At 42.0% G+C, this 243,219-nt stretch overlaps 10 protein-coding genes across 29 annotated transcripts; 5 read left to right on the plus strand and 5 right to left on the minus strand.

Moving 5' to 3' along the window:
- Window positions 1-23,668: 23,668 nt before the first annotated feature.
- SLC39A13 (solute carrier family 39 member 13) lies at window positions 23,669-43,688 on the plus strand. 3 transcript variants are annotated; one of them, XM_033063241.2, is made up of 11 exons: window positions 23,808-23,828; window positions 27,953-28,051; window positions 29,092-29,391; window positions 29,851-29,964; window positions 31,568-31,686; window positions 32,938-33,081; window positions 38,338-38,427; window positions 38,951-39,001; window positions 39,206-39,338; window positions 39,472-39,571; window positions 41,031-43,688. In XM_033063241.2, the coding sequence occupies exons 3-11, from the start codon at window positions 29,124-29,126 to the stop codon at window positions 41,104-41,106; spliced, it is 1,095 nt and encodes a 364-aa protein (XP_032919132.1). In that variant the 5' UTR covers window positions 23,808-23,828; window positions 27,953-28,051; window positions 29,092-29,123; the 3' UTR covers window positions 41,107-43,688. The 3 variants fall into 3 exon arrangements, with proteins under 3 accessions (XP_032919130.1, XP_032919132.1, XP_032919131.1); XM_033063239.1 differs by lacking the exon at window positions 27,953-28,051 and having other exon boundaries at window positions 23,669-23,828; XM_033063240.2 differs by lacking the exon at window positions 23,808-23,828 and having other exon boundaries at window positions 24,345-28,051.
- Window positions 43,689-45,959: 2,271 nt separating this feature from the next.
- LOC116998133 (transmembrane protein 178B-like) lies at window positions 45,960-57,315 on the plus strand. Its single transcript, XM_033063560.2, has 4 exons — window positions 45,960-46,371; window positions 53,082-53,195; window positions 54,430-54,567; window positions 55,669-57,315. The coding sequence occupies exons 1-4, from the start codon at window positions 45,990-45,992 to the stop codon at window positions 55,911-55,913; spliced, it is 879 nt and encodes a 292-aa protein (XP_032919451.1). The 5' UTR covers window positions 45,960-45,989; the 3' UTR covers window positions 55,914-57,315.
- A 428-nt stretch (window positions 57,316-57,743) lies between these two features.
- PSMC3 (proteasome 26S subunit, ATPase 3) lies at window positions 57,744-64,597 on the minus strand. Its single transcript, XM_033063558.2, has 12 exons — window positions 64,383-64,597; window positions 64,213-64,293; window positions 61,408-61,533; window positions 60,567-60,671; window positions 60,410-60,472; window positions 59,818-59,955; window positions 59,547-59,690; window positions 59,178-59,326; window positions 58,589-58,685; window positions 58,295-58,440; window positions 58,060-58,141; window positions 57,744-57,963 (listed from the first exon to the last, which is right to left on the minus strand). Exons 1-12 carry the CDS (start codon window positions 64,407-64,409, stop codon window positions 57,853-57,855), a joined length of 1,269 nt encoding a protein of 422 aa, XP_032919449.1. The 5' UTR covers window positions 64,410-64,597; the 3' UTR covers window positions 57,744-57,852.
- A 383-nt stretch (window positions 64,598-64,980) lies between these two features.
- On the minus strand, window positions 64,981-74,610 carry RAPSN (receptor associated protein of the synapse). Its single transcript, XM_033063559.1, has 8 exons — window positions 74,054-74,610; window positions 71,221-71,559; window positions 69,841-69,999; window positions 69,424-69,522; window positions 69,204-69,326; window positions 66,612-66,665; window positions 65,829-66,028; window positions 64,981-65,077 (listed from the first exon to the last, which is right to left on the minus strand). The coding sequence occupies exons 1-8, from the start codon at window positions 74,267-74,269 to the stop codon at window positions 65,005-65,007; spliced, it is 1,263 nt and encodes a 420-aa protein (XP_032919450.1). The 5' UTR covers window positions 74,270-74,610; the 3' UTR covers window positions 64,981-65,004.
- Window positions 71,475-140,000, minus strand: CELF1 (CUGBP Elav-like family member 1). Of its 13 annotated transcripts, XR_004418317.1 has the most exons (17): window positions 139,937-139,981; window positions 128,421-128,505; window positions 123,597-123,637; window positions 106,970-107,157; window positions 106,102-106,184; window positions 105,647-105,695; window positions 102,809-102,943; window positions 102,541-102,620; window positions 101,996-102,157; window positions 100,594-100,675; window positions 97,586-97,714; window positions 90,597-90,710; window positions 90,230-90,415; window positions 89,221-89,364; window positions 87,447-87,615; window positions 76,980-77,085; window positions 71,475-71,559 (listed from the first exon to the last, which is right to left on the minus strand). XR_004418317.1 is itself a non-coding variant. In XM_033063547.1 (16 exons), the coding sequence occupies exons 4-15, from the start codon at window positions 107,145-107,147 to the stop codon at window positions 87,488-87,490; spliced, it is 1,470 nt and encodes a 489-aa protein (XP_032919438.1). In that variant the 5' UTR covers window positions 107,148-107,157; window positions 123,597-123,637; window positions 128,421-128,505; window positions 139,937-139,981; the 3' UTR covers window positions 78,711-81,685; window positions 87,447-87,487. The 13 variants fall into 13 exon arrangements, 12 of the variants coding, with proteins under 12 accessions (XP_032919438.1, XP_032919445.1, XP_032919444.1 ...); XM_033063547.1 differs by lacking the exons at window positions 71,475-71,559; window positions 76,980-77,085 and adding an exon at window positions 78,711-81,685; XM_033063554.1 differs by lacking the exons at window positions 71,475-71,559; window positions 76,980-77,085 and having other exon boundaries at window positions 78,711-87,615; window positions 90,597-90,707; window positions 100,594-100,663; window positions 102,809-102,940.
- A 211-nt stretch (window positions 140,001-140,211) lies between these two features.
- On the plus strand, window positions 140,212-142,288 carry PTPMT1 (protein tyrosine phosphatase mitochondrial 1). Of its 2 annotated transcripts, XM_033062549.1 has the most exons (4): window positions 140,212-140,386; window positions 140,462-140,542; window positions 140,999-141,190; window positions 142,056-142,288. In XM_033062549.1, the coding sequence occupies exons 1-4, from the start codon at window positions 140,216-140,218 to the stop codon at window positions 142,185-142,187; spliced, it is 576 nt and encodes a 191-aa protein (XP_032918440.1). In that variant the 5' UTR covers window positions 140,212-140,215; the 3' UTR covers window positions 142,188-142,288. The 2 variants fall into 2 exon arrangements, with proteins under 2 accessions (XP_032918440.1, XP_032918441.1); XM_033062550.1 differs by lacking the exon at window positions 140,462-140,542.
- Window positions 142,289-142,460: 172 nt separating this feature from the next.
- KBTBD4 (kelch repeat and BTB domain containing 4) lies at window positions 142,461-150,403 on the minus strand. Of its 4 annotated transcripts, none has more exons than XM_033062547.1 (4): window positions 150,322-150,403; window positions 147,282-147,902; window positions 144,670-144,776; window positions 142,461-144,095 (listed from the first exon to the last, which is right to left on the minus strand). In XM_033062547.1, exons 2-4 carry the CDS (start codon window positions 147,871-147,873, stop codon window positions 143,235-143,237), a joined length of 1,560 nt encoding a protein of 519 aa, XP_032918438.1. In that variant the 5' UTR covers window positions 147,874-147,902; window positions 150,322-150,403; the 3' UTR covers window positions 142,461-143,234. The 4 variants fall into 4 exon arrangements, with proteins under 4 accessions (XP_032918438.1, XP_032918435.1, XP_032918436.1 ...); XM_033062544.2 differs by having other exon boundaries at window positions 150,260-150,380; XM_033062545.2 differs by lacking the exon at window positions 150,322-150,403 and adding an exon at window positions 149,853-150,141.
- NDUFS3 (NADH:ubiquinone oxidoreductase core subunit S3) lies at window positions 150,402-154,719 on the plus strand. Its single transcript, XM_033062548.2, has 7 exons — window positions 150,402-150,521; window positions 150,623-150,685; window positions 151,423-151,520; window positions 151,769-151,918; window positions 152,729-152,854; window positions 153,140-153,259; window positions 154,472-154,719. Exons 1-7 carry the CDS (start codon window positions 150,476-150,478, stop codon window positions 154,637-154,639), a joined length of 771 nt encoding a protein of 256 aa, XP_032918439.1. The 5' UTR covers window positions 150,402-150,475; the 3' UTR covers window positions 154,640-154,719.
- Window positions 154,720-161,015: 6,296 nt separating this feature from the next.
- Window positions 161,016-163,985, plus strand: FAM180B (family with sequence similarity 180 member B). Its single transcript, XM_033062741.1, has one exon. It carries the CDS (start codon window positions 162,126-162,128, stop codon window positions 162,690-162,692), a length of 567 nt encoding a protein of 188 aa, XP_032918632.1. The 5' UTR covers window positions 161,016-162,125; the 3' UTR covers window positions 162,693-163,985.
- A 1,317-nt stretch (window positions 163,986-165,302) lies between these two features.
- On the minus strand, window positions 165,303-185,740 carry C1QTNF4 (C1q and TNF related 4). Of its 2 annotated transcripts, none has more exons than XM_033062740.2 (2): window positions 185,623-185,740; window positions 165,303-166,820 (listed from the first exon to the last, which is right to left on the minus strand). In XM_033062740.2, the coding sequence occupies exon 2, from the start codon at window positions 166,810-166,812 to the stop codon at window positions 165,712-165,714; it is 1,101 nt and encodes a 366-aa protein (XP_032918631.1). In that variant the 5' UTR covers window positions 166,813-166,820; window positions 185,623-185,740; the 3' UTR covers window positions 165,303-165,711. The 2 variants fall into 2 exon arrangements, with proteins under 2 accessions (XP_032918631.1, XP_032918629.1); XM_033062738.2 differs by lacking the exon at window positions 185,623-185,740 and adding an exon at window positions 185,130-185,201.
- Window positions 185,741-243,219: the final 57,479 nt, after the last annotated feature.

A 243,219-nucleotide genomic window follows, 5' to 3' on the forward strand; every position in this document is an offset into this window, starting at 1 on the left:
TACAACGGGAAAGAGAAAAACATCACAACCAGAGGCAACTTCACTTCTCTGCCTTTACTGTTTTTAAATAGATTTGGCTCTAAGCTGCTGTTGAGGGTGCTGTGAAACCTTACAAACTGATCCTGATGATATTTATCCCTTTCCAAATATCACCTGCAAATCACACCCAGATTCAAGGGGACTCCTCTGTGTTTTTGTGCATACTTGTGAGAATCTGTGTGAGTAGGAATAAACACCATGTTGCTGAGGCTATTGCTCAACAGCATGCCGGTAAATAGAAGTTTACTAGAACAGCTTCTGCCATTTCACTCTCCCTTCGCACGATATGCTGAGCTGTTCTCCTGAGATTGTTTCCTGATGTTTACATCCACTTCATTCTGTGGATTAACTTGATTATTCTTCTTGTCCTATGAAATGTTAAAAACTGCTTCTCGTCCTCAAACCACCAGTGTCAGACAATCATCTAAGGCACTCTTGACCAAATTGTCTTGCACTGGGTGGGAGGACTGTGGGAAGGTGGTCTTGAAGAGCTCAGCAGGGGCATGGGGCACAGGCTGACTCCTTCCACTTTGGTTGCTACAAATGCTAAGCTAGGTGATGGAAGACATGCTGCATCACAGTGGGAGAGTAAAAGGTAAACTCAGAAAGACAAGAAATGTGAGAAAGGCTGATGATTAAAATTAGTTGCATTAGCGACCCCTTTATTTTGTGTTATTCTGGGTTCATAACTTTGATTCCTTGTATTTTAGTTGAGATGGGATTGACTTTTTGTAGAGCCAGTGAAAAGAAAACATTGCAGAGGGAAAGAACTTAGGGGCTTTGCAGATGAACGGCATTTTGTGTATAGTTCTTGAAAGAAAGACCTGACGGGGTCTCTCTGCATGCTTACTGCTCTGAATCTGAGCACAAAGAATCAAGATTAAAGCCATACAAAGATGTCACAGTCTGCTTCTAGTGGCTGTGCTAGTCCTAGGGAGAGGACTGCCATTGGCATGCCCTGGAAGAAGTGAGTGCGATCCAAGAGGATAAACTGAGGACAATCAGTCTGCAATCAGTCTGTCAGTGGGAGGCTAAAGGCAGCAACAGAACACATTACTCCTGTGATTTTCTAGCAGCTGAAATGCTGAGCATAGTTGCCAAGGTTTAAGTGTACAAAATTTACAAAAATGATTTCTTTTCCTTCATCATTGCTTTTTTCGTTCCAAATGGATGAGTACATTTTCTTGCAGGGCCTGAGGTATCAGGATATACCAAGGTGGTTTTAGCTCTGGTCCCAGAGTCCTTTATATTTTAGCAAACAGCTATGAGTGGGTACTGGGATTTGCAGTGGTTTTTTTCTCATTCTTGCTGAAATATTAACATCAAATATTCAAGAGAGTCAACACTAAAATGACTTCTTCTCACAAGCTACCTCTTGGTGATGTAAGAATGGCCTAGTAAAAAATTATTATCTTCCTCAGAATCTCCTTCAGAGAACAGTCCCCATTTTTCCATTCCCATTTTGTAGGAGGTCAGAAGAGACCAGGCTTTTGTTCATGGCCAATTTGGATAGGCTTGGACAGAGGCACTGTGTAGCTCCCCTTCCATCCAATCAATAAACTTCATCCTTCTACAGTGTGCACATTCCCAGTTGCCTTTCTCCTATCATGGGGAAGAAAGTTTCTTAAATATTTTTCTGTTTATTCTCCTGATCCAGTCTGTTCTTAGAAAGATCAAAACTGAATGCAGTTGTTGTACTTACTCATAAAGCCATGATTCCTGAGACAAGAATATTTTATAGATCTTTGACACCTTCAAGGTCAGTTATTTTCGGTGTCCTACATAGGCTTTCAAAGAAGTAAAGGCAAATTTTTCACCTTGACCACAAAGGACTATATCAGGCTTGGTGTTGGGAATGTCACTGATGAAAGGTGCTTGGCTGAAATATGAAAAATAACCCAAATCAGGAATTCATTACTATGCTGTTTCAATGAAATGAAATGTACAACATTTTTCAGTGTTTTTTTTAAAGTAAAGTCTTAATCCATCCCAAATTAATTTTCAAAATCTTTATTCTTGAGTGTTTAAACAATCAAGACTTAACGTTTTGAAACTACATATCTTAGCCTGTAGTTCTAAGTTTAAAAGGCATTATATTCTTATTAAATCTGATTTGTATTTATTTTCCTATAAAGAACCACCTCCAATTTGGAAATCTGATTAGTTGAATTTGTCAAATCTGTGATAGCCTTTTTATTTAACAGTTTTTCGTTTAAAAAAAATATTATTTCTGTTTATTGTTACTGTCACTCCAGAAAAGGCAAGTTGTCCAAACATAATTTCTCTTGACAGATCTTCCTTATAGAGTCATCTTGTGGCAATAAGGCCTCCTCAAAGAGCAACTAAAATAACTGATAACTTAAATGTCAGGGAGTTTACAGTCTGTCAGGGATTTCCCCCTAAACATAATTCCTATGTGTTAGGATACTAAACAGCCACCTTAGGCAATAAGGGCCTTCTATTCTCAGAGTAAGACCACATAGTTTAGAGGGCCCACAGTCAGACCCCAGAGTGCAGCAGCACCTTCAGGATCCTCCAGACAAACAGGAACACCTGGGCACTAAGGCACTAAAAAGAAACTTCAGCTTGGCCACAGGCCTGGCCATGCACTGTGTGTCACCTGCCTCCCCCAGGCATCAGATGGGAGATTTCTGCACACTGTTATGTTATCCAGGGATGCTTTGGGACAGTTTGTAGAACACCAAAAAAGAAAACACCCCCAGAGAACTGTCTCAATCCTTGAACATTTTCTCACAAATCCTGTCAGCCAGCAGGACCTCCCTCCTCTTTTAGCATTTTAGCACACTCCACTGAGGCTAGAACTGTTTTCTCAGCCTTAGATGTATTACATTTACATTACATTACTTTGAGCTCTGACTGACAGATTAAATGCTAGATTTTGCAGGAGACCTCTTTGGGAATCTGTAGTGGAGTGCTCATCATCCTAGCAGTCAGAAATTGCTAATTTGTCATTAGGGAATCCACTTGGCAACAGTATGAACAAAACATCTGGAATAGTTTTGAAGTGATTATGTACTCCTGCAGTTTCTGGTTTTGTGTGCATGGCTCCCCAAGCCTCTTTATTCTTCACATTTGTTACGTGCCTTTTACCAATGAGATGTTGGAACACATACCTATAAAGACAAAGTACTAATTTTCTTTGTTTTTCTTCCAGCTGTATAAGGATAAAGGACACACAGTTCAGTATCAATTGTTCAGTACCAATTATTGGACAAAAAAATTGAGGCCTTTCACACTTGCAAGTTTACTACAAATGTATTCTATGGTCACCAGCCTTGCACAGGCGAGGAATATTGTTTCTTACAATAGAATTTCTCTGGATAGTGATAAATCACTGGATTAATTATCTCTAGATTTTGTGCATATCCATGTTTGTTTTATTTGACTGCACTGGAAATGCAAAGTATTCTTTTTAGTAATTTTCCCCATAGGTCCAGTTTCTTCAAATTACTTTAAAAAATATTCAGATAACAATAAAAAAACATACCTTGTAACAGTTTTTCACTAAGCTTTGCTACACCTTTCATATTTTGAATTGGCTTTGTTTATATCTGTCTCCAATATTTGCTTAGGTTTATATATAGAAAGGAGTCAAAGAAGTTTCACCCAAGCCAAGAAGGTTTATTTTTTAATAGTTTCTTACTACAGTGATGAGAGAATATTACATGTTTTCCTAGTTTGGTGAGGAAAGAAACCCAAAAAGCAGGAGTGAAAACAAGATGAAGAACTTTTTTTTTTGTAGTAGTATTTTTTTACGGGCCTCTTACATGACAACAGAAGATTTTGTTCTTCCATATTCCATACCATTTTATCCAAATTAAAAAATGTGTAGATTTGATATACACACGTGGCTGTGGCCCTGAGCAAACAAGAGAGGTTACTTGGAAAATTAGTATTGGGCCCTGCATTCCTAACTACTTATTTCTGAATTGTCATCCAGCCCAGCCCTGCAACTTCTCACAGATGTATTCTTTTATGCAGTGGCACAAATTTTTTATATTCTGGAAAATGCTGTCACCACAATTTTTCCCTCTTTAACAGACTTAAGGCTTATCTAACTGAGAGCTGTAAGTCCAAGCTTGAATTTGTGCTTGTGCCTGCTGAACACCTGAAGTGTTCTGTGAAAGGACAGGACTGCAGAGTAGCAGTGCCTGCACTCTGCTGATGATTACCTGTATGGGAAAGAGTCAGGTTCTGGAGTGCCCAGCATTGCATATGCATTCTTTCCCTAGAACTCCCACAGTCCTAACTTTGCTACTGCTATTTCAGTTGGTGTTGATCAGTCTGTGTTCATCAAGCCTTGAAAGAAGAGTAGGATTGGTTTTAGTTAACCTGTTCAGGGGTTTCTGCTGGAGCACAAAGCATGGACAAGTGCCCTGCCTGTTACCATCATGCAATTTAGAGGCTCTTTCTGTAAAAGCCTGCTGTTATTTCATGTATGTTCTTGCTGCTGATAATCAGTGGATAAACAACTTTCATAATATGCCTGCAATGCCCCCACCCCCACCAGCAGCCTGACAGTTGACTCGATGGTTAGCCACGGACTCCCAGCAGCCCTGGGCAGGCAATGTGCAGATTGCAGCCTGCCTCTCTGGCCAGCATGGGCCTGCCACTCCCAGCACGTGCTTCCAAAGGGCTGGCAGGTTCAGCACACAGGTCTGCAAAGCTCTGCTTCCTCACACAGAGGTTTTGGAGCTACTGCAGTACATCAGTAATTGCAAAGTGATGGGATGTGATCCTCTCTATTAGTGCAGTTCCGGAAAACAGTGTAGGACATTTCTGGAAAGTATCACTCACCATGTCTTCCAAACTGATGGACACTGATAAGTCCACAGATGACATAACTCTATAGAGTTTCTCTTTTTTTACCACCATCCACATTTGTGTTTTTTTCCACCATCAACATCGTTTAACATTACATTTCCTCTCATGTTCCAAGACCTGTCTGCAGCTCTCTACACTGCTTCTCCAGTTTGCAAACCCCTCAGCTGAGGTTATAAATAATTGCCCCACAATAACCATGCTGGCCCCATATTGCTGCAGACTGAGCTGCATGCCAGACTGTCAAAGCTCTGTGCGATTGATGACTGCAGTCATTCTGCTTTTAGAGTCAGGAAGGAAAAATAAATAAATTATCTTGTAGTGCACCATAGACTGATTCTCAGAAATATTTTGCTCAGTCATATGGTAAGGAAACTGGCAAGTGCCCTTTCTTATTCTAGAGTTTAATATGCAAAATCCTGTGTAAATACCACTAAGCAGTCTTGATGAGATTTTCAGGAAAAAAAATGTAATTAAAGGAAGGGATGCCTGAATGTAGAGCCACTGACACTGATCAGGAAGATCTCTAATGGGGTGTCCTCATGGTATGCATACTCCAACAGCTCCAAGGTATTCATCCTATGTACTGGCAACTCAGAAACCCTACACTTGAGCTCTGAGATTCAGATTAAATCAGTGAGCGAAAAGAGGAGAAAGTGAAACAAATGCAGTGTGAGGAGAGGAACTCAACCTCTTTCATATTCACTTCTCCATGAAAACTCAGGGCAGGCCCATGACAAGAATTCAGAAAGCAAAGGGATATTCACCCATATGAAATATTTATGTAAAACACAGTCTAAGATTGTAAAGGACCAGGCAAGAATAGGGGAGTATGAGGGTCCAGGAAGTGGAAAATTATATGCAAATATTTTCAAGCACTTTAGACAAGGTAGCATGAGATTCAAATATATGGACAAAAGCAAAGGTGTTAGCATACAAGTAATGGAATATAAAAGCATTCTTAAGTATGTTAAATGCATCTAGCCCAAGTAAACATTTGACAGTCAGTAGGGATGAACATACTTTGAGGCATAAGCCTTACAGAGATCAAGGAGAAACAGAGCCATTGGGTTTAAATAGTAGTCTCTGTTCCTTCCTGGGCTGGCTCCAAATATCAAGAGTGACCACACATATCTCCCCATGAGGGTCTCCTTCAAGTCCTTTCTTTTACCATCACTCCCTTCAGTCTTAAGAGAGATCTTCTATGCTCTTATTATCTCAATGTCTTCTTTCAGTCTTGCATAGGTCTTCTTTCCAAAATGTAGACCCGGGCTGCTTTTGGGCATGAAGCTGATGACAAGAGCACTATTATATTAAGCCTTTAATGATTAAACAGTCTGGAGAACACTGGGGAGCTTGGATATGAACTGAAACAGATCGAGAAAAAATCAGTTTGCCAAAAAGATCTAGTACTATGATGGATAACAAATCATAGAGGAAAGCCTAACATTTAAATATGTGAGCTTAGTGCACGGTAAAATGCACACTGCCTTGTCTATACAAGATTTCTCAAGCATATTTATTAGCATACATTAGCTAACAGGTGTTAGCCTCAAATTTCTAGATAATCTAGGGGGTGATATGAGTCTGAAGCTCTAAGTACAGTATTAATTTGACTGCCCTTTGGGGTTTTGTTTGGGGGGGTTTGGTGTTTGCTCTTGCAAGCAGGTTCTTCAAATATTCATTTCAGTTTTGAGAATGTCCTACTCAGGGAAGCATCTTCTGTAATCCTGGTTATACGATAGTTATTTGTAAACAGTTTTGGGGGATCTCTCATGTTGATACAAGGTTTTGATAATAATAACAACCACGTAAAGTTGCATCAGGATGGATTTATTCTGCATCTTTTATCTTACAGAAGGTTTTTCTTTTGTCAATTTATTTTCCCTTCCTTTCCTGTCTTTTGCCACAGCTTTCTCTTCTTTTATGAATAAACTGAATTACTGTACCCTTGAACCCTTCAATAGTTTGAATATTCATTTTTTTTAATGTTTATCAAAACCTGTGTAAAAGTAGTTCTGTGTTTCAGTAATCTTTCTGTCCATCTGTGGCATCTATGTCCATCCACTGACTTGTGGTTTTATTGAAAATCTCTTGATACTTCATGGTTTTCATATTAAAAAAAGATAATATTTCTTGCTTTTATTTCAGAGAATGGCTGTAGTTTAGAATATGGAAATTCAGTGAACAGAGAAAATGTATTCCAAAAGTTATATGATTTTTAAACTAATCTCGTGATCTATTGTGGTTTGGCTCTTGATTTTTGACTCTTTGGTGTTCTGAGCATTTCCCACCCTCTTCTCAATGAAAGAGCAGGTAGCCCAAAGCCACAGAGTTAGAGTTCCAACTCTGGAAAGATTCTGGATTTTTCTATAAGAAGGGGATGATGATTCATTCTGTGCTCTCACAAGACAATCATGCATCTGCCCCTGTTTCAAAATCAGCAGCCCCGCCAGCTCGTCTCCATCAGTCTTGAGAAAACAGGAAGCAGAACACCACAGGAAGTGGTGCACTCTTACACCCACCCCAAAAGCTTAGCTGCTGAACCTATTGCAAAATGTTAACAGAACGCTGCAGGGTACACTGAGAAAGAGATGAGAAATCTGCTGACCTTCTAGTGCCTGTGGAACTCCTGGCTTCAGTTTCTCAGGCCCACAGCCTAACTCAGTCACCAACATGTCCTGTGTCTCCCAGTTTAAATCCCCCATTGTAGGATGCTCTTACGCAAAACGAAAACGCTTTTTCTTTTTTGTTTCATTCCCCCAAATTTGTTCAAAAATGCAATAAGAAGCTTCTTGTCTGGAGGGCTGACAGACTGAAAGATAGAAATAGAGAAGGTGGAGAGGACTGTGTTTTGTTGATCGTGATTAACTGTGTACTCATTTCCTTGGCAACATGGAAGAAATGGGTGTTTTTAGAGGAGAGATTTATCAGTATATCTTGTGATTTGGATGTTTTACTAAAAAAGTAAGATTATTTCTCACGCTCATGGTTGCAAAAAACAGAGTGTACCATATGTTTTCAGAGAATAGAGGTGCTTTCTGCTTATAAAAGGAGGACAGACTGCTCTCAAGTAGGAAATCATTCCTTGGAGGTGCTGTGGGGCATGGAGTAGAACTAGAAAAGGCTGAAAGAGAACAGGATATTCCACAACAAAGAAAAGAGACAAAAGATAAACAACATGCAAAAGTGTTTTAAATTTGAGAACCTTTTTGTTATTTTTGAGTACTAAAATAATCTTGAAAATTTATTCTGTAAGTCAAAGGGGAAAATGCAAGTTTATATGCTGGATGACAGGCAAGTAAAATTTTAGTAAAGGATCAGACATTAAAAAAGCAGGAATTCTTAATCAGAGAAGTTGCTTCAAAAGAAGTCCAATAATAGGAAGGCAGGAAAGGATCAGGAGTGGAATTTGATGTTAGCTATTGAGACTAGATCCAGGCATTACATTTCTATTAGATGTTTCAGTTATCCAATAAGGCAGATTTGATCTGGTTATGGAAAACAAACTATTTCTAAATTCTTGTTAAATTCTCTGAATTGTTTTGTCAAGATTTAAAGTGAAAATTAATTACCTAGCTTTTCTTTCCTGTTTTTGTTTTGGTTTTGGATTTTTCATTGTTGTTGTTGGAGGGGCAGTGTTTGTTTTTGTTTGGTTTTCTTGTTCAGCCAGTAAAGATCAGTTATTCCTTCAACTTCAACGAAATTGAGAAAAGCAGTCACAGTCCCAAATCTAGTCTTCATCATTTTTGAGAGCTGAAGAACATTAAGAGCTATATTGCAAGAGTGCTGAAAGTCCCATACAGAGACTAAATGGAGATTTGAAGAGAATATCTTCTGAACATTAAACAAATATCCCCAGGATGTTGGCTCAGTTTTAATAAAGCAGCAGAGTTCTGTGTAAAATCTTCAAATGATCTTGCCTGGATGTGGATTTTAGACAAAAGTCTTATTCAGAATGGATGAATGCTTTCTCTCTTTGTCACTAGCTCTTCTTTCTCTGTCACAGTTCAATTGAACTTAATCTAGAACAAATGGAAATGTAGCTCCACAGAAATTAAATGGAATATTTAACCTCCTGCTTTACTATGGAGAGACTTCTATCCAGATTTCTGTTCTCCAGATTGCTTTGGAATGGAATTTTTACCACTTCCAGCACAGGTTAATTTTGAAAATACCTAATCTGAGACAAAAACTTCATTATACTTCCTTCTGAAGCAACTCATGCTATACAGATTGCTTCTGTTTTGCACAGTCATTCAGCAGGCAACGTCAGTTTGCCTTGTAACTCCCCTCATTGCATTAACTCTCTTAACAACATACACTTCGGAATTTTTCTAAAGATCACAACCATGGGTTTTTTCTTGTAATGAAATAAATGTTCATTTCAAATGTGCTCAGAGATTAGTAACATGACTAGTTCCAAAATTAGCATCCATATTCTTCTCATTTTGACCTTCCTGCTGGTTGTTCTGTCTGTTGGCTGTTTTCAAACTTCTAAAGATGTTATTAAAATATTGAAGTTTACTGGATAGAGTTCTGCCATGCTGGTCATGTCTTTTCTCCTTGGTATCAGGCTGTTTGTTTCTACTAAAATGTCCTGGTTCACACACTTGTGGATTTTGCATGGAGAGCTTAGTGATTTTTTTGGGGAGGGGATGACAAATCAGCATATAATTAAACTTCAAGATACGTCTTACCACGGTGCATCCACAATAAAAAAAAAAAAAAAAAAACCACTAGCTCACTAAATTTTGAGGTCAGCATTTAACTCTGTCCCTTCGTCCCTTTGGGAATATTGTGCATGTCCTTAAGGTTGGACTTCTGGAACTCCTAGACATATAAAGATGAAAATTAGCCTAGTCTGAGGAAGGAAGAGATTCTTATTGTGTCTTTTACTGTGAAAATACATACTGGATTTCCACATGGAAACCAAACATTTAGAAAATAAACCATTCCACCAGTTCTTCCTCATTTATTTTATTCAACTTTCACTACAACTCACAATTGGCTTTTAGCTTCTTTCCAAAGTTCTGATGATTTGTCTAAGACTATTTTGTGCTAAGTATTTATTGAGATTTACTCTTTTCCTTATGAGCTGTCCAAACTGAGTGTTTTTAACTTCTGCAGATAGAAGTTTAAGTCTGGACAGAAAAAAATCACACATTATCATTAATTGTCATTGCATTAAAACATAGAGCCAATGAAGATGATGTGGGAAACCAGGGGGTTTCAGTCCTAAGCTCTGTGTGCTTATTACACTAGATCATGCTCTCTGAAATTTGTGCCTTATTAGTGGTCTAATATGCAGTATGAAAATCATCTAATGCGTGAGGCAAGAAATAGAAGGAAAGGGGTGAGTTCTATGCAAATAAACCCAGAAAATGTTCAGGACTAGTGAGTTTTAAGTGCTTTGCAAACTGTCAGGCTCCTGTTGTCAGACTTTTTCTGTGTCTCTCATTGGAGAAAGCATTGATTTGATAGGATTTGACATTGCCCTTTGCAAGTCAAAATTACCCTTAAAGCTAGGAAAGACATCCTCTGTAAACAAAGATATGTGTTATAGATATTGTATTGAACTGCATCCTGTGGGTGCAGATTGGAAAATGGAAAGCAGTCTAAAATATGGACCTTGTAAGTGATTTGGAGAGCAAAATCTGTCCTACAGGAGGCTGCATTAGTTACATTTGATGGACTTTCAATCAATTATTTCTTAGTGTTTTTTCAGAGAGAACTTTTTCAAAGTTGCCAGCTGCTGCTATCCCTCCTGCCTATGGCTGGGCAGTCTGAGCTGGCTCCTCTGGTTTTCCTTTCAGCTATTGCTACCACGAATATAGGAAGCCTAAAGTAAAGCCCATAAATGCTTTGATTTATGGACCTTCACTGAGAGGAAGAGGAAGCACCGTTTCTCCATTAGCTGTGTGCTAACACGCATTTCTTACTTCAAACCCATCTGGGTTTTTATTTAAAAATCACCCTGCACACTTCATCCTGTCCCTTCATTTGTTTTCTTCAATTCACTGGCAAGGTTTTGACTCTGCTTATTTGGTATCTTTACTGTAATTTCATCAGTCAGCAGCTTCTTTTAAGTCCTCATATCCTAATTTTGCTAAGCTAGAACTCTTTAGGATCTCCTTTTGTGAAATATGCTTCAGATTTATTTGGTCATTCCATTGTTTGTTTGCACACACTGACAAAACTGAAAGACCAAAAAAGAATTAGAACAATAGAGAAAGAAAAAAACAAAAGGAAGGCTGAAAACTCAAAACAGTTGCGTCACTTTCAGCACAACATATATTTTAGCCCATGAATTTATCAATTCAACCTTAGATGAAAGCATGTTTTACTACATCAATTGAAGCATCATTTTGTTTAATTTCACTACTTACAGTCTCTACAGTGTGAAAAGCAGACAGTTTGTTCTCCTCTTATGCACTTCAGACTTGATTTTCATAGTTCTTGAGCTCTATTGATTTCACCTGCACTTGTTGGAACATCTAGACTACTAGATATTTTACCAATAAATAATATAATCCTCATAGCTGAACATGATCTACAAAGTATTTTATAGTATCAGTAGTACTTTATTAGCTTTAACAAAATCAATATTTAAAATATGCAAACTGTATGTTTTGAATTACAGGGTTTCTACATGACAATTCCATTCTGAGTCCACCAAATTTTCTTAGATGAAGTAATTTCCTTATGTCAGGATTATGTGACAGAGCTAGAGCAATGTTCAGGACAGAGCTGACCTCAGAGAAAAAGCAGATTTTTGTTTCCCTTTGCGAAAATTTGTAGCAGTTCTAGAGTTACTTAACATTCTGCTTGCCTCAGGATTCAGTTATGCAGATGCTCACAGTACTTTTTCCCTTTGAGCAGTCAGCTTGAGTCTGAATCAGATGACAGAATGGTTGGACAAGGTTGTCTAAGGACAGTGTCTGTGCTGCTCTGGACATTGCAAAAGAACAGACTGCAGCTGCCACAGACCTGCCTGGTAAACCCACAGTTGCTTATTCTGTAGCCCTCAGGACTGTAAGATTTTTCTTTACTGCATAGAACTTCAGAAAGTCAGGTAGAAGATTTTTCTTAAGATAGGCTAAGAAACACTTGGAGGAGATCAGATCATATATTCTTTGGTTTTTTCCATGTTTCCGAACTTAATTTTAATTACTGTTTTCCACTGAAGAGTTAAAGATTGATTTTGGTGGAGCACTTCCAGAACCATTACTTTTATTCTCTAGTCTCCAAAAGTATGGCTCAGTCTCTATGTGCAATGAAGCTTCATTTAGGACTTGTATTTCCTGTGATCAAAAATAATTAAAGTTTGCAAAAGAGAAAAAATAATTAAAAAGAAAAAAGTTTTAAAGAGCCACCAGAGCATTTCTATTCTGCATTTTTTCCAGTTGGTGATAAACTTGACTGTGTCTCTTCCCCACCCATGCAAACTCTGAGCTTTGTTTCTGTAGATCACAAATGGCATGATTTTGCATTTCTGCCTGCTGCTTTGGGTGAAGTAGAGCAGTGAGGCTTTGCAGAGTGGCACAGCTGGGTGAAATGTTTCTTGTTCTCTTGATTCTTTCTTTCTCTTTCAAAGTGAGTTGTACCAATCCTTGTGGGAAGGAAGAAGATGGTGGTTTTGCACAAACATTCTCAGCGACTATTCTTTACTTTGGCAATCTTGGAATTTCCCTAAGGCCTTTGTTTCTTGCAAGTTCTCTGATACACTTTTTTTCCTTCAGTTTATTTCCTAAGTCTCTGAGCCCTAACCAAACTTGGTTACTGTCTTCCAGTAATATAGTGGAAAACTAACCTTTGACCTATCCAGACCTTTTGGAACACCAGGACTGTAATAAACTACAAAAAGATGTGGAGGTATGGCTGCTGCTTGCCTCTGGTAGATGGATTTTATCAGAAAAGGTAGTGCTGATTTGTATCACTCAGCCACACTAAGGTTATACAAAGAGCAGCAAAGCCCCAGGAGCATAACAGTCGGTCTGCTCTTAACCTCAGACCTTTATCTCTCACAGCCAGCTTCCTTCCCACACCACAAGCACCACGTGTTACTTTACACTGAGGCAACACTCAGAAACTGGGGTCTATCTGCCCAAAGAATGGAACAGAAGAGGAGGATGACATGAACATAAGATGGGTGGGCAGCACAAGGACTATCATGGAGCAATACTCTCACAAAGCAATGCCAATCTACTCCCTGCTGCAGCGAGTGAGCTTTGGAGCGCTCAGGAGGAGCTTGTCATCAGTCATTTCTTATTTGTCTCAAGGTGTTGTCTTTACCTCTGGGTGATGAGAAATGAATTTGACTAACAACTGCTGAATGAGGTGAGAGAAAGCTGAAGGAATCAGAGGGTGATAGCACCTGCTCCAGTCTGCCGGAAGGCACCCATGACTAAAACCAGTGTCCCCCCTGTCCCAGGGGGACAATATGTCTTGTACCCGGATATATATGTGCTGGTGGCAGCAGCCCCCCTAAAGTTCCATTACTACAAAGTCACATCTCCCCATGTATCAACTGAAATTTATTGAACCCCAAATAAGTAGGGAAACTGATTTTACCCTTTTCTGCATTCTCTGTAACTCATCCCGATAGGGGGAAGTCAGGTGCATATTAGAGTTCAGCAGAGTGGGATCTTCTAAAGCCTTTGGCAAGGGATAAATCCCTGACTGCATAAGCCTGGAGAACAAAGAGAAAACAAAGGAAAATCTAAAGCCCATGGGTACAGTTTTGTCTGAGTAAGAATGTGTCGGTATTTACTACTTAATCACTAACAAACAGGACAGATACTTGGCTGTTGAGGGTTTCGTGATCAATGTTGCAGGAATCAGAATAGTATTTTTTACTCTTCCCTGATATACAGCATAAAATGATAAACTGTCTATAAAGATGACATGGGGTAGGCAAAAAACCCTAAACCACCAGAGACATCTGCACAGATCAGCAGCTGTGACACAGGAAATTTGGATGGAAAGAACCATTAGTGCATTGAGAGCATCTCCTTGTCTGTTAGCAGGGCCAGCCCCCTTTTAGCACAGTTTGAAAAAGCAGCTCCTTCATGACAGATGTGGGTGGCTTTAAGATTTTGTGCTTCTTAAATAGTCTCTAAGGCAAAAGGCCTTTACAGAGATCAGTCTCTGCCTCTCCTTTTCTATTTTGAAATGGCATCCACCCTGCAACAGAAACAGGTCTGTCGTTTGTATTTTAATGACTTGTCAAGCTACCATTTTCCTCAGTGTTATCCAGGTTATGACTGTTCCTAGGTTGTTCTACAGCAGTTTCAATTACATGACAAAACCCATCCTAGGATAGGCATATGATGTCTAGGAACAGCTGTTTTGCAGCCATTTCATTGAGTGATGGTTGCATGTCTTAATTGTTAGAGGAAATAAATAGCAGGCAAGACTGTACATGTCTCTTGGCCAAAGTGCACATCTCCCATGAAGCCTCAAATACTGCAGTTTTGCTTTGCAGACCATCTGCTTATTCTCTCAGTCCCTTAGGAATGGAGAGTATTAAACAGTTGATAAACACAAGCTCAGATTTTAGAGACTTTGTGACAAGTCTGTACTTGGGCCATCCTGATTTCCTCCTTATAATATGATCGATTTCAAATTAATTCTGAGGAAAAAATCCGAAGTAAATGCTACATGCATAACTGGATAAATTTCATGGCAACTCAGAGGGGAAGAATATTCAAGTCAAATTTTATAACTTTTATTTTGCCCTATTATAAACTACCAAAGATACACAGTGGAAATTTTTTGAAGAGATGCAGCTGGAAAACAACTTATTGCACTGGCAAAATCAGAGATCTGAAGACTTGTGTGGCTCTTAAGCCCTGTCTTCTCCATATTGTCAGACACAGAAACCAAGTGTTTTCTGTCAAAGTCCCACAGCAAACCATGTGGAAAACAAAGAGCTATGAATAACTCCCCCCCTCAACATGAAAGGTGACTAATCTGCTGCTTCCAATAATATTACTCTTCAAACCCCTAAAAGTTTCCTTTGTTTTTATCTGTCTTTGTAGTAAAGCCAGGTAATGTGGCCATCACTGTGCTCTTTCCCTGACCACCTCTCCTACTACCTTTGGTGCTCTCTTTCAGTCTTCAAATACTTGCAGAAATGTCACTTTAGCTAACTGCAACCTCTGAACCACATACCTGGAAAGGCAGATCTGATGAAAGAGAATGGAATAGCAAATGCTGACACAGGAGAACATGCTCCACTGTTTAGGGTCTGGTTTGTAATCTAGGATATTGAGTTAATTTTCTGACCCATTGACTCATTAGACGGCCACTTGCACCCTCTATGCCTTTATTTTCCCTCTTGGTCATGGCAGGCATATGTTTAGTGCCTTATCTGAAGTAAAATATTGTGCCTAAAGAAGAATTAAGTGTTTTGAGAGCTGTTAATTAAAAACAAAAGCAGCAATACCAGCATTAAATGGTATTGCCACAATGAAAAGTCAGCTGAAACGGTGCTACAGACCTTAAAATCCATGCAAGTCCAGGAAAAAAAGAACAGGCCAATGAAGGACTTCCTCCCTCTGTCCTTGCTGCCACTCACCCTTTATCAGTTATGGAGCATAAATAAGCACTCACTTGGTCATGAATCTGCCCTACATTTAATGGAAATGCAGTGTCAAAGTGGTGTCAGCTTTACTTAGTATAGGCTAAAGATTACAAAGGGATTGTTGTTCAACAGCCAGTGATATTTCAGCACAGTTCTATAAACATTTGTATAACAGTGGTACAACAGGACATTTTCTCAATACAATTGGGATGGATATGTTTGAAACTATGAAATGCATAAAACACATGATAGGGAAGTTTATGCGGAGTTTTATGGTCTGACTATGCAAGTATTTTTAATTTTGTCCTGTTTTAGTGTGTTATGAGCCAAATAATGGCAGCTGAATTGAGCAAGAAAGATGATTTCATTTGTTGTTAAAAAAGAAATTTTTCACATGACCTAAGTCACACTGTTAATGTAAGTCAGTAGCATATTTTTAAAATTTATCTTCTTTTCTCTCCAATAATTTCTTCTATAGGTTCTGTCATTCACATTTCACATTTGATTTCTGACTAGGTTACAATACTTTTTTCTTACTCAGGTATAATTTTAGCCAAATGTTGTTCTCACCTACTTATAAAATAATAGAAACAATAACAATTTTGTAATGCCTTAAAAGTCAATTATTTGTGTTGGCTACATTATGTCATAATTACAAGTTAGTTTGTTATTTTTAATTCATTATGCATTTTGATAACCTTAGGGTGAGTCATAGTTAGTGGGGAAGACTCAGTAAATGAAGAACTGAAATTTTTATTGCTTTTCCATATTTTCTTTTAGAGTACAACTTTGTTAGTTGGTTGGAAAATAGAATTTGGAAGAGAACAGCAGAGGAATAGGATTCTGGTGAAAGAAATGACAACTTTCTTTTAATTGGGGAATTAGATTTCTTAATTTGTGAATTTTCCTAGCTTTTTCTAACTGATGTTGTAGTTTTAAATTGAGATTCTGCAAGAGATCAAGAGGTATTTTATCCTGGTAAGTTTTGTGCACAGTAAAATTCTGGAAGTTTCCCCCGAATACTTCAGCAATTCTATGTGGGACCTATGTATTAGTTTAAAGTAGGAAAGTTAAATCTCACAGGGCTATGAAAATATGGCTTTTAAAAGTATTTATCTGCAGATAAAACTTTTAAATGCTTATGACTTTATACATAGAAAATTTTGATCATCATTAAGTTTTTGGATGGCTTGCTAATGATCTCTTTTTTTCCTTGTGTTTTGCCAGGCCTCTCAGACTTCTCCTTTGTTAACTTACTCTTGCTCCCTGCGAATTTCTGATGTTTTGGTAACTTCTTGTCTCTGGCCATCAGTGTCTCCTCCTGCCTCTTTCTTGTCTTTTTTTTTAATGTCCTTCTTGTGTCTGTCTATGGTGTCTAAAGCTACCAAGTCATCCTGTTCCCTGCCCCTCTTTCCAGATGCAACACCATTTTCTCTCCTCAACACTGTAGTTTGTTGGGAACTCTGTTACAGTGCTGAAAAGGCAAACCATAGTTCAGCTCCATCTACAGGCTTGAGAATGAAGCCTATTGCAACTAAGCACCCTAACAAAATATTTTTGTAGTCCAAATAAGTCCTCTGTGTGGGAGGTCAGCTTTTCAAACGTGCAGTGTTTCATTTGAAAAACTCCCTTGGGGCTCTGACCTTGTAGCAAATCTCTTAGAAACTGGTACCAAATGGCTTTTCATGGTGAGCTGTCCAGACAGTGTCTACTCAGCAAGGCTATCTTTTCGCAGGCCAGAATCAAATCTTAGTTGTGTCTGTATGTGGATTTTATCCCACCTCAAAGGACGAGAACTCAGAGTGCTTAATCTCAAGCGCCAGTGCAGAAGCTAGGACAAAAATCAGTGACTCCATTTTGATACAGGCAGGAAACAATGAGAGGGAGGGGGCCTTGTTTCCACAACATAAATAATATTTTTGTGACTCCCTTATTATGATTCAGCAGCTCTGATGTCAATTTACAGTAACAAAGGAGATGGGACATGGTCTATGTGGGAAGGAGTGTCGACAAAAGCGTCTTGTACAACTTCCTCCGGGCTCCTCAGCTGTGTTATCAGGGGTGGGCAGCTGTGTAGGACAAGCCCAGCATTAGGGGAGCAAAGCCCCAGACTGCTGAGAAGAGGCCTGTGGTAATAGCAAGAAATGAGGCTGGTAGATAAGCCTTCAAACTCAGGATCTGTGATCCTTGTGGGGCCACTGGCTCTGTCAACCAGCAGATGTATTTCCATGGTGTAAGTAAATGCCTGACCTGGGAAAAAACACACAGTGTTCAGAACATAGCCCATTTCTGATAGTGCAAAATTTTTGATGCTCAGAAACATGGGATGAGCCTAAAAATGTCATGGTTGGTTGAAACATTTTTAGATCCTTGCAATATTAATTTGGGGTTCTAATTTTTGTGTTCAGGTTTTTTTTTTTAATTTTGTAAATTTCATGTTTCAAAATTGTTCAAGCTGCTGAGATTCCATGGGACCTCTTGCTATGCCAAGAGGTTTGGCTTCTGAGAACACAATACAAAACACCTAGTATGAAGTTGTGGGGTGAAAAGGGATTTGGCAGTACTATCTCACAACTTTTCTCATCTTTATCACTGTTGTATCTAATATCATGTCTATCCAACTAAGATCAGTTTTACAGGCCTCTTGAGATGCTATGCCTACATTCCATATTTCTCCTCTTAAGGCTTACTTTGAGTTGGATTCTACACAATCTTTCTTGCCCCAAGCTGCTTGTTTCCTTCTTGAACTAGACCTGTTGATTCTCTGCTAAATTTACTCATGCTTGCATATTTCTATCCTTGATCACAGCACAAGTAAATCATCACTGTGTACTGGATTGCTCATCTTGATGTTGCATGTGAATTGCTCTGTTTAACCAATCAAGTTTCCTTAGATTGCTGGTAACATGTTCTTGTCAATGTTAACTGTGATTCAGTGACAATTCCTTTTGCTATTCTTCTTCTGAACCCTTCTCCATGATGTCTGCCACTGAGTTTCAGTCTTGCCTGTGACACTCCCACTATTACTCTAGTCCTGGGCTTCTTTGTCAACTAGAAAAGAAAAAAAAGGGCTTCCCCCACCTACTTTGAGTACCTCAGATGAACTTAGCTATCAATTGCACTTTTTTTAGTGCCAGCTTTATACAACTTCTGTCACCTTAGACAAACAGAAATGGAAAAACCCTGATCTCACAGTTTTCTTCCGTCTTTGAGAACTTATTTCATAATGCAGGATGTCAGACTGAAACACAGCAGGAGATTTGTACCAACCTACTGAGTAGTTCTGTGTTTTATCCAAATGGAGACAGCATAGATTCATCAAGACTCTGGAAGGAGACTGTAAACCCCTGACCTCTACACTGCTGTGACTTCCTCATTAGAAAAAAACTGGACTAGGCTGCAATAACTGCACTTAAAATTTTAGTGGTCAATGCTAATAATGGATCCTCTTGAATACAAGAAGCTGGAAAATGCAATTCTGTCTCTGCTGGCTTGAGGTAGGCACTGCTCTGAACCATAGTAGTAGCTGTAGCTCTGGAGATCCTTTTACACTCCATCAACCCCTTCCTTACAGAGGCCTGATATTTAAACCTTCTCTTCACACCATGCCTTACAACTACTACTCTCAGAGCTCTGCCAAGTGATGGCTCCTCCACTTACAGCCGGTAGCTCTGTACAGTGTGAAGCCTACAGTAATCAAGGTGAGTGACAGCACACAGGCCTCACTACTCGCAGCAGCTGAGAGTGTGAATCTTGGCACCAGAATTCAGAATATGGCCCTCACTAGAGAGGGATGTAGATCTCACTCCATGCAGAGAATGGAAGTGTGAATGCTGGTTATGAAGTATGTGTGTGCCTGCAGCACTGACACTGAAACATGCATACAGAACTGCAGCCTGTTCTCTGCCAGCTGAAGGGCAGGAGCCAGAGCTGGGTCTCTATCCTGGAGACATGAAGCTGTGCTTCACAGTCATAGAAATCACATTTTTCATTAGTGAGCACTGAAAAATATAAGGAAACCTTCTTTCATGGTGAGAACCCATTTAGATCTAAGACAAGACAATTGTGTATCAAACACAAAACACATACCCAGTTTGGTAAGGTAGTATTGTGACCTCGCTATTTAAATAGTCTGAAACTCCAGTGAGGAGCAAACACATGCTGATCTTCTGCTAGAGGTTCGGATTCTGCTAGACCTTCCAGCACTTTTTTTTTTTACATGATCACATAGATTTCCCTTCCATTTCTTGTTTACACTTGTTAAGAGGAGGTAAATCAGATGAATCTCCATTCTAACTTTTGTAAATCCTCGCCTGTTTATCTGTCACATTTCACTCATCTGCCCTAACCTGATCTCTGGCTTTCTCTTTCCCAGACCAGGCCCATCTTTTTTATTCTTCCTCCAGAATGACACTGAATTCTGCCCAGATTAAAAAGCACTGACCAGGCAGTTCAATTATTCCTTACAAACACTAGTAAAGTCCTAGTCAGACTGAGCTCACAGCTGGAAGCTGTGTGTCTGTGCCTGGAGTCAGGCATAAAAGGAGTCACTGGGGCTAGTGGAGAAGCTTGAGGTGCACATAGAGTTAATATGCTGACAGAAATACTGAGCTTTACATCTGAAAACCCAAATACAAAAATAATATGATGAGTAAGACTAAAATTCCCTGTTCTGAGCTTCCATGGGGCCAGCTCCCCTCCCCACCCCCTCCAGGGCTCAGCAGTCACTTCTCCTTTTCTGCCGTGCCTTGCAGAAATGTCTCCTGGGATGAGTCAGAGCAGGACTTCCAGACAACAGTGTTACTGCCTCTGGCCCCACCAAACAGTGGGCAAAAATGCCTCTGCTGGGGCCTCGCAGCAAACTTCACACACTTTGAGGGCTCCCTCTGATTCACTCACCCCCTGATACTGTTTGTTTCTGAATCAGAGGATCACCAAAAACGTGAAGTGGACAAGCACCTCTGGGAGGTGGTTTTGTCCAGCCTCCTGCTCCAAGCTTCACAAGTAGATCAAGTTGCTCGAGGTCGGGGCCAGCTGAACTGCTGAAAATCTCCAAGAGATACCACAGAAACCTTGAAACCTTTCAGTGCCTGACCACTTTTACTGGGAAAATTTAAAATCTTTCTGCCCTGTCCACATTCATGGTCTGTCCCTGTTTCTCAGCTTGCCCATGTCCTCTGTCAGAGCATTGAGTCCTCCACATCCAGGCCTTCCAGAGATGTTTAGATGTGATCTCTCCAGAGATTTTGCTGGGGCTTTGGTACCTTCTCCCTGCAGCAAGTGCAGCTTCAGGGCACCGCTCACGTCCCACCCTTTTACAAAAGAGAGCTGCTTATTGTACCATAGGAACAAGTATGTTTTAGAAGGTCCTGGGGACAGAGTACAGAGAGCACTATTAGGTGCGACGAAGCATGGATTTACAAAGCCGCTCTGACCCCCTTATTAGCAAGTTTTGTGGTGGAAATTCAGCTGTCTTTCTGGGGAAGACCACTCCCCTGCGGTGACCAGGGAGCCAGGCTGCTCTGCAGGGGCCCGTCCTTCAGCCCGAGCAGAAGCTTGCCAGGCTTTCTGAGACCCTCCAGGCTGTGCCTTGTTAAAGGAAAGCCTCCCATGGCGCGGAGTGACCGGGTGAAGGTGACACCACGGCTGAGCTCGGGCTGTTCGTGTCCTGCCGGCAGAACAGGGCGCGTTCGTGGGGCCCAGTGGTACCGCCTCACTGCCCAGCCCGGCTGGGCACCGCCGGGGCCGGGGCCGCGCCCAGCTGCCACCTGCGGCGCCGCTCTGGGGCCGGGAGCTCCCCGCGGCGCTCGGGTGCCTCACTCAGGTGTGGCTGCCCGTGTCCGGCAGCCGGGCTCTCACCCTCCAGGCCACACCCGCTTCCCTGCGGGCCGCATTCCCCGTTCCCCCCGAGCGCGCTCCGGGCCCGGCCCGCGGCTCCGTCCGCGCCGTTCGGCGGGCGGGCAGCGCCGCCGCGCGGGGGCCCCGCGCCACTGCAGCCGCGGGGCTCGGGGCGCTGCGGGGCTGCGGCTGCACCCGCGCCCCCCGGAACGCCCGGACCGCCACAAGGACTGAACCTGCCCTTTCCTTTCGCAGCCATTAGTTTCATTTTCCTGTCCAGCCGAAATACTGCAAACGGATTTTTCATATGGGTGACCCAGCTAATAATATATCCCTTTATTAATTAAAGTAGGACTTTAAAAGATAATATAATAATAATAATAATAATAATAATAATATGTATGTATGTATGATTGTATTTATGTAGCATTTGTCATTAACTGCCTATCACTTTTGAGTGACTTACTTTTTTAGTAACCAATGTCTGTACCGTGCTCCACTGCTACCTCTTGCCTTTTGGGGATGCCTTTGGGGGCCGTGCATGAGGTGTACCCCATGTCTCTGCCTTCATGGGTGCCACTGAACTATAATGGGTTTACTTTTTTTGTTTTTAACTCTCTTCTGGAAAGCTTCCTCAGTTCCATCACTGTCCTGCTCCTACAAGAATGACACAAAAAGACAACAAAGGTAAGTATTGGAGATGCTCAGGTAAGGACATTAGGGAGGCAAGAACACCAGTTGCAAGTCAAAGAGAACTGAATATATAGTGACTGTTTTGCTAGTCTACCTTTAAAAAGTGATCTGGATTTTTACCCTCAGCTGAGGAAATAATTTGGTAAAGAATACAGAAACCTAAAAGTCTTTTTCAGATAAATCATATTGAAGTGATTCTGTGGCTTGGGGGAGGCAGGAGAAGGTCTCAGATCCCTGATTTTTTCTTACAGATCTCTAGACTATCACTGAAAATTTCACTTCACAGCCACCGTTTGATGCACAGCAGCTGACACCTGATGACATGAGGTACAGCACAAACATTTAATCCAGAATTCTTCCTATGTTGACTTACAGCAGGATGTCAGAAAAGCTGAGAGCCTTGGAGTGAATTCCTGCATACTAGAGTCAAAAGCAAACTCCCACTCATTTCACTGAGACCCTACTGATTGCACTAGCTGAAATTCTCCGTGTGGTTTGGTTTACCTGAGGGGTTGCCTGTTGTAACTGTGATAATCACAGCTGTGATCCATCAGCACAGGGAACTGTGTCACTGGAGCAAGGCTCAGGAAGGCTGAGGATAGTTATTCAAGCAGTAGGAAGGCAGCTGTGGAACACAAAAACCATAAATCATACAATTTGAGAGCAAAATGCAGAATACTTTCTCTTAAAAGTTTGCTTTCAGGAATTTGGCTTCCTATACAAACATTCTACTTGTAAGTAAGAAATATATAACTCATCCTTAACTGCATTTGCAGCGCAGTAGCCTGTAGGACTGTGCTGCTGTTACTCAAATGCAGAGAGAGCAGCTAAACCATTGCAGGCGACTGCGGCTGACTTAATTCCTAACTCCTGCTCCAGGGCATGACATTAGTATGATGTAATGAGACTCGGGTGAAACCGTGGCGAGAAGCACCAACATCAGCACTGCCTTCTTGGGAAATAGGATTAATTCTGAAAACTGGAACGAGAATCAAGTTCTGTGTCTCAGGGGAAATGGTAAGAGATGGAACTTAAAGGTGCATCAGTACATTTTGGAAAGCGTCTGTATTGGAAACATTATAGGTCCAATTTAGCTTGGCTTGTATAAAGATAAATCTTTATTCTGTTCTGACCTAGTTTCCTAAGCACACACAGTTTCTGCAAATCTCTGCAAGAACCGTGGGTAACTTTCACCACTAACAGGACACCAGTGCTTAAGGAGCCCTGTATTTCACAAGTTATCATGAAGTTGCAATGAATCAGTGAGGAGGAAGCAAGTTTGTTTAAAAGTCATTGTAACTTTCAAAAGCATTTCGAGGCTCAGTCCTCAGCCACACTTTTCTTCTGCTCTAACAACTTCCAGAAATTCTGCTCCAACCTCGGTTTCACACTGTGCTTGTCTCTGCACATCTGTAGCCCAAAGAATTTATAATCCATTTAGGGAGATTAAAAACTAAAGGAAAAAGAAAAAACCCAAACTCAGCGAGCATGTTCCAGAAGTCTCGCCCAGCACGCGCGTTTGTGCATCCCGCGTCGGGGATGTGCCCAAGCACCGCAGCGCGTACGAGCCGCCGGGCGCTGTTCGGCGGGACTCGGTCTGGCCGTGGCCGAGGGCAGCCCCGCTGCCGCTGCCGCCCGGCCGGACACAGCGGCGGGGCCGGAAGCGCGGCGGGTGCCCGGCGGGGCGGCGGCGCTGGAGCCGAGGAGGCCGGGACCGACGTGGCCGGCCGGGGGAGGCGGAGCCGAGGGGCCGCCGGGCGGGGCAGGCCCGCGCCGAGCCGCGGCTGGATGGCAGCGGCGGCCCGGGGCACGGCGGCGGTGGCGCACGGTAACTGCGGCTGGCGGCCCGGGGGCGGGGGTGGCCGGGCCACGGCCGCTCCGCTGCTGCGGGGCTCGGGGGGACGGCGGGGCCGGGGGCGGCGGCGGGACGGGGTGAGCGGGGGCGGGCAGCGCCACACGCAGCGGAGCCGAGTCCGGCTCTGGGGGGGTCCGGCCCGGCCGAGCGAGGAACAACTTTGGGAAAGACGTGGCGGGGAGCGCCTGGCGGGGCCGCTGCTGCCGGCAGCCGTGCCCCGGGCCGGCGGGACCGCGGGCTGCGCGCCGCCCGCTCCGGGGCCGCGGCTGCCCGGGGCTCCCGGGGCCGCGAACCGCTCGCAGCTCACGGGGGGAGCGGCGCCGGGCGGCTGCCGCTGCGGGCGTGCCCGGGGCTGCGAGCGCAGTCCCCGCGGGACGCAGCCGGGAAAGTTTTGGAAGTCCCTCCTCCGGGGGAAGATGCCGAGAGAAGGGCTGGGCGCAGGGGCTGCCCGCGGGACGCGCGGAGCGGCGGGGCCGGGTCTGCGCGGCCACAGCGGCACAGGGACCCCGGGCGGCAATAGCGCGCTGCTCCGGAAAGGTGCGTGAGCAGCGCTCCTTGCTAATTCGCCCCGCGGCGAATACGTCTCGCTTTGCATGGCTCAGCGTTCCTCGGGTGGGAAACGCGCGCTGTCTGTCCCCTCCGCCGCGATGTGACAGACAGTGACAGAGCGGGCCCGCCGCGGTAATCGCCTGCCGTGAGAGCGGGGCTGGAGCCCGGCCCGGCGGGGCAGCGGGAGCGGGGCGCTCTGCCCGGCCTGTGCTTCGGGCAGCCACGGACAGTGGGCTGCGAGGAGAGCAATCCCAGCCAGCCCGCAGGGAACGAAAACTGGTCCTCAGACTTCCCTCTCATCCTAGCGACGAAGGGATGCAGGATGGGGAAGAAGGCGCACTCTCCCAAACTCCGACAGTGTTAAGTCGGTTTCAAATGCCTTCCTTGCCCAGCTCGCAGGTTTGCCCCAGTCTGTGATCTGTTCTGATCTGCGACCCCATTGTTTGTAAAGCTGGGCATCCCCAGCTTTTAGCTGCGCACGCTGTCTGTGCAGAGTGATATTTTATGAGAAGGATGGGGCAAAAGGGAAAGGTCCCACCAGAGCAGTGCATTCCTTAGAGATGGGCAGTGAGTCAGAGAGAAGGGAGTGCTCAGGGAGTACTGGAGACCTTTTGTGCTGCTGCCGAGGTCAGGCTTTCCAGGAGGAATTCAAAACTCCACAGGGCTAATGGAGGGAGGTGGCTCATGCAGAGGTTTTTTTGGCTGAAAATTATGCTTCCTCCCTGGAAAATAACTTTTTCCATTCCATGTAGTACTCTTTTGCAACCGTAAGACCAGGCAACTGGCTTCCAGGGAAAGCACTTGTAAAAAAAAGCCTTTTCTTTTAATTTTTTTTTCCTTCCAACAACATCTAAAACGTTATTATGTGGCAATGAGCAATTGCACGGAGAAAAGAAATTGTGTGGTCTGAGAAGGCAGAATATTTAGGGAGAGAGTAATAGATAGAGGCATGGTCATCACGTCAATATTTAATTTTCTCTTTTCCAGTAGGTTTTTGCCTTGGCATTTTAATTTTATCCCTGTTTTCTCAGTCACTGCCTGCTATAGAGGTGCTCAGTGTGCACTGTGAGCCTCATGGATATCCTGGCTTGGGGTGCAGCTTCCTCTGCCCCTGCTCAGGACCGTGTAAATGGCAAATTCTCGTTTATTTGTTCTTTCTGGACTGGAAAAACCTAATGGTTATTCCAGTCCTGAGGCAGTTGCAGGAGGAGCTGAGCAGACCTGAGTCAGACACGTGGTGCTCTGGAGAGTGCTGCCAGTGGTCATGGTCACCATGCTGTGAATCAAGCACAGCTGGGAGCTGTGATCCCCGCCGGAGAATTGTCAAAACTGATAAGTGAACGACCTGCTGGTTATTTTTCCCCCAGGGTTGCATACTCTTAAGTATGTGATAAACCCTTCTTGAGAAAACACATCTCCAAACCTGGTTATGCCTCTGCCTCATGACCAGAGATGTCTCTGAGAACATGCAGTGCTTTCTCTAGAAATTTCTCAAGACATTCTCTGACTGGGTTTCTAAAACAGATACTGTTGTCTAAAATTAAGGGTAGGTAGAGACTTCCTCCACCCTTTGCAACTGTTTTGACAGGGTATTATTTTCCTCTTGAGCATTTTTTTTCCGATGACTATGTCTTCACTGCCTGTTTTTTCCCTCGTAAATATTTCTCATAGGAGCAACCAGTTTGAGTGTTTGAATTTACAGACTTTGCTAATGTACTAATGAGATGGAGAAGTAAAGGGGCTGTGTAGAGATAAAAAGTGGAGGTTTTTTGGGTTTTTTTTGAGCAAGTGGTTATGATGTGTTAGGAATAAGGAAATGCTGGGAATATGGTCTAAACAATTAGCTAGACACAAAGAGCAGTTCAGGTGTGTCCTGGACAATACACTGATTGTGTATAAAACATCATAGATGTTTTATAAGGAGGAGGAATTTATTGCTTGAGATATGGGGTTGTTCTTGAGGCATGATGTAATTAATGATGGTCTGGCTGCACAGGAGTAAAGAAATCGACCTGTTGAATCAGTTGCAGTATTTACTTTTCCAGATTGATTCTCAAAAGCTGTGACGATGTTACAGAAGAGATTTGTGCTGCTTCTATCATTACTGAGCTGTGTTTGTTGCTTCCTCATAGGCATGTATAGTTGTATAAATTCTGACTTAACTTTGGTGTATTCCTCACAAAGTTCTCACAAAGTTGTTTTACAGGTGTAATCCTATCCTAAAAGATGAGGACATCTATCAGGCCCACTCCAGGGATGGAAGGAGTGTAGTCCTGGAGGACTTCAATGAAGGGATCTAATCTTTGCAATGACATAGTATTTGCAGCAGCTGTTTCTTTTTCTCAAAATAAAAAAAATCAAAAAACCCCAACAAAAAGTAGTGCTGAAGATTCTGCATCCTAGATAACCTCTTTCAGTATATCCCCATTTTGACACTATGTATATTTGTTTCTTCATAGTCAGGCTAAATCTTGTTTACCATTTGAACTGAAGTGGAAGAAGAGTTGAGCACTTTCCCCCTTTCTTGTGACTTAATGTATGCAGGCTGTTCTGTTCCTTTGGTGTTATCTTTTTAAGACTAAACAAACCCAGGTCCTTCAGTTGTTTTTCTAGGTTGTGCTCTCTGCATTCTCTTTTTTGTTTCTTTCCACTGCAGTGTATCAGATTTTTGCATGTGTTTTATGAGGAAGAATATATGGGGCTGGATGTGGTCTGTTGGCTAATGTCCCACCTGTGAGACCTACAGTGGCACTACTACTATGTCTAAGGATGACATTTATCCTTTTTGTAGCAACATTAGCCTGCTGGTTTGGAATTACTTTCTCAATCAGTGTGTGCTTTTTCTTTGTGGCATGTTGGAATTACTACTCTGTCACTTCCATTTGATTCCACACCTGCCAACCCTGCCCTTAGTGTACTGGTTTGTACTGATTTTTGCTGAGATTGGTTTGATAGTGGGTTATACTTAGGTGTGCGATTCCTGCAGCCAGATCAAAACACTGCAATAAGATGCCCCAAAATCCTGAGCCGGTTTGAACTTGCTGTGTTCAGGGATTTTATTTTTTTGTTGTAAGAGAAAAGTGATAGCATTAGTGGTCCTTGCTCAACTAGCCAAGCCAGTGTCTTCAGTGATTCCTTCTTGCATCCCTCTTCCTGATATCCATGGTCACTGTGCTTGGAGATTGGTGTTCTCCTTCAGAGAGAAGGGACCCTGTCCCTTAGTTTCTTTGTGGTTGCTTTTGATTGCAGCTTGGCCTTCCTCCTGCAGTGTTTTTGTTCAGGGACTGAAATTGGCAAGGGGCCATGAGTTTAAAAAAAGTAGTTTTTCCTGCTTGTTTGTTCTGATGCTGCTCACTGGTGGAGTCTGGTGTGTGCATGGAGAGGTGATGCTTCATAAAGGAGGGGGGCACAAGGGACAACACTGCCGTTTTCATCCACAGCCTTAGATTGGCTCCAACACCCTGAATTTTGTCTTGAGAATTTCAGGTCCCTTTCTATCTGGCTGTTACTTAATGCTTTGATATCTTTATCAATTTCTTATCTTATAGGTAACTACAAACTGATCATTTAATTTGATCAAGAGTACTTCAGAGGATCGAAGTTACTGGTGTGTAACTTCTCCCACCTTTTTTTTTCCTTTTATAAAGGTAGGTGAGGCATGATGCTTCTCCAGCCTTCCTGTGACCTCCCCATACTCCTGTAAATTTTCAAACATGGTCACTGATGCTTCAAAGATTAGGCTGGTTTCTTACATGCTTTCAGCATGCAGGTGAATGCTTTTATTACCTCTCACGAGCTGTTTTGTGAACATTTGTTAGGTCTTTCTTTTTCTAACCCACCATTTTCTCCCATTTCTAAATTAATTTCGCTTGTCACGTTTCACTTTTTCTTCTGGCGATTGAAGGAACATTTGTACTTCAGCCTTTACATCATTTGCTTTCCTTCCCTCTTTGTCAATGAGTGTAATTATCTTTATTTTTCTCCTCTAACATACCCTCTTCTCCAGTTCTCTTGTGACTGCAGAGCTCTTCCTAACAGCTGTGCTGATTTTGACTGAGAGACCGTCTATCCTTCTGCTAAAGGATAAAAACAGGACAAGTAGATATTACATTTTTCAAGTACACTTCCATTCTCCAGCTCCTCTCATATCAGGCAATTTCCTGAGAAGCACAAATTACCTGCTGATGAAGGGTCATGTTTGTTTTGAAGCTGACCCTCACTGGCTCCATGTGACATCATGAATAATCTACCCTGTTCCCTATCTTTTCACCACCTATGAGTTTACAGACCTGTGTTATGTTGCCTGTCTTGCATCCTAAGTCGTTACAGGGGTGCTGTTCCATGGCAAAGAGAAGACTTACCTGGTAGTATCTCTGGTCAATACCTTTTGCTGAAGCCTTGGAGCACTGAAGGGTACTTGGAGTCCTTGTCCAGCCCATCTGAAGGAAAATAGTGAAAGCTTGATGCTTTCCCAAGATGTCTCAGTTTCATACACCCATTGATAAACAGCCTCTTCCTCCTTTAGTGCTGTGTTGAAATCAAGAACAGTTTCAGGTGTTCCTCACAGGTATTCGTACCTGTGCTAAGACACTGAAGGGAGGGCTTGTGTGGCCGAGGCTTTTCCTCTGGGGTAGTGGAACAGAGGGTTGAACATGTTTTCAGGATTGTTTTCCCCTTCTCTTTTCAGAGATTGGCCAGCCTGGCTGAGACCACTTAGCAATGACAAAACAAAAACTGCTACTTGATGGGACGCTCTCCTTGTTTCTGATCGCGGCCTGTGAAGCTCAGCAGCTCCCGAGGAGTCATGTTGCTGCTAGTTCTGGTTCTGTGTGTGACAAGGAGGCAGAGTCCTGGGGACACCTGTTCAGCAGCGAGCGGCTGGACGCTTGGATCTGTTCCCTCATTGGTTCCTTCATGGTGGGGCTGAGTGGGGTCTTCCCCTTGCTGGTGATCCCTCTTGAGACGGGAGCTGCGCTGCGGTCAGAAGGTAACCCTGCCAGCTGCACTGGCCTTTCTGAAACCCAGTGTCCTGGGGTGTGACAGCAGCACAGTGGTGAACAGCACCTTGTCACAGAAGTGTTGTTCTCTGAAATAGAAAGTCTGTTTTCCGTGCTTTAGTCCGTACCTGTGAATTTGAAAGGGAGTCCTTTGACAAGTGCATGCCCTGAATGGAGCTTGTAGAAAGAGTTCTGTTTTTCACCCTGCTTGGTTCAGGACCCTCCCACACACTACTGTCCCAACCAAGTGGTGCAAGGGCTTTTTCTTGCATTCCATTTGGTTTGTGCTTTCTCCTTTGAAAGCTTGCTTTGCAGATGCTTCTGGGTTTTGGTTTCTTTTTGGGTATCTTTGTGCAAAATCTCAGCTGGAGATGTTTTGCTTTCTGGCTGAGTAGTGACCAGTGTTTTTACTTCTTATTTCTTCTTTTTTTTTTTTTCTTTTTTTTTAGCTGGTTCACACCGTTTGAAGCAGTTGTTGAGTTTTGCAATTGGTGGACTACTGGGAAATGTGTTTCTCCACCTGCTTCCTGAAGCCTGGGCCTACACATGCAGTGCAACAACAGGTAGGAGAGCCTTAGGTGCCTGGAAGCAGCTTGTGCTTGCCCATTTTGAGACTGTTCTGCCTTGAAAGCCCAAGAATAGCCAGTCTGGGTCAGCCGAAAAACTGGTCCAGGTTGGTATCCTTTTTCAGCTAATATATAAAAGCAAATGCCTAAGGAAGGATGTGAGAATAAAAAAACCCCCACATATAATACTTCATCTTTGAACTCAGCAGTCCTCCAAAGACTTTGAAATTATAGGCTTCCTCAGAGGGCCATACTTTCTTTATGTTTAGTAACTTGGAATGGTTTTCTTGTCTATTGACTTTTCCTATCAGGCCTTGGACTCCTGTAAATCTCAGTTGATTTTTCTTTGTCCCTTCTCTAAGGAAAGGGAATGCTTCTCTAGCCTGATGGGAGGTTAAGGGTGTGTATGTGGTCTGGTACATGAGCACATTCACCAATCTTAGTTAGGGATCAGGTGCACCTTTTTTACAAATCTGCCCCTGTAACAGTGTTACTCCTAGAACCTCTTTCTTGGCACTAACTGGGGCCCCTCTGTTGGATGCTTTGATTTATGGGACCTCTTGTGTTGCAGTCTTTGCTCCATGAGAAATCATGGAACGTTGTCTATAGAGCCACAATTAAGATTGGAGGCTGGGGCAGGAGACAAAAAAGGAAATGGAGCTGACAGGAACTTGTGTATGCCAGCAACACTGAGTTGATATAGACCTTGTGGTATCAGTGTAGCTCCTTCATTCCTCAAATAGCCAGGGTTGCTGAAACCTGTAATGTTTGTATCTCTCTGCTTCAGCAAACTGATATCATAGAAGGCAAGTGTTGCTTCATCTTGCCTGTTGAGAAACCAAGAAGTCATTTTCCTGCTGAGAATGTGAGAGAGAGAAGATGATGCCCTGGGTTTCCCAGACTTTCTTGCACCCATGTCCTGGGGTTTCAAATCTGCCAGGCTTTTAGTCCTCTTCTTCCTCACAACTCTAGCACTGTTAGCAGAACCTGCTGTACTTTTTTTCACCCTTTCTTCAGTGGTTCCCAAATTACTCTGTCTTCCTGCTCAAGCTTGTTTGCTTCTCCCAGACTGTCTTGAAGCGTAAAGGTTTCCTTGACCCATGTAAGTCCTGTTACAGAGTCGTTCTGTTCTTCCATTGCAATGCAATTTCCATTTCTGCAGTGAGGCTGAATGGATTATTATCTTACAAGCTTGGCTGTAATTGAAAAGAAAGTTTATAGCTTTGGGCTTAATAACTTGCTGAGGTGTGGCAGAAAGGAGAAGGTGAGTTTGTAACTCCACTGATGGCAGATTTCGTGTCAGGGCTTGCTGCTCAGTAGGTACAGCTGCTGGATTTTTGTTGATGTATTATTCACTTGCTTTTGGAGCTCATGGAAATTCCCAGTGTTGTCAGGAAGTATTCTGGGTTGAGCTAATGCAGAAAAAGGGACGGTAGCTCTCACTCAGAGTGTCTTGAGATGGTGATATCTGTTTTGAGATGTGTTTACTCTTCCTACCTCACAGGGAGTTTTTCCACTGTCATTTATTTTTTTTGTATTGGAACTGCATGAAAAGCTATGTACTTAATAGAGACATTAAGATTTCTCTTTTGTCCTTCAGGAGAAGGGCAAAGCTTTCAGCAGCAGAAGCTTCTGGGTCTCTGGGTGATCATTGGATTCCTGACCTTCCTGGTGCTAGAGAAGATCTTCCTAGAGAAAGAGGAGGAGTATCCTGGTGTGGTAAGTTAGCAGCCTGAGGGGAGGGAGTGCTCTTATATTTGAAGCTCTGTACTAAATATTTCATCTGCCCTATCTGACAGCATCAGGAAATTATCCTGTAGCTGTGAGTACCTTGTCCTTGCACTTTGAGATTTTTTTTTTTGCCACTTTTTTGCCACTGGTAGGTTTCATCTTCAGGCTTTAGTTTTGTGGTTTTAACTGAGATTTCTCACTTCTGGTTTGGTTTTGTTCTTTATGTGGCAAGTGTTAAAAAAAGAGAGGTCCTGTTTTGTGGGTCCTAGGAGTTGGAGTACTCGACAAATGAGACTTTTGCCCAAGTAAGCTTTGAGGGGTGACAGCTTGCTCATGCATGCTCCATTGACCCATTGTAACTCATTCTCTTTCTGGGTCCTCAGTCAGGATAAAGGCCAGCCTTCTTGAAGATGTTTCTTCTTGGTTATGTCCTGGACCAGAGGTTTGTTTGGGCAAATTTGTGTGGTAGAAGGGGTTTATGGTTGGCCAGGTAATCCTAAATTCAAAGGAGTCACCCAGCTGCAAAGGGGAGATGTAGATGAGGTAGCAGAAGGCAATTCCAAGAGGAGAGCACCTAGTCTTCAGACATCTGCACAACTCCTAGTTGCAGCTCCTTTAGACTGTTCAGTCCTTGCTGTGCCATGACTTTAGAGAGGTGAAACTGCAGGTCAGGCACTACATAAGACCAATTAGATGGTAACTGCTTCAGTGTGAGACTTTGATACCTGAAAGGAGCTTTATCATCTCATTTAGAGAGAGGCTGAAATCCTAGATAAGTATCTTGGAATGTTTGGAAGAAGATGATGATCCTAGCTATAGAATAATTCTGTAGACCTAGTTATTCTGATGCACTGGGGAGAGCAAGACTCTTTTCTCGCATCTCCTGCCCAGCTGGAGTTGTATTTGTCTGGGCAGCAGCTACTAACAGGACGGGCAAGCTCAGTCCCTTATCTTTTTAGTGGAACCTGACTCATGCCAAGGGGCTGTGACTCCAGTTCCTCCTCTTTCTATTTCTCTTGAGGACTGGCAGGTCTTAGCTCTTGCTGTCTCTCAGGGCAGATGTCACAATGCTCTCTGGATCTGTCTCATTTCTGGCAGTTACTATTAAACTGGGGTGTCAAAGCTGTTGAGTCACATCGTGAGGACAAAAGGATTAAGGGTGAAGGTTAGATTTCTGATCCTGATTCATGCTCATTCATCACTGAAAAAAAAGTGACAAATTTGTTTCCCCTGTTTTAGGACTGTGATTCCAAAGCACCATCTGGAAAGATTCCCAATGGAAGTGGCTGCCCCCTGCCAAAGGGGTCCTCTAAGTCCCAAAGAGCACGAGCTCAGTGTAATGGCTCCTCTCTCCAGTCTGGTCCAAAAACCAACAGAATCAAGGTAAGAGACCCACAAACTTACCTTCACTTTTTAGTCAGGAATTATCTGTGGAAAGACTGTGCTTGAGTGGGGAACTCCGCATTTGAGTTGTGCTTAATTTTGCTCTGTCAAAGTGTGTCCTGGTCATGGCAGGGAGGAAATAGCAGGCTTGGAGAAAATCTGCACTGCAACTTATGTGGAAGAGGCAAAGTCCATGTTATAAAGGCATCAGTCTGATGATGTGTGTTTTGGCTGAATTCTGATACCAGAATACAGAATTTCACGTTATGTTACTCTATATTTTATAGTCAATATGTCTTTATTTCCTTAATGTTTTGCACCATGATTTCTCTGTTCTCTACTGCCTGCATTGTAGTGATTCTGAGCTGCACTTTTCCTTCTAAGGCACCTTCTGGGAGTGTTTTGACACCTTTAGGAAGTGTGTTGAAGCTACCCAGTGTAGAATTTAAAAGTTCACTCAGATTATCAGTTTACCTGCTGCTTAAAAGGACTTCTTGTCCACTTCTGTCTCCAAACTTGTATTTCCCATCACTTCCTTTGCACTGGATCTCATCTGACCTCACAGTGAGCCTATTCAGGGAGCTAAACAGGCAAAGAATTTGCTTGTCTACGCCCACACACCCACCTCCCACCCCCTGGTCTATTTATCTCCTAACTTAACTTCTTGAATCAGCTTGGCATGCAGACAGGCAGCCTGTAGTGCTGGGATAAGGGAGATCAGCAGGCTCGTAGGACTGGAGGTGGAGGAGGAAGAGTCCTGCACCATTGGGAAGTGGATAACCTTTAAATTGGCTTTGCTTTCTCTTCAATGTTACTATCTTTGTACTGTGGAAAACCCTTTTCTGGATGAACATTACAAGTGAGAGAGTAAACAACCACTGTGATGAAGGAGGACTTGCAATTTGAGTTTGAAAGCCCATAAAAATGTGCAAGATTGTATGAGAATAACTATGGACAGAAAGTGTGCTTGCGTGAACTAGCCCAAAGCTGGATATGTGGTCAGGCAGAGGCTCTTTAGTCTTTCTATTTTAAATCTGTTGTGCTGTAATTTTATAGCTCTTTCTACCGAACATGAAAGTCATGCTGAGGTCACTGAGTATTTTTGACATCTGTCACATCCATGTAATTTGTACATAACACTGCACAAACTGCAAGGTACCACATGGATGTTTCTAGAGGTGATAGTAGTGAAGACACCAGTATTACTGAGTTATGAAACATTGTGCCCTAATTTTGGAAGGGTTTATATAAGGAACTGTAGACTACTGATTTCAAGAACAAGTGAAATACTGATAGATGATACAATTGCTCAGGGCATGGTCCTAATATAAAAAGTAGTAATGTAATTAATGCTAATTTATATGATTTTATGTAAGATAAATTCTTATCAACCAGAAATTTTTCCTGCCTCTTATTCAGGCATAAAATTGTTTAATAAAGGTAATGACAAATGTATATAGAACATAACTTTCTCCGCCATTCTAATTGATTTTGCTAATATTAGCTGTATTAAAAATCTGTTATTCTATGTTATCAAAAGGGACTGATTTAATGCAGCCCCCCTCAAATCTGTTCACTGGTGGGTTATGAGTTTTCTAAGTCATTATTTAAAAAACTGTATATCTTCACATTTGCAGGTACTGCATTACATAAATGGCACATTGTGACTGCATGAAGTCAGCGATAGCAGCTAAACTGAGTAACTTCATCAAAAGTGCTGAATTTTTAACAGGTTTTGATACATGCAATTATAAGGAATGGATTAAGAAGGATTGCAGATCATATTTACAAGATAGGGATAGTTTCTAGTTAGTCAGTGCCTTGGAAAAACATATGAGGATTATGGTAAGAAATTGTCTGAACACATTCTTCCCTCGTGGTGCTACAGCCAGGATGGGTGAATAGGAAATAATATGTAAGAAGAGAGGTGAGAGTTCCTCTTTCTGTAGAGCACTACTGAAACAGCTATCTGACTTTTTTTCCAGTGGTGCTGTTCCAAATATCAAAAATACTATTGCTAATTTGTAAAGGAGCCTGGAAAGAGATGAAATAATATTTTAAGTTTTCAGTACACGATAAGTGGTTTTCTTTAGTTTAGCTCTGTAGTCATGACGGATCAAGGGTGACTTAGAGTATACAAATACCCATGTTAGAGGAATGACTAAATTTGAGTAGTTACAGCTGTAGCAAACAGTAGCAGACTAGAACTTGGAGATAACTCTCTAGCTGAGGGTAACTTGCCAATGGACCAACTTGCCTTAGAGATAGCAGATTTTTTGTCACTTTTGAGCTGTAAGCTGTGATTTAAACTGCTCTATACGGAGTACATAATAGCTTAATAAACAATGATCTTTGTGCACAAGTTAAATTAAATTCTTTCAGTTGTGTTACGTGGAAGGTTTAGAAAACCATGGAGAGCCCTTTTAGCTTTAAAATCCTAACACATCTGTTCAGTTTTACAGATGGTTGCCGATATGCATGAATTAGAAACTAAAGATTTAATGGATGTAGTTTTTACTTTCTACCTTCTGATCTTATAATCAGAATATTTTAATAGTCTTCCCGGTAGGGTGGAAATTATCAAACCTACCAAGATACTCCTGCGCTGTTAGCCTGTTTCCTTAGGCAACAACATAAGCAGTCATTCCATCTGTCTGTCCATCTGTTCTGCCCTTCATTTTCAATAACTTTTGAACCCATAATTAATTTCCCTTGAGTTCAAGAGAGGATGGGAGTCTTGAGGGTGATCGGATTTCTGCAAGTTCTGTAAAAATCATCATGACAGTAGAGGAGGAATGCAAAGGGATGCCCTGTTGAAAGCTGCAGTTGGAACTTGGGTGCCATGTGCTGCCTGGCAGATGTGCCTGCAGCTGGGCAGGGGGGTCTCACTGGGCAGAGGGGGTGCAGGGGAGTGTCTCACTGGGCAGGGGGGTCTCACTGGGCAGGGGGTCTCACTGACCTGGCCTCCTGGGGACAGGGCTGCCATGTCATGTATGCTGGGCAGGGCAGGTGCAGGGAAGTGATGTTGCTGGGAGTGAACAGAGTAGGTAATTGCAAAGGAAAGAGTGAAATCCATAGCATGACTGATTTTTTTGGTTCTTCTATTCACTCAGAAACCCCTATTTTTTTCAGCAAACAAAAAGAGAAAGATACTATTTAAATGAACAAAGTAACCCTTCAGGACTTAAAGATTAGTGAGTTGGCTGTTGTCCACATATATATTGGAACTTCTGCTTTTTAGCAGCTGCTAGAATTTGTCCTAGCTTGAAAACGGCAGGTGGGAGGTTTCCTTTGCCTACAGACATAGATCAGTTCTGTCCCTCATTGCAACCTTTATTCCCTCAGCAAGTAAAAAGATTGTGTACAGTACTCTTGCCTTGCTTTTTCTTTCTTTCTCCCTGTGGCACATGGGGTCCTGGTTGATTTGTGGAAGTATGTTTTATTGCACAGTGACATTAATTCTGAAGCATGAACATAAACACATAATCTGACTGTGCTCTTTATGAGCAACGAGAACATCCTATTAGGGATTCGCAGAATGTAAATGTCAGAGGCTCATAACTGTCAAATCAACCCAATTTATTTCTGAGCACTCCAGAGCTTTGCTTCTTTCAGTGACAGCTTTTGCCCAAGCCACTGACAACAAAAAGTCATAATGTTTTAATCATGAAGTCTATTTTTTCCCTGTATGGTGGTATGGGAATCCATTTTCGTGTAAAACTACTGTGAATAGTTATTATTATCCCGTGGGGAAAATGCCGTCACATATAAAAAAACATGAAAAGGAGAATTTTAGTCATATTTGTCTGTCTAGGAATGAGAGTATGAAGAATGAGAAGTAAAACTGTTGCATTTTTAGGTCTGCCTGCATGCATCTGTTTGGGTTTCCTTTCATATAAAAACATGCAGGGATCTTCCTTTGCATTCATTGTGGAGATGTTACTTAGATTATTACTTAGAAGTGGGCTAGGCTTTGCTTAATTCTTAATTATTGTATTTAATCATCAGTGCACTTCAAAAAATTTAGAGGCTACAAAGGTGCTCCAAGATAGTGCAGTGAAAGTGCCCTGCAGAAAGGTGGTGCTTTGGAGAGATTTGTCAGAAGGCTCCTGAGCTGTGGCATACAAATGACAGAAAGATGCCCCAAGCAGAGTTGATAGAAACAGGGAAGAGCACAAGACCAAAAAGAGCTAACGAAGTCCATCAGCACTTGTGGCTCAGCTGAACTTTGGCATCTGATACTGTGGTGAAGAAAGAGGTTAATGCTTCACAGTTTCCAGTCTCTTCTCTTACTGGATACTGCCCTGTATCTGGAGTTCTTGCAGTCCAGAGACAGCCTGACGTATGCTAACACCTCGTTTGATAATAATTTAAACTGAAGTGCCATATAGTGAACTGCAGTATGTCAGGACCAATATGCAGTAGTTTTTGTTAAATATGATGGAAAAAAACCCAAAAACCTGTGAGCTAAAGAGCTGGGGCGGTACCTTCGTAAATTACTTTAGCTCAAATACTCAGGTTTTGTCAGGAGATAACCCTACTTAGAATGATGGGGAATTTTAACAGGGAGATGGACTTGTGAGGAATGCAGCTGCTTTATGCTTATAATTTTAAGAAATGTGTTTATATGCAAATGCTGATACATGCTATCCAGCCTTCTAGTAGGTGGTTTTTTGGTGACTGTCATCACTATCTTCTCTTTTGATTCTTTGTTAAGGGAAAGCAAACCCACAAGCACAAACTTTTTTGGTACAATGTTGGAAGATTTATTTAGTTACAGAAAGCAATTCCAGCAGCATTTGTTCTGTTGCATTGTTCTTGCCAGCTTTTGAAGAGGAGATATTTAACAATTGGATATTAAACTACATGACTTGAAAACAAGATCAAGTCACATTTGAAGCCAGTCACCTGTGTGAATTAGTCAGTGTTACCTAAAATTGGTTCGACTTAGAATTAAATATATTCTTGTATTTTGGCTTTCTTCTTTTCTCTTTTTTTTTCCTGTTTCTAGAGCTCTTCATCATTTACATACATTATTCTAATCTCAGACAATACTTGCCTACCCTAAAACTTAGTTTACTCAAAAACTAAAAATTACATTTAATTTGTACTCAAGCATGGACATAGTTGAAGATTTTCAGCAGAAACATTGTGCTCTGTCCTTTCCCATCTGACTGCATAACCCATGCCTAAGCTGTGTGCTTTCTTTTATCTTATATCTCTTCTTTTATCAGGGGCTCTTCCTTCTCTTTGCAGGTTAGTGGATACCTCAATCTGCTGGCCAACACCATTGATAACTTCACACACGGCCTGGCAGTAGCAGCCAGCTTCCTGGTTAGCAGAAAGGTAAGGTTTCTGTCCCCAGCTGTGTACTGAAATGGAGAGACCTTGTCTCAAGTGTGACAGAACATGCAAAACAGCCAAAAAATGCAAGGAGTTCCTTCCTATTTGCTGAAATTTTCTGAGAAAATGCAGGCTGCAGTAAAACCCAACTCTATCCTGATCCTCTGATGCAGAATTTGGGACATGTTAGTCATTTGTACTGGCATTAGGGGACGGATTAGTTCATCTACCCTCATACTCAAAAGGCAGTCCAGAAATAACATGATGAGGTTGGTCACCTCAGAAAATGGAACACAGACAAGGCAGAGATGTTTATTACATTTTTGCTTTGGTCTTCAACACTGATGGTGGGGTCCCCATTGCCCTGAGCTGGAGCACCATGACTGTGGGAATGATAAACTCCCAGTCAACCCTGTCCTCATGTGGGATCTGCTGCTCCAGCTGGATCCCTGTAAGTGTATGGGACCTGATGGGATTCATCCAAGAATACTGGGATTGTTTCCTAATCACTTTCTCTCTGCTGCAGGTTGGGTTCCTAACCACAGTGGCCATTCTCCTGCATGAAATCCCACACGAGGTGAGAGGGCTTTGTATCCTGCCATCGTGAGGGGGATTACAAAGTGCTGCTTCTGCTAAGAGGGGGTCTGGGTCTGCCCTCTGGGGAGACTGACAACATTGAAAACCAGGAACAGTCTTGAAGCACTGACCTTGTTGTGAATGGCTTTTGTGGCTGAGAATTTAGTATTCAAGTTTATTAACTGTCAGCCCCTGGTTTTGTTAGGTTGGAGACTTTGCAATCCTACTTCGGGCTGGCTTTGACCGCTGGAGTGCAGCCAAGATGCAGCTTTCCACAGCTCTGGGAGGAATTCTGGGAGCCTGCTTTGCAATATGTGCTCAGTCACCAAAAGGAGCAGGTATGGTTCCCTGGGACCTTTGTAGAAATGGAGGGGAGGCAGTGCTTGTCATCCTTGTGTATCTTCTTTCCCTTCTGTGTTGTCTCCCATGACTCTGTCTCAGTAGTAACCAAAGCTTTCTGTATTTGTGCAGGAGAAACAGTAGCCTGGATCCTCCCTTTCACTTCTGGAGGATTTCTGTACATTGCCTTGGTAAATGTTGTGCCTGATCTCCTGGAGGAAAAGAATCCTTGGTAAGTGCTCACTCCTCTGCAGCAATTTGTGCTGCCAGGGGGCAGGGATTCCCTGTGCCTCTTCTGGAAGTGTGTGAATGCCAGCTTACCAAATCCTAAGGCTGGAATCAGACCAGACTGTTGTGCTATCTATTGCATTTCTGGGACTACAAATACCCTCTGTAACACGAGAGCTTTCACCTGGGTGAGTCCCAGAAATTGCTGGCACAGTATGCAGCAGAGCCAGCTAGAGCAAGTTCCTGGGAAGCATGTCCAGTAAGGACATCACTGCCCAGTCTGTTCAGCTTCCAGCACATTCTGGTGTAGGGACTGTCTGAAACAGGGCCCCACAGAGGTGTGTATGTCTGCTAATCACACATGAATCTATCCTTCCATGCTTCTCTCATCCCTTTCTCACCCTATCCAATAATTTGGGCCTCTGCAGCCTCCTTTTGGCAGCAGTTTGCAGTTTGTACTGTGTTAAGTGATGCTTCTTATTCTTTGGTTTTTACACTCTTGCTTATTGATTTTTTTATTAGGTATCACTGTGTTGCTGTGTGAGTAGAAAACTAATAGTTTTCTTCTCTTTATCACTCAGCATTTCATAGTCTGTCATTGCATTCCATCTCAGAATCTCGCTTCTGCACTGGTGTATATATATATTCCAATATTTGGGTTTCCCTCATGTATTATTTTAGCTTCTTGCAGTCTGATTAAGGCTATAGCAGCTCCAAATCCAGCTGTTCCACAGTAAAGGCCCTCTCATATCTGCTGGCAGAGCTGTTCCTGAATGTTTCCTCCTATTTTAGTTGTAATTAGACAAATAACTTTAGTAGTTTAAATAAGATGCCTTGGTTCACCTAGGTTCACCTAATTCTGACTGAAACAGTGTTCAAAAAAGCAGCTCCACAGTTCTATCTGAGGAGGTAGGAACGTTTTGTGGAGAAATGTTAATTTGGGTTGGTAACCTCTTGTGTTGGCAGAGGTTGTTGGCAGAATATAGAGAAGTGGGAGGCACACTGTCACTTCAATCCAACAAAAACCTGAGATAGTGCTAAAAGAACGGCCAAATGTATTGTTGGGGGTTTTTTTTGGTTTTTTTTTTCTGGATCTGTGGTTGTTAACTGGATGAAGTCCCTAAGTGTCTGTGCACATGCTGCATAAGTGCTGCTTTCCTCGTGAGTGAAAGGACATGAATATGTATCTGGAAAGCTGCATGACTGAATCAGCTTGAGTTGGTTTGGAAGCCTGGAGTTGGGCCTTGCAGCTGAGTGGAACAAGGCCATGCCAGTTTATAGACAACTTCTTTGCTTGGGGTGCTGGGAAGGTCTTCTCCTCTGTGAGTCAGTGACTTTGTACAGCTGTTGTATTCTCTACATGGTAGATTTGCAAGGGCAAAGAAGAGCTCATTGGAGAGTCTTTGCAGCTGCCTATGGGGATTGGTCTGTGGCTCCTCCTAATTTTGCCATTTCTTTCCCAGGAATTCCCTGCAGCAAATTCTGCTCCTGTGTACGGGCATTACAGTCATGGTGCTACTCGCGCTCACAACTGAGTGACCTCTGCGCAGACCTCATGATGCCTCCCAGAGCCACCACAGTGACTCTGAGCTTTACAAAGCAATAAGGAACACTAATGTTACTCCTACGTGTGTGTGCGCAGATCTGGCTGCTAGTATGAGAAGCAGGTGAGAGAGAGGTCTGCCTGTGCAAGACTTCATTCCCTGGCTCTCCTATCCCTGTTCTGCTAAAATCCACACATGAGGGCTTCTGTTCTTTTTTTTTGTTTGGTTGGTTGGTTTTTATGGAGCAAAAGATACACTGGGCAGAAATGAACTGAACAACTGCTCCACTATGAGTGAATGATGTTTTATTTGGTTGATCCTGATGGAACTGCACCTCCCAAGCTCTTGCATGAAAACAACAGAGGTGATTCCTGTAGCTGATGAAGATAAAGGATTTTTCCTACCACTTTAAGGGCTGGAGGCAGAGCAGGCATGGCAAAGGAACAATAAAGAGCTTTAGCCAGAACCTCCTACCCATGAGAAGTTGATGGTGCTATGAGATAGAGGGGAAGAGACCCTTTCCAACTTGATCTCCAGCTGTTCCTAAAGGTAGTATTGGCCTCAGCAGTCCAGCTCTTTTGGTCTATTTTGTTTACATTGAAATTGAGCCAAAAGCTTGAGGCGCTTTAGGGTAGGTCACTACAATTAAATGGCTCCGTTTGGAGATTACTTTCCTCAGCCCTAACTACACCAGTAGCCAGCACAGCCCAACTGTGTATCTGATAAATGATCAATAAATGTTTCTTCAATTGCCAACTACCAGCTCACTCACATCTGGAGGGAAAGCCATGTAGCTGTTGTGACTGAGCTCCCTCTCCTCATAATCATTAGTTGAAAACTCCTCTGAACCTGCTCATGAGACCTGATTGGCACGATCTGCCCCACACCATGTTTCAGAGCTTTCTTGAGGTGTAGCATGTTAGAGCTGCCCAGCATGCTACAGCAACCCTGGCAGAGGTGCTTGAACACTACAGCCTGGTCAGCAACTGAAAACTCCTGGTTAGCTCTTCCTCTGTTCAGTGTAGACTTTTTAAGAGCATACTGTAGATGGTAGCCTATTTCTGGAGTTCTTACCTCACACTGGAGTTCATCTGTTGAGGATGAATGAATAAGAAATAATACTGACAGCTTTTAGATGGGAAGGTTGAAACTGCTGGTGAAAATATTTTTAAGTAAGGTGAGAAAGAGATATGAAAAGGTGACAATAAGTATGCTTTAAGAGGAGTTTTCTGTTACGTGATGCTTGGGATTAAATTTCTGGCATTTTGAGAGCAATAAAAAGAAATAAAATTTCTAGTGCTTTCCTCCATCCCAGCTCACAGAGCTGACCAGGCCATAATTCCACAGAGATGTGCACGATTACTAGATCCTCCTTTCTGTAGAACTTTGCTTTGTTTGTATTTGTTTAAAAACAGGTCTAATTGAACTAGCAGAGTCACTGAACACAAAACAGGTGCCAGAGTGTGATTTACACCAACTTAGCTCAGTCTTTTAACAGCTCTTGTGAAGCAGTACAGCTCTCCAGTCTGCCCAGGGCCTTACCAAGAGGGCTCGTGCCTTTAGAGGGCAATTTGGGTCAGAGCAGCAAGGCAGGTAGGCTGCCCACAGCAAGGCATTACTTCCCTAAGAGATTCCTGAACTGTTGACACAGTTCTTTTTTATGACAGCTCCTGTCCTACTTTTCAGTGGGTGCTGGAGAGCTCATGCTTGCAGTTCTGTCTGCCCAGGAACTGCTGTCTGAAATTTTTTCAGCTTTTCTTTCTCTGAGCTTACATCAGTAACTAGTTTCACTGCAACAAGGAGGGAGGCTTAGTGCAATTGTTTATTCCTCTTTACAAAATTACCTTCCTGTGCCAACTACTCTCTCCATCATTCAGTTGTCATGAGGTCTGAAGGTAGCATCCACTTCCTGCTTTCCTGGAAGGATGATTAATCCTGTTAGCTTGCAGGGACTGGGGGAGTATGCCAGCCCTCTGGTTCTAGCTTTGGGGGTTCCTTCTGCCCAGGCACTGCAGCTAAGAAGACCACATAACAGGGCTCTGGAGGAAGCAGGCTTGCACAGAAAGTTGTGCCTGCTGTTTCTCAAGATGTCTTTCCCAAAATAAGGCTGGCATTTAAGTTGAGGCATTGCCAGGTGAGTGCCCATGAGTTGGCGTTGTTGCATCAGCACTGAGCCTTGCCAAGACTGAAAACCACAGTCAGGATTTTATACTCAGCGTTCAGGAATGTGAAGTGGATGACACTGAAGAAAGAATTTCTGAGCTGTTTTTCTTGGCTGCTGTCACAGGCATGGATAGTCTGTGGTTCTTGGGAAGATACCCTGGTAGGAGGTAGCATGGGGCTTGTGGGTGGGAGGGGTTTAATAGATTTCTACTGCATCAGCCGTGGGGCTGAGGATTGAGAGCCTTGGGAGGAAATGGAGCATCACTCCACCACATTCGTCACTTTTGGAAATGCAGAGAGAATTGTATTTTCTAGCTCTATTTTTTCAGCTGCTCTTATGCATTTTCCCCCTTCATCTGTATTGGTCTGCTCTGCATGGAGACAATAGAGATGAAATAAATGGTTTTCCATGTCGCTTTGTGTTATTGGGTTATTTTGTTTGGATGGTTTGGGCTTTATTTGAAGTTTCTACTTTCCTTTGATTTAAAAATTCAATTCAGATTTCATTTGAATTACAGATATATATCTCTGGGTTAGTCTAGATCAATCTGGACTCTGGGCTGCTGTCAGGCTTTCTCCAGACTTTCACAGTTGAAAGTTCTATTCCAGTTTTTTCTTTCTGCTGCCATGGAACTGTTGTTCAGGAGCAATGTGGTAGAATCGTAATTCTTGATTGCTGCTCTGGGTTCCCTGAAAAGCATCACCCAGTAAGTTTCTCCTCTTTCAGGGGACAGCTTGCATGGTAGCTGTACTATTCAGAGAGTTTTGTAATCATGCTTGACTGTAACAGGTTATTTTTTTAAATCAGAAAACCTCAAGGCCTATCTGGTTTCAGTTAACACTAAGCTGGATACCTGCCATGTTAGGACATAGGTGTAGTCATCAAAGATTGTGTGTTCCAATTGCTGAGAAAAGACTAAAAGGAAGCTCTCTACCCTTCAAAAACATGGGTTCAGAAAATGTCATTCCACCCTTCAGATTTTCAGCTATAAATGGTGCATTTATAGCTATTCTTTCCCAAAGTCTTCTGTAAAAAGAAGGAAAACCCACGAGCTGGAAGAAGATGAAGGCAGGTAGGTGATCAAGGGCATGATGTCACAGTCTGTGGATTTTGCCAGTAATCTACTATTTGAAATCTCTTTGCCTGGATTTACCACACTGTGCTCTTGGTCTGTGCTGGTACTCCTGCTCTTAGGGCTGTGCGATGAGCCTCTCTCCCTTATCCCTTTTTTCTTCTCAAAAGTGATCAAAATTATCATTAATCAATCACCTGTTTCACAGGCTCTGGCACAACTGCAGTAGCACAGAAAGGAGAACAATAAGAGTTTCATTCATGGGAACTTTCTAAGATGATGGTGTTATTGAAGCTCCTGTCTTCTGAAACTGTAACCTGAGGAGCTCGTGTGGAGAGTAGGGTGACATCATAGGATTACAGACTTAGGAAATGTTAATATTTGGATCTTTCTGGGAAAGAGCTTTTAAAATGGAAGGATTTTTCCATGTGACCTGGAGCAGTGATTGTATTTGAAAATAATTTTTCATTCTTGCTGTGGAAGACTTAATTTAGCTGGTATGTGTAAGAAAATTCTTTTGACAGCAGCCCTTTCAATTTGTCTGCCTTGAAGGCACTAGTGTGCAGCTGCATGGATGGTAATCCCATCTGTCCAGTGCAAACTGCAGAAGAGGATCATGCAGAAATGTGGTTAGAACAAGCTTTAGCTGTGGCTGCTGCATGTTTCCACCAGGCAGGGTGCTCAGGGGAGATAAGCAGTACTCTGTTCTGGGCAGCGCTGCTGGGAGAAGTGCTGGGGAAGGTGCTGAGGTTGTGCTCAGTGTGGCCAAGAGACCAAGAAGTGACAAGAGGGGTGGTGGCGGCAGGGGCAAAGGATCAGAATCTCCTGCAGTTGAGCATTTGCTCCTGGGAACCAATTGAAACTACTTTTAACAAAAACACCCCAAAGCTAAGGATTTCAAAATTGGACATTAAATTAGTAGTTTAGGCATAGCATATCACTAGGTCATTTTATCTGGGGGCCAGAATTGATGAGACAATGCCCCAATAACTGGCTTTGGGGACTGACTGATAGAGCTGCAGCTGGAGGAACAAATCCTATACAACAAGCAGGATCAGAAGGGATTTGGTGCCCCTATAAAATGCTGCATTAACTAATGGCTTGGATTTAATCTGCTTCTCATTGTATAAAATAGATGGACATTTTTCAGCTTTTTCAGGCCTTATTTTCCATTAACTGATAATGAAGGGTGGAGGAGAAGTCATAATCCAAATGCCAGCAAATGATGTTGCGGGTGATGTTTGTATTTCGTGCACATTGGAAAAACTGCTGGCTCCCGCGGCCTGAGCAGGGCTGGTCTCTGTCCTGGGCGAGCCAGCGGGCCGGGACAGGCCACAGGAGGCTGCGGAAAGGCTCGGAGGGTCCGCTCACCCCTTCCTCCGCTCATCCATCCCCGGTGGCTGCCCGCGGCCACCCCCGCCCCGCCTTGGACACGGGCTCGGCCACGAGAGGGGCCCCGGGTCCGCAGAGCGGGACCTGGAGCGGCGGTCCGGGACGGGGCGGTCGCGGGGGCCGCCGCGGCAGGGCCGAGGGCGGCGCGGGGGGCGCGGGCCCCGTGTCCCTTCCGGGGGCGGTGCCGCGGGCGGCGGCCCCAGCCGGGCTGCAGGGAAGCGCCCGCCCCTGCCGCCCCCGGCGCGGTAAGATGGCGGCCGCGGCTCAGGCGCTCAGCGGCACCGGGCTGCTCCTGGCCGCCGCCGCCCTCGCCCTCCTGGCCGTGGCCATCGGCACCGACTCCTGGTACGAGACGGACGCGCGGCGGCACCGCGAGCGCTGCCGCGGCTTCGGCCACAAGCGCAGCGACCCGCCCGGCTCCATGTCGGCGCCCAGCTCGCACCTGCCGCTCCGCGCCCGACCCCCGCGGGCGCTCCTGCCCGGCCGCCCCCCGGCCCCCGCGCCGGCCGCCGCCGCTTCCGCCGCGCTGGACTCGCACTGCGGCCGCCGCTTCAACTCCACCGTCTCGGGGCTCTGGAGGCGCTGCCACCGCGCGGGCTACGAGCCGGACAGCGAGGAGCTCATCCGGAAAGGTGCGGGGGCGGGGGGCGGCGGCCCCGCCGCTGTCCGTGGTGCTGAGCGCGGTGCCGGGGCTGCGGGCGGGGCGGCGGCTGCTGCCGGGGTGAGACCGGGCGGGCGGGCGGGCGGATGGAACCCCACGGACCCGGGGCTCCCGGTGTCCCTGGCGAGTAGCGAGCCCTGACCCCATCCCGGGGTCTCGTGCGCCTCCCTCTCTGCTAAAAATGCTGCAGTGCTGGGTGGGACCACGTCCTCAGAGAGCCCCTTCGGGGGCCCAGTGCAGGGCCTGGCTGGCGGTGGGCGTCCTCCCCACCCGACACTTTCTTCTGATTGAGAACTGAGAAGCGTGCAGTGTTGTTTGTAGCGCTGTGATTTTTGCAGCAAGGTGAAAGGGACCTGTTGTTTCCGTTCTAGCATGAGGGAGTTCTCATTGCTGCAGTAGATTGCCAGGCTTTCGTGGTGGCAGATGTCACTCAGGGCCCCTGGCGTGACAGGAGAGAAAGCTATGGATCTTCTACTATTGTGGCACATGGTACAAAGCCATGCAGGCCGTGAAGTACAAATAAAAGTCCTGCATTTGATGGTACTGACAATGTAGCGGGCTGACCCATGAAGTCAACGGGTTATGTATGGTTAATGATAAATAACAGGACTTAGTGTTCCAGCAGGTACATATTAGCACAGAGGGAGTAGGAGTTGGGAAAAGTGCTTCCATTGAGGCACAAAATGGAAATGCTATCTTAAGAAAGCGAGAGCAGTTCTTCAGCTTGGCTTCCAACTGTGACGCCAGTCCTGCACAGCAGAGGCTGGATAGACTGGCACTGTGAATCTCAGCTCGTCTTTGTCCCTTCTTTCCAATGCACAGCAGTGGCTCTTACTTCTCAAAACTCTAGTGCTGTGTGCTTAGCTTCTTTCTCTGTTTATTCTCCTAGGATCCATTTTATGCGATTTCATTTTTATTTCTATGCTGAACTCCTTTCACTAAAAGGGAACTCATTAATTTCTTTCTATTAATTGTGGCTGTCATGTAAAATATTTATCTATTTTTTTTGCTTCACATCAAGCAAAATGCTTTCAGCTCCCACTGAGATTAGCTAAGATGGGGGGAAGGGGTGCGAAAAAATTCTAGTTTGGTCCTCAATACTTCTCTTTCTGAGGTATTTTCTCGACACTATAACAAGTCACATAGAGAGGCCAGAGTCTGCATTCGACATGCAGGGCATTACAGGGTGGTGAATGGTCTACCTCACTGTTCGATGCGTAAAACTGGAAGGGCTCTAAATTCAGAATATTTTCTGTCTGCTTTATTTCCTTTTTTCCCCCTAACCGCTCTAATAAAAGACCTTACTTTTCCCTACAAAAAGCCTTGCTTTCCTTATGTTCTTTGCCTATTAGGTCTGCAGTTGCTACTGTAAAGATGAATGTGTCATCTTACAGAGGGAGATTATTAATAATAGTTCTTGTAGAATCAGATCTTTAAATAGAAATGTCTCTCTTATCCCTTCTCCTGACCTGCTTTACTAGCAGCCTTTCCTCATTCCCACTGTGTCTGTCTTTTCTCTGACAACTGTGATTAAGCAGCCGTTTCCAACTGATGGTCAGGTGTGGCTGCATCTGAGCTGTTCTCTCAAGCATGATACCAAATCTGGGGCTTCTGAAAAGGAAAAGCAGGTATTTTTTCCCCTGGTGTGACCTGAAGATCACTACTGTGCTCTGCTGAAAGTCCTACTTCCGCCTCAATTTGCATTAAGTTTTCAGCTAGCTCTTTGGTGATGTGTGATGCCTTTCTTTATTCCCTTAATCTAGATATTTTTATGGTCTTTTAGTGACAGAGGAGTAAATTTTATTTTTTCTCACAGTTCTATGGTAATTTTAGTTTGGGTTTATAGTCTACATTTTTTCTAGTCTCTCTGGAGTAAGATTCCTTTCCTTTCTGCATCTCTCCTGAATTCTGAAAAAATTACTTAAGTCCATAAATAGGCTTACCCAAATAGATAATTCCTTGGATTTCTAGTCTAGTATTTATCTACTGCTATTAATACAAAGCAGTTTCATGGAAACTTGCATACTTGAGCATTGTAGCTAATGATGCATATACAAGCATCCATTTATAGATCTAGGATATTTAAAAAATCAAAATATATTAACTTCATATATTTAAAAGGAAAAAACGAGTCAGAAGATGTAGTGCAAAACTGAGAGGTGGGAAATGTTTAAATGTAAGATGGGAATGATATATGAGATCTTTCTTAAAATACAAAATCACTGTTTTGGAACTGTGAAAAAATACACAGTTTAATTTTAAAAATACAGTTAAAAAGAAGAAATACAGCAAAAGAAGAAATAATGTAAAAGCCACAGGGGGAAAATGGAGATTAGCAATCAGTAGGAGATAAAAGCCAAATAACTGAACCATTTGGTGGGGAAGCTGAGGATCTCTGTACATATATGGGAGGTTCTCTGAGTGTAAAAACATGAGCATTGCATGTCATCTTGTAGAGCCTGTGCTATGTGGAGTCCATATTCAATAACTGATGCTACAACAAAAAAACATCTGCATGGACTGTCCTACAGGGATTTATTATATCTTATTTAGGGGTTTTCTCTACCTATTAGTAAAGTAAAAAAGTGTTGCTTACAAAATGGTGACAGTAGAAAATGAGGAGTTGGGAAAGATCCATTTTAACAGGATAACTTGGTGAGCTCATTGAAACCTATGTGCTTTAACATCCCTACACTGAAGGAATTAAAAAATAAAAGGTTCATCATTGTTGATAAACTAGGGATTTTATTGCTTTTCAGGCTTGCTCTGAAAAGTCTCTGGGGTGGGACCTGTACATTCCATATATACTGAAAAGACTTCTTGGTACTACAACATGGCTGAGAAAGCGAGGAGTACAACTGGATGCTTAAGCAGAGGAACACAACAGTTTGGGGATGTAGTGAGGCCCTTGAGCGAAAACTGCTCAGTCCTGTTGTCTGTACTTCCCATTCTTTCTGACTGGTAACTTGGAAGAGTTACAGGATTCCCTGTGAGGTCTGTAGAGGATTTATTGTAGTGGCATGTTTAATAAAATTGAGCTGTTTGGTCATGGTCCTTAGTAAGCATGATATGTCAGTGTGATCTGTAAGAGTTCTTGTGGTATTTTAAAGGAAAGTTGGTTTATTTGATGTTGTGGCCCTTGATGACGATGTGGACAGAGTGAAAGCATGGCTGTGGTGCTCCTCACAATCCTGGGCAGAAATGTAGGAAAATGCCAGGAAGCTTGAATGGCCACTTGGTCCTGGGGCATGAGGGAGGGGAGGGCCAGACCTCACATGGCATTTAGTTGTTAATTGGCCGTGGCTGCTCATGGGCAGGAGGGGGCTTCTCCCAGCTGTCTGAGAATCAAACTGCTCTGATACTGGGCCACAGAGTAGAATTGAAAATGAACCCTTCCATTTCTTCATAAACCTCTGGCACATGGTGTAAAGAAAACCCCCGTGCCTTAAAGTTGGAGACAAAAACTAAAGGTCAGAGTGTGCTAAGCCCAGGATTACAGGCTAAATGTATCACAGCAGGGTTGTTTCCATGTTTCTGGCAGATTAGGAACAAGGGATCTTTGCTCTGCCTGGGTATCCAGCTAGTCTAACAACCATCCTTTGTGTTCAATCGGGAGAAAGGATTCATCCAGAGGCACCCACATGTACTCTTCAAAGGACTGTGTGAGTTCCAAGGGGAACCTGTCTGCAGGTTCTGAGGGGTAAAAAAAACCACGTTGAGGACAAGGTGTTAGAAACAATGTTGGCTGTGAGAAGGCGCAGGAATGTAGCTGGGCCATGAAAGTGTCAGTGTGACACTGCTGGATGAAGTTCGTTGCAGTTCATGTTTGTTTTTTAATCAAGAAAATTGTACATGCAGTGTGACTCTCAGTTAAAGCCCTTGGAAATGCTGGGATCAGGCTGTCCATCTACCCTTTTTCTTGGATGTGTGCTTTATGGTAAGCTAACGACCTGTGCACCTCCCTCCTCCTGTCCTGTACTCCCAATGTACTTGTGTGCCAAAACAGACAACACTCACTTGTTGTTCACCACATGACTCTTCTATTCAAGCCCTTGCCTGAAGGCAAAGGTTTTAATTGTGGCAGGCTTTCTTATGGTGTTTGTCTGAGTGTGTTGTAAACAAAAGGGAAATCACTTTGCTAGCAGGTTTCTGAGATGGAGGGCAGCATGCTGTCCCTATTTTATAGACTGTGATATCAGGTACAGGCTCAGGTTCAAGGACTTATTGGAACTTTGAAACACTTTTTGCTTACCAGTAACTTTGGGACTGCAAACCTGATTTTGATTTTTGCTTTCTTTCTAGAGTACTTAAAGACCAAGGTGTTATATTACTTTAAATGCAGTCCTGTGGAGTACCTGACCGTATTTGAGTGCATGGCATCTCTGCAAATGAGACCTAGAGATTCAGTGAAAAAATGGGAAATACAGACTAGACTAGTGATGGCAAATGCAAAATTGAGATACTGAAGGTTGTCTGGGTGCATGTTAAAATTTCCTGGGAGAAAGTGGCTTAGATGTTCAGCTGGGAGATCACACTCACTGCTTCCCCAAGTCCTTGCCTGCCTATTTCAGCTTTTCTAGCAGATCTCCAGAGAGAGGCTTCCCTTGTTTTGCCTGTAGTGCCTTACATCAGAGTGGGTCCAACCTGTGCTTTTGGGAAAATGGAATCTTGTTGGAAAAACAGCTTGTGCTGGTGTAATCAAAGGCTGTTACCGAGCTGTGGATTAGAGGTCAGCACTGAGCAAAAGCCCTGAAATCTGCACTCCTGAGCTTTTTTTTTTTTTTTTTTTGGAAAGTTGCTGTTTTAATATAATTGTATGTGCTACCTATATAAAATTAGCACTTTGAATTCTGGGGAAGAAAAGATTAGGAGTACAGTTTTAAAACCAGAGGCAGAATGAATTGATACCAAAAAATTTCTAAATAACCAGCTTCTAAATAGCCAGGTTTTTTTCCTACATAACTAGGGAAGATGGAGAGGATTTAGTTTTAGTCGACATGTTAAACTCTTGGAATAATAAAGAGCAAGTATTTTTCTTGGTGACATCTTAGCTGAGAAGTCCATAGCTTTGATCATAAGGGATGTACGTCTCTAGTCTTTGCTTTTTCTTTAATGAGCTATAAAAATAGTAATCCTCGCTCTTCCTTAAAATGCTGCTTCATACATACTGCTTTTATGGTCAGGAAATGTAAGTGCACAAATCATGCTTTTAATGAATGCAGTGCATTATAATCTGAAATCTGATGTCATTAGTTTGTTCTATATATATATTTCTCAACAACACATGCAAATTGCATCCATATTGAAATTGAGTTCAGTCGGCAGTTACAGGTGAAATTTGATTAGATACTGTGATGTGATGTATATGGCCTAAGTTGTTAACTCAGGTGTCTGCAGCCTTTGCAAATGAACTGGCACCCTCTGACACGGGGTTGTCTTGCTGATGGTTGGCTCGGGTGGCTCTGCAGCCTTGTCCTGAGGTAAGTGCAAGGAGGGAGCGCTGCTCAGCAGGAGAGGCCACTGGTGCAGGTGAAGGGCAGGACCTCTGTGTGTCCTGTGCAGCTGGAAGTGCTCTGTGGTGCAGGGGGAGCAGCAGGGAGCCACAGCAAGCGAAGAGGTGGTGGGAAGCACAGCTGAGAATGGGAGCCTGCTTGAAATAGGAGGAAATTCAGGTCACCTTCCCCTCCCTGGCCTGATGGCTGGAATTGCCTGGGCCTCTTGTATGCAGCTTCTGATCTTGTGAAATGGGGGCTTCCTCTTTGCAGGTCCTTGCAGAAACCAGGTCAGTACAGTCCCTGTGAACATTGTTAGAGAACAAAATCATGCTTTTCATTGCTGTGGGAGCCACACAAAGCTCAGTTCTTCTCCTGGGTTTTCTAGTGTCTTTTGCAAAGCTGGTCACTGTATCTGCAGCTCCCTGCTAGTGATTGTTCACCAGCTTAATTAGCTCACTGGCCAGTTGATTGTTTTTGAATGGTTCTTCTGCTTCAAATTCAAACAGCGGTAATGACCCTGTAGCCATTGTTTAAGAGGAACTTTTTGTACTATTTAGCTCTTTTACCTTTCTGGTTGCTCTGTTCTACTCCACCAACCATCTTTATTCTCCCCCATTTTCTAAATTAAAAATCCCTTTTTAAGGGAAGAAGAGCATGTTTGTAGGTTCACATTTACATCTGGAGTACACTTTTCTTTAAGCTATAATGGAAACAAGCCTACCTGGGTACTACTGTTCATTGAAAGTAAAGCAAAGAGCCAATGACTATTGGAGTGAATTCAAAAGATTCTCCTATGCAGTTGACTTTCCAGCATTCATTCAAAATTTTCAAAGTGTTTCAATTCTGTCTTCTTAGAGATGAAGCTGTTGGTACTTGGCCGCGTTCTTGTCTCCTTAGACATCCCAAAAAAGATCATAGCAGTTGCTCTAGAAAGCTTTTAGAGATGTTTTTCCTGACTGTGTCATTACTGTTTAACTTCAGCTGTTGCTTCTTGGAGAGAGCACCTGGTACCTGCTTTGCCATTGTTTCTTTGTAGGTTCTCTCCCCTCCTAATCCCAAAGCCTTTGAAGTAAACAGCTCTTTTTTTGGTTACATTTGCTCTGTTACTGAATTAATGCTGTGCGAACTCAGCAGCAAATGCAAGGCAGAGGGGTTTCATGCTGTTCACACTGCTGTCTCTTTACAGGAGTCATTCAGCGCTGCACTGCTGTGAAGTACCACTACACCTCCAGCTCCCTGCCTCGCAACTTACCCATCAACATCACCAACACCATCCGGCAGGATGAGTGGCACGCGCTCCGTAAGTAGCCCAGAGCAGGGCACAAGAATGTTTGGATTGCTAAATGCCTTAATGCAAAGTCAGCTGGGGGGCTCAGAGTCACCTCATCTAAGCATGGCACTGGACTCTAAGCATAAATACAGATTGATTAGTTAGGAAGTGCAAGCAGCCAGCTGTGTGATTGCGAGGGGGCATGAGATTTGGAGGGGCTTAAAGCTGGGAATTCAGGAATAAAGATGTGTGTAGTGAATTGCAAGGTGTAATCATATTCTGGGTCTGGGCACAAGACAGTTCCTTGCTGGCTTACAGCATCACTGTATAGATCCTGTTGCAATTTTCTGTGTGCACACTAGTGACCTGATGCAACCCCCTGGTGACCAGTTCTTTTAGGAAACATCTCAATTTGTCTTTGCACCAGCACCTGGTCCACAAGCTGCCTCATGTTCAAGTCCTTCCCACACAGGTAACTGACCTGTAGCCTGTGACTGAGGATGGTTTAATCAGTTTTTTTTTCTGCTCCTGTTTCTCTCTGGGTTTTTTTGTTCTGTTGCTCACATAATTTAACATAGCCGCTGTCATGTGAGAGTCAGTGCCAAGGAAAGCCTAGGTCAGCTGGAAACTGAACTAGGAGACAAGAACAGAAATTTTACTATGGTTGAGAAAGTGCTGTTCATGTCACTGGTACCCAAGCTTTTTCTTAGAGCTTGTTACAGGAGTTGTTCCCATAATACTGTATTGATCTGCTGTCTGCTTCTGTCCTCCCACTATTCCTCTTTTCAGCTCACACTATATGCCTCCCATGTGCTAATCCTTTAGTCTTCTCCGGTGTCTCCTCTTGCTTCTTTTTTTACTTTCAGCAGAAAATTTTCTCCCCCAAGAAACTCTTTCCCAAAGAAAGATGCCATGCAAAAAAAAAAAAAAAAAAAAAAAAAGCCCTTTCAGTACTAACATGAGTTTGTGATGCACCTGTTGTGTCCCATGCTGAGGAGTATTTGGCTGGTACTTCTCTGGATCAGGACAGAAATGCTCTCCAGTTGCACAGTGCCCAGCACAATGGAGCCATTTGAGATGGATTCCCTTAGTTTCAGTGTAATGAAACGATCTACCTCAAAGAAGCTGCAGGAGGAGAAACCCATGGTGGAAGTGTAAACTTTAGAACCAATAAATCCACATCTGTCTGGACTCTGCCCTGGCTGTTCTCTCTAGGTACTGTCATCTTCATGTCTTTTGTCTTGCTTTTCTCTTTTTCCTTCAGATCTGCGGAGGATGACAGCTGGCTTCATTGGCATGGCAGTCTCCATCATCCTGTTTGGGTGGATCATTGGTGTGCTGGGCTGCTGCAAACAGCAGGAGCTCATGCAGTACGTGGCTGGGCTGCTCTTCCTAATGGGAGGTGAGAGCCTTTCACTTCTGCTCAAGTCACCACATTCAGTATTGCTGACTTGTAAAAGTAACGTCAGCCCACAATCACATGAAGCAGTTACTTAGTGCAGCAAACTGTCAGCACAGTGCAGTTACCACTTCCAGCACTGGGCAGGACCTGTACTTGCATGGCTATTGCATGTTTCTCAGTAGACCCCAATGTGTGTTTATGATCCTTCTGCTCTAGAGAACTGGTGTGTAGCCATGGGGACCATGTGCACAATGAGCACAGTCTGCTGGCTTGCTCCAGTGAGCAGCCTGTGGCTCCTGTCAGACAGCTCAGCCCAGTTTTCCCTAGGAATCATAACAAACAAACATAAGTTAATGTAGAGCACCTTTCTGGTACTGAGAGATGATTAGATCTTCATGTACTGGTGAAGTCCTAACCAGCCAAGCCTGGGAGGACCCTGGCCCAGTGCTTGCCATGGGTGGGAGCAGACTTTCTGTATGACCAAAGGTTTTTCTCAACTTTGATTTTTCAATTTGAAAATGGGCAGTATAGACCTGGAGTCTAGTATGCTAGTGTGTATTAGACATACTACAGTGCCTTGTGTCTTCTTAGGCCTTTTTCTCCTCTCTATCGGTTCAGTGAGTGTGTAGCAGATGTCAAAAAACCTGGGCACGTTTTTTGGGCCCAGGATACAGCTGGCAGAAGTGTGGGTCTTCCTAGTGGAAACCAAAAAGTGCTGCACTTTCCAACCTGGGGCTTCAGTGAGCTAGTTACCTTTCACAGGAGAAACTGCCCAAGTACTGGAACCTGATGACATTAGACACTGGAAATAGTCTCAGGACAATCAAAGCATGATGAACTATGACTCAGTTCAAAATTGCAATGAAAGGTGCTAAGGTAATACTGGTTATTTGTGAAGCAAGGTATCCTGCCTACATATTTTCCCTTCTTTATTTTTTCTCTGCCTTATAAGGAGAGTGGCTGGTAGGACTGCAGAAAAAACCCCAAGGGTAATTCTTGATTTTGAAAATTCATGACTTTGCAAATACTGAGGGGAAAAAAACCAGAATGTAATTAACCTGTCTGAGGGCAGTGTAGAACCCTCTTGCTTTTCTCCTGCAGGTACTTGCTGTATCATCTCACTCTGCACATGCGTAGCAGGGATCAATTTTGAGTTATCCCGCTATCCTCGCTACGTCTATGGGCTGCCAGAGGACATCAGTCATGGCTATGGCTGGTCCATGTTCTGTGCCTGGGGGGGCCTGGGCCTCACCCTGCTGGCTGGGTTCCTCTGCACATTGGCCCCATCACTCAACACCTCCCGGGCATCCGTACAAAAACCCAGACAAGAAAATGGGGCTGTGTGACCCCAGAGGGAGAGAGGAGACTCTGGAAAGCGCAGCCTGGGCAGAGCTGTGGGTTAACACCAGGAAGAGGTGGCATGTCAGCGTGTGGAGAGCAGTGCCAGAGCTGTAGAAATGCCAGCCCATAGGACACTGCTACAGCCTCCAGTCGCAGACACGGACATTGCAAGTAACTCCAGGTTTGAATTATTGGCAACTTGATCATTGATGGTTTAAGGGGGACAGTTCTTTCAATTTGTTTTTCTTCTGTTTACAAGGGATTAAGTCCAAGATTGTGTCTTTTTTTGTGCTGTTTTTTGAACTGTACCTCCATGGTCCTGTTATTGTCCAGTTGTAAGGGATGTTTACGCACCAACTCTATTGCTGCAGGTCTGTGTAATTCAGACCCAATTTAGGGCAAGGAGCTAAGTGAAGTTGGCTTGAACACTTTTGCAACAGGCATGTCTAGTGTTGGCTCAGGCCATCCTTTCCCAAAAGAACCTTGATCTAAGCCGAGGTTTAGGCCAAAGAATTAGCCCATTCTTAGTATTAATTTATTTAAATCAGAAACCTGTGCTATTCCATGCTGTGGATTCAGCTATTTACTCACTACTCAAAGTGTTTCCAAAAGGAGCTAGCTGTAACTGAGCAGCAGGACTCCAAGAAAACTCTTACAGACTCTGGGAAAGCAAAGTTTTTCTCAGCTTCTTACAGTGAAGGTTACTCATTTGGCTAACATACCCTTGTTTTAATGGGGAGATGTATGCAACATGCAGCTTTTTAACTATTCCACCAGAGGTACATTTTTCAAAATATGTCATCATTTGAGCTGCCAGGGTCAGCTTTCACTTCTGAACTAACTTGTGGATACAACTCCTGTTCTGTGAAAGGAGATGAGTAACTCTTCTCTCTGAGCTCAAATAACAGTACTGCTAAAATAGCAGGTGTACAACCCCCTCTAATATTAGTGTCCAAAGGAACCACAGTGTATTTTCCTCAGGAACATGTGGCTTCTGCTCAGTTCTCCACTCGGCCCCTTCCAATGTGAAATGCCCTGAGCGCAGCGTGTCAAGAACATGCATGCTCTGCTGGAACAAGATCCCTCTGCAAAATGAGCACCTTGGTACCAGCACAAGTACTAGGGCTAACTCAGGAACATCAGCCAAAGTACGTTGGAGTGCATTTTTCTTTCATCTCTCTATTCTTTTTTTCCTTCTCACATCCCCGCCCCTCTCCCAAGCATCCAAAAACTGCACAGGTAAAGATGAGATGGCCAGCATTTGGAGATGTTTACATTGTATTTAAAATACAATACAGTGGCATGTAAGATACTTAATGCTAAAGTCAGTGTATTTATGAAAAGTGTAATTTTTAAATGGAAGTTGTAATTCTCAACTGGCATTAAAAGTACTGAAAGACTTGTTCAGTGGATGAAACCTCAAATTCTTTGATTAATGACCTGATTCCCTCACATACATACCAGTAATGGTGTTAAAGCTTCAAGAATTAAGTTCAAGTGATGAAGTTAAAACATCATTCATGTGTGACTTGTGTTCACCCTTGCAAAATGCATGTTCAAGTTTCCAACTCTAACAAGGCTGTAGGCTGTTCACTGGCTGCGCAGGCAGGAACCGGGGATGCAGTCTGAGCTGCAGGTCATCAATGTCACAGTACACTTACTGCAGTATAGCCTCTTGGTCCTCATGAGGAAGTACCAGAGCAGGGTTTAATCCAGTTCTAGCTGGAGGAGGGTCCAAAGGCAACACGATGGGCACTGCGGACAGGAAGCTTTCAGTCTCCCTTACACAGATGTAGAACCAGCACGCAAAGGTCACAGCCCCAACACATCACAGATTTGTTTTTAAAGGGAAAAAATGTTTTATTTTTTCCAGACTGAAAGTAAGCGATACAGTCCAGTCTACTCCTGTCCTCTGCCAAGGCCACAACCATGACTGGGCAGGGATCAGGCATAGTACTGCAGATTGGCTTTTTTCTTTGCTTGAACCTCCAAGATTCCTTCCATGTAGTCCTCGTGGGTGAGCTCTGTAGCTCCACGGCGGAGGGCAATCATCCCCTGCCCAATGAGACAGAATTTAGTTCCAAATAATAACTCCATGCTAGCTTTCACACTTCCCTCCCATCAGTGCCATTCCTACGGAGGAATACTTACCGCTTCAACACACACAGCCTTGCACTGGGCTCCATTGAAATCATCTGTGCAGCGAGCCAGTTCCTCATAGTTCACGTCAGGGCTGATATGAGCAAATGGAAAAAAAAGTCTGAGAGCATGTACCAAATACAAAAAACAATGTAGGGAGTTTCCTCAGCCCTACAGTGAGTTCTCAACCACTTCACAGCCCTGAGGTACCACTGTGAGTGACAAAAAGAGTCCCAGAAGGCCATACCTGACATTCATTTTGCGTGAATGAATCTGCATAATTCTGGCTCTGGCCTCTTCATTAGGCATTGGGAACTCAATTTTCCGATCTAATCGTCCGGATCGGAGCAAAGCTGGGTCCAAGATATCAACCCGGTTGGTTGCAGCAATCACCTATGTAGAAGTAGGATCATCAGTGTGAGGCACCTACAAGACAGGCCTCTTCTCCCCAAAGATTCACCAAGCTTCTTCCCTGGACATTGTTTTCCATCCCCTGCTAGTGCACCCTGGACCTCAGCAGCATGCCCTGCTAGCTCCCAACCTTGACTTGTGTGTTGGGCTGGAAACCATCAAGTTGATTAAGCAGCTCCAGCATGGTCCTCTGCACCTCCCGGTCACCGGCCTTCTCACTGTCAAACCTGAGGGGAAACAAGGGTAAAACTCTCAGTATGAACCTGACCACCCTGTCCCTATGTTTTTTATCACATCAAAACACAGAATGATTGGAATTCATGCTCCTTGGCTGAGGTGTTCCAAATTTTTCCTTGAAACTACAGTCCTACCATGATGAGGACTGCAACTAGAATAACTGTCAGTAGCACCTAAGACTTATTTAGTCCTTACAGTTGAACGGGGCTTATGTTATCCAGGCTCAAGCAGAGGATGAGGGTGAACATCTCCAGGTGCCTGCTGCAGTGATCAGAAAACAGTTTTATACAGCAGGAGGCTACCAGCCAGATCCCAAGTCTGACAAACTTTGCTCCTGAGCCCAAGGATTGTGGCAACTGCTTATCCATCTGTGACTTTCACATTCTAAGTAAGCCATGCTTTAAAAGGCTCTGCTTACATTCACAGGCAAAGGAGGCTGCTAGGCAGCTCCCAAGAACTTTACAATATGGACTACAGCTCACCTTTTAGTGCCAATGGCATCCAGTTCATCAATGAAAATGATGGAAGGAGCTTTTTCCTTCGCGAGAGCAAAAGCATCACGTACCAGCTTCGCTCCATCACCGATGAACATCTGCACAAGCTGTGGACCTGCCAGCTTCAGGAATGTGGCCTGGGAAGTGAAAGAGAATCAATCCTAGGCCTCATTTCACAACAGGGTCACTTCTGAGTACTATAAGAAGCCCTTAATCAAAACAAGCAAGCAAGCAAATCGACAGGAAAATCCCAGCCTTTGTAACACCAATTTGTATGACCTTCTTCCCCTGGAGGTGTTCTTACTCTTTGTCAGGTACTGTTCTACAGCAGCACACACTTTCACTGGTTCCTTTTACCTTGGTCTGGGCAGCACATGCTCGAGCTAAAAGTGTCTTCCCTGTTCCTGGAGGCCCATACATAAGGACTCCTTTGGGTGGCTGTATGCCCAAATTTTCAAATTTCTCCTTATGATTCATCGGCAGGACAATGGCCTCCACGAGCTGCAACAAAAGAAAAATATTAATACATAAGCCCATTCTTCTCCATAGATCCAGGCTGTCTGCTTTTATGTTGAAGTTCAAATACTGTTGTCCACAGTCACACCAGAAAGTATACATAAAGTATCACCTCTTGGATTTGTTTATCCAGCCCCCCGATGTCACTGTACTGCTCTGTGGGCCTCTCATCCACCTCCATGGCTTTCACCCGTGAATCATACTCAGTAGGCAGAGTCTCCAGGATCAAGTAAGAGTCTTTGTTCACCCCCTGTAAACACAAGTCCTTTGCTTTTAATAGGTCCCTCAGATTGCACTTAATAAGCATTCAATCAAAGCTGATTTACTAGACCTCAAGGATGCAGAAATAACCAGCTTTGACACTGGCATTCATCATACACCCCAGCTTGGCAGAGTGGACAATGCCACAGTCAACCCTCCACATTTTAAACAAGTATCCAGCTTACTTAAAATAAAAAGGGTTTAAAAAACTTACTAAGTAGTCTCTAAACTTTCAGCACCTAATTGTATATATAAAGGACATACACCCCAAACTGCTTTTCTTTACTACAAATCTAACTGAACCTATAATACCTTTCTATTAAAATTTTAGTAGAGAAATGATCTTGGGGAAATCTTGACAGATTTGTCTTCTTTCTTAAAGACAAGACATGTCCAATTTTCTGGCCATCATCATATCTAACTATTACAATAGAATCACTCACCACCAGATCTCCAGGCTTCAACTTCTCAGCATCAACCAACCCAATAACAGGCAGGAAATATGTCTGTAAGAAAGAAATCCAAGTAAGCAAAGCCAGATGTACCAGGAGAAGATTATTTGCATCACTCCTCACACCTGGTTGGGCACATGGGTCTTACCTGACGTGTAGAGGTCTTAATCACAGCACACTTGCCCTTTCTCTGGGAATCCAGGTCAATGTTTGCTCCATCCTCCTCCTGGTCATTTGGGTCAACATCCAGCAGCTGAAAATCAGGATGAAAGAGTTCATGGCAGTGTAACCAGGCTAGCAAGATGGCCCCAGGATTAATGCTTCTAACATACATGCATTGGAAGAAATAAAACCTTCCATCATCCATCAGCAGTAGAATTCTGAAAGCATTAAAGCCTTCCTGTAAAAATTGATTTCTTCCGTTCTTATGAAGCAGCATGCAATAGTGCATAGAAAGATGTTACAAAATTCAGAACAAAGTAGTAGCTAATGGCACTGATTCCTTCTCCCATACAGCAGCTCACATTAAGGCTTAAGCTCATTAAGTTTTAAAACAGTAGTACAAACCAACGCAGTTTTTAATAGCAAACTATCAGCATTCTTTTTCCTATCATCAAAATTACTAAATTGCACAAAGAATGTGATGGAGTAACAGAGCCATGGCCTTTCATTTGCTGCTTCACAAGTTTCAGAGAGCATGTGTCTGATTTCAGATGCTCAGGTTTACACTCAGAAGGGCTGTGTCACTCTCTGATGGTTGTTACAGAACCAAAGCCTAAGGAATGATCCAGAGAACAAGTGGGCAAGAGACATGCATTTCTAGGTCACAAATAAAACCAACAGAAAAATCTGAAAGTCCTGGCTCTGGCAGCATTGGTAGTCTGGAATACTTCAGGTCTTGAATCCCTGATGAGTTCCCTGCCTTTCTCCCTGCCACTATAAATTGCACGTAATTCTCATGTCACTACATAAGAGTCCACCACCCTCACCTCAATAACATTGGAGACAAGGTATGGCAGGGTTTTGTTCACTTTGATCTTCTCACTGTTCTCTTTGATCTTGTCTTTCATGGCCTGGAGCTCATGGGTCACTCTCAGTACCTCACTCTTCATGATCTGCAATCAGCACACAGAAGAAAGAAAAAGGAATAGTATCAGAAGACTGAGGCAAGATAAAATAGTTTATTAATAGTTTACTTTAAAAGTAAACAGTGCGGAATAAAGGGAAATGTAATATAAAAAAATATCAAAGCCAGCAAATTAGCCAAAATTTGTTAGGAATCAAGGTTACACAGTCCATTCTGGTCTCTAACTAATCAATAACTCCAAATAATTTCTTCCCAGTGTCACTTGGTAGCCTCAACCTAATCAGTGCAACAGCTTAGAGGGTTGCAATGTCACCTACATAACAATATGGCCCAGCTATGGTAACTGGTTTGGTTTATCTTTTAATATATCCAGGTACAGAAATAACTACATATACACACCTATTTTAGTTATGTTTTGCAAGATGGTTGGAACTAGAGGATCTTTAAGGTCCTTTGCAACCCAAACCATTCTATGATTCAGCCTGGAGAAAAGACAGCTCCAGGAAAGACCATCTGTATTTAAAGGTGTCTTGTAAGAAAGATGAGGACAGACTTTTTAGTAAGACCTGTTGCAACAGAACAAGGGGTAAGGATTTTAAACTTCAAGGGGGTGAATTTACACTAGATCTAAGAATTTTTTTACAGTAAGGATAGTAAAACACTGCAACAGGTTGCCCAGAAACATGGTGGATGCCCCATCCCTGGAAACATTCAAGATCAGGTTGGACAGGGCTCTGAGCAACCTGGTCTAGTTAAAGACATCCCTGGTCAGAGCAGGAGTTGGCCTTTAAAGGTCCCTTCCAACCCAAACTATTCTATGATCCTAGTAACTGTAAGGAAAAAAAATCATTCAGAAAAAAAGTTCACTACTGCCCATCCAAGAGTGAGTACATTTCCAGCCAACACTAAGGCACCCAACACATGTGTCTGGCTGACACCACAGGCCTTCTCCCTTTCCTGGTTAGTCACAGTTTGCAAATACACACTTTATGATCTCCACTGAAGTGACTGAGCACCAAGATCTCAGAACTGGTCACACCTGAACTGGTGCATGTGATTGTGTTCAATGGGGAAATCCACTCTTCACTAAGAAACTATCTTTATAGAAGTCTTTATGCCTAAACATAATACTCTGCTGTAACATGTTCACACAACAGAACTGTTACAGGAATCAATACAGAACCTGTTATAAAAAAATGCAAACTACTATAAATTTAATAAAACACCCTAGAAAACATTGAAGGAAAACAACGTGAAGAGAAAGTTATCACAAATATTTTGCAATTATAATGTTCTTACTATAAAATGAAGAAGGCTACTTCTACTCCTTACTGTATTCTGTGATTTAAAAATAAGACACGTTTACCTTTACTGTCTTTAAAGAACAATAAAGTATATCAAAAAGTCAGAATTACTTGTGGGGCCTGAAGCAGTACAGGATGAAGTTACTCTGTAGAATTTATTAAATATTTTATCTCAATACTACTAACACTGGGCAGCAGACACTCTAAACTTATAAGTGCTCTTTTAGGCAAAATGTGTCTATCTTGAGACAGGTCTATCTACTTAACATCTTCATGAATGAACAAGCAAGAGGATGGAATGTTTTCTCATCATGTTTGCAGATAACACCAAATTAGGAGGTATAGTCTCTACATTCGAGGGCACTTCTGCCACACAGAACCCTTACAAAATACAAGGACACCTGCAAAGCCCTGCACCAGGGAGGGAAGTGCACCTTGCAGTGACACATGCTGGTGACAGTCTGGCTGAGGAATGGACCTGGGGGTCTCCGTAAGAGAATAAACTGAACAGGAGCCTGCAGTGTGCCCTGCCAGCAAGGGTGGCAAACTGCATCCTGGGCTGTACTATCAGGCAGTAGATGGAGAGAAGTGTTCAGTCCCCTTTATTCAATACTTTTAGATCCTATCTAGGGCACTCAGTCCAGTTTTGGTGTCCCTCCATAAGCAAAGACATTGCTAAACTGGACTGAGTTTAGGGCCACCAAGATGGCTGGGGGCTGGAGCATGGGCCCTGTGAGAAACAGCTGACAGAGGTGGGTTTGTTCCGCTGGAGAACAGAACTGCTGGGGAAGGAGGTAACAAAGAGACTGAACCAGACACTTCACAAGAGTACACAGCGGGCAGATGAAATAACAAAGAGTGAAACAGCTGCGGCTCAGACTGTATGCAAAGTAAATCTTTATCCTCAAGAGGTCTATCAAGCAGTAGTATGAAAACACTGCAAAGCAGTGCAATATCTGTCTTTAAAGGCTTTCAAGATCCAACCTGATAAAATCCTAAGTAGCCTGGGTTATGGCTGCCCCTGCTTTGAGAAGGAGTTTGGCCTGGAGGTCTGCTCAAGTCCCTTCCAACCGGAATTACCCAATGATCCTACCTGACTTCGGCCACAGAACAGACTTCTCCCGCCCCAGCACCTACGACGCAGCGATGGCCTCAGTAACTTTAGCCGAAGCGTTCATGGCTGCGTCCAACAGCCGCCCCCTCAGCTTCCTCGGGTCCATGCTCTTCCCGTGATTCTTCCCTACCTTCGCGGTTCAGTATTCCTCAATCTGCCCATCTCGATTCAATCAACCGTGTTTCATTTTTTGCTGTCCCCGTGGCTGTGCTATCCCGCCCGCCCCGAACAGAGCTCCGGGGAGGGCGGCCCGGCTCCGCTCCCCGGCCCGGCGCGACGCCGCCGCTACCTTGATCTCGCTGTCGAGGAGGCGGGTGCGCTGCACGATCTCCTCCGTGGACATCTTCAGCACCTCCTCGCCGACGCCGTCCTGCGGGGGCACAACGGCAGCGTCACCCTGGGCCCGGCCCGCGGCTCGCCCCGGCCCCGCCGCCCCCGGCCCCGGCCCCGGCCCCTCACCTCCGACTCATCCCACACCGACGCCATCTTTCCACCGGCCCGCGGGGGCGCGCTCGGCGCGGCGGGTTCGGAGCGGCAGATTCCGCACTGCGGATTCCCGGCGGCGCGGGGCGGGGACAGCGCTCCGGGCGGGACGTGCGGCCCGGGGCCTCCGCGCACCCTGCCCTGCCCCGACAGCTGCCGCCGCCGCCCCGATCGCGGCCTCCGCCGCCCGGGCCGTGCCGAATCTGCCGGCGGGACGGGGAGCGGCCGGCGGGTCACGTGCCTGCCCCAAACCTGCTGAGTGATGGCGGCGGCGCCATCGCGGGGCGGAGCGAGGAGGAACGGGGCGGGGAGGAACGGGACGGGGCGGGGCCCGGCGGGGCGGGGCCCGGCGGGGAGGGACAGGACGGGGCGGGACGGGGCGGGACGGGACGGGACGGGGCGCGGGCGGCGGCCGGAGCTCGGCGCTGGAGGCAGACGGGGCGGTGTCCCGGAGAAACGCTTTATTACAGTCGGTGCCCGTACACAGCAGCGAGGGGGAGGGAGCGGGGCCGGGCCGGCAGCCCGGGGGCGCCCCCGCCAGGCACAGCCCGAGGGGGCTGCGAGCGGCTCCGTCCGTCCCGGCCGAGCCCGCGGGCGCTCAGACGTAGCCGGGCTTCACCGAGAGGCGGCGGCAGTTGGGGCAGCCGCGGGTCCCGTTGGTCTGGAGGCACCTGCAACGGGAGGAGGGCGCGTCGGGTCCGGGGGCTCCCCAGGGCGGCCCCGCGGCCATTGCACACCGCAGGGCTCTCGTCCCCTGGGCCCTCCCGCCACCGACACAGACTGGAGCTCTGTCCCATCCCTTCCAGGGGGCATTCGGCACATTTCTCTACAAAAGTTTGTTCCTGTACTGCTGGAGACAAGAGCTTGTCGGGTATCTCTCACTGCCCAGTTTGGTCCTAATTCTGGTGTCAGTGTGAGACTTTGTTATTAAATTCTTAGTTTTCAGATTAATGTGTTTTGTAACTCTCATGTTTCTGCTACAATAAAATGATGGTACAGCTAACTTCTTTCATGGCAGTAGTATGATAATTGGCTGAACAACTTCTTCACCTCTTGTGTGCCACTAGCCAAGGGAGGAAGTGAGGGAACTCAGGAAAAATCCAAACTGCCCTTGGGAGCAAAGAACTGATACCCCAGGAGGAATCAAATAATCTGTGAACTGGGGTGACCACCTACAAAAGTGAGGACATCAGTAAATAATCATTTAGAGGACAAGTGATGGATGTGATGGCTAAATCTCACTTTCCAAGGCTGTGAGCCTCTTAGCACTGCAATGGGATCCTGCAAGGCAGGATCAGGACAAAGGTAAGGTAATCAAGACAATGACCTGGGGAACAGCATGCATAGGACTACCGTGGGCATAAGCTGCTCTTTCCTACGACTAATGACATACAATAATATTTAGTACTTCCAGCTAATTACTTCAAGTGGAAGAAGTGGGAGCAAGGTAGTGCCTGGAGCTGGTTGTTCTTCTCCCCAATGGACTCTCCACACATGCCACAGTAGAGCTCCATCTCCTCCACACATTCATGGAACTTCACTACGTGGTCACGCAGTTCTTGCTGCTGCTCCTTGGTGCGATAGATCCTTTCACACAGGCAGTGCAGCTTCAGCAGGCCGAGCTGCACGTGAAGGACAGAAACACAAGACAAGAGAACAACAGGGTGAACACAGACCAAAAACAGGAATGACAACGCCACAGCCCATCAACTAGCTGGAAAAACATCAGCAGGTCTCAGTACTTCCTGCCATTAAGCCTTGTTTGTGTCACAAAAGGTAACACCAGGTTTGAGACACTCGGCAGCTTTTCCACTCGTGGTTTCCCTGAGCTACCTGTGACATGCAGTGTGTTTCACTTTCTTTTACCTCCAACCATCACACAGCTCAGCAGCTGCTCAGGGCTAAAATGTTTATTAGGAAGAGACCTCTAGTCCTCTAGCTCTCTGCCTGTTTCACTCTCCATTTTCGCTGCTTCCCACTCCCCTTTGCCTATCCCATTGTGATTCCTCACTGACTTTTCAGACTTGCACACTGATGATTGTCTGTACAACTGCCCACAAGCAAACACTTCATGACAAAGCAAATCCCAAGCACTCATTGGTTAATAGGAGTGCTAATGAGCAACAAGTCTGGATGCTTCGATGTTTGACATATTGCCTGACACAAGACTATGAAGAGTGCTGAAAAGAAGCTGTAGGGTCTTACCTTGTTCCCTAGTCCCTCTGCCAGCTCCTGTGCCTTTTCAATGCTTTCCAGAGCCTGTGAATTGAGAGCACTGGTTGTTAGTTCTCAGTCAAACACATAAAAGACAGGCTTGTAAGAATGTCCTATGAGAATTATTTTAAAAAAGAGGTAAGGCAGTACAGAGTAAATTTGGACAAACAAGCATCCCTGCAACTCTGGAGAATCAAGAAAGCTTTTTTGGGAGGGCAGATTTCTCCCTAAAGTTAATCGATGATAAAAGGCTGGTTTCTAAAAGACCACAAGTAATGCAAGAGCTACATTTCTGTTGCAGACACTCAGTTTCAATGTTGGCAGAGGCTGGTCCCCAAGCAGAGAGAATACGGACTTACTTAAATTCAGTCCCACATGCTCATTTGGGGCTGGGATGGAGCACAAGCAAAGCAAACCTTGTCCCCATCTTACCTTGCAGGCTCAATAATTGTTGGCCAACTCCAATTCCACTTGTACCAGAGGTGAGGAAAGGGATCACCAGCACCAATACACCACACTCCCATTTTTTCCCTGCTGTTCATATATCCATCTACCTTGCCTTACTTACACATGGTGTGATGTAGGAGTGTTCTGCTATCCATTTTTCAAATCTGAAGGAAATATTTAGCATAGCAGCTGTCATACCAAATGAGTCCCTACTTTCCCCTAGATGTCACAGTGTTCCTTTCTCTTCTGATAATTAGCCTCTCTTTTCCAGAACTGTAGAGACCTCCTTCCTGTTGGTCCAAGGGGGAGGAAGAGGTCTCCCTTGTGACGCACATTATAAAATTTCTACCCTGTAATTTGGTGTTACTGCTATTGTAGGAAGAGAGGACCAGATGAGATGCAAAAAGGCACTGTGAAAGCAGAGAAGACGGCATTAGTCTTTTGGTGGCAGCAACAGCCTAGGGTAAGGAAATGGTAGGAGAGGGAAGCAGGAACTGAAGACTAGGAGGGAAAACATAACCAAGAACTGTGCTTAGGAAGACTTAGTATGTACTGGAAACTCCTAAAATTAATGACTGTGACTAAGAATCAAAGTGAAAGGTGTGGGGTAGGGGAAAAGATGTTGACAAGTCTAGGAGACAGTTTGTCTTGGACAGGAATATGAGACTGCACAAGAACGAGGGCAAGCAAGCTGTGAGCAGCCTGGAGGATCTGGAATAGCACTGATTACATTACATGCAAATGAAATGGACTAACTGGTCAAAGAGACTGGGAAGATGGAGGAAGCTTGGACTAAAACAGGGAATCTGCAAGTGGGATGAGTAGCATGAGAAATAGAAACTGGGCCTGGCAAGTTGAAGAACAGGCTTGGGTGAATATTCAGGGATGTGACATCTAAGGAGAGCACATTTGGTCAACAGACAGAAGGTCCCTGATCCAGCATGGCAGGCTTCCCTCTAATGCCTGGGACAGAATACAAGATTCCTCCACTTTCTTCTTCTGTGGGATTTGGTGAGATTAGAATTCTGTGCAAAGTCTTCATCATATGATGTGCTTGTGAGAGCTGCTTGATATCAGAGGCTGACAGTGACTCAAGATAGAATCAGGGAATGTAAGGGTTTGATGAATGCTCTGGATATTCTCTCCTGCAGAGGCCTACCTGCTGTGTCCTGTCCCTTTCTTTTGACACTGAGAAACCTTTCAAGTCCATAGTTTCTTCTTCCTTTGCTAACAAACATTGTGTTTACTTACTGAGATTGCATGGTGTGTCTCACCCAACTGAATCCCTGATGGAGGCACTTGGATGCTGACAGCAGCCTGAACTTGTCTATTCTGACATGTAGTGGACTGATATCTGGGATGCTTCATTTGAGCTAAAGTTCTTGGTGTCTCAATATGAGTCATAAGAGTGAATTTTCATCATATTTAGACCCAACCAGCATCCTGATGTGGCACTGTGCAGTACTCCAGGCTGTTCACAGCTAGTTCAGGGCTAACCTTTGAGCATTTAATTCTGTGGCCAAGTAATATTCCTGCCATGCAATGTGGTGCATCTATGCAGGCTGGACTTTAACACACAAACACACTAGGCATTTTCAAAATAAAGAACTTCACCTTCTTGTTCTATATTGACTGGTTGTCTATCCCCCAATAAATTCCTGTTCTCATTCCTCTGTTTCACATCAGAGTTTATAGACTGTCAAAGTTTCTCCAGGAATTTTACACCACATTTGCCTGCAAAGCACATGGTGGAGCTGTAGAGCTGCCTAAACATCATTAGCACATCAGTGAGCTTAGTCATACAACTAAAAAGTAAGCAGGGGAATCTATTTCAGAGCATAAGGCTTCCTTCCTCCAGTGCTGGTTTCTCAGCATAGAGCTTTAAAGTCATCAGGATTGACTAATGAGGCAATTCTGTAATTTAGCAGTCTGAGTCAGAATGGATGTTCCTACCACTACTAACAAATTTCTGGCTGAGAGAGACCTTTCAGGGAAATACAACTCTACAAGCAACAGACCCTGTTGGTACCAAGGAGGTACAGGTCTCTTCTGAACTGTACCCTCCCCAAAGTGCAGTACAAGACTGTGCTCTTATCTTGACCTACAAACTTCTGTAGAAACAAGTTTGTAACTGACCTTGTCCAGCTCCTTTTGAATCATCCAGCACTTAGTCACTCCTAGCAGCACCTGGACCAGGCCCAGGCGGTTTCCAATCTCTGTCATGATGCTCATGGAAGAGTCATACCGAGGGAAGGCTGTCTGCAGAAGCAGGGAGGAAAACACATGCTTTGCTATGAACTGCTTTTCATGCCCTGTTGCTATTCCCTCTGTCCTTCCTGGCAGGAAAGAGCTGTACCTGCACGTCTCTGCGACTGCGATGGATATCTGCAAAGCAGAGCAGACACAGTGCTTGCAGCGGCCGGTCACCATGCTGCAGGGCAATCTTCATGGACTCCTGAAAGAAATTGCCTCTTGTCAATAGAAGAGCTTGTTCCTGGTTCAAAACAGCAAGGCTGGGACTTTGCACTCTGGCCACTGAAAGATCAGCTCCAAAGAAGTGGCACCATCTCTTAAGGCAAGGAAAATCTTTTCTACGTGTTCCTAACCAAGGGCCATTCACAGACTCAGGTTTTGAAGCCCTCTGGGCTACAGAAGCCACAGCTCTAAGATTGGAAGGCAGCAGGATGATCTAAAGTCGAGTATGAATGGCAGGGTGTCTCTCTTGCTCCAGCCCTGTGGCAGGAGCCCCTGGCAGAGCCCCCCCAGCCCGTACCTCACAGCAATCCATGGCATCTGCCAGGCGCCCCAGCTTCCGATAGGCCACGGCCATGTGGTACTGGCTCATGGCACGGTACTTCAGGCTCCAGCCCTTCCCGTAATCATTCACCAGTTCAGCAGCTTTACATGGGAAAAACAAGGCTTTCTCGTAGTCCTGTGAGGCAGACAAGCACATAGACAGCAGCCACAGCAAAAACAAAGGAAAAAGCCCAACTATTTTTTATTTACTAACACTGCAACAGCTACCAGATTTCTGTACATCTTTAAACTCGTGCTGCTCCTCTTCCACATGCAGTATTTTGGTGGATATCAAATTGTGAAAGGTGGAATTGCTATATACCGAACTCATATTATTCCCTGGGTTCAGGACGCTGGGGCAATGACCCAGCACATGAATTTTATGTAGTATGCCATTAACTTTATTCTGCAGGAACTATTTACCCTCCTCTAGAAGCAAGGGCTGAAAGCTTTCTCTGCTCTTACATCATCTCTACTTGTAACATCTACATGGAGCCTTTGTTTTCTCCATACAGTGAGTTGGAATCTCAAAGAAGCTCATTATCCATCATTGCAGGAAAGATGAACTAAGACTCATCAAATTCACAATAAGTAATAATTCATTTTAATTTGTAAACATTATACATTTATTTTTAGATATTAAATTTTAATTTAAAATTAAACATTAGCACAATTATATATAACACATTTTAATTATTTTTTGCATTAAGCATATTGGAAGTAAATCTTATTTTACAGTAATTAACTGCATAAGTGAAAAAGTCCTCCACAATGCACAAAGGAAACCACAACTTCTGAAGTGTCCTTTCTCCCTTCTAATTTCCCACCTGTAAAGTATGTATCACCATGTTATTTTCTTTCTTTTTGGTCACCACACTTCACGTGATGTGTCTTCTATGCGTGAAGAAATTGGGACTTTGTAAGAAAAACCTATTTTTTGCTGTTTGTACCAGAAGTTAGAACTGGCAAATCACCCCTGTGCTCAGTCCCTGCCTGGTTTCACCTACAGCTGCTTGCTGGCAGCTATTTGCCTACAATAGTGGTAGAAATAGAGAATCCATGAGTTTTGGCTACCAGCCCCGTGTCTCTGATGTGATCTTCTTTGAAGCTAAGTCTGATCTTTTCAACACACATATTCACAGCTGCTTCTGCTGTGCTGTATAAACATGACACTAATCCTCCCATCCTTACTGTGGAGGACAGTACTCCATTTGGATTTTACAAAGGGATTTCAGCTTACAGTGCTCTCTCAGTACTTCACTTCCTATAGGAAAGACAAAGGCTGAAATCTAGGTGATTTCCAATGCTTCCCTGAACCTGTGGGACAATCATTCTTTTGTCCCTTAGGTTACTGTACCTTTATCTGGGTGTAGAAGTTCCCGAGGCTGCAGCAGACTCGACATTCCAGCATCTTGTCATCATTGTTGTGTGCGTAGCGTAAAGCTTTCTCAAAGCACTCCAAAGCCTTCTGGAAAATGCTGAGGCCCAAGAAGGCATTGCCCATGCTGAGGCTCACCTGGCCATTCAGCTGCATGCTCACAGTGGTACCCTGCATGTTCAGGCACGTCTTACAGTAAGAGATTGTTTTCTGGAATTCACAGAGTTTCTCATTGCTGCGAGCCAGGTTTAGGTAGCTCTCTGTAAGGAAATCTGGGTCTTCCAGCTCCCGTGCTGTGTCAATCTGCACCACTGCAAACTTTAAGTAGATAAAATAGTATTTACAAAAGTGTGTAGTTTATTTCAATACAGCTCAAGCACCCACAGAGTAGTGCCCTGCACTGGAGAAGAAGCTCATCTCTGAGCAGGGCAGACAAGGCATCAGCACATGAAGTATGCACCAAGCAGTTATCTGGTGGTTTAAAAGGCCTATGAAGACTCTGAAGAAACCTCTCCCTCTCTTCACACAGTCTCTGGGCAGGGAAGATGAACTAGGCTGGCAATAAGGGGAAAACAGTTGTTAAGTGGCCCTAAAGAGAAGTTGGAAACATCTTACACAATGCAGTTCTGTTTTCTTTCACTCAGCGTAATGTATCCCACTTTCTCTGGAATTCCTAAGCTATTAGGAGTACTCTATTAAAGAGTAAAGTACTCTATAAATAGAGGAAAGTAAGCTACCTTCTTTAATGAATTTTTTACTAATAAATTGCAGTCTTGATCTTGACAGTTTTAGTTCTATAACCTCCAGGATTTGTTTTATACTGTTCTCTGAAATGAAGTCCCTTTCAGGCTGCAAAATCTTCTAAGCAGTAACTCTTATGTTTTGTTACGAAGCAAGCACACTGCTGGCTTGAATTAGTATCAGTAGCAAAAGTAAATAGTCAGCATTTTCATTAGACATTATCAGTTAGGATTATGGATAGCAAATTCAATGGGAATCACTTCCTTTTTGTATAGTGGCTACACGTAATAATTTAGGCTACTAGAACATTTTACATTCTTTAGAAACAACAAAAAAAACCAAACAAAAAACCCCAAACAAACAAAAAAACAACCCTCCCTCCCCCCAAACACACAAAAACCAAACCAAACAAAAAACAAAAAACCCCCCAAACATCAACAAAACTGTGTATGTTGGGTTTGTAATTATCTTCTCAGCTTCCATTGCAGTTTAGGAAAGCTGCTGTGTGGATTCAGTGATGCTCACCAGCTCATACTTCCCCACATTCCCTTAACTTTGCACGAGTTCTCCAGTATTTCCTGATTACCTCTTTTCTTGGTGCAAAGTAATTTTTCCTCCCCAAAAGAGGTTGAGCATCACAACCCTTCTTAAATCACTTTTTATTTCATGCCTTTAATTTTGACCCTTTTTCTTCTGACATATCCTCTCTCAATGGCTTATTGCTAAAGTTCTCCTTTCTCTATCCTTTGAACAGTTGCTGTGTAAAATCTTTAGTTTGACTGAAGCCCTTCCTAATACTGTGAAAAACTAAAATTCACCTACTCTGATCCCAATTTCTGTTCTCTTCTCAGGTAAGGAATTAAACTCACTCCTTTGCTTTCTTTTTTTTTTCCCCATGAAGTCTTCAGTATTTCCTTCACGTAGCTACATCTTACCCTTTTTTCTTCTTTCTTCCACAATCAGTCTGTTGTTTTTTCCAGCACTTAATTTCACACCACTTAACAGAATTGTTTGTCTTCAGATGTTTTCCAAGTGTATTAACACTTCTCCTTTCTTCTTAATCCTAAATATTTGGTTTCAATATAGGGCTCTGACATGTGCATGGGTTTACCAGCAAGATGTGCCCCTCTCCCCACTCCAGCTCCAAAAAGAGCTACCAAAAACTTCTCAATGAGATGTAGACACCCCTTTCACGTTTTTTTCTAAATGCTGAATGATAGCCTGTCTAAGAGGCAACCCAAAACGTTGGGACGAGAATATCAAAACCCTTCAGTAAGACCCTATTTCAGGCTGGGATAGTTTCTTAAGACTATTACAACACTCTCTTGCCTTGTCTTACAGATTCTTGAGTTGCCCTCCCAAATGCTGCCTGCTGCCCTCTGTACACATCCTTGTACTTCTCAGATCCACACACTAGCTTCTTTTTGTTCATTTAATTAAACTGTTTATCCTCATGTGCTTGAAATGTAACTTCAGCTGCTTTTTATCACTCTTCCATCAAGCCCCCATATCCTTCCTTCATTCTTCTATACTGTCCTGACAACTGGAAGCTGCTCTCTGACCTCAACTGTGAGACATCTCAATTACCTCACCAAAACAGCATCTTCTTTTCCCTCTTAATCAGCCCCTAGCAAATAAATAATTGTAATTTAAAAAACCCAATATAAGATTGATACTTATCCTACAGAATTCGCTTGGAGTTCTTTTATGCTGACATACACACTGTAAACAGCTTGTAATGGACAAAGGTCCTGTTCTCATACCTTCTTCTGAAGCCTGATAACATGGTGTGCCTGTATGTGGCAAATAATCAAGAGAGGTTCCTGTGAATAACTAGAGAACTTAAATAAGCCAGGAATCATGAGGAACCAGACCCAGTGAAAAATCATATTCTGTGGATCTTGTGGGCTGGAGCCATTGGTGAGCACAGTGATTAGAGCAGCCCAGAACATGCGCTCAGTAGCTGGTATTTTCTGTTACACACAAAACACCCCCCCTTCAGGTTCTGATCCAGCCACGTTCCATCCTGGCTGCGACACAATGGCATGCATTCATCTCCAGTTCACCTTACCTTCAGCATGTCTTTGTACCTGCCCATCTCTGCATGAGCAGTGATGAGGCAACCCAAAACCCGAAACCTGCCAGCAGGATCCGCAGACTTCTCCAAAACCCTCATCCAGACTCGCAGGGCCTTTTCGGTCTGATTAGACTGGTAAAGATGGAGTCCTTTCTCTATCTGTTGCTTTGTCTGGTCCTGACCCATCTCCCATGGATTAAAAAGCCTCATACACTAACCTCTAAGGATAGCAAAAAGGACGTGCTTACAAGAGAACACAACGTAAAATGCCCCACTAGAAGAGGGCGGGTTGTGTGCTCAGAGGGCCCAGAGCCATAAAAGCCCAGCCATGTCAGGGGGCTGAAGCTGTGGTAGGCAATGGCAAGAAGTGGTTGCTCAGCACTGAAGGCAGAATCCCAAATCCACTAGGCAAACATCTTGCTTGCTAGAGCTCCATCAGTGCATTCGTCTGTCCAATCCCGTAAACAAAGAGGAAAAGCACGACACGGAGAGAAAAATCTCAAGCCACAGGAGTGAAACTCAATCTGAACAGCCAGTGCTGGTCTCCTCCTCATTGGCTGCAGCTGCTCCTGCCAGTCCAGCTCACGTGGCTCCCAGGAATTCTAGTCAGGCTGCCCAGCTCCCAAGGTCACGGTGCCAACTGCCCACCCCCGCCCGCCAGTATGCAGCTTATAAATACCCCAGCGAGAGACAATTGGCTGCAGTCACAGCCTCGGGATGCCTCGGCTGTCTCCTTCCTCTCTGGCCATCCCCTTAGACAAACACTGCTGGTGGTGGGCTAGCTTGGGTGGAAGCAGACTGAGGTGGAATAGCAGCTTTAGGAAAAATACATGCCTTAAAAGTCAGGTGTGAACAAGGCAACTTCAGTGTGTACACACGCGCATTGTTACACTTGAAGTAATGTACTTGATACTTTGCTAGGCACAAAATTCAGCCTCCCTTTTGAGGACCTCATTCATCATGGACTGTTTTTATGGACATAGGTCAGCTCTGTCACAGATTTGCTGTGACACCTCTGACTTCCTAATTTTGAGGGACAATGAGCTAACCATACTGAAAACCTTTGTTCTTGACTGAATGTTGCTCCCTGCCATCAGATGAATGTGGCAGTCATTCAAAAGTTTCCAACAGAAGTTGTCAACAGCACAGTTTAAGTTCTGCATCCGGAACTTGATGATCTTTTATGAATAACAACAGATACCTGCACTTTTTGGTTGCAGGACAGAAGGGTTAGCCCCCTTAAAAGATAGCTTTATGTCTCCCACACTGTTGAAAAAAATCAGACTGGTTCCTCTAGGAGTCACATTTAATACTTTCACCAGGGTGCTGCAGCCTTGGTGGTCTAGAAATTTATTCAGTCCTTCTTAGGAAGATACACCAAACCTGGGGGGAGGGGGGCAGGTGGAGAATGCTACAGGGATATCTAATGTTTTTCAGATGCAGAAGTTCCAAGAACCAGTTTTTGATCCTTTTATTGGGCAAAGAGAAGTAATTTGAAGTTTTAACAGACCTGCCTGCAAAAGCAGTCATATCTCCCAGCTGCCTGCCTGCTTTTTGGTGAATTTGGTGGCAGTTCTTTCCCAAAGGTAAATACCTACAGAATCACCTCAAAGGGTACCAATCAGACTATCCTGGTCTGTTAACAAAAATCTAAGGGAGCCTTCCTGAGGTAATATCCTTAAGAAAAGCAGGACACAAAATAAGGAACGATAGTCTACCCAGAGGCTTTGTATCATAGCAGTCATGATATCTTAAGAGATTACATCTGTCCTTTATCCAAAATTCCCTCAGAAATATAGTTCAAAAAGAAAAATGTTTTAAATGGTAGAAGGCTTTTGCTACAATAAGACTGATTCTCTTTTGGGAGCTCATATACACTATGATATTTGCATTATTCAACTTAGCTTTGTTTTTCAGAGATGTATTGCACTAGATGGTATTTCAGCATAGACTATATGTAGTCTTACACTCAGAAACTAAAAATCTACAGAAGCTGAAGAAAACTAATGGTGAGGCACTGTTGGTTAATGTGTGAAAATCACTTCAGCAGCACTGCTAAAATTATTAGCTAGGTACTTTATAGATTTTAGGACTTGCATAAAAGTCTGATTCGGAATTTAAAAAAAATCTCTCCTCCTTGTGGCAATATTTAAAAGTCCTGTAGGTGGTAGGATGGAAACAAGATGCAGAAGATCAGTCCTCATGAAAAGCATTGATGATGGTGAGGCCATTCACATTTCTAGACTTGGAAAAGAGGCCAGGAAAGCAGCCACTGGAGCCTGCTACATAACAGAATCAAGCCCCGACTCAGGAATGGGGAAAACAAAAATTGTATCACTCTGATAGATCAGACTACTTTGTAAAATTAACCTTCCACAAGTGAGCTGCCTGTGACTCCAACTCATCCTGGGATTCTTTTGGACCACATCAGCAAAGCACTGCTCCCTTCCCCACACAGCATAGCCAAAATGAAAAGAGGGTGCCTTGCAGCCTGACAAAACCCATCTAACAGGAGATGATCTTCCCCGCATTTTGTTAACCTCACTTCACCTCCTTGTTTTTGAGCACTAAAAATCAGTGCTTAGTTTTTTAGGAATCAATTTACAACTCACCTGTTGAGACAGAAACACCCTAGTAAAATAAGGACTAAATACATCAAGTTCAAACTGGTCATTTTCAAAAAACCAGGAACCTCTGATATGGAACATGCCACTCTGAGCCCAGCTGCAGCTGCCTAAAAGATCAACACTCACTGCCTGTGCTACTTAAAGCAATGGCATCCGTCTGTGGCTCAAGACAGCTGTAATTCATACAAGATTCAGGTACAGTTTCTACAGTTTAAAATCCACAGTTTCTCCTCAGAAAGTGCAAATAAATGAGCCTGAATGGTTCTTGGCAACATCAAATTAGGGAATCTTACCTGTCATACATGCAGTGTGGCCCATCAAGCACTCACTTCTCGAGAGTGACCACACTAACCTGCTTCTCCTCCTCCCCACTGCTCTTCATAATGTCCCCGGTGACTCCTGGCCATATGAAGAGAGCAGAATGTGGTGGGTAAAGTCAGGAAGACTGGAGTCAAAACAAATAGTGAAAGGTGGAAGTGGATGTGAGAGGAAAAAGGATTCTCCTGAAACATTCAGCATCAGGATTTCATCTATAACTTTGTGTATTTCCCACAAGTGCTGATAAATATAACAACTCGTAAAAATGCTCATTATTTTCAGAGATTAATACACTGTCTCTTAGGTGTAGTTTGATTGTGTACTGGTTTGTGGTGGCATTTTAAATTGAAGAAAAAGCCTTCAAAAAAGAAAAAAGTCACTGACCCAAGAGGGATCCAGTGTCAGTTCTGCAAGATGTAGTTTACAAAGCTTTGATTGTGTAAGACAAGGTGAGTGAACTTCCTGCACAAGCTGGAATCTTCCATTCTGCCTAAACAAACCCTTTTTCTGATTCAATTGTTTCTCTCCTCAAGTTGTATCTAAACAGAAATCCCTCCAGCCTCTCTTCTCAACAGCTGCAAATTAACTGCAGGGATCCCAGCACAGTCTGTAACAGGTGGCTCTGTGCCTCGTGCCGCAATTGGTGTGCTCAGGACAAGGAATGCAGCACTGAATCCTGATGCTTTGCAAGTGCTCTCAGATTTACAATCATGTAGGAAGTGATGGGGTGGAACAGAGTATGCCACATAACATAGGAAAAGGACACGGAGGAGAAACATAGCTGTCCCACAAATGCTTGCAAGTCTCCAAGATGCAGAACAGCAGAAGAGAGAAATAATATCAAGGAATTTTAGAAGCTTTCAGAAATGCAGCAAAATCATGGCCACTGTGGTACTTTCCTCCTGAGAGAGGCAATATTTGTGTCAAACTTGTGGCAGGTTTCTAAATGAATTATGCTTTGGCTATGCCAAATACTTTTTATTAATTTGAAATGAGATACCATAAAAGGTATTTTAGTTCTAAGAGCAAAGCAAGTAGCCTTTGCTTATCACTAGTAAGAAATCCAAATCCATTTGCAGTCCCCTGTCTAGTATTTCCAGGACCAGGAGCACTGGGGCTGCAGGTACCTTGATGCAGTAGAATGAGGATAGATTCAGCAAGCTTGGCTGTGTTCCTGGAGAGGGAAGGAGGTAGTGGCAAGTGTGGGTCTAGCAAGCGTGGCATCAGGTGGTGCCTCTCTAATCCCACACAGCACCATGCACTCTGCTGCTCCTGCAGAGCTGAGGGCTGCTGCTCTGCGCAAGGTACTGAGCCCCTGAAGCACCCTGAAGCACAAGTGTGTGGACAGGCAAGTGGCTGCATGGCAAGTCTGTGAGGCTGGATATGCCTACTCCTCGCTCCCAAGCGTTGCACATATTTGCATTATCCAAGATCCTCAGCTTTTCTGTATCTAAAGGGGACTTGACTGTCAAATGACCCAAAATGGAGGTATATCAAACAGAAAACCTTTTCCATTTCTACTCAAAGTAGCTCATCTATGCAGAAGTAAAAATCCAGGGTGATACTGTACATCCAGAACAAGTGGTATTGGGCCATGAATCTTTTTGTGTCTCACAGCTAAGAAACTGTAAAATAGTTCTCTCATCTCTCTCATCTTCTCACAAAAAGAACCTCACATTTAAGACACAAATACAACACACAAGGACTCTTCTCAAACAGTTTAATAGCAAATAAACAAAGGAAGGTACCACACTTGGCATATACAAAATGACTTGTTGTCGGTGTGTCTGTGCAATTAAAACAGCTTTAAGTTGCCCTTTGGGACAAAAAGAAAAAAAAAAACCACACACACAAAAGGAAGAAAATTCCTTTAACACATACTCGCTTGTTCCAAACTTGTAACAAATCTTTTCATTTTTAAATCCACTACACAAACTCTGTGATCAGATCAGAAAAGCAACACGCGCTCCTCTGCTTTTTAAACCATTAAAGTAAAATCTGTAATTCTCTACAGAGTACAACACAATTTCACACAAAAAGACATTTTGTTTTGCAAATCAAAACAAGAAAAAAAGGAACAGCTCAAACAAGGTAAAGAAAAGCATTTCTACGACTGAACCACGACTTCGAGTTGATTAAATCCCGTTAACTGCAGAACAGACTCTACATTTGGTCATAGTGGCAATTTGTTTTCTCGTCACATTGTGAATCACTTTACATTGTTTTCTAGTAGAAAAGGCAAAAAACTGTACAAAACCCCTAGTGTTAAATACAATGTTTGTACCAATAAAAAAGCCCACAGGTTTGTCTCCAAAATGTAAATTTTCTTTTTAAATTATTCACAAAAAGCAGCCAAAAATCAGAAAGGCAGCTGCTGCTCCACTGTCTCAAATCCATTAAAACCACCACAGAACAATTAAAACAACCAAAAGAAGAAAAAGGAAAGAAGAAAGGAAAGAAACACCCAACATTTGGCATTTTGGTTTTCTTCAGATATTTTTCCACAGGTTTCCCCAAGGTTCCTTACGGAACCGAATGCACACGTACAGAAACGTACTGGCAGTTCCTCCATACACTGCAGGGTATCAGTGCCCCCAGGCACACAGCCCTGTGCATTCAGACTGTGGGACTAACAGCAGCCAGTCCCCAACCCTACTTCCCAAATAAATGAGTCTCTACCCTTTTTCATTCAGCCTCACGATTCACTCGCAGGTACATGTACCATATTCAAATTGTTCTCTTTTGTAACCAGATTAAGGACTGTCTACAAAGTCTGGTCAATACCTAGTGAGAATATAGTATCCTCAACCAACTCAGAAATAGGATAGAAAACAATCTTTGCATCTTTACATTATCCCAAACACTGGACAAAATTAAGATTTCTATCCAATCAAACTCTACTTGTTTTCTCAGCAAAACCCTTTCTCCTGGAATTCCATTTCACATTATTTCAACTGTTAAGATACCTACACTAGCTTGCTGCTGCTTCTGACTGAAACTTCATCACAGCACACACTATTCAGATGCCTTCATCTAGAAGCTACTTCCCAGTTTCTACCGTGCAGATGGTATGTAGGGCAGGGGAAGCCTGCTACCCAGAGAGCAGTAACCTGTTCTAGTTCATTCTGCAAGCCAGAAAAACTGCTCAGCTCATTACCCAATTAAAAACTAAACAAAAACTAAAAAATCTCCGCAGAGATTCCCCAGCTAAGGCCCTTGAAAAGAGAGCTGGGGATGGTACCCTGTTCAGGTAACAGCTTCAGAGGCTGTTGTATTGTGCTTGTCATTTGGGAAAAGAGCCAGCAGTTGTAGGATCAGTGTTACAAATGCTTTCTCTGGGAAATTTAAAACACTTTATTTCATGAGCTAACCTAGATCCTCCCAGAATCCTGCCACCATACTCTGACTGATGGTACTAGATTGGGGCTGGACTTCACAGAAATGTGCCCTGAGTTGTACAAAATGCTCAGTGTTTGAAATGAGCCCTAGCTTCAGATAGCTTTGGAAACAGAAATACTGTGAGTTCTCCCACCTTCCTGCTCCCAGCTATCCCCTTCCATCGAAACTTCCACTAGGGGAACAGTGTAACCAAGCACCCTCAGAGCTTCTGACAGCACTGGAGATGGAGCAAGGTCCAGGTGCTTTGTCAGGCAGACAGTCTAAGTGCACAGGTAGATGCCCTCAGGTGGCTTCTGATCAGATATTTGTCATACCAAAACCACCAATTTAAAGGATACCTTTGAAACCCATTAAATTGCTCAGTTTTTGCACAAACTATAGAAAACAGAGAGGTGAAGGTGATATATACGAGGGTGTGAAGAAAACAGCAGGAAACATGCACAACATTTCTGGGCACTATCTTAGTTTGAAAGATTAAAACAAAAACATCACATTTTGCTGAGGAGATTGTAGTTACAAAAAAACCAAGCATGCCAGAGCTTAACAAAATACAACATCAACTTTGATCAAATTTTCACTGCAGACTGATAATCACACAGGGAAGCAGGGAAAAAATAAAATAATAAAAAAAATCAGTAAATGCCAGGGCAAAAATGTAGCTACAATCGGAGGAAAACATAGTTCAAGTGTTTTCTGTTGATGCCACTTCAAGTCACAAGTCTGAACTCATAAAAATACATGCTGTCTCCTCAAGCACAGAAACCAGATCAGCAAAATGTGACTAGGAAGTCTCCTGAAAGATTGAGTCACACCATATAATTGACTTTTTCTTTGAACTGTGTTTTTAAAACTAAGCACACAGAAAATACTAAGCCTAGGAAGTGATTGGCTGTATGTTCACGGAAATACAAATACTCCACAAGGTATGCTAGCAAGGCTGCTCTGAAGACAAATTACAAAGAATCAGATTCACAAAATCAAGTGGTTATCTTACGAAGGTCTAGAAAAATAGAAATTCTTTTATATTCAAATGCAAGTTTAAATATTCCCCTTCAGCAGTCTTTCTAGCAAAACCAATTTGGCAGCACAAAAAAGAAAAAAAATAAAGAAAAAAAAAAAGAAAAACAAACATAATAAAAATACACATCAGCATCAAAGGTCAACACAAGGTCAAAGGTGAGAGTTCAAGCATCAGAGAAGCTGAAGAGACAAGGATTTGGACGATGTACTTGAACGCCACATCGACATGCTTTAGGCACAACGATGAACAAACGGCAGGAATCTAGAAAAAAAAACAAACCAGAAAGAGGGAGACCCACTGAGTTACACAGAGCAGTACATCCAAACACGGAGAGAGAGAACAAGAATGGGCACTGTACAATGAGATCTCCTGGGGAAGGGAGTTGACAGGGAAGGGCAGCACATGCCAACGATGGACAAGTAAAAGTCAAAGTACATGAAGGACACCAAGTAAACATCAAACTGCCAGAAACCAAATGGAAGCAGAGGCCTGGATTTCCCTCAGTACCCAGTCTGTGGAGCATTCCACAGCCTAGTGAGATACTGGTTAGCATGCATTCACCTTGTCCTGTGCCTAGTGTGTCTACTACCTCTGTTTAGAACAGAGTTAAACTCCCTCCCCAGGAGACCAATTCCAAAAAATATGACTCCAGGGCAAACACTTGCCCACAGAGACTGAGACCATGAGAGACGAGACAGAGGACACAAGGGATTCACAGGTGGTTTGACGTTTGAGACTTTTCTTGCACTCTAACATGGGAAGTTCTTAGGCAGTAGTAGCCCAGCAAATCCACTTTCTTTCCTTTAGCTACAGTCTCTTCTCATTCCCTAGGAGCCCATGTAACTGGGGAAGTGGGGGGGGGGTTAATTTGGAAGAGGGGGAAAAAAAAGATTATACAAGACAAAAAGCTCACACATCAGAGAAGAATTTCTTAAGACTCGACTGCAAGTTAAGACTTGTCCTAGCTGAGCACTTGTCATACCATTAGACCTGCACAGGGATTTTCCATTCCCAACCTTTCATGTAACAGCCCTCAGCTCCCTGGCTTCATGAGGAGGAGATTCTGGTCTCTGAGAAGCTCTACAGTCACTGTTGCCAGTTTGATGAGCAGAAAAAAATGTGTTTCCTGAAATTTTCTTGAAGCGTTTATAAAAAATAATTCTTATATTACGTGACATAAATATCCCTGTTCCCTTCCCTCAACTTGTGAGTTGCAAGAGACAAGGAACATTCTGGGATGAGAGTGGGAGGTAGAGGAGAGAGGAAGTGGTTTGTTTTCTTATTCTGCCTCTCCACACCCCTAACTCCCCTTTAGCTCCTGTTTGTGGCCTTAATCTTCAGCACATCTCAAAGCTTCTGGTTACAGCCTAAAACAAGGTGAGATTTCCATGTTATCTAACATAATTTGAGAATAGCAAGTGTTGCATTCTTGTTTCAAAGCAACAAGAGAGACATTGTCCACTAAATCAGCAACACTCCTCTTATTAGAACTGCTGAGATTAATTTGTTTTCATGCTTTCCAATAAAGAAAAGGACTTGAGAACAGAGTTTAAACCAACTCCAGCAAACAGAGTACAATGCAACTCTTGCACTTATTTTTCTGTTTCAAGAAATAGTCTAGACAATTTGCAGATAGGTGCAAGATTTCACCCTTAATCCAGAAAAGCAAATTCATCATGAACTGAGGCACGAGAAACAACAAGAAGGAAGCATGAAATCAAGTGACATCTTAGCATGCACCACTGAAATCCTCTGTGTGATTTGTCTGGGGATTTTCTTGATATGGATTTTTCAAATAATTCAGTCAGCTATGTTGAGGACAAAGATTGAGTCTATCAAAGTGCCATGGAAGGACTGGCCTATAAAACAGAACCATGAGATGCTGGACAAGATCTTAATGACTTGGAGAAAGTTATTCCAGTTTGTCCTTGCTTTAGTCTCACAATAATGATAATTCTGCCTTCTGTGTTTTATATTTTGTGGCAGGTATGCTAGGGATATCAGTCATCTTTAGGTTTACATGTCTGCAAAAAGAAGCTTTCAAAGCATTTTACCTGTTCATAGTTGCACCCTTCATTTGCACTTTGCTTTATCCAAGTTGTTTTTAGGTATTTCCAAGTAAAATAGGAGCAACTTCATTCTGCTTTGTTGTTCTTCCCTAATCCACAGTCATTACCAGTTCAGTTAGATTCAGCTTGCACAGTAGAGTTATCATAATATGTGACTTTCAGTATTCAGGTGAAAGGCTTTTTCCTGATAGATGCACTTGCCAGTGAGATTTTTCTAACTTGGAATTTTTTAATAATGCCAGCTTTGTATTAAAAAAACCCAACTAAACTACAGAGAGCTATCCTATTTTTGACTGTTGATTATCTAGAGGACTGAAGAAATGATGATTTCATTTACTACAGTACTGACACTAAGCAGTATCAGACTAAGTTCATAATTCTTTCACCTTATTACAGCAGTAAAACCATGTATCTCCTGAGAAAAAGAATAAATCTATGAATTAGACCATTTCCACCTTGTAAACTGAAAATATTTAAAGTATTTCCTGGTGGCACATGTAATGAGGAATTCTATTTAATCAGAAGTTCTTTTAGCTTTTCATGTAGAAAATCAGGTTCTTTGGTTTTAAGCATACAGCATACTTTGTCCATGTGGCTGCTTCAGCCAACCTTCTGCAGTTTATTTAAACTCCCCCAACTCTTATTTTACTATCCAGGAAATAGAGCATTTGACACTGATCTGATTTGCACTTAATGATATGAATGAGCATGATATGAACTAAAAATTTAAAGGCTCCAGGTCCCCAAAATCCCAGACTTTCCTGCCAATAAGTGAGGAAGAAAACTGGCTTAAGACTGAAAGGCAAGAGCAGCTTAAATCCCCACAATCAGCAGCAGCCACCAAACAGACACAGAAATGTTGACTTTATCTGATCAGTTTTGTTATCAGAGAAAAAATCTGCCCAAGTCACAAACTTGATACATTTATTAACTTTGGCAACATACACATTGATACACCAAGAAAGGGAAATCTGAAACAAATATACAAAAAGGGCAACATCTTCAGCTGGTGAAAACTGATGCAGCTCTACTGCGTTCAGAGAGCTGAACTGCATTGATTCAAACCATCTGAGGATCATATCTTTTAAAATTTAACCTGCATAGATTTATTTCTTTTTTCTTTTTGGCAATACATATAGTTACGCCAGTAAGGCACAAGAGCTAGCCCAAGTTAGGTGTCTTAAGGTGATTATGTCTGGGAGGAGTCACTGATCAAACTAAGCCACAGTGTAAACTGGTGAATCTCCTGAAGTTAATAGGAGTCACACCTATTTGCAACAATGCCAAGCTCGATCTGCAAGTTACAGTACTGAGGACACACTGTAGGATGAAGAAGCTAAAATATCTAATTTTGGGCAACTGAAATGACTAGTAAAGAGGCCAGAGCATTAGGTTAAAAGAAAAACAGGACAAAGGTCTTGGATAGTACAGTGGGGTAGGGTGCAAAGAAGGTAAGAGTGACTGTAGAGACCCCAGAGCACAGTGCTCTCCTCCACTGGTTCACAGCATTCATCTTCCTTGTTTAGCAGTTGTTGGGCTGCAAACAGGCCACTGAAAATCAGTAGTTTCAATCATGCACATCATTATGTGTGTAAAACAATCACATTCAGGATTCTACAAAACCCTGGCCTTTTTTTCCAGTGAAATAATTTAGGTAATAAATATTCTCCACCCTGGAGCGGTATAAAACTTCTATAAAAATAGAAACAACATTCTTGGTTACAGCAGGTTGCACTTGGAGCAGTTGCTCCCAACTATGTTTTTTTTATGTTTTTTTTTTTTTTTCCTTTTTTTGAAAAGTATATAATTTATATATATATATATAAAAAATCCCATTATCACCCTGGAGGCCTTCACACTCCAACACTCTTTTCTCAGAAAACCAGGACACATCTTTCCTATGGTGCAGAATTCAAGTGTACATGGTTCACTTCAGTGTATGTTTACTTTTCTAGAGAGATTCAAATAATTAACATAGAAGGGTACCACATGCCAGCATAACTGGGAAATTTGGCAATCTGGCCTTTGAAACTTTGCAACCACAAAATTATTTAAGTAATACTGACAGATTTACCTGTCTGCCATCAATATGGACAGACTAACATCAACTATTTGATTTTCAATCTAAGAACTGGAAAGGGCTCCCCTTGGATGTTACATATCAGGCCTTGTTCTAATTCTGAGGTTTGAGATCCCAGGGGGCCCAGTCCCGGGAAATGCCCACAGATCACTGCACACAAGTGGGGATTCAGACACAAGATCTCAGGTTTGATAGGTTTAGTGCTCCTCCTGCTGGAGCAGAACACAAAGTCTGACCCCACGTCTGACCCACACACATCATTTAGCAGCTGGCTAAATGCCCAGACTGCAGTGTTAGCTGGAGCCCTGGGAAGCAGCCTTGCAACCCAGGAATACAAAGAAAACAAGGAAAGGAGATATTATGAGGTAAACCGAACTTCTGTTAAAGACACAGAAATTGTAAACTTTCTCTTGTGACAGAGGTGGATTTTGGTGGTTATAAAATTGAACTCTACACTGATTTCTTGAAACAGCTCAGGCCAGAGTGTCAAAAGTCCTTTGAGCCCCCTAAAACCAGTGAATATTAAAGGCCCTTAGCAATGCACTAGCAATTTCACTGGTGTGCCAAAAAAGTGTGTGTTCAGTTAAGGGGTGTGTTCAATTTTCCTTCAATATAGAAGATAACATCTTGTACCAAAGGGCAGAAAAAGAGTAAATGGCTCAATACTCTGGTTCCACAGCTCCTGGTTTAGCCTGTTGTGCACAGGTACACACCACCTTAAAGGAAAACTGCAGTAGAGATATACACCTAATTACTAGACCAAGTCACTGCATGAATTTTGTTCATTAAAAAACAAAAACAAAACAACAAAGAAACCCCAAAAAACCAACCAACAAAAAACCCCAACAAAACAGGAAGTTACCATTTCAATAAACAATCAGCACTTACACTATGCTTATGAAAAGGAATTCATAGCAACCTCTGCAAAAAAAGGACATTATTCCACAGAAATGGGGAATGTGATCAACTGTTAAAAAGAAAAATTGTCAAAAATTTCTGCAGGTTACCAAGGATCTGAAGTTTCTTGTTTCCAGACCCAGATGTATTCATCCAGACTACGCTGCCTCTACCTTTCCCCAAAACCTAGAGGAAGTACATGGGTTTCCTTACACATGGAGAAATTCACTGCATCTCATTAATATTCCACTGTAGACAGAGAGTGAAATTTTCTGGGCAGAGACATTACCTACTAGTTTTGTAAAGTGCTGTTTACATTCACACTGCTATACAAACACTAGTTAATATACAGCAAATTAAAAAAAAAAAATCACTGCAGTTTTCCTTTGGCTTGTTAATGTGTTCACCCTTTTAGCCTGTCTCCTGCTTTAGAGATGATTTAATAAATCCCCACTGTGGCATACAGTTAAGGAAATTTGAAAGAGCAGATGGGGCATGACAAAGGCTACATGGACTTGGTTCTTTCTCACCCAGGACTCTGTTCTCCTTGCCCATCTTTGTTTTCATCAGCTGTTCTGTGTTATTTCTGCTTTCCCTTCTCCTCTCTACCCCAAGGCAGTGTGGTGTCAATTTCTGCTGCTCCCTTTAACCTTCTCTCTCCACCCCCAAGGAGCTGGCATTGGTCCTTCTCAACACACACTGGTTACAAACACAGCAAACTTCAAATAAAGGAGAAAAAAAAAAAAAAACAAAACTAAACAGAAAAACCTCAGTGATATGGCACCTAAACTCCAAAGTAAAACACTGGAAACAAAAGCACAAACTTGTCCTCCATCCGAAGCGGGATTCTCAGCAGAGGCTGCAGCAGAGTCTTCAAGGGAAGATGTGCCAGATAGAAGGCATGGATCAGCTTCCAGGACTGTAAAAACACAGCCTTAGGGCTTCGAATCACTAAGTGCGCTCCTCTCCAACTTACCAGAAGATCCTTCTCACTCCAGTCCCGGAGGGGAGGGGTGCTCAGTATGGCTTGCTGTCATTCTTGGAGCGCTTGAGCTGTACTTTCAGCCGCTTCATGCCGATCTGGAAGCCGTTCATTGACTGAATGGCAGCCTGCGCAGAGACGGGATTGTCGTAACTTACAAAACCTGGGGAGAGGAAAAACACACAATTATCCCATGGCCAGAGCTGCCCACAATGGTAACTCACAGTTGGAAACGCAGGCACTCATGAGGTCAGAGAGGCTTGCATGAAGTGCCATTTTCAGAAGCTCACAACTGTTTTAGACTCCTCATAACAACTTCTAAAGGCAGAGCTCAGGAAGTTAACATTTTCTAGCCTATCAACAAAATAAGTACTGCTATTTATAAGAACTCATACCTGGGAGAAAACCAAACCTGGAAAATGTTCATCCAGATGCAAAAGCTCATTAAAGGTACAAGACTGAAATCACCCTCATGACATTACGGGAGCAGATTTGTTTGGAGCGAAATAGCTGCCAAGGAAGGGTAGCACTGGTATCACTATTGTGTTTAGGTTGCTCTCAGATGGGAGGTTGCATTATCATTCTTGGAAAAGATTTTCCTGAAAATAAACTTCTCCAGTATTTTGAAGGAGCTTATTTTAAACAACTCCACTCAATGTCTGGAGCGAGAATAACTCCCACTCCGGTCAATGGCTATGTGTCCATAATATGTACGTGTTATAGACAAATGATCAGCATATTTCTGTGTTCTCACAAAGCATCAGATTGTCCACATCTTTTGGCTGAAATAGGAAAAAATTCAGGATTTTATGTAGACACAAAGCTATCAAAACCATAGAGAGAAAGGCTCACCTCTCTTATTCAATCACAAGAAATCTCCATCTATCAAAACAGTCACGAGAGCTAACGGCACAAAAAATGCAATATGGTACGCACAATAGTTATGTACAAAAATATTAATAGAAAAATTTCATAATCGTAATGTACTTAGTAATATATACAAATTATTATTTAAATTATTGAAAAGATGGGAAGAGGCAAGAGGAAGAACTATCTCAGGATTACAGTCTGCAAACACAAATAAAAATCACAGAACTTTTTGAGTTAGGAGGGATCCACAAAGATCAAGGAATCCAACTCCTAAGTGAATGGCCCATAAGGGGATTGAGCACACAACCTTGGCATTATCAGCACTGTGCTTAAACCAACTGAGCAATCTCAGGGAGAATTATCTAGGTCCAGAACACGGTAATAGGGCACAATAGTATGAAATTGTGAAAAGTAAAAAGTCACAGTGAAAATAAAGAAAATATATTTTATTGCTGGAAGTGTTTGGTTTATTTATTTTTTTGGAATATATCGAGATTCCCTACTTAACAGCTAGACTAGACAATATACTGAAGATTACTATAAAAGCCACCTTTTTACAGATAATGATTTATAGAATAACAAAACTTCCTGAGTTGAAATGGATCCACAAAGATCACTGAAGTCCCTGCACAAGACACCCTGAGAACTACATTGCTCATCTGAGAGCACTTTCCAAACACTTCTTGAACTCTTGTCAGGCTGGTGATGTGACCACTTCCCAGGGGAGCCTGTTCCAGTGCCCAACCATCCTCTGGGTGAAAAACCTTTTCCTAATATACAACCTAAACCTCCCCTGACTCAGCTTCAGGCCTTTATCTCGCATCCTATCATTGGTCACCAGAGAAATGAGATCTCCCACACTCTTTCCTCTCATAAGGAAGTTGTGGATCCAACATACCAAAACACTTGCTTAGATTGGTCTGCTTGTCAATGAAAACCTTGGCAGAGACAACATTTCCAAACGGCATGAACATCTGCAGCAGATCCTGATCCCCAAACTCCTGGGGAAGATGGTAGATAAACAGATTGGCTCCTTCTGGACCTTCAAAGAAGTAAAAAATAAATTCAGAAAGAGCATGGATAATGCATACCCACTGCATAAAAAAAGGTGGAAGAGACAAGACAAATTTTCTAGATAAAACAATGAAACTGCTATTTACATTACTGCAGAGCACTTGATTCCAGAATAAATGAGCATGACCCTTTGCTGGGACTGATCACTCAAATAATTCCAGCTCTTTCTGTCCACTTTTGTTTGTACTTTACACATTGTGCCAAAACTGGTTCACAGATATTTGCTGTAATGACAGCTGAACAGTAAGTGTGAGTGCTAGATGTTGACTGAACAAAAAATGGCTATGCAAAACTTGCGGTCCCAAAGCAACTAAGTAAATTTCCAAACAAAATACAAATAATCACATGGTTTGTAATCTGACAGATTCTCTTCTAAACATGCTATATTCTGCAGAAAACTTACTCCTACATTCTACATTACTTTCCACTACATATTAAATTAACCTGAATTTGAAGAGTGAAAAGACTGGCATAAGTAGCTGTTCGAAGAGGTGAAGGACCCAGAAAACAAAATTTATAAAACCACATCTGATTCTCTGACAGTGGGATGTATCAGGTTGTAGACTCATATTCTCCTTCCCTTTGAGAACATGCAGGAGTATGATTAAGGAAGCACTTAAGACTAGACAAACCCCATGAGAAACATCCTGTATAAAATCTACTTTGGGTAGCCCTTAATAGAAACAACCCACAGACCTTTTTTAATCTTCAGTAACTCCTAGACTCTAAAAAATGACACCAAATAAAAAAATCTACAGGTAAGGTAGGGTGCAAGGGCTAAGCTTGCCCTTTTGAAAACCCCTCTCAAGTTGTTTCTACAACTTTCTGCCTACCTTCTTTTTGACTTCCTGCTGCACCAATACTCTGCTGTGTTAAGAGACTCTGGTTATAGAGTGTGGGCAGTGCAGCAGCAGCATATTGCTGGATTCCAGAATAAGCCTGTGTGAGGGCTTCCATTGTGCTGCCTGTCCCATTCGAGAGACCACCGCTGCCAAGTCCTCCATTTAAGGCTGCCATTCCTGTACAAGAAAGAAGAAATAAAAGAGGACTGAGGGCTTCCACTGAGCCACATCAATAACCATTCAAAGGCTCTGCGCGTTTACAAAAAGCAGGGAGCAGAAAAAATCACCCCAGAGACCTATCACAGGCTGAGGAATGATAATCAGCTATTCCCCCAAGCCACCACTACACATAACTTACCTGCTAAAGAGCTAACGTTGAGGCCTGCTGTAGCACCTGCCAGCGTCTGCAATGCTCCAAGAGAAGCCATTGGATTAACAGAGGAGCTGCTACTGGAACTAGGTGAGGAACCTGCTATTAAAATAAAACAATTAAACTTCAACTAGTATTTTTTAGTCCTGATAATTCAACTTCATCATTAAGTTATCCAGTAGAAAGAACTAGTAAGGAACAGATTCAGGCAACACAGGATACTTTATGTAAAAAGAAAACCCAAACCCACACAACTTGATTGATCATACTGCTTACATGTTCTAAGCCCTTCCTACATTTTAAAAGATTTCTACTTCATCATAACACCTACTCTTTGTAGCAATAATAATGTCAGTAAGTATAAGACATGTAAGACTGAGACATTATAGAAACGTTGGCTAAACTCTGTATCTCAACATAAGGTAACCAGCAGTGATGCCCTGTTTCCTCCTGCCTAAAGTAAGAGTCACTTGCTATGTATTAACATTTATCCTTGAAATGTCACTCAAGGAGAAAAAGACCTGCAACATAGATACTAGGGACATTAAAGAAGGCTGAACATATGGTTTTCCCACACTGCCACAACAGGAACACCACACGCCCACACTACTTTGACACATTAAATAATTTTCTATTAAAAATCCTGCTGTCACAGCTGGGGCTAGGACTGAGAAAAGTCTTGAAATGTACATCCAAAAATAAGTAGTCTGTCCTCTATTCCAGCAACATCTTCAGCTCTATCAATTCAGTTAGAGAAATCTACCAATATAGTACCTAGGACAGTAACAGCTTACATGGCCCACCAAATTCTACACCAGGTGGAGTTAGTTTTGCAGAAGTCAAAAACGAAATCATGAGGAAAAAAAAGTTTTCCAAGCTGGTATGTCAAAAAAAAAAAAAAATTCACATTGTGGTCATCTACAAAGATTTATGGACATGATAAAATAAGAAATGCATAGTATTTTTACAATTATTATATAGCAGTGTTTTTTTTCTAACAGGTTTGTGCACTACTACAGAAGAAAAGCTATCTGTATTAACCAAGAAGTTTATATTTGCTACACAAGATGCACTACTAAATATTTATGGCTGCTAAGATACTGAAGACTGATGCTATAAGGGAATCTTGTAGTCTGCTTGCAAGAGGAATTTATCGGTTTGACCAAGGAGGTAAGAGAAGAACTGAATTTGAGGTATTTTCAGTTTTCCTCATGTTTTTGTGATTCTCAATTATGCTACATACATCCATTAAAACTTTTAAAAGAATTGTTAGCATCTTTCAAGCAGTTTCACACACACACACACTACATATTTACCACTTATGTTTGTGACACAAAGTCTCTGCTGGGGTGGTATATTGGAACTATTTAAATGGAATACAGCCTAACAACCCCCTAAGAAAAGTATTGTATCCAATCAAAGCTGAGAGCTGCACTTCACACCACTTTTTGTAATAACAGATGGAATGAAAAACCTCCTCTAGTACATGACAAACTCTCCTAATAAATCAAAAATGGAAAGACGATGTCCCAAACTATTTTAAGATGCTTACTCTGATGAAAAGGAGACACTTTCTGTCTTAACCAGTAGCATATTAAATGTTGGGAAAACACAGAAAACAAGTTACAGTATAACCCTCAAGCTGGTAGAAAAATTAGCACAGCTGGCTGAATAAAAGCCAGAGTTCAGAAAGTTACCTTGATTTTAGAATATCACTTGTTTCTGCAATAATGCTGATCTTTGTAAGTAAAAAAAACATATTTGACAGATGAGAACATCATTTAAAAACCCTCCCAAACCTATCAATTAGCAGCAGCTAAGGAAAAAAAAGAGAACAAAGTGAGAGAGAAAATGGATACCTTCTCTACTTTAAAAAGCTGTGATTTTAAATAAGTTAAACCACTAAAAAAAGCCGATCACACAGTTATTTTAGTTTAGCTCCTTTATCGGAAATTTCTTTAGGCGAAACAAGAAATGTTTTGGTACTGAAAATGCCAAGAAAATGGAAGGCTTGTCTGTATTTGCTTTATCCTACGTGCCTAGGAATTGAAGACAGCATCCCATTTCTGATGATGACAAAACACAGATTAACAGTAGAGCAGAAATACAGGGCAACTACAAAGGAATGCTTCCTGTGTATAGCCTATATACCAACAGAGCCATCTGCGAATCTAGGATTTTTTCAGCCAAAGGCAATGTCTTTATAATAGTTACAATTTTCATTCATTAATTTCAGTACAATGTGAAAACCAAATCGTTGGACTGCAATATGTTCTAAGGCACAACTTCTGCAATTTAATCATGCACTATGCTAAGAAAAATCTGGTTTTTATTTTTAAATTATCAGGTGACAACTTGACCTGATATCCTGCAATTCTGTTCTTGAATTATCTAATGACTGCTTTTTCCCTATTCATCCTCATCACAACACTAATGTATTTATAGGCAGCAATCATATTCTTCTCCCATGTCAGTCTTATATTTTTCAGACTATTCCTAATAGGGAAGGAGATCCACTGTTCTAGTCAGCATTTCTGTTCTTCTTGTGTTATATTTTAGATCAAAAAAGCAAACAAAGCAATGGGGATGGAAAACCAATATTGTTTTATGTATGTTATTTACTCCATCCTTAATTCTTTACATTGTTTCTATGCAGTTTTTGGTGAGTTGTTGGGGTTTTTTCTTGCTACTAAGGTTATGCTTTTTTAGATGTATCTACTGAGTTATATCTAGTCAAAAAGGTTAACTCTAACAGAAGTAGCTGAAAATACTTAAGGTTTTCAGCAAAGTTGAATATGTAATAAAGAACAGCTTTGTAGAAAGATACTGAAAGACATTATTAGCAAGATAATGAAACTTGGACAAAGACATCAAGTAACAACTTGTGGAAGTAGGTAAACTGAGAGAACAGAAAGCCTGTCCTGAGTGACATAGACCTGAAGACAGGTTAAATTCAGGTGATGAATCTGACTGAACTATATTTGAAATAGTCCCAGTAAAACCAGAAATACTCTGCTATCTCTGAAAATAATTTTGTTGGAGACACACCAAGGCCAGGAAAATCACCTAAGCTTTGTTGGACCTTTGAGGTTACCTTTAGAAGGAAGAGAAATGGAAACATACCTCAGTGTTTGCAAGCATTCTATTTTGCTCTGAAGCAGGTAATTCTTATTGGTGCTCACGTCAAAAAGATGGCAGACAAGATGCTCCTATTATACTTCTATACTATTTTCTTGGATGTCCCTTTCACAAACTAGCAGTTTGAATTTATTTACTGCCATGGTCTACAATGACTACATAACAGCAGCAGACTGTTCAGTTCCAAGAGATACTATTCAGCAAGGCTGAAGGTTTTCTTCACTCCATTCTACATCAAAATACAGAACTGTGTTTGGAACTATTTAAAGAAAATTGTGAAACGGGTAGGAAAGAAGCACAATACGTAACGCGCCTCTGAGTTCCACCATTCCGACATGTAACCCATCCATAGTCCACGCACTGCACTGTGTAGACTTCCAAGCTCCCCAGAGACAAATGATAGCAGTGCAGATGAAAGAAGATCAAGAAGGCAACTATGCAGAAGGGCTGTCTGGATTTTTCCACCAATTATGCAATTTCAGCACATCTCTCCAAATAAGCATCAGGTGAACATTTGGATGACAGATGGAGAGAAGTCAAGGAGTTAGTCATCTCATCTGCAGTTAGGTTTAAGAGGTTATCACAGTAGATGTTGCCATATGTCCCTCAGACAAGGCAGGCACTTATTAACACATGGTACTGAACTGCTATATACTGGGCTTCTTCAGGGTCTGGGTGTGGTTCAGGAGGGAGATGTTTTCCGTGTGGAGCCCAACAGCCTTCTATGTGAATACACAGACTGCTTGAAGACTAAAGAGTTAAAAAGCTGTATAATTACAGGAAGGATCATGGGATTGAATGTGTCTGTACACACTGAGGTTTCCCCTAATCCCAGTGTGAGCATAATTTTAAAAGGTGAAGCATCTTTATACCTCTAACAAGAAGCATTAGACCTGTGTTAGGATTTGATGTCAGTGAATACTTATAGACAACATGCCCTCCAAAGTTTTATATTTCTTTAGAACAAAGCTAATCTTTACTCTTTAAAATTATACTTAAAATTAGGTTTAAAGAGCAATACAATAGTGCCTGCTTTATCTTATAAGCCTGTGAAGACTTAACTGATAAATCTGTACAGGATATAAATACAAATGACCCATCACAATAACTGAATTGTTGACACACGACCATTTATTGATATTACTGATGATTAGAAGGTTATTTGAATTCAGCACAGAAAGTACAGTAATTTCACGCCTATAAGGCACACCCTTCTGACTAAAATTTTCCCCCGAACCCGGAAGTGCGCCTTATAGTCCGGTGCGCCTTATCTGATGTGCAAAGTTTGGAAATTTGCGAACCCGGAAGTGCGAGCTGCGAGTTGAGCCGGGACCCGCGGGAGCTGCGGCCACCGGGCGGGGAAAACCGGGAACCGGCGCGGCCACCGGGCAGGGAGAAGCGGGGGGAAGCGGTGCGGCCGCGGGGAAGCGTCAAGAAGCGCCGTGGGAAAGCGCCGAGAAGTGGCGAGAAAGCTCTCCGGGAAAGCGCGGAAAAGCAGCAAAAAAACGCCGCGGGAAAGCAGCGAAAAAGTGCCGCAAAAAAGCACGGAAAAGTGGCGAAAAAGTGCTGCGGAAAAGCAGTGAAAAAGTGGCAAAAAAGCGCCGCGGGAAAGCGCTGAGAAGTGGCGCTGCCGCTGGCCGAGGCAAAGCCAGGACGCAGCGCAGCTACGCGGTGGGAGCTGGGAGCCGTGCCAGCCGGCGCCGGGTGGGAGTGCCAGGGCCCACTGCACGGGGAGGGCGCCTGGGGTTGCGTTTAAAGGCTACACCGATCTTTGAAAAATGTTTGCAAATCGATCACCTGCCAGTAATTCGTTACTTTGTTGTGCACCGCGCAGCTCCTCGCTGCAAAAAAATAGTGCACCTTATAGTCCGGTGCGCCTTATGGTCGTGAAATTACAGTACTGGAAAATGGGCTGCTTCCCATTCCCAGCCCCTCCACGAGCATGAAAAAAAAAATGGAACAGAGTCCTGAAGTATATCTCTCATCAAGGAAAAAGAAATCTGCATAGTTCTGTAGAACAACCAAAATTCACAGAGGGGAAGCCTGTTCCAAAGAAACACTCAGTAGTAGCGTAACTTCATTCGAAAGGGACCTCTTGGATCATCCTATCTAACAGTCTGCTCAAAACTGATCTAACCTGAATTTCAAAAGGTCCTTTCCAATTGCATTTGCAGTCTCTGAAATGATGGAGATTTCAAAGCCCCTCTGGCACCTTGTTCCTGAGCTTGATCACTCTTGCCATTAATTTTATTTTTCTATCAAATCAGAATTTTCTTGGCTGCAACTCGTGTCCATTGCCCTTGTCCTTTCACTGCACACTTCTGAGAAGGGGCTGTCTCTGTTTTTTCTAGCACATCTGACATTTGAACTTTACAACCTGCCAGTCCTTCTCCACCTCAACAAAACAGAGAACAAACTTGCTGCAGTCATCAGACAAGAGTGTCAGTAAATGCCAGTCACAACAAATTGTAACCTAACAAAGCATGAGGAAATACAGGAGAAATTGTCAGATATATTCACTTTCATGCCTCCTTTATGACAAAAAAGCATTAGTGGGTTATGAATGCTGCTCTTCTGTAGTCTGAACTCTTCACAGTTTTTTGTTTTCTTTTGTTTTTTTTAATTATAGAATAGGATACACAGTTGTGAGTCAAGATAAATTTTAAAATTTCATTCTTTTACGGATTGCAGACCACAAAGTTTTTATGTAAAAAATCTCCTGCAACAGAGCACTCTTTGGACTAATTCTTTCTTGGGAATGTCTTTAAGTAGAAAACTGTGCAAAGTACCCACGGTTGAACTCCCAATCATGTGACAGAAGGTTTTCTAAACAGCTTTTCCTTGTAATCTCCTTATAATCTCTTAGCCCGGCTCCTTGGTCCTCCTACGCAATTCCAAATCTACCTGTAGAAGCTTAAAATCCCCACCCTCCAACCCTCTTTGGTCTCTCACAATCACAGGTGAGGGTGTCAACTCTGTGGGAGAGAAGCCAGAGATGCTGGAAAACTGACACCCTGAAAATAGAGGGTCTCCTTTCTTATGCCAGGATTTAATAATAACTCAAAATAGGATAGAAATGAGTGGAATACTGATCCTCATTTGTGATAAAAACTGAGTATGTATGTTTTTTGCTTGTTGCATTTAATGATCACAATTAGCAATAAGGCAGCAAAGAACGCTACTTGGACATTCTAGTATCTCTAGTTAAGGTAAATAACGTAAAGTTAAAAAAACCCAACCCAAAACAAACAAAACACAAAAAAGCCATGCAAAGGAAAGATACAGATTTTTATGTGCAACTCATACACTAAATTCTAGACAACTATTTTCCAGGAAAAGTGCTAGGTGTCTGTTTATTCTACTTTTATGAGGAAGTTATAATACCCTTGTCTTCATTAATGGAATATAAACTATACTGTTCTGGTGCACAGAATGCATTACCTCATGCTAAAGAGACTTTCTGTTTCCATATTGAGAAGAACAGGGTGTATTTACCATAGTGCCTGTCTAAAATACAGATAAACCAAATATGCGATGAGACTGTAATAATGTGACTGGAAGGAGGTCACCTACCTTTCTGCTCCATGATGACTTCAAAAATTCTTTTTACTCTAAATTAATCTGACCGTTTGGAGGAAGAGACACAGCAGGTAAAAAAGCTTTTGCTGGTGGCAAAGATAGCTACCCTAAACAGAGGCCAGCAAGTCCACTAGTGAACTGTTCCGCTATTAAAGACCAACACAGAAGTGACAAAAAGGGACAGACAAAACAGGTGACACCTATCCTGAAAGAACTTCCAGGGCAATGCATGCCAAGCTACAGCACAGGCAGTCTCTTACCTGAGCTGGTGAGCACACTCAGGGGGCTGCTGGAGGAGGTGAGTGCAGCAGTGCCACTCGGTGTGTTCTGAGCTGCGCTGGCCGCAGCTGCCAACGCGGCCAGGTTCTGTAATTGCATCGCATTCAGTCCTGCAACACAGGGAAAAATGCCAGTTCCTACTGTCACAGCCACCATGACCCAAGTGTAACAGATCCAGCAAGCTCCTCACAAAGGACAAACGGGAAGGAGCTTAAAAGCAACAGGCATAACACTAGTTACCGATCTTTCCTACATCGCAACTCCTTGCTATAATTGAAAATCTTTTTCTTTGCCCAGATAGATGTGATTCAGGAAAAAGCCAAGTAGTCATTATGCCAGATGGAGACTCCAAAGCACAAAAATTTTTAAGCAGAGTTCTCTCCAGTCAACAAAAGTTGAGGAGTTAAGTCAGGGTTTGAGAGTTCCTGTGCAAGCGAGAGAACTTGTCTAGAAACCAGGTCAGTAACTTTTCCCACTCTCAGGTCCCTCCACACTCTTTGTATGGGGACAGCAGTAACTGCAAAATTCTTTCACCACAGAGGCCATGAAGTCATGACTTCAACCCACCACCAACTGAGCATCAGCATGTTTTGTTTGGTCCCCCTGGCAGCCAAGAAGCAACAGTCAATTGTGAGATAATTGCTAAGTGGTAACTCGTGATCACAGGATCAGCCAATGTATGTGCGGGCTGGTCAAACACACTGGCAAGAGAAACAGGAAACCTCAAGCATGTTGTGTGTAGGGAGCATGGAATACTGCAGGGGGAGGAAGGGATCTGTGCTTGTGAATTTGGTCAATATATTAATTTGACTCACCTTCATTTTGAGCCGCCGTTTTTAATGAAATCATTTGGTCATTACAAACAGTATTTTGCCCTCTTTTTCTGCCAGAGTATCCATTAAAATGGATCTCCTCCTGAATTCTGTATTTTAACCATCCTCTGGTAGACTAGCTCCATTCTTCCAATTCTGCCTCCCTTCACTTTTCTCTTCCATTTTTTGTCTTTACCTTTGATTATTTTAACAATTCCTCCTCTCTTCATCCGACTTCAGAATATTCCTAATACTTATTCCCAACACAATTAAAAACAAAACTAAATCAATCACCCTTCATTTAACAACATCAGAACACCCTAAGCAGAGGTGCTCTCTCATCTTCTGGATACTTAGTAAGACTCTGGGAGCAAAGCATGCTAATCATTAACTAATTATTAACTAATTATTTTCTAAAGTACTTCTAATACATTTAGTATAGTTTGCTTGGTTTTTTAAAAACTTTTTCAGTTGTTTTCTGTTTGTGGTAGGATCTGTTTTCTTCAGCAAATTTAGTTTCCAAAACAAGTGGATTCTGCCTTTATTTAGATTCTCAAGATTCCACTGTAACTTAAAGTATGAGGTTAAAACCAGAAAGTTTTCTATTTTGCTTTTGTTGTGCTACAGAGGGTTAAAAGTGCAAGTGTTGGAGCTAACGAAGAACACAGCAGCTTGCTCCTTACTGAAGCAGTTTGTCATGTGCACACTGCACCTGTCCTCTTGTCATCACACTGTTTTCCCATCTGCTTTCAAACACCATTGAGAATAAATTTTGTCTACAAAGTCTGATATAGTTTGGGATCTAATCACCTACTTAATTTTTCTTTCTATGAATTTCAAGAAAGGAGATCAGCTGAGATATTATCAAGACCTTAAAGTTACAACTTTTTTGGTAGAGAATCACAGATTTGGAATAACCATGCAACATACTACTTATATGTCTGGTTTCTCAATTTTTAAGGTTTGTTTGTTTGTTTTAAATAGTGAAGACAGAATTACCCTGGAAACTTCTCAATCTCAGCTAGTTGTGCCCTTCCCTCTGCCCCAGTCCTTACTGCTGTACCTTCTTTTTTATTACATCTTGTTTTTAAGCAGACACAAGAAGGCAAGATCTTGTGCATAACAAAATCCATTATAGGTCATCCCCACACAGGATATTAGTGAAAATTGCTTTTTGCAAGTGTTTTAGATCTAAGGGCTCTTAAGAGATCTAACATGAAAGAAATCAACATAGGAAGATGAATTTAGAATCAACTCCCAGTATAAATCAAGATCCTTACAAATGAAAGTATAACACTTTGCAAATGCTTGTAATTGTCACTGAGGGGTACACCAGCCAACACAAGTCAGATTTACAAAGACACTTTTGGAGGAACTTCTGCACAGAAAGGGCATGTGATATTGGCAACTACCATCAAACTCCAGGAGGCAATTCGAACAGTTAAGTTTTCAGTATTAAAACCAAAACTATAGATTTTTCTACCAACAGAAGAATTTAGGGAATGTGGTGAATGGCGGTGCAAACGTGTTTTATTATTCCCAATTGTGTGAAGACAAAAGGGACAACCAATTTACAGCCCCAGGACTGCTATACTCAGTGAATATTTTGACTAGCAGTCCACAGCTCATATAGGAATTCGGCTCATATCTATGAAGGTGATTTTCCCTAACAGTAATGGCATAATTAACTGCAATTCAAATGAATGAATAAAAGAATCTGAATGAAGCACTAGCTAACATTCCTAACAACAGTGTATTTCCAACTTAAATGCTTTGTTCTCAAATGCACTGAAAATGGGAAAACTAAAAATCCAGAATCACTGGAAATATGTGCATTATTGAGTGCCTATTTCAAAACACAGTTCTCCACATATGCACCTGGTTTGGATGAAAACAAATACAGGGAGCATTCTTTTTGCTACCCATAAAGGAAGATAATTTTAAATGCCAGAGATTGGGGAGATACCACCACTTACCTTGGGGACAATAGTTAACTAAGATTAAGAAGGAACATCCACACTTGTAGCAGAGAATTCTTGTCATTTCAAAGGAGTAGGCAAATTCTGGACTACTTATTTCAAATGAGATTAAAATGTCTACAGCCTTTTAGCTACTTTGTCTACCCGTGTTCTCTTTTGTTTGGCACTGAATTTGTCTTCTGGTGGAAGAAAACTCACCTCCCATTGGGTGGAGGCTGCTCAGGGTGTTCAGGTTCCCAGATGAAGCAGCTGCTGTCTGCTGAAGGAGCTGCAAATAAAGCTAGACATTACACCAAAAAACAAAACAAGAGTGAGAGTGAGGGCTGGCTCTGCTTCTGGGAGAAACTGCATCACACCACAGCCAGAGTGCCGTCACAAAATTAATTCCTGCAGCCCATGCACCACATCATAGCAAAGCACAAATAGAATTCCCCAAACAACACAGCCAGAACACCACCAGAAAACAGCCCCCCATGGCCCATGCAGCACACTGCAGCCAAAGCAACAGCACAATGCTTTCCTCACTGATCATCAGAAATGCTGAGGGAAAATTATAGCCAACACACCAAGACAAAACCAGCAGAATCAGAAGTGAGAGAGAATTCCTATTCAAAGCACCTAAGGCAGGATTGCCACCCCTAATGATATGCTACCTCAAAAAAGACTTTACAGCTGCCTCTGCCAGCATGGGACAAATGGCAATGCCATACCAAAACCAAAGAGCCACCAAGAGAGTGAACCACCTCTACTTTCCTTATGCACAGTAGACATATGAGACATTTCAAGTTCAAAAGGTTTTCAGAGATCTCTATTTCTGTCTTCCATTAACTAGCTGTTACTAAGAAAATTCTAATCTACCAAAACTAAAAATGTAGTAAGATAATTGCCCCATTCCAACTATACACCATACCAAGAATGAGATAAAATTTTCCTTTTCTGTTCCTCAGACTTTACAGTTGTCAGAGCTACTCTGGCAACCCTCACGAGTCACAGCACATCAGTTTTTGAGAAGTTCATCCTTTAGGGACCCAGCAAAATCAACTCAAATGAAACTGCAGTCTACCCTCTGTTACATCATTTCTGCTAAAGACAGTAGCTTCTCTCTGTTTTCTGTAGAGTTTGCTTTTATTCAGTCGGTTGTTGTTTGGGTTTTATTTACTCTGCTTCCAATCTGATCATCTTTTCTATTTGGACAGTACTAAGTACTGTTCCAGGTTTCACTGGAAAAGGATGACAGAAATAAAGGAAAATGATAAAGGAATACAAGAACTGTCATCAGATAGACAAGAAAAGGGCATTTGTATGATAAATGTTGAGGCAGTACTCTAAAAAGAAAAAGCACATTCTACAGAATGAAGGAGAAAAACCCAAGGTTTCAATACTTAGGGCTACTGTGACTGGGGTTGAAATCCTCCCATAAAAGTAACCCAACCAGATGACAGCACACAACACAATTTCAACTTTCTCATCTACAAAATGGGATTAAGAACCCAGCTCCTAACTACCAGGAGCCTTCTAAAAATGAATATATTAAACACTGCAAGACAGTCAGACACTCCAATCCCTGCAGAGATGAAAAGAACCCAAATCAGAAACTCACTGCTAAGTACTGGGGTCCAAGTGTGTTGAGACCAGCCAGGTTTCCCCATATTGAGGCAGCACTGATCTGTTGCATTTGTTGCTGAAGTTGCTGAGCAATTCGTTTCTGCTCTTTGTCCTTCTGCGTGTCTGCAAATTTTACAACAATGGGAGAAGAGCAACCCTGCAAACAGCAATTCAAACAATTACATACTTGTTATCCCCAGCAGTCACAAAAATACTGAATTAAGACCCAGTCATTGGAAGCATTCTCCTCCTTCTCTATGCATACATACAGACATATCTATATTAAAACAGCACATTTCATCAAAGGCTCAAAATCTTATTTGCTTTTAATTCTATTTTGCATTGTGGTATTTTCTCTGCAGATCAAGCTTCTATCTCAAACTCTAAAAATAGAGCAAAACAAACACAAAGGATCAGGAGCAGTTTTTGTGAAGAAGGAGCAACTGCACTTGTCCTTCTCTCTGCTCTCTAGTCCCTGAAACTCCATAGTGACTGCCTGACAAATTACATCTGCCGCTGACACCCACTAGCTTGTTTTACCTCCATGGTTTGTGCTTGATGCATTGCTTTGATTGCTGTTTGTGCCATGGCTCTTGTTGTAAAAGTCACAAATGCACAACCTGGGGAAAGAACAAAAAGGAATCAAGTTGTTCACTACCTCCACAACTATTGGGATGAATATAGGAATGAAAATGCAAGGGCAAGGAGGGGGTGTACGTGGGAATCACAGAAAAAGCTCAGATGCTAGGTTGAGTTGCAAAAGGCAGCATCCAGCATCCTCAAACTGCCAAAAAAGCTTCTTGCTCACCTCGGCTCAGGCCATCCGGGCCCCGTAATATCCTGCATTCTTCAATCTGCCCAAAGGGGGAGAACATCACTCGAATATCATTTTCATTGCACTTCTTGGATATCATTCCAATAAACAACTTCCTATCTTCTACTGCTAAGGAATCAAAAGACAAAGAGTATTACCATTACTTCTTCTTGCTCCTCTCTCAACAGTGGGAGCAACAGCAGTTGCTAAAACAGAACACTTCTACTTCTGTTAGTGATATGTCCATTCTGATCTGCACCAAAACCACAAAAATAACACTTCAAACCAAACCACAGACTGTGTGGTACCGGTACCGTTTCTTGGCTCTAAATACTGATCCTATTTGATACATTGGAGTTGAATAATACCTTTCAGTATGCAGACTGTTTTAAAATAAATGGTTCAGAAAGACATTTCTCTCAACTTTTCAGTTAGTTGTTACTAATGTCAGTTAAAGGTCACTTAAATGAGTGGGGCAAATTTGAATTCAAAGCAGAATTTTATACTCTTTATTTACTTATTTAAGGATGCTAACAACCTCTGAAACACTTCCTTTAAAAGAATGAAGTGAATTATTCAGAATTTAATTTGAAAATACAAAGCAGTTTAGATATACAACATTCATCACAATATAAAATACAGTATGATGAAGGCTCTAGAACATTTTGAAGCTTCGAAAAAGTCTTCTATTCAGTACTACAGGTGAGGGGAAATCAACTTATCTGTTGAGTCTCCTATGATGCTGGAAAGATACTCCAAACTATCCAGCAGACATGACTTTAACAGGCCATTAAATCTTAATGTTGTACCCAATTAATTTTCTGGTCTTAGAGCAGAAAGCTGCTTTCAAATCCTTTCAGCAGTCCATTTTAGTTCAAGAGATCCAGAATCCCTTGTCTTGGTGGCAAGCTCAAATACTTACATAACTAATGCTTTCTTATTTATTGTTGTCACCTTCACTTTTTATTAACATTCAGGGTTAAATAATAGCCTCAAAATTACCATTCTAAAATTCCACTAAATACTTTTTCCACTTTTCATTATTCTCCCAGGGTGTTTGTATGTATGTTTGTATGCGTGTTCGTATGTGTGTTTGTACGTAATGCAAGATCAGTTTTAGTTTAGAGAATCTATTCTGTTCTCCTCCCAAAAATAATTCATAAATACTTCTTGATATATTTACACAGGAACACGTCCTGTATACCCATGGAGGAATCTGCAGATGAAATTACTCCTACTATATGTTACCCATACATTCCATCTTCTGTTTTCAATTATATTAAGAGGTAAGCTTTCTCAAACCAGGACTATCTTCTCCATGATGCAACACAAGCTACTGCAAATGAAGAAAATAAAATTCGGCTGAGCCTAGAAAGGCTGAAACGACAGGATGCTAAACACTTCCTTTGCTTAGGTTGCAGCAATACAGATACATACATATTTGAACATGCTGTATGTATGTACATAAACTCACAAGGAAATGCATGGATAAATGATCGTTTTCCCAGTGGTAGGTGCTAAATTCTTAATCCATCTGAAATAGCCAATGTGCAGAAATACTCAGTTTTTCTTCTTAACTGTTATTAATTCTCAATCTCTCTTGCATTCTACAAGAAGTATTTTTGACTCCCACCCTAGTTGCAACAAATTGCCTTGGTGCACATTGGACAAACACTTGAAAAAGCATTTCTAGATTTCATAAAATCATAGAATAGTTTGGTTTGGAAAGGATCTTAAAGATCACCTATTTCCTTTGACTAGACCAGGTTGCTTAAAGCCCCATCCAGACAGGTCCTGAACACTTTCAAGGATAGGGCACCCACAGTTCCTCTGGGTAATGTGTTCCAGTGTCTCACCACCCTCACAGCAAAGAATTTCTTAATAAAATCTAATTTACATCTCTTTCAGTTTAATATTGTTATCCCTTGTGCTATTATCATACTCTTAGATAAACCCTCCACGTCCTCCTTGTAGGCCCCTGTCAGGTACAGGAAGGCTGCCACAAGATCTCCCTGCAGCCTTCACTTCACTTCTCCAGGTGGAACAACCCCGACTCTCTCAGCCTGTCCTCATAGGGCATCCCTCTGATTATCTTAATAGCCCTTCCCTGAACATGCTTGAGCAAATCTATGTCTTATCTTGGGGGCTCCACAGCTGGATGCAGTACAACAGATGGGGTCTCATGACAGCAGAGAGGGAGAACCACCCTCTCAACCTGTTATTCCCTCCCTTAGATGCAGCCCAGGGTATGACTGACTTTCTGGGCTGCAAGTGCACACTGACTGTTTCTATTCATTTTTTCAGCCACCAAGTCCTTCTCAGGGCTGCTCTCAATCCACTCATCACTCAGCCTGTATCCATGTTTGCAGGACTTAGCCTTGCTGAACTTCATGAGGTCAGCACAGGCCCACCTCTCCAGCCCATCAAGGTTCCTCTGGACGGCTTCCTTTCCCTCTAGGGTATAAACCACAGCACTCAGCTTGACATCATCCACAAGCTTGCTGAGGATGCACTCAATCCCACTGTCCATGTCCCCAACAAAGATTTAAACCACCTTAGTACAAAGAAGAACTCACTGGATGTTTCCCTAACTGACAACATGGTTCTACCACAAGCAGCAGCAGGGGAGATACTCTGAGTCATGGAATTTGAGAAACATCACTCACACTACCTGTTATTGAAAACACACCCTTCTATTTTCACTTTTTTCTTTTAAAAAACACAGGCCTCCAATTCAAGACTTCATCAAAAGCTGTTAAGCAAAAGGGAAATCCTCAAGCTTGCTGAATAGCACAAATGATGACACCAAACTGGGACTTTAGTAAAGCTTACCATTACTCTTTTCACTGTCAGCTGGTTTCATCTGGATAGGATGGTGCATCTAAAACGTAAAAAGATTGTTTAATCCCAGATACATTCACTTCATACTATATAAAATACATCCCATAAGAATTGTGAAAGAAAGAAATTATAGCCTAAATTGCCTCTAGAGAGGTGCGTATATAACACTACAAAAACTCCAAGAAAAAAGGCTTTCCTAATCATATGCCATCATTCTTCCTCAGAGTATTATAAAAGCCATGCCCACCTACTTCACTGCTGTATCATTCTTTTAAATACTCCAAAATTCCTGTAAGATCTGCTATTATGTAAATCTCATAACACTGATCTTTTGAATAGTTTTTTACAACATTATTTTAGGGCAACATAATGAGTTTGTGCTTCAGTGGTGCTGAAGCTCAGAGAAACAAGACAGAGTTGTGAAGAAAGTAGGGCTCTGCTCTTACCCCTGGGAGGATCTTCATGTTGTGAAGAGCATTCTGTGCTTCTAGTGCAGCTTTACGGGTATAAAATGTAACAAAACAGCACCCTGCAATTGAAACAAAATGTTAGTCAAGAAAGAACACTCAATCTTGGAGTGCAGTACAGAAATCACAAGTCCCACTTCAATCATTTCAATGCAAAATGTATGATAAGTAGAAGAGGTTAGGCACTGAAACAAGTAGGTGCTACTGTTTGTGACAGTTCAAATTAGATTTCCAAGTGTAATAAAATAGAATATGTTTGGAACAGACCCAGCATCACTACTACACCATTAAAACAAATACTTAGATACATTTGTTGGCTACTTTATTTTCAAACTCAATTATTTCCTAGTACCAAAACCCTACCTAGCTTCACAGGAAATACTGCATATAACTGATCTGCAAATCCAGGCACAAAATTTAGCAAGGATTTAATGTTTACAAGCATTCAATTAACATGAACAACTAAATCCCCAATTTCTTATTTATCTGAAACTATGTCCCATCCAGCAACATTTTGGTCATACCACTGCATCACAGCGATGTTCTGGAGCAATACAGTATTATTGGATGTTCTGATTTGCAATTATAATCCATACTTCTCAAGTATCTCCATCACTGCTGAGTTCTAAAAGAAATTATGTTTTTTCTGAGCTCAGCTAATGACTGGATCACAGTTCAAGTATAATCAGACAAACACACTTAAAGACTTCATAAAGTCTGGGCTTGCATGCATATCTGGTCACACAGACTTCCTACAGGGCTGTTTGAATAAGCACACAGCTAAGAGTTTCATGATGTGAAGCGGCTGAAACCCCAAGTCTCACAAGAGAAGTACAGAAGTTCTCACCTTTGCTTTGAGGAGGGTTTTGGCTCCTGTCTCGCAAGACATTGATTTCATAGACAGCACCATACTGTTCAAAAAGTTCTCTTAGATCCTTCTCACACCAGCTCCGTGGGACTTGACCCACAAACATTTTGATAGCATCTAAATCAGGTTGGTCTGGGTGATCCAGTGTGCCATTCATTTTCTTTGAGCTACAAAAAACAAGAAGGAATTTCTGGTTTAGATCTTCCTGCAGATTCTAAACAAAAGCATGCTCACAGCAAAATTAAAGAAAAAATAATTTTCTACATATATATAAATGTGTATGATGAAAATATACATATAAAGAGAAACTCTTGCACATTCCCAGTATGCATACCAAAGTACATTCATATTCATTGGCAATCTGTGTGCTTGGAAACCAAACGCACTCCTACACTGCTGTTTAAAACTCTGTTCCCATAATGAAGTCAACATCTGGGATTCAGGATATAAATCTGCTGTGATAACTGAAAAATACCACTAGTGCAACCATGTAAAATCTTACAGAAGAAACCAGAATCGTTAGGAACCTAAGCTCAGCCTACCTACAAACTACCAAAGTTATCAGTAATCACTGACAAAGAGAGAAAGTTACTACAACGTTTTTAAATGAGACTAATTGTAACTGCTTCCTAAGGTGAAGAGCCATCTTAAAACAGAGAAGCAGAATCAACTGATCCAATGGTAAGTTTCTTAAAAGGTTTACAAGGAAATACTTCTTTGTGAAACTAGGGAGCTTTCAACAATAATTGGCAAAAAACACCCAGGCTTAGATTGTACATGAAAAGGCTGGGATTGGACAATCCAGTTAGTCACAGACTGAATCAGTTTCAATGTCAGAATGTCAGGATTCTAACACAGGAAAAAAAAGTCCCTTAGACTACAGCAGCGGGAAGTTTTAAGTATGGGAATCCTCAATAGGTTTCAAGGCATTCTGTCTAGCCATAAGAGCAGTTTGCACCCTATTAATAAGAGCTGAGTTATGCTCCACCCAGCTGACAAGTCCTACACTGCTCACTGTATCTATTCCTCATTATTTGTTAGGTGCAGTGTGATGTCTGCTATCAGTACTCCCAGCCTGGTACACCAGAGCACCTCTCCCTGCAGGATTCTGACTGTAACAACACCCTATTACAGCCATAGTGATTAGTTGGTTAAAATTGCTGACCAATCCCTGCATAATCTAGAAAGGACATGGGGAACGGAACAGCAACTATACAATGATTCCCCCCACCCCCAAACTCTTTGTTGAAGAATACAGGTGGTCTTCTTCCAGAGTAGTCAGTTCTCTTCATCTCTGCTTTGTTCCTTTGAAGATAGTTTGAATGGTTTATTAACTGCACATGATAGTAAATAGTATTCCTCTCACAGTCCATATGAAATCATAGCCCCACTCCCCCAAAAAGAATTAAAAAAAAAAAAATCCAAGCCCAGTACTGTTTAGTACTTTTCCCATCAATACACTGCTGTTAAGAGCCAAAAGAAAAACTGATGTTAGGGAAAGCTCATAATTCTACACCTGTATTAACAGACCTCAAAAACAACGAAGTTTCTTACTAGAAAGGAAGGGAATCATCATAAATCCTTTCTCCTCTCCACCTTTCCACTCAGAAAAGGTCAGCACCTCTCCAAATAGCCAGTGGAAACACCACCTTTTACAAAGAAGTAAACTACCTCTTTTCATTTCAGTAAGAACAACTGGAAATTGTTTACCCTCTCCAATAATAACTTTCAGCCCTGCCTTCCATGGGTAGCTTCAAGAGCACAGCATGGTTCCTGTTAACTGGGCAACTCTTAACATGACCTGAACAGTATTAAAAGAATATTTTACTCCTAATTAAAAGGTTTAGTCTGGAGTCATTAATAACGAAGAACAGAAACCGTTCTTCCCACAAGTGATTTCAATAATCCATTTTATAACATCAGTACCTGTAGCATACTATAAACAATATAATCAAACAGTTTTATTCCTCCTTAGTCCTTATCACCACAATTATCAGACCATTTTCCCCCCATCTAGACGCCAACATCAATCTTCCACGACCACTAGGATTTCTTCAAGAAAACAAACTGCAGGCTTTCCTATCTCTCCTTCCTGTCCCCCTCTGTCCCAACAGACAGCAGGGGATTGAGACAGCATTTCCAATTATCATTTTAGCTATAACTTAGACATGAAGAGAAAATACTTACACAGGGCTTGCATTCAAGGAGCAATGGTCCACCATCATCTCTGGGAGGAAATCCAACTTGAACGCGGCCATCACCTCAGTCTATGACAAACTACTAACACTAAATCAATGTATTGCCTAACCCCCAAACAACACCACTGCCCAAAGTCCTGCAGGTCTTAACTCTCAGCCACACAAAAAACACTCAAACCACAGAAACAGAAGTTCAGGGAGACCAGCAATAGACACCACAGAAACAGGCTGGACTGGGAAAGGGACATGGAATCCCAGATTAAAAAGGGGATGTGACCATGTGAAGGGAGGCTCAGCTTAATACACAATGAAAATGCTGATGCACTAGGCTTGTTTTGTGCAATTTTCCCTGGCGAAGCAGTACTGAGTGCACTGTCAGATAAACAGAGTGTCAGATCCATGAAGATAGCAATGGGCAACAGAGCAGAAAGAATACAAGCTCCAGTCTTTCCACCCCCAACTAACTCCTTGTCTCCCAAAATGGCAGACCAAGGCCTTGAAGTTCAGACAAGCACTTTCCAAATCAGCAATACTAAGATGTGGAGTCAAGAGGTTCCTTCACCACAAAAATTTTTAATACCTGATTTCACTCTCTTCACCTTGTGCTCTACTATGGACACTCTCAACTTCTATGGTAAAAAATGCCAACTACAACTTTTTTCCAAACCTGCCAAAAAAATCAAAGCTAGAAAGATCAGATTATACAAAAATTCCTTAACAACCACAGAACATCAAAACTTTTATAGAAGCAAAACATACGCTGTTCTGGAAACAATACTTTGTCTAAAATTCCAGATATACAAAGTCTATAAATGACCAAGAAAGGGAAAAGCCCAGCGATTATTGAAAACAGTTTCATAATCTTTGAGAACACTGATCAGACCACCTCAGCTGCTTCATCATTAAAACAGACATAGCATGCTGATCAAGGAACTGTGAGATGCATTTATATACACAATATAGGCTTCCTGTTAGATCTGGATAAAACTGGATACACTGTGAAATGCAGAAATATTTGACTGTGGGGAGTGAGTGCTGCAGAAGCAGCTGGGTGTGTTGGAGCACTCCAGGAGGAATGGTTAATTGGAGTCTAACATGAGACCAGAAACTCTTATAAATGGTCGATATAACCACAAAATAACCTCTCAGAGCATCAAGGACTGCATGCTGGAGCAGCTATGATCATGTCTTTCTCCTCTGTCAAGGACTGCAATACGTACCTGCAGTTATTCTGACTGGCCAGTATACATAGCTCTATTAAAACTTGCACAGTTACAGTATGTCAATAGTTTTTTTCATAAATAACGTTTCCAACCTCTGAAAAAAAAATTTAGAAAGAGAACATTTCTAATCTTTTGCCAGCAGTGAGGTTAATTAAAAGGAGCTTGGCCTTGTAATACAAAGAGATACGCATAAACTGCAAAATAAGAGAGGACATTAATTCCTCACACATCAGACACACAACAGTAAGTACTTCACGCATGCTCTTGCTATGAGATAAATGCAAGTAAGCTTTCACTTTAAAGAAAAAGGTGTAAACTATCTGATAAGCACCACTGTTAAGAACATGCAAATAGGCATTAGGGAGTAACAGGTCAGTTTTTCAGCTTTCAGTAAATTAAACTGTTCTATCTACCTTTAGACACAAATTACAGGCTTCCCACTTGAAAAATGCCATGTTGAGTAAAGCCCATCATATTCATCACATTCAAATGTTAACCTGATCCTAGAGCTCATTTCATGCATTTGTCTAAAGTGAGACTGCAGAGAAAAACTTTTCAGATTTATATGATTAGGACAACAGATTATAGGGTGTGATTCCTAGATGACATGAATCCATAGACCAACACTGTAAATTCTGGCCCTATCCAGGAAGACCAGAACTCATTCCTTCTGGTCTTTCACTCACCTTTAGCTTTTTCCAGCAGCCAGTAAAATGCCCCACCTGCCATGCTCACAGTAGGTTTGATGAAAGACAATGCTGGCAACGCATTGTCTAGAAAATGGGTTTTTAAAATGTTACTGAGATTGATCAGTCAACTGAAGAAAATCACTACACCATTATGATTTGATCCTATGCCCACCCCTTACCCCATTTCTCTACTCCTCAAAATCGAAGTCCTATCTTCTTGTTCCATTAAGACAAAAGTGCAATGTTATAGGTACAATTTGTCGGAAGGGAAGAGTCAATACTAGAATGGTGAGTAAATACCTGAAGATATGTTAGGCAAGACTCAGTGCCTCTGGGTGCCATACTTCTGAAGTAATGATGGCAACTTCAGTGACAAACAGTGTATAAATGGGTTAGTGTTATTTAGCTGAACGCTTCAAGCTAGTGAAATGAAAAGACTTACAGATTTCACTTGTGAAAATATCAGAAAGAGTAGAAAAAGATGGCATTTCACTACTGAACAGAAATAAGAATTAAATGAGGAAAAAGTGTTTCTTTAAAATTAGAAAAAACCAAAAGTCATCCTAACCATTTCTCACAAAGAAAGAAAAATAAGGGAGCTAAACACACTTATTTTTTTGCTCAGATGTCAAATTCCTGCTGGCTTCCAGATCCATTCTTTGACTGTTTCTATTCAAAGGATAATAGAAACAATGTCTGAAATTCCAAGCTCTATGGACTGTAGCTGCACATTTAAATGTGGTGCTCATCTGACAATATGAACATTAAAAAACTTCTACATACTACATATTAGATCTCAATTTTTACACTTCTGAAGCCCTAGATGATGCTGCAAAATGTGTCATTATGTGTGCTCCTCAGATACTCCAGAGGACAAATGTTGAAAGTTTTTTGCTTTTAAGTTTACAGAATTACATCACATCCTAGGGCAAAAGAATCCCAAAAATTCACCACAAAACCAAATATCCTGCACCGTATTGTCTTTCCTAAGAAAGCCTAGTTCTAATGAGCAATTAACTCTGAAAGCTGAAGATAATACCATCTTTTATTTTATACATTCTGTACTCAGACAGCATACACAAATCTGAAGCTGAGGGACTACTGCCATGGTGAGAGCAAGCTATGGGAAAGGATGTAGGCTATGGGGAAATCAGACACTGTGAAGCTCTGAAGGAGACAGGTCCTAGAATAAACTTCCCCTTGTATTATCTGTGCATATCCAGATTCTTACAGTGCTGCTGAATTGCAGTTTTGTTTTTAAACTGATAACCCCTAGGTTACATGCATCAAAATACAGTAGTTGCTTGTCAATATTTTTTTGTTTCATTGTTGATCGTGTAAGCATGTGCTCAGAATGTTTTCTGCCTGTGTTGAAATCCAAACTGTTTCCCTATGCCTCACTGGGTACAAAAAGCCCCTTACCTAGTTGCCAAAACTGCAGTTTCTTCCTCTGCCAATCTCTGACTGTCATGCACTGTGGGTACACAAATCTGACACATTGAGAATACTGAATTTGCCATCAAAACACGTGAAGTTTTTGGGCTGCCTACAATTCAGATTAAATTAAACTGAAAAGCATTTTTATTTATATAAACTTTTGTAGAAGGTGCCAGGTGGAGAAAAGGGATAGGAAGGGAAGACAACTGCCTCTACCTTGGAAATACTGAAGTTTTCTGGTGCTCCCTCTTACGTGTTTATGTGAGAGCAGATAAAAAAAAGACCTATACACAGATGAATTTTTATAAATTAGGTAAGTACATTTAATTCTAAAAATAGATCCTACTATAAGCTTTTTTCCCCAATCATCTTCCTCAAAATATTTCTGGGGAAAAATTTTTGAGGTACGTCAATACATTCTTGATCTACTTCTCTGGCTTGTGAATGAAGTCCTGTAGCTTCTACTTCAATTAATTCTGCGAAAGCTCAAAAGGAATGAATTATGACCTTTTGTCTGACTGAAGAATCCCCAGGACTCCCAGCTCTCTGCCAGCAGATGAAACAGCAAGTCATCCAGCCTTCTGGCTTACAGGACGAGGCTTTCTGTTCCAAAGTACTCTTAGAAAGAGAATAATGAAACAGCAGCTACACATAGCTAGGAATGAACAACTAAGTAACATCATCTTTAAACACAGCCTAATCAATAAAGATTTTAGACCCATTTGTCTAATGCACACAGTACTAGGCATTATCAGAAAGAAATCAAAAACCAGAATATGTCCAGTCTGGTAGTTCTCAATGTCCCTAGTCATAACTTTCTATGGAAGACAATGTTTGAATTAACTGCTTCTCTGTAACCACTGATATCACAAGTATGAGGGGGCAAAGCAGTATATAAAGTCCTACACCTCTGTAAGCCTGTTGGATAAACGGTCATGAAAAGCTGGTCATGAAAGACCTACTACTTGAAAATGATGTTTCAGAGAGAAATCAAGGGATTGAAAGCTGTGGTAGAAGAGAAGGCTTTGTTCCCAGCTTTGTACCAACTCAATGCAAAAATCCAAGCAACCTCCCTCAGCTCTTGAGTTTCCAGACATCACACAGACAAACCAGGAGGCAAGTGATGCTTTCCTGGAGGACAGAGAACTGTTTGTTATACAATAAACCCATACACTGGAGAGGTGACCCTTAACACAAATATATCAATCATTATCAAAAGCAGAATCAAAAAAAAAGCTCTTCCTATGGATATGTTGTACCATCTTAGACTAAATCCCATAGATCTCAAGATCCTTCAGTGACTTTTCCCTGTTTATTTGTAGATCACAACCAACAGCCAGTCCAGTTGAGAGCTACTGGCACATTGAAGGGAAAAGATCAAGAGCTGAGTGTTCTGTTTTCACTTCCCCTTCACTTAATGCTAAATCATTAGGAACTTAATGCCTTGGCACATTTGTTGTCTAACAAATGAATTTGAATATGAACAATGGATTCAAGTATTTTCAAAAAGGAATCATACAATTCCAGAACCGTAGATGTGTTTGGGTTGGAATGGACCTTAAAGCTCAGTTATTTCCAACACCCCTTACCATGGACTGAACATCTTTCACTACACCAGGTTGCCTAGAGCCCCATCCAACCTGGCCTTGAACATCTCCAGGGATGGAACATCCACAAATTCTCTTGGCAACCTGTTCCAGTACCACAACACTCTAATAGTAAAGAATTTTTCCCTAACATCTGATCTAAACCTAGTCACAGTTTGAAGCCATTCCCCCTCATTCTGTCACTACCTGCCCTTGTAAACAATCTCCTATCTTTCTTGCAGGCTCTCTTTGGGAGCCAGTGATGCCAAATAGTTCTGCTTTGACTGTCATACCTTAATTGGACTGAACAGTCTACGTGTACCTCTTGCTTTTACTTCGAACAACAAGCAGTGAAGTGAATGCATGTGACTGCACAAATTATCAAAGGGCACGCGTGGCTATTACTTTAGACACCTTGTATCTCCAAAACAGCTTTTCAAATGACAGCTAAGAAAGCAAATTCTAATGGCTGATACATCTTTCTTTCTCAGAGAGGGAATGCTGTTGTATTTCTCACACAGGTTAGTACATTTTTGTAACTCCTTGGCAGGATAATGCAGATGCAATAAACTTGAGTGAGTGGAAGAAGAGACAAGTACTTGGAAGGGACCCATAAGAAGCTACCAGACAAACCACAACAGATGAGGTTCTGAGCTTAAACAGAGAGGCTGAGAGACCACTGAGTCAGTTTTGTGGTGATAACAAGCACTAGAGGTTATTAGCCTCTGTGAATGGCAGTGATAGGCCTAGAACATGCCAAAGAGCAGGAATTTGCCTATGCATTTGTGTTAGGACAAAACAAACTACACTACGTTTAAAAAAAAAAAAAGTTTTCCTGCTAAAGCTACTGAAGAACTGAACTATACACATATGATGTAAATGCTCACTAAAAATATGTGCACTATAATCAATTGCTTTAGTAACACTAAAACCTCCCCAATAGTTCCCCCAACATCATAAACTACACAACAAAAAAAACCAAACCCCACACCTCTGGACTTCAGGAAATGTAAAAGCAAAGACAGTAACCAGTATATACACTTTCCCTTCTTTTTAAAATGCCTTACAACTGCTTTCACTATGCCACCACATAACTGATGAACAAATTAAATCTGTGATATACTCAATATCTGGCTCCTTCCCGAGGACAACTTACACCAAATGGCAGACAGTAGCTCTGCAATATGAGAGTTGAACTATCAGGAAACAGGTTACACTATCTGTTCAAATCTGAGAAGTCAAAAAAACCCCACCCCAAACTACAACTAGGTCCTGCTCTGCCAGTAACTGCTACTGACAGCACATCTAACAAGAACTTGGAAAAGATGAATTATCAGGCTTAGGACCCTCTTATAACACATGAATGAAGTCCACAAAATTTAAGGCAGTGGTCTATGAACCTGTTCAATTTTCCTCTCATCTTCTGATACATTGCTTCCTCAACTGCTTTCCTGAGAGAGGATACAGGGTTGTGCTGTGAATATCCTGACAGGGCTGTGGGTATTGGGATTCTGCGATGTGAGCAACCCACAGCTCTGCAATGATCTGCTTCTCTAGGACAGAACAGCTGCACGATGCCACCCTGAGCCCTACTTTCTTAGTGCACAGCTGCCAGCTAACACAGCAGCATGAGGTTGCTAACCCAGCCCTTGACCCACTTCAGCTGTGTCTGCTGCTTCAGTGATGATGCTACAAAGGCTTGCACAGGCATTACCAAAGAGAGAAAAATGGAATTGCCTGGCCATGAGACTACCTCCTGACATGGATCTAAAACACCCATCCCTGACCATAAAATCTCTCATTACTCTATTGTTGAAAACTGATAGCTTTCACAGCATTCCCTTGAAGTATAGCCAACTATTCTTTCCAGAACTTGTATCCATTTAATTATTTTTTTAACATTAAAAAAAAACTCAAAAGAATTTAAAATATCTCAGTCTGCTACAGTGCTTTGTACAGAGTGGCAGATAACTTCAGTTAGTATATGTGGATTTTTCCAAAGGCACACAGTATGTACTCATCCTGTTTTCAAGGAGAGTACTTGTGCAGCACCAGGAGAGTAGACTACTACATCAGCACAGTGAAATAAGGAGAAAATATGCCTATACACAAGTAAAATCTTCACGCTAAGACAGTTTCCTAGAAACTTCATCATCTCTTTGGTGTATAATTACCTTCTTCATATACCCATTCTCCAATGATATATTACATGCATACATGTATCTTCACAGAAATATAAGAAGCGGTACCTGGACTGTTTTCCTTATATTGTAATATATTTTCTTTGGCTAACTTTAATTTTGTAATTAAAGTTCTCAACTGTTACCTTCAGAATAGTGATCTGGAATTTATGTTACATTTCTGTCTTTCCCTGTTTTGTTACCATTTTGTTTGTTTTGCAGTTTTCCATGTCCAGACTACAGGAATGCAGAGGGAGTTGTGAATGCAAACTGTAGTTGTGAATTTAAAGCTAAGGCACAGGATACAGGAAAACTTACTGTGATGCAAAGAAGACAGCAAAGTCTGGCTGAGAAGACACTGTATTAAAGGTACCAGACACAAAGCATACAAGCAAACAAACTGCTAAAAGACCAAAAAATGAATCTGAAGCAATTAATGCAGGACAACCCCTTAGAGCACCAGTACCTGCAGAAGAGATAACAACAAGCCTTAATGTAGGTTCCCTAGAAAAATTAATTTTTTCAAATCACAGACTAGGAGTAAACATCACATGCTTAACCCTCTTTGCAAGGCATTTTACAATTAATAATTGATGTTAGGAAAAAGCATTGATGTATCCCAGGGCAATTGCTTTTAAAGTAGACATGTACAGGTTTCTTCCCCTTGTTCTAGTATATTAAAGACAACAATAACAAAAACAATTAAAAAATTAAAGCTCTTTATCCTTACCTCTAGGTTTTGTTTTGAGGTTTTTTTGTAAATAGATTTCAGGTACTATTTCATGTACTGCTTAAGCTCTACAGCAAAGTATTCTTTCCCTTTAAAATTTTATTTTAAAATTTTACTTTAAAATTTTATTTTTAATATATGCAAACATGCCAGTAGTTTGATTTTGAGAAGCATTTTGAATTTTTATAATCACAGTGCTAGAGCATAAAAATGTTTGCACTTTGCAAGAGACAAAAAACCAGATGGAAACCTTAAGTACCTAAGAGAGATCGGAAAGACATGTAGACACTTTGGCACTGCAGACAGAAAAAACTTCTTGAGAAAGTAGGAAAAGTGGCTTGGTCACAACAATAGTAAGAGGAAATGAAGGCAGCTGTATGACACAGGAGACAAAGCAGGAAATGAGTATAAGAAGAGAGGACACACATTTCTACCCTGTGGAAGGACAGGGGACAGGATGGAACATTTAAGGCAGCAGCAAGGTTTGAGTTTTCCCCTTGCACCTTTTCTTTTTGTTTATTGACTGAATTCAGACCCCAAGACACAGAAATACAGATGACAAATCACACTTGTACTACAAAGCTCAAGTCTTTATTGTAAGAGAATAAGAATATAATACTTGCAAGCAATCTTGTGTTAAAGGCAAGATACAGATCCCACTTAAGAGTGTCTTTGCCCTCTTTCTCTCCCCTAAGTGTTGCCTCTGAGTTTGGTTTATTTGTTTAGTTTTTTCGGTTTTTTTTAAGAGAGAAATAGCTGAAGGTAAACTTCTGACCATCTTTTTGTGCAACAAAAAAGAAACAATCCTGCAAGCAATTCTACGGAACAAGAAACTTTAAATATGCTTCAACTTCTTCACCTATTACACAGTAACTATTGATCTGGTTTCAGATATCCCTATATTTTCCTGTACAACATGAATCTGCAGCTCTGTACCTATGTCAAAGAGATACACTGGAAAAAAACGTTTTGCAATCTCTACAACATTCTCCAGATTTTTAAGGACTCATGTACGCATGTTAGGACAGTCTTCTGACACTGAAACAGAGCCAGAAGTTACTCCTCTAGTAAGGACCTGGGAATCCAGTCATTCTTGGAAAGCTCTCAACAGTCTGTTTGTCCTCAAGCCAAACATGCCATAAAGCATTAGAGCAGGCAAAGCAACCATATTCACAGAGAAGGCTGTGTGGTCGCATATTGGACCCAAGAGGAACAGCAGACCTAGCTGTACAATTCCAGGAAAATAGCATGTACAAAGATTGCTATATTTTTATATTATTTATATTAGCCTGCAGGAGGACCCCTGAATCAAAAACACCTTTAAATTTATGGCAAGCAATACATCTTGTGCACATGCAAAGTAAAACCTTAAGTAAGAACTGGCCAGAGTCACTTTTTTTTTACTTAAGAAATGTAATATGGTATCTTAACTCAAAGGAACAAACTACAAATTATTATTCTCCTTACTGAAATGCCATAGAATAGCAGTTAGACACATCTAATTTTTTTTCTGATAGTCTTTTTTTTTCTTCTTCTAAGTTTCAAGAGACCTTTTGGACTAAAAGCAACAAGTCTCAAGTTTCATCGTCCTTTATAGCCATCAGAACAGTTGTACAAGCCACTTTGAGGAGTCCTTTGATCTCAAATTGTTTTTATGAATAGTACCAGATACAAACAAGAATCAGTTAATATTATACTACAAGAAGTCACTATTTCGATCTCATTTCATTTTATCCAAAGGAAAGCTTTTGGTTGCATGTTACCTGAAGAAAGTTCAAATGTAACCTAGTCAGGGGCTCTCCAGGAGAGTACATTACACAGTTCAAACAGTAATTGCTGCAATAGTAATTTTTATGTTGAGCACCAACTCAGAACACAGTTAGGCATCATTTCCCCTTGGCATGAGGTTACATAGGTATAGCTCCAGCATTGTCCATGAGGAGAGAGGAATGGAAGTGGGGTGTGGTGTCCCTGAAAAGACAAACAGTTCAACCCACCACATACATTGTGAGGTAAAAACAGAAGCAACAAGAGAAGTTCCAGGATCACTCCTGGTACAGAAGAAATAATATTGATTAAGTTGTTATTTTTGTCTCCTAATCAAAGCTGGGACTCCTGCTGCCTATTTTGGATAAGCAGCCATCTGCAAAACTTCACTAGCTTTTAAGTTATTCAGGACCACAATCTAAGGTCCAGAGAGTATATTTCTGAAAAAGTATCTCTAGAGTCAAAAGAGAATCAGTATGATATATGTATCTCAGTTTTTCTAATCAATTAAGAAAATACAGCCATGTTTTTAACATTTACTCTTTAATAATGTCTAAATAACCATTAGATACTGTAGTAGGTTTCAACTTCAGGAAGAGCTAAGCCCGGAAAGAATGAAGAATACTTTTCTGATCCAGTTCCTCCAAACAAGTAATTCTATCATCAAATACATTTATATCTACTTTCCTAAACTATAAATGGTTTTAGAAGTATTGAGGAAGAATTTCATGCAGTAACTACAGCTTCTCTACCTGAAAAGGCAGCAGGATTGACAGCCTAATTAAAGTGCATCTACACCAATGAATCTCACTATTGCCAGCCTTTGTTCCTGTGCGGGACTTCAGCTTACCAGATGTTTGCTGGAAATACAACACAGCAGAGAGGAAACAATATGGGAAGTTCTTGGAGTGTGTGGATAGTAGTTTCCTGACACAGATAGTGAGGGAATCAGCAGGGAAGGTATCCCACTGGACTTACTGTTTGTGAACAGGGAAGGACTGGTGGGTGATGCTGGAAGCTGTCTTGGGCATCACAATCACAAAATGATAGGTTTCAATTCTTGGAGAAGCAAGGAGGTAATGCCAGCAGAACTGCCACCCTGGATATCTGGAGGGTAGACTCTGGTCTGAGGAGGAGACTGATTGATGGTGTCCCTTGGGATGCAGTCCTAAGGGGCAGAGGAGTCCAGATGCTTTATAAGAAGGAAATCCTAAAGCCTCATCAGAAGGCCTATGTGCTGAAAGACGAGCCAGTGACGAAGACGACCATGCTGGCTGAACAGAGAGCACTTTGGTTGGAACTCAGCAGGGGCAGGCAACCTGGCAGGACTATGAAGATGTCCTGAGGTTATGCAGGGAGAAAATTAAAAGGGCCAAATCCCAACTAGAACTTAATTTGGCTACTGCCATAAAAGACAAGAAGAAACGTTTTTCAAAATGTATTAGCAACAAAAGAAGGGCTAAGGAAAATCTCCATCTGGTTGCATAGTCCCAGTTGACTGGAAGTTAGCAAATGTTACACCCCACCTACATGAAGGGTTAAAAGGAGGATCTGGGGAACCACGGGCATGTCAGCCTGACCTCTGGGATGGGGAAGGTCAAGGAGCAGATGATCCTGAGTGCCATCACACAGAACAAACAAGGGATCAGGCCCAGACAGCAGGGGTTTCTGAAAGGCAGGTCCTGCTTGACCAACCTGATCTATATCAAGGTGACTTGCTGAGTGGATGAGGAAAGGCTTTTGATGTTGTCTACCTGAACTTCAATAAAGCCTTTAACACTCCTTCCCACAGCATCCTCCAGGACAAAGTGACTTTTCATTATGGGAATGGGTGTACTCTTTGCTGTGTAAAATCTGACTGGATGCCTGGGCCCAGAGAGTGGTGGTGACTGGAGTTTACATCCAGGCACCAGTGGTGATCCCCAGGACTTAGTATTAGGGCCAGCCCTGTTTAATCTCTTTACCAATGAGTTGAATGAAAGGATCACGTGTACCTTCAGCAAGTGTGCAGGCAACACCAAATTGGGTAGGAGTGCTGATTTGCCCGAGGGTAGGAAGGCTCTGCAGAGGGATCAGGGTAGGCTGGATCAATAGACTGAGGCTAAGTGTGTATCTCAACAAGGCCCAGTGCCAGGTCCTGCCCTTGGGTCACAACAACCCCATGTAATGCTACAGGCTGGAGGAAGCAGGGCTGGGAAACTGCACAGCAGGAAAGGACTTAGGGAGATTGGTCAACAGCAGTTGAACATGAGCCAGCAGTGGCCAGGTGGCCAAGAAGGCCAATGGCATCCTGGTCTGTATCAAGAATAATGTGGCTAGTAGGACCAGGACAGTGACTTGGCACTGGTGAGGCCACACCTTGAGTGCTGTGTCCAGTTTTAGACCCCTCACTACAAGAAGCACACTAAGGGGCTGGAGCATGTCCAGAGAGGGGCAATTGAGCTGGTGAAGGGTCTGGAGCACAAGTCTTATGGGAAGAACTTGAATGAGCTGTGGTTGTTTAGACTGGAGAAAAGGAGGCTAAAGGGAGACCTTCTTCTCTATACAACTACCTGAAAGGAGGGTGTACTAAAGTGGGAGTCAGTCTTTTCTCCCAAGTAACAAGACCAGACAAAATGGCCTCAAGTCACACCAAAAGTTTAGACTGGATATTAGGAAGAATTTCTTCACTGAAAGGGTTGTCAAGCAATGGAACAGGCTGCCCAGAGAAGTGTTAAAATCTCCATCCCTGAAGGTACTTAAAAAACGTGTAAATGTGGTGCTTAACTGTGGTGCTTAACACTTGGCAGTGTCAGGTTAATGGCTGAATTCTGTGATCTTAAGAGTCTTCTCCAACCTTAAAGATTCCATGACTATCATTTGACAATCTACAGTCTTTAATGCCCATTTTTATCTCCATGCCAAAGACTTCCATTTTGGAAGGGGCTCATATGTGCAGAAATTTTATTTGAACGTAGACATGTTTCAGCATGGTAAATGTGTATACGACAAGTCAATACAGAGGTAGGATTGACTCCTTATTTAAAAGCAAAACTGACTCCTCCATTTTTATTCTCTGTAACAGACCAGAAGCAGAATGCTATCAGTTCTATTCTGATATATCTCTATAGAGTTAATCATGATGAGGGATTTCATACTGGGACGTATAGAAACAATTTCACATGTCATTATTTGATGTTCAAGAAAAGACTCCATCCTCTTCCATTTGGACATCTTTCTTATTCACATTTAGGCAGATTAATTCAACTTTATTTCACTCTTAAGATGAGAAACCACAGATCTTGCACTGAATCAAAGTGACTTAATTTCATCAACTAGGAACTTGGTGATTATCTTGCTATTTAAATAATCTGATGGTTTTGTTATTTAAATAACCCAAATATATCAATTCTGGACCTGGGTTTTGCAATTGGAGAATGCCATGAGTTTAAAAAACTAGGCTTAATCATGCAAATTTTTCATAAAAAAGTCACAAACACGATGATCAGTATTCTCTCTTTCCAATCCCCTTTATGGTCCTAATGGACAGCAAAGGAGCAGGAAGTGCAAAGTAGAGAGCACCAATCATTAGTAAAGAAGTTAAGTGTTTTGCAACTCACACAATGCCTGGAGACAAATGCCCTCAAACCGGTACTTCCAAACAGAGGTCAATCACCAACTCTCTAAAAATGAAGGTGTTTCTGGATTTCTTAAACCAACTTTAGATCTTTCTACCCTGATGAGTAACATATAGAGAGACAGGATATCCTGCACTTTAAAGAATTATTTGTTTTTCTTCCTGGTATGGACATAACTAAATCCTTCCCAATGCATTTATGAAAACTGTAGAAAATGTCTGTCCAGAGCAGAAAGCAACTCTTTCCTCAAGACACTGTTAAAAACTCCATTCTCCCTGGTTGTCTGTAGACCAAAGCACATCTTAAATATTTCTGCCATAGCAGAGGTGATTTCCTGGAAGAACAAAAATCACCAAAATCTGGTTGTGGTGATACTGATAGTGTTACTTAACACAGCAGTTACAGGTCAGTTGTCTCAGAAGTGAACCAAAAGTCTTGAGGTGCACAGTACGAACAGTCTGATATGTTCTTTTGTACTCCTCTGGCCACACAGTAAATCATTCCAACTTCCTAAACCAGACAAACAGCTAGATCACAGAAGAGCTTTTTCCTGGGTTGTCAAGCTGACTCCATCTATAATGCAAGCTACCATGAGAACCAAACATAACCAAAGGACACAGCAGTAAACTCTCAGCTGGAAACTGAGAAGGGGTAATTGTCTCGGCTGTCACATGAAACTAATCACCCTTACTGGACTTCCAGCACTAAGAAAATTGCACCAAAAGATCCTCACATTTGACTCCATGCACTTTCATACTGGACTATGTTCCCCTTCTGCTGCACATAATCAAATGTGTCTCAGCCTAGAAGGAGTTGTCCACTAATACTCACCTTTAGGGTTTCATGTACTACAGAATATTGTAGATTTGTTCTGCTCCAGAAATTACAATGAAAACGTGCATTTTCTACCTTGCAGTTATGCTTCTAAAATTATTAAATTACAGATGGAGTTAAAGATGTCTATTGACACAGTACTCACAGTCCTGAACTGTTAACACTCCCAGCCCCCTTTGGCAGTACAAAGGCAGGAAACTGCAGAGTTTAAGGTTCAGGGAGCACTGCTCACTGCAGTGGAAAATGACTGCTTTCATCACTGAATGCAAAAACAACATCTCTGTAAAACTTTGAAAGGAAGCTCTTATGTGCAACTGAGGGATACAAACTTTAGTTGGCTCATACCTGCAGCTATGCACCTCCCTCCAGCCGTTCCAGTCTTCACTCTGAAAGATAAGGAAAAACACACATTGAGGACTCCAGCGTTAACATCAGATAACAATAATCATTGCATGAACTCTACCCGGTAAAGCGCTGAGGACTGGGAAAGCAAAGCAAATTTCTAATAACAGAAGTCATCACGGGGTGGTAACAGCCCTCAACAGAGTCAAAACTGAAGCTGCATATTTCACATACACAGGGTAAATGAAAGGGTGCACAAAAATGGACTGCAGACACATGGCTGAAAACAGAAGTCTTGGAGCTTCCCAGCTTCCCAGTGGACTTATGCCACCTATCTGGCCTTTTGGCTGTCACAACAGAGGCAGCTACCAACAGCAGTAGCCACAATCCTAAACTCCTATTTGGCATTATTTTGACAGTTTCACTAACAGATGACCATGAACCTGCAGAGGGGAACTCTAATGTACAACTGCATAAATGAAAATATATCAAAAAGCACTGAATTAGGGAACACAGAACAACACAAAGAAAAAATGTTATTTCTACATCTTAAACAAATAATCAGCCAGGAACCATACAGATTGTCTGTACTAGCACCTCAAAAACAGGCAATGTTACTTCATGATTCAGAGTTCTCTTTTTGCAAACCCAGCAACAGACTCTCAACACAAGCTAGTCTGTATTTAAACACAAACTTGGGAATTTTTATTTGTGAGGTTCCTTGACTTTTTCTCTCCCTGAAATAATTTTTTCTCTGCCTCCTCCTGGGTTATTACACTCATGTCAGTCTAGCAGTATTCTACAGAAAATCCAAATCTATTTACTTATCTATAGTTACCAAAGTAAAAACTGCATCCATCAGCAAGGAGAAGAATTACACAAGGCTATCTGAGCTCCCAGTTTTGACTGCTTTGCAGGCCCCTACTTAACCTTTGTTCTATATTTTTTTTTAGTAAGTGAGAATAAGGGAGCCACATCTTCTTCTAACTTGCCATGTAATACACTTAGCTATCTATCACATGTACTCATGCCCACTTTTTCAAAGGGAGATCTCTTGAGAATTTTCAATTCTAAATTCTTCCTATTTGTTCAATTTATTTAATAAAGTACTAAAGCCTCTAAAGGAACAAAATTAACTTTCTTATAATATTTGTTGCAAACAAAACCCAATCCATGAATCCTGACAAACATAACACAGTTATCTGAAATGTGCATTTTCTAAATTATGAATTTTACTTTCTAGAATATTACTCATAACTGACTATGGTTCAGGGAACACTCCACACATTTATTTTTGTTCTGTTTCGCAACAACATTCTGGATTATGAAGTTTCAATTACTGATTCAGGCAAACATTACCTTAAGACACTTCTTCCACCTCAGTCAGATGCCTCTGCTTTTCTGAAGTTTAATTACAAAATATTTGTTTATGGCCAAAAAAAAAAAAGTCTCAGATTCCTGCTAACAGGCCTTCTTCATGTCTAGCTCCCAATGTCTTCAAAACAACATGTAATATAATTTTTTTGCTTATATACCAAATTATATTCCTTTGATAATCAGCTTTCAGAAAAAAAAATAAATATACAGCTACTTGATCTTGTGAATGCTTAAAAATATCTATATAAACAACTTTTTGATGTCAAAAAGAAAATCTTCACTTTGCACATGTAACTGTAACACGCTAGTGAATTAATTTAAAAACTTCAAAGAAACCAAAAGTGCAGCTAACATAGCCAGAGGAACCCATAATTCTTGGATACCTTTGGGAAAAAATATACACTTCACTAAATCAAAGGCAAAATTCAAGACAATAAAAACTTCAAAAACCAAGCATCAAAACTCACAACCACCTGTAGAAAGCCTGGGAGAGTGCACTTAAATCACAAATGGTTTTAGCATGGTTTATTTAATTGCATGCAGAACATAAATACACTGAATAATTTATCCCAGTTTACACATCAGACAATCCTGGCCCAAAGGCCAAAGAATCTGATAGCTGTGTTTCTTCTCAGGAAAAATTGGAGTTTGGATCCCTCAGACTAAGGTATACACACATACATATAGCTGGGTGCTGCTAGCCATGTGTGCAGCATAGTCACTTCTGTAATTAACTGATGGGGCAGTAAGCCCTTGTGCAAAGTAGGCTCTCCCCAGCCAGCATTTGATGCTCATAGCCAACTGTTTTAATAGCTGCATGAGTGTTCTTAGTGTGGTCAGCAAAACAATTAATGGAGTAAATTCAGATCTCTCATCAGAGCATTTATAAAAATTTTCCTGAAGTTGTCCCCTATGTCCCCTAAGGTGTTGCAGCTGAGTACAGCTGTCACTTTCAACTACTGCACAAAGCTGGGAGGAACTACTGACACTACCTGACTACCCCATGTAGAAAAACAAAGGTTTAACGCTTAGATTTAACAGCCTGCCAGATCTAAAGGTGACAAAATATACTCTCACTGATAAACAGCTGCAATTTTTGATATGCAATATAATATAAATAGAACTGCAGTTGGTAATGAAAACAAGTGACTCTACCCACTAAGTACTAGACAATGGATATGAGCCCAATAAATCCAGCAATACTGCTTTTCTACTAAGTGGTAAAACTTCTGCCTCACCAGCACCCGGGACCATCTAAGAGAATACTAGATCATTTAATGGATTCTGATCAATGAAATTACTGTCACAGTCAGCACTTTGTCTAGACCAGTTAGTTCTGATTTCTCATTACACTTTCCAGGAACTAATGTTTATGGGATGTCAAGGTTACCATTGGCAATTAAAGAGGCCAACAGATCAAACAGACCACATAGCTCAAGCTCAGATACATCCTGGCGTCAACAGTCTCTCACATATATCAGCATTCAGTCTGGACTCACTGCAGATTTACATACTTTTAGGAACCTGGGTGACCAATAATGAAAATTTAAAAATAGAGAGAGCACTATTCCTTTGGAAGAAGTACAGGAGGGAGATGATGCACCAAGGAGCTACAGAGCAACCGCACTAGAAGGATCATGACCCAAGAGTCCCACACAAACCAGAGGAAGTTTCAATCACTGCACAGCTCAGGCCACAACCCACAGAAAGAGTCACTTTGTAGCAACCCTTACTAAAGGGACAACAACACAACTGAGATAGTAAGGGCAAACTCCTATGATATAAAAACCCTAGTAGAGAAGCAGATGTACATTTTTATCTGAGAAGTGCCCTTCTACTGCAATCTTTACACCACCCAAACCTCTCAGCACCAGAAGCTACTTGTTCAATGTGAGGCCACAGCTCAGTCACTGCGCCTGCTCAATTTATTTTGGCAGACAGAGCTGCCAAATACTGTTTTTCTCAGTGCTGCCAGCACAAATACTAAAGGGTATACAGGGTAGCAGACAAACTACACAGTTAGCAAGTTGAATTACTCATGACAGTATATTCTACTGTAAGAAGGTCTTTCCAACATCAGATGTAACAGGAAGAACAGAATGAAGAATAGAAGAGGTGAACATTTTGGGTGAACCATTGCAGACAAAGATGAAAAGACAGGAAAACATTTAAAATGTTATGTTTCAAGTTACTCTAACCAGGACATCATAAAATACTTAAGATTTGGGATGTTGATCATATTTGCAATGTCTGTTCCATGTCCACTCAGCATTTACAGCCCAAATACCTCCAAGATTGATGACTAAGTCTTAGAAACCAAAACAAAAGCATCAAAGACTCATTCAACAATACAAACCAATCCAGTGATTTACTGTTGAAAACATGGGACTAGGGCTTACAAGACACAACTTCTGTTGCTAACTATGTAGCTGAATAGTAACTTTTTGGTCCTAAGAGTTTCCGTTCGTACAATATGGACAAATGAGTACAAAGAAATAATAATCTTATTTCTTTGTGAAAAGATATTTTGAAAACTAATGACAGAATGTATTTAATCGAAATCAGGAGTATCATCACATTGTTACAGTTGCATCTCAGCTGAAAACCTCCCAAACAACTTCACCAAAAAAAATCCACAAAACATGTCTCTTAATAGCATTCAAAGAATCTCACCAGCAAAAGATTTTAGCTTGCCATCTCTCTCCAGATTATGGTATTAAGGGACTCTGAAAATATACCAGGAGTTGCAAATAGAGAAGGTACAAACTAAAACAACATTTCATTTACTTTTTGAATGAAAGTCAGAAAGCATGCATTCACATTTGGCTTTGTGGAGACTCAACATGCCACAGGAAGATCTATCACACACAGTAGAGTTTGGTCTTCTTTTGGGTGAAAGACTGAGTTTTATTCCCAGTTTAACCACTAAGCCTACTCCTAGAAGCAACTGAACTTTAGCTGAACTTCAACAACCTCATCCATCTCAGCCACAAGATTCAAACACCAACACTTTCAACTTACCTATCTTTAAAGGCAAGATAAAAAAATCTCAATGAGGAAACCGCCCCTATTTAGACAGACACAGTTTGCAGAGCTCTGTGTTAAAAATTCAAGACACTTACACACCTTCTGTACAGAAGAGAATAGATTCAAAAGCAAATAGAGAATAAAGATATATTGCAGGTCCCCCACAAAGATCCTCAAATGCAATCACTATTCTGTATTACCACACCTAAAATGTCAAAGGAGGACACAGTGTACATGGTTGTTTCCAGCATCTACTGTTAGCTTCAGGAAGAAAATAATTTTGAGGTGTCCCAATTTTGAATGACCAGAATTAAACTGTATACAAAATTCTGAGTAGGTCTGAAATGCTGTATTTGTAAAATGTTTAAGTATAAACATATATACTTTATTTCAAAGAAGCACAGCTAAGAAAGACTGATTTACCTGAAGCTTGTATGTGTCTTGACTGGCTTATATTAGACAAATACTTGCCATGAACTCTACCGTGCAGAATCTGCCATTGCCACGCCTGCAAACCAAAGAGTAAAAATATGCTCAATTATTTTTATCTTTACTTTGTAACAGGCACACGGTAAATCCTTTCCAGAAGTAAATGGATACAAATTACACTCATTTACATCTGCAAAGAATTGCAGTTACTGCTCCATTATAACCAATGAATACCGATTCAAATAACTTTTAACAGCAAATAGTTTTCATTAACACTTGAAGAGATTTAATACTGGATGTATAGAGCTGAAGCTTTAAAAAATATTTCATACTATCTCTTTTTCTCCATCAGAGGCAAATGCTGGCATTGCTGTGGGAACATCAACTTAAGAATGTCCCACTTTCGTTCTAAACCACAAATTTAATAAAATGTAACCATTTCACTGCAAAGCAGTTCATACAAAGCTTCTAGTCCAGATCTCTGAAGGTTTCTCATTTGTCATTATTTGTATCATTATTTGTATATACATTGATTTCTTTTTAGCGACATTTACTCTCCTCAGTATCTTTATATAGTATCTGAAACACAGAATGTAAATAACACAGAAAAACTGTAGTTAAAAAGAAATCTGCATTCATCTACCATCTACTGAAAACACATGAATACATGAACACATGCCATGAAGCGTCATTTTTGTGTGACTACCAATCACACATGTAATGCCACACTTCAGATGAACTTTCCTCTGTCTGAAGAAGTTTTCATTCCTAGTTATAAACATTTGAATACAACAAACAGAATGCCTTTCCTACTGGTATCAGCAGCCTTCTACTCCACAAACTACCTTCATGGTCCATCTGTGACTCTGACACACCCTCTCCAGGTTGCTCATCTGCAGTGATTGATGCTCACTGATCCCTGTGTAAGCACAGCAAACTGCTTGCTCCTCTCTCTTCCCAAGGCCTCAGAAACTGTCCCTGCTGTACAAGTCTGGATCCATAACTTCATGTTAGATTTTAGCTGGAGGGGTGGAGAAGGATCAAGAGTCCATGTACTTTGCCAAGAACTAGAGGGTCAGTACTTGCTTGAAGTCTTATGCACGTATTTTCAGATGTTCTTCACTTACACACTTATCAATCAATTCATTCCCATTCACTTTTACTGGAAGGCACAGTATGACTGACACCTGCTAGCAGTTTTCCAGTGCTAGCAGGAAGAGACTACATAAACTTTATGGCAAAACCGAGTGCTATAAAACAGCTTTGGCTGCAGGAGCATGCAGAGTAGATACAAAAGAAATATCTTTCTGAATTCTCTATACCTCATGCCTAGACTCTGGAGGCACCTTATACCACCAAAACTTACATGCAACTGTGGCACATAATTTTCTCTCTGTCCTCACATGAGAAAAGCTTACCAATTTCTTCCCAAATGAACAGCAGACCTTCTGTAGAGTAGCATCAAACACAGGACATACTAAATATTGCATTCATTAAGAAGTATGTTAAGACAACATTTAGGACTTCCCTGTCTAAAACCAAATTATATGTACCTTAGCAGGCAACACAGACAAACAACTCTCACTTAATATTTTCAGGTTATACAACTGAGAAGACTGGATATGAGCTCTCCATAAACATTCAACAGAAACAGGCAAGAAATACAAAGGAACAGATTGAACAGAAAGGAGCTCCTGCTACAGATCCAGTTTAATCTGGTGCTCTTGCCAAAAGAATTGTGAACAACTCTTTCTTCACCAGCTGTCCGTCCCTACCTCTGTGCAACAAGCCTGAGAAAAGAAATGTCAAGGTGTGATCTTGTCCCCCACCAACAACAGAAAAATAATAGTTTTAACCCAGACATGCTCCTAGATTCAATTCACTGCACAACTACACAGATGTTCTTTGCAGCAAAAAGGAAGGGAAAAACACACGAAAAATGGCACAAGCCTCCTTCAGAGCAATACTAGCAGATACTCATTTAAATTACTCATGGAACTAGATCATCAGATTTAGGTACTGAATTCCACACAATTAAATCTCTACTGATTGATCCTTTTAAAAGGCCTCACGTGATATTAAGGCTTCCACTGCTTCTGTTAAGAAAACACTATACTTGTAAGAACTAGATATATGTCCTTCCATATAATAATCTTCACTGTTCCAATTCTTTGTCAGTGGACTGCCTCAGATATTAGAGACATTATATGACTGATCTCACACATATTCTTGATTAAACAATATGGTTTAACTTCTTAAAATCATCAGAAAATGTTTTCCAACTTTCAATTATTCTTCCTGAAATTTAATACCTGTAATTACTCCACAATAGCAGTTTTAAGTTTCATCAATTTGAAATGCACTCTGGATTTAATTCAAAATTCTTGTAATCTTCCCATATGTCCACCCTTAACCTAACTTTATTATTCTAGTGTATAATTATAATATTTTTAAAAGGGCTTGCTTTTGTTAAAAAAACAACAACAACCAAAAAAAACCCCAAAAAACCCACCAAAACCAGTAGGACAAGAAGAAAATAAAAATTTATGCCTTCCTGTGCAATTTCAGTACCTTCAAAGGATGTCAGTTAAAAGTTAATTTTTCATTTGTCTCCCACCCTGATTAAACCTTTTCCGCAGATAGGGTAACAGAGTCAAGACAGAATGGATTATTGGGTATTCTCCCTGAAACACAGAAGTATATACAGCAAACAAGATTTCCTGTCTTGACAGCTTGGCTTAGCTCTGAGCAATGTCATTTTCTCATATATTGCCTTTAAGAAGATTCTAACAAAGTGGCACGATTGAAATTCCCCAGTGCCATTCTACTACTCAAATGCCCTTTGTGCACATATATTTATTATTTATTCAGAGTTCTATCCATTTATCATGGCATCTTTCACAGAACAGACATGCAGTATTTTTAAACATGCAACAGTGTACTTCCAAGAGCCTTTGAAATTGCCTAATCATATTCCTGTTCCAAGACTATGCAGAAGAAAAGCTGAGTATGCTACAAGAAAACACTTGAAAGCTGAGGAATCATAAAACTCCAATCACTGGCCTCAAGCAGTACCAAGAATTGCTTTTAACTGGTAACTCATACAAATGAAAGGTTGTCAGCTAGGGAGTCAGCAAATGGAAAAGTGGGAAGTCAGGTGGGCAGAGGGCCTAATTCTAGCAGAGATGCCAGAATTAGGCAAAATATCAAGACACTTCAGGTTACAAGCTTAACATCCCACAGGCTGTGTATTTACAACAAATTCCATAGGTTTCCCACATAAAGATGGAAAAAAACTACTGCAGTGTGTTCCCATTAAACAAAGAATGATCAGAAAACAGCCACACAACTAAGTTGCTGGAGTTCAGTCAGTTCAAGACGACCCTCTGTCACATCAATCACAGGTCTCTGCCTTCAGACATCAGTACAATCCAGATCTCAGCCAGGGAGCTGAGATCCACCCATTTGCCTCAAAAATACCCTTCTTCCAAATAGAAAGAGCCAGTTTTCTCAGGAGGAAATACACGGAAGACACTGCAGTGGTAGGAAAGAAAAATAATTAAAACTGAGTTTATGGAACACAGTCCTCAAGAAAAAAGGCAGACTCTTGCTAAAATCAATTTCAGAACTAAAACAATGTTTTCCTCTCTCAAATTTCAGAAACAAAAGGCATAGATATCCAAAAGACAAATACCCTCTTTCTCCCTCTCAAAAAAATATTGCCACAGTCAATGGTGTATTCAATTGCTGCCACTATTTTGAGCACCTTTCTGCTACTCAAAGAAGATTGCATCAAGAGTTTACTACAGTGTAGCAGCTAACAGACTTTCTGCACTATTTGTTCATCTGATCTACTATTTAAAAAAAGTAGTTGTGAATAGTCAACTCAATGTGTGCAGGGCCTTAATACAAAGTTTACGCAAGTACATAGTCAGGGAAGTCTTAGCTGCAAGTTTCCAGCCCTTCCTAACAAGGTATTTCCTACAAGCCCCATCCCTGAACACCAGCTCCTGATTCCAAACTAGGCAGGCCAGGGTCTAGCTCCTCATTAATCCCCATTGCCCATAACAAGCGAAGACAGCACTCAGATCTTCCAGGAAAGGATCTAGCTTTCATTAATCTTCAAGGCAGACAGTGACAACAGACCTTTTATGGAAGGATACAGGTCTTGGCTAATCACTCCCCAAAGCAGGAAGGGAGATTAAAATCCTCATCCCAGAAGACAGCAGCTCTTTTCCAGGTTAAATCTGCGTCTTACTGATGCCACTGCCACCCACTACAAACTATCCCTGCAAGACAACTCCTCCATTTCCAGTCCCTAGACTCCCAAATTTGTATGAACTGCATTTCACAAAAAAGACCATATCCACAAACAGATCACCTTTCACTTGGAACACCAGCTGTCCCCAGAGACTCAGAGACAGACAGACAGACATAACAGAGACTATAAACCCTGGCTCTCAATTCTGCTCAGCAAATAAATGCCCACCAGGCCAGCCACACTGCCTGGTGAGCCAGTGTGCTCTGCTGGACAAATATAGAAAGCAGAAAGTGGAACAACCCTTTCAGCAGAAGAGATTCTGCTCAGCTCCCTGAGAGGGAGGAGCAGGAGCTGAACCAGCCGAACTGCTTTACCCATACATGGTCTCTGAAAAAGACCACTGCTAAGGCAAGTTCCTTTACACACACACACCCTCATTCACTGTCACAATGTGCAAGGAAAGAAGAGAATTAAAGTGTACAAACCTAAAGAAGTTGCTGTTTTTAAATGAGTTCCAACTCCACTTTGTTTGTGCCCACCTTAATAATGCACAAACATCTAACACTATTCACCAACAAAATCTGGGCAGTAACTCAGAAACAAGACAAAAATCTTCCTCCCAGGGAATCCCCACATCCACCAGCATTTCAATAACTACAGAACTAGTGAAGTCTTCCTTGTTGCTTCTGGACACACACATTCACATATTAAGTTCTTGGTTTGACCTTCTCCCCCCTCCAGCCCAAATTGAATTACAGAAATCTTTTTAAATCCTTCTCCCTTTTCAAGTATTGTCCTAAACCAGGAAGCATGACCTTTCTCAATGGTTGATACTAATTACTATGGTGATCTGCCATATCTTGTCTGCTTTCCCTGTAGTCTTTTTTCCCAGTGTTTAAACACTGACTAAACCTTTTCCTACACATTCTTCTTAAAAACAGAAGAAATGCACTATGCAGCACCCCACCCCTTTCACATTCTGGCCTGGAAAGAGTGGAGTAAATGCAATTGAAAAGCCAAATCCCTAGATCTTCATAGAAAAAAACTTTAAAGTGGCACAGTCTATTTATTTTTTTTTTTTTTTAGTACACAAGTAAGACAGTTTGCAAACTCAAAAGCAGCTTCATTTATATAAAAAAGCATCATTTTTTCACAAGAGATTTCTTACCGCATGCTGCTGCTTATTGCTTCTCCTTGGTGTATCCCACATTTATGTGGTGATACCAAACTACCTTTCAGGAGCTACCAGAAAAGTCCTTTCATCCAAGTAAGTGGAAGCTGCAACTTCCAGCTATATCAGGAATGCAGTAGCCAATTCAGAATTCAGAGAAGCACACCAGTCAGGTAGTTTTGTTAATGTCACATACAAGTAGATACAAAAGTGCTGGCATTCAACCCAACAAACCTGATATTTTTTCAAATTTCTCATTACTGAAATAATGGTTTAGGTTCCTTGCAAACTCAGGAAGACAACAGCATATGCAAAATTAACTCTACACTGAAAAACAGCCTAAATTATTTTCCTTACAAAAAAGGATCAAAAATTTGTGTCCTAGTCTTGCTTTTAAAGAAATTCCTATTAAACTTAGTCTTGAATTAAATGGAAAAATAGAAATTCCAAAGCAAATTCCACAACAATGAGTGCTATAGCAGCTTTCACACTGTGAAATATAGACAGTACCACCTACAGCCAGTCTCTGATAGGGATCAAATTCTGGCACTGAAAGTACAACCCAGACTGTAACATGGGTGGTTTTAATCCATAAATATCAGAATATTCCCACTCAACTTTTCCTAGGTCTCCAATGCATATAATCATGGATTTCTGAGCAGTCAAAACTGCTTTAGAGAAGTAAATATACAATCCCTTTTCTTCCCCAAGAAGATTTCACATATTGATTTTTTCCAAGGGTATCACTTCTAACTAGGACCGTGCAAGGCATTTTTACTGCTTCAACTTGTTTTAGCTCAATTGTGCTACACATTGTACAGTCATCAAATAATCACGTGCAAGAAAAAACAACCAACAAAAAGCCAAGGAGAAATACAACTCATCACTAAGTTGACCCGTCATCCCAAGGGTTTTTTAATTCAGAATTTTAAGTGAAGAACAGAAAAATTTTAAAGACAAATAACAAGGAAATACCAGCAGGCAAAAAGTATTTTCAGATGGCACTCTACTTTGGAATACAAAACTACGAATTAGAGAAATTACTTTTTCACTGTATTGTGCCTACACAAAATGCAAAAGCTAGATGTGATGTTCAAAATACATTCTCTCTTCCTAAAATATCAGTATTTCATTGCCTTCTGAAGAAACATTTCTCAAAACTCTGTCTTGTAAGATTTTGCAGAGATAATAAGACGCCTCGCCTCCTGTCCATCCTGCAAATCTCTACATACATTAAGAAAGATGCTATCGTTTTCGTATATAGACTTGGACATTGTCTGCTAAGTGCTTGATTTGAATTACAAACTCCTTTGCTCTGGAAAAAGCAGACATGAATATTCCCTTTCCAACAGAGTCTAAAAAATTTGTGGATTGCATGCCTGCATTGGAATATCTTTTGAACTGCATTGTTTGGGACAAAAATAGCAGAGAATATGTATGGGTTCAGTGAAAGCCTGCATTTGAAGTGATAAGATGTTTGAGGGACAACAGTTTTACTCTGATATGCGAAATACTGAAATCTAGTGAATAACAACCACGTTATTTTTGTGAAAGGTGCAGTACAAAACAGCCTGCAGACAGAAGTGAAAGCTAAGCGAAAGAACAGTTTTGATAGTAGTGAAAAAAAGAAGTCAAGGTCCTGAAAAACTCTAATTTAAAGTCACCTGCATTCTTATATTAATTGGGAGAGCATTCAATTCTGAGAGAATACAAAGCACACAAGCATTAAAAAAAATGCTCTGCAAAGGAAAGCCTGCCAGATAGCACACCAGCATGACACCAGATACTCAACAAACATCCATCCTCTCATCCACAAGGATCTCCTTGAGGTGTGCTGCTGGAAAGGACAAAGAACCCAAACTGCCTGCTCATTTACATGGATTTCAGCAATACTCCAGTTAGTTATTCCATGCTATATTACAAGCAATTTAGTCAAACCAATGCAAAAATCCCAGAGCAATATGGTTTTAAGTCCAGTTTACATAATCTTAAATCTGTCTGGAACTTTACCACTACAAACCAAGCCAATAATCAGTTATAAATCTACTCTAAATCAGCAGAGTACCAAAACTTGCAGTTTATCAGTTTGCCACTAATACTCTCCCTCTAACAGAGCAGCCAGTAAGCCAGCACACCTTTTCTAAAAACAGAACAAAAAGACCATTCTATACTAAGTATACTGAAAATACAAGGGTAACATGCACACATGGGACAGACAAGACAGCTTGTGGACAAGGATTCCTCTTCTGGCATAAGGTTTTCACTTACATATAGCAGTGACACAAACTGCATCATCTAAACTGAAATTCTTCACTAAGAGTTGGAAACTACCGAAGATTTCTGTTCAGCCATCTAGTTGCTCATTGTTCATCCTGAATTCAGCTAGCAATTTTAGCACAGAGTTAAAACTGCAGAAAGTTTGAAGCTACTCAAGATATCAAGGATGACTTCCTTTCCTTGGGATGACGACTGCTGCACTCTATTGCTGTCACACAAATAAGCCTGCTCTGTCCATCACCGTTCACACTTGTGAGCTATTCCTCCCTACAGCAAAGCACTTGCAGACTAAGTGGCACTGCAGCTTTGACCCAACATATATTTTAGTTCTACTTGCTTGAGTCTCACATCAGGTACAAACAAGATGATGTTCAGTCAATGTTTGGGAAATCTCTTGAAATGCGAATGCTAAAGCTATCCCTTTTCATTCTCATGTCCCAAACACAAAGTGTCTTGGTATCTTTCTAAAATAGGTTGTACAGAACTATAGCAGAAAATGCAGTATCTTGCATTCTTGCTTTTATTCGTATAATAAGTATCTCTGATGACTGGAAGAAGGGCAGTTAAACTACTAGTTACTTTTTCCAATCAAGATAATCTCTCTTGCCTCAAGAAATCTTGTAACAGGATCACCACTCAAGATCCTGTGCTGTGATACTTTGAGAAATATCCATCAGAGGCCCTAGATAACTCTTCTCAATTTACAATTCCCATTCCCACAATAAATACTGAAATATTTTAGTCTTCTCTTCTTCCATACTACTTTTTTCTCCTGCCAAATACCTGATCAATGGATAAAAATCATACCTTCTTGCCTGAAGGCAGTTACCAAGGCATTGAATAACTCTGCACATAGTCTTGAAGGACAAGCAATACTAAACATGCCCAGATTGAAATAATACATTTCAGACATTCATGACAAGACTGAAATATAAGATAGCAGAAATATAGATCTGAGTCTGTTTGATTATTGTGGTTGTCTCAGTATCCAAAATCACATGATGACTTGGAAAGCTCTTGGAAAACTGTTCTTATTTGCTTAAGAACAGACTCCAGTTCAACAGTCGGAACAGTGGGTTCATAGATCTCAGTGCTAAAGACTAATAACCAGGAACTCTCAAAAACTATGAGAATTTGTCTCACGTCCCACCTACTCTAAAACAGACACAAGCAGAAAAATCAGAGTGGGTATTCTGAAGAGATTTGTGGCAGATGACTCAGTAACTGATAATCAATAGCCACATTTCAGAAAAATATGCAAGAAATAATTAAGAAGCAACATGTTCACAACAAAGTTTCCCAATAAGTTCAATTAAACACTGGATTTCAATGAATCTAAATATTTAAGAATCACCTAATCACCTACCTTTTATGAAATGCAACCAATTCAGGATACAGAACTGAAGAAGAAAATTTACATAACATTATAAATATTTCCCTTATTTCAAAGCATATCTTGTTTCAACCAATGATTCTGCAACTGATGTACAGGTTACTTGGCAAGCTATGGATTTATTATTAATGAGACAGACAACTATTGTATATCGATGATCCTGCCACATTTCCTGCTTTCCTTTTAGAGTAGTGCCAAGGAGTGTGTTTTCAAAACCCCTACTTGTAGCAGAACTAAAAGAACCTTCCCCCTACCCTGCAAAGATAATCCTGTAAGTGCATCAAGTTTTGGAGGCGTAGCAGAAACACGGATACAGTAAGAAATACACAGCAGTACTACTATGGATCTCTTTAGCCTATCTCCCACAGTGAAAGATGGGCATTTTCTTCTCACGTTGTAGGTAATTTACTTTCAAAACAAAACTACCTAACACATAAATCACCATGTTTTAGTGTTCATGAGTTTAGAATAGTCACTTTTCAATCATCTGCTTTTCCATAGATGCCGTGTTCCTGCTTTATTTGCATGTAAATAGAATGTCCTAGGCCTGCATCAATTATTTTGTTACGTATAAAAAAATAAAAAAAAGATACATAAGGGGAAATACGTAACCCAGCAGTCAAGGTCCAGAATTGATTTTTCCCCAGTGTAACATCAGAAACTTAGGGAAAGGAAAACCAGAAAAAACACGGCTAGGCAAGAATGATCATTCAGAAAGGGTGAATACACTCCTCAGAACAGCACACACCTTCCCAAAATAAGTATCAGCAATAATTTTGAATGTGAGCAGCGGCTGAAAGAGAACAGTAAGCACCTAAAGGAAAAAGAATTCTTTACATCACCGTATTTAAAAATGCCTATTTTCGAATTTTAGTAGCATATACATTTGCACTCATGTTTCTGAGCAGATGTAAGATTTGTGCTCTTGTCCTGGGGCCTCTCCATCAGCAGGAATGCAACTGAGTATATTAAGCTGCTAGATGCAAGCTTACATTTCCTATCTCAGTCTAAAGACATACGCATTAATTTTAAACATCTACCACAGCAGCAGTATTTCCAACAATGCTGTTTCTTCAAGACTTAGGTCCAGACACAATTCTAGGAAGATACAGTATCTCATGTTATGCAGAGATCCCAAGAACATAGCCGAGGGGAATGGAAAAAAGAATAAAAATGTGATAGGTTTATTATGGTTGTGCAATGCCAAGTCAGTGCAGTAAAATCTATCTGATGAATTAACCTAGAGAAAAACAATAGAGGAGACAAAAAAAAGACACTAGAAGAGAGTTCAACAATTTTTGTAATCATTTGTACAAAGAGTAAGACTGAAAAGACAGACATACACAAAAAATAAAAACAGAAATTCAAGATAGAAAATGCAAGCTCTTCTAAGCCAGAAGTCAAGTGTGCTTCATGATACAAATCCCCACCAAATACTTTTCTAAATCCAGTGAACTGGTGAAACACACCCAACGACCACACTCAAGCAGGACATACAAGAAAGCTGCAATGCTTGAAAAATGTTCCCCGACAACTTCTGGCAGAAGAGAATGCCTGTGCCTTAAAGGTGAAAATGTCTGGGCCACAGTTCCTCAGGAATTTAAAGGAATGTATTCTAAGGCTGCCTCTCAACTTTTTTTCTCTATTAAAAATGCAAGCTGTTACCAACCTTTACTGCTTCTTCATGTATTTATCACCTATTTAACGCTTCGTCTCTCCTGGTTTTCATACTCCTCTTCCTACTTCATTCCAGTAGAGTCTGTCACGCCCTCTCATACTTGAGGACTGCAAATCCTCACGCTGAGCTGAACTCCAATGTCCCTGCCCGTGCTTCTCGTATGCCTGACTCGCCTCCACCCCTGGTACACCAGCACACATTTCACAGCTCCCGCGGACAGACCCCCACCGTACCGACAACCGCAGCCCACGTTCCTCTAAGTGCCCGGGGCGCCCCGCCCGGCAGGCTGGCGGCGGCCGAGCCCGGGGCAGCCGCTCCCCCGCCCCGGGGTCCGCCCGGCCTCGCCGCAGCCCCCCCGCCCCCAATGGCGCCGCCGCCGCGGGCCGAGCTCGCACCCGCAGCGCCACCGCCACCGCCCGCGGCGCTGTCAGCGCCCGGATCAGAGACGACACCCGGCAGCCTCCGGCTCCGGGCCCCGGAGGGGCTCCCGGCGGGGCGGCACCGCCCCGGGATGGCGCGCACGGGGCGGCGGCTCCCCCGCGGGCGGGAGCGGGGCGGCCGCCTCGGCCCGGCACCAGCGGCCTCGCGGCGGGAGCGCCGCGGAACGGGGGAGAAGGGGCAAGGAGCCGTTACCTGCGCGAGACGGATCGCGCTTCCCGCCGGCTCGGCCCCGCGCCGTTCCTGCCGTGCCGTGCGCGGCCCGAGCTCCTCCCGGCGGCGCCGCCCTCACCTGCCCCGGGATCCGCCCGCGCCCCGCTCCGCTCCCTGCGCCGCCTCGGGCCGGCTCTGCAAGATGGCGGCGCTTCCGGGAGAGACCACGGCGGGCGCGGCGTGGGGGGGCCGGGGCGGAGCGCCCGCTTCCCCCGCGCGGCCGGCCCCGCCCCGCCCCGCCGCGGCCCCGCCCCGCCCGGCCGCGGGTGTCCCCTCCAGTGACGCTCGGCGCGCGCCTCCGCGGCGCTCTCACGCCCGTCGGCGCGGCCCAGCCCGGCGCGGCGCGCACCGGGCGCGCATGGGGGTGGTGGAGGCGCTGGGCGCCGGCGCGGCGCGGCTGCTCTTCTACCCGTCGCTGCTGTACACGGTGGCGCGGGCGCAGCTGCCCGGGTCCCGCCGGCCCTGGTTCCACCGCATCGACGAGGTCGTGCTGCTCGGCGCGCTGCCGCTGCGGCGGCGCATCCGCAGGGTAAGGCGGGCGCAGCGGGGCGGGCCGGGCCGGGCCGGGAGGAACGGAGGTCCCTGACGGTGCCTGTGCCCGCAGCTGGTGGCGGAGGAGAACGTGCGCGGCGTGGTCACCCTCACCGAGGACTACGAGACCCGGTTCCTCTGTTTTTCCCCTCAGGTGAGCCCCGGCATTGCTGGTGCCACTCCTGCCTGTCCCGGAACAGGTGAGGCTTCAGCCGCCTCCTGCCGTCATCCCGGCAGCGACCGCCAAGTTCTGTGGCAGCATAGAAGGGACTACTCGTACCTGAGCCGACTTTAAAATCGAGTGAATTGCAGCTGCAGTGGCAGGGAAAGACAGGGAGCATGGAACCCACGTACATCACTATACAGGAATGCCTTTGGGTTGGGAAGAGAACCCAACCTCCCTCTTTTCCTTTAGCTGAAACAATTTTTTTCAGTCTCCTTTAACTACTAGCTTCTGATGACCAGTACTGAAGTTTTCATACGTCTGATTGGAAGGATTGATATTCAAAGTCTGTTTATAGCCTCTCTGAATTTCTCAACAGGTTGTGAGTTTCTTTCAGTAAAAAAACCAACCCAAAAGTTCACTCACCAAATCTGCTCTCTGTTACAGGAATGGGAGGCAATGGGAGTGGAGCAACTGCGTCTCAGCACTGTGGATCTAACTGGAGTCCCCACCTTGGAAAACCTGCAAAAGGGCGTGGAGTTCATCCTGAGACACCGAGCCTGCGGTAACAGCGTCTATGTGCACTGCAAGGCAGGGCGCTCCCGCAGTGCCACCATGGTGGCAGCATACTTAATTCAGGTCAGGAGTCTCTGCTAAATGGGATTCATTTTCATTTAAAAATGGAAATAAAATGCAGACAACCTTTATAGTTAACTCCACTCAGGAAATGTGAGCATGTACAGATTAATACTCCATGATTTTACAAAGCTTCGACACCCATTTTAAGAGAGGCCTCAAACTTACCTTGTTGTTTTGAATTCAAATGCAAATTTTGAATTATTCTGCTTTTCTTAATTCCTTCTGTGGAGAAACAGATTGAGGTGGGAATAACAAGTCACCCATGAGTGTAGGTTCACTGAGCAGATAAACATCTGCTTTTGTTGTTTGTATTTTTTTTTCCTTGGTTCACGGGAGTGGTGAGCCTTCCTATGCTTTTTCATAAATACAATTCAGGATCAAGAGAACTGACTTGTTTTCTGAGTTCCTCTACCAACCCAACTGGGGAAGCCAGCACTAAGAACAAAACCCCACCTGTGGATTCTTCCCTTGGTGTTATTAACACTCCCTGGAAAATTTTCCATTAGTGTTAGAGAGAATTTGCTCACTAAGTGCTGAAATGCAATGACAGTACCAGTAGAGTGTTTAAAAAAAATTTAAAAAGCAAGCTGCACTTGCCTAGTGGGACTAGGACAGGAAACTATTCACAACATGAAAGAAGAGCGAGCAAGATGGAAAGTGGAAGGTCCAGGCAGCAACCATTCCTCTTTAACTGAGGGACTAATTTCATGACTTGCAGGCCTCTCTGAGAAGAACATCAAGTTCAAACCTAAGGGGCAAAGCAGCAACAAGCTTTCTAACACCTCTCATATAGCCTCCAGGAGGGTTCCATTAACTGGTGCAAAGATAGAATGGATTTTCACTTGCTGGGTTTCTGACTTTTCAGCTGCATCACTGGAGACCTCAGGAAGCAATAGAGGCCATTGCCAAGATTCGTCCCCACATCCTCATTCGACAGAAGCAAGTCCAGGTCTTGGAGAAATTTCACAGGAACATGATCACTGAGAGAACTGCATAACTGAGTATGAACTATCAAAATCTTCAGCTGCTATAAAAAAAGTTTTTATGATCTAACAAAGGCTTAAGTGTTTTCATTCTTGACTATCAACAGAGAACATTTTACACTAAAGGGGAAATAGGGCTGTTTCATTAAAGCTTGCTTTCCTTATGGCTAATATCTTAGATCTCTTGGAGCCCCATAGTTCTTTTCCACACATCAGTGCTGAGCAGAACTGCAGTCCACAGGAAGTTCAAAAATATTTGTATTTGAAGCAAAAAGAAAAAAACAAAGTATTTTGTCTCAGTAGAGACTTTATTCAGATTCTTACCCAAAAGGTTACAGTGCGAACAGAGAGGGGTAGGAGGAAGTGGCCTTATTTCTGTCTTTTCACCAACACTATATTATAATTACAGGTGGGGATTTCCTGTACAGTAAAGGAAGTCAATGCTCTAAAACTGACCTCCTTCTTTAAACTAGGTGATGACAGAGCAGTAAGCAAGTACTCAGTTAGTTACCACTCATCTAGGAGAAGTGCTGAATGTTACTTAAGAGCCCTGGGGTCAGTTCTGGAATCTGTCTGCCAGGCCCCATTTCTGCAATAGGACACAGGAATGTTTAAATGGGGGCATCCCTGGGGGACACAGTGCATATCTAACTTTGTGACTGACACAGCAGCAACACACAGTCTCCTAGGCAGTTAAAACTAGCAGTTTGGGCCAAGGAGAATGTTCTCCATATGCCACAGGATTTTTTAGTGGTAGACTGGTTCCAGGCTAAAATAGCCATTTGCTGCCATTTGGGCCTCAAAGGCAAGCTTATCATCAAGGAATCAAAGTAATAATATTTAGTCCATCTGAAATCTAAGATACAACAGTTCAATATGGTTTTGACAGTGCTATGTAAAAGAACAGGCCCACAGTCAGAAAGCCTGTACTTCCTCTGCAGAGGATGGGGTCTTTGCAGGGTGATGTGAGCCTGTAGTAATTGGGACTGGTGCTGAGGGTTGTAGGTGTCTTTGAGCTGCTCAGCAAGACACTGTTGCTGTCTTTCTATCACTGGGCCTGTTTAGGCCAGGACAAACTGCAGGTTAGTGAGCAGCACTTTGATGCCACTTGTGACTGTTACAACAGAGGTGGCTGGGTTAAGTTTAAAAGTATTTGCATCACCCTTTTTATAGCGGTCGCGAAAGACATAGATGCTGCCATTGCAGCTGGCAATTTTCCAGAGGGATGGTACTGAGCTCCAGGCATCTGGGAGGCATAGCCGGGTGAAGCTATCCAGCAGGGGATTGTAGCAGAGCAGTGAATCCCCCTCAGCCACAATGAACACCACATCTTTGTGCACGGCAGCGTGCATGCGCCCTGCGAAAGGCAGTACGTATGGCTTCACGTGGCATTTCTCTGTGTTGGTATCATAGCACTGAATGAGCCGAGAGGGCTTGGTGAAGAAGTCTAAGTCGTTTTCCTCCCCACCCAGCAGGTAAATGACACCATTAAGGTTCACCCCTGCAGCTCCAGAGACTGCCACTTCCAACTGGCTGGTCTCTGTCCAGACGTTGTCTCGTACTCTGTAATAGATGACAGCATTAGAGAGAGTGTCCTGCAGAGTTTTCCCCCCCAGTGAATATATTGCATCCTTGCTTGGCACGGAGACGAGGGTGTGCTGGAGCCGGTCACGGGGCAGAGGAGCACACCATTCCCAATCTATAGTTGCGTTGTTGCATTTCCACATGCGTCGCGGAATGGAGCCACCAACGACGTACAGGTCACTACCGTGCTTGCAGGCTGCAGTGATCTGGTGACACAGGCTGTTCTGGCCACTTACACTGATGGAGTCATCGTCAGCACAGTGCAGAGAGACAGCGAGGGAATGTGTACGTGATGACTCCTTTCCAATCAGGTAGATGTGAACATTTTCTCCAATCACCTGAGCAAAAGTAGAAGTGTGTCAGCAGAATTAGATCTGTTCACACATCAGTGATGCTCAAGACCAAATTTTTCAATTTAGGACCCACCTGTGGGCCTGAGGTGTATAACCTCCTTCCCAAGTCCTGCCACCCTAGAACATTCAGGATTCAGAGCCTCAAGGCCTTTTCAAGATACCATTCATATCTGACACAGCAAAATAGCCACAGATGTCACTGGAACACAGTGTTCACAGTTTAGGTAAGGGCCAGCTACATCACTGATGGAGTGCAGTTGCTACAAGAGGAATGCCAAACATAGATTTCTGAACAGTTTATTTGTTAACTGAGGAGAAATTAGTTATTTGTGGCACTGCTCCAATCACCAGTGAAAGCAGCCTCAGGTTAAATGGCAAAAAGTTGTCAGTGGGCTTGGTATTTATGACACTGAAAGTATCCTCTCACAAGCACCATGAATTTCAATGACTTTTGTGTTTTGTGACTTCCAAGTCACACATGTGAGCAGAATACCCTGCCCTGAGAAGTGTGAAACCAGCAAGTGCTACATCAGCCTCAGAACATAAGGTCTTTTTATACCTTCAAACTCGATCGCAGAGTCTCTGAAAAGCCCGCTCGCTCCTCCTTGTTGAAGTTGATCCAGGTTTCTATGGCAACTGCTGGATTCTGAGAACATGGAACGCCATCTGCGGTTCAGGGACAGAAAGACATTTATGGTATCTAGACAACGATGTATGCACTCAGGAACACCCTTTTCCTGCGGCTGCCTCCCCCAACTCCCACCACAAACCCTACTTTCTAGAGAGGAAAAACAGACACAGGTGTTTATAGATGTTATCAGGCATGATCAGCACTGCCAGCCAGCCAACTACATGAAATCAATTTGGGTAACTACAAGAAGCAGAGCTTAAGCACCTTGGATGAGTTTCAGCAATCTATTCAGGAATCTATGTCCAAGAAAAAGAGGACAGGAGAAAGAACTTACATGCTGCATGGTGATGACAAATACTTTCTTATTTAATCATTTAGGCAAGAAGATTCTGTTACTGAGAATCTCAGCACCTGCCTTTCTTTCTGGCTGGTCCTAGAAACCTATCTAGCAAAAGTCATCTACAAAATGTGTCTGAGCACTGTCAGGCAGCTGACCCTCATGACTGAACATCTGGTGTTGCTCCTATCCTCTTAACATTTGGAAATCCCCAATGAGCTACTAGAGCTTTTCTTAGCTGTGTGACAGAAGGAAACACTCCACAGACTGCACCAGATTTAAATCTCTTCCCAGACATAACTGGAAGTTTTGGTTAAGGCACAAAGTCTTGCATCGTTATCATCAGTACATTACCTAAAAGATTTTAGGTATTTCCTTCCAGTTTGAAAGCCAGCAATAATGGCTGTGTTCATTGAGAAGCTTCCCTATGAAGACTCTGATTTTGTAGCCTGTTCTCATGACAAACTCTGAATTCAATGATGCTGAAGGCACCAGACAAATTCTGATGCTCTTCTCTATAGTGCAAGGGAGCAGAAAAAGTGTGGCATAAAAGCAGGTATTTCAGCTCTGTTTAAAAGGATTCCCTTAAGCTAACCATCACATGTAGTGGTTAAATGGAAAAAAAATGCTTTTGAAATTGGTCCTAGCACGCAACAGAAGGTAAACTTAATAAATTACTATGTCATGAAAATAATTTCAATCCTTGCCACTAAAAGTTTCCTCTATTTAATTCTCCATTAACTAAACAAAGATGCGGGAAAGACAAAATAAAAGGATTTTTCCTACCAGCAGTAGGGAAGTATTTCAGATTTTAATCCATTTTATGAGCTAAGTTGTGGTATAAATGCAGAGTAATGTGATTCTATATATGAAAATAGATGATGCATGAAAAAAGTTATACTGAGCAATTGTTTTAATTTAGGACCACAGGCGCTAAAGTCCATAGTCCTAAAACTGTTTTTGATGTGGAATCCCTTGGAAATTAGAGGTGATTGACCTCTACAGTTTTATTTCATGATTTTAGAGGTTTTTTTAAATGAACTTGCAACTTACTTAAAAAACTTTAGCTAGATAGTTATCAAAATTACTCTATCACAGTTTTTGAGCTATCAGTACATATACTCAATAGGTTATTGACTGTAAATTTCTTTAAATGCAATAGAGATAATTTAATGCAATATCTGTGAAGACTCTCAAATGCATAGCATCAACTCTTAAGGCTAGTTTAGGTCTTATGGGTAGATTTGCCAGTGTTCCCAAGAAACCAGTCATGATAGGTTTATTTTTGCAACTGCATATAAAACACATGACACACAAAGTCTAGTTACTTACTCAAAGAGTAATTAAAAGCATGGAAGAGGCACATTTGGGTGTATGAGCTGCTTCTACATTCTTGCTTCCTCTAGCAATGATACATAACTGCAGAAGAATGGACTTGTGACTGCTGCATCCTGGAGAGGTGACAAGTACTGACTGTACCTACTAGGGCAGCAGATCTTTAAAGATTGGTGGAAACTGGACTAAGTTGTTTATGTGTTGACATGTCCTTTACAACTCTGAATCATGGCATCCATTACTGTGGAAGGCTACTACCTTTACAAGAAGGGCAATTACTGTATTACTCAAGATGTCACAATGCCTCTATTTCAGTCAGTTGAGTGCCTGAATAATCCTAACAATTATATACAATTGTAAATAACACTAAAATAGTCTAAAAATATGTGCTCAAGCCTTCTTACAGATGTTGAGTTATTGTATTACGATGCTAAATGATTATGAGCTAAAGGGATAAAAAAGCCTTTTAAAAGATGTGCATTTCTGGTAAGGCTTCTTTGTTTTACTTTTAATGCAGACAAAATTACAACAAATTGTTGGAAGTTGTGTCTAAAAAATGTGTGACTTCTAACCTTGCTCAGGAACTGCTGTGAATTTCTATATGTCCCTTTTCTATAGCTGTATATTCTATATTCTGTATGTCCCTTTTCTATAGCTTAGATGTTTCATGTCTAGTAACAATTAATAGTTGGGGGCTTTTTCTGATAAAGGTATCCGGAATGTTTTGCTCTGCCTTGCTTAGCTAAGTCTCTGAGTAGACAGTGATTATGAAAGTTTGTATTTTTCCATCTATTTCATTTACTACTTGACCAGACTCTGAAAGTCTCTTTCTACATCCACATCCTAGGTAGTTTCAAGAACTCCTTACCTGTAAGGATGTCTGTGAGCAGGCGGAGAGGCAGGTGTAGGAACTCCTCTGTCTCCTGCAGCTGAGACAAATGTGACTTTGCACAGTGTTTGGCAGCTGTGTAGAGCTCCATGTCACTGTGTTGATCTGCCAACCACATGACCTGCAGACAGTTTCTAACCTGCACCGTACGGGCCAGAAAACGGGAGCACTCTTCAAAAAGGGCAGTCAGCTGGTACATGTCTGCCACTTCATAGGTTTCCTGTAACTCCTCTGCCCTCAGCTTTACAGTTCCATGGTAAATATAGTCCACAAGGAGCTGAAAGACACTCTCACTAACATCCTGCAGCTCAATCACCCGGTTGTGGGCCTCCTTTAGGTTGGAAGTGAACATAGAACGAAAAAAGCAGCTCTGAGCTGAGAGGACCAAACGGTGCAGCTGGAATTCTTTGCCTTCCACTGATATTGTAACATCAGCAAAGAGCTCATCTTCCAAGCATAATTTCATAATACCCTGGGCCACGCGGCCTGAGTGGGAGCGGTCGGTGAAGGTGTAGTTCACAAAGTAGTTTTCTTCTGCAGAGGAACCTCCAGTCTCTTCTGACGAGTCCATGGTGCTGCACAAATCAGACCTCCAGCAATCTGTAAAATCACAACAATTATATGGCTTTCTCTCACCACTAACAAGATTATGCAGTACTTCAGGGTACAGGGAAAAATCAAACATATTGGTAAGTGTCCAGCATATTTTAGACTGAACATAAATAACACAGCCAGAAACTTGTGCTTGAGCTTCAGAATCTCAAACAGCAAATGAGAAGCTGGCATAATTAAAATTATAATATATACCAAACTTCCAGTACAGTGAACATCACATCCCAGCAGGGCTGGGAGACACGCACATCTTTTCACCACTCATTTCACTGACACAAAGAAATGCAGCAAGCTATTCAAGTGGAAAGTCCAGCAACTGCCCTAGGAAACCTGCAAAGCGAGAAAAGGCAGCAGCAGCATAGCTGGACTAGATGTGAAAAGGATTACAGTATCGTACTAAAAAAGAGCACAGGCAGGCAGTTCGTATCATCAGGAGGTGTTAATTACTGTCCAAACCCAGTGATGAATCTGTATCAAGGTGAACTTGTTTTTACCAAAAAGATGCATGAGATGTCTGCCAGACATAACCAGCAGCCCTTGAAGCTAATCAAATGAGATAACTGATGGTTATGCTGTTTGTAATGTGCCAGTCAACTTCAGCATGCAAAGCAACACGTTAGATGTTGTTAGTCATTGCATCCCAAGTGGAAAGGGAACAAAATTTAGAACAAAACACCTCTTAGTAGGTACCACAGATGTCTGCAGATCTCCAGGTAGTTTGTGGGTCAGAAAAGCTTCTGAAACACAGAAGGACTACAACAGCAAGGAGCTCTTTTTTACCAGGGCTCTTGACAGCATTAGGAACAGTTGCCTACCTGCATTCACTTTAGACTCATTTTTATAACTGAACTACTGTCCATGATGTCTGATATCAGAAATTTCTTTCATTATTAATGAACATTATTTCAAGTACAATGTTTCACAAAGATGTGATTTTTTTATCAAACAGATTCATAGTTACATGGTTTATCTTGTCAAACATGCATTTTCTTACAATTACTCTGCTTGATCACAAGATTCTCAAAATTCTTTGCTGAAATTCTGTTCATGGGAAGTAGTGTCTACATCCCTAATTGGCTGGACAAGTCCATCTTATCTCTGGTGGTAGCCTGTCTTAACTGTACTCTTATCCCGATTTCACAGTAGTTCTGGTCTGTCTGAGAAGTACCTATTCATTAGTTTGTAAGAGGAACTGCATGGAACATGTCAGTACTATTTTTCCAGCTTTACAAAGTATGAGCCTATCCTGCAAATTGGCTTCCACTTTGTTAAAGCTCTTTATCCTTACAGTCAAGGTGCTTAGGAGCTTCAGCCCAGAATGCAGAACAGACCACAAAAAGCACCAGGATAAGGACAGATGAACTACTCTGCCCCCTTGGCACGGCACAACCAGCTGCCCACGCTACCCTGCAAAACTCCCAGAGGACTGATGCCAAATCACAAAAGAAATGCCAAGAAGCAGCTAAAGACTACGTAAATCTCACATCTTCCTTGCAGACACCCAGACAAAGATCTCCTGTGCACCCATGGTATTTCTGCTATAAAGAAAGAGGCATGCAGAACAGTTAACTTCCCATGCATTCCACAGGCCAAACTATCAGTGACAGTGGTTAAACCAACATCTAGTACACCTCCTTCACAGAATTGCAGAATCACTTAAGTTGGAAAAGTCCTCCGAGACCATCGAGGCCAACCTGTGGCCGAACACCACCATGTCAACTAGACCATGGCACTGAGTGTCACATTTAGTCTTTCCTGAAACACCTCCAGGGACAGCAACACCACCACCACCTCCCTGGGCAGTCCACTCCAGTCTCTAATCATCGTTCCTGTGAAGAAATTATTCCAAATGTCCAGCCTAAACCTCGCCTGCTGCAGCTTAAGCCTATGTTGTCTCGCCCTGTCGCTGGTTGCCTGGGAGAAGAGGCCAACCCCCACCTGGCTACACCCTCCTTTCAGGCACTTGGAGAGGGTGGTAAGGTCATCTTTGAGCCTTCTGTTCTCCAGGCTAAATAACCTGAGCTCCCTCAGCCGCTTCTCATCGGACTTGTGCTCCAGCTTCCTTCTTTCCTTGCTCCTGACTGGGTCGCGGATGCCACGGCGGGATCGGGGCACCGCTGAGCACGACTGACAGCGACCCCACGGTCCGGGGCGGAGAAGGCAGGGAGGGAGGCAGATCCTCGGACAAACGCAGGTTGCCCCCGGGGCCGCGCTGACGCCGTGCAAGGCTCGGCGCTGGCTCAGCCGGGGCTGCCGGGCTCCGCCGCCCCGCGCGCCCACACTGCCGGCGCTCGCCGCTCCGTCCCCGGGCCGCGCCGCTCCCCGGCCGCGCCGCGGGCACCCACCTGCGGCGCCTCCCTTCATGCCGCCGCCCCGGGCTGCCCCAGCGGCTGCTCCCGGCCCTCACCCTGCGCCAGGCGCCGCCGGGCACTCGCCGATTCCGCCCACCGACCCGGAGCCGTCCCCGGGAAGCTCTTCGCGCGCTTCCGCCCCCGGGGGAAGCGCGGCGGCGGCGGCGCTTTCCGCTTCCGCCCCGTGCCCTTGCCCGTCCGTGTCCCGGGATGTGGGCGGCGGCGGCGCGGGGCCTGGCGCGGGCCGCGCTGCGAGGTGAGGCCGCGGGGGCTCGGGGTTGTGCCGGGGCCGGGCCGGGCCGGGCCGGGCCGGGCGGTTGGCGGTGGTCGGTGAGACGTGTCCGTTTCTCTCCGCAGCTGGCGCGGCACCGGCGGCGGCTCGGGCCCGGCTGGCGGGGAGCTCCGCCGCGGACACTCGCCGTAAGTGCGGGGCCGGTTTGGGGGCGGGGGGGCCCGAGGCGTGCGGTTGTGCCGCTGCCAGGCGGCGGGAGGGCACCGAACCGCCCCACGGACGGTCCTGGGCCTGGAACCGCTGCAGTGAGCGTGTCGGGAAAGGGCTGTCCGCTCACCCGAGCACCCCACTTGCGCAGGCTGTGTTGGTAACCGTGCTAGCTCTGGGTTCCTGTCTGCACCCTTTTTAAGATGGAGGGCCAAACCTGCTCTTTCTGTGCAAAGCTGTGCCTGGGCAACAGCTTCATAGCCCCTCATCGCCCGGATTCTTGAAGGCTTTTCGTCGTAACAGCGAAAAAGCGCACCCCAACAACGTGAGTTCCTAGAGTGTTTTGATTATGAGGGGCTTGCTTAGATGTTGGCACATCCAGCAAACCCAGAAAACAAGGCCCAGGTTGAATGACATGAGCAGTTCCTAAGTTCACATTGTTCTGTCATCTCTGCTGCCCTCTCTTTTATCTCGCTATTTACTTCTCCGTCATCTTGTTGGACAATTCATGTTGCTCCTTAGAGTCAACAAAAATTTAGCACTGACACAAATTTCCTTCATTATCAAAGTGCCTAGTTCCACCTTCTGTGTAACACAAGTATGTTGCTGTAGTGTGGTTTCTGACAGACAGCTAGACTGGTTAACAGGACTCTACTCTTCTTTCTGTGGCTTTCTGTATTCCCTGTCATAATCTTGGAAACTTTATTTTTCTCCTTAGCTACTGTCAGACCAAAAAATGAAGTAGAACACAAGCAGCTGTGTGCTTTTGGGGAGTATGTGGCTGAGATTCTGCCTAAGTATATCCAGCAAGTACAGGTAGGTGCTGTTCAAAAAATTATCCTTATGGCAGGGCAGGATCCAGTGAACACACCACTTTTTTGTTACCTGTTCAGAGAAGTTGTTCTGGGGAAGAAAAATGGTCAGAATTCCGAGAAGAGTACTGCTGTTGTTAAGCCCCTTTTTGTGTCTGCTGTGTCTCTTTGAGTGCTCTGCTGAAATCAGCATCATGTTCGGTCCTGTTGGTGTTTGTACTGATGCCCTTCCCAATGTTCTGTTTTCATCAGGTGACCTGTTTCAATGAGCTGGAACTTCTGATCCATCCAGATGGGATCATTCCTGTCCTGACCTTCCTTCGTGATCACACCAATGCCCAGTTCAAATCCTTGGCTGACCTGACTGCTGTTGATGTCCCGTCCCGGCAGTACCGCTTTGAGGTAGGAACTGCTCAGAGGTGCAGTACTTGGAGGGCTTCACAAGTGCTGATGCCTGTGGGTGCTGTTGCAGCTCTGACCACTTTCTTTGGTTTCTGGCAGTGAGAAAAAAATTTAGAGAGTTGTCGATAGAATTCTTTAAGTCAAAGGCCTCCAATTGCTGAAGAAGTGGAGTATTTTTTAAATTCAATATTTTTCTTTCAAAAATCAAGGTAGTACATAGAGATAACAGAAATACAGACCTGATTTATTCATCTTTTCCAGTCACCAAGGCAGGATCAAACAAGGCTTTAAAATTCTTTACAAATTTTTGGGATCTTTTCTTCAGTCTGCTTGTAGTATGCATTTCCTCTCCAGAGATTATAAGAATCCTCATAAACAGCCCTTGTACTAGACTTCATCACCACAGAAGTTGGAAATGTTCCCTGGTATCCAACTCCCTTGCTGAAAATTAAGTGTATTTTTTCTTAGCTTTCTCCCACTGACAGTAATTGCAAGAGTGATTGATGGCCATTTTCTTTGAGACAGACCATTGTCAAGTGTTTCCATCCCTCCAGTAGTCTCTCTTTTAGTACCTCTCTTTACTTCTTCATCATCAGTTATGACATCTAAGTCTCATAACTTTGGCCACACTTCTAAGGACCAAAGCGATAAGCTGTTGGGACCTCAGTTGTAGGAGTGTCTCATGGCCAGCTCTGAAGTGCTGAATGCAATCCTGCCCATAAAGAATATTTGAAGTAGTCCTTGTGGCTTTGCTTAGGCAGTGGTGTACTGCAGAGAGATCCATAAATGCTGTGTGTTCCTCTGCTTCAGATTGTGTACAATCTCTTGTCCCTGCGGTTCAACAGCCGGATCCGTGTGAAGACGTACACTGATGAACTGACACCTGTGGACTCAGCAGTGCCTGTGCACAAGGCAGCAAACTGGTATGAAAGAGAGGTGAGTGCTGGTGTGCTTGGGAATGGAGTCTTTGCAGAGAGAAGCTGTATTTTCCCAATAAAGTGATTCCCCAAATACCTTGGGAAGAAAGAGAAGTGTTTCCTGGCTGCCTTTTCAGAGTAGGAGATGAAACAGTGTTTGATTTGCTTTTGAATGAATTCCTGCATCTGTTTGGCTGTACTGTACAAAGCCAGGCATGTAACTGAAATTTTACGGACATAACACATGCATGTTTTTGAGTTTTTTTCAAATATAATTCAACTAACTTGGCTCCCTTTCATTTAGGTTTGGGACATGTATGGTGTTTTCTTTGCCAACCACCCTGATCTAAGGCGAATCCTCACAGATTATGGGTTTGAGGGCCATCCATTCCGGAAGGACTTCCCCCTCTCTGGTTATGTGGAGGTAGGAGATACAGTCATGTCTAAAGTTACCAAGTCTCTCCAATGCTTTTTTCCAGTACAAATATGTGACTACTTTACAATCACTTGTCTGTATTCCAGAGGAGTTGTATAAATCTGCATAGAAATTTGAATTATCACACAAACTATCATCCATAATAAGACAGCCTAAGGCTGGAGAAATTGAGCAAATATTATGTGCTCAAAGTGTATACCAAAGATACTTGTCAGGCAGAGAAAGTGCTTTGGCTTTCAGCACATTTTCTGGAAGATTAAGTTTCCACTGCAAAACTGAGATGTCTAGAAGGATAAAGGACCATTCTTGATTCAGTTGAAAATTCACTTTGTTGAGTGTTTGTAGGCCCAGTTTATAAAATTCTGATTAAACTGACTCTTGCTGTTCATAGTTTGCCTCTGTATGGCAACCACAGGTGAAATGAGAGTGTTTGGTATCTGTCTAGTTTCAAATTACTGCCCTGCAGAATCAGGTGTATTTGGTGCAGTGTTAAGACTGAGTTGAGTCTCAGAAGGAAACAGTGAAATTCTGCAAAAAAACCCCAAAACTGTTTTAAGAAATGTAGAAATAACAAAATCCTGCAAGCAAGGATAAGGCAGCATCTCCTGGGGTTCAGAGATCTGGACTGGCACTGAGAGGATAAAGCAAGCCAATCAGAAGTGTCTGGTACTCACCTGAATTCCATCCTGATTGTCTTCTTTTTCTCCCCTTGTTCTGAGTGTTACACTAAAAATTAGAACAACTAAAACCACACAAATGCAGTATTATAAAGATTCATGAGTGTAGTCCTCAGCCATGCAGGCCCAAGATGGGCCATCTTATTTCAGTGACTCAGGAGAAATTCCTTTGTCAAATGGCAAATTAAATGTGTTATTGCTTGTGAACTTCACGTGGACTGCTAGGGTGGGTGCTCCTAATTCTGGTTGCTTAGTCATGACACTTGAGAGGCATGGTAGCAAAGCAAAGAGGAGGGTTTTCTTGGACACTCCAGGGATCTCAGTAGCATCTGGAGAGCTCTTGTTCAGTAATGAGGAGAACTGAAGCCGTGGCAGAGGCCTGTGGGCCTGTGGTTTTTCCATGGGTAAGAAGGAGTTGTGTGCACAGAGGGTGGTCTGGGTCATTACTGGGTCACTGTGCACAGCAGACATGCTGCAGGAGCAGGGTGAAAATGACTGGCCTGTGTCCTTTGTGCTGTTCCAGGTGCGGTATGATGATGAAGTCAAACGGGTGGTGGCAGAGCCTGTGGAGCTAGCTCAGGAATTTCGGAAGTTCGATCTGAATAGCCCCTGGGAGGCATTTCCTGCCTATCGTCCAGCTCCAGAGCCCCTGAAAATAGAAGCAGGAGCAAAGAAAGAAGATGCCAAATAGCAGCAGAAGGAAGTGGATGTGCAGCACCATCCTTTCTGTTCTGATATAGTATTTATAATAATAAAAATTGATGTGAGATACTTGCCTGTTGTGATCTTGTGAATAATTTTTTCAAAGTAGATGAAAAGCACAAAGTGTGAAAACTAATTTACAATCCTTATGAACCAACTGGTAGATGTTTATCTGGTGCTTTGAATTGTAAAACAGTGGATTTGTTTTTTTGGTTTGCAAATTGAACAGAGTGCAGGCATTGCCTGTGGCCTAGTGTTTCCTGAACACTACTATGCCAGCAGTCCCTGCAGGTAAAAATCAGAACCTGAGCACCTGCACTGAAGCAACTGTGGAGGTTGAGCAATGGGACAGCAGTTTCTTAGCTCCAGGATGAGTGTTGGGAAGATGGTAATAATATAGCAAAAAGAAAAGGCAAAGCCTGTGTAAATGGTTCTAATACAGTTCTTGTCATGACAACACAAATGTATATGGGTCCAGACCAAACTAATTACGGAAATCTATTGTTTCCATGGGAATTAGGTCAGTGCCTTTTCTCCTAACAGGAGTTACAGGTAACTTCTGATGTTACTCTCCCTCAGTCTGACTTTTTCTTCACAATCAAGTAGTCTTTATTTTCTACAGCATCTACAGAGTGTGTTGTTGTTTTCCTGAAGCCAAAAGTACATCCCTCCCTTGTCTCATAGACAAGACTCTGTGTCTTTTTGTCAGTATTCCAGTTATTTTGAGCTCTATGATACAATAGCATTACCACTTCCTTTGCTCTTGTGGAAAATCTTTTTTTTTTTTTTTTTTTTTTCTAAAAAGCTGGAAGAATGCTGTAGTTCCAGTCCACCCACCACCTGTTTGAATGGGATTGCATTACAGCAGTCATCAATTAATAATGTCCCTTGTCCTTGGTCCAGAAAATGCATAATGCTCTTCTGCGCCAGAAAACTGACTGACTTCATTACAATCTGAAAACTGTTGTATAAGAGATTTCATAAAATAATTCACAAGCAGTTTGTAGAGATTGCCTGAATTGATACTTAAGTTTTAAATTGCAAAAGCACTAATTAAAATCGGGGTTTGGGGGAGGGGAGGGTATGGGATAGAGGAAGGGCTACAACAATAGTAAATTCAATTAAGAGAAAAACCCCACTTGCTGTGACTAGAATGCGATCTCTTTTCAATAATAAAGACTGAACTGTATTCTAAGGATTGGGTTTCATATTTGTTTCCACCCCAGCCTCGTAAACATAGGCTGGTTAATTTTATTTTGAAACATATTTTTTAAATTTTGTTTCAGCTGCTGCGGCCAGCAGTGTTTGGGATGTGACTCAACAATGTTCCCTGGTTAAAATAAATAGCATTTGCCACTCACCCTAAAAGTCACAGCTCTACATGGGAAGGAGAAGTGAACACAGATCAGCAGAAGTTTGGGGTTTTACACAATTCTTTGCTTTACTTTGGATCTGTCTGCAATTGAGTAGATTAAATAGGAAATTAACTTTTAGTTCTTCCTACAAGATGTTCCACAGCTGGTTGTTTTCTTTGCAGTGGCTCTCATAGCATGCTGATGCCTATTGTGCAAGACAGAAAAGTTCCTGGTGCCACTTCCATTACCATGAAAATTCTTTATAAATCACGTTCCCTCTCCATGTTCTCCTTCATCTCAGGTTGCTTGAGACACTACAGCAAGACTTATGGTCTATATATTTTTAAAAGTACGTATTTCCCAGTGCGGTAAATCTGATGGATGGCAGCAGGAACACTAGGAAATTTGCCTTTTAAAATTAATGTTTGTGCAGAGCGAGAATTTGACCGACATCAAGAAATGTCAGATGTGATGCCTGTCAAGTTAGACCATATGCAAGGTTTGCTCGAGAATGTGTGTACTGGAAAAGTACACAGCCCTGTGGGAACGGGGCATTGGCTCCAGCAGATCTTTAACACGTGGAATAGTTGCAAATGGACCTGAATCTCTTGTCGTTAGTGAAGCCTGGGAGATCAGGAAGGCTGCAATTCAGTCGCTTAGGCTCATTATCCCAGGGGACAAGAGGTTGCCCAGCCTCACAGAACTTGTGCACTCTGCTTGCTCCACTGCTCCTGAGCTCCAGAGGCCATTTTGCTGATGGACCCTGCTCACTCTGGGTTCCCTGTGGCTGGTGAACGCTTGCTTCATGCTGGACAAGACTGTTGTCAGCTTGTCCAGGCACAAAGCTGTCTTGCAAATCCTCTGTCCTTGCCTGCTGCACACTGCCAGTTTCTGCGAGGTTTGTTTGCCTGGGTTGGATTCCCCAGCTGCAGGAAAATGTGGGATCAGATGTAAAGCAGGTGTAGCTGACTTACAGACACACTATACAGAAGAGATTTTCTGGTACTGAAGGGACAATAGACTTTAGGCAATGAGTCACGGTTACCATGTTGAGCTTCTCCAGCTGAGTAAGTTTTGCTGGTGTTTTCCAGAACACTGGCATTTCTCCCTACAGCCAGGCATGCAGACTGTCCTCCCTGAGGATGTGGCTATTGACAGTGTCAGGGTGTTTACCCATCTCATGTGCAGTAGGCGCAGTGGGATGAGCCCTCCCTGTCACTTTTACACAGCTCATAACTCCTTCAACTTAGATGCTGCTCACAAACTGAAACAAAAAGACAAGGAAAGTATCCTTGTAAGGACTGGCAGCACCATACCTGGAAAATGCCTGTCTTACAGAGGTCCTGTCTGGTTACAGTCAGTGCTTCACTACTGCTTCCCTCAAGGTTTTCTTACTTCTTCCACTCCAGTAACTCAAACTTTGCCTTTTCTGGGAGCCATGTACGTCCTTCTTCCTTCCTCTCTTTCTTCAGTCTTCTTCCTTCCCTGAGCATCTGCCAGACAGCCCCAGGCTGGGCAGTAATCTCCCCAAGTTCTGGGTGAGATAATCGAAAGCAATTTCTTCAATTCTATAAGCAGAGTTTCCCTTCTGTAAATATGCTGTCTCCCTGAAGTCCTACTTCAAAGAAACTTCCCTCCTAAAGAGGCTCTTCTAGTGCCACACCTTGTGCCTCAATCAGCATCCAACCAGTTGCTGCAGTTTTTGACCTCTCTCCTCTTGTTCTCTTTCCCATGTTCCTTCAGGGGGTCATAGAGAAAAAGAAGAAGCCAGTCAAGGTGTCCCTGCATAAACCTGGCTTGTGACATTTTGAAACTGCTCCAACAACAGACGGTACGGCCAGGGGAGTGCAGAGTGGTAGGGCTGGGCTCAGCTGTGAGTACCTGGCAAGGACAAAATCCTTCAGGAGGAGCAGGTGCACTGCCTAGCATTGTAGTTGTACATGCAGGGACTTTTTGCAGCTGTCAGAAATTCAGCCTTGTTTCTGAGCAAGTATTGCTACTGTACAGACAACTAACAAATATGTTTATCACTTTCAAATTGATTTTCTTTGTGGGATAGTGAGGTAATTCTATAAAATTCCCCTAGCTCAAGGCAGCATCCACACTGATGCTTGTCCCTCATCTGCCACTGTGTCAGTCACCTGAGCACACCCCCAAGCCTCCTCTCTTCTCCCTCCCACCAACGTGGCTGTCCTCCTCTAGGCACTTTAGCTGCAAGCTGTTTGTAGGAAATTCTCCTGTTGACAAAATCGTGTGCAGCTTTCACAGATGTTGGCCAAAATCCGGTTGGGCAATCCTCTTCATGTCATGTGCTACAAGTTAAAGGGAGGCTGTTTCACGGCCCACAAAACAGGGGTTTTTCCATAGTAGCTTCTAGACAAAGTCATGTGTACACTATGACATAAAAAGGATCTGGCACAAAGCAGAAGGCACATCAATCTCATTGCACAGATGGGCCATAAGTGTCTGCCTCTTGGGTAGCTTGTGATTCAGTTTAATAAAAGAAGAAAAGAATGCAACTGAAGAGTAAGCATCAGAAAATAATGAAAAATGAGAGCAGTGCAGCGTGACTTGAAGATTCCTAAGGCTATGACAGAAACACAGTTCTTGCTTTGAATCCAAACTGAGGGGAAGAGTGACTCTGGGTATTGTGGGCCCCTCTGTGACTCTTCCATTATGTGCTGCTTCTCCTAGCTGGTGTAAGTCCAGGTATTACCAGGTACAGCTACAGATCCTGAAAGTTTCAGAAGATTTGGTCCTTTGCACACAGACAACTTACCAGCCAGGACATCATCCCAGCCCTTAGTACACTATCTGGTGACAGTGTGCCTTGACAGAGGTCCCTTAACGAGCTGAGCAAGGGATGCATTTCAGCCTCACCTTCTCTCTTTCCTAGGCAGACTTCTTGCTCTCTTTAACCTGAGGGAGATGGTATTAGTCTTTATTTATATGTATTAATGCATATTTGTATAGCCCTGGCATCACATCTGTGCATACAGAGTAGAATTACAGAACAGTTTGTCTGGTGACTTGGCACTAATAAATGTGTAAAGATGTGTAGAGAACTGATACCTGTTGTAAAGTCAATCAAATGATGGTTTGTCGATGTAATTTAGAACATCTAAGGCAGACTGTGCTCATTGTAACTCAGAAGTCCGCTCACAGGAGAGGATGATGAGATCCTAAAGCCTGAGCTGCTTTTATACGTGGCTTTTGTCAGGTCACTGTACTGAGTTCTCCCTCCAGAACTGAACCAGTGACATTTCTTCTGCCTGCTTGTATGTTTTGGCTGCTACTGCCCTTCCATGAATATGCAGTCTGCTAGCTTTATCTGTTTGTGACATTCCAGGATTGTTTTCAGGCTTGCAAACCCAAAGGACAAAGGAAAACTGAAAATGAAGCCAAGCAGGCAAGCAGAAGTGTCACAGTATGTGACAGAGGCACTGTCAGAGATGGAAGGGACCAGGGGGTCCTCCCTTCTTAAGAGGGAAACATATATAGTGGAATTTCTTGCCACTAACAACTTCCTATAATCATTGCAGCGGAAAGTCAGTCTTTGAAAAGGAAGCTTAAACAATTCTGCCAAAAACATCACAACAAAGTTTTCCAAGTTTCCAAAATATGATGGAAAATATCATTCGGGGTCAGTAAGCTGAACTGTGAGCCCTTCCCAGGGCTGTGACCAGAAACACAGAGAGATGGATGCACTCCAGGAGAGGCTGCTGGGATCCGAGGCAGCACGGGAAGACGCCCCAGAGAAGTGCTGAGGTTCGGGCACGGAGCAGCAGCTCCGGCAGTGCTGCCATGGCCCAGGCTCAGCTCAGCTCCTGGCTGCTCCTGTGTGTGCTCGCTGCGTCCCAGAGGCTGACAGGTAAGGAGCACATCTGTCAGCCACACGGCTCCTGGGCTTGGCGAACCTCTGTGCATTTTGTGATGTGTGCCATTTGTGTGATGCTTTGGAGTGCAGCTGGGGGATTTGCTGGTGGGGGCACTGGTACCCAATTGCAGGTTGGAGACCTGCTGCTGTGTTTGGTGGCAAAGCGAGGATTTCATTGGGTCTCCACTGAAAAAATAATCTCCTGCAATACTGTTGGTAGATTTTCTATATGCTTTTTGGGAAGTAAAACCCCACCCAACCCTGATGACTAATAAAATAAGTAAGGGTTTTCTGTTCCCCAGAGGATATTTATGTTATTATTTCAATACATTATTTGTTACGCTTTGTTACATTTTTCTCTACTCAAAAACCTACCACTGTGTGTATTTATGAGGCAGTTACTAATAACAGCAGTTTGGCACTTATTCAACAAATGCAGCCATCTCTCAGGAGAGGGATCTGAGAACCTGGAGGATCAGTTACTAGAGACAAGACCAGCAAAGACATTTTCAGACAATACAATGCTTTCACCTGAGCTAAAAGCCTTGCTGGTACATCTGTGGAGGAGTAGGAAAGAGAAGCTACATCCCTGCGCACATTCCAAAGCCACAGCTGGCTTGGATCACAGCTGCCTGCAGCTGTGCAGAGAAACAAACCTGTGCAGCCTGCAGGCTGGCAGTGCACTTCTTCAGGCAGCTCGTGCATCTCCCTGAAAAGGTCTAATCAAAAATGGAGATTTGTCTTTTGGTGGCAGTCATCACACATGAATAGTACTTAATAATTTTTCTACTTTTTATATGCACCCGCTGATTTTAACTCTGGAGTATTCAATGTAAATCCTCACTTCTGTATTTTTTTAGTTATTATAAAATAGCCTTCATCCATTTAAAAATGAGACAGGAAAAAACCCATAAATGTACCAGAGAGCTTGTTATTTTATATGAGCTTTTTCCATTTCATGTTTCTTAACCTGAAGGATGTCTGTAAGAAGTAGAAGAGGGTCTTGGCTACCTCATGACACTGATAACGCAGAGGAGGGAGGGATGCAGCCTCTCTCTCACAGTCCTGGACCAAGACTGCTTGTGTCTCCTTTTTCACACACACAAAAAACCAAATAAAATAAACACAGACAGTTAAAGTCCTGTATTAGGAAATGAAAACCAAACAATTCTTAGGATTAATGTGACTTTCATATTCAAAACTGCCATTCCTCCAGCCTCATATCCATTTTTCCCAGATTACATGATGTCATGTGTCCCAGCAAGTAATTAGCTGGACATCAAATGAGCCGTAATGGATCTGACAAGGTTTCTTTTATCCTCACACTCCTCCAGCAGCAGAAGCTTAGGGAAGAAGTAGAAGACCAGGATAAGCATCAGTTTATGTTTCTAGCAGCAGTTTGAGGAGCCTGCCAGCACCCTCCTTTCATTGGACAGCATTGCTTGCTCCAGCAAAAACTGCCAACCAACCAAAGCCCATCCTTTCAAACCCCATCCATGCTCAGTGCGAGAGGCTTCCTTGCTGCCTGTCAAAGCAGAGCCTTTGCTGCTGTAAAACAGAGCTTCAGCTCTCTTGGCAGGATTAAGGGCCATGCTATCCAAAACCTTGCCTCAACCACTGCTGCTTCTCTTAAAAGGCTTGTTCTGCTTATCAGAATCCCGTGGTCAGCATCTGTCATGTTTGGCAAGCTGAGTGGTAGCTCAGGAATGCTGAAGACGTTATCGACAATCAAATGGCAAAAGCAGTAAGCAGGAAGGTGTGGTGCCATCAAGTTCTGTCTGATGTCTTGCAGATGAACATCCTCACAGAGGCACCAGCACAGCCCGTCGCAGTCCAGAGGACGCTGGCATCATGTTAGAGGTCTCCTGAGCACTGGGGCCCTGGGCCGAGGCACTGTTGGTGCCCATGCTCCCACCTGCCCGCACGTAAAAACTCACCCGTTCTGTTCGCTCTCAGCCCTGACGGATTTCAGGAGCCTCGGCGATGCCCAAGGGCATTTGTGCTGCCTCCCAGTGCGGGTGCAGCCCGAGGGGGCTCTGCCCCACGCCGTGGCACTCACGGGTGTCCGCGGGGGGACAAGGGACCATCCCGCCGGCACTGGGGACTGCCCCTCCGGCACTGGGGACTGCCCCGCCCGGGGAGATGCTGCAGGCGGGACGGGGGGAGGCAAGAGCTACAGGGTCCCGCGGGGAAACGGGGAATGGGGCTGGTCAGAACGGGGAGTGGGGCTGGCACAGAAGGACATGGAGCGGGAGCGGGCTGGCCGCGCCTGGTTTGGCAGCGCTGCGGAGGGCTTTGCTCTGCAGTGCCTGGGAGTGATGGAGCAGAGCCGGGCTTGCCGTGACAGCGCTGCTCCTCTCTGCCAGATGCTCTGGGGAAGGCTGGATATTCAGGCCAACGGGACGATCCGGCTGCGGGATGAAGAGCTGGCCTCCCTGCGCCCCGCACGGCGGATCCTGCGGGTTTTTGAGCAGGAAGTTCCCAAAACACCGGCAGAGATTGAGCAGCATCTGAGATATTATTCACTGAGCGACACTCCCCTGTCCCCGGCAGAATTCGACCGTCTACTTTTCACCAGTGTTTACAGTGCCTATCAGGTTCGCTCCGTGCAGGGTGTGGATAAAAACCCCTGGATTGGCTTTTTCTCTCAGCTGGTCGATGAAATCTTTCGTGACCTGTGCAAGGGGCTCTGCCCTGCAAATACCACTCTCCTCCAGGCTGCCTGGCCTTGGAAGGAGAAGCCTTCACATTTAGCATCCCTGAAGTATTTCTATCGCTCTAACCTGGCCAGGACCAAGAGAGACACCTAATGAGGGGTTCCACCACAGGAAAGAGCACACCTGGCTTCAGCTGCTTCCTTGGCTTTTTTCAATGCCTTCCACAGTGTGCAGGACTTTGTGTAAATACGCCACACCTTTTTGTCCTGCTTTCTGCACTGTGCTGGCAACCCTCTCAGGATTTATGCACAAGCTTTTATTTTTAAATGAGAAAAGGACAAAACTGTAAAGTGCATTTCTCCTTTTCCCTATTCTTTTGCTAAGCAGGCTGTGCTGAAGGGGGCAGTGCTATTTAGATGTCTTCTTTATCTTGATCACTGATGCTTAGGAGAGATGGCTTGGAAGTATTTTTCCAGGATATTATGCTGGTGTCATAGCTGACTTCATTTCAGATAATTCAGTTCACTTTCCTTATATTCTCCCTGTGGTTTCAGACAAATACAAGACCTTTTCTTTTCTCCAGTAGCAGCTAAGCAGGTTTTGTTGTGTTTTCATTATATAGGTCACATATTTAATTTCATTTTCATCCTCATGTGGCATCACATTTTATGCGTCAACAGCAATTTCCCATCTCAGGTATTCACTTTTTAAAAAAAGCAACATGAAAATGTATGTATTCCATGAAGCTTTCCAGTATTTGCATATCATATTTACACATACACACAGCTTTGTTTCAGTTATCGTTTTGGATTATACTTCCTGAAACTCATTTAAATTCTGAAGGATCCTGACCTAGTTATTTCTTCAGCAAATTTTGCCTCTCTTCTATAGTTTTTTTTCCCCTACAGCCATGGCATTCTACAAACCAAACATAATAAATAGATAGTCTTATTCTCAAAATCAGAAATATTTTATAGAAAGACATCATTAACAGTTGTCTGTCATAAACACTGCGGTGTGGAATTAAATAAATGTAATTATCTCCTCAGGAGGGTTTTGATTTTGGTTCTTGTTGTTTCTACCAGATTTCCTGCTGCCACTATAGGTACATCAATTTTGAACATTCATTGCATGTGCTTAGACGATGGGATCCATAATTCCCTTTCATCAATATAATTTTTCCATGTTCAACAAAAGAGGCATGTGTGACCTTCAAAGTGGGAACTGCTAGCTTCTGACCTAGTTAATCTTATTCCAAGCTATTGTAGCCCAACAGATGGAGAGGAGAAATGGCAAGGCAGGAACAAGACACCTGGAAGCAAGATGCCACAGACAATGGTTTTAGAGGTCAGCTTAGGGTTATGCCAGGAGATAGATTTAAAGCAGGTTGTTTCTTGCTGGATTTTTGTTTTGTGTGTTTGTTTCATCTTGGTTTGTGCTTTGGGGTTCTTTTTGTTTGTTTCTTTGTTTGTTTTTCACCTCAAAGGATATAGGAATTAAAATTAGAATTTTACTTGAAGTAAAACTCCTTGTCTCACGTAATGTTCTATTACTCTTACGCTGTTTTTTCACATACTTCCAATCTTTACCCTTCACCCTTTTGCCAAATATGCCCCCAGTCTTTAATGTCTAGGACATGTATGGAGTGACAGAGGCAGTGAGTGGCTGCATCCATGTCCAGTTTGAGCAGAGTATCATCAAAAAGCTGGGCTGAGATGGCACTAGTGCACGAAAATCCTGTCTTGCTGGATGTACAGCCTGAGCCATAAAAATACATGGAAAAAGGCTGAGTGGGTTGGCTTGTGACTCAGACGCCAACACACTGCTTTGAACTCAGGATTTTGTTAGGAGCAGCTTTAGAACATTGCTGCCTGTTGAACGGATCATAAAGTACACTGAAGTGATGCCAAGAAGCTTTGTACACGCTTAACATGGTGCCCTTTTGCAGTTTACATATTTTTGGGATACAAACCAGGGTTTAGCTCCACTGAAACAGCATAGTGGTGCTACGATGAAGCCTCCTGTGCTCCCAGCACCTCCTCAGGGAATCCAACCGGGAGCCCGTCCGTCTGTAGGACTGCAGGAACACAGCAGCGTCCCCTGCAGCCACGGCAGCTTCTCCACAGGACACACTCCGGTACGTACGACACCACCGCAGCGTGGATGCTGAAAACATCACCGGGGGTTCTCTGGCCCCGCAGGAGGCTGTCAGTGCAGCACACGGTGGGGTGGCAGCACCCTTGTGTCCAAGGGCCTCATTCCTGGGGAAGGAAGGTCCCTGCAGCCAGCAGTGCCGCGGTACTGCTCACACCCAGCGCTATGAGCCTGCTCCTGATCCAGATCTTCAGAGATTTAAAACACATTTCTTGTTCTTATTACTTACCTGGCTTCTGGGCTTTCAGAGCACGGTCCATTCACAGATTCCAGCCCTTATCTTTCACTACAAGAAGCCTGCTCTTTTGTTTGTTTCTAAATGTATTCTTTACATTAAATGGAAGCTGAGATTCTCAACCACAGCTTCTTGACTTCATCTACATCAGATAAAGAAGGGCACAAACCACTGTGAAACTTGCAATAAAATCATAAGAGGCACTAAGCCTTCACACACACAAATGATTAAAAAGAGTGTACACAGACAGACTGCCTCAGTAGCACATCCTCAGCTCTCACAATTACCATGCTTCTCTCTCACCTGAGCTGGTACCTCAGCCAGTGACAAGCACACAAGTCTCACAAAGTAGCATAAATTCCAAACTGAGAACATTCACATCTTTTGAATTTTTATTACATTCATTTCATTACATTTATTCCCTCCCCGGATAGACAAGGAAAGTCACCATGCCCTTTGCTCTCTGGATGCTGGAGATCTGCAGTAAAACGATCGCAGAAGTTCTCTGATCCTCAGCATCTCACTACACTGCCCCACCCCTGCGCCCAAACTACCTCATGCTTTATGTTAAACACCAACACAGGACACACAGCTACAGCCTGGAAGGCCTCTCTATGGATGAATGCACACACAGCAGTGGCCCTGCAGACAGGGCACGAGCGTGCAGCGTAAGGAAAGCACTGGACACATGACAGCATGCTCAAAGTAGAGGATGAGATTCAGAGAAGCTATACCCAAGTTCGTGGCACCTTGGCTCTTCTTATGCTCCTTTCACATCAGCATTTAATTGTTTGATCCTTGAGGTGAGCTGGCACCTGGAAGCCACTTTGGCTGAGCCTCTGAATAGATGAGGAAGCCTGTGAAGGTGATGTACTTGCCGTGGTTGCTGTAGGCACCGTAGCCATCGTGCTGATGACTGTAGAGCCAAACAGTGTCCCCGTATTGCAGAGGCAGCATGATGCTCTGGCTCTGCATCTCCCGCCTCTTGGAGTGGTTGTCATCATAGATCATGGCCTGCACCTCATTGTGGTTCTTCATCAGTTTCACTGACATAGTCTTAAAGGGCATCTTGCCAATGGTGAAGGAGAAATAGTATGCACCAGGTATACGGCATGTGAAGATGCCAGTGGAGGAATTGAAATCTTTTCCGATATTCACAAACTCTGTATCAAATGTGATTGGCTCGTGCTGGGTTTGCTTCTCATCTGTCCCCAGGAGACTCTGTGTGCGGGCAACAGAGAACGCAGAGCGAGGGTCTTGTACCCTGTTTGGCTGGTCAGACAACACGTGTCGCTGTGCGGCTTCATTCTGCTCTCTGGGAAGCTGCTGAATTGTGTGAGGGTGTGGCCCGAGCTCTTGAGAGCTAAGAGCATTCTGGAAGAAGGCAGAAGTGTCTGGATAGATCAGGTAGCCATTGAAAGTTGTATAGGGGCCCACATTGCTGTAAAGAGCGTACTTGGGATCTCCATGTAAACGCAGCCAAACTGTGTCCCCATAGTCGAGCTGCAGCATGGCACTCTGGCTGGCCACCTTCCGCTCCTTGCGGTGATGTTCGTCATACACAATCACCTGCACCTCATTCTTGTTCCTCATCAGCATGACAGACAAGTTTTTCTTTGGGTATTTCCCAACGGTGAAGGAGAAGTAGTAAGCTCCCGGGATCCGGCAGCGGAACAATCCAGTCTTGGGGTCAAAATCATTGCCAATATTCACATACACTTTGTCAAAGGTAATCACCATCTCAGAGCTCCCTTCCATGCTGCTGGTTCTGGCCACAGAGAAAGCAGAGCGAAATTCAGTACTGCTATCTGCTGGGAAGCCATCTGTAGGAAGAAAAATCATGCAGCAAAGGAGGCCAAAGATGATTGGAACGTTCAGTGTCATTGTTGTATCTGGAAGAAAAAAAGAAGCATATTTCAGCAGGAACAGCATTAATTTACAGCTCACATACCAGCTGAAGTCCAGACTTGAATATTGTTAAATAAACATGAAGATCTATGTCCAAATACTGAGGTATTTTCGGTGTGTTCTCTGAGCAGTGTATGAGACCACACCCAGCACCACTTTTATATTTTCCTAATGAGAGCTGGACCTTTTAAAACCTGTACTCCTGGAAGAAAAAGAATCTTCTCCTCTGAAAGCCCGACTATCCTACAGCTTGTCTGCAAAACACCATGTTGCTCACACTGCAGAGGGATCTCAGAGCTTGCTGGGGATTTGCCAGAGCTCCCTTTTGTTGTGCCTTTTTTTATTTGTAAGACCAAGGATGAAACAAAGCCCTACACAAACCCTGTATTATACAACTGAGACACAGCTGAAGGGCAGGGAGAAGAGGACATATCCTCTAGAGATTCCCATGCAGATGCCATTGCCTCGCAGTGCAGTAGCTGTTTCACAGGATGTGGAACCTGGAAGCCAAGTAAGTTGTTAGATCCCATTATTCCAACATGAACCTGTGAGAAGTATGAAGAAATGTGAAGAAGAAGGAATGTTTAGGAAAGGAAGACAATGGAAATAATTACTGAAATAATAAAAAAAAGAAGGAAAACAAAATGGTAATTAAAAGGAACATTTCCGAAAGTGTACAGCTCTGAGAGAGAACTGACATATCAAAAACGGGGACACAACTCCCTAAATGGATAACAGATCAGACATAAAAACTTCTTTGACCCCTAAAAAAGTTATGAGTTAATAGGATTTTCTGCTTCTATTTTCTGTGAAATTTTTTTTTTTTGGATGGAAGCCAAAAATTATCTATTAGTGCTTGCAGGCTGGAAACAAAACTGCCAGTCATTCCAGTGAGAAGCTCCTCTTTCTGTCACCTCTCTGTGCTTATTAAAATATCATTCAGGCTAGGAGGCAACTGCCTGGTTTGCAGTCTGCTCCATCTGTCACCCTAAAACTGCTGCCTTGCCAGCCTGCAAACAATGAACTCACAGACCAGCAGAACAGGAGCAAAACATGCAGCTCACTGGGGGGGAAGGCTTGAAGACAAATCCTGCATTAAAAAGGATAAAGGGGAAAATATTTGAATCATCTGAGATGGCCTAGTAATAGAAGTAAAGTAGACAGAATGCACATAGACTGTGAGGTGGCAATGGGATCCTGCTTTGGCAAGATGTGATATCTAGAATCACTCACCAGCAGGAATTCAGCTTGATCCTTGCTCTTTCACACTTCAGAATAAAACTGAAATCTGAGGGGCAGCTTTAATACATAAGGACCCAAAATAAATTAGATTCTCAATTAAATGAAAATGGCACACTAGCAAGGACTAAAAGAAATATCCATCCATGTCCCAATTTTATCTTAGATCACTTCTCTCACAGATATGTGAAGCAGGACTGTCAGCCTAAGCAGACTTATAAGTTTGTCAGTGAGGGGCTGAGCAAGGAGAGTTTGCTGTTCAGTGGAGCAAGGACAGGCTGCTGATCAGTGATAACACTGAGCAAGGATAACACTGCTGTTCTTAGTGCTGAAGAATGCTGAGAACAGCTTGACCAAACTCTCACCCCCACCACAAGGACATGCAAGACTGAGGCTCCCTGAGTGAGGCCGGGAGCAGCAAGGATGTGCAGGTCCTGATTTGGAAGTGAGGGTCAGAAGTGTTGAAGAGAAGAAACTAAAAAGCTGCCAACACATTTTCAGCAGAAAGCATATTTTGCTGAGTAAGCCTGAGAACACATAATCTACAAAATGCCTATTTTGAATGCATATTAAAGCCAATCACTTTATACTATAAAAGGCCAGTGTCACTTTTGCACAGCAAAGATTTCTAGCATACCTCCCTAAGGTGTGTGAAGATCCTTCCCTTCAGTGGGGACACTCCTCAAGGTTATTCCTTGAGGCTGAACAAAAGAGATTTTCCCAGTTGTTGGTGTGGGTAAGCAACATCAATCTCTGCTTAACAATTATTCTGCTACCTTGAACATAATTGCTTTAATATAATTTCTTCAGAAACAGTGCACTAAATCAGTAGTAATAGTGATCCGTACTGTGTGGTAAATAATTCTGATTAAGCTTTCCCCCACTAATCATTATTGCAATAAACTTAAAGAAAGAATTAATTTTATTTATATAAATATGTCTAGTTCACCATCTTTAATTCTGTAGGATAAGGCTGCATAAAAGACCAAATACAGCTGTATAACTCTTTTAGATATAAACCATTGACTAAGTCTGGGGATAAGATTGTATCCAGCTGTACCTTGGATACTCTCTCAGAGAGAATTTAGAAAGTAAGGGAGTCCTTTCCGTACCTTGTGGGTTCTTTTTGTGAAGGGAGGGCTTCTCTAATAAACTTTGTCTGAAGCTCCCACTCTGCCTGTGACATCTCTGTGTTTTCCTCCATGTCCCTGAATTCAGAATGTTTTTCCCGACCTAGCGTGTTCCTCCAGGACCCCAAGGGCTGCACTGAAGGTTGCTGAGAGAGCTGACTGATGTCATTTTGAGGCCACTCTCTATCATCTTTGAAAGGTGATGGAGATCAGACGAGGTGCCTGGTGACTGGAGAAAGGCAAATGTGGCACCCATCTTCAGAAAGAACAGGTGACACTACCTGTGAAACTACAGGGTGGTTGACCACTTAGCCCCTCACTTTGGTGGGAAAATCATGGAATGTTCTTCCTAAAACGTATTTCCAGTCAAAGGACATGTAATTTAGCACATTATTTAATTGAGCATAGACTAATCATACTGACTGCCTTCTTGTGGGAAGAGATCAGTGGATGCAACCTGCATTTTAGAAGGCCTTTGTTTCAGTCTCCCAGAGCATTCCTCTATTCAAATTTTGATCTTAGATAAATGGACTACTAGAAAAGTCAAAAACTGACTGGATTATCAGGCTTGAGAACTAACACTTAATGTTTAATTTCAGATGTCCTTTTCAATATTATTTATCAATGTCCTGAGAAGTAGAAAGAATGCTCACTGATCAAGACTGCATATGACCAAAATGGTCATGGTTGACCAATATACTTGGAGGCACAGGTGCTGAAGGACCCAGACAGACTGGTGGGATGGACTGAAAAGAAATTCAGTAACTGAAAAGAAATTCAATGCAAAAATATTGTACCTGGATGGACTAACTTGTGTGTTGGTACAGACTGGTGACTGACTGCTTGGGAGTCTGTCTGAAAAGGATTGGAAAAGGATCTAGGGGTCCAGGAGAACAATAATTTGTACCTGAGATAGTGCTGTGCCCTGCAGGTACTGAAGGCTTACAGCACTCTGGGTTGCAGAAAAGAACATAAGCAGCAACCACAGTCTGTGATTATTCCTCTTTAGCTGGCACTTGAGTGGCTCCAGAAGAGGGCAGCCAAGACGGCTGAGGTCTGAAGCACCTGCCCAACGAGGAGAGGCTGATTGAGCTGAGCTTGTTGAGCACGGAAAAGAGAGAACTTTGGGGGGATCTCGTAGCCTTCCAGTGCCTTTAGAGGTTCCTGACAGTGCGAGGTACTGTACTCATGAGCATGGTGGAAGAGTAACAGACAATGGTAATAAAATCCAAATGGGAAGACTCAGACCAGATATAAGCAAAGTAAGTCCATGATGAGGCAACTAAGAATGTAACAGTTTGCCCTAAGAGACTGCAAGATGTCCATCTTTGGAAGTTTACAAACAAGACTGGATTAAGCTGTGAGCAACCTGGTCTGCACTCTGTGTTGGCCCTGCTTTCAGCAGGAACTTGGACTAGAGACTTCCTAAGTCATGATTCCTGACTGTGTAACTGAATCCCACAGCTACTGCCTTCTCTCAGTTAAAATTCACTCCCTAATAACCCTAGCCATGGCACTTACATGGAATTAACCACCTAACAGCAGGTCTAACAGATTATTTTCCATTCGGCAAATTGAAGCATTTTCAGTGAAACTTAATCCACAGCTAAGTGTCATGCATCTGCTTCCATGCTGTCTTTATTTTTCCTTTGTAGTTTATGTGTTCCTCAGGGCAATGACTGCCTCTCCTCCCATGTCTCTACAGCATTTGGCTAGTGCTGCCATTTAAATAATACTAATAGACTGGAATATCCCACCAAGAACTAAATCCCAAACTGCCACACTTGTGAGCTCAGCTTCTAGTTCAGCAGTATGATTTTTGCAGAGTGCTACATCTAGCATGGCAGGCTCATTCCAGCTCCAGCTTAGAAAACCAAGCCCTAAAGGCAAACTTGTAAGTGCTATTAGATGCTCCTGATTCATACTCATTCACTGTTATTCCAGTGATCACCATGATACGGCTGCATGGAGGACCAGGATGACGGCGACATGGCTGCATGCTCTTGAGACAAAAATGACAGGAAAGGATTTGGCATTTGCATTTCTAACAACAAGCCTGCTTCTCTGAAATGCTGCCTGTGCTCCAGACCTTGTTCAGCATATCCAGGGGTCAGGGAGGATACTGAAAGCACGTCACTGCTGCCCAAAAAGCACAGAAAGACAAAACAGACAAAGATTAATAAAGTGTGTAGTGCATCTGACCTAATGATCCTTCAAATGACCACTATCCTTGTTTCTGTTTGAAAGCTAATTTCTCAGTAATAAGGTCACTTATTAAACATTGGATCACAGTTGCAAAAACCCTCTACTGCTGCTGTCCCTTATTTACCAGCTCTTTCCAAAAGCAAGTTATTTAAATAAGGCAGCTAATTATGCTGCACTTCCATTAGCAAGTTGTTTCCTTGACAGCTCCCACTCACCACTTTCAGCACTATTTAGGTTCTTTTAAAAATAATTTAGAAAGTATCTAATAACTGCCTCTCACAGTCTAAGAATAATTTGCCAATCATTAGGAAGACACATCCAGCTACAGGGGTGCCTAAACAGAGTTAACTTGCGACAGCTTTTGGACTTGAGTATTGTCATAGTAATTCTGAAAGATAAAGCTGCCAAAAATTGTTTCTGGTGCCCAAGTCTCTTACTGGTATAGTTTTCTTCTGGTAGGGAAGACATAGGAGCGGGGATGTGAAGCTGGTCATGGACACTGTGGCAGCAGCCTTGAGTTCATGCTATGATCAAAGTTTTAAAACTGAAGGGTGAGGTGAAAGACTCAGGCTAAGATGGAAAGTGGGCATTCAGCATGTGGCAGCTGTGTTATTCTCATTACATTTACACACGAATCAGGGCCCTTTGTCCCCTACCCTGCCATTCCTTATTGTCCCAACACCACAGAAGCATGGAATGAAGATAAGCAGACCCAAGGGATAAACTAGGTAGGCTACTGCTTTTACTTTAGGCAGTACCAGCAGGGACAGAAGCCCACAGAGAAGAAATCAAGAAACTAATTTTGGAATAGGAGGCAAAAAAACCCATGATGCGGCTAAACAATTCTCAAAGACACTGGCATTAAATTAGTGACCTGAAAAGAAGCAGCTAAAGTGGTACTGACTCACATAGTAGAACAAGAGCTGCAAAACTTTCTTGAAAAGAAAGTCAGAATTCACCATTTGCATGACCCAGGAAATTTTAATAGCTTTGAGTTTGCTGGAGGTGATTTTTCTGTCCTGGAACAGAATCAATCCACCGGTGAAAAGACAATTAGTTTTACTCTTCTATTGAGACACATGGATTTACAAAAGGACATTCAACAATAGAAAGGTCACCCCATTTCTACACTTGCAGGACAGACCTACTTGTGAAACCCACAAGGGTTTTCTTTTTATTCCAAAATATTAATTATCTAGATTCCCTAGTCCTACCTTATGCAAGAGTCCTTTAATTTCTGTGGGAGTTTTGCCAGAAATATCACTGAAAAATGAGATATGAAACAAAATTGAAGCAGTACAGTTGGATCAGCTGTTACTAAAAGGTTTTTTAAATCCTGTAAGCCGCGAGAGCAAAGCCCCGTTCTCCCTAGCTCTCACCCTAATATTTAAGGACAGCTGCAAGTGTTTCAATTATTTGAATCAGTGAAAGCCTGTGTAATGAACATCCTTCTTGGACTATAGTTAGCAAGATCTCTTTTCCCAAGATACCACATACCGTCTGTTCCACTCATCCAATACAGATTAAGAGCATCAGATAATGATGCAAATGCATCAGTTCTTCCAACATCAAAGAGAAATTAATTGTAGCACATCCTCAAAAGCAAAATCTGTATAAGAGTACATGAGTAACAAAATCAGTGATTCACTTATGGCCCTGGCCTTTCTCTGCTTTTGATGAATGTGGGGGCTTTTTTTAACTCTGGCACAATCCTGGGAGGTAAAACATTGTCTGAAGAATTCAAGATGCCTTTTGGAAATTATATGTCATGCCTTGAATGACAGACATGTATGGCATTAATATAGAAAGTGCTTAATTTTGAATGTTTCCCTGAGTCAGTGGAGAGTCCTTTAACATAATAAACCAGCTTCTGTGTACTAAAAGATTTGTGAAGAGGCAAAAATTATTGTCAAGTGCCTCAACTCCAGCCATACTCAGGAAAAGGAAATGGAGAGACTTTTTTTGGCAAAAACCCCTACTGTTCATTTCAGAATATGACTAAACTTGCTATTTCAACTGAGGCCATAACAACTCTGTTTAAGCTAAAATGATGTTAGGTGAAATGATGTAAATTCACTGACCAAAATAAAAACATTATAGTTCTGACATTAAGAGTTTTCTTCTTTAACGTAATTTAGGAGAATTTGTCATATACATTTGAAGTGCCAGGGTGACACACTGCATCTGCCTTTTTGGCTACCACTATATTTTAAAATATATTAATTTAGACAAAATGGTGTCTTAGTAGAGAAGATGGTTGGATAAAAACTAAGTGGGAGCAAGGAGTTATTCTAGCAAACTAATGCTTTAGGACATAATAATTTTTTATGTCCTTTTCTAAATGAACACATTACACAAATCCAACTTTCCACCATGTACTGCTCAAGAAAACAGGACTAAAACTTCAAAGCAAAGAAACGTACTCGAACACAGGCCAGAAGTGGAAGATCAGAAAACTCTGCAAGAACATTTGAGTTTAAATGGTAGTTCATAAAACACATTGAATACTGTAAAGTTGCTTTGTACATGCAGTTAAACCACTGTTGATAACCAGTCACTGGAAGTACACCAGCAATAAACAGTGAAAAAAAACCTAGCCATTGATGGGAAGGAGTTCAGTGACAAATAGCTTCTGTGAAAGCAGAGGCCAGGGGAGACTGGAAACCACATCTTGAGAAAACCAGAGGTCTGTTGCTGTGCAGCGTTTATTTAACACTGCTACCTTTAAACATAAAACACTGAGACCATTTCAACAGTTGGAATTTTCACATGGATCCCATTACAGTTACAGTAATGCCAAAGTTAAACCATCTCCTTTTTTACCCCCTAACATAATTTCCTTTTTTACCCTGGGTTTATGTGTGCATTTCTTTTTCCTAGTGTGCACAAGAGATGCTGAGACTGTGGAATAAGGCTATATTGGAGCATTTCATCTCTCCAAGCAGGAATCATATCGCTGCACCTGAAGGTAGATCACACTGGTAAAAAGGACTAACAAAAAGTCTGGCCTGGAGTACCAGGAAGTATTTTGATAGTCAAAAGAAAGTATCTGACACTTCGGCAGCGAATACCATAAAGATCTCAGATAAGAGAGCGAGAGAGGAAGGCCCCAAAGGCAGAGTGCAACTGCAATCAAAGTTCTAGAGAGAGAGGACTCAGAGAACTCAGAGGATGGACTAGAGGGCAATTTCCTTGGTCCAGGTGGCTGGGCTAGAAGCTGTGTAGCAGGAGAACTTTCCCACAATAGTCCTGGCGTTTTTTTTGCCTGTGAAGCTAAAACCATATGAAGCAAAAGGACACTGCCAGCACCAGACCTACTGGGGTGTCAGGCACAAAGACAAGCAGAGGGCTGGAGCACCTCTTCTCTGAGGATTGGCTGAGAGACTTGGATTTGTGTAGTTTAGAGAAGAGAAGCCCACAGGGTGACCTTATAGCAACCTTCCAGTACCTAAAGGGTTACAAGAAAGCAGAAGACAGGCCATGTGTTGATAGGACAAGGGGAAATGGCTTTAAACTGAAAGAGCACAGGTTTAGATTAGATATTTAGAAAAAATCCTTCCTGTGAGGGTGGCTGAAACACTGGAACACGCTGCCCAGACAGCTGTGGGTGCCTCATCCCTGGAAGTGTTCAAGGTCAGGTTGGATGGGGCTAGTGGAAGTATCCCTGCCCATGGCAGGGTGGGTTGAAACTAAATGATCTCTAAAGTCTCTTCCAACCCAAACCATTATATGATTCCATGAAATAAAAGGTTTTATCTCATCATCTGACAAAACTGGAATTACCAAGCAAGATCCAGTTAATGCCACAGCAGTGCTAGAGGAGAAGGTGAAGAGGAAGGCAGTGACTATACAAATGACAGACTCTTAAGGGCAATGAGGAAGAAAATTCAGAAGTGTTTACAAAAGACTTTTCTAGGTTAGAGACAAAAGCTGGGAACCTAAGGAAAAGGCAGATGGGTTCAGCATCCCAGAATACCAAATTACTGCTGCTGCAATTTTTCTCTTTTAGTAAGAGTTTGTACAGGGAAAAGATAAATAATTTTTCCCAATAACATATGAAGCATGGCACTTTAAAGGGTTCATACAGAAAGAAAAACTGTTTGGACAGCCCCACTGATCACAAGCTTATTAAGGCTTTCCTGAAGTGGCAGGATAGTTCAAATCCTTAGGGACATTAAAAAAAAAATAAATCTCTGCTTTAAACTCAGTTGGGTAAACTGAGCTGTGAGTGACAAAGTGGAAACACTAGGTAGGCAGAATGACACTGGAATCAGTGCTCTGGAATCAACTTGAATTCTAACCCCTTTATTCTTTCTGCTTTATTGCTACATGTCATAGCTTTTTCTAGCAGTTTTTCTACACTACTTCCTTCCAGTGAAGTAAAGTTAAGCTCTCAGGAAAATCTCCACTCCCTCTGCTAACAAATGAAAGTCCAGCAACAGCTCAGAGACCATCAGTAGTAGATGTTTACTATAGGTAAATACACCTACAGTATAGGCAGATATTTGACTTTTTTGGAACCACACTTTCCTCTATGGACCTAAGCAACAGTTTCCTCAGTGCAACTGAATTAATATTTTCATTCTCCAACCACACTCACCAGAAGAGGAGGTTCCTGGGCTATTCTCAGAGTTGATGCCATATTCGTCAATGTTCTTTAAATCCTTAGTTGTAACAAATACTTAGAGACATTAAAATAAAGGTCATCAATAAGAGAGTAAATATTCCAGTTAAACACAGGCTGTACAGGCTTTCCCTCCTGTTCCCTTCCACTTTCATTCACATTCCCAGTCATCCAGCAGCACACTATGGCACCATCAGCTGGGCAAAATCTTGCAGTGATTCTTTCATGTTCTTCTCTCATTTCCTCACTAAGAATGACATCAACTGTTAATAGCAGGTTTATTTGTCCAGAAACTAATAGGAACCTGTGGAAACCGAGCCCCACAAAGATGTAGCAAACAGAAAAGCAATTTTGGCTGTCTACACATTACAGGAATTGCAACTTCTGTGTTACACCTTCCTGTTGAAGACTGTTGTCCTGGAAATTGTGATGATATTACAAGAGATACTGAAACCTGTGGTACGCTCTCAAGGCTTGTTCATTATCCTCTCTGTAATGGTTTTATGTCCACAATTTTCCTTGTGTGAGTTTGTGCTCCTGCACTTTGTATCAGCCAATACATGATTTTAACTTAACTGCAATATAAGATCCTAATCAAAGAAAGAACAAGTTTTAGATTTTTCTTTTTTTGTTTTCTTTTATGGCTGCATAGCCACACATTCTCCCTCTTTCTCACTTCAGTGGGCAAGTAATAATAATTTTTTCCTGGACTCTGCGCCTGCAGAAGTTATTTTCAAACCCTTCCCCCACTCACTGGAATGCTACCCTCCAGGCATTTCTCTAAGACCTGCCACATCACCCACCTGAATAAAAGCCAGAGGGAATACGCTGGTTCTTGCTGGTTAATCATCAAATCTCAAGTTAGGATAAATCTGTGGAGTCCAGCAGTGGTCCCCTATGGGAACTAATGGATAGCTGAGTGCCAGCTGGGATTACGTGCCATGACAACAAAAAGCATTTTGTTTCATCATTATGTCTGAACTTACTGTCTGCTGATTTAGCAATCCAAAAATTTTCACAAATTGGATAAATCTGGTCTTCATCCTGACTACCTGCAGTCAACAGAACTCTCAGAAAGGATGAGATTACTTTTACTTTGCTTGATAAATCAACTTCTAATGCTATGTTTTATCAATAGAAACATTGCTTCGGTCATTCCATCCATCAAAGGCTATACTATTGCATACCTTGAGAAAATGTGACATGCTACTGACTACTGTTTTCTGACAGTAGGCTTTGCAAATCCATCTGAAAAAACTCTCCATGTACTGAGGCATTTTCCTACAGGAATGCTGCTTTCCTTGCAAGTTTTTTAGCATGTCTTGACAGGTAAGTCAGGAAAACAAGCTGTCTTTTAACATCTGCCATCACATTCATCCAAAAACCCACACTCATTTCTTTTCATGCCCTGCTGTTTCATTACTGTAAAGAAACTCAGAGAACACTGAATTGCACTGCAGTGCTGGTATATGCTGTCAACATGAGGCAACATCTCAATTTGGACATTCACTGAGCTCTAGTTTAGTGAAGAGGTGATAAAAGGCACTAAGATCCATGGATCTTTCATCTCTGCTCTGGCATTTCCATTTCTGCCCCTCCTCCTGCTGGGTCAGGACACAGACCTGGAGCCAGAGAAGAAGCACCATGCACTCAGCAGAGGTCAGTGTTATTCCAGAATGAAAACTCTGTGTGGGGAAAAAGGGGTGTCAGTCAAAGTCCACATATGCTAATGAGTCTTTTTTCTGGTCCTGTTCTCCAACTGTCCAGCTGGATCACAGAATCATAGAATGATTTAGGTTGAAAGATCATGCAGTTCCAACCCTCTGCTACAGGCAGGGACACCTTCCATTAGACCAGGTTATTCAGGGTTCCATCCAACCTGACCTTGAGCACTTTCAAGGATGGACATTCACAACCTCTCTGGGCAATCTGTTCCGTGCTTCACCACCCTCACAGGAAAGAATTTCTTCCTATTATCCATGATAATCCTGTTGCTTTTGTACCCAGTGAATTGGTAGACAGATCAAGAAACAATCATCGAAAGAATAATCACTGCCCGGGACTACCCTCATTTTTGTCACCAGACAGTTGAGATACCTTGAGATAGAGACTTCCCCTGGAATGGAACAAGAGTTCTTGATGAACTTTAAAAGCAATTGATATTGGACGTCACTGTATGTATTGAAAAATTGCATCAATTAATCGATTTATCCAATACTTGGCCCACTAGCACTTTTTCTTTTATATCTACAGATACACAATTAAAAGCAGCAAAGTAAACCAGCAGGGTTACTAACTGTCATGCTTATTAATACTAACACTTCACAACCAGCAGTGTGTAGTTCCCTGTTTTCAGTGGTCTTACCTGCCAAATCCTTTGTGATCAGACCTCTCTGAGGAAGATCTATAGACAGCTGGAACCTGAGCTCTTTCAATTTTTTAGCCATTTTACTAGCAATTATTTCCCAGAAGGCTGTTGCGAATGAGACAACACAAGGCTGTGAATTGATATTTGATATCTTCAGGAAAACTACGGTTTCTGCTCCCACTTTTAAAACATTGAGTATATTTTGTCCATCGATTTAATCAGCTTGTCATCTTTTTCAACAGGGAACTGTGACGTTCCTCCCCAACACCCTGCATAAGTTAAGTTTTCACTTCACAAGTTTTTGAACCTGGATTTTCCTGTGACAATCTGACACAGAGGTGCTGCTGCCTACAAGGCAGAATCTACGGCCCTGAATGGAGGGACAGAGAGAAGCACTCTTAACAATGCCCTCAATGCACACAGCCCTTTACAAGGTTTTCCCAGCATCTGACTTCTAGCTTTATATTGCTTCCAATATTCAAAAAAATGTCAGTCCCCTCATAATGGCAGCAGAAATGCTCGTGTGTCTATTTCTGTAAAACTCCATCTGCACTGGGGAGCTGCTGGTAAAAGGCTTTGGCACTGCCATCAAAAAGTGCTGCTGGGCACTGCTGTTCACTCACCAGCTCCCCATTCCCAGTGAGGAACTGCTCAGTGCCTGTCAAGTGCTCACAGATTCCCGGCTCATCTCTGTGACCAGCCGTCTCCTCCCAGGCAAAATCGCCTTTGACAGCTTGTCTGATTTTGCTTATAGGAAAAAAAATTGCTAAAATACTGAAATAACAACTGCAGTAATGCATTGGCAGGTTGTACTTGACTTTTAGACTCTAGATGGACATGATATAAAGGACATGAAGGATATGGCTGCTCTGAACCCTGCTATGCAGATGCTTCATTTAAAGCAGGCTTGGATATCATTACTTTGCATTAAATACACAGCTCACACTGAAAGAAGGGCCATTTGCAACAGCCTACACAATTTCCTCGCAGCCACACTGAGAAATTCCAGTCATGCACCCTAAACCCAAACATTCATATTCAGTTCATATTTCAAGACAGTGCTTCCTCTATTAAAATTCTTTCATTCCCCTACCTTCCTTGTAGCTACTTCTGTCTAACACCTCTCCTTTTTAAGATAATTATCAACATTTTCCACCAGGAGAAACATTTACCATCTGCAGAACCCCCTCCAGCATGTTCAGTATTTTTCTGCACAGACTGTCTCAGATTTCCTCATAAGTTTCCTGGAGAATAACCCACTCACCTTGTTGTCTCCTTCTAATAGTAAAAAATATGATTTTTTTTGCATTAGCTATATTTGCTTTATCTCCTTCCAGAACCACCTTGATCCAAAGCTAAATCTCCTTTAGCATTGGATCTCCATAAGCCTTCTTTTGGATACCATTTGTGTCTCCCAAATAAAGACTGTCTCATACACTCATCCGAGAAGTAAAGACAATAAAAGCAAGGACAGGAAGAGGAGTGATTAAATAAACACAGGCAAAGTGGTAAAAGCTGATGTCAAACACTGCTCAGTCCTTGGGTGGAAGGGATGTGAATTCACTTTGAAATATCTGGGGCATCAAGTGACTGGCTTTCTAAGCATATAATTATTTCTCCCAAGTGTTCCAGCAGTAATGGAAGATGGGGGGAGGGAGAAAATCCATCACAGCTTATATAGTGTCACGATTTGAACTCATGTGTCCCAGAGTAAATAAAAAAAGTGAGGATTTCCATCAATTTACGGATAATTCCAGTGCAAGAGTGTTTAAATTACAAGAGATTATTATGCTAATATGTTCACAGAGTAACAGCTCCATGAAAACAGGCTACTAAAAAGTGCAGCCTAACTCTTCATTTTCTCCTTGTCTTCATTCAAGACAGATTCTTTCCAGCAGTTGCTTTGCAGTCTCTCAGTCCTACAGAGTACCTGTTTTCACAGAAAAAAATTCCCTATTGCCTGCTTGGTATAAAAACACTTCCACTTCTCCCAGTATGTCTTTAACTTCTCTTAGAGCTTTTCTTTTTGTTTGAGTGAAAAGGTCTAAAGCCTGAGGAGAGAGAAAAACCCCTCTCCCTTTAGAGGATTAAAGAATTATTTGGTTGGACTCAGAATGTGTTCCATTCAGGATCTTATGTGCAGCCCACCATTTCAGCATCTGAAAGTGTTGATCATGCTCTCTTTTTTCTTCCTACCTGTCTCCTCACAGAGATGTAGGATTTTTCACCATGCACAGGGGACTGTCTGTTCCATTTATATTAAACAATATATGTTAAACCATGAATACTACAGGACCTAGATTTTCTCTCCCTGGATAAATGCCTAAAAATATAAATCATAGGACTATGATTTATTTTATTCCTATTCTGAATTCCATTATTTTATTTCATTTTACCTCTAAAACCCATTTTTGGACTACAGTCTTTCATTCAAGGAATAAAATACTAGAAGAAGGAATAAAATACTAGAAGAGTTTGTATTTTCAGTTAAGATAATTTTACAAACTGCTAATCGTGATTAATTTTTCTTCTACCATAGCATTGTTTTCAGCATTCATAGACTCAATCAAGCATCTGCTTTTGGGAAATCAGAACGTCCCATTCCTTGCCTTTTCTTCCAAAAAGAGAGACCTAACTGTCTTCTACTAAGCTCTTACTCTTCTTTCAGGTCTTGGTGATGTGCTACGCCTGGATAGCAGACAAACATCAGAACAGGGCCAGCAGACTTCTTTTATTTCAGTCACATGAAATAATTGCTATCATAAAATGATAGAAGAATGGTCTAGAGGAGAACTGAAGACATTGAACAGTCCAACATGCTTTCCCATTATAGGATCACTAGCCTTATTTGATTCTTCACAGATGATTGTCTAACCCATACTTAAAATGTCTTCAGAACCTCCCAATTCGACTGTTTTTATTATCCTAGGTCTTAGAAAATTATTCTTGTAGTTTAAAATAATTATCCTTTCTGCTGCTTATTTCTTTCTGCTGCATCCACCATGAGCCCAAAGAAAAGATCATTCTCTCCTCTATTTTTTATCTGAAGACTGTTATATTCCCCTGTCACATTTCTGGTCTAAAAATTACAGTTATTTCAAATCATCTTGCAGGTCACATTTTTCTGACCTGTGATGAGTCCTGCCGCCCTCCTCTGGACTCCCTCTGATTGAATTGCACCTGTCTCAAAGTGCAACAACCAAAACTTTGCACAGCCCCCAAGCTGAGGCTTTGGCCTTAGAGCAAAAGGATTGCTTCATGTGTTCCAGGCTTTCATGTCTTTTGCATATCCTAGCAAGATGTTTGCCTTTATTTGCAACAGCATGACATTGACTCATGTTCAGCTTGTGATCTATCATAACAGATTCTTTTCTGTGGAGTTGCAACCTAGTCATTTACTTCTGGCTTGTGCTTATCTGGTTGGTAATTTCTGCCTTATTGCAGTACCTTGTATTTATCCCTACTGAATTTCACTCAGCTCTTTTCATAGAAGGTCTTCCAATTTATTGGAAAGATTTTCAATTCTAGTATTTTTCTCCAGCATATTTCAAGTGTCACAGTTTTATGTCCCTGGAAAATGTGTTATTCCCAGTCCTTATATTGCAATCCAGGTCCTCTAAGAAAACACTGGATAAAAGCAGATCCAGGACACTCCAATGCAGCTACTGTGTCAGTGCCAAGCAGCTTGTGGACTCTCTGAAGGACTGGCACATACTAAAATCATATAGATTATTATGAGCTCTGAATCTTCTGATATTATTTAAAGAAGATCTGCGTGTTCAGATAATTAAGTTTACCCACTTTATAGCCTCCTTCACCTGCTATGCCTCATGCCTCACCAAAACAAATATTTGCATTAATGTGCAACCATAGGCAAGAATCTCAACTTTCACATTAAAAAAACCCCAAACCCAAATGAAATCTCTCACTTTTATTCTACAAATAGCCCTTAGTACATAAACTGAACAGAAGCCAATTCTGTTAGAACCTGCTGGAATACTGACAAAATAATAGGCAAAGATGTGACCATTTCTCTTCATAGATTTAGGGATATGACAGAAATGCCCTAATTTATTACATTCACTGTAGTTCCAACAGCAGCACACTCTTCAAGGGCAGCACCAAGGCAGCTGGTTGATTTCAATGGACTGAACAATTCCTTTGCATCTGTCCTTGACCAATGACTCCAGGATCGTTTCCTCGGAGCTTAAACGCCAGCCATGACAGTCACAAGCACATCGCAGACAGTGAGCCTTTGTGTACATTGGAATAAAGATGATCTGGTATTTCTCCTGACAACAGAGGCTTAACTCTCTCGTCCAGCCCTGACTCTTATTCCAGTAGTCACTACCACAGTGCCCCCAGATTCCTTAACCCAATATGGACAGTTTTCCTGGCACTGTGGCTGTGGCCCTGGCACAGTAGAAAGCATGCATGGTGTGAATTAACCAGCTGGAGGCTAAAGAGGGAGAAATAGGGCTTTATAAATTTTCCCTGTTTTCCAATGGGGCCCTAGTAATCAATTATTAGCCCCTGGAGTAGTCACTTACTGCTTGCTTTGTGATCATCTGATTCTGGCAGTGTTACCTCTGCTGGAAACCTCAGACCTCTGATTAGATGCAGCGGGAATTCCTCCTTTGTTCTCTAACCTGTCTGGAGGAAGCATGCGACTAGAGAGAAGCTTTACAGGGACAAGAAAGAACTCAGGGGTAGACCTGGTATTCACAGAGCACCAGAGCACAGCAGCTGTGTAGTACTGGCTTATCTCGTTCGAAAATCACACAAATGTCCTTATCTAGGAGAGGGTCAAAGCAAAAGGTACAGAAAAGCTGAATGGAACAACAAAGTCCTGATTTTACTTCTGCTTGGATTGGTTGGCCAATGGGATCTATACTGCATTTCCGAGTGCCAAACAAGAAGTAAGAGGCTTTTAATTTCCACTGGGTGAAAATCAGAGCCAGTATTTCAAATATTTTAAGAGGAACTATCAAACTGCTAAGCCTTAATGTGTCTTCCAAGACAGCACAAAGAACCTCACCCCTATAGACTAGACAGCAAACTGTAATTCAGTGAAACATAATTTTCCTTAACCTCACACCTTGAGTAGAATGCATGCTTCATACTTTGGTGATTTAAAAAGGTGGCTTCGTGGGAGAGTTCAGGAGTAAAACCCACCAAATCCTAACATCTGACCTTAGATGCTGAGAACAAAGCCCTAGCATCTGTAAGACTATAGCAATTTTAAAGCCTATTTTTTTTTCTATTCTTTTGCCTAAAACTCAATGAGAGATGAATATCTCTTGGAGGGAGACGCTTCTCTGCTGAAAATATCATACTATCAGAGGTACTAACCTCCTTGGAAATCTACTGTCACTACAGTTTCAGTTCATTTCAGTGCTTTCTGCCTATAACTAACCATAAGAATGGGTGAAGCTCTGGCACAATGACAGTGATCACTCAGGGGCTCACTGCCTGTCCACTTTCTGCTGGCACTGGCCTCTTCTTCTTTTGGTCTTTTTATTACAGGGTGATCTGCACAGAAGGTTCAAACTATCTCCTTTCTATACACCTCTGACATATCATTTTTCTCTGTGTGCCTGTGTTCATCTAGGTTACTATTTTATACAATAGTAAGTCTTCCAAGAGCTGCTGATGAACAGGGAGCCTTGTTGCTCTCCCAAAATACACCTTTTTACTAAAATGGAGACTATAAAAGCTATCATACACGACTACAGGTCACAGGATAGTTATCCTGTTTTTTCCCAAGTACAGCTGCTACCATTGTGGACCCATGCAGCCTTCTGTATTTGGAAAATATGAATGGTTCACATTTTATGAATGGAGAGCACAGCACAATGGATACATGACTACACAAGTAAAATATAAATAACAACAACACAATTAAAATATAAATAACAATAAACAGGGTTCCTAGTTTTGGCGCCAAATCTCTGGTTCCAATGTATTTTATTTCTGCATCTGTTTCTTCACCTACAAAACAGCAAATGTCTGTAACAGCAACAAATTATCAGATTTAAACCAATTCTATATCAAAGCCATAGGTTCTCCATATGGTAACCAAATGCCCTCTGAACGCATTGCTTCTTTCAGAAGGAAAATACAAAACTGATCTGTAGAGCCTAGTCCATTTCAGCACTTCGAATTACAGCTTTTTAGAGGGAAACAGAAGGAATGCACAGGGTAATGCTACTCTATTGGAAATCCTCATTTTTCCTTGACATACCTCCTAGTGCTACAAATTAACCCTTAGAAATGGCTAGATAAGCCATATTTTGCCATATGCCACGATAGGACTGCAGCTTCACCATCGTGTTTCAAACTCTTGTTACACATCATGTCCCTGGAGAAGAGAAACTGCAGAAGGTTGCAATAGCATCAGAATGAATAATTGAAGCTCGGCTCATTCAGTATGTGCATAAACGGAAGGGTCACAATGCTGCTTTCTAGTCAGCCGGCAGTGCAGGAACTCACCAGTGTCTAATAGAAACATCATCTGGAGATTCTGACCTACTTCTCTGGGAGCTTCTACAGAGTGGGCTGAGGAGATGACAGCGGGATGGCCGAGCGCACAGAGGATTAGATCATATTATCTAACAGAAAACCGTACATTACAGAATCAGTTGCATATGCTACTCTTGAAAAAACCCTCGGGACTTTGTTCTACCGAGAAACCAGAGATCCATGCAAGATTAATGCTATTTCCCACCTGAGAAATTGTCACTGTGGGAGATTGCCAGGATGCTCTTCCCCATGGCGAGTCCATAGGAGGTTTACCTACCTCGTCTCCATGACAAGAGCTGCCAAAATTGCATACCCTTTCTCACATAAACTCTACAGCCGTTTAATACCGGGAAGGATAGGTGTGAGGGAGGGTAGCTCGGGCACTTCCCGCTATTGTCCTGCCGCTCGGCGGGAGCGGAGGGAGCGCAGCCCGCCCGGGCGGCCGCCCGCGCCCTGCCCGCCGCCCCGAGGGCCACGGGCTGGCCCCGCAGGGTGCCCCGAGCGCAGCTCCCTTCTCCGGGAGCCCCGGAGCCCCGACGGCCCCTCCGCTCCGCACCGGCGGCCGCTCCCCAGGAGCCGCCGGGGCCAGGCCCGCCTGCGGCCCCGCTCCCCCGGCCCCGGTGCGAGCGGGGCATCCCATGCCGATGCCCGGCCCGCAGGTGCAGCCCGGCCCCCCGGCGGCTCCCCCGGCTCGGTACCTGCTGCGCCCCGCGGCGGCGGCTCCGCGGCGGCGGGCTGGGAGCGCGGAGCGAGCGGAGCGGAGCGGGGCCGCGGCGCTGCCTGCGCACTGACAGCTCGGCACCGCGGCGGCGGCGGGGGCCGGGGCTGGGAGGGGGGCTCGGGCACCCGGGGCTCCGGCGCCGAATCAGTGACGGGAGGAGGGCCCGGGGGCGGGCGGCAGCGGCGAAGGGGAGGGGGCGGCGGGGCTGGGGTCGCAGCCCCTGTCACCGCCGCAGCCCCGGCGGCCTCCGGGAGGGGCCGGGCAGGCGTGTGGGCACCGCACGGACAGGGGTGACCGAGCGATGCGGTGCTGTGAGACTGCCCGGCCGGGCTCCCGCTGCCTTCCCGGGAGGAGAGGGCGCTGGGGACGGGCGGGATGTGCTGTACTTCGTCCAGCCCAGCCCGGCCGGGCGAGCCGGCCCGCTCCCGGTGACAGGGGCTGCGCAGCGGCCGGAGCGCGCTGGGCCCGCAAGGCAGTGCCCTCCTGTCCCGGGCTGAGCCTCCCGCCCGTCCGGCGCACAGCGAGCGCCAACAGCCTTGGCCACACCGAAGGGTGTCTCTGGGGGAAGCGACAGGCTTTCGGCTACCCAAGGTCATGTTCGTGTCTGACCTTCTGCTCTGGAGGTTTGTGAGTCCCAAAGCATAGCTACAGACTAACTGTGTTACTTGGCTTATCAAAAGCTTGCATCTCTCTGTAGAAAGCTTGGCTTGCCTTAGATCGTCACCCAACAACAACAAGGCTACTACTTGTTCCTTTGAAGGCTGGCATTGATTTTTTGCTGACAGCAAAATAGTAGGCTTTTCACATTTCTGATCTGAGTTGAAGAGCAGATTTGGGCTTTTGTAAAGCATGTTTATTGTTAACCCCGTAAAATCGAATGTTGACTTCCAAAAAGAAGATTTGAAGATGTGGATGTTTAAAAAATGTTTTGGCTCTCCAACACTAAAGGTCTTTTACCTCCAACACCCACCTGCTATGGGAGGAATTTAAATGCCAGTGTACTCACTCAGAGTACAGATGGGGCACCTAGTACTTCGTGGATTGTCCAGCCTTTGCTGCCCTGTGTTGGCATGCTGTGCTATCCAATCTCCACCTGCACTTGCCCTCCTGTGGCAGACACCAGGACCTTCTCCTGTTGCAGTAACAGACACTCTAGAATCAGTTTTCTCATAAGACATGTACCAGTCACAAGACTGATTCTTACAAAAGACAGAGAATGGAAAAAAAGGAAAACAAAAATCTTTCTTCTGAGAGGAAGAGAGACTGACAGATGGAATGACCAGAAAGTAATTTACTCTTTTGTGCAAGGATGCAATTTAAGGCATAACAAGAACTTCCTACCTCTCACTAGCTTGTCTAATGTAGTGTGTATATCATATTAAATACCTGCCACCCTGCAAATCCTTCCTAGCTCTGTACCCACCAGGTGCTCCATTGTCCCTGCGTTGCATCTTCTTCCTTCCCTCCTACAGAGCGAAACAAAGGCGTAGATGACAGGCAGAATGAGACATGAGAGAGTTAGAGACTAACCCTCGTGTGGGTCTGGTAACAGCTGTCAGCTGAGCAGAGTGTATCCTGGATGGGCTCACATCCAGCTGGTACTGCTGGCTAAACATATTTTGTGCTCTCTTAACAGCTTCTCTACACATTTCAAAGGACAGATTACTCAACACTCAATTCACTGCTTCTGGAGGAATGAATGGACCACTGACTCCCAGGATATGAGAATGCTCATCTTGGACATAAACTAGACAAATGTATTCCTTTTAATCATCTAGCAGTGATAGCAGTGATGAGTAATTATCAACAATATGATAAACTATCCTTCTAAATTTCTATGTTGCCACTGGGGTCAAAGTGACTGAGTACTAAGATACTACAGTATTGTAAAATATATTTTGCATTGTCCTGTGTAGTCCAGATGAGCTGTGCTCTGTTCTGCTTCTGCCAGACAGCTTTTCTTTCTCCATGGGGTAATGCTAGTACATATCTCTTCTGCCCCAGCTGAGGAAAGGCAGAGGGCTGAAAAGAGAACTGTGCTTCCACCCAGTAGCAGCTAGTGCATTTACTACATCTCCTTGGAAAAGTGCTAAAACAGAGAAGAGCTGCCTTATCTCTGGGTTAACAGGAAAGAGGTAGGAGAAGGTAGAGGTTTTGTGGGGGGAAAGGAACACACTTCCCAAAATTGGAGACCTTCCAGTCCCACCTCATAATGTTGCCTTCCCTGCAGCTGATAGTCCTCCTCACAAGGACATGAAGCCCCATGGTGCATTGGAATGCTTTTTTTGTGTTAGTATTCCAAATTCTCATGGCATAACTCATTAATGAATGGCACTATAAGAATCAGTGAAGTTTAATACTGGGAAGAGGATGCTTATGTTTATTTTAAATTAAACTGATTTCAGTCACTTGCACTCTTTTCACTCCTATTTCACATGTTCAGTCACAGTCACAATCACCAAGATGTGTGTGTGTGTATGTGTGTGTGTGACACAGAGGACAGGGGACAATAGCTCCTGAGTTCTTGGGATGCCTCTTAGGTTTGTCTCACTCAGGCACAACAATCCACAATTTTGACAAGCTATTTTATGACCCCTGGGAGTCAAGATGTCATGGCATGACCTCAGATTTGCCTTTTTCAGCCTCCCCAGTTCTTAGGCAAGGCTGCTGCCCATCTTTGTTTTCTCATTCTGGGTATCTTTATTGCTGATTTCCGGTTGAGAGAAAGGAAGGGCAATCTTTAGATGTGACTGTATTGGAGCACAGACCTTCTGGTCTTGATGTATGCATATTCCTTATTACCTGCTATATTGCTGTTGCTTGTACCCTTGTTAAAAAATACGTGCCATGTTTTTAAGCCTTGATCTTTATTGTATCACTATAAAGATAAAATAATGTCAGAGTAAGTAGTAATTCAAACAAGCCTAAGGATTAAAAAGAATACCTCAAGAATATATCAGGACTCATTAATATGTAAACCAACATATAGTGGGGTAGTGTAAGGCTAGAAGAAATAAACTTCTGTGGTCCATGTGTCAAAAATCGTGCATTATGGTGCTGCTGTTTACTTATTTATTACAAACCTGGAAATAGAATGATCAGGTCTTAGCAGATGTTATCACTTGACTTACAGTGAAGTCTCTCAACAGAAAAGGGCATCATGAATGACTATCATGGGTGAATAACTAAAATGATTTTTTGAGACCCCACCTGCAAATACTGTTCTTGGAAATGAAGGGATTTGGTGAGCTTTGTTTTGGTTTGTTTCTTTTCATGGTCTGGGTTTCTATGAATCTGAATAGCCTACTTAAGAGAGATACGTGTACCGTTTCCCTTAGAAGAATTTAAAGCTTGAGCCTAGAGGGTCATTATTCATATCAGGTGTCTGGAGTATGTTGTAGTGGCAGAAAACCAAGTGTAGAGAAATTTTGTGTTGAAATTTGGAGTATCTCCATCTAGAAAGGTAGATCAGATGGCAACAATGATCATGTCTCCAGAGGAGTAGTTCTGTGCCACGCGTGTGATGAGGAGGGAACAACAGCTGTGATCAGTGCTGGATGTGCTGTGTTTTCCTTTTCTCACCAGTTGAAAGAGATGCTGGGTGCATGTGGTGCATGCCAGCAGAGAGGCAGTGTAAGTTACGTTCGTGTGATTGAAGTGCAATCCTGCATACACTGAGAGCAGATAATATTTCTTGAAAGACTATGTTGGGAGTCACTGACAGGATTCACAGAGAAAATAGCACCAGGAAAATGTAGAAAAGCTGAAACCTTTGTGACTGACTGGAAAAAAAATTCTGGTAAACACTCAGCTTATTGAATAGGTATTAGACTCCCAGCAAGTCACCTACTGAGGAACTCGTCTGGCAATATGTAACAGAAAATTTCAGGAGATATATGATGGAAGTTCTTGCAAGAAGGTGAGCAATACATGCTGGTAACTCCATGAAAAAAAACGACAGATGAAGCCAACAGCACAGTGGTAACAGGGCAGAATGCTGCAATTTTGATGCACTTGACAGACACCAGAGAAGCAGCCAGGAACACAAAAAAATTGACAATAGAAGAATGTAGAAAAATATATTTTAAATTCAGTGTATGGAACAAAGGTGTCAAAGAATTTAGAGAAATATTTCACTTGTTTGTCCCCTAGATTCTGAGAAGAAAAATAATAAACTACAATTCTTGATGATAAAGAGAATTTTGATATAACTGACAACACAGGAAAGTCAGAATGATTCTCTGACTAGAATGTGGAGGGTTCACATAACCTGTGTGGGAAGGAAGGTGTTGTATAATTCCATGAAACTTAAAAGTCCTGACAAGCATTTCACGATGACCAAACATGAAGAGAATGTCAAAATTCTCCTGGAAGACATGAAGTATTTCCCTTTTATTTGAGGAAGTTGACATATGTCAGGGAGATGTACAGCTCTGAATTACACTGGGACATCTTCAGACGCATATACAGGTCTTGTATAAAATCAACAAAAGATTGCCTGACACCACAATCAAACCTATCTCATCCAGTTAGGAGAAACAAGCAAGCAGACAAAAAAAACCCAAACAACAATCACTTTAAAACAGTTTGCCTAACAACAAGTTAGTTCCTATCCAACTACCAAAGAAGAAAACTATCTTTACAGGTGTAGGCTTTCCCCTTTCTCTTGCAGTCTTTGTCCTTTTTCCTTACAAATATTCTGGAATAGGTATTCCTTTCACATATCAATAGGATACAAGTTGAATATTATAACCAAGACTTTAATATCTATATTCAATAATACTGACCCAGTATCAACTTCCAAAGATGAAGATCAGGAAACAGGAAACCTTAACAATGCCATTGTAACTGGATCCATTCAGAATCCCAAATAAACCCCTAAAATTTGCAGATGGTAGTTACATAGGCAGAGAAGCAATTATTTCCTTAATGCATAAATATTTTAGTTAAAATGGTATCCACTGAAAGCTAAGTTCAAAGTTTTTTTATAATAATATTTGCCTATTAATACTCACTGATTTTTTACAAAACTATCTTTCATATCCAAATGAAGACAATATAATTCTCTATTTTAGGTTAATAATAAAACCATTTTGAAATCTTCCTTTCCACAGTGTGTACCTATATCTGTATATCTCTCTTTTTCCTGCATGTTCCTTGAATTAAATTCTGAATTATATGGGCATTTACCCACAACAGCTAAAATTACTTTTCATTTCTGAGCTGTGTTCCTTAAAATCTGAATATTAAACCCTCATTCTCTCTCCAAGAGACTAATCAGAACATGTGTCAAAGAAGCTGAGAAAAATCTTTACAGGGTTGAATAATCCTTTCAGTGACTAAATTCTTCAATGTTTCAATTTGAAAATGTGCATATTCTCAGAATTCCAACATATTCCTCATTTCTGTGTGTATTTGAGTTTTCACATTTTTAATATTCTGTAAATTGACACATTTTTATTACTATCAACTCTCCTTTAGGCATCCTTGGGACTTAAGAACTCTCCTTATTAGTTGAAATGATAGAACAAACACATTGCCAAGCTATTTTTACCAATAACAACATGCTTGGAAATTCTGAACCTTTGTGAATATAACTGAACAAATGTAAACAGCACTGGTCTAAGCAGTAACCTCTAACCTTCTGCATTTTTTTTCTTGCCTCTCAATTGTGTTCTTAAATGTTTCTGAATGAGAACATAGACTGCAATGTGGTAATCCACATTAGGGAATGGATATGTCTGAAAAATAGTTGAAGAAGGAAAGAAAATGCAATTGATCATTTAGATGAGGTTCCTGGTCCTGTTCTTTGTGTATTTCCACTAACTATCTGTCAGAAATTGGACATGGGCAAGGACAGCCTAAGGCAGTAGAAGAAATGTGTGTCAACCAGCATCCTCAGGCACATACACAGCCCGCTGCAAACACTTTGTTAGGTCTCTTCACTGGGCTTATATAAACCTGGCTGTGCTTAGGTAATTCCTTCACCTGTCTCAAATGTCAGTAAAGTCCCCCTTTCTCTAAATCTGAGCACAGGCCAATAATCATATATAAACACCCCAGCTCTTCAAGATAGCCTTTTTCACTTCCATGGTTCTCAATTTAGCACTTAACTGCGTCTGTTGAAATAAGCTCCCCGTCTGCATGTGTGATAAGTCACATTATTTTGGGTGAATTATGACACAACAGAAGTGTCTGCAATAAATCACCCATCTACACCACCCTGCCCACTCAACAGAGCACAGCCATAAAGTCTCATTTCTTGAGCGATGATTTCTGCACTATTTTTTATTTCAAACAGTGCTGGAAAATAGCAGCCTCCTATTTTCATTCTCTGTCAAAGCCAACTTTGATTGAGCCCGGATCTTCATAACAAAGTCCAAGCCGTTTACTACATGTATGTTTCTGCAAAGAATCAGTGATTGGAGAGCAGTAGTGCCTTAAACTCATTAAAAAAGAGAAATGAACAGCATATATTTTGAAGACAACTTCTACATTTGGAAACCACCTTCTCTGTCACTCTTGAGACAGGTGCTATGGAAGATGACTCCAAGTTGGTTTTATCACTCAAAAAGTATTTTTCCTTCAAAAAATTTCCTACCCAACTGCCATTTGTGTTAAGTTATATGTGTATAACTCAACAGACAGAGGAAGGTGCTTTTGTCTTTCCATCTGTGCCAGGTCCTTTGTCTGCAAACAATGAGCTTTGCTGTTTGAATAAAAATATTTTCCTGATATTCATGTCTCTAATTGAAATTATACTTTGAACCTAACACACATTCAATTTATTATAATACGTGAGTAATTTTCTTTTCTTGTTACTCCTTGAAGTGGAAATATTGATGTACAAAACTGTATTCAATTATCTTCTAAATACCATACATAACTGGACAGAAACTCTCATGATGCCCTACTTTCTTTGCAACTTTGCTCCTACTCCCTGCTTCTCTATAGGAAAAGTAAATTTGATAAAAATTCTACTATTTGGTAGTTTCTAACTCTGTAAATACTCTTTCCTTGCATTAAGCTGTTTAGAAAATTTAAAGTTCTTCTTGAGATCGCAAACCTTCACATTCTAATGTGCAACTTCTTATCCAATATGCTCCAATCCCCCTGAAATCCCACAGGTGAATCATGCAGTCTTGGTTTGCTAGCTGTGCAATTTGCTAAGTAATTTAGGCATGCAGAGATTCCATACAAAAGTAAGTGATAGACGTTAAAGTTTTTTGTACTTTTATTGTGCACTTTTCAAAGTGAAAAGGAAGTTGGCATTTCTTCGGAATGCTAAGTACTTTATATTGAATGTGAGCCTTGTAAACCTTTTTCTCTGTAAAAATTCCATTTCTCCTAAAGAAATAACTAATACCTTGAAAGAAAATCCTTGCACATTATGGTCATTCTAGATAACACCTCTTGGATATCTGCACTCCTGCTAATTGTTTGGAAATTAATTTTATTTTCTACTATCTACCTTTTTTGGATGCATCTTTAACTATACCTAAAGGTTTCTCCAGACCCAGGCATTCTGCCCAAAAATTCATGTTTGTATACCCTAAAGCTAAATAATTTAAAGGCAAAAGTATTCAGCTTAATGCATACAATGCAGTGCACATGCAAAGCTGTGCATACTACTCTGACCACAACTTCATGGAGGCTGACTGCAACGTTTCCTCCTGATTATCAACACACTCTAAACCTAGCTGCCCCTGCAATACTTCACATTATTGTTCCAAATTACTTTAATATGATGGCCCATAAAACTCATCCTCTTAACCCAAATGTATCCAGTGAATTAAAAGCAGTCCCCACAGTAACAATCAAATGTCTCCTGTGCCTACTCATCACAGGAAGCAAAGTCATCCTTGATGAATTCTATCAAGCTAAGCTACAGCTACCAGCAGCTTCTTTCCCATCATCCAGCTGTACTTCTATGTTAAAATCCCTGTCAGTTATACAAAAAGTCTTCCCCTCTCCAGGGTGTAGGTGTATCAAAATTCAAATTAAAAGAAAACACATCCAGTTCTTTAATATTTGTCTCCCCAGTTCTATGGCTGAAGGCAACCTCCTTCTGTGTTTTCTCATTCCCCTTTCTTTCAGATTTCAATAAAATGTTTTTTTTATGTCTCTTGCTTCACAGAGGCAATCACTGAACAGCAGAACCCAAATAGTTCTATTAAACCCTCCAGCTTTCTACCTACCAGGATATTGTGGTAGGAACTTACTTAGATTGTTAGAGATAAGTGTTCAGCACTTCTCTGTACTTCAGTGATTTACCTCTAGCATTAATATAGTATCTGCTACACTTGCATGCAGTTCAGGACTCACACATCACAAAACCAGATTTCAGGCAGGTTTCTGGCCAGGAAAGTGGTTCATCTTCAAGGGAAGGGAAGGTTATAGGCTGAAGCATTATTCTTTCTCTTTTCCTCTCTTACTTCCTCCTCTTCTCCTTGCGCATGGTGCTGAAAGTGTTTATAGGTGACTGATGCCAGGGAAACAGAAAAGGCTCGTGTGACTCCTGTGTGGTTTTTGTTCTATTTGCCTGCCTCCTGATTTCATGTTTTCCTTCACTTTAATGACTGTACAACAACCAACCACACAATTATGCCCCCATGATTTACAGGACTAAATAGGCTTCTGATGAAGGGTTTTGTGCTGATTTACTTGTAACAACTTTCCCCCCAGTTGTTAGCCTAGACACACAAGCCCTAAGGCTTACACCTTGACTCCTGAATGTCCTGTCTACTTCATGCCCCAGATGATGGCTGGGCAGCCTATTCTTAGATCTCCTCTATGCTGCCAAACTCTTGCAACACAATTATCAGTAATGGGTTTTGCCTGTCCTTGAGCCTGCTGCAGAGTGACACAAGAAGCTTCAACTTTCTCATATAACTCAGCCCTCCTGGGGGAAAAAAGGTATAAGAAAAGCCAAATGGTCTAATTAGTCTCAGACTCACAGTCTGGAAAGGACAGACATCAGCCCTCTGCACTGCAGGAAGCAAGATGGTTCTTTTTCCTTCTCCTCAGGGGCCCATACTTTTCCCAAAGGAGCAGAGTTTAAAAAAAAAAAAGCCACGAAGAAAGAAATAAAGGCTCAAGAAAGAAAGCTCAGTTTCCTCTTTTCTAGTTTTTATTTTCTCCTCAGAAGTTGAGATGTGGTCCTTTTGGCCCATCTCCTAGGAGAGCAGCAATTCAGCAAGCAGGTAACAGGATACAATGGCTGGAAGGACTGCAAGTGCTGCTCTGCTGGTCACTAGTGCCTAGCTTCTGGTGAGGGCTGGCTATGATCCCTCCACTTCAGATAACGAGGTCAAGGCTGAGCAAGCAAAGAAAATTCAATTTTTTCCCCCTGCAACCACCTTGGAAAACCTGTTCTTTATAATTTATGTTCCTTTTAGCAGCAGAACGTAAACAATATCTATAAATGCTATGCAGGCACTGCCACTATGAAAAATCTTGGGCTCTGCTATATGTGATTAGTAGCATTTTCATTCTGCAGGTAATTCCAAATGCCTCCATGGAGGTTTCTTGTGAAATTAGGAGCAAGTCTCATCGAGTAAGAAAATCAGAATACATCACAAAGTAGAAGTTATTATAAAGCTTCCTTTCATAGTCTATAATTAAAGCGTGGTTTTAGATTAGAAAGCTGAGTATCCTGGAAGATTCATGGAAACTCAACGCCCCTTTCTCATTCATATGAATGGTATATTTCCCCTTCTAGTTTTTGTCTCTTTAGTGCAAAGATTTGACTTCACTTATTTACTGCAGTCTGAAACGAGGAATAAATGCTTGGCACAGCACAAAACCTTACGCTGTATGTCACAAAAAATGAGTAAAGAGATGGTAAATATAGCCAAGGGACTTCTGAAAATGGTCAAACATATATCAAACACACTGGAATGTCAGAGGGTTATGAAAGATTGGTAGGTTGCTACTTGAAAAGGTCAACCTTTAGTAACAAAAATTTTTCAAAAAAACTGCTCATCCTGACACACAGACACACATTTTAGGTAAGAGAAGAATTAAAGAGGAAAACTGAATTTTTTTAAAAATGTCTGGCATGTGACAGGACTACATCTTGCAGCTGGACAACTTTCCTCTGGCTAAAATTGAACAGAAAATGTGTGTTTGTAATACATTAGCAGCATCTGCTGGATAGTGCAGGGAATGCAGTTTGGAAACTGCAATGCTAAGTAATGATACATACCATTATTGTGTTTGGCAAGCCGTTCTGCAGAACACAGACAACAGTTCAGATTCCTTCTTTTTTAGGATATTTCACATTTTCTTTTATTTCTGGAACGTTTTCCATTGGTAAAACCCTGGGATTTCTGCCTAAAAAGTCCTAGCTTCATAAAGCAGAAAGTGCTGTGTGATAACTGCAGGAACAGAATATTGGTATAAAATATAGGTATTTAATTACAAATGTAACATTTGCAAAAAGGGGCTTAATTATTTTAGCTGTAGAACAACTTGAACGTCTTTACAATGAAACCCAAAAAAGAATTTACAGTCCACAGGCAGCAGTCCAAGTCACCTTAAAGAGGAAATACGAAATTTCAGTTGTGCCAGAAAAACATATAGCACAGTGGGAAATCAAAGTCTTGAATGTCTTGGCTGTAAAAGATGCCAGACATTAATTTGGCAAAATGGGATGCACCTCATATGCATGGAAAAGGCTGTTCAGAAATTACATCAGCAGTACTCTGCAGTGATTGTTCTGAGTCTCTGCAAACGGAACAGACGCTGAGAATCATGAACAGCTGTAATGACACAGATGAGTTGTGTTTAGTTCACTCCTGGCTCCATTCCTTTGCAAGGGCAGTGCTGGGCTCTCAGCAGAAGGCAGCTGTGCTGGGGGCTGGACACAAGCTCCCACCCTGGGTGTGCCTGCCTGCCCCACTGCAGCACAGCAGGCATTGCATGGGCTGAGGCTGCTGCACCATGAGGGTCTGCTGGTACTACAGCGGAGCATTAATTATTAATACTTCTTAGTATTAACCACCTGTCTAAAATCAGGAAATTCCAAAAGGATTCAGCATTCCCTGCGAGCTGCTTAGGACTGAGAAGCTTTTCCTTTGGCTTCTCCTCATGCCTGTATTTTGAGGGCACATGGATGTTCAGAGGAAGAAATACATCATTTCAGGAACACAGGGTTGTTGCCACAGAACAGATGAGGATATTTTTAGTCTACTATCCTCTGTGACAGAAGACAATCAGAATTGCTATATTTTGTACTTGGGATTGCATGGTGTAAAAAACCCCTACGAAGCAAGTATTTCTTTGAAATACTCTGCTTTCTAAACAGAGGGAAAAAGGAAACCCATAAATAGTGGAAAGGAAAATGACGTCTTACAAAGTCATAAAGTTGCATTACATAACACTGCACCACAGCCCCAGCTACTGATCAGCTGTGTCTTGAGAAAAAGCACCATGGTCCTTTTAAATGCTCATGAATATACATCTTGCAGTGCATTTATTTTTCTGCATCTTGCAGCAGGAAGTTTGAAAATACAAATATATTATGCTGTAATAAATGATTTTTGGTACAGTTTTAACTTCCATTTCTAGTAATGTTTTCTTACCTGTGATATGTTTATTTGTACTTACGTATGCTGTTGTTAGCAGCAGCCAAAACTATAATATATAGGAGCTGAGAATGGTGGGTATCCAGGTTCTGGCCCTTTAAGTCCAACACAGATCCTTGAAAGCCTCCCCAGTCTTGACTGGCCAAAAGAATTGCTCTTTTTCAGCATTTTTGCTGCTCCTTCTATTTATGCTTTATACCTTCCTTGCAGAATTCATAGAAGCTTCACAGATCTGTTTATATACAGCAGTATAGCAGGCACACAGTCCCAGTCTTGAAACATTTAGAGGGTGTGATATTTCACCCTTAAGGGTAAGGGAGCACCCAAGATTTGTAGTTGCTCATGGTCAAAAGGAACAACAGAAATTAGAGAGTCTAACCTAACCCTAATGCTAGCCTTTAGCCTAATGTTGGTCCCTGGCCTACTGCATGAGCACATGGCAGTGTTTTGGGTAAGGGGTAAGATGAAGGAGGAGAGAGAGAGGGAGAGAAAGAAAGAAAGAAAGAAAGAAAGAAAGAAAGAAAGAAAGAAAGAAAGAAAGAAAGAAAGAAAGAAAGAAAGAAAGAAAGAAAGAAAGAAAGAAAGAAAGAAAGAAAGAAAGAAAGAAAGGAAAGAAAGAAAGAAAGAAAGAAAGAAAGAAAGAAAGAAAGAGTGAAAGAAAGAAAGAGAGAAAGAAAGAAAGAAAGAGAGAAATTTCACCTGGTTCCAGTATCAGTCCAACTGATGGGATACCCAGCATGCTGGGGTGTGCACCCAGGCTTGTTGAAGTTACCATTTTATGGATAGGTTTTTCCCACCCTTAAGACAGGTTTTTTGCTTTCTCTTAAAATTAGTTATCGTGTACAGCTGATTCTTTCAGACCTTTCAGGAAATGGGTCAGGGGGCTTCAGAAATCTTTGGTCTTAACCCCTGCACCAACTTCTCAGCCTCATTCCTGTGCTTGTGCTGTGCTGTGCTTATCTCCAGTAACAAGGACTTTTGTCACAGAAATTGCTGTACTACTTCTGCATGGCCACCTTCTTCAACCACAGCATGTCATTGCCAACAATCCCTGATTATTGCTAACGATCCTTGTCTTTTATTGCCAGTGATCCTTGGTTGTCTCCACAGCCATCAGTGTTTGAGACATAAATATTGTCTTCTGGGATTCTGCAGAGCCCCTTTGACCATGCAGATTGACAATCCAAAAGTGCATTTAACTAAGAATTCGTCAGAGGTGAAGAGCAAGGAAGGTCAAGTAATAATAGCATGTGCACATTCTGGTGATTGCTTGGGATTCTGTGTAATTTTCTATTTGCCTAAATGTACTTGGATGCTGACATGCAAGATGTGTCCTGGTTTTAGCTGGGGTAGAGATAATTTTCTTCCTGGTAGCTGGTGCAGTGCTGTATTTTGGATTTTAAATGAGAACAGTGTTGATAACACACTGATGTTTTAGTTGTTGTTCAGTAGTGTTTACCCTAAGGCAAGGACTTTTCAGTTTCCCAGGCTCTGTTGTGAAGGAGCTGCACAAGAAGCTGGGAGAGAGCAGCTGATCTGCACTAAGGAAAATTCCACACCATGGAACATCATACTCAGTATATAAACTGAGGGGAGTTGTCTGGGGTCCTGCAGATTGATGCTCAGGGATGGGCTGGGTATCAGTCAGCAGGTGATGTGAAATTGTATTGTGAGGACATGGGAGATTCTTGAGACCCTGAGATGAAAACATGCAACAATGAAAAGAGGTGGTATTCTAGAAAAGAATAGTTTTGGATAATAGCTAAAAAAAAGGAAAGGAGAAAAATTATTCATGTGATTCATACTGTGAACTAGCAGGAAGAATCATTAGAGAAGTAAATTAAGGTGAACAAGGGATGGTGGGATTTCAAGAAGCAGGGAACAAAATCTTAGAGGTTCAAGATAAGATGAATGGGGGTAGGAGTTGAGACCCCAAGATTTCCTTAGGACAGTGGATCATTTGAGGCCAGAACACAAGAGCTTCACTTAGGCATCAACTGACACCTTTCTATGTTTTCTGAGGGCATGACTTAACCATTCAGTTCTTCCTTTTCTTTGGAAAGGAAATTAGCCTGAGAGAACAAAAAGAAAAATAGCTAAAAATATACAGTGAATCATGGAAAATGATATCTACTAAATTTCACAGTGTATTGCTATTGCCATAGTAACCCTGGTTGGTAGATTACTGCAAGCTGTTTCTTTGCTAAATTTTCCTGGAAGCTTTGCCAATTCTCAGTTTGGTTTCAACATGAAGTTTAATAAAGAGTAACTCTGACTTTAATAAAGAGCAACTCACATTGTCTCCTTCCATTTCTCTTTTGCCATATTCCCCTTTTTTTCCTCTTTGTATGAGACAATTCCTTTAGGGAAGAATTTTCAAAGGCATCTTTTACCAAAGTTGTAAATGGACTTATAGTAGGATTTGTGCAGTATGTTATGTTTCTGATTCTTGGTTTCCAATTCAGTGAAATATAATTCTTTGTTGGAAAATGAAGTCTTACTTATGACTGCTTTCTTTGGTTTTTCTCATTCCATCTAACAGAAAAGTCCAGCTGATCAGTGATACAGTACCATATATCACAAAATAAGAAAGTAAAAAACAGCATGAGAGGGAAAACATGAAAAGGGACTTCACTTCTTTGTCCTACTTTCTGAAACCAACAGCTTCCAACTGTGATAACAATCCCCAACCTGAGGGAAGGGTAGGAACTACAAAGAAAGAAGGCAACTCAACCAATGGATTTATTGGTGAGTGTTTCTTTCTTAGATACTGCAGAGCTGCATTTCATGTGTGCTTTGAGAAACAGAGCTTTGTATTCTGCCTCCAGGTATGTATAGCTAGTCCCCTTTTTCTCTCTTGTGTAGATTTCAGAAAATTAGGATAGGTAATGTACAATGCCACAGTAGAAGATGAGCAGACTAAAATTGTTGAGAAAACACTGTGAGTTAAGTTCATCATTGCTTTTGGTGACTACTTGGTAAAGTACAATGAAACACACACAGTGTCATTCTTGCAGAACAATGCTGTTGCCCTTTTCCATCCAGAAGTGGAAACATATCCAAAAGAATGGTATCCTTGTAGCAGATGTAAAGGATCATGAGCATGTGGTGTCCTATAATTGCCATTCTTTGGCCAATGAGTAATGAAACCATGATGGTCATAACAGATCACATTTTAGATTTTGGATGCAGACAGATGATCTTTCTCCATCTGATATAGGTCATTAGAATATAAAAAATTCCTTTAAGAGGAAAAATAGTATACTTGTGGCCATCTAGAAGGACAAATCATGTACTCTGGAAGAATAAAACCAATTAGGGGAAAAGTCTTGTGACAATTGAAATACCAACTTGTTAAAGACAAGGGGAAAAACCTCTGGCGTGTAAACAGGAAGTTCCTGTTTGGCTTGATTCTTGAACATTTCAAGCCAAAGACTGAGTACTCAAAGAAACAACTTTATTAGTCATCAGATGCAGAAAGAAACTTTCATTCTTGCCATCAGCAAACACAGAAATGTGAGAAGAATGCACAAGGGATATGCAACCTCTTTTGCTTTGAGAGAAAAAGAATACTAAGTTAAAAATAAAGCTTAAGGCAATACTTCTGGTACAAAAAGCTTTTAGAGTCAAAGCCCTTAACCTCTTAAAATATGATTCAGCCATCTACATAAACTTATCTTGGGCAATACAAATTTAATTCTTGCTGCTACATCAGTCCTTAGAAGACCCTGTGGTTAAATTATAAACGACTGTGTTTCATCTACAAAACAGGTCAGTAATTTCCTTTTGTTGTTGCTCCCTCCTTCTGGATTGTAAAGAGGAACTCAGTAAGTTCTCTGAATATGGAGATGTATTTTTTTTTTAATAAAACACACACACCTGTACTAGAAATGAGTATCAAGGAAGATCTGGCACAATAAAAGAGTGTAAAATAAAACAGGAAGGGAGAGCAGCTGTATGAAATAAATGTGTAGTGTCCCTTGAAATATTCTCTATATAGAGCTTCTTTTGGTGAAAGAATTGTTACCACCACGCAGGTGTACAATTGTAGACTGAGAGAAACAATGGAGAGTAGGAGTGTAATTGGAGACTGATAGAGTTCTGGGACATTAATAAAATGCTGAAAAGATTTTAAAAAAGTGAGAAGTTGAAAGTTGTAAGCAAAAACCATATTCAAGTGAGCTTTTTTGAGGGGAAAGCATGGTACACAGACACAAGTAGGTCAGCTCTGAATCACTAAATTAATAGTCAGTGCTGGTAAGGAAAAATTATTTCACATCTTTTATTTTTCACAAATCTCTGCCTAAACATACACCACAAGTCAATTTGGGATGAGCTATCTCTAATTTCTCAGAGAAAGTTCAAGTACCCTTGAGCAGTTGATATATAATGGTTTATTGTTCCAGTGCCTACACACTGGTTCTCTCCTAGGAATAAAGCCTAAGAAACATCATAACATAGAAATCTGAAATGAGCCATCTTTACTTCATATAAGGAAATTGGAGAAACATGTCAGATGTAATATTTCATATCCTATTAGAAGTGAAAGACCAAGATTCTCACACACTTTTATAGTCTGTGCCTTTTTCCTACTCTGTGCAGACACAAAATTCTTCCAATCTCTCATACATATTAATAAATATTTCTTCTCAAACTCTGTGGCCAGATGACACACAGTGGACTGTAAAAGAAAAGGAATGTTTTGAAAAGAATTATCAGTCAGATAGATCAACATTTTGCTTTTGTCTTTTAGAATTGTGGTGACTTTGAGGGGGAAATCCTATTTATGCAAATGATAGCAAAATAACATTTCCCAGTTGTGGGTGTTATGAAGGACAGAAATGAGGGCTTACCTTATTGGAATTATTCCTAATACAGCCCAAATCTAAAAAAGTGTGGTGATTTTCCCTACAAGTTACTGGAAAGGGACAAAATAGAGCACCAGTAATGTTGCTTCATTTGACACACAGGGCCAAATTCCAAAGTGGAGAATTTCAAAGAGAAGCCTCCAACTTAGTGACTGCTTTGGGTTTTTAAATTTGGTTTTCTTGTGCAACAAAGATCATGTGGTAGTGAGGGGAGACACATTTAAGAGGTGTTAACTGGCCAGGGAGAGAGGTCCCGAGCAGAGAGTCAGCACAAATGCAATTTCAAAGTAGTAACCCAGCAAACCATGCTGCCTTTTGTTCAGCCAAGCAAGTAAAACTGGGGCAGCTATCGATCTGGAGCTACTCACACAGTGGAAGAAAGGAGGAAAATCTAGGGACACAGTTCTGTGGGTCACTAGGGCCCATTATTTCTGCTATTGATGAAACAAACAATGTGCAAAAAAGATAGCAAGCCAAGGGATTTTCTTGGCATTTCTCTCACATTTTAAAGTTCTTTGTTGCAGAAGAGAGAGTAGAATTGCAAAGCACGTTCTGTGCTTAATTGGTGGCCCTTACTGACATCCAAAATTATGCAGAAATCCCAAAGCAACCAGATTACCTCTTGAACCGCAGGACAAATACCATGAACTACCTCTGACTTGCAACTTGTGGGTTTTTTTCTTTTCAGTCCTCCAGTTCCTTGGGACTTGACCTGCTTCAAAATGCTTCCATCATTAGAGGACAGCACTACTGTCATGCAGAGAGATCTGCACAGACATACATACTCTATTGCAGAATTAACAAATATTTACTGTTTTTGTAGCGATTAACAAACATTGTTCATGTTTGAATTTCATCTACCAAAACAAACTAGCAGTTGACTTCTGAGTTATATTACAATTTTTTTCATACTGGTGGGTTTTAGATTGATTTTCCTAGTAGTGACCACTTCCCAATTAAATAAAGTTAGTCAAAAGGTCTTAGGACAAGTTTCAACAATGCTTCTTGAATTGCTATTGGTTTTAAGCAGTTACAGAATTTGCAGAATTTATAGTCTGATTAAATGGTTAAAATGCTGACATTTTAAGAACAGTATGGAAAAGGGAGCCTATAATTACTAAAATTTAATCTAAGAAACTTTAACCTGGAGACGGTCTTGCAAGTTTGGATGTTAGAAATTATTCAGAATTCAATTTCTCACTTAGTAACTCATTTAATTAGCAAAAGTCTGCTGGTAACCTACTATCTAAAATTTATTCTGAAATGCTGTTTCATGGTGAAGAGAATTCAAAAGATAGAGGAAACTAGGACATAAGAAATTATACTCTTTTCATCTTTCTTACTCTTCAGAAAACTGTTCTTTGTTCTTAGGATTTCCTGTCAAGGCCATGAGCAATAGCTAAGACTTGATGGACCTTACGTCCTTTTGTGTCCTATGCCCATAGGAATCTCGTTTTGCCAGAGCCAGGGCAAAAAATGGAGCCTTCAACAGAGTCTAGTCAAGACCCAGCCTTGGAAACCATCAAAAGTCAGAGGACTTTCACAACAGCCATCAGCTAAAGCTGGCTGAAGGTGGGCGGGGGGTCACATAAGGACAGTTACAGAAAGGCTGCCCACAAGGATATGAAAGTGTCCTGAGGGGTAGCATATTTAGGCTTGCATCCCCATTAGCCAGACTGCAAAAAGTTGTTAAAATAAAACCTGGTTGCTTAAGGCAAACACCGTTTTTTTAATAGTGTGAGTCTAAATAGTACACAGATGTTGCCTTCCTTACTGAAGATAAAATTCACTGGGGCAATGGTTTCTGAGCTGAACGGTGCTAAGTGATCTTACAGGTGCTTCCCTTAGTAGCTGACGCATTTCTAAGACTGATAGCATGCAGCATGAAGCTTGCTTTGAGCAATATTTCCAAAATTAAACTTCACCAGCTTGCTGAACAAAAGAAGCAGACTTCACCTGTGTGCTCTCTGCCTTCAGTGCCCAAAACAAGAGATGTGGCTGTAAGCAGCTTCACTACACCAAAGGCTCTCTATGTTCTGCCTGCAGGACAGCTTTGTCCAGACTTCACCATAAATCACAGTGGGGTTCAGATCAGGTGCAATCAGACTGCAAAGCTTTGATCCATGAGTATAATCCAAGGTGATTGCTGTTCTCCCCAGGACTAGTGCAGCCTTACAGGCTGTGGGCAGTTTTTTACCCTTTGTCAGCCTTTACACTGTTCCAGCTGTACCTCACATCAGAGTTCCAGAGGGACTGATGCACTGGATGAAGCATACACTGGAAAACGATTTTCTGAATATGAAGAGGTGAGGAAAACATGTCATGCAGGATATTTAAGCTTTGAAAGTGTTAGAAATTTGGGACCAAATCTGTCAGATGGAACTGTCAGCAAATACACTTTGCAAGGTTTTCACATTTCTATGCTGCATTTCCTACACCAAGCAGTAGATGGCAGGAGCCAATAAAAAAATTTCAATGCAATTTTTGTAGAAGTAACTAAGTTGATCAGACTTATCTTTGTTAGATTCTCATGTTTAATTTAAAATAATTTTAGAGCAGTCTTTTTACATTTATGGACATTGTTAATACACATAATATTTCTCCTGTTCTAAGGTTTATTTCTTTATAATGTAACTTGTGTTATTAAACAGTTAGTCTTTCAAAATTGTGTTGATATTTCAGGTTTTTTTTATGAGCTCTGAGATTTACTAGACAACTTCCATACGTTTCTTAATTTAAATTACACTTTAGATTCTGCTTCTGTGACGTGAAATATTTACTTCCATGTTATTTGCATTTGAATACATCAGTCATACTACAAACAACAGAACAGGAACATGCTTTAGGCATTAAAAAAATAAAGGAAATAAAACCCATATCAGAATTAATCAAAACAAGCATAGGTTCAAATACTCAGTTGCAAGAATGTCCCCTCCTCCCTAAATTACTCCTCCCAAGTTTAATAATAATAATAATAAAAAAATTACTTGGACTATCAATGAAGATTCCTTATGAAATATTTAATATAGATTTATTTTTAAGTGCTGAGCTAACTTGTAACTATGAGGGACATACTATTTTGTTTTCAGAATTATGTGCTCACTACATCTTACAATCCAAAGGGACCGAGCAGAGAAACATAAGCAAGCATTATGAGAATTTTTTCTTTGAATTCAGCATGGTCCAGCCTATCTCTGCTTCCTGAGAGGAGATAAGTCTCTGTTTGATAGTGTGTGCTCTTTGTCCAACCAGCTGATCATCTCAGCTTGTGCTTGCAGAAGTTGGGGCCTTTAAGATTGAATTTCCATGGGAGAAGAAAGAGGGTCTGCAGCCCTTGTCTCCTATAGGAACATCTCAGCACTTACAGCTCCTGCTGCCCGTCCTGTGTTGCTCGAGGAAATGAAGCATATGGCTTTAAGATGTCAGAGAACAGTTAATTGTGCAAATGAGGAACCAGGCAAGTATTGTTACTTTAACTGAATCTGGAAGTCCTGTAGCACCACTATTTCCAGCTATCACTGTCTGGATTATCAATTATCTCAGGTATGACTCATAAACATCTGGCTAAAAGGAAGAGCTACCACCACAACTGTTTTTTTCTGTGATTAAAAAAACATTCCCATCACAGGGGATCACTTGGGATAGACTATTACTCTAAATTTGTCAATGCAAATTTAACTGATAAATCTGGTTTACTGTGAATGAGGCATTTGAAACAATTTTGACCTCTCTTAAACATACTTGCAACCCTTTCAGATAAGCAAACCCTCTCTGTCAGCCCTCTTGAGCTTCAGTTGTCAGAGCCCTGGGCACAGTTTTTCCCTGCTGTCAGGACTTGGGCTGCCTGTGCCATGGTCAGCACTGCTTCCTGCACCTGTAACCAAGAGTGAGGCTGCTGTGCAAGGAGCTCTGTGAGACTGGGCTGCTGGGAGCCTCCCTGCAGGCATCCTCTTATGGACTCTCCCATAGTCCTGCTTGAGCCATGCTGCTGTTCTGTAGTCTGGCCATGTTCCTTCCTGAGCCAGATCCCCTGATCTCAGTCTCTGGGTTGCCTTTGATCTGTTACATCCCTGAAGACTTGTCTGGCAAGCAGTGGATTGTCCTCTGACCCTGTGTAGTGTCACCAGAGCTGCTCAGGTAGGGTGGGACTTCACCCTTGTGGGTGGGGGCATTGCCCTACTGCCCTGCCATCACCCTGGGCTCCCAGCCCACCTTGCCTTGCAGAGCAGCTCTCCTCTGCTCCCTCACACCAGGTCACTGGAGCCACTTCTTGAGTAAGGATCTTTTCTAGTGAGCCAGTGAAATGCAAATATGGTCCCAGACCCTTATAGAAAGTGTAGTTAGGCACATCTAAGAGCTGGCATATTTTCAACAGTGCATCAGAGCAAACTAGTGTTAATAAAACACTTGAGAAGCAAACAGTGCTCATCTTAGGCTGAGCCTGCTAAATCTCCATGATAAACTGAAAAACCCTGGATTGCATTGTTTTCCAGCCAGAATCCCATTACTGTTTTGGTTATTTTGTTTTTCAGCTGCTGAAGGCAGAAGTATAATTCATTAACACTCTCTCTGGCATACAAACTACCTGTTCTCATTCATATCCAATAAAGAAGTAATATATTTCATCAAGGTAAAGGGCAACAAAATATGAATATTTGAAGCTATGACTGCTCTTCTAACCTTACTGGGTGTGGAAAGAGGCCTTTTATTTAAATCCCTTACGATAAATTTATTGCTTCAGCAATGTATTATTTGCAGAATTATCTTCAGCAAGAGAATACAGGCAAACTTGGAAGAGGAGAGAGTGATTTGAGGAAGAGTTGATAATGACATGGTACAGTGAAGTAGAACTGAAGGCAGACCTCAAAAGGCTGTGGTATATAGTGATGGCATTTCTTCTGGGACATGTTATCAGTGACAGTCATGTTTACTGTTCTATTAGACTTTGAATAATTTTTTAATGACTTGTCAGCTCAGGACTGAGCTGGTACACTTGTACAGGCAGGCACTGGTTAGAAAGGATTTCTCTCAGCTCTTCAGCTCCTCTGCTCTAATGAAGCTGTACATGTCTCTGGACTGCAAACTCTAGTGCTTACCCCTCAAAGTCAAGAAAATATATCCCTATTCCCTTGTGGTCTGTTCAAACACGGGATCCATCTCCATAAAAACCTCACTATTGCTCACATTCGATCTACTGCAAGAGGAACCATGTAACTGAGGCCATTATGATGGAACTGTGGAACTGAGACACTGTGAAGTCTCAGAACTCCAACTAGGCTGTTCACCTGCAGACAGCTAAAGTCCAAGCACATATCAAACTTGTTAGATGAGTCTTCAGACTGTGACTCTGATGCCATTTTGGCTTGGGAGCCACTGCCTCGGTTCTTATTTTTCAACATTAAGATAGTCTGGATTTGGAACTGTTTGATGTGTTCCCCAGGGGTTGGCATTGGGACAGGCACTGTTGAACACCTTTGTCAGTGATGGGCAGTGGGACTGAGGGCACCCTCAGCAAGGCTGCTGACAGCACTAGGCTCTGTGCTGTGACTGACACTCTGGAGGGAAGAGATGACTTCCAGAGGGACCTTGGCAGGCTTGAGAGGTGGGTCTGTGAACCTCATGAAGTTCAGCACAGCCAAGTGCAAGGTTCTGCACCTGGCTTGGGGCAATCTCAAGTGCAAACACAGGTTTATCCATAGGGAGAAGAATGGATTGAGAACAGTCCTGAGGAGAAGAACCAGGGGGGTTGGTGAGTGAGAAGCTCCACATGAGACATCAATGAGTACTTACTGCTCTCATGAGACACCACCTGAGTACTGTGGTCCCCAGCATAAGGATATGGACCTGTTGAGGTGGGTTCAAAGGGGTCCCAAAAACGAACAGAGGCATGAAACATCTCTGCTATGAAGATCAGATGAGAGAGTTTGGATTGTTTATCCTGGAGAAGAGAATACTTCAGGAAAGCCATACAGAAGCCTTCTAGTACCTAAAGTGGGCCTACAAGGGTTGGGAGGGATTGCTTATTGGGGAGTCTAGGGATAGCACAAGAGACAATGGTACTAAACTGAAAGGGAATAGGTTTAGAGTAGATATTAGAAAGAAATTCTTCACAGAGAGGGTGGTGAGACGCAGAAAAAGGTGGAAACTAAAGAAGCTTTAAGTTCAGTAGACGAGATGTTCCCTGGACCCTGGTGTATAACTGTTGTTTGTGAGCCCTTCAGCAGGGGCTGGGATGAATGTGATCCAAAGGGTTATTTCCTCTCACAGGCCTGACCAGATGCTAACTATTTGTAGGCTTAGTGCCAGTTGTCTGATGCCTTCTAATAATTACAGACTGGGTACTGTTATCTCAGTTTTACTATTTTATGCAACTATATATCAAGCAAACAGATATTTCAAAACCTTTTGTTTCCTGAACTAAACCAAGAACTCTTGTGGTGTGTTTGAGTGTAAGGCAAATACGGTGTTCCACAATTAGGCCTTTTTATGCTACAGATCCTCCCCAAACCCCTACATACATATTTCATTTTCTTCCTTTGACACTGTGTGTAACACTCTCTACTCTACACTTTCTTCTTCCACTGCTTTCTTAAAACTACTTTTTGCCTGGATATAAGACATATTTTTAAAAAGGTTTTCAAAGCTCTTAGCTTCCCAAAACCCTAGTGGAAGTGATGGAAACTGTTTTTAATGAGTCCTGAAGGCAGCCTGGAGGCTACACAGACTGAAACATCACATTTTTAACAGAACTTATTCCTTAGTACAGCAGTGATCTCTGTCTCCATCCTAAACCTTCCTCACCTATACCCAGGCACTCTCTGTCTCTCCCCACCTTAATCTACCTTCATAGTTCCATCACTTTCAGTTGCAAAACAATAGTTACTAATTTATCCTGATAACTACAATTTTGTATTGAACAGCCTATTATAACAGTTTTATGTCAGACTGATAGCATTTCTAGCCTTACATCATGAAATCTACTGGAAAATCCTAAAAACTTAGGAAGATATTATTTTGGGATTTATGAATCATTAAGTATGGCTCAGGTCCTGTGAGCATTGAGGGAAAAAAAAGGAAGAAAGCAGGATTATACACAGAACTTTGTAGAAGCAAAACTAAAACACACTACATTATTTTCAGACAAAAGTATTTGGTTTAAAATAATTTCTTAAATCTCTTTCTACAAAACTGAAAGTCTAGAGGATAAATTTTACCTTATGCTTCCATCAGGTGACTGCTATTCACACAGAAAGAGAATGAATAGAAGACTGACTATCTCCACTTCAGACATTTCTGTATTTCTAAACTATCATTAAAATGTCACAATCCCACTGCAGTGCTGTTCACTTCAGGGTTTTCTCTCTTAACCCAGCAGTCAGTCGGTTTGGGCTCTTTGCTTTTCTTGCTATTGTGCAGAATTTAATACCACCATCAGAGGAGGATAATAATGGCATATCACAGAAAGTTTTTGTGTTTTCAGCTGCATATGCCGGGGTGTAACTGAACCTGTTGATGACTTAAATTGTTCCTGTAACTTTCTGAGGTTTCAAAATGCTGCCTGCTCTTCCTCCAATAATTATAGGTTATGGCAAATCAGTTCACTTTTTCTGAGTGGACCAGAAAAGCCATATTGACAGACAAATGCAAGACAGAAGGGATCGATAAAATTCGGTACTTAAAAAAGTCATGCCCAAATTCTAAATAATAATTTATCATCAAAGTTGGTATTAATAAGTCAGGTATCAGCTCCTGACAGAAGCCAGGACCTCAACAGATCTTGGAGAACAAACTTCTTTCATGCTCCTACAGGTGGTCTCTCCAGATCAATGCAAAAGCTGAGTAAGACTGATGTGGACCAAAGAGAATAACCTGGGGGAGACCTGGGCAGGCATATTCAGTGAAACTACATGCACAAATCTGAGATTCAAGTAGGACCATCCAGAACAATTTTAGGGAACTGGAAGATACTTGCTTAAAATTTCCTTATGCCACTTTCTTGCCTTGGAACCCAGAAGGCATTGGACACCTTCACAACACCAAGGTGGCAGGGACCATTCAGAAGACTTCAGTACTTATTTCAAGATTTGTAGGTGCTGTTTTGACATGGTGAGACAGGAATCTCCCAGATGCTTCTCTGCTCCTTAGAGGAAATGGGAAGTCCATGCTGTGTCATGCTACAGACCCCCAGTTTACCAGCAGAGAAGGGCTGGTGGCAGATGTGGTGGTTGGAGGCTGTCTGGGGTACAGTGACCGTGAAATAATAGAGTTTTCAATGTTTGGTGAAACAAGGAGGGGCATCAACAAAACTTCTACACTGGACTTCCAGAGAACTCATCACCAGTTCTGTTATGATACCGAAATCCATCACCAGTTCTGTTATGATACAGAAATCCATCACCAGTTCTGTTATGATAATGATGTGGAGGTTTACTTTCATTTATGTTTTATTTCCAATTCCAAGCTCTAACTGATCTCTCACAAAGCCTTTAGATACCTAGTTAGATGCAAACCAACTCTGTTTGCTTTCTGATGCAAAGCTCCACATTGCCAATTGGATTATTCTTGGAGTTCTGGCTAGTGGAAGGAACCTTCAGTTCCTTTACAGCAGCCACTGTCCACAGCTTATACTGTGATTCCTCCACAGTGAATGCTTGTCATATGAAGGTGAAGTGACCTCTAGCATGTTGACATTTGTTTCCTGTAAGCTGATTACTGAAACCCTGATTATTTAAATAGCTCTTTTATTATTTCCATCCTTGTCAAACACTCCTCTCACATCAAATGAGTTTATTTACTTCCATCAAGGACTAAAGTCCCAGATCTACAAAGATCTGGTTCAACAAACTCTTTTGCAAGCATCATTTATCCAAGGGGTTTGATATAAATGCATGCACTACAATGTACACCATCCCCTTTCCTTTTCCTCCACCATGCAGCAACTTAACAAAATCGTTCAGATCAACCTCTTCCTGTACATTTTTTTCTTCTTACTTCCTGCTCATGCAGAAATATGGGACCATTTATTTTTTTCTGCATATATTTACAGACACATTTAGTTCCTTAATTAAGCTATTATAAAAGATCATAATAAAATGCTAAAGTTACCACCTACTACTGAAAGAATGAAAATTATTTATTTCTCATCAGTAGCAGTGTTTGACCTATCACTCATTTTGGGGCATGTATACTGAAAACAGACCACTAAATTTCACTTCTGCTTAAGACTTTTTTGCATTGGAACAAGACCACTTTGAATAGGCTGCAAACACAGCAAAAAGTTATATTCATGTTAGATTCTCAATGAAATTATAGAGTAAGTGTTAGTTCCCAAAGACTGTTCCATGTATTTTGGATTTTATAGAACCAAAGAATTGATGTTCTACCAGAAAATTGAGGTTTAAATTATCATCCAAATAGCGCAGCTAACTGTCTGTAGCTATTTAAAAAAAATTGTACACGAGGAAACAAAACAAAGGTAAAGTGAAATATATTATAAAATTCTCTTTGATTTCATGTATAGGTCTGAATCATGAGATTGAGTGTCTGCATAAGAAGCTCCTGTTTCTTTAGATGCTACTGATACAAGCTTGTACCTCATTCAGAATAATCTCTGCCTTAATCCGTGTTAGTATTAATTATACTTTTCATTTGGCTTGCAGATGTTAAACTTTGGGTGGCAACTTGATTGTTCTAGCAGGGGTTTATCCAGACAAGTAAACCAAGTGGCAATAACACCTGTGTGTTTTGGGCTGTTACAAATGGCTCATTAAATGTTAAAATACATTTCTGATCTTAAGAAAAGGATGGGACAAAGACTGGTGTTACAGATACAGGTTTGATCTAGGGCTGACTGCATCAGGGGCTGCCTGGAGCAGCATCTCTTCTCTTAGGTCTGCTGGCTGATCTTTGCGTGCTGTGAAGGAAAAATAATGGAGCGCTGCAGATAAGAGAAATCTTTTCCTCTGATTTGTTAATTTTATACGTCTGCTTGCTTTCTACCCTGCCTGTCCTGCAGCTGGCCTTGCCATTTTTGTTACTGAATTGCTTCTCACCACAAGGAGAAAACCACAGAAGCTGTTTTGAATCACCTCCATTCAAGGATAGTCACTCAAGTGCCCATGGAATACAGGAAAGCAAAGTAGCTTAAAAAACATCTGTGTATTTGGTTAGCAATTAAACCCCCTGGTACTCAAAAACTTTTGCTTGTGAAAATAAAAATCCCCTCACAATAGAAATATTAAAACAGATTTGTCTATACAAAGTCCTTAGCAAAAATGATGATCTCACATGGCATTTAAACGAGTGATGGAAGCACTGAACAACTCTTCCCTCACATTTTTTTTCCCTGCTAAGGATATGTGTTTCCTCTCCCATTGGGTACTGGATGGGTGAGATGACTTACCTGAACCATCTTATGAACTATATTTTCAAAACCACATGTAATAAATTAATTCTTAATTTCCTTGTATATATAAAATGGAGTAATCTCATACTGTATTAGGAGCTTTGTTGATACTGAAAATCAAATGTGAGATTTACTTAAGACAGGCAAACAGCAAATGCAAAGGGTCTGCTCCTGACAAGCTAATTTTCAGCACAGACAGAAATACAAACCTGAGTGTCCTCAAAGCCAGTCACTTGTATATTCTCTGAGATCTCCTTTGCTGTGGCAGAAATACTTCAAATTCAAAAATGAATTAATTAGAACTGGTTCCAAAAAGGGTGTTTGAAGTGCACCTATCAAGCCTCCAAGAGTTCCAGATTTGCTCACATTATAGAAACTTTTCTGTTTACTACCAGCTAAAGTTGTGCATCTGATCCTGAAGCTACAGGGACAAGAATTTTCTGTAGAATATAAATAAGGGAGGAAATATGGATTTCTTGTGTAGGGTGATAAACAGATCAATACTACATGAAAAAGATATCGATGGGTATGGAACTTATGTAGTGAAGCATGCTCCTTTTATAATTTCAAAATTAACAGAATTTTACAGTGGAACTTACATGTTGGTTTTTTTTTTTTTTAGCATAAGCTGGAATTGTACAAGGATGGTTGGAAGAAAGCAGATATTTAGAGCACAATGTCAGCACTTCAGGAAAGAATTTATTAAGATGGGCACTTTACTAATAGAAGAGTGAGTGATTATCCCAGTAGCACAGAGAAAGAAGTATCTGCTGACATATAAACTGGCCATCTAGGAAAAGAAAAATGTAACCAAATGAGCAGCAGTATTTCATTCCACTTGGAAGGAACATTTAGACAAGATACAGGGCAATTCAATATGATACACATAATTGCTTCTGAAGAGAATAAATATAGAACTGATCTATAGTACTGGATACCTGCACAAATCAAAGCAAAACTGGGGAGGGGGGAGTGGAAGGAGGAGCTTTATTTTGAGTATGACAAAGAAAAGTATCTATGGTTAATCAAATTATATTCAAAAGTCATGAAGCTGTCAAAGCTACTGTGCTGACTTCTGAGATAAAAATTAAAGTTTGCAAAGCAGGAAAACTGGAAAGTTCTGAGGACTGACAGTGAGTACCAACTCTCAGGCAGACTTTTAGACACACAGTAAAATCTTCCGGTTCTAGCACAGGCTTTCCTTGTTGAGGTAACCTAATAATAATGAGAAAGCTGAGACAAATGCTGCTAAAAGAAAACTAGACATGACAATATAAAATTCAGATTTAGTACTGTGTAGATCTGCAAGATGAAGGAAGATTTTACTTTGCAAGAGGCCTCCAAATACTAAATGTGAACATAGAAATGAGAAAAAGAAGACACAAAAATCTTCTCTGGCAGATACAGCAAAGTTTTAGTAAAAGACAGAATTAGAATGAGTTTTTCCATGAGATGCAGAGTAAGTAGGGTAAGTCTAATTTCTCATGGATCTGTGTGATTTGTACCCCTAAGTGCTATCTATCTCTTCTCCCAGCAATAGGCCTAGATGTCCCCAAGGTCTGTCTGTTCAGAGACTGTCTGACTTTGAGCCATTTGCTGACAAACAGAATGTACAACTGTTCAGTTCTCCTGCCTCTCCCTTGGGTTTCACCTGCCTAGCACAAAACACATAGAAAGGTAATTGTCCTTAATACCTCCACCAAACCTGAGTCCCACCTTATGTGATAATTGGTGGGAGATGGGTTAAAAGGCAAAGAAACAGCTTAGGGAAGGAGTTGAAAAAAATCTTGGATCATCATAAATATTGTAATGTCAGCTATTGTTCCTGTTGTTAATTGAGAAAGTCAAGGATTATTAGGTACCCAGGGAATAAGAATTGATTCCTCAGATTCCTGACTGTAGGAAAAACCCAACAACCCACTTTGCAAATTCCTGAGATTCTTGGAACGGCTGGTAGGAATAGCAGTGAAAATGCTTACTATATAACTGCATAACGATATGAAAAGCAATAAGTGGCAATGGCTTGTGTTTGTCTTTTTGCATGCTTGCCAAAGATCATTTTTCACTTCAAGGACATTACTGAAAAATGTTGACTATGAATCTTAAGTCCTTACAGGTATTGCTCGGAGGAACAGGCAGAGTAGGAAAGAAGTCTAATAGAATCACTTAATGTCTTGGTTGTTACTCCTACAGAAATTTAAGGAATTTTGTAGTGGGATGCATGCATCATCTTATTACCCTTTCATAACATTGCCAGTCTGACCAAGAACTTGTTCCAATAAATAGATTTTATGTTGCTTAACTTTCAGTTATGTTGTGGGTTGTTTCAACTTAAATGGATTTTCAGGATGTCAAATATCATGTTAATAAATTACAGTTCTTCTGCCCACAGATCAGTACTTGTGAATCTGTAACAGCTGATTCGGCTTCTTATTTTATTTAACTGAATAATTATTTTCTATTGCTCCTGAGTTCCCCCCTCAAAAAAAAAATAAAAAATCAGGATATACCAGGTGTGTCACCAGTGAACATAAAGAAGTTCACAACTGGTTAACATTGTACAGTGGAGAGACATTGGTATTAAAATCTCCAACCAGTTACAGTTTGCATTAATGATGGACCCTGATATCTGAGTTGATAAAGGACTGGCCACAGGCAGATCTTGTTGTGGTGATGTATGTACTTTTGGATGTCTTGCCATATATCACAGAGCTAAGCTTTGCATTTCAGGAGCTGGATTTTGATGTTGCAATTGCACAGGTGTTAGTAAATCATTGCCTGTCTTCTCCAGAGAGACATACAGATGACAGGCACCATGGGATGAGGAAAAGCCTACTCTATGTTACATGTAGTGAATGCAAACTGCTTTGAAAACTGCTTGAGTGATGCAAGTACTTTTCATTCCCATGTTTTACACTGAATGGTTAATCTATAAGTGAAATATCATGAGATGTCAAAATCTAGAATGATAGAATCACTGAGCTTGGAAAAGACCTCCAAGAACATCAATTCCAATCTTTGAATGAACACCACCATGCCCACTAATCCATCTCAAAGTGCCACATTCATTCATTTTTTGAACACTTCTATGGATGGTGATTCCACTACTTCCCTGGGGAGCCTGTTCCAATGCTTAACCACTCTTTCAGTGAAGAATTTTTTCCCTAATATCCAACATGAATCTCCCTTGGCACAACTTGAGGCTATTTCCTCTTGTCCTGTTGCTGGTTGCCTGAGACAAGACACCAATCCCAACCTGGCTAAAACCTCCTTTCAGGTTGGAGAGAGCAGTGAAGTCCCTCCTGAGCCTCCTTTTCTCCAGAAGAACCAAGCTCCTTCAACCAGTCCTTTGCAGGAGGGCTGGGTTATGTTCCAGACCCTCCGCCACCTCCATTGCCCTTCTCTGGACCTGCTCCCGCATGTCAATGTCTTTATTGTAGTGAGGGTCCCAAAACTGAACATAGAATTTGAGGTGTGGCCTCACCAGTGCCAAGTGCAGGGGGACAATCACTGCCCTGACCCTGCTGGCCACTGTTCCTCGTGGTCTTCTTGGCCACTTGTTCACTGCTGGCTCATGCTGTCAGTCCCAGGTTCTCTTCTGCTGGGCAGCTTTCCAGCCACTCTTTTGGCAGCCTGGAGCACTGCACAGGGTTTTTGATATCCAAGGGCAGGATTTTAACTTTCTTGAACCTCATGTAATTGGCCCTTGTTCCAGCCTGTCCTCAGATTCCTCTTCAGCCTTGCTGTCCAGCAGATCAACACTCCCACCCAACTTGTAGTCTGCAGACAACAATAAAATCAACAATTAGAACAGGGTATGTACCATATAAAACGAAGTTAAAAGTCATTTGGAGCTGCTGAGTCTGCAAAGGACAGCCACCTGATGCTATACAGTTAGGCCTGGCTGTTAGAGAGAATCCCCTTACAAATGAAGGCCATTTGTTGCTCAGAGACTGAAAACAGGATTCCCCATGCTTGGAAAATACATAGCTAAAAAACCTCCAACAATAAATGTCAAATATTGATAAAGAGTTGCTATTGTGTATATTTTCACTGGAACAGTGCAATCCAGAGCATGGTGGTGAGAGCTGAGGGTGGCAGGGCGAGCACACGAGCACTGCAGCTAACACAGTGGAAGTCCTTAACATATGAGACCAAGCCATGCCAATCTGTGTGGCATTTCCTCACAGGGGACCTTTTATGTTCCTCCTAGCTCCCCACATTCGTTGAGCTGATGCTGTGCTGATCCCACATTCTCTTGTCTCACTTGGCACAGTGATTCACAATGTGCTGACAGCTCAAGTCATCTTGGCCTCTCCCCTCCCCAGTGTCACCTTATGCCCGCGGTGCTGCCGGCCTGCCCTGTTCACTGCTCGTCACCGCGGTGCTGCGGCTCGCCCTGCCCTGCCCAGGCCCATTGGCACGGCTGGTTGTGGGGCACTGAGGGAGCAGCGTGAAGAGGCTCCCGCTTGGTGCTGTGGCGTTGTGAGGGAAGGAAGAGGCGTGGATGAAGAGCAGAGAGAAGAGCCAACTCCTTTTTACCCCAGAGAGAGAGGGAAGCACTCCCCCGAGCAATGCTGCCACTTCCACTCCCTTCTGTCCCCGCTCTGTTGGGAAATACTGCTCTGGCGTGTGGGGAGCAGGGAGGCTGGGCAGGGCTGGGGCAAGGACAGATCCCTGCAGCAATGGTAAGAGCTCTGCCTCGTTCATGGACAATCTGGTGAAGCTGGTGTGTGCACACTGTGCCCCTTCTCTCACCAGGCTGGGGTGGCAGGAGGGCAGAAGTCACCTCCTGGACCCTCCCTGCCTCATGGAGCCTCCTGACCCCTTCCCTTCCCAGCAGATCTGAGACTCTTTCCCCTGCAAAGATCACAGAGAAAGACAGGGATGGACATAATTAAAGCAGACAAAATTTCATTGCTGTTTCTCCCCTCTCTGCAATGTTCCTGGAGCAGCCGTCTCTGAGGAAAGCCTGAAACCAGACACGCCTGGCCACACTTCGGCCTTTGATGAGTGGCTTGCAGGTTACTTCTGGGAACCAGGATCTTCACTTCAGAAATTCTGAGGACATTACTTTTCCTTGCTAGCCCTGAGACAATGTGACCAAAATAGTTCCTTACTCCTGCAGCTCTTGCAGCAGGCGAGCTGTGTCCGGCTGAAACAGGCTCTCCTGCTGCTGCTGAGTGCATTGGGTCAGCATTAAACAAGCCCTGGTAATTCGGTGTGGCAGGCACCTCTCCCCAGCTATGATGATAATAGAAGTGTGCTATAATAAGTTGTGCAAAGAAAAGTTCTCTGAATGGCCGAGAGTGGCTAGAGATTTTGGACTTGATTGGGTTATTGCGAATCTGTGAATAAAATGAGGCCCAGTGAGAGAGTAGTTCCAAATAATGAGTGTAGGAGAGGTAGTTACTTCTTACTAAATGAGTTTCTGTAAAAAAAATAATTGTCATCTGTTTTCTGCTGTTTTCCTGCTGAGAGGGAAATGTGGCAGCGTTATGGCACAAAGCAAAAAACTGCCTTCTGACCGAGCTGAAGGTTTGATTGCCTGCTCTGTGCAGCTGATTGGTGCAGACAAGCAAAAACATGCTTAGCACTGTGTTGGCAAAAACCAGGCAATTGGTGATTTACAACACAGATCCAGCCTGTCAGCACAATTTACTTTGCTTGCCACTTCATCCCTAATATTTCTTTCCTGAGGACTCCTTGCCCCACCTTATGGAGATGTGCACCCACTTGGCACAAACACAAAAGGACAAGGATGGGGGTGCTGGTCATGTGAATGGGTAATGTCTGGATTGTGTTCAGTGTCCTGTAGACATCCATGCTGTGGGAAGATTGCCTTTTAGCCAAAGATGGGGGAGCTTTACACTGACTGGTAGAGGCTGTAGTAATTTCATTATCAGTTCCAGCAAACAGACATGAAACACTTAAGGCATCTTGTGTCTGTATGTGTAGTGTAAGTCTGCATTTGTCTTTGGGTTTCAGCTTTCCTTTTTGTTGAGCTGCAGGCACATATTTAGTTATTTGTGGGGGAGAAGGGGAAATCAAAGGTGACTGGACAAGCTGGTAGCTAAAACTGTCCCTTCTGTGCTATTGGATGTAAAAACTGGTGTGTCTTCACTATTGCACTGCTTGGGCACAAAATGTCCCTCCAAAGATGACAAGCAAGTAGATTATGACCTCATTTGAGCCTACACTGATGAACATTCATGTCTTCCACATATGACAATTTAATCTAATTTTTAGAATAATCTCAAAAATTGTGAAGTCTGTGAGGCACTGTGGAGAGTGAATTGCTTTCTTGCCTCTGAAACTACTTATGTCAAATGACAGGTGAGGTTCTCTGAGGGGGGCAAATTTAGCCTCCTGTACTTCCTGCTGTGAGTAGAAGCCTGCAATCTCAATTATTTTATTCCTGTATTGTTGATTGCAATGAGCTTGCTCTGTGTGGGCACAGGAAGACTTTACCTTCTGTGCTGGTTTAGGCTGGGATAGAGTTAATTTTCTCCCCAGAAGCTGGTATGGGGCTGTGTTTGGATTTATGCTAAACGCAGGGCTGGTAACAGGGATGGCTTCACTACTGCTGAGCAGTGCTCACACAGAACCAAGGCCTTTTCTGCTCCTCACCCCACATCACCAGTGAGGAGGGCAGGGGGGCACAGTTTGGGTGGGAGGGGACACAGCCAGGACAGTTGAGCCCAACTGACCAAAGGGATGTCCCACACCGTATGGCAACATGCTCAGCACATAAAAGTGGGTGAAGAGGAAGAGAGGCAGGGGAGTTTGGAGTCATGGCATTTTGTCCTCCTGAGTAACTGTTGTGTGTGATGGAGCCCTGCTTTGCTGGAGATGGCTGAACACCTGACTGTGGATGGGAAGCAGTGAATGAATTCCTTGTTTGACTTTGCTTGTGTGCACGGCTCTTGCTTTACCTATTGAACTGTCTTTATATCAGCCTACCAGTTTTCTCACTTCTACTCTGATTCTGTCTCCCATCCCACCAAGGTAGGTGTGTGTGAACAAGTGGCTGTGTGGGGAATGGTTCCTGGCTGGGGTTAAACCACACACTTCCACAGATGTAAATAAACTCTGTTTTGGGGCTGCTGGCCCCCACACTAAGCTCCCTGCAGGCCGGTAGGAACAGGGAATTACTGTAATACTATATTCCCTCTGCTGCCAATCTAGGTCAAGGGTTTTGAGAAGATTCATCAAGGCAGGCTTACACTGATTGTGGAGACTTCTGACACAGAAAGCATTTTTGTGGTTTCCTTTTCTACCCATCACTGTGGTCCCACCCAAGATAAACAGCAGCTGTCAGCAGATCCCAAGGATGTAAGAATAACACTTTGCATCCACTTCAAATTTCAGGATAGAAAAGTTTAAAGATGCATGATACCATGATAACTCAGAGACACAGATTAATTCAGTGCCCTTGTTCTCAATTAGGAAAAAAGTCTATCTGTGAGATTTTGAACCTACTTGATGTCTCAAAGGCAGCATGTACAGTGAAAAGATTGCCCATGGCACCCTTCTGGTGCAGGGATTTAATGCACTGAAGATACATGGCAATTTTGCAATATATTTACTGTCCCTAGGTGAGTCAAGCAACAGGAGTGTGATAATTTCTTTCCCTAACATTTTCTCATGTCCACGTGTCAGCAGCATGTCTTTTAGCCATTTTGACAGAAATGGTGCCATTATTTGCTGAACTTATGAAATCTCTTTCTTAAGGGTGCCAAGACTGTCATGCACTCTTCTGACACCCGACCATTACATGACTAAAACCAAAAGTATCCAGACTTTTTTGTAAGAAAATAGTAATTTGAGATCACGTGGGCTGACACATATTCTTGGGAAATCTCTACTGATGGAGTTTTCCATATAAAGCTTTTCATTTAAGCTTTCCATCACAGTACTGGATCAGTCCCTTCCCCTGACTTCTACAAGGACTTAAGAGTTTCTTAGAAGAAGTAATCTAGATTAGAAGGTAGAGAAGTGTAGAATTGCTAATCAAGTAATTATAAAAAAAACAATCTCAATCTATTTTATAGAAAATCCACATTAAACTCATATTTCCCGTCCTTGCTTTCAAGGCTGTAAACAACTCTGCCCACACAACTTTCTGCCCACAAATTCACATGCTGTTTTTGCCAATATTGTCTCTCAATTGCTCCTTTTGTGTCTCTCCCACACAGAACTTTTTGCTGGGATTCCTCTCCACCTCCAGACTCCTAACATCTGTGATAAATATCTGTGTATATATTACACATTATTATATTTTATATATTTATGTATTATCATATGCATATATAAAATGTGATCTCCCTTTCAATTGTTCCTTAAATTGACATCTTGCCCCAAAGGCGAAGGCTCCACTACTCCCTTTATTTCCTTTGTAATATATGAATTTATCCCTGAATGATAATTTCTCATGTGTTTCATAACTCTGGAGAAAGGATTGCATTAATTTTTTCTAAACTGTCATGTATGCTTAAAGTGACAGGTACAGGATAAGGCATAATAACAGATGTGAGTTGCCCACAGTCCCTGAACTTGGAGGAACAACTAGCAGTATCCTGGAGCTAAAAAAGCAAACTGCTTAGGCTACCTGTCAGAGAAAGTCCTTAACAGATGTATCTATGTATATAGCATTTTGGTCATGTAGAGAATATGATGGCAAATGCTCCAGGAGGAATTTATAGGATAAGAAACTTGGGTACAAGAATCTGTGAAGTGCTTTGCCAGTGACATGCTGGTAATGCCAATCCTGAGGGGATGTGCTGGCCGGGACACTACCAAGGTGTTATCTGTATGGTATTTACTTACATTCACATCTTGTATGACACTGAAAGGGCTGCTGCTTGCTCATTTTTTCTTTCCTATTGTATGGAAGCAAACTGATCTGCAGTTTCCCACTGCAAAACCATTTGGTTGTACAATTCTACCTGAACGCGTTCACCTGATGCTAAAATAATGAACCAGTTGACCAAGAGATTACTACTAAAAAGTACCTGCTCTCACTAATCTTTTCCTCTTGTAGTTTGGTAACACTTAAAATATGATTATCCTTACCCTTTGACCTCTACAGTCATTTGTCTTTATGACTCAAAAAAGCCATTGCATTTTAATTTGTGTGAGTCTCTCAAAGGTAGTGAAGAGTAAAGTCAGAAGCTAGAGAAGGAGACTGAGAAACCAGTGAAATAACTGAAATGTTCTGATCTTGCCACATGAAGTTCACTGGAGGCTAGGATGATAGTTTCCCTTTAATGGCATTGAGAAATGCTAGAAATTCTTTGTGTTAGAGAGGATATTGTGGGTTTGGCTCTTGCAGAACCATAATTGGTTTTATTTTTTTTTTTGTGAAATGAAACCATGTGAAAATTTGAAGCTGGGTTCCTTTGCATCAGTGCCCTCGATTTTTTTTTTTGTAGACTATTTTAAAATTACAGTTTGGTTTTGGTCCCTTTTAGTTTACAATTTTTTCCCCTGCCATCATGCTTTGGTATGGTATCACGAGGAGATCTGTTCATATACAGTCATTGTTTTGATGTCAATTTTCAATGAAAAATAATTTTAGAGTTGCAAAGCTAAGCAGAATTTAAAAAGTGTAAGATTAAATCAACAAATTACTTTTCCAGAATATGAGTCTCCTTGTGCTGTCCCTATTTAGTCTTAGGATCTCTTCCTTTTAAATTATGTGTGAAGTATGCTGTGACTCTGTGGGGAAAAAATGTGTATCCCTGTAGAGCTGCAGTGAGTCACTGTCAAGAAAAATGCACGAAACTCCTAAAAACATGACATCTATTTTTATATAGGGTAGAGGAATCAGAAGGAACTGAGAATGTCAATGTGAGAAAGTACATAACGGGAGGTGTGTCCTTCTCTTTGGGAAATGAGAGGAAATTCTGGCAAAGGTGACAGGATCCTCTGCAGTGTCTGCAGAGGATGCTGAGCAGCAGTGCATGCTCTGTTTCTGGCACAGGCTGGTTCCTGGAGCAGTGCAGGGTGCTGCAGCCTGGCCCAGTCCACACAGAGGTGCACATGGCAGTAGAGCTGTGATGTCAAAGGCAAAGGCTTGGTTGTGTATCTGCTGGTTCTCTGCCTCCTGCAATCAGGATGTTTCGTGTTCCTCTGTGCCTTTAGAAGAGTTTCACATGAGAAGCTGTCACACCTACCAGAGGCAGTGAGACAGGAAATGTAAAAGACAGGTGTCTAACAGCAGTCAAGCTGCTAAACTGGCATGTTGGGAAGGTTGGTTCCCTTACATGTGCCAAAAAGATTAATAGATAATCCTTCAAAGTACTAAACATTATTATTAAATTATCTGAAAGGGCTTGAATTTCCTGCAGAGCCAGGCAAAAGAAAAAAGGAAACCCACAATCCACCTCATCAGAACCATCAGGGATATCATTTTCTGCACAGGTAGTCAGAAGAGATTGAAATTTGACTTCTTCCTGGAGGTTTCTGCTGTCTCTTATTGTATAAATTTATCACCAACTGGCAGGTGGAAACAGTCTGGCAGAGTTTCAGTTCTCTCACTAAGAGTTTGTAAAACTGATAGTATAGGAGCTGGTACTAATGTACTTCTTTCACTTGTGGTGCTAAACACAAAGCAATCTGCCAAAGGATGCATTGCTTATCAAACTCCTCTGAAAATAAAGGCAAAATACACAGGTTCCCCTAAGAACACTCCTTTTCTTTTTGTCTTGTAATCAAGGACTGAGGAAAAATGAGAGGACTACCACAACAGTTGTTAAGGAAAACTGTGGATAATCAGAGATCTTCTGGCCCATGAAATGCTGAAGCATTTAATGCCCCTAAACTGGAAACCCCAGAGTTATAGCTAAACTGGTGTAGTAATTAAGAGCATGTTGAGGGTGTTTACAGACCAGAGTGGTATGTATATACAGCTCAAAAGACTAGAACAATTTCCAGAGTGGGAGAGGCATACAGGAGACTCAATTAAGAAGAGTAATACTCAGGCTGGCTGTCTTTCCTGATGAGCTCTGCTGTGTTGTGAGGAGCCTTCGAAGGGAGGCATGGCTTCTTATATCTAGGACTTAAAAAGCTTTAGTGGCCTGGAGGGATCAATTGGAAATGTAAAATAGAGAACAATCTCACAGTAGCAGGAGGATGGAATGCATCAGCTAATGACTGTTTTCTCCCTTTCTCAAATTGCAAACTGCCCACAAATTTGGGATGGGATTGTTAAATGATCCCTAATAGAGTGGTTACCTCTGTAGCTAGTCAGTTTGCTCACTTAATCATGATAAAGGCATACAAAAATTAAATTATCCGTTACATGTCTGATATTCTCAGCTAGCACAAAACAGCATGGGTTTTTGCTTCAGATCTACCATTGCTACTAGAACTGTAGTGATAGGGAAAGGTGTAACACTTGGGGTACTAATCTCAAATATTTAAGCAGATTTTTAAAAAAGGGGATATATCTAATGTACCTCATTTTTTCTTGTTGCCAAATCAAGACTTTTTTTTTGTGTAATTGCAAAGAAACACATGAAATTCTACATAATGCTTAAACAACTAATTGACCTGACACTGTGGACTTCCCATGTGCTTTGCCGAGCTATGCCTTTGAATAATTTACCAAAAGAATGGTAATAAACCATAAAACATTAAACAGGCTTTCTACAGAACATAAGTTGGAGGGTTTTATTGAAGTTGTGAGCCTGTTAATTTCTCAGACAATCAGTGTACCTCTGTCAACATGACCAAACGTGGTTTGCGAGGCCACCGTCTTTCATCTCAAAGAGGCTTTTTGCTGATGTAGTACATTACAATATTTGAGCATCAATGTTACTCCTGCTCCACTGGGATAGAGCCTGCTGTGTCTGAATATAAAGTATTGAGTTTAATAGTGTAAATCTAGTAATATAAACCCAGTCATACCTGATCAGACCAAGAGACAATATAGATCAGTATCTTGTGTTCAACAGTGGGTCACAAACAAGTGTTAGGCCAAAACTCAAGGCCAATGAGCTTGGAGGCAGCAGGCAACTGAATAAAATACATGGATTTCAGTGATAAATTAAAAAAAAAAAATCTTTAAACATTTTTTCTATTTATAGAACTGTATTTGGTACAATAGCTGAGCATCTTTATGTGTTTTTCTACTATGGAAAACACTGTTTTAATTGTGATCACACATGAATGGGTCATTGAAAACCTGCCCAAATGGGAGTTTATTGGAATGTTCACTTTAATTTTTGAATGCATGTAGAACTCCCCATTTTTAGTGATAGTAGCCACTTTCTGTGGTTTGAAATAGACACTGGATGCTAAGAGCATTTTTGGAAAGATTGGTGGATACTGACTTTTGTAAAAAGGTGTCTTGCAATCCCAGTGTCCAAAAGTAATAAAAACAATTCTTTATGAATTTACTTTTTGCGTGAATTCCCAAAAACAACTAATGAAAGAGGAATCACAGAATCATAAAATATTCTCAGCTGGAAGGGCCCACAAGGATCATCAATTCTAACACCTTGCCATGCCCAGGACAACCCCAAGCAGCGCACCATGTGCCTGGGAGTGGTCCACCTCTCTGTGAAAAACTTTTACCTCATATGCAACCAAAACTTTTCCTGACTCAGCTTCATGCTGCTTCCTCTAGTTTTTTCCCCAGGTCATGAGATGAAGAGATTGGTGCTGGCCCCTCCTCTTCCCCCCACGAGGAAGTTGCAGACTGCAGAGAGGTGTTCCCTCCTTTGGATGCTCTCCAATAGCTTGTATGTGTTTACTTAAAAGATAATGCTATCAAAAGAAGTCTGCCCCTTATCCCTCATCTTGGGAAATTTTGAGAAGGGCACCTGCTTTTTCAGCAAGATAATCGATCTTATGGATGGAAGGCATCATAATCTCAAAAATTACTATTGTGTTTAAGAGGCTGAATCAACTATCAGGGGTAGACCTCTCCAAACTGAATAATACTGGAAAAAGATTTAAAGTAATACTACTTTTATTAATTTGGTTTATAATTCCTGTCCTTTGCATATATTCAAGTTCACATTTGATTTCTTGGATAGTCAGATATGTTGCCTGTATTCTGTTCCCTGCCCATTCTTTCTCAGACCCCATAAGAACAGAGCTGTGCTACTGACTGAACTTCTAACCTGCAAATATTTTCTCTCTTTTCACACATGTAATCTGAAAGCTCAGCTTTTTTACCAGAGTGTGCATGGGGACTTCAGGAAAGGTGGTGAGAATCTGAAACCCAGTATTCTTTGGATGTCCTCCCCACATTCTAGGCTGTCTAATATTAATTGAAATGGTCATCACCTCACAGCTTTCAGTTGCCCTGAAGAGGTGGCTAGAAGTTAGATAAGGCAGTAATGAAACCATGGAGAAAAAATGGTCAGATGGAAATGTTCCTTCCCAATAGCAATCACTCCCACTGAATGCAAGCCTTAGGGTCCACTTCACCTGTACTGCACAATCAGTAGCTGTGGAGGTGAAAAACGTTAATTATCCTCTGTGGCTGGCAAGAAGATTGTGCTATTAATGTTAAACTGGCCAGTGTGAGTGATTTAGGTCCGAGATACTGACTGGAATTATTGCAAATGTTAATATATAGGAGTAATTTGTCATGGAATGAAATGGAAAGTCTGAAAAGGGCACAAATTTTTGAATATGCAAAAATTTGCAAGATGAGTAGTCTGATTAACTGAACTGTATTTCCATTAAAATTGTGATAGAAAGTTATTGTGATGAAAGAACCATCTTAGAGGGAAATTAGTGATGAGGCTTCTGAAGGATCCGTTCTGAGACCAATCCAATTTATGGTTTTTCTTAAAATATTGACGCAAAACCAAAATTACGCTGATGAAATGATGTCTGGCCCAAAGTAGGAAGATACCATCAGATGACAAACTGGGATGTGGTACAGAAAGAACCAAATGACCTTAAGTATCTGCGTCTGAGGGACAGGTTGATTTTTAATATTTCTAAGTATTACAAGATCACGCATAGAATTAATAACCAGAAATTTTGGGATGCACTTAGAGTTCATGAGTTGAAAATTACAAAGGGGGAGAAAGATGCAGGGTATCTGTGAGATGTCAGTGCAATAAAATCCTAAAAATGTAACTGCAATCTTAGAACTTTTCTCAAGCAAGTGAAAGAAGAAATAAAGTACTAACAGTAAGACACAAAACATTGCTCGTAGGCATCTGAGTAAGCATGTTTGGGAAATGAGAGCTAAGCAGAACAGATGATGATGGGAATGGGGAGTTTTTAATGCAAAGGGAATTAACTTAATTTCGCTGGTTTAGCCTTGGTAATCCAAGGGTAAGAGGGCAGAGGTTCTGGAAATTCACAGCGGAGGCTGGGGAAGGCAGGTGGGAGAGAAGAAGCAGTCTCCCAGCTGAAGGGCAATGTTGGCTTTCAAATAGAGCCAAGAAATACTGAACTTCCTGCTAATTTCCAGACTACTGACAGTCAGAGCAGTGACATTCTGAGACAGCCTTTTAAGTAAAATACTGAGAAAAGAAACACAAGTGGTTTTACTACAGACTGTGATCAGTTTAAGAGAAGGCTATATTATAGGTTTCTTGCAATAACAGTAATAATTTACAGCCTTTTTTTCTCTCACTTGACATTAAAAACTCAAATAAATGTTTCCAGCAGCAACTGAATCAATAAAACCTGGTTTCTCAGAGGATTTTGTCTTGGGGTAGGGCTCTCCTGTAGTAGATTCTTTGATGTTTGAAGAGAGGCTACTTGCTTCCCATACTCCAGCAAGGGCATTCCTGCATTTTCCTACCTGCCTGCCTAGTTCCACAACATTAGTGAGGAATCTGCCCCCTCTGATGAATTGTGGTCAAGCTGGCTAACAGGTTTTTGGAAGAGATGTGTAACACTATGAAGGTATTGACTCATTTCGTTCCAAAAACAGAGCAGAACCCCAAAGCTATTGAAGGAATACATTTCTTATGTTAGAGGTGATTCAGCTAGAACGCTTAAGCAACATCACACCCAACTTGCTTTCCAGTAGAATAAACACCTCACTGCTCTGACAGACTCTCTGGTAATAGGAAATTGTGTAAGCAGCCTACTGCTCCCCGCTGGAGTCCTTGTTCTGTCAACCTGGTTGCTCTTCAGATACACAGGAAGAAGCAAACTATTCCATAACTAAGATGAATAGATTACTTTCGTGACAGAGGAGGAGTTGTACTCTTTGTTCTCTGGCTCATATTTTATCTTCAGGCCTAACAAAGAAAAAATCCAGGAAATACAAAGTAGAAGAAGAAGAAATGAGTAAGTTTCTATAATTGACTAAATTTATTACTTACAAGCAAAGGTTTGTGAATGAAGCTGCCCAAAATCTGGTTGTATTTTAAGTCTGAATGAAAAATAACTCCTTTTAAAAAAATGATTTTGTTATTTTCCTTATCTTTGTCCCCTCTAATTTACATAGGGCTGGTTGCAATTTATGTTTACGTAGTCCTAGCCTAAACCCCACCATGTCATTTTTCATGCTGTTAAACAAAGCCTCTGTTATTTTTCAGATCTCCTGGACTATACACCAAGGGAAGCAGATGGATAAAAAGTTACTTCAAAAGTACTGACATCCAGCACAGACACTGAAATGTTGAATCCTAAAGACATTTACATTTGTGGTTTTTCAGTTTGCTGCCCAGCCTGTCTTCCTGGCTCGTTATTTATCCCTGTGGTGAGCACTTTCAACCATAAACTCATAAATGCATGACTGTCATATGTGAGAGAGGGTATGGAAGGAAGGAGTGGTTAAAGGAAGTGTTTGAAGGGACCTAAATTTATTCTTTTGTTGGTGTAAGTATGGAAAGGAGGAACTGTAGATGAATTTCAAATTGTAACAGAAAGAATGTAGGTGGAAAACCAAATGGCCTTGGTAGGAATGGTTGAGAATACAGGCTGCATGTTTGTGGCTTGTGGATTGCCAAGTATCCTGAAGTTCAGTCAGGTGTTTGTGATCTGGGAATGTACTGATCTCCTGTGTCCTGAGCAGGGGATGGCACCAGGCACAGTGCACAGAAATGCTGCGTGCACCATAACCAGGGAAACTTTTGGTGCTGGTTGTGAGCAAAAGCAAAAGAAACATTTCTGCTCACACAGCAAAGATGCTGTATGGATGGAGATGATATGCCTGTTTTAGACTGCAGTTTCTAAGCCTCTATCCATAAAGCCTCTTCCTGTTGCCAGTATAATTATGGCAAAAACTCCACTGATTGCATTGCTGTAGGAGCAAGGAATAATGCCTTCTGAGAACAAAAAGAATTATTCTTGAATTTGCACTCAAACAATACAAGCAGGTATTATGTTTCATTCTGTGTGTCCTATTTACACAACAGTCCAAGCAATTTTGAGAGGCTAAGCAGCAACAAGCCTTGTAATTATTTTTTTCTGTCGTTAATTTAGAATCCTGTTGGAGCACAGTAATTTAGTTGTGGAAGATCTGAGATGAACTGCAAAATATTTTACAGGCACAACAGACTATGCTGGTTCCAGTTGGTGCCAGAGTCTGATGTTGCCTGAATGCCTCCTGTTAAAGCCTCCTCAAGCCCCTTAATTCTAGGACCTTTAGTAACAGCTCCAGATCTTGAATCAGATTTGTATCTGCATTCTGTCCTTGCATATCAGCTCCCCAAGAAATGTGTTTTAATCAAAGGCTTTTCTCAAACAAACAAAAAAAATTGGTCATTTTTCTTTCAAAGATAATTGCCTACACGTAGGCCATGAAATGTCACATTACCATACAAAAACCCTCTAAGAAAATACTGAGCCCTGTTGACAGCACATTATGTTTTCTGTGTTTAATAACATTTAAACCTAGTTCCATGAATCTGAAAATATTTTAGCAGTGCCCAATTTGCAAGCCCTGTCTTGAGATGGAAACTGAACACCTATGGTCAAAGTGCTGTGATGGTACTGGGCAGACAGATTTGGGGTACTGCCTGAAAATTCTGTGGTTTTATCAGAAAGACATCCCTTCCTACTGATTTCTCAGCATTCCTCTGTCTTTCTCAAAGGACTCTTCATGGAAATAAGCTAATCTTTTCAAATTCATTCATTGCTGCCACTGGGTGCTACCCGCTGCCAGAACCTTCCTGGTCACATAATTATCCCTGCAACTGCCAGCAGTGTGCTGCAGAGGATTATGCAGCAGGAGCAGATGAACTGCTAAATAAATCCCGTTTTCTTATAGATAGTATCAGAAAGGAAGGACAAAGAGTAACACAGGGAATATCAGAAAGAGACATAGCTGCTCTTGAGCTCAGTTATCTTTTGCTGGTTTTGGCTTGATGGCTGCAATGCTGTATATGCAGCTCAGAATTGAAATTAACTCCCCAGAGCTGTAAATGAACAGTAATTAGAGCTCCTTTGCAATAAAATGGGATCTCCTCATCCATTTTAAAACTGAGTCAAAAAAAATAATCCCTTCTTCGGCAGACATATAGGCAGGATGTTAATTAATAGGGCTTGTAATTTTTTATGATTCTTTGACATTGTCCTTCAAATCCTTGCAGGTTTAATGGGCCTGCAGTCTTATTGCTTGGGAGTCTTGGAGAACACTTTTTCTGTGCATGCCAGGAGAGAATACCCAGATGTGAATGTTTCATCAGCAAGTCGTGAATACTGTACTCTTGCTTTTGATTCTGCCTCTGAGTTTTCAATCTGAGGTCAACATTTTTCAAACCAGAAGCTAATGTTGAGCATCTTACATTCAAATTTTGAAAATTCTACTTCATAGAAATGTGTCTATTTTTATGTAGAAGCCTTTTTAATGTCCAACACTATGTACCTAGGTGTTGGCACAAGAAATTTTTTTCCACAATCCACTCAGATTAATGATGACATTGCTTGAATATTTGGCATTGTATGTATTTAGGGTTGGAGAAATAACCTGCTACCCTGGCTTGGAGAACCAAGGGGCATTAGGATCTTCCAGGCATTAAGGGTTTCTTCTCTTTATGATGACTCTCCTTGAACAAATAAATTTTCCATGATAACACTACCCTGTGTGTTGTGTGAGACCCCCTTTAATAAGCTTGTAAGGGTATGTACTTACCCCTCAACAGACGGTGATTCAGAGATCCTTGGTTGATAACAATAATTGTACCAGCTCTGGAACTGGAAGAGGTACAGGTTTGTTCTCTACCTAATAAAATGTGCTAAGATAAAACAACAACAACAACAAATACCAACACACACGACCCCACAGTTCCAGGGAGACCTCTCTGGAAAGAAAAGAATTTTTTAGTCGTACTTCTGCCAGAACCCTACCTTGTGGTACAAGTGGTGTGGATTGCCTCAGGAAGAGCTGTGGAAGGAAGATGGAAATTTATCAAGTCACATGTGCATCTGTGTGTGACAGAGGGAAGAGGTGAAGTGTCTTTGTCCATTAGGTGTACCTCAGCCAGGATATGTCTACACTGCCCTCAAACTAGTTCTGCGTGTTCAGAGATGCATCCTAGCAAGTTTTGGACTGCCTCATTTTGTCATTGGTTCAGTGCAGCACAGAGCCCAGCATAAGTTCATTTTCTTCAGCTCCTTAGCTGGATTTTGCTCCCATTCCAACCTTCACTCTGTGAGATCAATATTGCACAGTGTAGCCAGTGCAGCTAATTTTAAACATGGGCACATCTCTGTGCTTCAGAGCAGTCAGTGGGATGGCTGTATACCCAGCATGGCAAGAATACCTTCCCGTTGTCACTCGTCATGCTCAAATCTCTCCACAAGAACAGAACCTTCCACAAACAGGAGGCAACCTGAGCTCTGTTGTGGTTCATTAGGAACAACGAGCCCTGCTGTGCCCACATCCCATCTGATGTGTTGCTCTTGGATTCCTGTTGTTTCCTGTTTTGTTTCCCTCCCACTGCTTTCTGCCTCTTTTCTGTGTCTGATGTGGCGAGCAGCTGAAGCCCCTGGGGCACAGGGTCAGTGCTGTGAGGTGTCCAGCACAGTTTGGGCTGGGATGATGTGATGAGTGACATTGTGCTTGAGCTAAGCCCTTCTTCAGGTAAGAAGCTCTGCTGATCCCTGTTTGTTTGTTGCCAGGAGTGTGAAGGCTGATCTAGGTAAGAAATCTTTCCACTGGGAAATGCTATATTTCAAAATGAATTACACCTGAAAATAAAGGGCCAGATTTTCAGTCCCCAATGAGATGTCTTTGAATGGACGAGTGACATGGGTATATGCCCTCCACACCAGCCTCACACCCAGTTCTTGTGCTGCCATTGCTTGAATGAACACAATGAACTTATTTTCTGGTTGCTGCTGGAGGGATACATTGAAGGCAGTAGTGGGGGGAGCTAGGACCCAATGCAGTCCACCAGTCCCACGTTAGAAGAATGGTTTAAAAGGAATCTGTGGACTGAATGCCCTGAAGCTTTTTGAACAGAAGCTGACCTCTGCTCACTCCAGAGTTAAAAGTTAGAAAGGGGCATCATCTACCTTTGATTTCCCTGCTAAAGTAAAAGCTCATGCACCAGACAGAGCCTTTAATTTCAGATCCAGGTCCTATTTTGTGCAGAGCAGCACCTGCCGAGTCAATATTTTGACTAAAATGGCAAAGGCTCTTTTTGCCTGTACTTGCTATAAATGTATCCTCAGCTAGAGCTGTGTTATTTCCTAAATTATATTTTCCCACTATAGGATTTAAAGGACCCAATGGGTTTACGTAATTATTTAAAAATTATTTTGATGAGGGATAGCTTGTTGTTTTATATGTTTTAAAACATTAGGTTGAATGAAAACTGGCATCTGCTACCAATGAAACAAACCCACAACCCTCTTTTCAAGATCTCTTTCTTCCTAATAGAAGTCAGTGTATTCCTTGGTGTACAACATTTCTGCAGTGAGGTAGTTCCTCGTTGTTTTTCTTTCTTTGAATCTGGACTGAAAGCTGAGATAAAGTATCTGACTAGATTATACTGAAAGAGAAGGAAAATCCCTTTAAGTTGATGGCAAAAGATGGAGAAGGTCGACTAAATCTTTTTCCATAAAGGACTGGATGTGTTTTCAAAACGTTGTGCCTATGTCTCCTACAAACCAGATTCAGCAATGAATGGGAACATCATCCTGAAGATAACAGCTCTTTCAGAAACAGCATATCTGTTAGAGTGTTATCAGGAAGCTGCAAAAAGCTTGGATTTTTGTTGCAGTAAATGCTGGAGCTGGTTTTGCCAACAGCTTAAATAATGGAAGTCTTTGTCTCACTTTATAGGTGAAGATCATTCACATGTATCTGAAGATGAATGCAGGTATCATCTCTCTTTGCATGATAGTACCAGCCATTTAAAAACTCAAAAAGATGATGGTGTTAGAAGCTATTATCTAAGAACTTCTCTCTTCTCTACCTTTTCCCAGACTGGTGGACAGCAGGTGCACTAATACTTTACTTTGCAAGAATTAGTGCTTTTAAAAAATAAAGCAGATGGCAACATTGACTGTGTTTATGAAGGACAAGTTGGAAAGATTACAGTTCCCAGTCTGTGATATCACACACATGTTCAAGTGGAGAATCTCTGGAGTACAGTGGAGGAGGAGCAGCCATGTGTACCAGGCATTAAGCACAGAAACATTTTTTCCATAACCCCAGAGGAAGCTTACAAGCTGGTTTCCAAACTAGGAAGTGAGATCTAAATATTCTTTGTGAATATAGTTTGATGCATTGGTAAAGCAGAATTCCCTTTCTCTCCTGTCCTGTCCTGTCCTGCCCTGTTCCCCAGCTGTTACGACCCCGTAGCAGTAAAGGCCCATATCTAAACAGGGTAGAAATAAAAAAAAATATTTTACTAGGAACAGAAAAAAAATAATAAATCTGGGACTCAAATACAAAATCTAAGGGAAACACCTGATGGAGAAAGAGGTTTTAGCTGAACAGATTTGCTAAGAATTTCTTTTTGCAGACAGCTTTCATTGAGGGGGAAAAAAATCAAAGGGTTGAACATATTTTTAAGCAATAAAATGGGTTTAGAGAGCTATTTTCAGTCCCTGGCTTTGTCTGTCAAACTTGATGGTACCTGCACTATGGAAAAGAGCAAGAAGAGAGGTCACTGTGCTCCACAGAAGGTGTAAGCTGGAGGAGAGCTCAGCCTCCAGGGGAGAGTGTGGGCATGAAGCATATGCCAGTCTAGGAAGTTGTGGTTCCACACTGTGCTGAGGCAGAGCAAAATACTCTGCTTCAGCTTCATGAATTGGAACCTAAGATTTCTCTCTGGGAACACTGAAACCTTTAGTATTCTCATCTTTAAGGAGAAAAAAAAAAAAGCAGAAATATCATTAGTCTGATAATTCTGAAAGTCCCAGTTACCCAAGGAAAAAAACCAAACTCCAGTAAGTTGGTAGAAAATGACCCACAGAGAAAAGAATGCTTTGTCCAGCCTTTATTCCAGTATTCCAGTAGGAGACTGTTATGTTACCTTGTGGATAAGGGATGAACTGAAGGTCTTTCAACTTCAGAAAGTGTTTCTGCAACTTGGAAAAAAGCACCTTGGGAAAATATCTAGAATTAATAGGCAGATCTTAGAAAAAAAAGTCTGGTAACTTTGCATCCCCCTCTCTCATCCAAAAAAAGGAAAAAGGCAAAGAGGTACAAGGAAAAAGAAGGCTTGTAATCAGCTTTTGTCTGCATGGGATGAAATCTTGCTGACACTGATGGAGCACCAGCATAGTAACCAAAACCCAGTGGGGCTGTTTTCCTGAGAACAAAGCTGCTTTCAGAGGGCTATTGTTTCCATTAGAGAATATTGTGCTCTGGCAATGAAATCTTCATGTGTTTTATGCATTCTGCTGTTTGTCACTGAAAGTGCTTTATCACATGTTTGTCACCTGGTGGGATTCAGGCCCAGATCTCTTCTAAGTGACTAATGCTATCACCTTTCAGCCTGTGACTGACAAACTCACAATCCCCTATTACTGTCAGCATTGTGGGCATGCTGAAGTATTAAAAGCTCTTTCTTGTTCCATCAAAGGAAGAATTAACCTTTTGATCTACTTTGCAGCATTCTGAACCCTGGGTTGTTTGTTTCATGTTAATGAAATTCAATCTTTGTGCAACAGCAGAAGCTTCTTAAGTCTTACAATTCTTCAACAGAGGCTGGGAATGGAAACCTGATCTCACAAGTATGGTCTGAAGTCTTGCTGTCAAGGTCATTCAACCTTTTCTGAACGAAAAGAACTGCAGGAAAAAAAGAATATAAAATGTTTTCTGCTTTATTTTTGACCATTTATTGGACAAAAGATATTTTTTCTCCTTCATCTTCAATATTAGGTCTAATAACAGTCCTATAAAGAGCATCTTGTCAAACAATTGTCTCAAAGCAGTGCTGTGAAAATGTCTTCTATTCTTAACTCTGCATTAGAGAATAGCTGGGAGGTCAGTGCTGAATTAATTCTACTAGAGATTATTCTAGATATGTCTAAGACTTTGTTTCATCTCTGTACAACATCACACATCAAGAACATGTGTAGAACAGCCTTTCTGGTAGCTTTTTTGAAGGATGCTGATGGATGGTCTTTAGTCCAAGAGCTGAGGATGACACAGTGGAAGAGTGATAATGACACTAGATTCTGTCACTGATCATTAACATATGGGCAGGAAAGGTGCTGGCACTGTCTGGCTGGAAGGGCAGATTTGTTCTTCAAAGCATAGTTTGCAGTGTTATGCCATGGAATACAAAATATGGGGAAGAGAGGTTGGCTTGCTGTTTTCAGCAATTTTCCACAGCCACTTTTCTTGTTTGGATCCCTTGCATGGAAGACATGCAATTTCCATGACTCTGAAGCATGTTTCTCACTGCTTGAAGTAAACCAGTTCTATGCTCAGGTGGGGAGTGCACTACAACTTCAGAACAGTGAAGTCATAAATGTTTTTAATTCCTTTTTTTCTGTTTTTGAGAGGCTGGAGGGCAGGCAACTTGCAGTTCATGCACTTGTAACTCCTTGCACTTGTAATAAAATTATTGAAACGAATCTTTCACAAGATATGGTGTAGATAAATCCACAATAATTTCTCAGCAGCTTTTTTTCAACTTCCTTTGACTGCCAGACCAGTGCAGACAGGTGGCTTAGTGTGCATGTGTGTGAGAGGGGCAGAGTTTTTAATATGACTGGATATCACCTGGTTCCATATAGGCTACAAGATCACCTTGTATCCTGGTATATCAGCACTTGCAGTGTGAACTCTGAGCACAAATACAGAGGCACAGCCAACAACAAAACCCTTTGAATAGCTGCAAGACAAAAATAGGATTGTTTTTGTGTCTACATGAACAAGCAGCAAGCTTCACTGTCTGCCTTACAATTTAGAATGTAATAAATTGTAGGAAGCTGAGTATGACTGCCATAGTACCCCTTTTGTACTGACAGAAATTGAGGCCACAAAGAGGGAAAAAGCCTGGCTTGAGATGATGCAGCAGTTCTTCAGCAGAGGCTGGGAATGGAAAACTTGATCTCACAAATATAGCTTGGAGTGTTAATGTCAAGGTTATTTAGCCTTGTCTGTACAGAATGAAACTGCATAAGACAGAACACAAACTATTTCCCATTTAATTTTGATGCTTAATTTGTAGACTGCAAAAACAGGAGATGTTTGGAAAGGTACATCAGTATTGGTTGGAACTGTGTCATTCCCAATGCAGTTCATTCCTGTGTAGAAGACTACATTTCCTGTTTCACTGATGACAAGAGTTTGCAGTAATCCTGATAGCATGGCATTTAGCCTGCAAGGACCAGAGCTGCAGTGCAGGAGTGCCTCCCTCACTTGTTTTAATTCCTCTTCAACCCCCTGCAAAGCAAATTTACTGGTAGAAAGTCTGGATGTGGTACAAACAACTTCTGTGCATGTCTGTTCTTATTCCAGTGACAGAAACTGGAGTCCTCTTTTTCCTGACGTGTGTCTAGATTTCTGACCAGGATGTATTTGCTTCCTTATTTTCATCTATCATCTCAATTTCTTAAATAATTAAAGAGCTTTCACTGACTTGATCTGCACTTTAATGCTTTGAATGCATATATGCAGCTGCAATTTTCACCTTCAAGCATCAGGATAAATAAACATGTTGTGCCTCTGAACCATTCAACTCTTGTGGTAACAGTGCTAAAGTAATCTGAGTAGCCAAGATACTGAAAGAAAGAAGTTGGTTTTGGTCTGTCCCATTAAACTCATTTTCCTTTGCATCTCTTTGCAGATTAGTTATTTGTCCTCTGTAAATTAAAGCACTTGAGTAGGAAAAAGGAACAGAGAAACCAATAAAAGAGTGTTTTTTATAAAAAATTTTAAAACAATGTCTTCAAAATTAAGAATATTTATTTTTATCCATTTGTAATAAAAACATGTCCATTGCAGTTACTATGGTAGGCATTAAGACAGCTTTCTATGTGACTAGGAATATATAACTGCCTATTGAGTGTAGCTGTCCTCTGTTTTGAAATTTTATGAATAGTTAACCTTTTCCAGTAGCTTTTACTGTGGAGCTGAATATTTGCTAGTATGGAGGAGGTGAAAATGCTTTGGGAGGATGGCAGTATAGAAGATTAGAGAAAGAGAAATACCCAATTCAATTATTTTTTCCTTGGGATGTTCTTTGCTCCTTTTCTTTTTACGAGATTGCACTATTTGTATCACAGCTTATCCATAAGCTCAGTTCTTCTGCTGTGTCATCTTTTCTTTGCAAGGTACACCACCCCTTTTGTCCAATTTTGAGGATTTTTGTGGCACTACTCTCACAGAGTATGTCAAGTCTTCCATTATTAGACACTGCACTAACCATTTTTTCCCAGTGATATATAATAGGAGCTGTTCCTTGGGTCCATGGTTTTTAGATTGCTTTTTTTTTTTTTTCCCCTACAAAGAGCTGCAGCAAGAGTAGCTTCCTCATGCCCACCTTAAATCTTCTGAACAGACCGAATCCCAGTGCACATGTCTATAAGTGCTGTTCAAGTTCTGTCTCTAACAATTTTTTATTGCTTTCAAGATGGATTTTCAAAATATTGTTACCATCTAGTATTCCCATATTGTATGTAAGAAGGAAGACCAGACTGCTTTGCATTTCATACAGACATCTGGGGCAATATTATGTATTTTGTGAGATAACAATAGGGAAATACACATTCTGTAAACTAGATTGTACTGAATCCTGCCTGACAGTTAGTTTTGGAGCAAGTATTTATCATGTGCATGATCTCATCTCAGTCTTCTGCTGTTATTTCATATTTACAGTCTAGGCTAAATAACTTAATAGTTTTTATGCAGTTTGTCTTTTAAAACTAGCTATGAATCATATATTCTAGACATAATCTTGATCATGGAAACTTCAGCCTTTGCATTATACTTTCTAATGAAGCTAGCCTACTTTGTCTCTTGTCTGGAAATATTATAAATAACATAAGCAAACAGTATACATTTATATTGAATGGCCCCTCTCTCTTTCCCTAGCTTGCTTTCTTCCTCCTGGTAAGAAATCATCTCTTTGCTACAATTTCTTTTGATAAATATATGAAAGAATTTTTATTTTTCTTCTGATTAAGAGAAATTTCTGAGTTCAGATTTTATTATTTTTTTTTTTACTCAATAGCTTGTCTCTTGTGTGACCAATTAGTAAATACAGTTTTACTTACCAGGTGATATTTCATGGGTGCCAGAGTTTTGGGGGGAAAATCTTGTAACTGCTATAATGAGAGTTAATTTGCCATTTTATGATAGAGTCATAATTGCCTTCTAATGCACTATCCTCCAAAAGTTCTCATGCACATGGCCCTAACATGTTTGAAACATGTTCTCAGTGACTGTGTTTTAATCTTGGGCATTGGAATCTCTTCTGAAATATTTCTTTGGGCTCTTGGCTTTGTTTGCTTGTTTTGGTGGAAGAAGGGAAAGAAGTTTCTGAATTTTACCAGATAATTTTGCCTGCTTGAACTACCACACAGGGCTCTAATTAATGTCTTATTTTATACACAATATTTTTATTTGGTTTCTCAACTTATTTACCCTCCAGGATAAGGCAGATGATTTCTGTAGATAATTTTGATCTGTTTGAAAATGAATCACAAGATAATTTCTCCAGAATATGACGCACTTACCATTGATAGCTAAAATGTTAAACTTTTCTTCTTCATATTCTGGGTGTGCTGTTCCATATGGAGAAATCCTCTTTGTTATTGTTATATTTATATATACTAAAGAGCTCCTTCTTTTATAAAGCCTTTTGGGAACTGCTTTACCCTTGTAAGTATTTCTGTGCACAATCCTCAATAGCAGCATTTTGAACTCTTTCATTTACATTCAGGAAGGAGATCTATAAGACTCTGGATTTAAAAAAACTCCATATTTTGTTTAAGTTTTAAAATTGCCTCTTTGTGACAAGTTGATGATCAACAAGCCTTCTGTCACCAGAGAGAAGTGTTCTTATAATCAGGGAGATGACTGTATCTCAAACATTATGCAGCATTTATGAGCACATCCAGTTGTTCAAGTCTCCTTCATTTTTAAGAATTTCATTGTCTTGCTGAGTTCACCAGGCTCTTTCCTTATATTAGGATCAGACATTTTGAAATCTGCTTCATACTAGCTTTTGCAGCAAAACAAATTGTCTTGATTTGCTTGTTCACTAGAGCTTATTTTCTAAAATGCTCTGAAGTTGTACACAGGCTTACTTTTTAAATATACCCTTTTTGTTTTTGAAGTGTAGTGTGGCTGGCTGGACACATTCATTTGAAATCACTCAAATTCCTAACCTCTGTGACTTCCCTGCTTACAGAGTCTGTCTTTGCCAAATAGATGAGCTGTCTGGGATTTTCATGATATCAGTGTTTTAGATGCTATTTAGATGCATGTTTTTAATCTCTTGGAGAAAGTCTGCATCATTCTGTAGTCACCTTGCATTGTCAGGCCTCACTCATAGTGAGCTACTAGAAGGTTCTCAGAGAGCACCTCACCCCCAACTAGAGAAAAAAATGGGACAGGACCAACCAAAGCCATGAAAAATGCTGGTATAGGTGAAGTTTAACTGAAGCCTACTGTTTATCTGAGAAATTATTGAGCTTTCTTGCATGCAGACAAATAATTTTTGAGAATCTTTATGTCTGGTGCAGTGGTGAGGCTTTATTCAAGTAGGATTTGTGAATGCTGATAGGGAAGAAAAGAGTTTACGAACAGAAAGCGCTTGAGTTCATTGGTATCTAAGATTTTGGAACAAATATCTGATTAATCACAATTGACAAAGATGATCAAGATCACCCAGAAGGCTGAAATTAAAATATTTAGCATTAGTCAGTAATCACTGTAGTGATTATTAAACGATTCTGTCTTCCAGTGACAGTGGAAAAAGCTATTAATGAGTTTCTTTGCATTATCTTCCCTATGCCTCTGTTGGATAGCTCATATGAATGGAGAATTTGCTTTTCTTAACTAAATATGATTTCAAATGAAAAGTGCAAGCTGCTTTGTTATGCAGCTGTGGGCTTGTCAGTCAGTTACTGTCAGATTTCTTTGGGAAGTTCAAACATGAAGCACATTAAGCTTCCAGTAAAGACCAAATTGGGGTAATCAGTTTGGGTAAATCAGAAGAGCTTATTTGACTTCAGCTAAAAATCTTGCTGTCTAGGTCTGATTCTCAGTGATACCCTTGTATTTACATATTTAAAAACTGGGAGTTGCAGAAACCTAACTTGTGATAGCAGCATTTTTTCCCTGTTAAATGCAAAGCAGCAGAGAATTAGGTCCCAGCTTCCAGAAAATTTGGAAAAAGACAACAGCAGTGGGAGATAGCTTTCAAATGTATTACAACATTAAAAAAAAGAAAGAAGGAAACTATAATAATACACTCTTCATTTATTTTTTATCACCTTCTTTGTATGTGTGAATAGTCACACTGAAGTACAACTATATTTAATGCTTGTTTAAGCCAGCTCCTGTCAGCATAAGCTGTAATTGAAGGCCAAGTCACTGTAACCTCAGCCAGGAGCAGAAGCGATTGCAGCGTGAATGGCACCAACTCTGCCTCTCAGGGAGAGGAGCAGCGCTGGAGTGACCAGGGCTAGGGACACCAAGAAGGGCATTCCTCAGCAGACTTTTGGTTCATCAGGCAGTGTTGTGTCCCACCAGGAAGTCAGGTAACAAAGCCAGCTGTCACTCCTGTGAGGGCAAATCCCAAATTGATGAGCAATGCGCTGTTGACAGCAGGAAGTGTGACTCAGGCTTTGGATTTGGTTAACTGGAATACCAACAGCGTGACTCTGGAGTTGAGTTACTGTTGTTCCTACCACAGCAAAGACTCAAAGTGTCAGCAGCTGCCTTGGTCTCAGTAATGCTTTCATCTTTTACACTTCTAAGTGCAATAGAAATGTTATGAACTGAAAGTCAGTAATTCTTGACCCAAATTGGGAAGTGGTAAATGATGTAGGTATGGAAGCAGTGTAACAGATCCTCAATTCAATGTACACTTATGATGAGATATATGAAGAATAATTGACTGTCTTAAATTTGTACCTTTGTTTTTCATGTTCTCCTACATGAAATGACATGAAAATATGATTGCCCAGTGAATGAGAAATTAACTGAAAGAAAATTTCATAGATCTGAGTGAGGTGTTTGAATTCTGCTGCATTTACACAGAGCCTTTTACATCCTGACTAATGTCATCAAGTGACATCATAGTGGAACATGACATAATGTTATTTCAAATATCAAGTCCAAAACTAGTGGTACACTAGCTGAAAATAAAACCTCAGTGCATCCAGCACAGTAATTTCACGATTATAAGCCGCACCATTTTGACTAAAATTTTGGTCCAAACCCAAAGTGTGGCTTATAATCAGGTGTGGCTTATATACGGACAAAGAACAAAAAGTTGCTGTTTTAGGAGGACAGGTGTCTGCTGAAAAAGGCAGGAGCTTTTCTTTGAAATGGAGAATGTAACCCCCCTCCCTTCAAATTATTAGAATTTTGAAATCAAGGGGCTTTCAGGCAAAGATATGGGAATTAGGAATAACAGTTCTTTTCTAGGGAAATTAAAATAGAAATACAGTACTACAAAGAAACAAACTCCAAACCCTGACAAAGTCAGAGTACAACCTGACACCCCATCAGGCAGGGTGTTGGTAGCAGTCCCATTAAATGGTGGCTGCATCCTCCTGCAGTGACAGATGTGATTCAGTTGAAGCAGTGCTCCTGCAGAAGGTGCAGTTTCCCTCCAGAGGTCCAGTGGTGATGTGGAGAAATCCAGTTTTCCTCTGGAGTCAGTGGAGAAAGGGGCTCCCTTAGTGTCCCAAAACCTCAGTTTTTGTCTTGGTAAGAAATGTTGGGCTCTTCCCCCTGGCTGGAGCAACTTCCAATGGGATGCAGTAATTTTATCAGTCCCACAGTGGGACTGAATGGGCCATTAGCAGAAAATGACTCGCTGGAGGAAGGATGGGTTGTGAAAAGATAAAGAACAATGCCCCACCTGGTTTCAATGGATAGCCCATTAGCAGAATATCTGCCATTGAGATAAGGATCACTGCCCCCACCCTCAACAGATGGTGATAGAATAGATACCTTTTATCACACTCTGTGTTGTAACTCGCGGCTTTTAATCAGGTGCGGCTTATAATAGTGAAATTGCTGTATTTTTTTTTCCCCCCACAGACTTCTTGCAGAACAGATCCTTTCAGCTCTTTTTGTGGTTTTCTTCCTAGTTTTATTTTCTCATAATTAGGACAATACCCACCATGAGTTGGTGAAAATGATATTTAATGTTTTAATGTGGTCCTGAGGATACAGACTGATGAATGTTGTTGTGCTAATATTACTTTGCATCCTCTTTTATTGTTCAGATTGGTGAGTTTGTCTCTTGCACTACTCTCCCAAAATGGTTAAGGGTCTGAGTGCTTCTGTGCCCTTGTGAAATCCTGCCATTGTGTTTCTAAAGGTCATTACATTAAATAGAAGCTGCAGTGATCTTTATGAAGGCAAGAAAACCTTCCCAGAAATGATAAAAGAACAGCCACACACAAAACCTTTGGTAACTCTGTTATTGAGTGAGTGAGTTCCTTGACCTCTTGGGATTGCTTCAGTGTATTTTTTCTTTAGACTGAGTTTTGGTTTAAACCATAAACTAGTTTTGTCAGCACAGTTACTCAAAATGTAGGAAAAAAAATATCAGAGACATAATCCAGTCAAAGAAACAGGGCTACTGAAAACCTTCACAGCAGTACACTTCTCTGTGTGGGGAAGGATGCCACTTTTCTTCAGCTGCTGCTAAGACTGATGAGACTGGTTGCCTTCCCTGAAAACAGCCCAAGGCCTAAAGCCACTGGGCTCCCCTATTCCTTGTTCATATGGATATGCAGATAGACCAGGAGTCCACAGAACTGGATATGTCTGGTCTTCCCTGTGAGACTGCAGTGAAACTGTGGACTCTGATCCATGGCTTCAGACTTTTCAGGCTATGACAAGGCAATGGCACAGACTTTTGCTTCCATCCCTATGAATCTGGGATCACCGAGGCCACTTGAAGGCCTCCAGGAGTAGAGACATTGATTGCTATAGCCTAAAATGTGTGTAAGCAACTATTTGTGGATCAATAAGTGACAATTTTTCAATTCAAATGTTGTTTTGTCATGAGAATGCTGCCCTGCTGAAGGGATGGCCAGCCAGACTGCCCACATGAACTGTCTCAAGCTGGAGACAGTCCCTCAGAGCTCAGATATACCTGGAGCTTGTTTGCTTTCCT

The sequence above is a fragment of the Catharus ustulatus genome, chromosome 6 (genome assembly GCF_009819885.2).
Source record: "Catharus ustulatus isolate bCatUst1 chromosome 6, bCatUst1.pri.v2, whole genome shotgun sequence".
Lineage (NCBI taxonomy): Eukaryota > Metazoa > Chordata > Aves > Passeriformes > Turdidae > Catharus > Catharus ustulatus.

Coding starts and splice junctions, on each gene's coding strand:
- CELF1 (XM_033063557.1), bottom strand. CDS start 107,147: ATGAATGGCACACTGGATCACCCAGACCAACCTGATTTAGATGCTATC. Junction 105,696..106,101: donor ACATGAAGATCCTCCCAGGG/GTAAGAGCAGAG, acceptor TTTACGTTTTAG/ATGCACCATCCTATCCAGAT. Junction 102,944..105,646: donor TGACAGTGAAAAGAGTAATG/GTAAGCTTTACT, acceptor TTGATTCCTTAG/CAGTAGAAGATAGGAAGTTG.
- PTPMT1 (XM_033062549.1), top strand. CDS start 140,216: ATGGGGGTGGTGGAGGCGCTGGGCGCCGGCGCGGCGCGGCTGCTCTTC. Junction 140,387..140,461: donor TGCGGCGGCGCATCCGCAGG/GTAAGGCGGGCG, acceptor CTGTGCCCGCAG/CTGGTGGCGGAGGAGAACGT. Junction 141,191..142,055: donor TGGCAGCATACTTAATTCAG/GTCAGGAGTCTC, acceptor CTGACTTTTCAG/CTGCATCACTGGAGACCTCA.
- LOC116998133 (XM_033063560.2), top strand. CDS start 45,990: ATGGCGGCCGCGGCTCAGGCGCTCAGCGGCACCGGGCTGCTCCTGGCC. Junction 46,372..53,081: donor CGAGGAGCTCATCCGGAAAG/GTGCGGGGGCGG, acceptor GTCTCTTTACAG/GAGTCATTCAGCGCTGCACT. Junction 53,196..54,429: donor GGATGAGTGGCACGCGCTCC/GTAAGTAGCCCA, acceptor TTTTTCCTTCAG/ATCTGCGGAGGATGACAGCT.
- SLC39A13 (XM_033063239.1), top strand. CDS start 29,124: ATGACAAAACAAAAACTGCTACTTGATGGGACGCTCTCCTTGTTTCTG. Junction 38,428..38,950: donor GCTTCCTGGTTAGCAGAAAG/GTAAGGTTTCTG, acceptor TCTCTGCTGCAG/GTTGGGTTCCTAACCACAGT. Junction 39,572..41,030: donor CTGGAGGAAAAGAATCCTTG/GTAAGTGCTCAC, acceptor TTTCTTTCCCAG/GAATTCCCTGCAGCAAATTC.
- NDUFS3 (XM_033062548.2), top strand. CDS start 150,476: ATGTGGGCGGCGGCGGCGCGGGGCCTGGCGCGGGCCGCGCTGCGAG. Junction 151,521..151,768: donor AGTATATCCAGCAAGTACAG/GTAGGTGCTGTT, acceptor TGTTTTCATCAG/GTGACCTGTTTCAATGAGCT. Junction 151,919..152,728: donor CCCGGCAGTACCGCTTTGAG/GTAGGAACTGCT, acceptor CCTCTGCTTCAG/ATTGTGTACAATCTCTTGTC.
- RAPSN (XM_033063559.1), bottom strand. CDS start 74,269: ATGAGGCTTTTTAATCCATGGGAGATGGGTCAGGACCAGACAAAGCAA. Junction 66,666..69,203: donor TTCAAAAGGAGCTGGACAAG/GTCAGTTACAAA, acceptor CTCAATTCACAG/GCTCTGGAAAGCATTGAAAA. Junction 65,078..65,828: donor TCCCACTTCTTCCACTTGAA/GTAATTAGCTGG, acceptor CTCCCGTTGCAG/GTGCCTCCAGACCAACGGGA.
- FAM180B (XM_033062741.1), top strand. CDS start 162,126: ATGGAGCGGGAGCGGGCTGGCCGCGCCTGGTTTGGCAGCGCTGCGGAG.
- PSMC3 (XM_033063558.2), bottom strand. CDS start 64,409: ATGGCGTCGGTGTGGGATGAGTCGGAG. Junction 60,473..60,566: donor TTAAGACCTCTACACGTCAG/GTAAGACCCATG, acceptor TCTTTCTTACAG/ACATATTTCCTGCCTGTTAT. Junction 59,956..60,409: donor TGAAGCCTGGAGATCTGGTG/GTGAGTGATTCT, acceptor TTGTGTTTACAG/GGGGTGAACAAAGACTCTTA.
- C1QTNF4 (XM_033062738.2), bottom strand. CDS start 185,175: ATGGGGAAGAGCATCCTGGCAATCTCCCACAGTGACAATTTCTCAG. Junction 166,821..185,129: donor CCACAGTGACAATTTCTCAG/GTGGGAAATAGC, acceptor TTTTTCTTCCAG/ATACAACAATGACACTGAAC.
- KBTBD4 (XM_033062544.2), bottom strand. Junction 144,777..147,281: donor GCTCACAGACATCCTTACAG/GTAAGGAGTTCT, acceptor CCTGAACCGCAG/ATGGCGTTCCATGTTCTCAG. Junction 144,096..144,669: donor CTCTGCGATCGAGTTTGAAG/GTATAAAAAGAC, acceptor ACTTTTGCTCAG/GTGATTGGAGAAAATGTTCA.